Consider the following 257849-nt stretch of genomic DNA (forward strand, 5'->3'; position numbering starts at 1 on the left):
GATCTCTCTTTTTAAAAAGATTTTATTTATTTATTAGAGAGAGTGCACGAGCTGGGGGTGGGGGGGGAGGGGCAAAGGGAGGGGGAGAGGGAGAAGCAGACACCACATTGAGCAGTGAGCCCGACACGGGGCTCAATCCCAGGATCCCAGGATCATGACCTGAGCCGAAGGCAGACGCTCAACCGACTGAACCACCCAGGCGCCCCTATAGATATCTCTTATATCCTTTTTGTTACTGTCAATTTCTTCATACTTACAGAAGAATATAATGTATAAATGATAGACAAAGATTATGACTCACATGAACATTGTTGTATCAGTCATGGTACTGGAAACAGATGGCATGTTAAATGGGGAAATTGAGTAGAGTTTCATAAAATAACTATTTACAAAGTTGCAAGCCAGTTTAGGGAAACCAATAAAGGATAATGCAGTACTCAATGGTTTATCCAGGTTTTGTGCAATCTAAGGCATACTCAATTTTTAAAACCTTCTTTAAGAAAAAGAATGCAAAATCATTGATACAAAAAAATATTTAGAGGTTAAGATGGGAAAGAAAGCATATCAAATCACAAATCTATAAAACTACAAATAACACATGTCACAAAAGCTAGATAATGCCATCCTCATATCACTATTAAATGTATGACATCTTTTTTAAATTAAATGTACCACATCTCTTTCATACTTTTTGCCTACTTTTTTGTTTTTGTTTTGCTACAGGCTCTTTGATCACCACTTCATATGGCATTGACATTATCCTCTATGGAAAGAATAGAAAGCTAATTTAGTCTTTCCTCTAACATAGTCTCTTTCTGGATTCTCTACTCTGTTCAACTGGTCCATGAGTTCCTCCCTACAAGAGAATGAAAACAGTCCAGTGTCACAATTGGAAAAATAATTTATAGCACATGTCCTGCCAAGCATTGCTCAGAGGTACCTTTTTTTTTAAGTGCAAAGACCAAGGCATTTTACAAAGGTGAGGAAACTTAGTCCACCTTCCATGCCTAAGAATGGTTTTGTCACTTCCTTGGGCCAGTGGCTCCTTAACCCTTCAGGATAAAATCTAAACTTTTCTGCATGACAAATGAGGCTTTTCTTTTTCTTTCTTTCTTTCTTTCTTTCTTTCTTTCTTTCTTTCTTTCTTTCTTTCTTTCTTTCTTTCTTTTTTTTTTTTAAGATTTTTATTTATTTATTTGACACAGAGAGAGAGAGAGCACAAGCCAGGGGCGGGGGGTGGAGGCAGAGGGAGAAGGAGACTCCCCGCTGAGCAGAGAGCCCGATGCAGGACTCGATCCAGGACCCTGGGATCATGACCTGAGCCGAAGGCGGACGCTTAACTGACTGAGCCACCCAGGCGCCCCCAAATGAGGCTTTTCATCCTCCCATTCCTTCTTGCCAGCCTGGCCTCATCCCTGACCACCTTCCTTCCACCACCTCCACCTGGTCTGTACAGGTTATACCGCAGTAACACTCAGCTCTCTATAGCTCCAGAACATGCTATGCTCAGTCCCATCCCTGAGCCTTTGCACGTGATGCTCTCTGCTTGGAATGCCCTCCCCAGCTCGTCCACCTGGCAAACCGAACCCGTGCCCTCCAGTCACAGATGAAATGTTATTCCCTTGGTATAGCTTTCGTTGACTCCCCCAGACACATTTCAGGTTTTCTTCTCCTTTGTCACAACCCCATTGACATGATGATCTTATCCTCATCCATAGCTTCCCGGAGATCACAGACTGAGACTTCTTGTCTTTGTATCCAGGTACTCAGGATAGGGCCTGGCATGCAGTAGGCACTCAACGAGTGTGTTTTCAATGAATGAGCACTGAGCAAACTTCTTTATGCCTAGCACTGTGTTAAAATGTTATCTCATTTTTTGCTTCTAACAATCCTATGAAGAGGTATTATTACACTTATTTTACAGATGAAGAAACTGAAACTCAATGAGTTCTGATGCCAAAAATGTATGCTGTTTCCTACATTGTGCTATTCCCCTCCCAGGTAAATTATGCAGTTTGGGTAGCACTTAAGCTAGCTGTATATGGCATGGTGATCCAACTTTTTCCGAAAGAATGTACTGTTCTTCATTCCTTGAGAGAGATCAAAACCCCATTATGTTTCTGAACAATCTACCCTCACTGAAATTATTCTTTTTCAAGGTCACAAGTGATCCCCTTGCTGCTGAATTCAATGACCACGTTTATCTTTTTGACTCCCAAAAGTTTTCGACAAAGTTGACTCTCTTTATTCTGGAAATAAGTTTCTCTTTTGGCTTTTGGGACCATTCTCTCAGTTTTTTTCTTGCCTCACTGGACACTCTGTCTCAATTTCCTTTTCTGACTCTTTCTCCTCTTACCTACCTCTAAGTACTAGACTTTTTCAGAATGAGGTCTTGAGCTAGCCTTTCTTCTCTGCCCACTCATTACCCTAAGTGGACTCACCCAGTCCCAGGAAAGTAGATAGGCTCCATATGCTGCTTGCCAATAGCATATCTCCAGCCCAGTTGTCTGCTTACACTCATATGTCCAACAAACCACTTAATTCTCTATTCAGCTGCTTTACATTATGCCCTCTTAATTTCTCCCCTCAAAGATGTTCCTCTCCCAGTGGTCCAGTTACTATTTTCTTTGTGACAAACCACCTCAAATCTTAATACGTCAGGAATTCAGACAGGGAACAGCAGGAATGACTTATCTCTGCAACAAGATATCTTGGGAACTCAGTTGAGAAGACTCAGAGACTAGGGGTGACTTAACAATGCAGGGCTGGAATTACCTGGAGACATCTTCATTCACACATCGGATTGCAGATCCTGGCTGTCAACTGGGACCTCAGCTGGGGCTGTTGACTGGAACATTTACACATGGCCCCTTCATGTGCCTAGGCTCCTTCATAGCCTAGAGAAAACTCAGGGTACGTGGACTTCTTACATGGTAGATCAAGCAAAGTTCCAGCAGAGAAGGTATGGCCTTTTACGGTCTAAATTCAGATGTCCCAGGGTCAATTCCACTGTTACTCTATTGATAGAAGTAGTCACAAGCCTGCCCAAACTTAAGGGGAAGGGATGTAGATCCCACTTCTCATTGGGATAAATAGATACCCCTGGCACAAATTACCATTACTTTGCATCTCCTAACTGGTCTCACTGCTTCCGTGTTTGTCCCATTCCAATATACTTTCAATATAACAGTAAAGTGATCTTACTAAAATGTCAAATCTTTTTCTCCTGCTTCAAAGCCATCAATGATTTCCCAGTGCATTCAGAATAAGATCCTAATTTCATATCTCTCTAACCTCATCTTATGTCACTCTTCCCTTAACTCATCATACCACAATAGATGTTCCTTCTTTTCTATTTTACGGCCTTTGTACTTGGTATTACCTCTGCCTGAAACATTCTTTCCTTCCCTGTTGTTTCCATATGGCTAACATTTTCTCATCCATTAAGACTTGGCTCTGTGTGACCTAACCACTAATTATAGTGAACTTTATTCACTTTAGTGACCTTCTTATTCATCCTCTCATCACCCTGTTTATTTTCCTCAGAGCTCATTTATAATCTATAAGTATAATATTTATGTACTTGTTTATTTTGGGACTTCTCCATTAGAATGTAAACTCCATGAGGGTCTCTTTAACTGCTTTATCTTCAGCACCCACAGTGCCTGGCACATAATAAATGCTGAAAAATATTTGTTGACTATAATAAATAGATGGATGGATGGATCATCTATTTATCCAATGGCAGTAAAAGAAGACACATTTCCTCCTGAGTGCTTTTTTAGCCAAGAAGAAAAAATAATTTCCTTAAGAAGTCCTCCCCCATGAGAGCCCAGGTCCAGTTCTCAGCCTTTCTGAGATTCCCAGGCTTCTTGAGACTCTAGACATCAGATCCAGGTGCTAGAATGTACCTGGCATCTTGGATTACACTCCGTCCCTGAAGGGGAGGTATGCTTGTCAAATAATCAAAGCAATATATCACCTGCTCTCTCTTAGAGGCAGTGACATCATTAAACCATGCTGGTTTCTAGAGCTCAGAGAGGTCTGTAATGGGTTTCCTAAAATCCCCATTTTCATTCAGGCAGCCATTTGAAGCCAGGCCTGATCGTCCACTTTTAGATCATCATCTTTGCAAACATCTTGCAATTCCAAACGTTCAGACACAGACACAATGGTTTCCAAATACTTTGAATTTATCACAATACCACATCTATGCATCTTAGTCCCTGTTCATCTAAGAGCTATAGGCATCTATTTGATTTTCCCAAACACAGAGAATCAGAATGAAGTAATTTTGAAAGCTTTTTTTTTTTTTTTTTTGAGAATTTTTCTATTTCTTTAAGCTTAGTAAATAGCTTCAGGTGTCAAAAGACCAGCACTCCAGATCACCCATCTAAAGGCTTCTTGACAATCACATCAGTACTGAAGGCTGGTTTACCATTTTATTTGGCCTTATCAAGATGCTATTTTTTTTCCACTTTGATTCACACTGGATCTTCAGCCAAGGAAATGTACTTCCAGTTTCCATTCAAGGAAGATTTTGTTTTTATTGTTTTCACTTCACTTCTTTTTCTTTATTTTATCTTACTTTATGATAGCGTGCCATGTTCCTTCTATAGTTTACTCTTAAAACAGTATTTAAGCTTTTTACAACTTGCTACCTTTATTGATAACAAAATGGAAGCTTATTTGTCTCTTCCCTTTGAAACTCAGGAAGGATTTGTCAAGTGTGATGTTTAAAAAAAAAACCCAACAAACCAACTGTATCTGTTTGGCAAAGATTCACTGCTGCATTTGTGATTCTCCTCTCTAGTACTTTTCCTGGGACTGACAGTTTTTTGGTCTATTTCACTGGCTGCTGTTAACATGTTCCCTTACACTGTCTCATTCCCAATGGTTTGGTAGCAAGTCTGCGATGAAGAAGTCTGGTGAACTGGAAAATAGGATTAACACCTGGAGCCCTCCACACTCTCCCACGATCCTTGTATAGGCCACTTCTCATCCTTTACCTGTTGCAAAGACCCGGGCAACTACTCTAATACCTATTCAACTATCTACAAATGGAGATTGTGAAGCCTTTAGGAGCGCAAAACATGGTGCCATATGTGGGATTTTCTCTGCTACGTTTTCCACTTGGAGAGTTTAAAATTTAACTTTTCTGATATTTAAAGGATAGTTTTATGGTGAGGAAAAAGAGACAGTGAATGTTAACGAGCAACATTTTTATCAATTCTCTCAGGCTTTCCCCAAACCATTCAACTATCTTATTTCTAAGAAGAATTCTACAGAATCCTTTCAGATGGAAATCCTTTGGACTGGTGCCTTACAGAACAACCTTCAGAACAATTTAATGTGACTGGGCTTTTATTGTTTTCAGTTCCTTCAGAGAAAGGCAAATATTTACTACATTTGATACTTTGTCTCTAGTCAACTGATTTTCTAAAAAGACAGGGTTTTTTTGAGCACTTTATTTTCTTCTAAGTACTCTGAAAAGTATTCTGTTTTTCAGTGCTCTTCGTAATGTTCCATCTGTTCTGATTTTTCAGAGGCTTTTTTTTTTAATCTCCTCAGAAAATTCAATGAAAAAAGGTAAAGGCTTTACTGCCAGTAAATTTTTGTTTCTCTTCTTTCTGGGAAAGAGCCAGTTTGAGTTTAAAAATAGACCTGAGAAATGTCTACAGCTTGAGATTCATTCAATCCACTAATATTTGCTCTAGAATAATAAGGAGATTTGATACATCTGAACTAAAATGATCCCCATATTTGTCACCTTTCCATTTCACATCAAATAAAACACCATGGCAGCCTTCTGTCAAAACAAATTCCATTATGTTAGCCCCCCCCCCCTTATTTTTAATTTATCCTGAAAAATGTGAAGTTGGCAGCATAGGTCATTCTCCTATGTTAAACATTTATCAATTGATGCTATTTATTATTAATTTCCAAGAGCAGTTACTGTGGTCCTAATAACAGATATCCACTGGGATAAAAATATTGGGGCAATAAAAAGAATGGCTTAAGTTTGTAAAGTTTTTTAAAAATCAGCATTATTGAGGTATAATTGACTACAGTAAAATTCACAAAATTTAAGTGTATAATCAATGAATTCTCGTAAGTGCATATATTTGTTTAACAACCCTCACAACTGGGGTGTCTGTGTGGCGCAGTTGGTTGAGCATCCGACTTTTGGTTTCGGCTGGGGTCATGATCTCAGGGTCATGGGATCAAGCCCTGCATGGAGCTCCTCACTCTGTGCAGAGTCTGCTTGGGATTCAGTTTCCTTCTCCCTCTGCCCCTCCACCCCCTCTCAAATGAATAAATCTTTTATTTATTTATTTTTTTAAAATAAATTTTCAGCACTCTTTTTTTTTTTTTTAAAGATTTTATTTATTTATTTGACACAGAGAGAGACAGCGAGAGAGGGAACACAAGCACGGGAGTGGGAGAGGGAGAAGCAGGCTTCCTGCCGAGCAGGGAGCCCGATGCGGGGCTCGATCCCAGGACCCTGGGACCACGACCTGAGCCAAAGGCAGACGCTCAACGACTGAGCCACCCAGGTGCCCCAATAAATAAATCTTTTAAAAAAAAAAAACCTTTCACAATTATGGCATAGAACATTTCCATCAAACCTCAAAGATTCCCTCCTGCCCCTTTGCAATTCTCTCCCTATCAGGCAACCACTAATCTGCTTTATTAACTCTAGTTTTGACTTTTCCAGTATGTTACATAAATGAAATTACAGTGTGTGATCTTTCGTGTCTGCCTTCTTTTTCTTAACATAACGCTTTTGGGATTCACCCATGTTGTTGTGTGTGTGAGTAGTATGTTCCTTTTTGTTTCTGAGTCATAGTCCACTGTATGGACATAGCACACATTGTCTATTCCTTCATCAGTTGGTGAACATTTGGGTGATTCCGGTTTTTGATGATTATAAACAAAGTTGTTAGGAATACTCAAGTACAAGTCTTTGAGTGAAGTATGTTTTCATTTCTCTCTGGTAAATATCTAGGAGTGGGCTGGATCAGATGGTAAGTGGATGCTTAATTTTGTAAGAAACAGTCATATTGCTTTCCCTAGTGGGTATAAAATTTTGCATTCCCACCAGCAATGTACAAACATTGTGGCCATTCCACAGTCTTGCCAACAGTTGGTATTATCAGTGTGTTTTAATTTTAGCCATTTTAGTGCCTGTGTAGTGGTATTTTATTGCCATATTAACTTGCATTTCCCTAATGACTAATGGTATTAAACATTTTTTGATGCACCTATTTGCTATGTTCTTCTTTGGTGACATGTCCTCATATCTTTTACCTTAAAAAAAAAATCATGTTGGGCGCCTGGGTGGCTCAGTTGGTTAAGCGACTGCCTTCGGCTCAGGTCATGATCCTGGAGTCCCGGGATTGAGTTCCGCATCGGGCTCCCTGCTCGGCAGGGAGTCTGCTTCTCCCTCTGACCCTCCTCCTTCTCATGCTCTCTGTCTCTCATTCTCTCTGTCTCAAATAAATAAATAAAATCTTTAAAAAAAAAAAATCATGTTATCTTCTTATTACTGAGGTTTAAGAGTTCTTTATTCTGGATATAAGCACTTTATCAGGTTTATATTTTGGAAATACTTTCTTCCAAAGTAATGATGTAGTTTAGCTAAAAATCAGAGGATTTCTGATAAGCTGGTAAATCTAAAATCGTGGTTTCTTGAATTTCTAATGTCAAATTAGAGTTCTAGATATTAATACACTGATACTTTGATGTAGACCTAGGAACAATGTCAAAAAACTTCTATAATAAGATGATTTAGATACTTTGCCCTAGAAGCTGTTCTTCTATGCTTATAAAATCAATTCTAAAGTTGTTGTGGGTAAAGTCCCATATAAAATGTTTCCAGAGTGAAGTAAATATTCCCCATAGTGGGGATGGATTTAAATTATGGCAACTCTAATACTTCCAGGAAAAGTAGAGTGTACTCTAGGAAGAGAGGCAGATAAAGGACACTTAGGCAAGCTCCTGTATGTCCTCTTCTGGTTTTTCTCTTACTCTCCTTAAAATACATTTAAATACTCTTCTTCTTCTTCATAACTTTTAGTTTTTATAATTTCAAACTTACAGAAAAGTTATGAGACTAATATAAGGAACTCCTAAATACTCTTTTCCAAATTCACCAATTTTTACATTTTGCTCTAACTTAAATAAATTTTACATTTAATTTTTCAAACATTTCATAAAAAATTAAGGCCTGGTTCTTTTTGGAGTTTTTTATTTCCATTTATCTTTGGCCTAAGTGGTAGAAAAAGTAGTAATTAACACTCCAATTTTATATCCTAGAAGACAGACACAAAGAATCCTGTCACAGAACTCTGGAGACCCAGCACTTTCTACAGCCACCATAATGAAGCCAACCACCATTCAGCTTTGTAGTCTAGCTTTGCAGCCCATTTCCTGAACTCTTTGTGGTATCATTGGCTCCACCTAAAGCCCTTGTACTTGACTCTTAGTTTTGATAACTGATATTGCTTTTATTAACCTAATCTTTGCTGTGTCCTCTACCGTTGGTAATTCTGGGAAATAGCCAACCCAATTCAACCCATCAGGACCTTAACCTGGTACCCTGCTTTGCCCAAGCCCTAATAGCAGGCAACTTGACAAGCCATAGTATTTTCAAGTATGTAAAACTAATGATACTAGGTATCCCAGTACTGAGAATTAGAGAACCAAGACGTATTAGCGCTGAAAGGACCTTGAGATCATTCAGTACAACTCTTTCATCTTCAGATGACAACACTGAGATCCCAAGAGATTTAATATTTTATCCAAGGTCACAAGTAAGTTGGTAGCAAAGGTACAACGAAAATTCCAGTTTCATGAATTTTTTCTACAATATAATGCTGCTTCAAATAGTTATTACTACTAATAATTAATTTTCAGGTGCAAAAATTCATGTATTTGCTCATGGAGGTGACATATATTTATTGAGCATTTATAACATGCTACGCACTACATATACAAGAGATTTAATCTGCCATCCCAGAGCTTACTTTCTAGCCAGGGAAAATGATGATAAAACGTAATTACACGGGCCACCTGGGTGGCTCAGTTGGTTAAGCATACAACTCTTGATTTGGGTTAGGTCATGATCTCTGGAGTCATGGGATCAACCCCATGTCAGGTTCCACACTCAATGCAGAGTCTGTTTGTCCCTCTCTCTCTGCTCTTCCCCCCTCCACTCTCTCTCTTTCAAATAAATAAATAAATAAATAAATAAAATCTTTTTAAAAATGTAATTACGCACTGCAGAAAACAGTATAGAAGTTCCTCAAAAAATTCAAAGAAGTTCCACTCCTGGAACTGAGGGACTCAAACAGATACCTGTACATTGTATTAGTCAGTTCAAGCTCCCATAACAAAATACCACAGACTGGGTGGCTTAAGCAACAGAAATTTAATTTCTCACAGTTTGGAGAAGTCCAAAACCAGAGTGGTGTCAGGGTGCATTTCTGGTGATATCTGTCTTTCTACCTTGTAGACAGCTGCCTTCTTGCTGTGTCCCCACTTAGTCTGTCTGCATGCAAATAGATCAATCTCTGCATGCAGACAGATAAATCTCTGATCTGTCTCTTCCTCTTCTCATAAGGACACAAGTCCTATCAGATTAGGATCCCACCCTTATGATATCATTTAACTTTAATTACCTCCCTAAAGGCCTTATCTCTAAATATAGTCAAATTGGGGGCTAGAGCTTTAACATGAATTTTGTGGAGACACAATTCAGTCCATAACATACACCAATGTTCATAGCAGCATTAGTCATAGCCAAAAGGTGGAAACAATCTGAATATCCACTGACAGATGAATGGATAATAAAGATGTGGCATATACCTACAATGGAATATTATTCAGCCTTCAAGAAGACAGAAATTCTGGGCTGCCTGGGTGGCTCAGTTGGTTAAGCATTTGCCTTCGGCTCAGGTCATGATCCCAGAGTCCTGGGATCAAGTCCTGCATGCGGCTCCCTGCTCAGTGGGGAGTCTGCTTCTCCCTCTCTCTCTACCCCTTCCTCCCCTTGTGCTTTCTCTTGTTCTCTCTCCTGCTCTCTGTCAAATAAATAAATAAAATCTTAAAAAAAGAAAGAAGACAGAAATTCTGACACATGCTACAACATGGATAAGCCTTGAGGATATTACACTAAGTGAAATAAGGGTCACCTGGGTGGCTCAGTTGGTTAAGCATCTGACTTTGGCTCAGGTCATAATCTCGGGGTCCTGGGATGGAGCCCTGCATCGGGCTCCCTGCTCAGCAGGGTGTCTGCTTCCCCTCTCCTTCTGCTCCTCCCCCCACTCATGTTCTCTCTCTCTCTCTCTCTCAAATAAATAAAATCTTTACACTAAGTGAAATAAGCCAGAAACAAAAGGACAGATATATGATTCCATATATATAAGGTACCTAGAGTAGTCAAATTCATGGAGACAGAGAACAGAAGAGTGGTTTTCAAAGGCTGAGGAGAAGAGAAAATGGGGAGTTATTGTTTGATGGGTACTGGGTTTCAGTTTAGGATGATGGAAAAATTGTGGAGGTAGATGGTGGTGATGGTTGCACGACAAGGTAAATGCACTTAATGCCACTGAACTGTACACTTAAAATGGCTAAATGTAAGTTTTATGATACGTATATTTTACCACAATAAAATAAAAAAATAATTTTGACTTCAGTATGTGGCCATAATACTGAGAAATTGGATTTACTCTCTCCCCTTAAAATTGAGAAACAAGTGCTCACTTCAGCAGCACATATACTAAAATTGGAACAATGTGGAGAAGATTAGCATGGCCCCAGTGCAAGGATGACCAGCAAATTCATTAAGTGTTCCATTAAAAAAAAAGGTTGAGAAAAAAGACAAAATATGAAGTAGTGGTTTTCAGACATTGGACACATGAAACCTAGGACAGTAATCCCTCAGAGAAAAGAAATAAATGAGGTGAGCCCCATGATAGCCCTAGTTTAGTGCCTAGAGAGTTTCCAGGCTATACAGTATAGGGAGGAAAATCCCAAACAGAGCCCGGTAATCTCCCTGAGTTGAGTAGCCAGAGTTGTGAGTTTGGAGGAAGCAAGGCAGACAGAATTCACAGGGCAGAGTGCCAGAGAGGAGAGAGCTGCACAGAGATAGAGCAAGGGCTCCAGAGAACTATGGTTCCTTTTCAGTCCTCAGGTAAGTAGCAACTGGACATATGAATGAGGAACCTACCCAAGTAAGGGAAAAGACCCACTGGAAAGGAGCCCACAGTCTTCAGATTTCACACAGGGCCAGGAATAATTTATGTTCCTAGTACCCAGAGTGGAAAAACCTTGTGCTATACTGGTTGTCAAGAAGAATGCTTAGAAGGGTATTGTTTTGGTATGGCCAAACTCATAACCCTAATCTAATCATGAAAATAAACCAGATAAAATCCAATAGAGGGGCATCCTATTATAACCTAACCAGTGCCTCTGAAAACTTCAAAGGTCATCAAAAACAAGGAAATTCTGAGAAACTATCACAGCCAACAGGAACCTAAGGAGACATGACAAATAAATGTAATTTGGTATACTAGAAGAATCCTGGGTAGAATAAAGTATATTAGGGAAAGATTAAATCTGAATAAACTATGGACTTTAGCTGATAATAATGTATCAGTATTGGTTCATTAATTTTAACAAATATACCACACTACTGTAGGATGTTTATAATAGGGGAAACTGGATGTCTGGTGGAGGTGAGTGGGATGGCTAAAATGGGAATTCTCTGAACTATTATAATAGCCTTCTACAGTTGTCATAACAAATATCACAGATTGGGCAGTTTAAACTACAGAAACTTATTTTCTCACAGTTCTGGAGGTGGGAAGTCCAAGATCAGGGTGACTTCAGGGTTGGTTTCTAGTGAGATCTCTCTTCCTGTTTTGTAGACAGCTGCTTTCTCACTGTGTCCTCACTTGGCCTTTCTTCTGTGCATGTGTGTAGAAAGAGATCGATCTCTGGTGTCTCTTCCTCTTCTTAGAAGAACACAGCCAGGGCCTCACCCTTATGACGTTACTGAACCTTAATTACCTTCCTAAATGCCCTATTTCCAAATATAGTCACATCGGGGGTTAGAGCTTCAACATATGAGTTTTGAAGGGACACAATTCAGGCCGTAACAGAGAAGAGATGGGAGGACAAAACATTTTGAAGAAATAATGGCTGAAAAATTTCCAACTTTAATAAAAATCCTAAGCCCGCAGATCTAAGAAGCTCCACAAACCCAAGCATAAGCAACAAGAAGAGAACTACACCAAAGCACACATCAGAATCAAATTGTTCAAAACCAGTGAAAGGAGGAAAATCTTACAATCTGCCAGAAGAACAAAGATAAGAATGACAACAGACCAGTAAAGTTCTTGTCTGAAAAAAATGCAAACCAGAAGACAATGAAACAATGTCTTTAAAGGTACTGACAGAAAAAACCAAACCAAGCCAAACAACAACTGTCATCCTTGAATTTTATACCCAGTGAAAACATCTTTCAAAGTGAAAGGACAAATAAAGACTTCTTCAGATATACAAAAGCTGAGAAGATTTGCACCAGCAGATCTACACTATAAGAAATGCTAAAGGACATTCAGGAAGAAGGAAAATTATACCACATGGAAATCTGGATTGCACAGAGGAAACAATAACACCAGTAATGGTAACTCTGTGGGTGGATAGAAAAGACCTTCTTTGGTTGTTATTACTTTTAAATCTCTTTAAAACATAATTGATTATTTAATTATACATTGTGGGGTTCTGGTAAATAATAAAAGTGAGTTCAGAGTGATGCTATGGGAATGACCCGAAGCTATGAAATAGAGAGAGCTCTAGGAGTTTTAACTCAAACTACTTGCTTAATTCCCTCAGACAGCTTACAAAATAAGGCATTTTGAAGCTCCTTCAGCATTAGTTTGATCACAAAGCAAGATGATTATGTTTCATCTGATCTTTTTACCACTTGTCATACCCTTAGTATAGCAATCCCTCGGCTCACAATTCCTCTGGAAATAAGACTCCCATTTTTAATAACGTCTGTCTGGGAAAACTGGAGCAGCTCAGAGTCCTGTCTTTCCTGATTTCAAACAAGAGTCTTTTAAAATAAACTTAGGCTTAGGGGCGCCTGGCTGGCTTAGTCGATTAAGCGTCTGCTTTCGTCATGGGTCATGATCCTGGAGTTCCAGGATCGAGTCCCACATTGGGCTTCCTGCTCGGCAGGGAGTCTGCTTCTCCCTCTGACCCTTCCCCCTCTCGTGCTTCCTCTCTCTCACACTTTCTCTCTCGAGTAAATGAATAAAATCTTAAAATAAAATAAAATAAACTTAGGCTTAGCTTCTGGTACAAATGTACTCCTTTTTTTTTTTTTTTTAATAAATTAGAAAGGTGAGGTAGAAGTATGTCTTTAAAAGTCAGAGGCAGACATTTGGTTAGGGGCATAATACATGGCACAGCTAACTACACCCTCTGTCAAGCAACTTGAGGTAAAAGAGGGACAGAGGGAAAAATTGGACACAATGGGCTGGGTTAAAGATGGGATAATGGGTTTGGATTTGTAAAATGTTCTGCATGTTTCCTTATTCCCACATATGTCCTTATTGGAAACACCACTTTGGGTCTTATCTTTTTGTCTTTTTCCCAAGAATATGGGTCTTTTTTTTTTTTTTTAATGTTATGTTAGTCACCATACAGTACATCATTAGTTTTTGATTTAGTGTTCCATGATTCACTGTCTGCATATAACACCCAGTGCTCCATGCAATACATGCCCTCCTTAATACCTATCACCATGCTAACCCATCCCCCTGCCCTCTTCCCCTCTAAAACACTCAGTTTGTTTCTCGGAGTCCATAGTCTCTCATGGTTCATCTCTCCCTCCAATTCCCCCCTCCCTCACTTTTCCCTTCCTTCTCCTAATGTCCTCCATGCTATTCCTTATGTTCCACAAATAAGTGAAACCATATGATAATTGACTTTCTCTGCTCGACTTATTTCACTTAGCATAATCTCCTCCAGTCCCATCCATGTTGATGTAAAAGTTGGGTATTCATCTTTTCTGATGGCTGAGTAATATTCCATTGTCTATATGGACCACATCTTCTTTATCCATTCATCAGTTGAAGGGCATCTCAGCTCTTTCCACAGTTTGGTTGTTGCGGACATTGCTGCTATGAACATTGGGGTGCATATGGTCCTTCTTTTCACTACATCTGTGTCTTTGGGGTAAATACCCAGGAGTGCAATTGCTGGATCATAGGGTAGCTCTATTTTTAAATTTTTGAGGAACCTCCACACTGTTTCCCGAAGTGACTGTACCAACTTGCATTTCCACCAACAGTGTAAGAGGGTTCCTCTTTATCCACAACCTCTCCAACATTTGTTGTTTCTTGCCAGTTTTTGCCATTCTAACTAGTGTAAGGTGGTATCTCAATGTACTTTTGATTTGAATTTCCCTGATGGCTAATGATGATGAACATTTTTTCATGTGTCTCTGAGCCATTTGTATGTATTCTTTTGAGAAGTGTCTGTTCATGTCTTCTGCCCATTTATTGACTTGATTAAAGAATATGGGTCTTGCTTCCTCAAGTAGAAGGCAGACTCCTTGATGGTAGGGACCCCATAAAAAATGCTTCATATTTATGTAAAAATAAATGAGTTAAAAGTGATTGTCTGTATGGATCAGCCCTGTGGGTTGGAGGGGGGGGTTGAGAAGAAATCAGTTACCATTTGGTACCTGTTTGTTTTTTACAGCTTTTTGAGGTGTTATCACAAATAAAATTGTAAGATATTTAAGTGTACATTGTGATGATTTGATATATGTATACATTATGAAAGGATGTAATATGCTATTTAATAAAATGAGCAGGTAACAAGGTAAAGATAAATATTCATCAAGCTGAGTGGTGTGATTTTAGATATTTTTTTCCTTGTTTGCTCATTTGTATGTTCTACTTTCTTTATAAGATATATGTTTTATTTTCAAAACTAGGAAAAAATTAAACAAGGTTTTTTTTTAATTGAATGAAATTCTGAGGTGCCTGGGTGGCTCAGTTGTTAAGCGTCTGCCTTCAGCTCAGGTCATGATCCCAGGGTCCGGGGATCGAGCCCCGCATCAGGCTCTCTGCTCTGTGGGAAGCCTGCTTTTCCCTCTCCCACTTCCCCTGCTTGTGTTCCCTCTCTCACTGTGTCTCTCTGTGTCAAATAAATAAATGAAATCTTTAAAGAAAAAAACATTGAATAAAATTCTGGACTCTCATTGAGAATTTGGACACTCAAGAGAATTTTCTGAAATATCACCTGTTTTCAGTGGTTCAGGGGTGTTCTTACCTGGCGAGAGGTATGTGAGCACATCCCCTTCAATAGAAAATAAGCCGTTCTTCCAATAGCCCAGGCAGCTCTTGAAAGTATGAAGCTAGGGAATCCTCAAGAAACCAACAGAGAAGTCTCAGGAATGTTGGAAACAACCCAATGGTCCAGTGTTATGAGATTTTAAAACTAAATTATGATATTTCCAAATAACTGGAATATTTGCAGCCATTAAAATCTATGTCCATAAGAACATTTAATAACATGGGAAGATGCTCAAATTTTAACATTAAATTTAAAAATTTATATGCAGTGTTATGCTATTTGAAAAGAGAATTATATATGTAATTTAATTTCTAAAAGGAAATAGACCCAAGTGTTAATAAACCTTATCCCTGGGTGATAAAAATATGAATAATTTCGGCTTCTTTACTCCTCTGTTTCAAAAATTCCTACCATGACTTACTTTTATAATTAGAACACACACGATGTTATTATAATTATTTTTAAAGAAGTTGGCTTATAGAGCTGGAGGGTGGTTCATTGCATGGGCCTTGAAGCTGCGTGAACGTAAATCCTGGTTCTGCCAGGCAAGCGAGCCACTACCCCTTTCTATGCCTCAATTCCCTTTTTAAATTTTTTTAAAAGATTTATTTATTTGAGAGAGGAGAGAGAGAGAGAGAGAGTGAGTGCGCACATGGGGGGAGGGGCAGAAGGAGAGGGATAGAGAGTCTTAAGCAGACTCCATGGCACAGCACCTGACGCAGGGCTCCATCTCACAACGCTGAGATCACAACCTGAGCCAAAACCAAGAGTCGGTCGTTCAACTGACTGGGCCACCCAGGTGCCTCATCTGTGCCTCAACTTCCTTATCTTAAAATTGAGATAAATGATAGCACCTACATTATAGGGTGTTGTCAGATTAAAAGAGTCGATTCATAATAAAGTGCTTAACACAGTGCCTGATGTATAGTAAGCACCCTCAAATTAATCTGTTATTATTATTGTTGTTGTTGTTCTTGTTGTAGGTTAAAAGTTCTAACTTCCTACCTATTTACAAGTCACGTTATTTCAAAAAAGGCTATATTCTGAGTATAATCACAGATCTCCAAGACTCAGTGGGGCCTGGAGACAAAATTTATTGCAAAAAACCCTAACAATTTTCTTTTTCTTTTTTTTTTTTTTTTAAGATTTTATTTATTTATTTGAGAGAGAGAGAGAGCACAAGAGGGGGGAGCGGGAGAGGGAGAAGCAGACCCCCCGCTGAGCAGGGAGCCCGATGCGGGACTCAATCCAGGGACTCCAGGATCATGACCTGAGCCGAAGGCAGTTGCTTAACCAACTGAGCCACCCAGGCGCCCCCTAACAATTTTCTTGAGGATTAGGCATTTAGCTTGCTGATTTAGGCAATGGACAGCAAACTAGTTGGAGACCAGCCTCTGGCTGCTTTTCGTCTTTTCTTGATGGCTTTAATGCTGCAGGTGTGATCACTGAGTTACACTTGTTTATTCAAAGAATAGAAGGGTAAAGGAGTCCTCCCTGAATTTTTCCTTGCTGGGATCCAAATTTAGAACTGTATCTCCACTTCTCAGAGTTTGATTCGATCCTGTGATCCAAATTTGGGAGAAGAGATTCCATGCCCAAGATCACCCAGCTAATAAGGGGCCGATAGAGGATTTGAACTTATGTCTATCTGGATCCACACTTCAGTGTTCAACTTGCATCTTATAATACTTTCCAATTGAAAGAAGAAAAGCTTCAAGAAGGCCATTTTATCCATCAAAACTCAATGAAGAAGATCAGTTTGCTTCCCATTTCTTACGCCTAAATGTCATCAACATAAAACAAATCAAGGTCCAGCATGACATCAGTGCACAGATCAGCTCCTGACTCTAAAACAGAGAACAGAGCAGAAGAGACCTACTTCCTTCATAAAACGGAGCATGAATTATAAAAAAGGCCCCATGCACACCATGAATTGGGCTAGAAATCTGTGTCCCTGTGTCATTATCTAAGGGAAATCAATATTCTCAGTTGAGGCAACAACTCTAGGTGAATGCATAGGAAGGGAGGGGTAACTTGGTGTTCTGAGAGCCTGGAGTTTCTCTAGCTCCTGCAGCACTTACAGTCTATGCTATCCACCCCTAGCTATCCGCCTGTTGTCTGTATCCCTGCCTGCCCAGTAGTATCTCTTTGACATGTCTTATTCCTGCTGTAAAAGGAGAACACCATCACTTCTGTGAAGCCTGACCCTACTCTCTGGGGACAGCTAAACTGCTCTCCCCGCCCCCGCCAAGCTTACCAGCTCTGGGCCTGTTCCTTCTCACACTGTGTATGGTTGTTTTCCATCCTTTCATACCCTAATTAACTCTCTGAGGTCAAGGATTACAACTTTATTTTTAGGGTTGATGGGAGAGTAAATTAAGATGAGGTAAGTAAAGTGATAATGTCTGGTACATAATAGGTGTTCAATAAATGTTTGCTTTGTTGGTTCTCCCACTTGAAGACCCAGGACCTAGTGCAATTCCTTCAAGGCCATGGTTACTAAACAAAAAAAATTTTTTTTTAAGATTTTATTTATTTATTTGACACAGAGAGAGAGAGCACAAACAAGGGGAGCAGCAAGCAGAGGGAGAGGAAGAAGCAGGCTCCCCCCTGAGCAGGAAGCCCCATGCGGGACTTGATTCCAGGACCCTGAGATCATGACCTGAGCTGAAGGCAGATGCTTAACTGACTGAGCCACTCAGGCACCCCTTCTCCTTTCTTTTTTTGAAGATTATTTATTTGAGAGAGAGAGAGAGAGAGAGAGAGAGTGCTGGGGGGAGGGGCACAGGCAGAGGGAAAGAGAATCTCAGATTCCCCACTGAGTGGGGAGCCTGATGCAGGGTTTGATCCTATGACCCATGAGATCATGACCTGAGCCGAAATCAAGAGTTGGACGCTTAACTGACTGAGCCATGTAGGCGCCCTTAAACAGATTTTTCTTGAATGAATGAATGAATGAATGAGTAAATTAACAAATACATTCCACCTCCTGCCTCCAGGGCAGGCATCATATCTTACATTGATCTATATCCCCTCAATATCTTCTTTCTTTTATTTATATCCATAACAACACTGGTCACATGGCTGGGTACAGTGAATAATTTGATTGATTTTCTCTTGTTGTAAAGGATATTGATAGACTGACTATTTACCTCAGAGGCAGCTATAGGCAGCTATATGTCTTATATTGCCTGTTTCATCTTGAATAGAGTAAAACTGCCAGGGGTCTTATAGACAGAGCTTTCAGTCTCTCTAGTAAAACTTTAGCTTAACCCACTTGCCAAGGTCTGTTTTCTTTCTTTTTTTTTTTCCCTAAACAGTTAATAGCCAATATAAGCTCTAGAGGAATAAGCCCTCCAAAGTAAGAACCCTGCTGAAATCCAAGTATTTATTGTTATGATCCTAAGTAAGACTTGGAGAGTCTCATTTATTTCTATATCCCCAGTGCCAGCCTAGTATTTAGTACATAGTAGGTATTCGAAAAGCATTTCTTTAATAAATGAAGTCCCTTTTAAAGAATAAAGAGAAGTTACAAACTGTATAGTGTAATTTTGTGATGGTCTGTGGTCTTAAAGCCATACAGTACCGAGGAGAGATGAAAAAATAGTAATTCACACACCTGGATAGCATTATGCACTTGTAAAAGCATTTGCCCACATGTTATATAATATTACTTACATAGCACTAATCGAACTCCTATTGTATAGTAGGTGATTTAAATACCATTGTGTCTAATCCTGAGAAATCTTGAATTAAGATAATGCCCATTTTATAGTTGGAAAAAATAAGCGGAGGTGAACTAAATGATTCACCAAGGCCACAGACTAAGAGTGATCCCCCTACGCCCAATTAAAATGTGAGCTTCACAAGGGCAGCCTCTCTAGCACTGAGAACAGTACCTGGCATATAGTAGATACTAAATAAATATTTGTTGAGGAAATGTTGAGGTTGGGTGACTCCAAAGCCTTTGCTCTTTCCGTAACATCACCTGCTACTCTGTAAAATGGTCTTTTGAAGCATCTGGAGAAAGCAGTACATCTTTTTACACCCGTGAGGAACTGAGGTCCTGGGAATGAAGCTAACTTGCCTACAGCTCACAAGGGTGGCTGGGCCAGTGCTAGAACTCAAGGTCCCGGTTTCCTAGCAGTATTTTCTGTTGGCCAATCTGCATAGAGGCCATAATGCAGAGACAAGGTGTGGCCACTTCTTTTCCCCAGGAAAATCCAGGGAGCCTGGCCTAGAGTTACATCTAAGACTTTCTGCTTAAAAACCAAAAAGCATCCTGATGCTAGAAGAAATTATGTTCCCCAGTAGATGGACATTTTGGGGTTACTTTTTTTATTACACCAGAATCTGATGTTTTGAGATAGGGCTAAGTCGTGTGATGATGTCCAACCAGGCAGCCGCGACCCGGCAGTAGCTACTTCATCACACGATGCAACATTTTATTTTTTAAGATTTTATTTTTAAGTGATCTCTACACCCGGCGTGGGGCTTGAACTCACAATTCTGAGATCTGGAGTCACATGCTCTACTGACTGAGCCAGTGAGGTGCCCCAATCCTATCATCTTAAATAGTCATGGGCGAACTTTTCAAGTAAGAGATATGTGTTCAATTAAACATCTTAAGGTTAAACGGACCTCTCATATATACATTTTTGCCAAATAGACTTTTTTCTTCTCTTTTTTTCATTTTATTTTCAATACCAAAGAAAATGCCTATGCAGATCCTACTACGGCAACTCCTTTATCTATTTGCCAAGTACCCAACTGGGTATGTCCCTATGCTGGGTACAGTATAAAGTATGTAAGTAAATATATACATAAATAAGTCAAAGTGTATAATATTCCATATAGCATTAAAGAGGCAATGTAGAAAGAGGCAAACATATACCAAACCCATAGACAATCAAACCTATTATTATCTGATCTAGTGGACAATGAAGTTTTTATAGCTATAGTCAAGGCACAAGGCCATCTCAGTGTCATTTCCCCTTTGCCTTCGGTCTTTCCTTTTTTCCTCTGCTGCTTCTTCTTGTTTTACTCTCCGAGTATGTTGCCCATTAATCTTTTCAGAGCATCAAAATCCGTGGAGACAAACCAGAGTGTATTCTGGTTACACTGACCTCTGGAATCCCCAAACTTAAGTTTCTGGCCACAGCTTGCAGAAGAGCCATACAGACTACTCCTGGTGGGGAAAGAAGTCATTGACCTCCCCAGCAGCTCATGTGCTGACAAAGCCACCAAAAGAGAGATTATGTGTGGTTATCATAGCACACAGATATGCCTTTTGTAGCTGATGTATCAGTCCCTGTGTTCTCACACTGTTTCTGTTGTATACCCTGGCAAAGCTTACTCGGAGGACGCCATGGAGAACTGGAGCCATGTTTTCTTTGGCTATTGTTCCTTTCCTCATCTCCACATTTAATAACTCCACATTGTGCTGTGAAATACTTGGCAAAGTAAGAAAGAAATCAAGCCTGGATGCCAGGGGCGGCTCTTGTCATCGGAAAGGATCTGTGACTATCTCTTGCCCTTCTGTCTCCTCCTCAGTGCACTTTTGCTCTCCTCTAATTTTTCCATCTTATACATCTTTTATTGTTTTCTAAATATAGACATGCTAAAACCTCAGTGGAAAGACCATCTATTGAAACCAGAGTGATAGCAAGTAATGTGCCCAGCAGGCAAATCGCAAAACAAATAGAGGGTGCACTCAGCACTTTTGCTTCTGCTGCACAAAAGAACCCAAATAAGGCTCCTGGAAACATGGGTTGAGTAATCAAGTCCTTTTCCTGGATGTACAACAGCACAGCTTTGGGAGATAACGAATTCAGCTCGTGTAATTGTACACCCGTCTAGAAGAGCAAAAGGAAGCACAAAAAGAGAAAAAAGGCGAGGGTTGCCAAACTTTTAACTGCTTGCCCTCCTTCTGCACCTGCCATGACTTGCAAGCATAATATCGTGTCCCAGCTGGCCACTTGTCCTGAATTCTGAGACCCCAAGACACCCATTGCCCTTGGAATTAAAGAATTACAAATGGAATTTTTGCACCTGCAGATAAAAAAAAAAAGATAGTGAGAGAACTTAGAAAAGATCCTTTGAAACATTTCTATCACCCTTGTCAGGCTGTTTTCTGCCCCTGGTGAATACTAACCAGACATATGAGTAAGGACTCCGGAGGACCATTTGGCTGTTTCACTGAAATTAATTTTGGTTCCTACAGATTAACCATAAAGACACGCATTGGCTGCAGGTGTTCTAAAGCCAGCATCGGGAGCAAACCCAGCAAATTTTGCAAAGATGGTTAATGACTCCTGCAAAATTAATTTAAATTGAAATAGGATAAGAACATATGGAAAAAATCAATCATTCCCCATTTTGAGCAAATATTATTTTAGCATGCATAGATTTGATATAATTTTCTTTCTTTCCCTTAAGGGTCAGGATATACTCACACACTAAGTCTTTTTGCAAAAGAGAAGTTTTTTGTTTTTTTCTTTTTCCTCCCCAGGAAAGAGGAGATATAGGTTTCATAAATCTTTTTCCTTGTCTGATGCTGAAACATATATCTGGGGCTCCACAGACACTGATAAAAGCCCTTCCAGAAAACATAACTCTGTTCTTTGGGTAATTATACTTTCTTAGTGTCTGGACACTGGTTCTGGCTTCCATCTGGAATAAGATCTGGGCCCACTTATTATGCATGTCCACATTAACTGGACGGTTTATAGAATTTAAATGTGAAATGAGGAGAAAGCACAGAGGCAATGGCAATAGAATGGAAAATATAAAAGAAAAATATTTTTCAAGTGTTTGGAAGGAAATGACTACATTAACAAAACCCCACAGCCACATGTTCACACTCTTATACTCCCATTTCAAAGCCATCTCCAAAGTTTGGCTCCAGTTTCTCTTGAGGGAAAAGAAACAGAAGTAGGCACACCCATTCTAAGGGATGGGCTCCCAGAGCAGAAGTTATACCAATGCAGTCTCTTCTTCTCTACAAACATTCTTCTAATACTATTTATAGTCTGTTTACCTAGGCTACTTATACCTTGTTCCAGGAAATTATTATTGATATAAATTATTGTAACATTATTGTTATAACATCATTGATATAAATCCTCATCTATATCATCCACAGATATTTAGTGATATTTATCTAATGATATTTATTCATTCTTCATTCAACAATATAAATTAAGATTTGTTCTGTACCAGATACTGTGTTAGGCACAGGGTAGCCTAACACAAAGAAGGACAAAGACTAGTCCCTATTCTTGAGGACCAGGTAATTTGGAATAAAACCTATATGTTAACCCCCTAAACTTAAATATAGCAACACTGTTCACGCAAAAATGATCTACCGATTTTCTTTCTCTCTCTTCACTTCAGATTTATTTTCACATATACTTATTGGACATCTACTACGTGCCAGGCAGTATGCAAGGAATTGGGGATACAAATTTGGAAACAAAAATCCAAAGAAGAATTTCAAAACAACATTCCACAATTCTAGGGACAGCAGAAAAGAAATTAGAAGACATCTATCTGTAAATATCTGTGCCAATGGAAGTGGAGCAGGGAACTAAGAAAATACCAAAAAATAAAAAATAAATAAAATAATAATAATAAATAAATAAATAAATCATTCCTATGTGGCTTTGGAAGAGATCCTAAATTTTGTGGAGCACGGCGGGGGAATGGGGAGTGGTGAAGAACTAATGACTAATTCAGCTTTCCTCAGGCTGTTACCATGAATCCCTGTTCTCCAAGCCTTCGTTGTTAGCTGGGGATTGGGGGGGGGAGGGGCAGCTGGTGGGAAAGATTAAATCCAGATTCCAGTAGTCAGGGTTCAAACGTTAACTGTACAAAATCCACAAAAGAGACCATCTCGAATTAGCTGTAATTATCTATAAATCATACAGCATCGGGAAAGAAAGGGGACATGAAACCTCTAGAAAAGGCAGTCCCCAAGGGAAAAGGAAAGCTGGAGGAGAGTAAAATAAAAGACAGAATCAGATAGTAACAAACCAAAAGAATAGCGGCCTTCTCCAGGATTGCTGATTAGAATCCTGGTGTCAGCATTTAACCAATTGGTGTAATGAGTTTATGTGCTCCATCTGCCTTGCTAATCCCCCTGGGGCTGTGACTGAGCTCTGGTCGTCGTATCTCCAAACCTCGGCACGGAACCTGGCCCAGAGCTGGCCTTCAGTTAAGTGCTGGTTAAGTAGGTAAGATGGCGAATCAAGTGAAGAAGACAGAAGAAACAACCATGCACATGTATTCTGTACATAGGAGGCTTTAGCTGCATCCCGTAAGTTTCGGTGTGTTGTATCTTTATTTTCATCATCTCATTTCTGATTTCTTCTTTGACCGCTGGTTATTTAGGCATGTGTTGTTTAATTTCCACACATTTGTGAGTTTCCCAGATTTTCCATAGGGAAATGATAATGTTAAACTACATCAGTTTGGGAGGCCAAAGATGAACACGATTTGGAGGGGACACGAGGACACAGAGTAGCGTCAACACAAGGTGTCCTGGTGACCTCTGCTTAGACTGAACTCACCCATATAAACCTGCCCTCCAGCTCTCCATCCAGAGAACACAGATGCGCTCAGTAAGTGCATATTCTTCCAAATTACAGATGAGAAATATATGTCCAATCACACATGGTGGTAGGCATGGTGAGGTGGGCCACAAAGCAGCATGGCTAAGAGCTTAGGTCCAAATTCCTATTCTGCCATTTTTAGGCTGTATGATATTTGGAAAGGTACTTAATCCCTCTAGGTTTCAATATCCTCATTTATAAAATGGGGATAATAATAGTACCTATCTTATAAGGTTATTGCCATAATAATAGTAATTCATATAAAACACGGCACCATAGGAAGCTTTCGATAAATGTTAGCCAGTATTGTTGTTCGTACTTTGGACTCTGAAAACTGGAGCCTTTAATATCAATTGTGCTGCTGTCCCTCTGGGTCCCCACTGGGTAAAAGAACTGGAGCAAGACTTCCTGGGTTTGAATCCTGGCTCTCCCATGTAATAGCTATGTGACCTTTTTCAGATTATTCATCGCTCTGTCTCAGCCTTCATCTCTAAAAGGGGGTTCAGAAAGACCCTCACAAGGATATTATGAGCAGGTGAATCAATACAGTGAATGAAGCAGGGACCCAATCCCAGCAATGATGAAATTTAAATTTTTGTTAAGGAAACAGACAAGAACCAATGAGGAGACAATGAAACAAAACAGTTACGAATTGTGAAAAATGTTATGAAAGCAATAAAACAGGGCTGAAGTAGAGGATGGGGAGGGCAACCTAATTAAGATATTAGGTTATAAGCCTTTCCTGAGGAGGAAACATTTGAGCTGAGAGCTAAAGGAGAAAAGGATGGGAAGGACTGAGAAATATCCTAATCTTAACCTTGCCAAGAACTGAAGGGATAGGGAAGGGCCAGAAGGACATTTCAAATGGAATTCCTAACATTACATACAATTGCTTTAGCATAAATATATCATGTTTACAGAAATATGATATAAAATGATGTAACATGTTTAGACATGAGAACACGAGCAGATACATACACATGCTTGAAACTTGCCAGGTATTTCGCTGAGCTATGTACATGTGCTACCGTGGTTTCCTAATGCGAAAAATTTTACGTAAGTGCACGTGTACGGACCTGAATTTTCATGAAAGACTAATGCAGATGGAAACCCTCCTAATTAATGATACATTTAAGACATTCAAATAAAAGTACGGAAGAGGCAGGGAGACTCTTATTTTCAGGCTTGCGCAAAACCAGATTTAGCCGGCATCACAAGTTGGTGGTGACTTAGTTCCCATGTGCTAAAAATGCTGGTATATAACACAGTTGGGTGTACATGTTGTGTTTAGCAGAGTATTTCAATGATTATATACATATACAGATATGTAACACAAGAAGAAATGGCTGCGGAACTCCTAATTTCACTAAACTCCTAGTGTCACAGAATAGTTTGAAAAGCACCACTGCAAAAAGATCCCAGGTGGGAAAATATTGTCACAATATTGGCTAGTTTTATCTCGTTCAGTCATTTAACTTTTATCGAACCCTGTTGGTTATTCTTTACCCCCTTCCCCCTTCTTGCTGTGATCAATTCTCTAGTCTTCTCTGCCCTGCCTAGTGCCATGGAAGGTGGGAGGTGACCTCTAAGGATGGCATCATCCAGGATCCCTTGCCCTCTGGCTTTTGAGTCTCTACAGCCAGTGGGGAGCACAGCAGAAGATTAAAGGCAGGTTGTGTCCCTGCTTGGTTTCATGGTTGTGGCAGTGACTGGGTCCCTCTATAACGAGAGCTCCTGCTAGCTGATCCTCTAATGTACCTCCAGGGCTCACCAGCTCTAGTTACGTCATCTCCTCCCCTTGTTTAGGCTGAGTGTTAACTGCTCCCCTCCATTGCTAGTCTCTTGATGCTTCAGCATCCTGCCTACACTTCTGTAAATTCTCTCTTCGTTAACATGCCTTCCAAATCCAAACGGAGTAGATTTTCTTTTTGCTGCTAAAACCCTGACTTGAACAAGCCTCTGCTAGGTTCTAAACTAGTCCTGTCCAAGATATAATGGGAGTCACATGTATAATTTTAAACTTTCTAGTAGTAAAAGAAACATAAATTTTGATATGTTTTATTTAACTTGATGTACCCAAAATATTTATCATTTTGATGTGTAATCAATATAAAAATTTATTAATAACATATTTTACATTCTCTTATTGATATATCAAACTCTGTATTTTATACTCGAAGTTTATCTCAATTTGAACTAGTTACATTTCAATTGCTCAATAGCCACAGTGTCAGCTACTGTGTTAGGGCTGGAGATACAGAGGTGAAGCATACATACTGTCCCTACATCAGAGTTGATAGTCCAGTAAGAATGACGGACAAGCAAATCATCACAAAACAACACAGTAAATGCATAATTAGTACTGTGAACAAGATCCTTTGGAAGTAGAGTCCTTTCTAAAGACCAGTGGTGGGGCGCCTAGGTGGCTCAGTCATTAAGTGAGCCTTCGGCTCAGGTCACGATCCCAGAGTCCTGGGATCGAGCCCCGCGTTGGGCTCCCTGCTCCGCGGGAAGCCTGCTTCTCCCTCTCCCACTCCCCCTGCTTGTGTTCCCTCTCTCGCTGTGTCTCTCTCTGTCAAATAAATAAATAAAATCTTTAAAAAATAAAAAATAAAGACCAGTGGTGCTTAGAGAGAGGATAATAGGTAATACTTGAGTGGATCCTGAATGCTAATTAGAATTCCACCAAGAAAATGAGAGTGAAGAGGGCAAGGCAAGCAGATGAAGAAGCCCCGCCTTTGCATCTGCTCTAGCTACATCTGCTCTTCTTTGACTCTACACCTAAGATGGATATGCTGACCACTGAGGGTACACTTGGATCTCCCCAGTTATTCGGGTCCAGATTTTGGTAGCTCTCAGCAGTTTTAGCACAGGCTCTGGAATGAGTTTTCAAAGGAAACTCAACCAGGAAATAATGGAGAGAGTGCTGGTGACATATATGTATGTGAGGAAAATGCTTATAAACAGACACTTTGAGAAAACCTGGATCCACTCTCCTATAGCAAAATAAATCTGGCTGCTGATTGGCTTAGTTGGCTCAGGTTTCTGGGCACAAAGCTCAGCTTTATTTTCCTCATTTCATGTTTCCTTTGCTATTCAATAAGCATTGTCACTGGACTGATATTAAAACTTATTTGCTCCAATCCTTTGGAGATGCTTCTTTTGTTGTTGTTGTTTTTCATCTTTGTCCTTATATGAACCTTATTTCTCTAGGGGTTCCGAGTTCTTAAGGACCCAAATCGACATTCCCAAAGTCTGTCTTATGTTAAAATCCTACTGCCTTTAGCCAAATATGTCTGTCTTTTCCCATTTCAAAACACAGACTCTCAATAGGACAGCTCAAGAAGTTCTTACTTCCTGTCTGAGAGACACTGACAGTTCTCTGCCCTTTGAAGGGAGGATATAACTTAAGTGACATTAAGGAATGGTCACATCTTTCCTGCCTCAACTTTCCTTCTCAGTATACACTTTGTTAGAGATTTTCAAAAGATTCACCTCACTCTCCTGAATCCCCCAACTTGTTTTCTAGCACAAAAGTACTTCACACATATACTATTAACAAAATAGAGCCCCCACCTTTCAAGTCTAGGACCTCAAGTGAGGTTCCTTTGATGCTCTTTAGGAAGTACCAAAGGACCCTACTGATCTCTTTGGGTGACTCCATAGTGCTTAAAAGCTGGTGATAACAGCTTAATAGGTTGATTTTGAAGGATACCCAAATAGTAATGGGAGAGAAAAGGAGGATAAGGCACTATTCTTAGATACTAAAAAAGAAGTATGCACTTAACTCAGACAAACATTCTGGCGCCTTCTGTATGAGCAGAGCTCTGATTTCCAGGAGGTTGGAGAGCTATGGCTGTTTACGTCCTTTGTCTGTAACAGTCAGATGGTATACACTGTAGCCTTATTTTCCTTGTCTCCTTAAATCAACCATAACTCATTTTCAATGCCGAGCTTTCCACAAAAATTCCCTGTGGTTTCTTTCGGTCTCTCACTCCAGCTATCATATTGCGATTCCCATTGGCAATAATGTCAGCATCTGTTCTCCATACCAGCACTATTTGCAAATACTTTGAGACCAAGTCCGTGATTACCACTCAAAAGTTCAACTTCTGTTTCCTTAGAGCCAAAACACATACTGTATTATCCAGTTTAAACAGTTTCCAATCCTCATCTTGGCAGTGGACTTCTTCAGTCCTCCCATTACTCATATTATTATTATTATTATTTTATTGCTCTTTATCCTTTTCCTTCAATTTGCTCACTGTATAGATGATTAACTTTGGTCTTGAACATCACTAACTTTCCCATTCTCAGCTGTGCTTCCTTCCCTCCCTAAGGATCTCTTCCATCCATGATGTTGTGGAATCTAAGAGGTTCTTTTATTCCCAAAGGCAATTTATTTACTTATTTTAAAATTCTATTTAAGTAATCTCTACACCCAACGTGGGGCTCCAACTCACGACCCCAAGATCAAGAGTCACATGCTCTTCTGACTGAGCCAGCCAGGCGCCCCCACCCCCAACCAGCCCTGGGAGGCAATTTATTGATGCCACCTTTTTGCTTTTCCTTTGAGTGGTCGAAGTTAGATCTCAGTATGCCAGAAAGCAGGCAACAATTGCACACAAAGAATCAATTACTCTTTTTTTTTAAAGATTTTATTTATTTATTCATGAGAGACAGAGAGAGAGAGAGAGGCAGAGGGAGAAGCAGGCTCCCAAGGAGCAGGGAGCCCGATGCGGGACTCGATCCCAGGACCCTGGGATCATGACCTGAGCCGAAGGCAGATGCTTAACCATCTGAGCCACCCAGGCGCCCAAGAATCAATTACTCTTAAAGAGAAATTTCCATGGCTTACATCTGCCTTTCTCCCATCTCTCTGGCTTAAAACAGCAACAGGCTTTTTGGTCATGTGTGTGTATGTACATGGCTTGTTTTTGGTTTTGGTTTTGTGAGTGAGTGTAGGTATGGGTTTGCTTTTGGTTTTATTTGTTATTTTTCTAAATGACTTGGTTGAACTTGAACAGTTCTTCAGCAGAGCTGGGTGTGCCACTCTGAGAACGACCCTCAGTCGGCATTTTGGGGGGCTGCCCCTTTTGCACTGACACTGTGTTTCTGGACTTGTGAGAAAACACAAACTCAGATGCTCGTGTATGGGTGCATATACACACATGCAAAGCTCATGGAAATTAAAACAATGATCTGCGGTAAATACTTTACCAAACCCAGCAGACCAAAGGAGTCACATCTATACGGTATAAAGAGCTCTTTTATAAAAGTTAATCAAAGATATGTATGCATTTATACAAGAACTAGAAGGAATCATAAATTATGAAGAAAATGACTACTATCCTGTTATATAACTAATATCAATGTTACTACTAGCACAATACTAGCATTTTTTGAAGGTTCTCCACATGGCAGATACTATTCCATATGCTTTACATTTAGAAATCCATTCAGTCCTTACAACAACTCTATAGACAGGAACTATTATTATCCTGGTACAGATGAGAAAATGGAGCCACAGAGAGGTTAAGTGACTCATCCATGGTTACACAGCCAGATAGATGGCAAAGGGCAAAATGAGACAATCCACAGAAGATAAATTGCAATCACAAATGGAAAAATATTCAAGATTGCCAGTAATCAAAGAAATGTACATTAAGACATTAACTATAATTTCATACCTCATCTTTGGTGAGGCTGTGGTTAAGCTGTCACTCTCAGATATGGTGGCAACATTGTAATTCAGCGCAAGCTTTTAGGAAAGCCATTTGTCAATACTTAACAAACGACCATAAAGAGGCTCCCTTTAACTCAGTAATCATACACCTAGAAATTTATTCTTAGAAAGTTATTCAAGCGAAAATCGTATGAATAGAAAGTTTGCCACAGCATTCTTTATGTTATCAAATACTGAAAGCAATCTAAATTTCCAAATACAAGAAATACTTAGGCAAACTTTGGTACAGGAATGAAGCAGAATATCATGCAGCCATTTAAACTATCCTTATGAGTGATAACGGTAACATAAGAATGTTATATAGTATTCAAGTAAAGTAAGCCAGATATAAAATTTTACCTATTTTATGGTTGCAATTATGTAAAACATATGTTCAAAGTCCAGAATGGAACATAAAATGATAATACTTGAGTCAGGATGGCATCTTAAATCCATTTTTAATCTAATTTTAATAGCCTTTATTTCTGTCGCTTTCCATATGTTGGCAAAACTAAAAGTTGGGAAAAAAATAGAAGACGATGTTTGTGCCCTTTGATAATATGTAAGTTAGCTCAGAATTCAAAGAATCATTGACTTTTAGAGGGGAAGGGACCCTATCGAACTCTTGGTACAACTTCCTAATTTTGCAGCTAAATACTCTGAGGCAGAAAAAGACTGACTTCCTCAATGACACATATTGAATTTGGAGCCAGAATTTACAACCCAAAAATGCAAATCAGCCTTGGGTACATTTAGGGTACACTTCTCAACGAGAAATTAAATTGTTAGGACCCTATCTTCAAATATATCATGTCAATAAAAAAGACTATCTAATTCTACTCTCTTACTGCACTATCAGCTGCCTCCTTTCCCCACCTGAAATAAGCTTTATGTAAAAGCAGAGCCCTGTTTAATTCTTGACTATATAGTACACACCATGCATGTTTTTGGCGTTTAAGACATGTCAAAATATTTATAAAGAAGATGAGTATTTTAGTAACAATGGAAAAGCTGCTAGTCATTTGCCTGTGATGGTAACAGCAGGAATTCAATTAAGATTTGATAAATCAATTAAATTGAATTTCACTTTCAAACATTAAAAAAAATGTTTTCCAACACTGACTAAAAAAATCTATTTAAACCTCTTAAAAGCTAGTTTCTGGGATAGAAGTGAAGAATATGGGTGAGTATATAAATGTTTACTAAGCCTTGCTGAGAGGCCCTCATCTACTCACCTATATGTCTTCAGGCATATGTCAGGTGAAGCTCTCTACTCTAAATCCACTTAGATTACAATAAATTTTGGCTGGGCTCTTTGAAAGGGAACATGGCAAACAATAAACACAGGGAAAGGCTAAAGAAATTTTGGGAATGGCAGATTGGTGTGGGGATACTAAAGTTGTTCCAGTTTGGCAGAGGTGGGGGGGGGCAGTTTATACCAAGACTACAAGGCAGATTTGTAAGGATATGAAAAGGACAACTTGAGGCTATGGTGTGCTTACTAGTGGTATTCAAATCTGCTTGGGCAAGAGTGGCCTCAACCCAGTAACACCAGCAGCCAAAGCCATAGTGATGGCTGCTTCCACCAGTACCCTGTACCTGAGCCTTGTCAGCAGCCGGAACCAGCACCAGCTTTGGGCACTGGGACAGGAGGGAGGCCCTCTCATTGGGCTTGGTGGAAAACCCTGGACGCCATTTAATAGAAGTTAAGAGAGCCGTTGAAACACTTTAAGGACTGAGGAAATAGAAAATAAGACAAAAATAAGGAATAAGGAAGTTAGAATTTAAGGACAAATTACTTATACATACAATCTGTAGTTTCAAGTTAATATTCACATATTTAGGTTAAGAAACCTATTCAAATTAAATAATTTTACTCTGCTTTTTTACATCTCTAAACCAGTTTAAAATTCACGGAATTCTCTGGGATATTTCCCTTTAAGTTATACTCTAACTCAGTGGTTCTCAGCTTTGGCTAAACAACAAAATCTCTGAGAGAATAAAAAACAACCAACCAGGGGTGCCTGGCTGGCTCAGTTGGTGGAATGAGCGACTCTTGATCTCTAGGTTGTGAGTTCCAGCCCCACACTGGGTGTAGAGATGACTTACAAATAAAATCTTAAAACAAAAACAACAACAACAACCAATCAATGCCCAGCATCCTGGTAGATGGATGAAATCAGAATCTGGTGGTGGGACTCCGCCATCAGTAATTTTAAGAGCTTCCCAGATGTTTCTAATGAACAGCTAAGGTAGTGATCCATTTGCTCCAGTGGGAGCAGTTAGACATTTTCTAGAACAGTTCTAGATTTAATGTGTATATAAATTACCCAGGAGATGTTAAAATGCAGATCCTGATTTGATAGGTCTGGGGTAGGGCTTGAGATTCTGTATTTCTTTCTTTTTAAGATTATTTATTTATTTGAGAGACAGAGAGTGAGAGAGAGAGAGAATGCCTGAGCTGGGGGAGGTATAGAGGGAGAGGGAGAAGGGAAGCAGACTCCCCAGTGAGCAGGGAGCCCAATGCGGGGTTTGATCCTAAGACCCTGAGATCATGACCTGAGCTGAAATCAAGAGTCAGACATTCAATTGACTGAACCACCCAGGTGCCTGGAGATTCTAAATTTCTAACAACCTCCCCTGGTGATGCTGACGCTGCTAGTTTGCAAACCACCTTTGAGTACATAAAGGATTTAGGAAAATCAAGACTAGTGGTTAATCACAGAATAGAATGGGGCAGAGATAAGCAACCAACCACGGGTGGTTCAAAAAAAGTTCAAAATAATGAACTTTTTACAAAAAAGGGCAAACTAGGAAGTGTATATGGTCTCTTATGCAATCAAAACTTTTAGCTTGATCACCTGATCTAAATATTCTTTAAAACCAAGGAAATAGGGGCACCTGAATGGCTCAGTTGTTAAGCACCTGCCTTCGCCTCAGGTCATGATCCCAGAGTCCTGGGATCAAGCCCCACATCGGGCTCCCTGCTCCTCGGGAAGCCTGCTTCTCCCTCTCCCACTCCCCCTGCTTGTGTTCCCTCTCTCGCTGTGTCTCTCCCTGTCAAATAAATAAATAAAACCTTTAAAAACTAATAATAATAAAACCAAGGAAATATTGAAATTGGTAGCATGGATCTTTTTATATTGACCCCCTCCCTCCCAGGTTGGCCATCTGTGACTTCTGGTCATGTCCTATCTGTTTAGAAGGGCCTGCTGGGAGTGACACTTCCTGGAACCAAGCTGTTGGCGGCATAGATGGAGGGGACATTTGGACTGAAATAGCAGGGAAACTGAGGTAAGAGATAAGCATGAACTCTGAAGGGAGATGCAAAGTCAGAAAAAGGAAAATTCTGGTCAGAAGGCAGGAGGTTGGGAGCTGGAAGAAATGTAGTGCCTAGAATTCCAAATTAAGGCCCTCAACAAATACTAGGGTTTTTCTTTATGTCATGCCAGCACACTGTGTGGGGAAAGCCAAATGTAACACTTTTGCTTCTGGTCCCCTTCCACTTACCCATCACTCCTAACCATGAGGGTTTGTGGAAGGGCTGAAACTTTCCCAGGTTTGCTTGGTGAAGGGTTTTGATGATCCATACTTAGGGGTGGAAGTTTATGAGAAAGTCCTGTGGTGGTGGAAGCCCAGGATCTCCTGTACTGAGGTCCCGTCTCCAGGGACCAGACAATGAGTGTGTATGGAAACTGCCAGGTCAAGTCCAAGTGGGCTGGGCATGGTGAGGAATGGCAGGAGACAGGGTGGTGTGTGCGGACAGAGGGTGGGAAGGGCAGAGAGCTAGAGACAGAAGGCAGCAAGTTCAAGATTTTGGAAGGCCAGGCTGAACATAAGGGCTAGTTTTTTTTTTTCCTTTTAAATATTGTGGTAAAGTACACCAAACATAAAATTTACCATCTTAATCATTTTTAGTGTACAGCTCAGTGACGTTAAGTGCATTCAGTCACATTTTTCTGCTACCGTCACTACCAGTCATCCACAGATCTCTTTTTATTTTGCAAAACTAAAACTCTACCCATTAAACAGGAACTCCCCATTTCCTGTACCACAACCCCTGGTAACCACAATTCTACTTTCTGTCTCTGTGAATTTGACTATTCCAGGTACCTCAAATGGAGGTGGAGTGGAACCATACCGTATTTGTCCTTTTGTGACTTGCTTATTTCACTCAGCACAATGTCCTCAAGGTTCACCCATGTTGTAGAATGTGTCAATTTCCTTCCTTTTTAAGGCTGAATAATACTCCTTTGTATGTATGTACCATGTTTTATTTACCCATTCATCTGCTGATGGACACTTGGGTTGCTTCCCCCTCTCAGTTATTGTGAATAATGCTGCTATGAACATGGATGTACAAATATCTCTTTGGGTCTCTGCTTTCAATTATTTTGGATATATATCCAGAAGTGGAATTTCTGGGTCATATGGTAATTCTATTTTAAATTTTTTGAGGCACCGCCATAATGTTTCCATAAATGCTGCACCATTTTACCTTCCCACCAATAGTGTACAAGCATTCTAATTTCTCCCAATCCTTGCCAACATTTGTTATTTTCTGTGTCTTGGTGATAGTCATTCTAATAGGTGTGAGGTGCAATGGCTTTAATTAGTGATGTCCAATATCTTTTCATATGCTTACTGGCCATCTGTGTACCTTCTCTGATGAAATGTCTGTTTAAGTCCTTTGCTCACTTTAGAATCGGGTTTTTTTGTTGTTGTTCAGTTGTAGAAGTTCTTCATATATTCTGGATATGAACCCCTTATCAAACATATAATTCACAAATATTTTCTCCCATTTTGTGAGCTACTCTTTCACTAGGTTGAGTGTGTCCTTTGATGTACAAAAGTTTTTAATTTTGATGTAGTCTAATCGATCTTTTTGGATTACAAAAAGATTATTTTGTTGCTTGTGCTTTTGGTGTCTTATTCCAAGTCATTACTAAACTTGTGTTAGGAAGCTTTTCTCGTGTTTTTTTTTTTTTTTAATTTATTTTTTTTATTATGTTAATCACCATACATTACATCATTAGTTTTTGATGTAGTGTTCCATGATTCATTGTTTGCTCCTGTGTATTAAGAGTTTCAGTTTTAGGTCTTACATTTAGTTTTTTTTTTTTTTAAAGACTTTATTTATTTATCTGAGAGAGAGAATGGGAGACAGAGAGCATGAGAGGGGGAGGATCAGAGGGAGAAGCAGACTCCCCGCTGAGCAGGGAGCCCGAAGTGGGACTCGATCCCGGGACTCCAGGATCATGACCTGAGCCAAAGGCAGTCGCTTAACCAACTGAGCCACCCAGGTGCCCCACATTTAGGTTTTTTAATCCATTTTGAGTTCTTTATGTTTTGTAAAGTAAGGGTCCAACTTAATTATTTTGCAGGTGGATATTGTTTTCCCAACACAATTTGTTGAGAAGATTGTCCTTTTCCTATCGGTGTTGGTATCCTTTTTTTTTTTTTAAGATTTATTTACCTATTTGAGAGAGAGAAAGAGAGAGAGCATGGGAGCAGGGGGACCCCGAATTCACAACCTGAGCCGAAATCAAGAGTGAGATGCTCATATGACTGAGCCACCTAGGTGACCCGGTGTTGGTATCCTTTCAAAAAGTCTTTTGACCGTATATGTGAGGTTTATTTCTGGACTCCACAAGGACAAGTTTTTGAGATTATGTGAGGTTCAGGTGACCAATGTTACAAGAGGTAAGCCACATCAGGTTCCCAGTTTGGATGACCAACTCTGGTGAATGGAGCATGGGCAAGGAGTAGAGCTTTGTAGCACTATTAGAGTCTTTTAGATCTCTTGAAGGCAGCCCAGATTTCATCTCAATTGTGACCAGTTAGATGGATTGTGGTGATGCGGAATGGTCCTGAGAGACATCGTGAGTGGAAGCCCTAAATGCTGTGAAGGAGGTGGTCTGTGTAGCGGTAGCATTATTAGAAGTGACCTTGGACACCAGAGGGCATAGGTACAGGGGCTGCATCTGAGGACTTGTTTCACATGCTTTGTTTGGCTTTCACTGGGTAGCACATGACGAGATTTGTTCACGGAGGGCCTTGGAAAGGGTCTCAAAAATGAGGATGCCAATGGATACAGTACAGTAGACTGTGGCAGTGCTGGCCAATGGAGCCAAGAGGTTTAAGTAAGTGGCCAGCTGAGCCAGTCAATTCAAGTGGGAGATACCACATTTCAGATAAATGGGCATCCATCCTACGTTGCAGGCATCCAAGGAGCAAGGGCCAAGTCTTATTCACTCTAGCGTTGTCAGTGTCCCACACGGTTTCTGGCACACAGTGGATGCTTAATAAATGTTTGAACAGAACTGAACATAAGCCAAGGAAATAGCAGTGACTTTCTGAAATTAAAAAAAACTCAATTCTTGGGATGCCTGAGTGGCTAGGTCAGTTGAGCGTCCAACTCTTAGTTTCGGCTCAGGTCATAATCTCAGTGTCATGAGATTGAGCCCCGCATTGGGCTCTGTACTCAGTGAGGAGTCTGCTTGAGATTCTCTCCCTCTCTCCCTCTCCCGGCTCATGTGCATGTGTGCTCTCTCTCTCTCTTCCCCCTAAAAATAAATAAATAAATCTTAAAACAAAACAAAACAAAAAACCCCCTCAACTCTTCATAGTTAGGAAGTTTCTTATGGCTAATTTAAATTATTTATACTGCAGGAGGAGTCCATACCCCCCCCCCCAAAAAGAGACAGACTTGATCATCCTTTGTAAAAAAATAAAATAATCTATTAGTGATAGATTAAATAATTACCACTTGTTAAGCACCAAACACCTCCAGGCACCATGCCTCACATTTGATGTGCTTTGTATTTTGTCCTTGCAACAATCTTCAGGTAAGCAGTATCATCTCCAATTTATAGTTGAGGACACTGAGGCTCACAGATGTTAAGTATTTTGCTTAAGGTTACACAACCAACAACAGGAAAGCTAGGATTTATATCTAAATGGGTCCCATGTTTCTTCTCTGAGAACCCTGTTTGCCTGTTTCTACCTGGGAGCTACCATTCTCATCTTTGGTGTGCTCTTCTTCTAGGGTAAAGTAACACATTTTCTTCAGCTTCTAATCATGGCCTTTATAAACAAACTACTAATACTCTTTTATCTGTCTCTGGCCTTTCCCCAAGTTCTCCGGGTTCTCTGAGTCTGGCATCAACTCAGTCTTAAAAATACCATTCAATGCGGAAAAAAATCACAAGTTTTGACTTTAATAAAAGAATAGAATCATCTCCCTTTCCATTTTATTTTTTTATTTTTATTTTTTTTATTTTTTAAGATTTTATTTATTTATCTGAGACAGAGAGCACATGAGAGGGGGGAGGGTCAGAGGGAGAAGCAGGCTCCCTGCAGAGCAGGGAGCCCGATGTGGGACTCGATCCCGGGACTCCAGGATCATGACCTGAGCCGAAGGCAGTCGCTTAACCAACTGAGCCACCCAGGCACCCTCCCTTTCCATTTTAAATCAGCCTAGAAACTTTTTTTTTTAAAAAGATTTTATGTATTTATTTGACAGAGAGAGACACAGCGAGAGAGGGAACACAAGCAGGGGGAGTGGGAGAGGGAGAAGCAGGCTCCCCGCAGAGCAGGGAGCCTGATGCGGGACTCAATCCCAGGACCCCGGGATCATGACCTGAGCTGAAGGGAGTCGCTTAACCAACTGAGCCACCCAGGCGCCCTCAGCCTAGAAACTATTAAGCACCTATTCACATATTCAGAAAAAAATCATTTTGAAAAAAGTGAACAAGTAAAAGGAAAAATAACCACCAGGAATCCTGGTGAGAGCAGGGTGATGTGGTGTGGTTTTGTGTGCTTCACACAGCCAAGTACATGAAAAGGTACCAGGAACAGCACGGAGCACCTGGACTAAGCATTTTCTAGGTGCAAGAGCCCAGTCCTAGCAGTGGATGCCCCATAGTGAAGAAAGACCACAGGGTTCAGGAGGTGAAGCTGATCGAATTCTGTGATGTGGAGTTTTAGTCTCCCTGTGGTCTAGAGTCGGGCAGCTCAAGGTGTGGGCTGTGGGCAGGTGCTGGTCTGTTTCATTCCCAGCCTGTGACAAGGTAAGTAGAGTAACCAAATAATTAACATCTGTTGAATCTAATAAAAACCTTGGGCTTGTATATTGCCCATCTTTATTTTTTCCTGCTCATCCCTTCATTTCCAAACCCTAGAGCAGGGCCTGACATGCAGCTGGTATGCACTGGCTGCTTGGGAGATCATCAGAAGAGATTGCTGGAGAGAGGGCAGACACCAGGAAACACAATGCCAGCAATCGGAGGACATCTTTTTTTCTAGTAATTCATCTTTGTAAAGCATTGGTCTATGACAGGTTGCAAATGTGCAAAACAAAACAAAAAGCAACAACTGGTCCTTTACCTCAGGTAGTTTGAGAAGTGTTGGTCTAGAGCCAGTATTCGTTATGCAAGTGAATGTAGAGATGGTGCTTGGCAGAGTTGCTAGACCTCCCGGCCATTTATTTAGCAGTCTAGTAAAGATTTAAATATGGTAAGGTTCCCAGAATAAGTCATTGGAAATACCTTTGGAAACTCCCTTTGACTTTAGTCCCCAGGATTCCAACCATCTACATGTGTCAGCGCATACCCTGAAGATTCCATCCATCATGCTGAAAAACTACTGCTGGTCTCTCTCTCTAAGCAGACTACTCAGCAAGTCACAAAGAGCATAGGAGAGTCCACTCCACATTGCTCCAGCCCCAGTAAACATGCCATGGGTTGACTGAGCACTTATAAAAGGTTTAGGTAATTGCCCACTCCTGTTGTTTCTTGTCATGTGGAGGGACCCACCTGGTCTCTTTAGTCCTGCTCTCTTCATTCCTAGGAGAAGTGCCTCATAGAAAGTGAATTTGGGAAATGAATCAGGCACGTTTAACCCAGTCCTCCTTCACTTTCTCTTGGAAACTGGCGACTCTGTACAAGGCTATGCAGGGGCCGACCCCCAGGAGCAGAGTTCAGCTGTGGGTCTTGATTCTTGGATTCAGTAGTAGGAAGGCAATTGTTCCCATGTCCCCTGAGCCATTTTCTCCAGTATCAGCTTCTCTCAGCTGGTTTACAGTTTGGGCAGGAACACAGAGGTATTACTCTGGGGGCCTCTCTCAAACCTCACCAAATGGCAGAGATTGTACATTGAAGCCTTGTCTCAGGCTATGCTAGCCTGTATTCTTCACTTGCCTTCCATTACTCTTCTTGTAGAGGATCACAGATCATGAATCACTCACTTGGTGACAACACTATATTGATACCTAATCTGTACCTTCTGCCAAGTAGAAGCCAGACCTTCCTCTGCCACACTGGTGAAGGAGGGCAATCTTCTGGCTCAGTCAATGCCCCTTTCTGCCTGTACTTCTCTGGGTATGTTTCTCCTAAAGTTGTGTCTCATCTTTCCAGGTTTTTGAAGATCAATAAACACACACTTTTTGACACATCATGATGGAAAACACAAGGGCTTGGGAATCAAAAGGAAGAATCAGATCAAAGTGAGTCTTTGCTCTTCTAAAAAGTATCAAGAACAAAATGTCTTACCAGCCATTTCTATGGTACACTTCAGGTAAACAGAGAAAAGCTCATGGCCTCTGCAGCCTTCCCATTTCCAAGGCCCAGTTAGGGCTCGCTCTTTGGCTCTTCCTGAGCTAGGCCAGCGGGCATTAAAGCTTACAGTCCATTTCTCTGAGATTCAGTTACAAGTCACTCTTGTTACAATTCTCTCTGACCTTGCATTTTTCTTTGGGTCACTGGAGCAGTTTCTGGCTAATCTGCCTGTGAACACTGCCTACCTTCTCTAAGCCAAAATGTGGCTTGCTTTTTCTGTTAGCCCTTCCTTATGGGACTATCTATGCCTGGCTGAGCTGGAGGGATGACTGACCCTAGATTCTTTGTCACCAATATTGACAGCAGTATGCCTCCTCAACTAGACCTTGTCTATGCCAATAGCTTTATCTTTGTCTGTATTTTCCCCACCCCCAAATAAGGTATTATATTTGTGATATTACTTTATATTACAGATTAAGTCCTTAAAGAAAGTAGTTAAGATCTTTGTCAGTGTTTTTATTTTTATCATTCAACTTTGCTAGTCCAGGGGCACCTGGGTGGATCAATCTGTTAAGCATCTGCCTTGGCTCAGGACATGATCCCAGGGTCCTGGGGATCAAGTGCCACTTTACATTGGGTAGCATGGTGCTGGGCTCCCTGCTCAGCGGGGAGTCTGCTTTTCCCTCTCCCTCTGCTCCTCCCCCCTCCATCTTTCCCCCGCCCCCCTCGCTCATGCTTGCTCTCTCTCTCTCTCACAAATGAATAAAAATCTTAAAAAAAAAAAAAACCTAACAAACTTTGCTAGTCCAAACATACATTTTAATGTAAAAATGCATGAATATAGAAAAGTATAGGCTTCTGGTTTAGAAAGCCCGCCTCTTTGGAAAGTTACTGACCTCATAAGAAACTATGAATAAATTCCCCAAGGTAGGATGAACAGAAAGTAAATTATACTCATATACAAACATAATTAAGTATAGACACAGTTGCATAACTAGAATGAAATTTAATGTAAATGTGCCCAAGAGAAGAAAGCACAAAAAAATTTATAAAACTTACATGAAATAAGAAAATGTTCAACTGGGTAATAACCAAAACTTCATTAACTCAGCAGTCTTGGGGACCTAGAAAGTGAGGTAGCACAAGCCAAATTCTTTTGGTGTAGCAGGTCCTTCTAGACCAGGCCAGGCAAGTGGCAGTGGATTTGGAGCAGGGGCAAGCCCACCGCGTGCTACGCTGCACACTGTATTGTAGGTAGAACCCAGCAAACAGGGAATTCATTATTCTTGAGAGTTCCCCTGTGTACATGATCAGCTTCTGTCAGCACTTGGAGGAGAGAGAACCCTATTAAAATGCCTTTTAAAAAGTTAAAGCTAAATGACTAAACATTAAAACTTTGAGGAATGGGGAAAGAAAAAAAAAACTATGAGGAAAACATCAGCTTGCTTATCCAGGGAATGAGCAGAACTTAATTCTCATTCCAGCATGGGGCTGCTGGGCACCCAACTCCTTCCACTCTGGGTAGAAAACAAATCCCCAAGTTGCTACCGAGCCAAACTTTAAAAGCCAGTCAGGAAATGAGCAGCACTCCCAAATGGGAAAGACTGGATCAGTGTTTTTTCCAAAGTAAACAAAAGATCTGCAAAAGTGTTTCCTTGCACTATTTGGCAAGAGAAAGAAGCACCTGGAGAGTGAGTTAGGATGAGAAACCATATAAGAAATGGGAGTAAAACAAGGATGGTTATAATGAAGCTTTGTCTCCCTAATCTCCAGAGCCCAAGTGTTCTATTAGGAAACAAAGCTGCAAATGAAGAGACAATCAGACCGGTTGATTAAGAATACATTCATGGAAAGGATAAATAGAATAAATATTTTTCTGGATCCTGAATTTCATCTTTCATTTGGATTTTTAAAAAACTTTAAAAATACCTTCTAGAGAGTCAAAGTAGAATATATACATTAAAATAAATGAGGGCTGTGGAGGAAGAAGTATGAGCAATGAGAAAAGCAATTATCCTTGGAGACAGAAATTTCCTTGCTTCAATGCAGCATGTGATGCAGGCAATTTCAGTCATTCTCTTTCAGGTGATTTTCAGTGGAGTTCCAAATGCTGCTTGAGGGGGCGCGGTCTCAGCTCACCTGAGGGACTGGGGCATAACTAAAGATGTATGGAGAGCTATCAGATTCTTTAGGCCAAACATTCTGTTGAGTAGGACAGCCTCAGGTGGAAGACAAGTCACCCTTGGGAGACAGGTAAGAGAAATGAGGCAGCAACTGCATAGTGTTGCCTGGGTTAAATACATAGCATTTACAAACCCCCCAAAACCAATGCAAATTACTCAACAGCATTTCATCATTAATTTTATGAAGTCACAGAGTTTTAGCTCTTTTTCCCAATGAGAAAGGCTTAAAGACTTGAAGGGTGAGTGCCATTCCTCAATGATTTTGAAAGAACCAATAATCACCAATACATAAAGATAAACTGAGAAAGAAAATTCATTTTTGCTTTTTCTTCAATGAGCTAGGAAGTGTCACATAAAGGAGCAATAGATTGAAAGAACTGCCAAAGAATTTGTATAAGCATAACAAAACTCGCAGTTTCCCTGGACCAAACCCATCAGCCCAAGCTGGAGAGATGATGCTTGGGGGCTTTTTAGGAGGCTATCAATGGCTCACTTGACTTGGTAGGCAACATCTGGTAGAAAAGCATATATTTTCTGGGGCCCAGGCTCAACTTAGTGCCTATCTGCTGGAGAAAATCAAAGATAAAGACGCAAATCCCTGGGAAGCCAGGGACACAGCTAACTGGACGCTATTTGTGACTATTTGAAGTCCATGAGTTCCTCGAGTATTGATTTTTTTTTTCCTCCTTATGAAATGTTAACGTGTATTTTTATTCATTCACCTGCCTCTAGCTGTTCCTTACTAAAGGTTAAGTGGTTGTGAAACCACATGCGCTACAGAATCCAAAGCAGCTGTTTTAAACTCTTGAACAAGTAGTGCCTTGTAGCCCCAAGGGCAGCTGAGGGTGGGCTCTCTCTGACCATCTGGAGGTTTTAATGTGTTCCGTTCATCTCAAGCCAGCATGGCTTGCCAGAGTTGGGGTCACTGTGCTCGGAGACACTTCAGGAGGGTGCTCAAGGGGGCTGTGCTCTGCAGCCTCCTGGGCCTCTCCAGCAGGTGCACTTGCATTTTCAATTTGAGGCTGTTTTTCTTGCCTTCTGCAGGCACTCATACACAGAACTGTTATTACTCGTTACTGCATGTTGCTGATTCATACTCAGAGGGAAAAGTAATTTGTCTTCAACACCTCTTCCCTGTCATGTAAGGCATATGTTAATGAAAGACCGGTTCTGGCATCCACTTTCCTCTGTAGCTTTGAAGCTACAATAGAAGATTCATTATAAACGAAGATGCAACTGTTATTTTACTTCTATTTATAACAACACCAAAGCCATCTTGCAGGTAACTTTGTGCCTCTCAAATCCCAAACCATATTCCAAGAAATGCTCAACATTTTATGCTTGAATTGGCATTAATGTGGCATTAATGTACATACAATGTTTTAAAATAAAGATGTTTTCACTCATATTTTATTACTGACAATCCCCGAATTCACATCTTTTACATTATACTAAAGCTGAATCCCTTGGAAGACATTTTAAGGGCTTTTTCAGACTGCTTTTTTTTTTTCCTGTAAGTGAGGAGTATGCCAGCGATGGGTGCTCCGCTAGCTGGCTCGCTCGCTCGCTCGGAGGGGAGCCAAGTGGAAGCCTGAAGGGGGTGGGGCGGGAGCAGAAGTAAACATATGCAGAATGCTGAAAAGAAATGATTGAAAGCTTTTCTTTGTCATTCCTCTCGGTTCCTTTCCTTCTTTTCCTTCCCAGTTTAACTGTGGACAAGTGCAACGTACTTATTTCATAGAATCACTGGATCTAGAATGAGCTGTCACCTTGTAGATTGTCTCATCCAAACTCCTACCCATTGCTATAATTCTCCGCTTGATTCAGGAGCTCTTTTTCTTCTCCAGCAGCTTTCCCAGCATCATGTGAGCTATCGATTAAAAGTGCGCTGATGAGACTAGAGGTTTTGGAATCAGACAGTTGTGGGTCCAAACTGTGGCTCCGCCATGGATTGGCGGTGACATCCTGGGCAAGTTACCCCGAATCTCAGAGCCCCAGTCTCATCTGTTAAATGGTCCGAATAGAAATGAAGTCATAGGAGTTTGAAGATTAAATGAAGTAATAATGTAATATATAAAAATATTGTATATAAAAGACTCAGCACTGGTTGCTAAATTAAGAGTAGCTAAGTGGTTCACAAGGAACCCAAGACCCAGACTTTCTGTTTGACTCTGAGGCAATACTTTTCCACCATATCTTACTGTCCTTCTCACAGGGTCTCATAAAACCACTGAAAAAGTTTCTGTTGCTGGAATACTCTGTATGCTGCCTTGTAGACTGTAGATGTTGGTATTAATAACAATACCTCACATATATTCAGTGCTTTAGAATTTACAAGGCACTTTCACAAGTCGGGGGTGGGGGGGGAATACCCAGCCAACTTGTCGTCTACTGATGACTAATGGAGGCAGGAAGCAGGAGCAGCGGAGGTCTGAAAGAGGTCTATTAGTGATGCAAATGTGAAGTTATCTGTACTTGTGAGGAGCATAATAAACATTAAAACCAACTAGAAGTAACCACGAGCGATATATTCAGGATTCAGAACTTGGCTTTGAGGAGTTGGAAAACCATAGAAATACGGGATAGGAGTCTGGGGGCAAGAATTTAAACTACCTGAAGTTTAGCAGTCTAAATAAATATGGGTGAGTTTTCACATACAAACTAGAGTATAGTAACTATTTAGATTGCAGAATGGTAGAAACCTTGATGTGTTCATAATTTAGAGACAAAGCATATGGAAATGAGTCAAGCAAAGCAAATAATTTCTGAGAAGTCAACATTAACTGGATGTTTCAATACGATAAATGTGTCATACTGAATGCAAAACTTTTAATGATAGAAACTGTTACCTTGACTTTCTTACAAACTTCTGAAACAGTTCTTCATGTGTAAGAGTTTTTACATTTGGAAAATGCTCAAAAGTGAATTTTTAGAAGTGGAGAAAAATGGAGGGTGCGTTTTTAATATAGAGTATTTCATTGTTTCTGTGTCGTAAGAAGACGAAGGAACATCTTTTTCTGTTAGAAAGAAAACGGTCCTTTTGAAATTCAGCTCCCTCAGAAGATGAATTTTTAAATCTTTAACTCTGCCTAACTAACGGGTCCTAGCTTTATGTTTATGAGGAAAAAATTAGAATTTCATGCAGCTATCAAATATTTTAAACTAATACCCAAGCAGATACATTTGCAACACTTCATGATTTTTTAATATCAATAGGCAATATTCCTAATCAGGTCTTTCTCTCCTTTTTTCCCCCCTCTCTGCCAAAATTCTATATTTTGTCTAGCAGCAAACTTTAAGTAGGGGGCTGATTTAGGTGGGCTAAGCAAGAGAAAGACTGACCAGACAAGTAGAAGACACTGGTAGAAATGGCCTTAACCGAGCAGCCATGTGGCATTGGAGGTCTATGCTAGACAGAGCCCAAAAGAGCACAGTTTGTGTCTCACAGTCCAAATTTGGGTGATGTATTTTTGAAGTTTCTAAAGGTTAACTACATGCTATAATACGTTATAGAAAGACACAAAGCTGAATTTTACTGTGCCAGTCAAAAGCCTGGTTTGAATCTGCTATTTAGGACTGAGAGAGAGTACAATTTACATGTGTGAGAATTAGAGAACGATTTTACCTTCTGTTGTTTTTAAAATCACCTTAGGCCATGATTTTTAAATTGAGACACAAAAAGATCTGCTGGGGTTCCCATAGCAACATTAACTTATCTAACTGCCCTTGTTGTATGTTATACTTTCGTGACTAGTTTGGCTTTTAAATGTACACTTTAATTATGAAATACAACTTAGTGAAGAGTCTCAGGCACATTTTAACTTCTGCATTTATTGACTGATGCCATGTAAACCGAAACCTTGATATTGTACTTCTGAGGAATTGCTACCAAGGCAAGTGTATGCAAAAAACCTTTATGTGGTTGGTCTTCCTTGCCCTGATATCTGACCTCACTGCATTCCATTCCACATAGGATGCCTCAATCTCTCTAAATATATTTATAACATGCCATGGGTAGGATACAACCTCAGATTGCTCCAGACTAGAGAATTAGAACCCAATGTGCCCTCTATTCAAGGCTGTCTGGCAGCTGACTCCCCACCCCATCTTTTCTCCACGATTCATCATCGGGAATGGCCCACACCAAACACACTTGTCTTCTCCCCATCAAGGACTAGCCTGACACCCACCACCCCCCAGAACCTGATGCTCCCCCCTTCCTTCCCACCAGCTAATCTTTCTCTCTCTTTGGAACCACTATTGCTCCTGCTGTTCGTGACCAGGCAGCAACCCTCCTCTCTTTTTCTGATAACAGTGTCTTTTATTTTCCTTTGAGGAACTTTCCTCCACTCCATATATTCAGGTGGCACTGTCAATGAAGCTGCCCTGCCCCAAACTGTCAAGAGATGAATCCATGACCCAAGTTGGACCAATCACCTTCTTCCAGAAAACGGAATTTTACGTGAATTCAAAATGGAAAAACAGTGGGAACTGAATTTTTCCAGTGATGGTCCTTTAAGAGATTGTCCATTTCTTCCAGATTTCTGTGGCTCATAACCAAAGTGTGCTAGCTAATAAGTTCCCTATTTGAGTACCTGCTTATATATTATCTGAGATTGTGATTTAGAGGCTTGGGATGTGCACATTTTGCTTTGCCAGCCAGATCCTATCTATGCTCTCTGAAGACAGGGCTGGGTCTGTATTTACTCTATTAGTCCATATAATTTAGCACAATGTAAGTACTCAGTATATGTTGTATAACAAATGGAAAACCAATCTCAGAAACTCCACTTTTACAAAGTGCAATTTGCAAGCCAACTTACATCCTTTTTGAGGCAAGGTGGCAATAAGAATTGTCTTGGGTATAACAGTTGTCTTAAAGGGAGCTTACAACAACTTGTACACCTAAGAATAGCCTGAAAATAATCTTAGCATGGGTCATACTTCCCCAATTTTAGGAAAGGAAAGAGAAACTAAAATTCTATTTCAGACATCAGATTCTGAATTAAAAAAAAAAAAAAAGAGTTTTGGGGAAAACAGACAACAAGAACACAAACAATTCACCTAGGCCTTGTGACTTGCCAGGGAAACAAGGAGTGCTCCCTCCCTGGTATCAGATAAGAGAGGAAGAGAGTTTAACTGTGTTAGACTAACGCATAAACAAGTGGTTTTTTTGCACTTCTAAAAAATGGCAGGGTATGGTTTCTCAGAATCATCTGACTTACATCAGTAATTTAATTGAAAGCTTATAAAATTCAAAGTACAAACAAAATGGTTAGACATAATAAACCCAAACAAGCTTGAGCATATTAAGCTTTGAAAACACAGAATATGGTACACTCTTCCAAATCATTTATGAGTGCTTAAATAAAAGAGCTCACCCATGATAAATAGCAGGATATACAAATTCTCTTTTCTTCTGATTGTCCTTTCAAAAATGAAAGATCTACGGAAGTCTTTGTACAGTGTAATCCTCTGGTTTGTACCTTAACATGGTACATAATTCAGCCGTGAGAAAGGAGTGAAAATACCAATTTAGAGGTTTTTTGAGTCAAGTATAATGGTTTCTGGAATTTGCCTTGAACCCACACTCGGTGCATTTTCACTTGTTTTTTCCTATTCACTTGTAATCGACGATCAACCAGATTTTGCTTCTCGTCTAACCCAGCCTTGCAGAACATATTGTGGACTTCCCCTGTGAGACAAAAATGGCAATCAAGTGTATATGTGACGGGCATGGTGGTGGGGGACAGGGGGACAGTCAGGGACAATGGAATATTAATGGAATGACTGACCATCTAAATTTCACTCATACCAAGAAACTCCCTAGTACAAATTGGTTAAGGAAACCTGTAAAACCAAGTGGACTTCTTCTACTTCACAGAAATACACCAAGTATAAACAGCTTAATATAGCAGGCATAAATGGATATACAATCTACTGGTTGCAGATTTCAATATTTTGAAAGGTGCCCTCTGTTCTGAGTTTTTGTTGGTTTGCAAAGACCCCAAATGGCACATTATAAAAGTACTCACATAAGTTTGGAGAAAATCCCTGAATGCAGAATTCATTTTAAATGCTTTTTTAAAAATGAGGAATTGACAAGAGGTAAGTAATTTTCTATGGACTCTTAACATCAAATTCCCTCCTCTGGCTGTGGCATGTCATTTTTTTTTCATATCTGGGCTAACCATACTTCCCAAATGGAACAGACTACACCTTCATTTGGGTATAAGGATGAAACAAGTAATTCTTTAAAGCAGTTTCAACTGGAAAAAGATTAAAAGACAAAAAGGCCATTTTCAAGCTTTCACAGAGAACAGTTACAGTGTGGTTACAGAGTAACCAAAGAGAGTTTTGTTTTGTTTTGTTTTGTTTTAAGATTTTATTTATTTGACAGAGAGAGACACAGTGAGAGAGGGAACACAAGCAGGGGGAGTTGGAGAGGGAGAAGCAGGCTTCCCGCAGAGCAGGGAGCCCGATGCAGGGCTTGATCCCAGGACCCTGGGATCATGACCTTAGCTGAAGGCAGACGCTTAACGACTGAGCCACCCAGGCACCCCCCAAAGAGAGTTTTTTACAGCTAATTATTTTCCCTTAGAGATAAGCATACCTTTTGTAAAGAAATATGCTCTGGTACCATCTCCTCGAACATAAAAATTTTCAGATAAGCAATGCCCTAAAAAACATAATTGTGATCAGAGAAACTTAGTATTCCTTAAAACGGAACAAAAACTTGACATAAAATATAAACAAAGCATTCTTTAAAACACATGAAAAGAATTCCAAACTGAATATACCCCTTTTAAAACGAAGCTGAGTCTTATCATATCTTCCATAGTCCCGAAATAACAGCATTCCTCCAGGTTTCAGTAAATTGGACAGTCGGTTTACAACGCCTTGCATCCTTTGAAAACAAAGCAAGATACTGTCTGCAGAAATCTTGTTTTACATGCCACATTTAACTTTCTTAAAGACAAAATAAGGAAAGCTCTATGGGGCCAAAAAAGTCTCACCACAAACATAAGGGCGACAAAACCAAAAATACTTCATACAGAAAGGAAAAAGAATACCAAAACTTGCTAAAGGATCAGATTCAAAAGACCTAGAGTATTAAGTAATCACCCAAATGACAGAGTGATGTCTTTGCAGAGCTTGATATATGATGTCAAAGCTGTACTGCAAAAGTACATAGATGGTTCCTGGTATTTATATCAAGTTACGGTAGTTCCAAGGCAGATAAACGCCAAAGTCGCTTCCTTTTCCTTGCAAGATAAAAAATACGGTGGAGCCATCCCAAATTGCACTTATCTAAACAGAGATCAAGTTTCCTCCAAAACTAGCTCCTTCTCCTTTATTTAGTTCAAAGGTACCATCATTCACTGAAGTGTTATACCTCAGAGATATCCTTAACCCCTTTTCTTTTCCTCCTCTTTCATTAGCCTCTCCACAACCATCTGGTCATCCAATTCTAGGTCTTCTTTGTTTAAACTGATCTTTTGTCTCCTTTTTGTTTCCCTTTGGTAGTCATTTAAAACAAATTGCTACCTCCTTAGGCCTGGGAACAGAATACTTCCTAACATGCTTTATTATTCCCCCTGTTAATTCTTCCTGTATTATCAGTGAGGAGTTATTCTGCTTAAAATGATGGTTTTGTCAAATCATCCCTTTGCTCAAAAATGTTCATGACTTTAATCCATAGGATAAAATCTCAATTTCTTAGTTGGGCCCTTAAGATCTCTTACAACTGGCCTCAATCTCTCCAACATCTTTCCCACCACGTCCTAATGTGAAGCATCAGCTCTGGCCAAACTGTTACATGCTAGGCTCTGAAGCAGTCCATGCCTTTGTTCACATGGTTTCCCCTCAAAGAATTCTCTCCTTCTTACTTTCTGCCTATTTAAATTCTAGTCACACTCCAAGCCCCAGCTCAAGAATACTGGGAAGCCTTTACTTTCTTTCTTTTATTATTTATTCTTTTCATCTGGCTCCCAATCAAATACGACCCCTTGTGACTGCTCTTGACTTAATGTTTTCGGTTAAATGTTCATGGTCTTATGTGTGATTATGGGTCAGAGATGGCAAAGATTTCAGATCTCATATCAATGCTGAGTGACTGACATTGGCTGCCTACAGAGCTCACCAGGAATGACAATCAGGGTACAAAATCAGTTATGAGTGTCTGCCCTGAGCAGAGAATGGTAAATGGCAGCCCGTGTGCTGAGTCCTTGCCATCTCTGCTTTATCCACACTACTTAAAGCTTCTAGATTTTCTTATTTTAAAAATGAGGAGTTTGCATCAGATAATCTGTAAATGCCTTCCAATGAAAACACTGTTCAGTGGAATTAAGGAGTGAAAAGCCAGATTTATGTCAGGTTATGAAGGAAGTAGATAGTGAGAAAATGAAAGTAACTATGAAAACAAGATAGAAATATAACAGAAAGAGGTAGCATAATTAAATGAAATGCTCTCTTAAAAAACTGGAACATAAGTACATGAAAGGGAAAAAAAGGAAAGTATTTTTCCTTGTTTATTTTGTTAGAGGTTATTTTCACACTATGTTTATGGTCTTGGGCTTTGGCAATTAAAGAAAACCATATCTAAACCTTAAAATATTCACTTTCAGGATAAATGTCTTATGTACAGAGAAAAATATCTTTCTGCAATTACTACTAAAACAAATATGAAACATAAATGCAGAAAAACAAAGAGCCAAAATGCAGCCATCTCCCTCTGCAAATCCTTTCTTCCCAACTATCCTTTAACATCTGGGGTTGTAGGTAAAGGCAAGGGGGGGAGCTGCTTTTCTTCATCAGTCCATCTTGCTTGGCTCAGTGCCAAGTTCCAGAGTCCTGAGGACTGCAGGTGGGCATGGGCTGGGGGAGATGGACAAGACAAGAATGGGAGAGGGCCCCTTTTCTTTCTTTCTTTGACGTGGGCCAACTCGGCTATCCTCATCTACCTCTAGATGGAGGGTGAGGAAAAGGAAGAGAAGAGATTAAAAAAAGGAGTATTATATTGATTGCCTACACTATGCTTGGATCTGTGGTAAACATATTGTACTTTCTTTTATTTCAGTGATAAGGACAGTTAGCTCTTCTTATGGTTTATTCCCATTTAAGCTGGGTCCCCCAGACTCAAGGTCTAGCAGAACTGCTCACCATTCATTTGTGCATGGATTTTCCAAGCTGGCAAGAAGCCACTTTTCTAAAACTTTCATGGGGCTGAATATGCCACCACAGTCCCAAATGACCCTAAAGATACTGTCTTTTCACTTACTGTTGCCTTCCTTCTACTCATTCATCTTAGTTTTAGATTATTTCCCTATAGGTAAGAAAGTGGCTAGGGACATGATACATCTGAATTTATTTTATAATAAATAAGTAGAATGAACATACTGTAGGGTAACAGTAATCTTTCTAAGACATCTGCTTCCCCTTCTTTTTAACATTCAGTTCAAATCATGAGAAAATACATTATCTAAACTAATTTCAAGTAGTGTTTTTGTGGTCTTATTTGGAATTTAAACATTTCCTGTTATAGGTGTAAAATAGAAAATCTTGTTCTCTATCCACCTACTTCATCCTTTTAACTATTCATTATTTTAACTATGAAACAAAATACATAGATGACATCTCTCTACCAGTACCTGAATGATGCCAATATTCTAAACAGATTAGCACAAAGACACAGATTATAGAAACTGGGAGGAAAAAGTAGCTTCATGGAATGTGATATCTCTCACCACGTGCAAAAATATGTTTCATTCAGATTTATTTGGAAATTTAATTTGTCTTTCAACAAGCAATCAAAGTGCTCATCTCTAAATGAGAAGTAAAAGGACTGTAAAAGGTCCTAGTGAGTTTGTAATTGCAAAGGAAAAGGCACACGTTAACCCAGCTTCTTTGGGAAAGGGTCACACTCATCAAACAAAGACTGGTTGATGTCAAGTCTGTACCTACCAGCAGAGGAACTTTCCGGGGGGCTGAATCTACTACCACAGCAGAAAAACCAATTTTAAGAAAACTTACAAATGCACAACCCTTGACACCACACAGTGTGCCTTAATACATATGAGGTGGCAAAATTTTCACAGCAGTGATTATTTTATTTTAACGGCTGGTAATCTCTCTTTCTGCTTCCTCTCTGGACATGCTGACTGTTTCAAAACATTGTGTGAACAAAAAATTTAAATCATAAATATTTAAATGATGGCACCAGCCAATCTTAGATTATAAAGGTCCAAGGTTAATCTGGCAAATCTTGAGTACCCTACTTCCCTGGACTTCTTTAGAACAAAATTTTTAAAGCCTGTCGATAGACCGGTGGGAAACCAGATTCACAGCCTGCCTCTTCACGAACATTCAGTAAGATGCTAAATCAAAGATGTTTGTTTCTGATCACCAAGTACAATTTCCCTCTTGGGAGTCTATTAGGCTATTCTGAATTTGTAATTTCCTTGGAGCGCTGTCACTTCTAATAGGTATGTGTCTTGCCAGAATATGCTCACTTCTCTCTGACAGTGATAGAAAGCTAATGAAGCAGTTTGACCAGTTTCTTTCTCCAAGTCTGAAGAAAGGAAAAGCTGCATTTAAAAGGCTGCGTGTTCTACACTATGTAGTTCATGAAATCATAAATTTAAGAATTGTCACTTTTTTTTTTGATAGTTCTGAAAACCACGATTGATAAAGGAGCTTTACACATTTGCTTTGCCCTTTTGTCTTCGGTTACCTGTCAGGATGAATGGAAGAGAGCACAAAGACAAGGAGAATGACATCCAGGATCCCATCTGGAAAAGGGTAGAGTAAGCCCTCATCACAGACGTCATGGACAAAGGCGCAACACTGGGCTGCTCTGTAGGACGAGTGCAACTATCATGATAAAGGAATGAAAAGAAAAAAAAAGCAGTTAGCTGAATTCTAGCATTTTCCTTAAAATAAAAAGGTCAAACTTTTTATTTCTCCCTAGTGCCTTTCCTCTGTAAATCTGAATGCACTTTATTTCAGATTCAGTATTCTGTTAGCTTATTTCAAGCTGCCATAAAAAATTAAGTCTTGCACTTGGACTTGATAACAAATATTCTTCACAATCCCTCTTTAGTTTAAAAAGAGGCGTAGGGCAGGCCTTTGAGTCAGTAGGCAGCATTGTTGGAAGTCTACCCTATGTTACTTCAGAGGCACTGAGATGGTCCTTAGCTCTCTCTCCCACTGCTTGTGCCATACCTCCTTCGGCTTAAAATACAAATATCCTCTACTACCTAATCAAAAATTAGATAATGGTAATGACAGCACAACTCTGTAAATATACTAAAATCACTGAATTGTATACATTAAAATGGTGAATTCCATGGTATGTGAACTGTATCTCAATAAAGCTGTTATTTAAAAAAACTACACACACACACATATACACACACGCCTACAAAACAACACCAGAAGGATGTATACCAAACTACTAACCTCGATTCACCATAGGACTCTAGCAAGTGTGATTATAGGTCAATTTTATCTTCCTGTTTAGGCTTTTCAGTATTTTAGAAAATGTCTACCATGAATAACTACTACTCTTAATATCAGAAATTAAGTTCCACGTACTCACTATACATTTCTGTTAGCAGAATTTCCATTCCTTTTCCATCTCCTAAAAATACTTTTTGCTAAGGGAATGTTTACTAGCTTTTGGGGATTGGTCAAACAAGTCCAGGCTCCCCACTGCTTTCCCAACAGTCTAGGACAGTTTACATTTGTATCATATGCCTTCTCAAAATTTTTTAACTTCAAAATTTTTAATTTAATGAGCGCCTCCTATGTGTCAGACTATGTGTAGGGCTCTAGGGACATAAATATAAATAAGATCACCTTGTAGGGGGCGCCTAGGTGGCTCAGTTGGTTAAGTGTCCGACTCTTGGTTTCAGTTCAGGTCATGCTCTCAGGGTCCTCAGATCAAGCCCCATCCTGAGATCAAGCCCTGTGTCAGGTTCCACACTGGGCATGGAGCTTGCTTAAGATTCTCTCTCCCGAGGCGCCCGGGTGGCTCAGTTGGTTGAGTGTCTGACTCTTAGTTTCAGCTCACGTCATGATCTCAGGGTTGTGAGATTGAGCCCTACGCTGGGTTTCACGCTCAGTGGGGAGTCTGCTTGAGATTCTCTCCCTCTCTCTCCCCCTCCTCCAGCTTGTGTGCATGCTCTCTCTCTAATACATAAATAAATCTTAAAAAAAAAAAAAAGATTCTCTCTCCCTCTCCCTCTTTCCCTCCCCCCACCTCAAAAAAATATATATATATCACCTTGTAGGAGTTGTTGACCTTTCTAGGTGTACCAGTACCTTCAACTTTATTTTAAATTCAAAACAACTATCATTTTAGGGTGATATCTTAGGCATCAGCTGATGGTATGATTCCCAGAAATAGTAAAAGCTCAGTTAAAAATGGCCACAGATAATATTTGAAACATTTCAAAAATACCACATCAGCAACAACAAATTAGATCCTTACCTGGCTCTCTTTAAAGAAAATATGAGGCATACCTTTACTAGCTCCACAGCTCCGGAAGCAAAATCACAACAATAAAGAAAGGACTCTGGAGCATTCCTATGAAAATGGAAACAATATTTAAATCTAGAGTTCATCTATGCTCAGGTTACAGAAGAAAGGAAACTGTAGGCTTGAACTTGTAAAAAAGTATTTCTTTAATAGAATTTTGGATGACACCTGGCTTGTTGTTTCTTCTTTTTAGATATTGTTCTCTATAATGGTGTGTAGGTGCCTTCATGTTGCTTCTGAAATAGCACTGCCTCAAATACTTGCCATTAATTACAGGGTAACTTTCAAATTCCTGTCCTGGCTTTGAAGTTCTCCATTATGTGAGCCTACTTGCCCTTACATCCCATCACACTCTCACCTGGGAAACCTCCAAAGCCATCCATCATCATTGCTTCATCTTCCTCCTGCTACTCCCCACCTCCCCACACTTTCTTCTGTGCCTTCAGCCAGCAAGGCCTGGAGCTCCTCATAGCTTAATCAAGTTCTACCCTTGTGCAAGGACTCTCAGACCCCTGTGTCCTTGGTGCTTCAGTTCCCTTTCTATGTGTATAACTCATTTGGTTCTTGGGCCTCTCAGAGAGGCTCTGATGCCCCTAATGGAACAGAAACATATACATAAGGGGCTGGGGAGATGGGTTAGCCTGGTGATGGGTATTAAGGAGGGCACGTATTGAAGGAGTACTGGGTGTTATATGCAAACAATGAATCATGGAACACTACATCAAAAACTAATGATGTAATGTATAGTGACTAACATAACATAATAAAATAAAATTATTAGAACTGTTTCAAAATCTGAAAAAAATATATGTATATTTTAATAGCATGTAAATACAACTTCTAAAAAAGAATAAAACACTAATATATTAATTCTTAGTTATCTTCTCAAGTTATGATCAAACATTTATTAAGCCTCATGTATATACCAAGAATTAGAATACAAGGTAGTAAATGAAATTGTCTAGTAAAATAGTAAGAGTATAGATTTTGGAGCCAAATAGACCTGTGTTTAAATCCTGAATTTGCCATTTATTAACTCTGTGAATTTGACTTAACTTCTCTAAGACTCAGTTATTTTATTTACAAATGTAAATAAAGTCAGTCATTTTTTCGCAGGTGATGTTTACCCGTATGAAAGTCTTGAGTAGTTTTAATTGGCCTCCACTGAACTTAGACAAGTTCTATTTGGCCTTTACCTGAAATTCAGTAACAATGTCTGGACCCTGGTTACTCATGGGCACGCATATACTTTGAATTTTGTGGGCCAGTACCCTTCCTGATTATCCCTCATATGCTGGTATCAAATAATCCAGGCATCATGTTACTTAATACCATGTCTGAATTGCAGAAAGAGATTGGTATGTCATTAAACAATAATTATAACTATGGTCCTAGCTCTTGCAGGTTTTATAGCCTAGTTGAGGACATGACTGGTTTTATATAGCTTCTATTAAGGTTGTGGATAGGGCAGAGTTCCTAAGAATTTTGAAGGGGGGGAATAGCATTGCTGAGTGGGGAGAAGGGTAAATGGTATAAGGGCTTAGAGATGGGAGATATAAGCCAGGGATAAGAAGCAGAGTTGATCCCGAGAGCTCAAACCAGTATGTCGCAGGATATACAAGTGGGCCTTAAAACACATAATTAGGACTTCTAATTTGATTCAGGAGATATTTCAAGCAAGGAGGACTACTAAATAAATATAAAATACAAGCACAAATATGTATTCCACAAATAAAATCTCACCCAGGCACAGATTATACTCTTAAATGCTACCCATTGATGGATACTACATTCATGTATAACACATTCATTCTGCGGCATTGGGGATTTGCATTCAGTTTAAGATCAGTTAAAATATGGTGAATAAGATTTGGTTATGACTTGCACTGCTTGTCTTTTCCATCTGTCCCATATAAAAAAAAACAGTGCTTTATTGAAGCCTATAGCCCTACTGTTTCCTATGAAATCCATATATTTGTGACCCCTAACTTGCTGGGTGGTCACATGTGTTTGAAATTTTCTCAGGAAGAACTCAGATGCATATAGCCCTATGTGATATGATGGCTAAGGGCAAGGGCTCTGGAACCAAACTGCCTATGGTTTGAATCCTGGCTTTACCACTCAGTTATATGATCTTGGAATAGTTACTTAATTTCTCTGTAACTCCATTTCCTCATCTATAAAGCAGAGATAAATATGGCATTTAAGGTCATTGTGAAGATTGAAGGGATTCATATAAGTTTCCAGAAAGGTGCCTAACTCAGAGTAAACACCTAATAAATGTTAGTCATTATTGTTGTTGCTATTGCTATTATTATTATTATTATAGGAAGAGCTGCCTCTGCCTTCTAGGAACTTAAAAACTTAAGAACTTATCATGATTCTATTAAAAACTTCCGTATAACTCAAAATGCTTTTTTGGACACTGGCACATCTAGCTCATTATAAAAGGTATGCAGTCAACCTTTGGGCAGTGGTTACTGAACAGCCACAAGATATTGAACAGTCTAGCAGCTAAAGGAAAGCCTGTGCCATCTGCCACGTGTCCTACCAGGAGGGCAGCATGACCTCTGAGATTGAATTCCCACTACAACAGCAGCCCAAGTTGAAGTCTTGTGACCACCCAATGACTTTCCAGAACTTTTCTGTAAAATCAGCTGACTGCCCTGGCCCTTCTCCCAGCAAGCAGGTGTAACTATCACTACTACCACCATACCACAAAGCACTCTCTTGGCAGGGGGTTTAAGCATTAAATGATCCTTGGAGAATGATATGAACTCTCAATTCCAGAGGTCTAATTCTGGTAAAATATTCAGAAAATGTAAGACATTAATCCTATACTCTCCAAAAGTAATACAACATAATTTCTTAGGTGGGAAAAAAAGTCTAATTCTCCCTTTGGAAGGCTAATCACTGGTTGCCTTTTAAAGATGAGTTAATTATCTTAGGTTATCAAGCTACAATGATTGAAAAAAAAAACAGAGCCGAGATGTATCAGGGAGTGAGGAAGTAAGTGCATGCAATTATTCGTTGGAGGGAGAAGTAAAGAGGGAAAAACAGAACTAACAAGTGGGAATTCAGAGATATTAGTCACTATGTATTGAGCTCTAAATATCTGTATTACACTGTTAGGCTACCTGGAAAATCAGATTTGGGTAAAATATGCTTTTTACTTCAAGGAACATACGCAGTGGTTGGAGAGACAAGACTTAAAGAAATGATATGCTAAATAATACCTTGAGATGGATCATAAAGTAACACATTATCAATTGCCACAGTAGTAAATTTATGTGTATTGTAAGCTCAGAGGTTACTGGGGTGAAGGAAACTGGTATGTGGTATAAAAGAGCAGGAAATATTGGCCCAGAAATGGGGGAAAGGGAAAACAAAGAAAATAAATACAAAAAGAGAGAGGTCATTCAGGACTGCAAATTTGCCACCATCACTTCTGCCTGGCCTCTTTAACTGGTAATCTAATGGTATTAGGGAATTACTATTTATATGTTAGGCTTAGAATAGTAATGAAGAACGTACTGATTTTTTTGGAGCTACATCATAAGTATTTAACAATAAAGTGTCATGATGTTGGCATTGTGTTAACTATTAAATTGAGGTGGTGGGTATATGGGAATTCACTGTATTACTCTTTACTTTTCTGAATGCTTTTACATTTTCACAAGGAAAAGCTAAAAAAATAGCATCATTAAAATTCAAAATACACACAGAGAAAAGACTGAAAGGGATTATAACAAATGTGCTGACAGCAGCTATGTTAGGATGATGGGGATGATGGGTGATTCTCACCCCCCTCTCCTCTAATGGAAATGTTCTGCAATGCGCTCATGTCAATTTTATAATGGAAAAATAATGTGAAAGCTATGGTGTAAACTTAAAAAAAAAAAAAAAAGACCAGCCATTGGTAAAACGTGCTAGAAAAAGCTTTGTGAGGAGTGTCGTCTTCATCACAGAGATACTACAACATATACGTGAGGTGGTGAACAGCAAGGATGCATCAGGAGAACACCTCTGTCCCTATCATCTATGTCTGTTTTTTTGTCTTTGGGTTAGTTGCTGTTACCTCTAAACAATTTCAAGTCTGGAGACAATCATTTGACAAAGGAAGGCCTTACACTGGGTGTGGCTCCAGAAGTGACAAAATAAAATGAGGGTTAAAGTATAAGCTTTAAATTCAATTCTCTGAGTGTAAAATGGCACCTCCATACCTGGGGGAGCAAATAGATCTGTTTAGCAATTCACAGCTGAGTGGAAGGGAGTCAAGTCTCTTGCTCTTTTCTTATTCTCTCATCCATGCACACACAAGCTTAAAAAATTACTTCAACCCACGGCTGTGAAACACTCTTTTCAGAGTAATTCCTAGTTCACATAAAATTAGACACTAAGACTAAGACAATTCTTTTGAAATTTGTTTAAGTCATTGTTTATATGCGAACAAGAATACTACTGGCATATACGTGACATTTTTCCAGAATTTCTTAACGTCCCATACATATGTAAAATTTTGCAAGATAAAACTAAAACTCACCGTAAAGTGTTCAAAATTGGAAAAACACTATTTCCAGCACCACAGCCAACCTAAAAAATCAAAAGAATAAACAAGCATCATGAAAACAAGGTTAAATTTTCCTCACCAATGTTAGATTTTTTTATGTAAAAAAAAACTAGAAAAAATGTACTGGATCTGTAGGCATTGGAGGGTTTTCTTTTTCTTTTTTTTAAAAGATTTTACTTATTTATTTGACAGAGTGAGAGAGAGAGCACAGAGAGGGGGAGGGGCAGAGGGAGAGGGAGAAACAAGCTCCTTGCTGAGCAGGGACATGGGGTTCAATCCAGGACCCTGGGATCATGACCTGAGCCGAAACAGATGCTTAACCGACTGAGCCACCCACATGCCCCTTAGGTGTCGGAGGGTTTTCTAAACTCAAAAGCAATGGAATAAGTCACAAGAATAATACTGACAAATTTAACTATGGAAACATTTAAAATTTTTACACACCCAAATTCAAACCAAATTAAAAGGTGACCAACACAATGTAAAAAAATTGGTAATAAATACGGTAAAAGGGTAGAGTAGTTAAAAAAAAATAACAGATAAATAAGCAAAGGAAATAGAGTACAAAGAAGTGCAAATAGCTTCTAAGCATTTGAAGAACTATGTGACCTAGTTAACAATCAAAGAAATGCAAATTAAAACGAGGTATAATTTTCATCTGTCAAAGAGGAAATCACTTAAAAAAGAATATATTTTTAAAAGATTTTATTTATTTATTTGAGAGAGAGAGGGTGAGAGCAAGAGCGGGGGGAGGGCCAGAGGGAGAGGGAGAAGCAGTCTCCCCACTGAACAGGGAGCCCAACGGGGGACTCGATCCCAGGACCCTGGGATCATGACCTAAGCTGAAAGCAGACACTTAACCAACTGAGCCACCCAGGTGCCCCTAAAATAGGAATATTCTAACCAATGAGGGTATGATGAAACAGACATGTATTGCCATGAATTGGTATTAATAAAATTTCTTAGAAAGTGATTTGGCAATATATTTTAAGGGCATTAAATTTTTAAAATAAATTATGAGCTAGTAAATCTAATAAAAGAAAACACAGAAAGGTCTATACCCAAAGATATTTTCTGTAGAAAACCTGAAAACAATTTAAAAGCCTAGTATTGTAAAGATACATGAGCAGAATTAAAGTACTTTCTGTAGAAAAATATTTTGCAACCATGAAAATATTTATAGAGAATTTTTAAGATAGAAAAAACTGCTTATGTTGCTTATGTTATAATGTTAAATAGAAACAAAGCAAAACCCCAAAATACAGGTACAGTGTAGCTCAACTGTATAAAACAGTATAAACAAAAGGGGAAAAGTCAGTAAAATGTTAAGTGTGGTTAACTCCCTTGTGTGTGGTAGATAATTTTCTTTTATCTACTCCTTAGCAAACTCTCTAATCAATATGTATTACCTTTATAACCAGGAGGAAGAGATTTACTTTTAAAAATAGAAAGTCAAGGTCTACACTGGATTACAGCTAATTATATATCTCATTTATTTCTATTTCACTTAAAACAGGTTAATAACAGAAAGAGATAGAAATTAAGGCCAAAACTTTATTGGTATTTAAAACGGCCTTCAAGGGATGCCTGGGTGGCTCAGTGGGTTAAGCATCTGCCTTCCACTCAGGTCATGATTGAACCCCGCATCGGGCTCCCTGCTCAGCAGGAAGCCTGCTTCTCCCTCTCCCACTCCCTCTGCTGTGTTCCCTCTCTCGCTGTGTCTCTGTCAAATAAATAAATAAAATCTTTAAAACTGCCTTCAAGTTAGATATGAACACAAATTAAAAAAAATTAAAACCCAAACTTAGAACCTGATGATAGACATGAGTCCCTCAAATATTTTTTATGCACAGAAGTATACAGAACACTTATTTAGTTAGATTTGACCATTTTCATAAAGTCATATGGAATGTACATTTCAAAGTTATTTGCCCCCTCCCATCTTTGCCCTGGCCGGACAGGACCTCTAGAATTCTGAAAGTGGCGTTGCTCCCGGGAAACAATTCTGTTTTCAGAGGTCCTTTTCTGTTTTCTTCAGAGTCTAGGCTGGAAAACTGCGATCCCGCTTGGCTTTGCCTGTCTGATGAGCCACACCTTTTCTGATTATGATTTTTTTCTTCAGGCACAGGAGGGCAGCGTGTTCTTGAGAAACCATCGGCAGCACTAGTTTTTGCAGGATCCCATGATAATTCTTGCAACTTCTGTTCAGTTTTTTGATCAACTGGAATAATTTCAGGAAATTCCCTCAATAGCCAATTACGATCCTTGAAAAACTTATTCTTATGAATCTTATAAAATGTGTCCCAATATTTACTAGCTTCATTCTCATACTTAACTAAAAAAAAAGAGGAAAAAAAAAGATTTATTTTACTATGAATTATGTTTACTATTAGTTACTCTTTTAGTAACAAAATATATTTGATAAATGCTGTTAAATATATTACAGACATCATTTATAACAATTACATTTACTATTGAATAATTTTATTAAATTAGTTATTTATCTGATTTTTTTTTTTTTTTTGCCTCTCACAGGTTAAAACTACAGAGTACTGATTCTCTCAAAATGTGTTAATGTGTGGGGTATTAGATCTTATTCCCATAAATCTGCTTCTGCCTTATAGTTTGGGCAATAAATTTTTGTGAGGAATATAATCAATGCAAACTACTTTCTATAGTCTAAATTTTGGAATTCTTAATAATCACATTTTCACCAATAACCTGTAGGGCTCTTTATTATCTTAAAGAAAGGACATCTCATTTTTTTATTTCGCTATAAATGCGGTTTCAACATGATGAATATCTTGGGCAAATTGGTAATCAGACAGGAAACTGCAGAATTATAAATGACATAATCTTAGAGCCCGAACAGCCCATTGAAATAATCTACTCCAACTCCCTTGTTTTGCATTTGAACAAAGAACAGCACAGAGATATGAACCCACTTGTTCCAGGTCCTGGAGCCCTGTCACAACAGGCCAGGACTCCCAGAATCTAGGGGCAGTCCCATTCTTCACCCACCTCCAGAGGAATCTCTCCCTATTGACATCTCCTAGTATGAAGCCTTAAAGGGATATGCCTTTTTAAAAGAAATTTGCATTTTATGATGTTGTCCCTTAGATTTCCCTCCGTCCCAGGGTCAGGGTTAGGTCAACAGTCTCAGAACTTCAGACAATTCTTAGCTTTCTGCCTCTTTTTATTTGTGCCTTAAATTAATAAAATAATTAATTCACTCGCTCCTTCACTCAACAAACATTTCTTGGACACTACTACGCACCAGGCCTAATCCCTGGGTGAAGAATTACTCCCACCCAATATAGACACATGACATTTTTTAAGTGCTTTCAAAAAAGAAAAAAGACCTATTGATATAATTTCAAGATTTAATGTTGGGTGAAAAAGCAAAGTGTAGAACAGTATGTCTATGACATAGTCATTTGCTAGGAAAAAGAAGATAAAGAACACGTGTGCATACACAGAAACATAATGCATGTACATACCTATTTACTTGTATATATACAGAATACTTCTGTAAGGAAATCACATAATTCGTAATACTGGCTGCCTCTAGGGAAGGGAAACTGGGTGGCTGGGGGCCAGGGTTTGTAAAAGAATTATTTGAATTTTGATCTGTATGAAATGACTATCCCCCAAATAAACTAAATTACAAATAAAAACAATGGACTAATTTCTTTCATAATTTTAAAGAAGCCCCAACCCTCAGAACAAGCAGTTGCTTGTAGTCAGGTTCATCTTTGTTACAGAACCTTATTGTATAGTTTTCCTTTTCTTTCCATTTTTATCTTTATGGCCTTGTACCTGAATCTCCACCCATCTGGCCACAAGACTTCCTTCCCATCAAGGCTGAATCGTATCTGGCAGGGGCACTGCTATAGAGACAGAAACTCCCACCTATATTTAAGGTCTGAGAAATGAAAGTAGATCTCTGTAACAAAAGAATTATGTGAAGCTGAAGTCCAAAACATGCTCACATCTGCACTAATGGAAGAAAGCCCATTTATGGTTAATCTAAAAATGTTATATATTATCTTTATTTTATTTTATTTTTTTTTAAAGATTTTATTTATTTATTTATTTGACAGAGAGAGACAGAGCGAGAGAGGGAACACAAGCAGGGGGAGTGGGAGAGGGAGAAGCAGGCCCCCCGCTGAGCAGGGAGCCCAATGCGGGACTCGATCCCAAGACCCTGGGATCATGACCTGAGCCGAAGGCAGACGCTTAACGATTGAGCCACCCAGGCGCCCCTATATCATCTTTAGAATAGTTATATCTCTACTTTTAAGAACTGGAGTGTACCTGCTATACTGTGTGAGAAAATAAAACAACATTCTGAAATCAGATTCAGGAGGAATTAGGAAACTATCAAATTTCCCCAGGGTCTTCTCACACCTTTTTCCTTTTACCTTAAAAACTCTCTTTGTAACTCACTCTACGCTGGTAAAAAAATTTTTCTTTTTAATAAAAAGCAACCACCTAAGAAGAACTACATTTAGTCAAATCTCTAGTATCTGAGTTTTCAATACCAAGCTACTGTGAAGTGAGTTTGAACCTATCAGTAACTAGAATGTAGTATTACACCTCGATTAATTTGTGGAAATATTCCCCTAGGAATTAACTGGGAGGAAGGGTGTAAATAGCAGGACCGCAACTTGAAATAAAAGATGTTCACAGCAGCGCTATTTAAAATAGGAAGAAGTGGGGGGGCGCCTGGGTGGCTCAGTCGTTAAGCGTCTGCCTTCGGCTCAGGTCATGGTCCCAGGGTCCTGGGATCGAGCCCTGCATTGGGCTCCCTGCTCGGCGGGAAGCCTGCTTCTCCCTCTCCCACTCCCTCTGCTTGTGTTCCCTCTTTCGCTGTGTCTCTCTGTCAAATAAATAAAATCTTAAAAATAAAAAATAAATAAATAAAATAAAATAGGAAGAAGTGGGAAATAAATACTCAACAACATAGGAATGACCAAGCAAGCCATGCAGGTCAAAACAGAGTAATCTTCCATAGCAATTAAAATTTTTTAAAATATTTTATTTGTTAGAGAAAGAGTGCATGTGAGAGAGAGCAGGAGCAGGGGCAGAGGGAGAGGGAGAAGCAGACTCCCTGCTGAGCAAAGAGCCCAATGTGGGCCTCGATCCCAGCACCCTGGGATCATGACCTGAGCCGAAGGCAGACGGATGCTTAACCGACTGAGCCACCCAGGCACCCCGTAGCAATGAAAATTTAAAGGATAATGATAGTAACACAAAACATTCACACAGACCTGATATACACTGATTGCAACTCTAAAGTTTATTTTATATTGATTTATAGTAATCAGATGAAAATTTAGAGTGACAGTAGCAATATAATGGTTATTAGGTAGTTTGTTCTTTTGTAAAGTTTTATCACACAAAACCAGAATCTTAGTTGAATGCTTCATGGAGTTTCCTCATTTGATGAGGGGTTGAATTAGGGAATCTCTATGTTCGAAGTCTATGTACTTTCTTATTAAACCCCATGAATTTATGGAGAACATTAAACAGTGTCAGTTCTACAAACTACAAAATCTTGGATCGGATTGCTATCTTAAATATGAGCCCGTACTACTACTGTTTTAATTTCTACAGCTTGTAAAGAAGAGGAATGTGCAGCAAGGTGACTGGAGTCTGGTTCAGATTCCAAATATATCAAGCATCTAAATTCAACCCTAGATTATGCAGTCTTTAAAAAGGATCTGATTACTCTGAGAAGACCATGGTTAAGGGCTGCTAATATGTACTTCCAAGCCTATTCCAAGTATTTCCCACTCTCCAGGAATTAAGAGGAACAAACAAACATAAATCATTATACCAATAACAACCATAACCTATATTGAGTCTTTATTATGTGTCAGATACCATGTCAAATGCTTTACTTGGATTTTTTTCCCATTTAATCCTAATAATACCTCTCAGACATATTATTATTCCAATTTACAGACAAAGAAATTCAAGGTCAGAGGAGACAATTATCCAAGGTCACCTAGCTAGAGCCAAGACCTGGACCACGTCTATTGGACTTTAAAGATCATGTTCTTGGGGTGCCTGGCTGGCTTAATTGGAAAAGCATGTGACTCTCGATCTCTGGGTTTTGCGTTCGAACCCCACACTGGGTGTGGAGATTACTAAAAAAAATAAATAAACTTCAAAAAAATAAAGCTCATGCTCTAAACCATTACACTACATTGCCAACCTAACACAAAATCAATATTAAACCCCTTCAAAATATCTCTGAAAATAACCTGTTTTTCTGATTTTGTAGTTTCCTTTCATTATGAAGCATCAAACTGAAATTAAAACCCCAGTATGACATAATCAGTATGATTAAACTGTAAAAATAATGCTGATTGGAGGGAACCTTCATAAAAACAGATCAGAAATGCAGAATTAACTAAATACCATTTAATTTATATAAAATATAAACTATACAAGATTATATGATGAAATTATGATGAGCAATGGAAACATAAAATGCTCTATGAGAATAGATTGGTTTGTGGGATAGAAACAAAACAGAAACGGCACCCAGCATGGGTTGAAGTGAAGGCTAATGGGCTGGAACTTTTTTGTTCTTTGCTTTTTAAGTTGTGCTTTCAGCAGTTATCTCAATCAATGCTGGCAACTCATAGTTCCCAGTAAGGTGTGACAGCTTCTGAGACACCACAGAAGCTCAATCAAACTCACAATTATGGTTATGAGACAAGGTAAACACTTTCAGCATATGAGTTAATTTCCTGAACTTTGAAGGTATTTGTGATAACGGGAATTGGAAAAGCTATTTTCCTGACCATGAGTGAAAAATTTAGTTTTGGGGCGCCTGGGTGGCTCAGTTGTTAAGCGTCTGCCTTCGGCTCAGGTCATGATCCCAGGGTCCTGGGATCGAGCCCTGCATCGGGCTCCCTGCTCGGCGGGAAGCCTGCTTCTCCCTCTCCCACTTCCCCTGCTTGTGTTCCCTCTCTCGCTGTCTCTCACTGTCAAATAAATAAATAAAATCTTTAAGACAAAGCAAAAAAAAAAAAAAAAAGACAGAAAAATTTAGTTTCGACCTGCTGTTAACTCATCTCAAGTTCAGGCCAATAAAATTAAATAGAGTGTGGAGAAATCTGCCCTTTGTTAATCTTGTCCAAATGATTTTCTATTTATTTATTTACTTATTTGCTTGTTTTAAAGGAAACTCTACCCCCACCATTGGGCTCAAATTCATGACCCTGTGATCAAGAGTCACATGCTCTACCCAACTGAGCCAGCCAGGCACCCCCAACCAACTTTTTTTTTTTTTTACCAACTGATATTCTAAACAGGTATATTAATGATCAATTTTTCTTGGAGAAGCAGTTTTTTCCTTTCATTTTCCTAGGCTGTAGATTAATTGTTCTATGCCAATGGCAGTAAAACGGATGTAGTGATGTGTTTAACCACAGACAGATGAAGCAAATTCTCAATTATTCACTTATTAAATTCAATAATGCTGAGGGGAAGAGGGAATGTGATATACTAACTATACTTAAATATTCAGAATTCACCCTGAATCACATTGAATATCACAACTAAGAAACTGAATTAAACCATTTATGTATCTGCCATATACGATATGATTAATATTAACTATGAAAAATTATCCTGTTACAATGTAACAAAAAGCAATTTAGAGTTATTTTTGCACATCAAATATGCAAACACCTGAGCTCTCAAAGTGGGAAATTTCTACATATCACTGATAAAAGTTCATTGTCTACCTAAGAAAAAACTCTTGGGGCGCCTGGGTGGTTTAGCTGGTTAAGCATCCAACTCTTGGTTCTGGCTTGGGTCATGATCTCAGGGTCGTGAGATCGAGCCCCCTACTGCGCCCCAGCCTCAGGCTCAATGTGTAGTCTGACATTCTTTCCCCTCCCCACCCCCCCTTGTGTTTGCACATGCTCTCAATCTCTCTCTAAAGTAAATAATTAAATAAAACCTTAAAAAAAAGGAAACATGAAAAGTGTGTGTGTGTATATATATGCATATAATTTTAAGATTTTATTTTTAAGTAATCTCTACACCCAACACGGGCTTGAACTTACAACCCCAAGATCATGAGTCGCATGCTCTACTGACTGAGCTAGACAGGTGCCCTGTGAAAAGTATATTTATAACAGTAATGCAGGAAATTTTAAACAACCAAAGCTGACTTAAAAACAAGTACTCTAAATTTATTAGTGCACAAAACTTTCAACTACTCTATTTTTTTTTTTTTACATAGGACACTTTTAAGTGGTAAAGGAATTCACAAGGTAAGGTATAGTGGAATTCTTTTACCATTTTGCTGGACATAGATAACTCACCCTAGATAGGTAATTATTTGCAAGAATATTTTAAAGTAAAAATAGCAGCTGCTTTTGTTATTAAGTTTTAAGAACCCATTACATTTTCTAAATAACCAGCTGAGATATAACACACTGGAGATGTTTTCAGGAAATAATAAAATATAATCATGTTAACTCAAAAACTGCCAAATGTATTTTCCTTATTTCTCTGAATTAACCTGCTTTTAAAAGAAATATGAGCTATCATAAAATTTAAAAGAAATTACCAAAAGGAAATGTGGAATTAAAATGATTAATCTGGGCATCTAAGTGAAAGAAAAATTGCTAACGAGAACTTGGATGTTATACATTTTAATCACAGAAATGAAATGTCAACCATCTCACAGCAAAAGACTGTACTATTGGTGATGCTTAAGCTCTTATTTTGAGAACTGTGAGGGTGTTTCCTGACTTCAGTTCTCACAACATCTGAGACAATAGGTGAGAAATGAGAAATGGGAGTGACAGGAGAGAGTGACACATGCAGAGACCAAAAGAAGTGTGCTAGGCCAGCATGGCAGAACAACCAGTGTTTCCTCCCAGTGGCATTAAAATTCGTGAGATAAGATCAATAGACAGTGTTTGTGCTGTATAATGTCTGAGAATGGAATGTTCTGTGATGAGAGAAAACGTGTTCTTTCAAAGACTTAGGACTCTCCTGGATAAGAAGAGATGGTGGTTAACTAACAGAGGCACAGAATAAGAAACGGGTCAGAGCCTCCTTTGGGTTTTCATGAAGTTTGCGAGTCGAGCTTTTAACCGGATCCATTCACCTTGACCTGCATTCATCAGAGATGCTAAATATCAAACAGGAAGCCTCGCCCAGGGCTTCTGCAGCCCAGCAGGTCTCTGATCCCTGGCGGAGCCTGGCAGGTGGCTGGGAAGGTGTTTACTCTCAACACAGTTCCTCAGCACAAAAGTTCCCTTTCTTTGCCAACCTCACAGCAGCCTCAGTTGCTGCACTCTGCACCCTCGCTTACATGTGGTCACACTGTCACCCGCATGGTGGGGTCCTCTCCTTGGGGCGGTTCCCTGATGTGTGTGAAGTCCACTGCATGGAGTCATGCTCCAGGGCCGGGTTGGGGACCCAGCAGAAACCTCCATCAGTCTGAGCCATTTTAAAATGGAATCTTTAGTTCAGTGTCTCCACAGCAGCCAGAAAACTTGCTTAGAAAGTGACTGGACGTGCTAATAAGCAAACCAAATGCTTCAAAGCAGTATCATCAGTCCTCTCCAGCCTGCTTTCCCTGCTTGTATAGAGAGAGGCCAGTCACCACCTTTCTATTTCAGTCACACTATGGTTTGGTGGGAACTGTCATTTTCCTTTACTGCAGTTTCCAAGGCCCTAAAATAACCTTCTCATTAGCCTCACTCAAGTTCATTGTTAACATAAATAGGCCAAAATAGGCAGCCTCGTACAGAGTACTTTAAGGGAACATTATCAGCACTGCTCATCTATTTATGTCCTAAACAAATTCAAGAGAGCATGAAAAAAATCCCTGGTTTTTCATATCAGGAAATATACTGTAGATAATTTTTAACTTCCTGGAAATGAATTAAGATGACTGATAACTTTTAGTTCTGTTTAGGTTTGACACGCGCTGTCCCATCCAGGTGGCCACTGGCAGAAGTTTGAGTAATGTGGAAAGTATGCCCGTGCAGCTGCTGGCAAAGAAGCAACGTCACACTTCCTCAGCAGCAGCGTGACAGAGTTCCTGCAAAGGAATGCAATGTTGGCTGATCGGTAAGCAGACTGCCACGGGCATGCACCCACCAATCCAACGCCAACACTCCCTGGCCATATCCCACTCTGGAACTGCACGGCTGGAGCTCCTAAAAATAGAATGGTTCCATTGGAGTGGATCAGGTGCTCTTCTCTCCTGTCCAGCCTCCAGGACACATTCATGCTTAGGATAAGTTAAGGATGAAGAGCAAACAAGGCCAGAGGATAAAGTAAGTCATCGATGGTGGCAGAGGACAAGACAGGGCAGAAGTGCCCCCTTCGCTGCCTAAGAGCTATCTCTTTAGCTCACTGTCCACAGCTACCTTTGCTTGCAAACCTTAGCCACAACTGTAGACTGAAGTCACTAGAATAACAATTAACTATCAGTGAGATTAGTATCTTCACTAATGCTTGGCTTGCACAGAGAATTCAAACATCTTTCCCAGGGGAGTTTCAGAACGTAGGATCAATCTGGAAACAAAATTCTATCACCAGGGGTTGGCAAACTTTTCTGTAAAGGGCCAGACAGTAAGTAGTCTTTGTGGGCTATGTGCGGTCTGTTAATCACTACTCAACTGCGTAGATAGAGCTCAAAAGCAGCCACAGACAATACGTAAACAAATGAGATGTCTGTGTTCCAATGAAACTTTATGTATAAAAACAGGCAGTCGGATGGATTTGGCTCCTGCCCATAGTTTTCGGACACTCGCTCTATCTGGTAGGTACACTGATACTGCTACAAGAATGATCGAGAAATCATGATGACCAAAACCAAGCTGTTCTATAAAACTAACCTAGGGTATTAGAAGCCAGAATAACAGTTGCTCTTTGTGGGGTCACAGGGGTTGGGGGAAGTACTGTTGTTGGGACAGAAAATGAGGAAATTTCTGGGTTAATGGTAATATTCTGTTTCTTGATGTGGATGTTGGGAAAATCCATTGAGTTTTGTGACAATTCATTTAGGAGTTGTGAAAATTTCTCTGTGTGTTTGGTACTTCAATAAATTTTTTTTTTAAAGAAAGAAGAACCAAGCTGTTTTAAGGGAGAAATCACTTTAAGAAAAACAAGGAAGAAAAGCTTATCTTGAGAGTGCATGTGTTGGTCAAATTGTATATGGGTTCCTAGCTATGGCAGTGCGAAGGACACAGACCAGATTTTTTTTTTAGTGTGCTTTAAAAAAATGTGGTAAAGAACACATAACATAAAATTTGCCATCTTAACCATTTTTTAATGTTCAGTCCAGTAGTGTTAAGTATATTCACTTTGTTGTGAAACAGATGTCCAGAACTTTTTCATCTTGCAAATCTGAAACTGTATCTATTACACAACAACTCTGTGTTTCCTCCTACCCCAGCCCTGGTAACCACCATTCTACTTTCTGTTTCTATGAATTTGACTACTTTAGGTACCTCATGTAAGTGGAATCATATAGTATTTGCCTTCTTTGTGATAGGCTTATTCCATTTAGCATAATATCCTCAAGGTTCACCCATGTCGTAGAATGTGACAGGATTTTCTTCTTCTTCAAGGCTAATACTCCACTGTGCATATATGCCAAATTTTGTTTATCCATTTATCTGTCAATGGACATCTGGGTTGCTTCTACCTTTTGCCTATTGTGACTAGTGTTGTTATGAACATGGGTGTGTGAATATATCTTCAAGACCCTGTTTTCAATTCTTTTGGCTCTCTATCTAGAGGTGGGATCGCTAGATCATATGGTAGTTCCATTTTTAATTTTCTGAGGCACTTCCATACTATTTTCCATAGAGGTTGCACCATTTTACAATTTTACCAATTCCACAGCGCCTAATGGTTCATTTCTCTACATCTTCACCAACGCTTGTTATTTTCTGTTTTTGTGATAATAGCAATTAGCCAATTAGCCAAAACAGAAGCCAGCTTTGAAGATTGGCAAGGTCTCACCCTCAAACTCGGAATATCAAAAGGCCTTCAAGAAAAGTACCTTGAATCCTATGAAACTTGATGTTTATCCTAAAAGGCCACAACACTTTGATATGACTTTATCATTTTTGCTCAAAGTTTCTGAATTTGTTAAACACTCCTGGCCAGTGCAATGCACAACAGCAGACTAAAAGATGTATAGCAAGAGGGAAATTTAAAAATTGCCTTGTGTGGAAAGGTAATACCATGATTACCAAAAAAGCAACTAAAGAGTCAATCCATAATTTATTTCACTAACTTTGGTCCTACTACACTAGAACAATGGAATTCTCCCAAATGGATTGGCAGAGGTCGAAGTGAAGAACTTTCCAAAGTAATGACACAATTAGGAGGAGAACGTGTGACCTAAATCAGCGGAAGGCCAAACAGAAAAACCAGGCTCCAGGAGCTACAGCATGTAGTTGCCTACCTTGTTCTTCCAGAAGAACTCGCACAGCCGAGTTTTCCTCTACCTTTTTCCTGGCTGCTGCTGCTTCTTCTTCAGACCATTGCATGTGATCCCTATCAAAAAATGAAAAGGCTGTAAAACCTGCTTCATAATCAAAGGCAGCAAAAGGGTGACAAGGGATACATCTTTCTCCCTAGAATAACCAAAGGCAAATGATACAAACTAATTCCATGTTGAGTGTCAGCTGTTTCTTCTGATAGTGCAGGTACAACCCTAGAACTCCTACAGTTCTTCTGTTAAAATGTGGCTGTGTGGCAAGCCCCAACCACCTTTTGGAAATGACTGCTGAAGTCATGTCCCAGGAGCACTATGGTGCGTGATTATTTGGGTGCTAGTACGGTTTGCTGCATTTTACTCTAAGGCTAAATTTATTTGCCTTCTTGTTCATTTATGAATATGGCACTCTTTAATAGCTTTTTAATCTTCTTTTATAATACTTATATTCTAATACTTCACTATCAAAGAGATGTAAGTTTTAAACTATTTTGTACTTACCCTCATTTTTTTTTATGTTCAGTTAGCCAACATATAGTACATCATTAGTTTTTGATGTAGTGTTCAACGATTCATTAGTTGCATATAACACCCAGTGCTCATCACCACATGTACCGTCTTTAATACCCATCACCCGGGGCTCCTGGGTGGCTCAGTCGTTGAGTGTCTGCCTTCGGCTCAGGTCATGATCCTGGGGTCCTGGGATCGAGCCCCACATCGGGCTCTCTGCTCGGCGGGAAGCCTGCTTCTCCCTCTCCCCCTCCCCCTGCTTGTGTTCCGTCTCTCATTGTCTTTCTCTAATAAAATCTTTTTTTTTTTTTTTTTAAGATTTTATTTATTTATTTGAGACAGAGAGCACATGAGAGGGGGAAGGGTCAGAGGGAGAAGCAGGCTCCCTGCCGAGCAGGGAGCCCGATGCGGGACTCGATCCCGGGACTCCAGGATCATGACCTGAGCCGAAGGCAGTCGCTTAACCAACTGAGCCACCCAGGCGCCCATCTCTCTAATAAAATCTTAAAAAAACAAAACAAAAAACCCATCACCCGATTACCTCCTCCCTCCACCCCCCACCCTTATGTAACCCTCGATTTGTTTCCCAGAGTCCAGAGTCTCTCATGGTTTGTCTCCCTCTCTGATTTCTTCCCATTCAATTTTACCTCCCTTCCCCTCCATGCTATTCCTTATGTTCCACATATGAGTGAAAGCATATGATAATTGTCTTTCTCTCCTTGACTTATTTCACTTAATATAATCCCCTCCAGTTCCATCTATGTTGATGCAAATGGTGGGTATTCATCCTTTCTGATGGCTGAGTAATATTCCATTGTATATATGAATCACATCTTCTTTATCCATTCATCTGTTGAAGGACATCTCGGCTCCTTCCACAGTTTGGCTATTGTGGACATTGCTGCTATGAACGCTGGGGTGCATGTGCCCCTTCTTTTCACTACATCTGTATCTTTGGGGTAAATACTCAGTAGTGCAATTGCTGGGTTGTAGGGTAGCTCTATTTTTAACATCTTCAGGAACCTCCATACTGTTTTCCAGAGTGGCTGTACAGCTTGCATTCCCACCAAGAGTGTAAGAGGGTTCCCCGTTCTTCACATTGTTGCCAAAACTTGTTGTTTCCTGTCTTGTTAATTTTTGCCATTCTAACTGGTGTAAGGTGGTATCTCATTGTGGTTTTGATTTGTATTTCCCTGATGGCTAGTGATGTTGAATATTTTTTCATGTGTCTGTTAGCCATTTGTATGTCTCCTTTGGAGAAGTGTCTGCTCATGTCTTCTGCCCATTTCTTGACTGGATTGTTTTTTGGTACCCTCAGTCTTTTAAGTAACTTCAGATTTTTCTTATTGGTTGCCTTACTTTCTGTAAATGGATTCTTTAACATTTAAATGATAGAATAGTTGATATAGTATATAAGAGGGTCAACTTTCCAAGATCTGAAAATACTGTCAGTATTTTCAGTTTCAGAATTTATACTTCCTATGTGAGAAGATATTATTTTCTGTTGCTAAAATGTCTTCATGGAATAGAAGCAACATCTTTATACAAAAAAGGTGGGGGTTTCTTGGGTTTGTTTTTACAAAGTTTGTATTTCCTTTTTTTGCAATAGCTAAGGTTATAAATGAGTGACGTAATTTCCTGGAATAAACCATTTTTCTAAACAACAAAGAGGCCACATATCCAAAATTCAAGCTCCATGTAGCCATTGATAACTGTAACAAAAATCTCTCACATTATTATCATATACTTGTAGCTATCTCACTGATGAAAAAAGGGTGAAATATCAAATTCTTGACATGTATCGTAATGGTGGCTGATAAACATTAATTGAGCATTTAGCATGATCATAATTATAAAGATAATTACTATTATTATTTATTATGTTGTTAGGCATTGTGCCAACCATATTACATACATATATGTCTTTTTTTTTTTTTTAAGATTTTATTTATTTGACAGAGAAAGAGACAGCCAGAGAGGGAACACAAGCAAGGGGAGCAGGAAGGGAGAAGCAGTCTTCCCGCAGAGCAGAAAGCCTGATGCGGGGCTAGATCCCAAGACCCTGGGATCATGACTGGAGCCGAAGGCAGACGCTTAATGACTGAGCCACCCAGGTGCCCCACATATATGTCTTATTTAATCCTTTCAAAAACCCTATGAGGGGCTTATAATCATGCTCATTTTGCATAAGAGGAAACAGAAATTTAGGAACTTACTCCAGGTCATAGAGCCAGTAAGTGACAGAACCAGAATTCAAACCCAGGTTTGTCTCACTTCAAAGTCCATCCTCTTGAACAGTAGTCTATTACTGTCTACTAAGACAGTGGGGGATACTGAGAGATTTAAGACTTAATCCTTGGCCATAATGGGGTTTATATGCTCCTGAGGCAGGCAGATTAACAATGTAATAATAATACATTGGTATTATCAATGAAATAATATAAATGATAATACAATGTAGCCTTCTTGATTAGCGTCTATTGTATGCAAATGTAGCCAATTAATGCTAGTTTGGTCAAATAGGAAGGCTTGAGAGGGAGGTGAGTTTGGGCTCAGGTTAGGGGGAAAGGAGGTGGGGCAATTTATACATTTCATTATGAAGCTGGCAGCTGGGTAATGGTCAGATTTCAAATGATCTTAAGTGTGAACAGTTTAATAATATGTAAGATAAAGTGAAGTGGGGAAGAACTGGTGGAAGGGAGACCAATGAGAAGGCTGTTGCAGTGGTCTAGGAGTAATGATTCCCAGGACTAAGGTGGTGGCGACAGCAAACAGAAAGGCAGAGCAAGGGGAGCCACTGTGACAAAAACTGTATCTGTGACCTGGAGGTTAACTAGCTGCTGGGAGATAAAGAAGAGTGTCAAGAATGACTCTATTAGTATCAAGGAAAGAGTGTGTGTGTTTGGGAGGGGGGGGTTGTAACCAAGACAGAATGGGGTTGTAACCAAGACAGAATAAGGAGTTGCTTTGGGTGGAATGATGATAAGCTTGGTACTATCTTAAGTAATGTTTATGCAATCAGATATGAGAGTGTGTATTCCAGTGACCTGGCTATAAACACATCATCGAAAGGTGAGAAACTGCTTTCCTTTAAGAAGGATCAAAATTGGTGTACTGAAATTCTCAGGACAAGTAAGTAAATGATGATGTTAAAAGATCAGAGTTCCAAACATGAAAATTTAACTACCATTTTTTCAAGTAAAACCCAATCATTCACAGTCCAAATAATCATTAAGCAGCTTTGTCCACTTGCTTTAATGAATGAAATTAGAAAAGACTTTTGGGGGCACCTGGTGGCTCAGTCAGTTAAGCATCTGCCTTCAGCTCAGGTCATGATCTCAGGATCCTGGGATGGAGCCCTGTGTCTGTGGGGCTCCCTGCTCAGTGGGGAGTCTGCTTCTCCCTCTGTCCCTCCCTGCCCCTGCTCATGTTATCTCTCTCTCTCAGATAAATAAAATCTTAAAAAACAAAAACAAAAACCCAGATTCTGGTACAGCCACTCTGGAAAACAGTATGGAGTTTCCTCAAAAAGTTGAAAATAGAGCTACCCTACGACCCAGCAATTGCACTACTGGGTATTTACCCCAAAGATACAAATGTAGTGATCCGAAGGGGCACATGCACCCCAATGTTTATAGCAGCAATGTCCACAATAGCCAAACTATGGAAAGAGCCTAAATGTCCATCAACAGATGAATAGATAAAGAAGATGTGGTGTATATATATACAGTGGAATATTATGCAGCCATCAAAAAAATATGAAATCCTGCCATTTGCAACAATGTGGATGGAACTAGAGGGTATTATGCTAAGCGAAATAAGTCAATCAGAGAAAGACGAGTATCATATGATCTCACTGATATGAGGAATTTGAGAAACAAGACAGAGGATCATAGGGGAAGGGAGGGCAAAATGAAACAAGACAAAACTGGAGAGGGAGACAAACCATAAGAGACTCTTAATCTCAGGAAACAAACTGAGAGTTACTGGAGTGGAGGGGAGTGGGAGGGACTGGATGGCTGGGTGATGGACATTGGGGAGGGTAGGTACTATGGTGAGTGCTGTGAATTGTGTAAGACTGATGAATCAAGACCTATACCCCTGAAACAAATAATACATTATATGTTAATAAAAAAATTTTTAAAAAACACCAGATTTTTGTTTTGACTTATTTTAATATATGTGAGCAATCACATACATAACTTGGAGCTGGCAATTATATTTTATGCTCTGTATATATAAATACATATAGAATATTATTAAATGATGGTTATGATATTAAAGACAACAAGTAATTTATTGAAAAAATAGGGTTACTAAGGCTGGGTACAAGTTTCTCATCCATAAATTTCTACAGCAAAGAAGAAAGAGAATAGAACAACCCATTTCCCTGTAAAAAAAAACAAACCAAGCTCTGAGACGATAAGAGTATATAGGGTCTTTAGCTTTAAGCATTTGTTTTAAACTGTTAGTTTAACTTGCTTCTTCCTGAGTATTTAATAGATTTAGTTATTTCTTAAATTGCTCTAACTTCCTTACACTGTTCTTTATGTTGCTTCATTTTCTTAACTGCTAAGTGAGGGGAATATTATACCCTAAGCCCCTGCAGAACAGATTTTCCACTATATAGTTACAGAATCCCCACAGAAACCTATAAAACGTTCCTACTGTATTTATGGGGACTTCCTTCAGACCTGCCGCTTTATGGCATTTCTTTATATTAGAAGAGTCTGATTCACATATACAAAAACCCAACAGATAGCAATAAGAATCATTCGGGTTTGTAAGTAATAAATAACAATTTCAACAGAAATTTAAAAATAGAGACAACTAACTAACCAACTGAAATAATCAGGTATTTAACAACCATTGCCATTACCACCAAAGGAAAAAAATGGTTCATACTGTTTGACCTATGAATTGTGCTTCTGGGAATTTACTGTAATGAAGTAACTCAAAAGAACAGAGAATTTCTGTATAGAGAAGTACCTGTAAAATGACATTCGCTAGAATACCAAATATAATAGCAAGAAACAATCTCAGTGATAGGGTAATGAAAGAATTATGGTAACTTAAAGGAATATTATGCAGATATTTAAAATGATAAATATGAAGTTTATGTGGCAACATGGAAAAGTGTTTATGAAACAACATGAGGTTAAAACAGCAGATCCCAAAATTGTATACGTATTATAATCACAACTAAATAAAATTATAGAAACATTGGGTGAAATAAAAACAAGTATGTTAGAATAGTGCAATTAAGAGATAATGGTTTTAAAATCTCCTTAATATTAATATTAAAGTTGCTTCAACTAGAGGTCATTTTTTTTTTGGTGGGTGGGGAGAGGGACAAGGGGAGAGGGAGAGATCTTAAGTAGGTTTTATGCCCAGCATAGAGCCCAAGCGGGGCTTGATTTCACAACCCTGAGGATCATGACCTGAGCCAAATCAATATTCGAATGCTTAACCAACTGAGCCACCCAAGCACCCCTCAACTAGAGGTAACTTAAAAATATATATGTTTATAAAAAAACTGTATGTTTAAGACATATAACAATGGTTGTTAAAATTTTATGTCATCCTTCTTAACGGAAAATCCAGCAATCCTTATAATAAAAAAGATATATTTTCTTAAAAAAAGACAATTGAGCAGAAAATACAAAATATACTTAATATTTTTCCTGAAAATGTGAATTTGAGAAAAAGAAATCTCAAAAATAAAAGAATTTTTGAGTAAGAAATTTTTACAACATGCCTGATAGAATTTGTCTTATAATTTTGTAGTAATTATGAGTTTTATGACCTCAGCTCATGAATGTGCATATGTATTTCCTATTCCTTCCATATATAAAGTATAATTGAATAATGATTCCTTGCTTTCACAGCTGATTGCAGTAACAGTCTAAATAATTGTGCATTTGGTTTATTTTGGAAAAGTTAAAACACATACACACACAGACCCCAATTGTTTAGCTTGGGTACTAATATTTTTGAGGATACTACTTATCGAAAATTCTGCTGAATGTGGTACCACTTACTATTATAATTTTTAATAATCACATATAAACTAAAGCACCCAGTGCAAGCTATGTGGATAGAATGTTTTTCTGTCTTTGTCATTTACTGTGTATATAAGAGTCTCATTACTAAACAAAATTTAAAGACAAATTTAACAAATTTTAGGTAACTACTGAATTAAAAATAAAATATTCTTGGGGGTGCCTAGGTGGTGCAGTTGGTTGGGCATCCAACTCTTATTAGTTTTGGCTCAGGTCGTGATCTCGGGCTTATGGGAATGAGCCCTGCATCAGGCTCTATGCTCAGCATGGAGTCTGCTTGGGATTCTCTTTCCCTCTCTTTCTGCCCCTCGCTCACATTCTCTCTCTCTTTCCCTCTCTAAAAAATAAATCTTGGGGTGCCTGGGTGGCTCAGTCATTAAACGTCTGCCTTCGGCTCAGGTCATGATCCCAGGGTCCTGGGATCGAGCCCTGCATCGGGCTCCCTGCTCCGTGGGAAGCCTGCTTCTCCCTCTCCCACTCCCCCTGCTTGTGTTCACTCTCTCACTGTGTCTCTCTCTGTCAAATAAATAAATAAAACCTTTAAAAATAAATAAATAAATCTTAAAAAAAATATATTCTTACATAAAAGGAAGAAATGGACGTTATTAGTTTCAGCTTAAAATTATTTCAATAATCCTTAATTCCATAACAAAACCATATTTATTACATAGTTACAATTATAATAATAATGGAAAAATTTAAAGAGAAAAAGTTTTAACCTTTCATTTAAATATCCTAACAGATTAACAGTTCTTAATTTTTCAAGTTCCTTTCCTGTATATGTGTACACACATATACACAAATATTTTCTATATAGCTATAAAATTTTCATAATTATGACTTAGAACTGCTGAATAGGACTTGTAATTTTGGGCCATGACAGAGTATGTCATAATGGGCTTACCCTCCTACCAAAAACAATGATAAAACTGGAAAAAATATATGAAGGAATTGTTTTTAGGCACTGGATTACACTTCAGACAGTGCAGGACTGTGATCCTTAAAAGAAGAGAAACACAAAAGGTCAGTACCCACATTCACCCTGGTTTTCTATCAGGAACATGTTCTAGACTATAACACAGAGGTAGAGCCCAAGCAGAGCGTGGCTGTCTTACTGAGTGGCACTTTTGTGAGTTGAGAAGGCAGAGATCAGGGTTCAGAGTTGCTGAGGTGTGAAACTTTATGCATTAGAATACTGAAGAAAAGAGGGCTGGAGAGAGGGGCAGGTTCCTAAAGTCCGCAAGAGAGTTCTCCTAATGTTTAACTAGTGCTGGCTATTCACCAACAGGACAGACTCCACAGGTCCTGATGGGTGAAGGCAGCACAAAGAGAACTGACTGAACATAGGCAGTGCAGTGCTTGGAGATACTGGAATTCTGGCTAAGCCAGAGTGGAGAGGTCTCTCTGAACACCTCCATTATTCAGTTAAGACCCCAGATATGCCATGCCATAGGAATAAGATCCACACTTGATTCAGGACAATATCAAAATAGTCTCACCCTAACAACACCTAACATTATACCTTACCTTTAAAAACAGAACTACCCCTCCCATTCAAGTACTAACCAGGCCCGAACAGAACTACCCTATGACCCAGCAATTGCACTACTAGGTATTCACCTGAAGGATACAAAAATAGTGATTCGAAGGGGCACATGCTCCCCAATATTTATAGTAGCAGTGTCCACAATATCCAAACTATGGAAAAAGCCTAGATGTCCATCGACAGATGAATGGATAAAGAAGATGTGGTATATATATACAATGGAATATTCCTCAGCCATCAAAAAGAATGAAATCTTGCCATTTGCAACAATGTGGATGGAACTAGAGGGTATTATGCTAAGTGAAATAAGTCAGAGAAAGACAAATACCATATGATTTCACTCATATGTGGAATTTAAGAAACAAAACAGATGAACATAGGGGAAGGGAAGAAAAATAAAATAAGATGAAAACAGAGAAAGAGGCAAACCATATGAAACTCTTAACTATAGGAAACAAATTGAGGGTGGCTGGAGGGGAGGAGGGTGGTGGGATGGGGTAACGGGGTGATGGGCATTAAGGAGGGACCTTGATGTAATGAGCACTGGGTGTTACATGCAACTAATAAATCACTAAATTCTACTCCTGAAACTAATAATACACTATATGTTAACTAAACTGAATTTAAATAAACAATTTAAAAAAATTCTATCTCACCTGACCAAAAAGATTTGGCAGTAATACAATCACTTGTCAGAAAAAAACTGCCAGAAAAAAACTGAATGCCTTTAAAATAAGAAAACATAATCCAGATTCCATATAAGATATCATCCATAATGTCCACCCCACAATCAAAACTATTAGCATGTGAAGAAGTAGAAAATATGATCCCTAATCAAGAGAAAAGGCAGCCATAAATACAGATTGAGAAAACTCAAATGTTAGAATTAGTATACAAGTGTTAGAATTAGTACAAAATAGCTTTTAAAAATGTTCAAAGATTTAAAGGAAAAGATGGACAGAATGGATTAATAGATGGGGACACCTCTGCAAGGAAATGGAAACTATTAAAAGGAAATTCTAGAACTAACCCATATACAATATCTGAAATGAAAACTCACTGGGTAGTCTTAACAACTAATGGGCACCACAGAAAGAAAATGTCAGTGAACTTAAAGACTTAAAGGTGTAGAAATTATCCAAACTGAGAACAGAGAAAAAAAGTTGGAAAAAAATGTACAAGTCTTTATAATCTATGGGACGATATCAACTGGGTCTAAGAAACACACAAGTTGAAGAACCAGTAATAGAAGAGACAGAGTGAATAAGAAAAAAACCCCAAAAAACTGAAGAAATACTGACTGAAGTTTTTCCAAATTTGATTAAAAGAAATAATAATCCAGGAAGCAAAGCAAACCCCAGGCATGATAAATACACAGAAAACTGCTAAAAACCAAAGATAAAAAGAAATATTAATAGGAGCTATTATAGAAAGGGGAAAAGCAATGCAAATGCTAGCTGACTTCTTACTAGAAACAATGGGGGCCAGAACACAAATGAATGACATCTTTAAAGTACTGAAAGAAAAAAGTCTGTCAATCTAGAATTCTACACGAAGTGAAAATATCTTTCAGAATTTAAAAATAAAAACATTTTCAGATAAACAAAATTTAAAAGAATTTGTTACCAGCAGAATCGATAATAGAAGAAACGTTAAAGAAAGTTCTTCAGGTTAAAGGAAAATGGTACTAGATGGAGACTCAGATGCACAGGGTAGAATAAAGAGACCAGAAATGATAAATATGTGGTAACTATAAAATATAATGTTTTTATACTTTTTCTTAATTTCTTTAAAAAATTACTAACTATGTAGCAAAAATAGTAACTGGATTATAGAGCTTACAACATAGATAGAAGTAAACTATATGGCAACAGTATAACACACATTGAATGGGTAAGTAGAATCATATTATTGTAATCTTCTTACATTTTATATTATATGGTACAATATTAATGTCTTTTTTTAAAAAAAGATTTATTTATTTATTTTTTTAGAGAGTGAGAGCATGGTGGGGAGGGATGGAGGGAGAGGGAGAATGAGTCCCAAGCAGACTCCACACTGAGTGGAGAGCCGACATGGGGCTCAATCCCAGGACCCCAAGATCATGACCTGAGCCGAAACCAAGAGTCAGACACTTAACTGACTCTGCCACCAGGTGCCCCTCACAATATTAATTCTAACTGTATCAAGTTGAGGAATTAACTTAAGATAATTACAGTAACATTGTAATCTCTAGGACTATGGTTATTGAAGTGTTGTCCACCCTTTCAGGTGGTTCACTAAGTCAAAACTATTTCCATGTAATCCTGCTATTTGCCTTTTTCACTGTATTGACAATTGCACTGATAGTATAAAAACAATGGTGGTGCAACAAAGTGCAACTGCCCTAATACGAAACAAGACAGTGGCAACAAAATGTACTAGTAGTCATTGATTCTATACCAGCATCCAGTGGGTGGTACAGAATTCACCAATTTTTGTTTAAAAACAATCTAATTCACTGAAGAATGTGCCTGATAAAGCAGTAAAAATTATTTTATAAAATATTGACCCCTGGGTACACATGTTTAATATTCTATGTGACAAAATGGGAGACATGCATAAAGGACTTTTGCTGCATTCGGAAGTATGATGACTGACTGGTAGAAAAGCACTACTATGATTCTTTACATTGTGAACTGAATTATCTGCTTTTTTTTTTTTCAGGGAATGCTATTTTTAGTTGAAAGAGCAACTGTAGACAAACTATAGTTATTCAGACTTGGGTATCTGGCATATCTTAAAAGGAAGTAAAATGAGGGGTGCCTGGGTGGCTCAGTCAGTTAAGTGTCCGACTCTCGATTTTGGCTCAGGTCATGATCACAGAGTCATGGGATTAAGCCCTGCATCACGTTCTGCACTGGGTGTGGAGCCTGCTTAAGATTCTTTCTCTCCCTCCCATTCTGCCCCTCCTCTCCCCCCCCAAAAGAAAAAAAAAGTAAATGAAATGAGCCTACATTTTAAGGAAAATAAATGACAGTTTTTGTCGCCAAAGATAAATTTTGTGTTTTAAAGCAAAAATTAGAATTTTGAAAAGTTGTGTCCACCACCATGAATTGACAGTTTCCCAGTACTTAAGAGATTTTCCTGATGAGAATAGTGGTGATATTACAAAAGTGATTTTTAAATACTGTATAATGAAATGTATCAAATCTGAAAGATTTACATAAAACAGGGAATCAAACTTTTTTAAATGATCCATGCATAGGAAACGTTATAAAATGATGCAGAGGTAAAATATCCAAAGTGCAAGATGTATCAATGAAATATAATTGATATGGTTTCATATTCCATATTGCAACTAAGAAATACCACTGCTGAGATTTAGTGTAGTATCAGGAAATATACCTACAATTATCTTAAAATGCTGTTAAAAAACTCCTTTACGGGGCGCCTGGGTGGCTCAGTCGTTAGGCGTCTGCCTTCCGCTCAGGTCGTGATCCCAGGGTCCTGGGATCGAGCCCCATGTCGGGCTCCCTGCTTGTGGGAAGCCTGCTTCTCCCTCTCCCACTCCCCTTGCTTGTGTTCCCTCTCTCGCTGTGTCTCTCTCTCTGTCAAAATAAATAAATAAAATCTTAAAAAAAAAAAGTAAAAAACTCCTTTACTAGCACATATCTGTTTGTGGTCAAATTTTCTTCATGTAATTCAATCTAAAACAACATATCACAACAGATGGAATGAAGAAACAGATGAGAATCCAGCTTTTTCCATTGAGCCAGATATTAGAGATGGGGTACCTGGGTGACTCAGTCAGTTAGGTGCCTGATCCCAGGGTTCTGGGATGGAGCCCTGTGTCGGGCTCCCTGCTCAGCAGGGAGTCTGCTTCTCCCTCTCCCTCTGCCCCGCCCCCACTGTGCTCTTTCGCTCTCTTTCTCTCTCAAATAAATGAAATAAAATCTTAAAAAAAAAAAAAAAAGCCAGACCCTAAAGAGACTTGCATACATTTAAAACAATGCCCGCACCTGGGTGGCTCAGTTGTTAAGCACCTGACTTTGGTTCAGGTCATGATCCCAGGGTCCTGGGATCGAGCCCTGCCTCATCCTCCCTGCTCAGTAGGGAGCCCGCTTCGCCCTCTCCCTCTGCCTGATGCTCCCTCTGCTTGTGCTCTTTCTCTTTCTCTCTGTTGAATAAATAAATAAAATCTTTAAAAAAAAAAAATGCCACTCTTTTGGGGAAACAGATATTTTTGTGACATGTAATAGATTGATTATTTTTGTTTTACAATGAATTAACTATTTTTTAATGTCTGTTTTAATTTCTAATATGGGAAAAATCAATAGATACAATTCAGATAAATAAAAGTTTTTTCAGATCCTCAAAGATTTGAGTGAAAAGAGGTTCTGAGACCACAATTTTGAAAATATTTTTCTAGAATAATATGTAAAAATAATGTAAAGATGTATAGCTAATAAGCTAGTAGCGAAAAGAAAAGAACAAATGAGACAAATAAAAAATAGAAAGATAATCAGATTATATTAATTTACAATGCTAACCAGGATTGAGTGTTATCTGAAATTTCTTTTTCTTTTTTCTTTTCTTTTCTTTTTTTTTGGTTAGAGAGAAAGAGAACAGGGGAGGGGCAGAGCGAGAGAGGGAGAGAGAATCTTAAGCGAGCTCCACGTCCAGTGCGGAGCCCCACGTGGGGCTCAATCTCATGCCCCTGACATCATGACCTGAGCTGAAATCAAGAGCTGGACATTTAACCAACTGAGCCACCCATGCCCCCCCTTTTTCTTTTTTGATACTATCTTAATAGATATAAAAAGGTACCTTATTGTTTAATTTGTACTCCTTTTACTGTTGTCTATTTCCCCATATGCTCAATGTACTTCCTCCTGGGTCATCTTTCTATGTCTACTGTCCATTTATCTTTATAGCAAAAGGTTTAAATGATTTCTAACAATATAACAAATATTCTATATGTTAACTTTGATATATGGTAGTGAAAAATCATTTAAATTTTGTGTCTCTCAGTTTCTGTATTAGTAAAATAAGAGTTATAATTCTCAAAATGATATATAATTAAGATTAAGTACTTTGAAATTATAATTATTCTATTTCTTCAAATCTAAGATACCATTATTTTCTGTACCAGTAAGAAAGGAAAAAACACTCCAATTACAATTGTAAGATGTATCATGATTTCAGATATGTTAATTAGTGAAACAAATGTGAGCCTCAGATGAATGAAATACAGTTGTTATAGGTATATCAGCTAATAATTTAACTAATTTCAATTAAATCTTTTCTACTGTTGGTACTAACTTATACTTACGACTCCTGGTTACCCACTTCTCTTTTCAGCTATAATAAATATTTCCATTGATTATTTTTATTAGTATATCAGTTTCTTACTTAGGAATGAATGACTTATAAAAGACACACAGAAAGAAACAATGCCTTCCCATTTCTGCATATAATGGAATAGAGATCATAGCTGCTGGAAGAAACCAATATCCATTTCCCTCATTAAACATTTATTGAGAACCTATATCTTTCAGGCACTGAGCTGTGAACTGGAGACATAAAGATGAAGAAGATTTGGTAGAACTCGAAATTGTTAATGAGATGAGGAGTTGTAATCAGTTATTAAAGAATAAAGAATTTATCAGGTAGACAGTGAGATGAGAATAGGCACATGGAGGGCATTCTTTAAAAAAATTCAAACAATACTAATGCATATAAAATATAAAGTTTAATCTCTCTCTCATCCTCATGCCCATTCCTGAGATAAACACTTATCAGTATGATGTGGACATTTCCAGACCTTTCTCTATGCGTATAAAAACAAAGATTTGTATATACATGTAGCACATGTACAAGAATTCCTTAATAAAAATGAGACATACTAAAGATACTTTTCTGCAACTTGCTCTTTTGGTTTAATGACATATCATAGCCATTTCTTGGTATCAATATACATGGATTTCTCTTATTTTTATTAACTGCGATATTATTTTCCAATGTATGGATGTAACCATATTTTTCATGATTTTATTGAGGTATAATGACATACAGTAAACCGCACATATTTAAAGTGCGCAATTTGATAAGTTCTGACATATGTAGACACTCATGAAACCATCACCACAAACAAGATAATGAATATATCCATCACCCTCAAAAGTTTCCCTGTCCACCTTTATAATTCCTCCTTTCCAGCCCTCCTTTCTTTTTTTTTTTAAGATTTTATTTATTTGACAGAGAGAGAGAGAGAGAGAGAGAGAGACCAAGAGAGGGAACATAAGCAGGGGGAGCAGAAGAGGGAGAAGCAGGCTTCCCGCAGAGCAGGGAGCCCGACTCGGAACCCGATCCCAGGACCCTGGGATCATGACCTGAGCCGAAGGCAGATGCTTAACAACTGAGCCACCCAGGCGCCCTCCAGGCCCCCTTTTCTTATCACCACCCCCCAACTCCACTGACAACCACTGATCTGCTTCCGGTCTCTATTTTTAGTTTGCATTTTCTAATATAGTACTAAGAGTATAATATATACTCTTTATTTTTAATTTCTTTTCCTCAGCATAATTATTTTTAAATTCATCCATACTGCTGTGTTTATCAATAGCTCACTTCTTTTTATTACTGAGTCGTATTCTATTACATAGATAGTACACAGTTTGTCCATTTACTTGTTCATGGGAATTTGGGTTGTTTCCAAATTTGGCTATTAAAAATAAAGTTGCTATAAATAATCACATATAAATATTTGTATGGACATACGCTTTCTTTTCTCTTAGGTAAATATCCAGGAATGGAATGGCTGAATCATATTACACGCTTATGTTTTATTTTTTAAGAAACTGCCAAGCTGTTTTCCAACATGGTTATACCATATTATATTCCCACCAGTAGTGTATGAAAGTTCCAGTTCCTCTACATCCTCTCCAACACTCAGTATAGTATTTTGAATTTTAGCTATTCTAATAAGTTTGTAGTAAGTAGTATTTCATTGTGACTTTAATTTGCACTTCCCTTATGATTAATGATATTGATCATTCTTTCATGTGCTTATTACCTGTGTATCTTCTTTGGTGAAGTGTCTGTTCAAATACTTCACCTATTTTTATTGGGCTGTTTGTTTATTGAATTTTGAAAGCTTTTTATATATTCTCATGAGTTTTATATTAACAATAAAAATGAGCAAATTATTGATACATGCAACAACATGGATAAATCTCAAAATAATTATACTTAGTGAAAGAGGCCAGAGAAAAAAAGAGAATACATATTATGATTCCCTTTACACAAAGTATTGGAAAATGCAAACTAATCTATAATGCATGCTATGTTCTTTCTCCCTCCTTCCTTCTTTCCTTTTCTGTTTTCCTGCAGATAAATTTTTTTTTTTTAAAGATTTTATTTATTTATTTGAGAGAGAGAGAATGAGAGACAGAGAGCATGAGAGGGAGGAGGGTCAGAGGGAGAAGCAGACTCCCTGCAGGGAGCCCGATGAGGGACTCGATCCCGGGACTCCAGGATCATGACCTGAGCCGAAGGCAGTTGCTTATCCAACTGAGCCACCCAGGCGCCCCTGCAGATAAATTTTCTTGACACCCAACCTTACTCAGAGACCTGTTTATCTTTCTCTGTAAACTCTAATTTGAAGGCTCAGTATTATATATTTTCTCCATTTTCCTATATTCTTTTTTTTTTTTTTGAAAGATTTTATTTATTTGAGAGAGAGAGCATGAGGGATGGGAGGGGCAGAGGGACAAGCAGACTCCTCACTGAGTAGGAGCCCTGCGCAGGCCCATCCCAGTACCCTGAGATCATGACCTGACCCGAAGTCAGACACTTAACTGACTGAGCACCCAGGCGCCCCTCTGCTTTCCTATATTCTGAGGGTGGTAGAGGTGGGAGGGAAGGGGGAGATTCCACAGGGTAATGGACGACCTTTATAAAGGTCTGAATCTGCTTTCTCTTTTCCTCCTCCCACCTTCCCTCCCTTCCTTTCTTTCTCTCCCTCTCTCTTTTTTTTTTTGAGATTCATTAAGTCCTATGTTAAGTTTCACTTACCTAGTTAAGATGTATCTTATTCCTTTTTTTTTTTTTTTAAGATTCTATTTATTTATTTGACAGAGAGAGACACAGCGAGAGAGGGAACACAAGCAGGGGGAGTGGGAGAGGGAGAAGCAGGCCTCCCGCTGAGCAGGGAGCCCGATGTGGGGCTCAATCCCAGGACCCTGGGATCATGACCTGACCCGAAGGCAGATGCTTAATGACTGAGCCACCCAGGTGCCCCGAGATGTATCCTATTCCTATTCCTTAGTCTTGGGATAGTTCTCTCAATTCAGCATGGAACCCTGGAAAATGGTGAACCTCAGCATTTTTCTTGCTCTGCTGAGACCTTAAATTCCGTTGCCATAGGCAAAGCCATTTATTTTTAAGGGTTCTTTCTCAACCTTTGCCTGGGCTGCTAATGAGTATTAGTAACGATCTGTCAGCTGACCTTCTTTTCCTGGTATTGCTTCTGAGAGATGAAGGTGAGGTTAGGAGTCACTCTGAGCCACACATGAATCTACAATTTCTTTCCTTGATATTAATTTTCCCTGTTTATGGACTTTTGTGGTTGCTTTTGGTGTAGTTCTTGCTTGCTTTGACTATTTCCCATTCCTTTTGTTGGAGAAGGAATACTTTGTCTTTCAGATTCATCCCATCTTCTTTATCTGGAGGATCCAGGCTTCTTAGTGAAATGGGCTGGTGTCCCTTTGGAGCAGTATCATTTCCTCTCTTAAGTCCTCCATAAAACTTAACCTACTGATGGGTATATGTCAATATACAAAAACCGCTGGAGATAAAAGAGATCACTTCATGTTCAATGATGGTTAATTCTAAGTATCCTGAACAACAGAGCCTGCTTAGTTCTCCTAAAATACTTCTTTTGTCACATCACTCACCCGCTTTCAAAATACGAAATTTCTCTTTCAGTTGGGCTGGTCCATTTGCTTGCTTTGGAATAAACCTCGTGTATTCTCAACTGCTCATGCTACCACTTGTCTAGAACAAACAGTCTTCACTATTCAAATACTCCTCAACCTTCAGTGTCCAGGTTAAATTCTACCTACTCTATGACGTTTTACTGACTTTTCTTACATCCTCATTTCAAGAATCTCTTTCTGTTCTGAAGCTCATTCCTGTGTTCTTCACCTCCTCCACTGTATGACCTTGCATACTCTACACTGTTTATTTATTCATTGGTATACATCTCAATTCTCCATCTAATAATAACAAGAACACTTATTTCAGTGAACACTTACTACTACTAAGAGTCCTAAATATTTATTGTCTTTAACACTCATAATACCCATGAAGGAACTTGCTCAAGTTCACATAGCTGGAACGGGGTAGAGTCAGGATTCATATTCAGATTATTTGGATTTTGAAGCCCATATTTAGCCATTATATTAACTCTCAGTCTAGCTGTACACTTCCAGTAGATATGAACTGGATCTTGTATTTCTCCATATTCATCCACTTATTCAAACATACTTACTGGGTGTGTATTATATGGGGAATATAGCTATGAAACAGATATAAACTAAGAAGACTCTAAAGCATCATACAATTTAATAATGACAATAAAACAGATACATAAGTAACTTAAGTACATGTTAGAAAATGATAATAATAATATGATAGCTAATTCTTTTTTCTTTTTTTTAAGATTTTATTTATATATTTGACAGAGAACTATCTGTTGTGAGAGATAGTGAGAGCAGGAACACAAGCAGGGGGAGCGGGAGAGGGAGAAGCAGGCTTCCCGCTGAGCAGGGAGCCCGATGCGGGGCTCGATCCCAGGACCCTGGGATCATGACCTGAGCCGAAGGCAGACGCTTAACAACTGAGCCACCCAGGTGCCCGATAGCTAATTCTTATGTGTTGCTTATTTACTATGTGTACACATTTTATATTATATATCAATTTAATCATTACAATAGCCCTTTGAGGTAGATAATACTATTATTATCCCATTTTAAAGATGTAGAAACTGGGATGCCTGGGTGGCTCAGTTGGTTAAGCTTCTGCCTTCGGCTCAGGTCATGATCCCAGGGTCCTAGGATCAGGTCCCGCATTGCGCTCCTTGCTTAGCGGGGAGCCTGCTCCTCCCTCTGCCTGCCACTCCTCCTGTTTGTGCTCTCTCTCTCTCTGACAAATAAATAAAATCTTTAAATAAATAAATAAATAAAAATAAAGATGTAGAAACCAAGGCACAGGGGAACTTCTCAAGGTTAGACAACTAGTCAGTCTGTGCTCTCAACATCTAGACTACTTCTCACAACAAATGTTGTAATGGAGACAGATAACGAAAATACTTATTAACTGTATTAAAGAACTATGTATGAAACAAGGTAAGAGGAATCAGATAATACATATATAAGGAAAATTCAGACCATATAATAAGAAAGATATCTTGATAGGTAAACTGTATTGGAATTCTGTAAACAGTCTATTATTTAAATTGGTTATATAATAGGAGGTCATGTTGCAGCATACAGGTCCTATCTTGGATCTACAGAGAATGGTTTAGCTCAGTATTTTTTAAACTAAAGGTCACGATCCTTTTAGTGAGTCATGCAGTCAGCTTTGTTAATCTAACCAACACTTAGGGGCACCTAGGTGGCTCAGTTGGTTAAGTGTCTGCCTTCAGCTTAGCTCATGATTCCGGGATCCTGAGATTGAGCCCCGCACTGGGCTCCTTGCTCAGCAGGGAGCCTGCTTCTCCCTCTCTCCCCTGCTCGTGCTCTCTCTCTCGCTATCTCAAATAAATAAATAAAATCTTTAAAAAAAAAAGATCTAACCAACACTTAAAATGAGAAAGAAACAGAAATGGAGTAGAATAGAACAAATGGAAACAATTAGTGAATGTCTCACATGGTAAAACTGTACAAGAAGCTTTTGTTCCTGTTTCATATATGTGCATATGTTATATGTACATATACTGGTCCATGATGTAAACTGTACTTCTTACTGTGGATCATGCTAAAAAGCTTGAAAGCCACTGGCCTAGATGATTTAGTCATACAATTATATAAGTGTTTATTATTCCTTATAAATTTCAGGGATCTTCTGAAAAATTACTACACACTTAAACCAGGAACAGTGTGAAATAAGGAATGATTTTTCCAAATAACTGTAATTTGCTCAAAATAGATCTCTGGGCCATGTCTCAAAAGCATTCTGAATATAGTTTCATGTCAGTGCCCCCCCAGATTAAAAATTTTGCTAAGTATAATTAAAAGACTGTAAGCTGAATGTAAAATGTTTTGATCACTGTGGAAAAGAGCTTGGCAATTCCTCAAAAAGTTAACACAGAATTATCATATGACCCCTGAAATTCCATTCCTAGGTATATACCTCAAAGAACTGAAAACAAGGACTCAAACAAGTACATGTACATGCATGTTCACAGCAGCTCTATTCACAAGAGCCAAAGGTGGAAATAGCCCCAATGTCCTTCAGTGGATGAATGGATAAACCAGTTGTGGTGTATACATACAATAGGATATTATTCAGTCATAAAAAGAAATGAAGTAATGACACATGCTACAATGTGGATGAACCTCCAAGACATTATGCTAAGTGTGAGAAGCCAGACACAAAAGGTCACATATTGTATGATCCCTTTTATATGAAATATCCAGAAGAGGTGAATCCATGGAGCTAGCACACAGACTGGTGATTGCCAGGGGCTAGAGGAATGGGAGTATGAAGAAGATAAACCACTTAATGGGTAAGGGACTTTACTTGGGATTGATGGAAATATTTTGGAACAAGACAGAGGTGCTAGGTGCATAAAATGATGAATGTAATTAATGCCACTGAACTGTTCACTTTAAAACAGTTACTTTTATGTTATGTGAAATTCACTTCACTAAATTATTAAAAAGTAAGACTATAGGGAGATGTAAATACTAGTAACACAAATATACAGAATCTGGAGGGCAATTCTTTCTCAAGATATTAGAAACTGAATAAAAAATGGATACCTTTATTTTTTCCTCAAAAATATTTTTATTAAAAAGAGGTTCACATAGAAATAGTACTGACTGAACTAGAGGCTAAACAGAAAAATAAACTGTAGACAATTCTACATCTCTGAGAGAAAACTGACAGGTACAGTAGTTTTCTAGAAACATCTTTTAAAAATCAAAATTCAGCAAGAGAGGAAACATTCTTCTTAAATACAAAGGAGAAAATAAGGAAGTCAGAACTTTTGGATAGAACTTTGGACTTGAAGGAAGGGGAAAGTCAACCAGTCTTCTGGTTTTCAGTTTAACTTACGAAACTTCTTTTTAAAGAAAGCAAACAAACAAACAAAACCCAAAATACCCCCAAAAAACAAAAACAAAAAACAACAAAACAACAGTGCATAAGGAGATGACAGGAGGCAAATACTTTCCTCTTTGTTTGGAGGAAATTATTTTTATAATTACAGTATGAATTCGCCTCTGGAGAGAGTCCACTACAAGCATCCGGGCACAGGCTGTATACCCTTTCAGGGGGTATGCTGTGGAGGAGGATAGCTATTGAGACTAGAACAAGGTTTTTCAAACTTTGATCAACAGAACCCTAAAAATCCATGAGGCTGCTACAGTGAGGGGGTGAGGGGAGAAATGGGAGGCGGAGCTGTTAATGCCCCAGGCCTCTATACCTGCTTCATTAAGATGAGGTTTGTTTTTACCTTTTAAATATTGGGATTCCAATATTTAATGTTAGGACTTCACTTGGAAAAAAATTCTACTGCTAAAGGAAAGTTTGAGAACCACCAAAGGGTCCTAAACCTGGCGGCTCAACAGAATTACTAAAAGAGCTTTTTCAAATTACAAATTCCTGGGCCATACCTCTAGACCTAGTGAAATAGTAACTTCCCAGGGGATTCTTGTACAGCATCCCAAAGCTAGCCCACAGTGCTTGAGGGGCATTGACCCAGAGGACTCTTGCTTCCCTGAGAGCCTATGACAAAACAGAACTTAAATGGGTAGGCAGGAACCTTAAACAAAAGAGTAGGTGGTAGCAGACAGAAAAAGAGAACTCAGACTGCTAACTCACTAGACTCTAATGAAGAATAAAAAATTGGTAAACAAATAGCTTGTCTAGGACCAGAAGTTCCTGTAGAGGTTTAGTTGCTTGGCAGTGATCTCACAGCCTACTGCAACTGTCCATATTGGTGATGGCAGCAGGCCAAGTAGTTTAATTCGGCAACTGTCCGAGAAAGTATAATGTCAGCCACAGATGTAATTTAAAATCTTCTAGTATCCATGTTTAAAAAAACTAAAAGAAATGAAATTTTAATAATATATTTTAATTCAATATGTCCAAAATAATATCAACATGCAGTTCAGTATAAAAATTGTTAATGATATATTTTACCTTTTCTTTTTGTACTCTCTTTTTTTTTTTCAGCTAAGACAGAAGAGATGATTTATTGTACATGTGTTATATTCACACAAATGAAAACAGAATTAGTCTTGAAAGTCACAGGTCCAGGGCAAAAGACCAAAAGGGAATGTTTTGGTATGAGCAAGGTGGGTCTCTCAAAGGGGTCCTTGAGATCAGATGGTGATGGATGTTCTAGAAAGTAGATATGCAGTTCAACAATTGGTACCAGCATCCCTGGCCTCTGCCTTTCCTTATTTCTGTTGCTGTGGCTTCAATGGGTGCACAAGCTAGTGGTCTACTTGGACCTCTGCCTCATCTTTCTTCTCTTATGCTTCCGCCTACACACTTGCTTCTTTCTCCACTTGGCTCTAATGGTGGTGCAGAGGTTTCCAAGAAGATGGCGCGAAGGCTGAGAGAGCCTGTACTAAGTCTTCAAAATGTTACAGCACATCTCAATTCAGACTAATCAGGTTTCAAGTGCTCAAGAACCACATCTGGCTAGTGGCCACATATTGTATAATGTGGAACTAATTACTAAGTTTCCATTAGTCATCTAGGATCAAAACTTCATAGCCAAATGTTTCCTTTTCCTTTCTACAAAAGCATCAAGTTCTATTTATTCATCCTTCAAAATCTCTCTCATTGGCACTTTCCTGCTTCTAGTTCTACCTGCTGATCTGTCTAGTTAGTACACTGTCACCAAATACATACACAGTACTTAATAGCCCATGTATTAATGTCATTTCTCTTCAGTGGCTCTATAATGCCTTCCACTTTAGCTGCGAATTCAGGAATTCACACTATCTTGTCCCCACCCCCATACCTGATTTATATGATTCCAACTTTATCATTTATAAATCTCCTAGGAAAGTCTTTATTTTAGGTAAACTATCCTGTTCATGGTCCTCTGCATATGCCTTATACTTCTTTATCTCTGTGTTTTATGACTTTCTACCCACCAAGAATGCCCTTTCTCCAGCCTTAACTATCCAAGTCATTACTTCACAAATATGTATGTGTCAGGCACTGTACTATATACTGAAGACAGAATAAATAATCCTGATCTCAATTTCTCCACCTAAAGAAATTTTCCTTTATATATCAATTATATGTCAAAAAAGTGGAAACTGAAAAAAGAAAAAAAAGAAATCTTCCTATGTCAAAACAGAAGTGGTTTTGTACTGTTGAGTTGTTCTTTTTTTTTTTTTTTAAGATTTTACTTATTTGACAGAGAGATACACAGGGAGAGAGGGAACACCAGCAGGGAGAGTAGGAGAGGGAGAAGCAGGCTTCCCACAGAGCAGATAGCCTGATGCGGAGCTCGATCCGAGGACCCCGGGATCATGACCTGAGCCGAACGCAGATGCTTAATGACTGAGCCACCCAGGCGCCCCTGTTGAGTTGTTCTTATAAGACATACAGTTGTATATGCCTTATAAGAACACATTGCACCCTTACAATTTGCTGCCATGCATTGCTAATTATCAACTTTTCCTATAAATATCTATCTTTCCAAATAGAGGACAGATTTCCTGAAAGCATAGACTAGGGTCATACCAGTGTATTTTCCTTGGTCTCAGTAAGCAGCAAGTACTGAATACACATTTGCTCATGGACAAGTACTTGTAAAAGGTGGAAGGGCCTGCAGGGCAGGAGGAGGGCTCTATCTAGAAAAGAGCCTCCCTTCCCAAAATATGCTGGCAAGTCAGGACTAGAGGTGAGCAGGGAGGGTCTGCAAGAACCCCAAAGCTGAGGAAAGCACTTGGGAAGAGTCATTTTATCAATTTCATTTGCAAAGAAATTCAGAATTGGCAACATTTAAGTTAGGATCAGTTACCCTGTCTTTTGGACCCCAACAACACTGATCAACTTTAAAAATCCTTTCTTGGCTCTAAATGAAAATAATACCACTGTTAATGTTTCAGATACATATATAACATTAGACGTCGAAGATAACTCACCACATGTTATGTTCAAAAACTTTGGCTGGGTCCGTTAAAATCCTTGATCCCAGAGGGACCACTGGGTGATTACCACTTTGGAATCTATGTGGCACCTTTCTTATCCTTAGACAGGAAACAGAATTCCTCCAAATCACATACATCTTAATCAGTACCTGGAAAGTTACAAATGATTAATTAGTCAATATGGATTATACAGTGTATTATTTATCAAATAGGCAAAAACTGGTCCAAAAGGTTTACAACCTGAGAAAAGACATGAAAACTAAACATTTTTATTTTTATTTATTTATTTTTTAAAAGATTTATTTATTTATTTGACAGAGAGAGACAGAGAGAGAGAGGGAACACAAGCAGGGGGAGTGGGAGAGGGAGAAGCAGGGAGCCTGACGTGGGGCTCGACCCCAGGACCCTGAGATCATGACTTGAGCCAAAGGCAGACGCTTAATGACTGAGCCACCCAGGCACCCCGAAAACTAAACATTTTTAAATGAAAGTTGGGCATGATAGCTTCTGTCCTGAAGTATTTTCAGGCCAAGAGAAGGAAAAAGAATATTTAGAGTGTGTACCATTGGCTGACATTCCTCATAAGTCACAGCTTTGACCAACTTTGCTTTGTTTGGTATTTGTTCATTTAATTTTTATCACACAGCCAAAGGATGTCAGCCTAGAATCTGAATTTTGTGTATTAAAAGTTTTTTTAAGTGATTTTATTATTTTGGTTTGGGAATTCTAAGTGAACATATTTCTTGGGAATATTTTATGACCACTAGACCAAAAACCCAAGTACAGTAGTAGCAGAATAAGAAAACAAACCTATTAAATCTGCTTCTCTGGGCTGAGCTGAATAGAATGAAATTTAGTCAAATAATAAGTAAATACTGAAGATATGATCCCAGCAATTCTTAACGACTGAGCCACCCAGGCGCCCCTGATCCCAGCAATTCTTAATTGTAACAACCCTGTATACATATATTTGTAAGAATAGTTAGTAATACATTTGTAAAAACAGATTTCCCTGTACAAAAAATATACAATCCCAGCTCAAGAGGAGAATCATCAGTTGGTTAGTCAAGTCCATCCCCATTTCTGGAAGAACTTAAACATTTAAAGAGTATGTCACCTTAATTATGTACAAATATGTTGGCTTACCATCTTTATGGAAAAGTATCAATAAGAAGCTCTGAAGAGCTTACTTTTTCTAATAAAAATCCATTGTAAGACTGCTTAGCATTTCATCCCCATTCAGTTGTTCATCACAACATTCAGCCTAATGCTGCAACCTGCCAAGTAGAAACAGATGCTAAAAGGTGTGTATATATTATACACACTGGAGACTATCTAAGGTACTATTTTGTGTAAAAATGACGTGTATTGTACATCCTTTATCAACTTACTGAAAGGCAATGGATTTTAAGATGGTGATTTCCAAAATGAACGGCAGAATGTCAAAAACATCTCATTGTGTTTTTAAACATAAAATTCAAGATTTTCCTTTTGGAGAAAAAAAAAAAAGGCTTAATTATACACCAAAAAGACCGTAAATGGTTCCATTCAAATGTGACTAACAGTGATGAGAAATGCAACACTCAATACCTAGTGCAGATCTCCTGTTTCTTGTTTGTTTTTCCTTCTCTGCTAAATGCAAGCTTTTTGGTGGAGGCAGATGAGATTAAATGCTCTGCCTACTACTAACTTTCCTATGATGTGCCTTTGTTCTTATCTCCTGCCGGTGTTCCATGTAAGACTATAACAAAACCCTACCTTCACAATTATTTTTAGAGCTCTTCCTGCACTGAATATTATTCATAATATCTGTATGCTGAAGAGTAGAAACTGATTATACCTAGAAAGAGACAATTCATGCTCAAAAGTGTAAAATGAAGTAAATGTTTTCCACCCAGGAAAGCCAAATCAAAATGAAATTTTAATCTCCAAATAATCATGTGATACTTATCTATATCTATCTATATAGAGAAGAGGAAGACAGGGAAAAAGAAGAAAGAGTTTCTCTCACTATAAATGATCAAAAATCTCCATAGGCAGCTGTTTAGGCAGCTGTTTTTCTAACAAAAACACCTTACCTCATTTATTTATTATATGTAACAGTCACACACAGCCTTGCACTCCTTTGTCTTTTTTAGTATATAAATATGATACATTTATATAATAAATACAGTATAGAAAAATACATCATAAAATTATATAAATGTCTTCTTAACTAAATTGCAAGCTTCTAAGGGCAGCACCAAGCTGCTTGTGAATTAATTGTTTGATTGATAATACAAAAATGATACTTATCTGACATAAATTTAATTAGAAGGAAACTACTTCATATTTTTCAGGGTGGCTCATAAGATCCTTACAGTGTGGAAGAAGGAAGTGACAGAAGAGTGTGACAGTATATAGGCAGCAACCCAGTTACATAGATTACAATGATTTAAGTGTGTGATGAAAAATGAAACACTCAATAGCTAGTGCAGATCTCTTGTTTCTTGTTTGGTTTTCCTTCTCTGCTAAATGGTGGAGGCAAATGAGATGTTATGACTATCATGTTAGCTTAATGTCTACTAGGTCATGGTTCCATTTTGTGATGGGAAAAGAAAAGATGAGCAGGGTCAACCCCAAACAGAATTCTGGTACAGAAAGTTGATTTCTGCCACCAGAATGTTCCACTCTCTTTATATACCCTCTCTTAACTCTTTTGGCATACCCTAACTTGAATATAAGTTTAATTAACATATTATTTGCATAGTGAAACTGTATGAAGAAGTAGTATTTTTATTTGAAATAAAACAAATAGGTATAGCTAAAAATATTCCAATCACCCAAAAGAAGGCAGGAAAGGAAGCACAGAGGAACTAAAACCAAAAAGGACAGTAAGAAAACAAATACTAGGATGGCATATTTAAACCCAACTATATCAATAATTACATTAAATGTAAATGGAGTCCAATTAAAAGACAAAGACTGTCAATTTGTATGAAAAAGCAAGACCCAACCATATACTGTTTATAAGAGAAGCACTTTAAATATAAAGATACAAATATATTAAAATAAAAAGAGATATTATACAAATGCCACATGAGAAAACTGATAGAGCTATATTAATATTGTTAAAAACAAAACCACAGGCCTAAAATGGCATCACTTAGATTAAGGCCCCAAGTCAGTAAAACAAAACTTAATACCTAACATAACTGCAGTTTTAACCCCCCAGAAATGTAACCTTTAACCAGTCAACATGAGAATTTCCTGGTCAGCACTAGGGACTTTATTGAGAGGCCCCTTCAGTTCCCCTTAGGAGGGCAACCTTGCCTAAAACAATGGATTCTTTGCTAATAATTTCCTTTTTTCCGCTCCTTCTTTACCTTTAAAAACCTTTTTCTTTCTGTAGCCCTTCGGAGCTCCTCTCTACTTTCTAGATGGGATGCTGCCCAATTTGTGAATTGGTAAATAAAGCCAACTAGATCTTTAACATTTACTCAGTTGAATTTTTTTATTTAATAACAAAGTGGACTTTAAAAAACAAAAAGACTGTTATAGAGATAAAAGGGGATGTTTAATAATGACATACAATCCTAAATATGCATGTACATAATAACAGAGCTTCAAACTATATGAAGCAAAAATGGACAGAACTTTTTAAAAGGAGAAATTAACAAATTCACAGTAATTCTTGGCAATTTTATTTATTTCTTTTTTATTTTTTTTTTTAAGATTTTATTTATTTATTTGAGAGAGAGAATGAGAGAGAGCATGAGAGGGAAGAGGGTCAGAGGGAGAAGCAGACTCCCCGTTGAGCAGGGAGCCTGATGAGGGACTCGATCCAGGGACTCCAGGATCATGACCTGAGCCGAAGGCAGTCGCTTAACCAACTGAGCCACCCAGGCACCCTCTTGGAAATTTTAATACCTCCTCTCAGTAATAAATAAAACAACATTAAGAAAACTATCAAAAAATCAATAAGGATATGGAAGAATTAAACATTATCAACTTGACCTAAACATTATCAACAGCCAAAGACACATTTTTTTCAAGTGAACACGAAACATTTGCCAAGGCACACAATACATGCAGGGCTATAAGACAAGGCTCAGTAAATTCTACAGTATTAAAATTATACAGAGTATGCTTTCTGGCTATAACAAGATTTAATGTTAAAATTTTTGATGAATTGACTCATTAAAAATATTTCTCCTTATCTCTGGTAATAGCTATTTTCTTGAAGTCTACGTTGTCTAATATTAATATAACCCTACCAGCTGTCTTATGCAGTGTTTTATATGTTATATATATATTTTTTATTTTTTTATTTTTTATTATTTTTTTTAAAGATTTTATTTATTTGACAGAGACACAGCGAGAGAGGGAACATAAGCAGGGAGAGTGGGAGAGGGAGAAGCAGGCTTCCTGCAGAGCAGGGAGCCTGATGTGGGGCTCGATCCCAGGACCCTGGGATCATGACCAGAGCTGAAGGCAGACGCCCAATGACTAAGCCACCCAGGCGCACCCGGTTATATATATTTTAAATGCATTTGTGTGTTTACATTTAAAGTGTTTCTCTTAAAAAAAATACATAAAGTGCTTCTCTTATAGGAGCATAATGTTGGTTCTTGCTTTTTTATCCAAACTTTAAATAATAATATATCTAGAAGGTACCCAAATACTTGGAAATTAAGCAACACACTTTTTTTTTAAAATATTTTATTTATTTATTTATTTGAGAGAGAAAGACAGAGATAGCAGAGAAAGAGCACAAGTGGGGAGGAGAAGGAGAAGCAGGCTCCCCGCTGAGCAGGGAGCCCGATGTGGGGCTTGATCCCAGGACCCCGAGATCATGACCTGAGCCAAAGGCAGATGCCCAACCACCTGAGCCACCCAAGTGCCCCAAGCAACACACTTCTAAATAACCTATAGGTCAGATTTACATGAGTTAGTAAGTATGGAGTATTATTCAGCCTTTATAAAGAAAGGAATTTTGACAAGGTAAATTGGAAAATATGTTGAACTAAACAACAATGAAATCTTAAAATATCAAAATTTATGGGATGCAGCTGGAGTAATGTTTAAAGGAAAATTGATAGTTTTAAATGTTTCTATCAGAAAGGAAGAGAGATCTCAAATTAATGATCCAGTTTCAATCTTAAAAAGCTAGAAAAATAGTAAATGGTTTGCAAAGTAAGTAGATAGAAGGAAATAATAGAAACTAAACACAGAAATCAAAGGTGATTCTTTGAAAAGATTAATAAAACAAATACGCCTCTGGCAAGACTGATCTGAAACACTTGTGTTTCAGAAAACACAGATCTCTAACAACAGGAATAAAAGAGGGGATATCACCACAGACCCTACAAACATTGAAAAGCTAATAAGGAGGTATTATGAAAAATTTTATTTCATTTATTAGATGGGATAAATGCCATCAAAACCACAATTTACCAATAATTACTTACAAAAACAGCACAAGAAAAAAAATTAAATAGCCCCAAATGTGTTAAATAAATTAAATTTGTAATTAAAAGCAAAACAAACATCACGCCCATTAGGATGGCTATTATTTAAAAAATCTACTTGTGAGGATGTGGAGAAATTAGTAACTTTGTGCATTGCTGGATGGAATGTAAAATGGTACAGGTGCTGTGGAAAACAGTACGGCAATTCCTCAAAATATTAAACATGGAATTACCATGCGACCCAGCAATTCTACTCCTGGATATATACCCAAAATAAGTGAAAGCAGGGACTTGAAGAGATATTTGTATACCGTGTTTACGGCAACATTATTCACAATCGACAAAAGGTAGAAACACGCTGAGTGTCCACCAAAAGATGAACAGATAATGACATCTATGTAAAATGGAGTATTATTCAGCCTTCATAAAGAAAGGAATTTTGACACATGCTACAGCATGGATGAGCCTTGAAGACATTATGCTAAATGAAATAAGCCAAGCATCATAAAAGGAGAAATGCTGTATCGTTCCTCCTATATGAAGATCCTAGAGTAGTCAAAAATTCATAGAGGCAGAAAATAGAATGGTGGTAGGCTGTCAGGAGGAGAGTTACATGTTTAATGGGTATAGGGCTTCAGTTGGGGAAAACGAAAATTTCTAGAGATGGATAGTTGTGATATTTACACAACAATGTGAATATACTTAATGCCACTGAATTGTATACTTGAAAAAGATTAAAATGGTAAATTTTATGTATATTTTACAATAAAAAACAAATAAACAAAAAACCTGCCTACAAAGAAAACTACAAGCCCCCATAGTGAATATCAAACACTTAAAGAAATAACACCAATCTTACACTGAATCTTTCAGAAAATAGAGGAGAGAATACTTATCCTTTTGTTTCATGAGGCCAACATAACCTGGATAAGTAGTACAATTGTATGAAGTAAAGGTGTGAATATTGGCCAGATGGTTACAATGCAGTTTTTCTCACAGACTTAGTGTTTCTCATTATAGTTTCAAATTATCAAGTGTTTGTCAGAAACAAAACTTGAGGATATCTCAAAGGGAGAAAGCTAGGTAAGAGTTTTCTAGGCATGTTTTAGTGTGCTTTAATTGCTAAGGCTGAGATTTAGTTTGAGCTCCTTCAGTTCAGAGCAGAGAAAAATGAAGGTAACAAGAATCTCCACAAATCCTTGTTTGGGGTTTAGAAAGTTTTTATGTACTATTGGAAGCACCTGAAGAGCTTTGTGGTCCTCATCCTTCATTTAACTTAGTGCAAACTAATTCTGCCATATCAAATTCTAGTCCATACAATCAAATGGTATTTCTTTTACTTACTTTGCCTATAGGTTCCCAGTTGCAGCTCACCATCCTACAGTGATTCTTCCTATCAAGTCCCGACAAAGTCAAAATGAAACAGAATGAGCATGACTTTAGGGCAATGGCCCTCTGAGATTTCAATGCCATGACTCAGTAATGAGTAGTTAATTGGCTAGAGAAATCACAAAGGAACAGATCCACAAAGGAACTGAAGCTCATACAAATATCAGAGTGACAGAATTTCATTATCAATAACATTTACTATACTTATTAGTTATAAGTATACGGAAGTATGCCATGAAATGCTGACAGACTTCTTGCCAGCTTAGATATAGCTAAGTGTGCCCTTATTTTAGAATGCAAGGAAAAGCACAAATATACAAAATGACTCAGGTTCCACATACAGTATGACAAGCCAAGGAGAAGACGGTTTTAATACTACTTTTCTGGGCTCATCACTGCTACCACATTGTGCGTAGCAAAAGAAGCAGCCTTGGTATAGGTTGACTTATGAGGAAGAGATCTCTGTCCTACCTTCAAATTTTGGCTAGATGCTTTGCTTTCTACTAAAATGGAGCCCTTTTCACAATGATTCACCTATCTGTCTGACCATACCAACAAACTATACCATATTCTACCAGAATATGTAAGATGTACAAGGATATTTCATGTTACAAACATGAAAAAGTGTTTCTTAACTGCAAATTTAATTTTTGTAGAATAATAGTTTTAAGTGCTTTTTAAATAAAAAGGATAGGGCACCTGGGTGGCTCAGTCGTTAAGCGTCTGCCTTCGGCTCAGGTCATGATCCCAGGGTCCTGGGATCGAGTCCCACATCGGGCTCCCTGCTCAGCAAGAAGCCTGCTTCTCCCTCTCCCATTCCCCCTGCTTGTGTTCCTGCTCTCGCTATTTCTCTCTCTGTCAAATAAATAAATAAAATCTTTAAAAAATAATAAAATAAAATAAAAAGGATAATTTCAGTTGAAGGCAATACTCCATACTAAATTTTGAAAATTCAAAAAGTCTGAGGAGTAAAAGCCCAATCCCAGTTTATCTTTCATGTAAATCTCAATTAATTAAAAGTCAAGTATTTGCCATGTGTGAGGCCCTATTCTTTTTTTTTTTTTTTTTAAGAGAGAGAGAGAGTGTGCAGGGGTGGGGGCAGGGGGAGAGGGAGAGGGAGAGCTGAGATCATGACCGGAGCTGAAATCAAGAGTCTGATGCTTAAATGACTGAGCCACCCAGGTAACCCTGTGAGGCCCTATTCTAAGCACTTTACACGTATTACCTTTTTTTTTTTTAAAGATTTTATTTATTTATTTGATACAGAGAGAGAGAAAGAGAGAGAGCACAAGCAGGGGGAGCAGCAGAGGGAGAGGGAGAAGCTGAGCAGGGAGCCCGATGTGGGGCTTGATCCCAGGACCCTGGGATCATGACCTGAGCTGAAGGCAGCTGCTAAACCGACTGAGCCACTCAGGCGCCCCTACATGTATTATCTTATTTAACCTCTATTTCCCTATCAAGGGGTACTATTTTTATATCCACATTACAGAGGAAAAATCCACACAAGATGACATAAAAGAACATGTTTAAGGTCACTCAACCCATAACCGATGACACTTCAATTTGAACCCAGTCTAAATGGAGAGTCCACGCTCTTTCTTCTTGTTTTGTTTTTTTACATATTTCTTATTCACATACATACAGTTCACCCATTTGCTTTCTACTTTTGTACACCACACATGTAAGAAGGATCACAGCATTGATTCCCCAGTCTTTACTGGAGTGGCTAATTTGTTGTAACTGATTTAAGGAGACCCAGAATTCCTTCTCCCCCTTTATCCCCTTCATCTTTTGCAACTCTATTTCTTCTCTTGGGCCTTAATTAAATAGCAAGCGATGCCAATGGGAGACACTATTGCCCAGATTTAGGAAAGCATAGTTATTCTTTTCCCAGTATTCAAATCTCAAGATACAGACAAAGCGCTCTTGCTTCACACCTAAATAATGGAACATTCTAATACTGGTCTTCTACTTTTACACAGCTGAGGAGTAGAGGCAAAGAAGGACTTCCTTCCTTCCTATCTAAGCTTGATCCTAGGACTGCTTTTTCACATCTCAATACTAGAAGAGCACCAAAGAACTAGAGCAAAGAGTACTGCTGTTTGTGTGAGTCTATAACAATCATCCATGGAGCAGTCAGCTGGCTCTGAGCAAAATCTATTTGTTAGGTTCCCCAAGAATGATTCCCAGTTGTCTCAGCTCACTGAAATCTCAGGGAAAGAAACCACTGTTAATCACACACTAAATGCCTGCCCTCCATTTAAAAGTTAACTCTCCTTTGATGTTTCCTGGGTTCTGAACATCTTTTAAATAAATAATTAGTGAGATATTTGTGTTTTTCTCTTTGTAACTGTCTAGCTTTTCTTCTCAGCTGGGAAGCTGGTACAAAGGTTTCATTCAGAGGAACAAACATCATCTAGATAAAACTGCACTAACATTACCTGAGAGGCTAGCATTAATGAGAGCAAGTTAAAGTGCTATTGTTGTACTGTTTTCGGATAGTGAAAGCCTCCAGGTAAGAAACACTTAAGTATCAACTACACTGCAGTGAAGACTGAAGCTTCAATTAACCCTGGCAATTTCAGAGAACTCCAAGGGTGACCATCTGTGAGGCAAACAGCTCAGAAAACTCATACATCTTGTTTTCATCTTTGTTTGGATGATTATAATTTCAGGGTATAAATAAGGCTATTAGCAAGAACAGAACAACAACAATAATTACAGTAAGTATTTGCAGAGCACTTTGATCACACTATGACATCAGTCACTCTGCAGCTTCAAAATGGAAAGCTCATGCTCAGTGTTTGCTCACCCTGACCACCCTTAAAGGTGGCCACATGATGTACTCACTAGAGGCTACTGGGATTCATAAGTTATTTCTTTAATGGATTTCATGTCAACTCATCTCAAAGTGCCTTAATCCTAATTATCTGAAGGATATACCATTCTAATTACTCTGGAAGTTGTTTCCAAAATCATGACAGTGGATCAGAATGAAATCTGTTTTAACTTATCCATCTGCATTTCACATTTGTGTGCACTGTAGTGACTTCTGGAGGCATTAATCAGATTTGGTGGGCTGCGAAGGAGTACTAAGTTACATGTATACTTTATGTGCTATCAGTCCTTATAAATTCTAGTAAAAAAACACACATGGATGAGATTAATGTAGTTCATCCCTTAACGAGACTTCTGCTTTCCTGTTCATTTCAAAGGTCTCTATCCCTAGGTATACTAGATGGCAGGAGGTACTTGTACCTGTATGCAGGATTTACCCAGTCATGTTTTGGACTAATGTATCAATAAGGCTGCCCTGTTACAAAATGAAATATTATAAAAAATTCAAATCATAAATAGTTGTTAGATATAAAAGATCTGAAATATAGAATTAGTGAATAAAGGTGTCCAGGGGTGCCTGGGTGGCTCAGTCGTTAGGCGTCTGCCTTCGGTTCGGGTCGTGGTCCCAGGGCCCTGGGATTGAGCCCCGCATCAGGCTCCCTGCTCAGCAGGGAGCCTGCTTCTCCCTCTCTCACTCCCCCTGCTTGTGTTCCTGCTCTCGCAATCTCTGTCAAGTAAATAAATAAGATCTTTAAATAAAATAAAATAAAATAAAGGTGTCCAAATGACTATATTTCCGTATTTCAAAAGAACATGGAATTTAGGTGTGTAGCACTGTGTAAATTCTATTTTAAAGAACTAAAACTAGGGGCGCCTGGGTGGCTCAGTTGGTTAAGTGACTGCCTTCGGCTCAGGTCATGATCCTGGAGTCCCGGGATCGAGTCCCGCATCGGGCTCCCTGCTCGGCAGGGAGTCTGCTTCTCCCTCTGACCTTCCTCCCTCTCATGCTCTCTGTCTCTCATTCTCTCTCTCTCAAATAAATAAATAAAACCTTTAAAAAAAAAAAAAGAACTAAAACTAGTTATACCTTGCAAAAAACAAGGCAAACTGTACCATGGACTGTCAGGAAAAATTTTGACTGCAAAACCATAGGAGGCATGGTAGTTAGAAAAAGGGCCAAAGAACAAAAAGTAAAACTCACAGGAACGGTACAATTTCTACATAAGAAGACAAACTGAAAATTTCCAGAGCACTACAGAATTCTCTAGGATTTTAGAGTGGGTGGCCAGAGTATGTTACATTCTTCAATAGATGAACCTGTGCTTTCTACCTATAACAGTCAGGTGCTGCTCCCACTGGGATCACTCATTTTTCCTCTTGTCTTGAAGAGCCTTCTTGGACTGGTCCTCTGTCTATCCTTAGGTCTTTTATCCAGTAGGAAACAGATCCCTGATTTTCTTGTGGTCTTGTGATTACCTGGAGCATCTGTGATTATTCCAACATCTTGTTCTCATTGAAAAGATTAGTCTTCCTAAAAACTCAGCTTTCCAGTTTCTCTTGCAGTTGGAGGAGACATGGTACCAAGTTCTGGACGACAGAAGTCTGCTAAGGGGCTAAAGTCTTGCTTCCCTATGGAGGGAAAGGGGCCAGAGGATAGCTTGCTGGCACAAACTCATCCTCTTTCCTGAACTTAGATGCAATGCTGTATACAGAGGAGGAAAGGGGTCTGATTCTTGACGGCGCCACTGAACAGGTAAACCAATATCAGTTACCACCCTCCCTATGGACTTCTTTGTAGGTAAGAAAAATAAATCCTTATATATTTTAGCCACAGTTAGATTTTCTGTTATTTTTCATCCAAGAGGATTTCTAACATAAAATATGCACTACTGTTAAGTACTGGGAATCCAGGGACAAATCCATTTGGTTTCTGTCCTCAAGAAACTTACCATCAAGAGCTGAGATGCCCTTCAACAGACGAATGGATAAAGAAGATGTGGTCCATATATACAATGAAATATTACTCAGCCATCAGAAAGGACGAATACTCAACTTTTACAACAACATGGATGGGACTGGAGGAGATTATGCTAAGTGAAATAAGTCAAGCAGAGAAAGTCAATTATCATATGGTTTCACTTATTTGTGGAACATAAGGAATAGCATGGAGGACATTAGGAGAAGGAAGGGAAAAATGAAGGGGGGGAATCAGAGGGGGAGATGAAACATGAGAGACTATGGACTCGGAGAAACAAACTGAGGGTTTTGGGGGGGGGGGATGGGTTAGCCCAGTGATGGGTATTAGGAGGGTACGTATTGCACGGAGCACTGGGTATTATATGAAAACAATGAATCATGGAACACTATATCAAAAACTAATGATGTAATGTATGGTGACATAACATAATAAAATTAAATTAAAAAAAAAAAAGAAACTTACCATCAAGTGAAGAAGAATGAAATGCAAATAAAGAGTCCTGACACGGGTGTGGTAGAGTTGGGTATAAGGTGCTATTAGAGCACAGAGGAATGAATGATCAAAGTTCACTGGCAGTCGCCAAGGAAAGTTTCCTGGTGTAGGCAAAATCTGTGTTGGGTCTAGAAGAATGAGTGGCAATATTTCAAGGAGATATGGACAAAAACCAGGGCATCTCAGGCAGAGGGACTGGCACAATTAAAGACAAAGAAGTGTGAAAGCATATGCTACATTCAGGAAATAAAAAGTAATTTGGAAAAAGATGCTAATTAAAGTAAATTTGAAAATGAGTTAGGGTTTTTAAGACTAAAGACAAGAAGAAATATAATAAGCACTGTATTCCAGTTGAAAAGGGGTTAACAATTCTGAAACCACTATAAAAATATACCAGAATTGAACAATTAAGAAACAGACAGTAGATGGTGGGAACCAGGTTTCTCACTGGGAATGGAAGGTTATAAACAAATGAGGGGAGAAGGTTGAAATGATCCATGTGGTAATGGATTAGAACTGGAATCATCAGTATGAACTCATGTTTAACTTAATATAAATACAGATATTATATGTAAGAATATTTGTAGATATGTATATACAGAAGTTAGTATACACACATATATTTCCTTACTCTGCTGGCTGAGAAGGCCTAGAAGCAACCACATCCCAGTAGCAACAAGCACATGAAGCACCCAGATCTTGGTTTCTAACACCATTCTCTAATAAAAGGAACTAGTGCTCCTTGGAGAAATGACTGAGGGCAGGGAATATACAAGATGAGCCTGTAGCATCTTTTAGTGCCAGAAAGTAAGGAAGTGCTCAAAAATAAAACAAATAAAAGCCCAAACCCCACAATGATAGAGGTATGTCAAAGGGACATGTGAGCCAACTGAAAGAGCTCCTAATGGCCAAAGCTGAAACATTCTGAGCAACAAAACAGTTTTGGGTTATAATCCCCAAAATAAAATAAATATCTGTATCTCCATATGGATATAAATGATTGACTGAATAAATAATAAATGAAGGAAAGGAGATAAATCTCCCCTGCAGAAGAATTCCAAATAATTCATGTAGATATCCCACCCTCAAGGAGGTGGTACACATAGTGACTTCCTTCTAAAGAGTACAGTATGAAAGAGGGGGGAAACTTAACTCTCCAGTAGAGAAACTTGACCAACACTATTCAGTCAGGTGATCAAAGTTAACATCAACAGTGGATGTCACATTGACAGCATGTATTCTTGATATGATGTATTAAGAATGGCACTTTGCCTCTGTGTTCTTCTTCCTCCCCCCAACCTCCAGTCTAATCAGAAGAAAACATCAGACAAACTCCAATTTAGGAATATTCTATAAAATACCTGGCAGTAGTCTTCAAAACTGTCAAGGTCATCAAAAAGCAAGTTAATCTGAGAAACTATCAGGGCCAAGAGGAACCTAAGGAGACATGATGACTAAATGCAATGTGGTGTTGGGGTAACTGGGTGGTGCAGGCAGTTGAGTGTCCTTTGGCTCAGGTCGTGATCTCAGGGTTCTGGGATTGAGCCCCCCACCCCCATCAGGCTCCACACTCAGCATGGAGTTGGCTTGGGATTCTCTCTTCCTCTCCCTCTGCCCCTCCCCTCCATGCTCATGTTCTCTCTCCCTCTCTCTCTCAAATAAATAAATAAATCTTTAAAAGAAAAAAATGCAATGTGGTGTCCTGAGATCCTAGAACAGAAAAAGTATATTAGGTGAAAACTAAGGAAATCCGAGTAAACTATGTACTTTAGTTAACAGATAACACAAATGTATCAATATTGGTTAATTGTGACAAATATACCATACATTATAATGTAAGATGTTAATAATAGGAGAAACTCAGTATGGTAGTTATATGATTTTCACAATTTTTCTATAAAGCTAAAACTGTTCTAAAATTGAAAGTTTATATAAAAAAATTCACTTTGTATGCTTACAGCCTATGATGTGAAGGGCAGGTGGGGTTGGGGAGGGGAAGTGTTTATAAGACTGGAAATTAACACTGGAGCCAGATAGTGAGGAATCTTTATACCAGATTAAGCAGATTTTTCTCTTTCTTTTTCTTTCTTTCTTTCTTTTTCTTTCTAGGATTTATTTATTTATTTGAGCGATACAATGAGAGAGCACATGGGAGAGAAGGGCAGAGGGAGAGGAAGAGAGAGAGTCTCAAGCAGACTCCATGCTGAGCGCAGAGCCCAAGGTGGGGTTGGTCCCATGACCCTGAGATCACGACCCCAGACAAAATTAAGAGTTAGAAGGTCAATCAACTACACTACCCAGACACCCCTAGGTAGTTCCTATAGGCATTGACAACAACTGAAGACTTTTAAACAGGTGAGCAACACAATCAGATCTGTATTTTTTTTTAAAGATTTTATTTATTTATTTGAGAGAGAGAATGAGATAGAGAGAGCATGAGAGTGGGGAGGGTCAGAGGGAGAAGCAGACTCCCTGCTGAGCAGGGAGCCCGATGCGGGACTCGGTCCGGGGACTCCAAGATCATGACCTGAGCTGAAGGCAGTCACTTAACCAACTTAGCCACCCAGGCGCCCTCAGATCTGTATTTTATAAAGATGGTTGTGATGGTTTTATACTACTAAACATGGGGTCCTATACCAGACTAGTGAAAATCAAAGCTCTGGGACTGTGCATGTATAGCTTTTTAAATCTTCACATGTGATCCTGGTGCACATCAATGATTGAGAACCACTCCTATACAGAATTAATTAAAGGAGAGCTCCAAATAATAAGAATTTGTCAGAGATCATGGGAGCCAAAGAAGACAATAGCATGAGAATCAAGGAAGGGGCCAAGTCAAGATACACTTTAGAGGCAGAATCAATAGATCTTTTGAAATGACTAGATAGGAAAGCAGGATGAAGCCAAATACTCAGGACGAAGCCAAATATGGAACAAGATCTCTAGCTTGGGTAGCTGGGTAGAAGATGAGACTATTCAAGACAGAGTTCAGAAAAAAGGTAGACAGTGGTGGGATGTGGTAGGGAAAAGAAGATAATAAGTTCAGTTTGCACATGCCAAATTTTAAGGATCCCACAATATATTTATATGGATATTGCCAATAGGTAGTTGGAAATGAATTTAGGTAATGGTAGGCATTGGTAGAGATGTCGATTTGGGAGACAAGTCACTGGTTTACAGGTATTGGATGAAGTCATGGTGAATTGATTGAGAAAAAAAGGTGAGACAGATGGAACTCATAGTAATACAACACTCAGGAGACAGGTAGAGGAAGAGGAGCCAGCTTATGTGATCAAATACTAAAGAATACTAAAAGAGAGAAATTAAAAATAAATAATAGGTTACGACCTTTATCAAAGTGTTTTGATCCTGGCTGTGCCAGCAGAAGGCAGAGCTTTGAGGAATAAGTAGGTCAATGGGGTAGGGGAGGTAGGGAATGTAGGTGACTATGATGGGCAGTAGAAAGGAAAAGAGAGAAGTTGGATCACATCTTGAGGTGTCGCATGATCAAAGAAGAGTATTTGTTAAGTTGCAAAGAATCTTGAGTATTTTTGTAGAATGAGAGAAAACCCAATGTTGAAAAATAGATTGAAAATACTGGAAAGAGATAGACTTCTGACAAGTTTTAAGAAGTGAGAAGGGAAAGGACACCAAAAATGTGTCAGTCATGTAAGGTGTCAAGAACAATCTCATCCTCTCACGAGTGAGAATAGGTGAGTTTGTAGTGGAAGGGAAGATTGTTCAGTTGAGTCCATTCCCAATGTTACATTCCTTGTGAAAACTAAGAGGCTGCAAGGTAGGGAACTTGAGAAAAGGAGAAAAAAAAATGGAAAGAACACTAACAACATCTGAGTAAAGGAATGTTAACAGCTAATGGGCCCATCTGAAGTTGCAACTCAAATTAGCAATCACTTACTGGTTGCCTCCTGAGCACTCACTTCCCATTAATAGCTCATGGATTTGAGATCTTTGAGTTTGTAGAGACATGGAGACATGACCGAAACCAGAATTTATTTTCTCACAGTACTGGAAGCTAAAAGTTCAAGATTAAAGTGGTATCAAAGGTGGTTTCTGGTGAGGTATCACTTGCTGGCTTCTAGACAGCTGTGTCCTCACATGGCCTTTCCTCTTGTATGCTGTGGACAGAGATATCTCTCTGGTGTCTCTTCCTTTTCTTATAAGGACACCCTTATAAGTTTTATTGGATTAGGGACCCACCATTATAACCTCACTGAACTTTTATTACCTTCATAAAGGCCCTATCTCCAACAATAGTCACACAGGGGGCTAGGGCTTCAACATACGACTTAGGGTGGGGGGAGTCACAGTTTAGTACATAACAGAAGCCATCTTAGAGACTTGAGTGGGCCTGGCCTCAGAATCGTACAACTTTAGGATGAAACTAACTCTGAGGAAGGAAAATTAGAAAGATAAAAGGAAGTTAGGTGCCATTGTTAAGTAGCTGGATTCATTTGAAGCCCATCCCACCTCTGGCTTTTTCAGTTATTAAGCTAATACATTCCCTCAATTATTTAAGCCATCTGAGTTTTCTGTTACCTGCAACCAAAAGTAACCTGATAGACCCGTCAAATGATTTCCTCTACCACCTGGCAGTCTGGGGGCAATATGTTTGTTTTTATCTATATTAGGCCTGTCCAGGCTGGTAGTACCAAAAGTAGTGGTGATTGGGCGCCTGGGTGGCTCAGTTGGTTAAGCGACTGCCTTCGGCTCAGGTCATGATCCTGGAGTCCCAGGATCGAGTCCCGCATCGGGCTCCCTGCTCGGCAGGGAGTCTGCTTCTCCCTCTGACCCTCTCATGCTCTATCTCATTCTCTGTCTCAAATAAATAAATAAAATCTTAAAAAAAAAAAAAGTAGTGGTGATTTAGGATGGTGGAATTGAGGGGAATATAACTGATGACCACGAAGTAAGCCCAAAATGACCAGAAATAAAAAATAAAGAGGACAGAGGAAAAGGAGGGATGAGGGTGGGTGCAGCTGATAGACCTGATGTGGCTGAAGTCTGGGTTAAATAGAAATAAGGGGAAAGGAGGAGGCGCCTGGCTGGCTCAGTCAGTGGAGCATACAACTCTTGATCTCAAGATTCTAAGAGCACCATGTTGGGTGTAGAGATTACAAATAAATAAAAATATTTAAAATCTTAAAAAAAATATCTTAAAAATAAAATCTTTTTTTTTTTTTTAAGGTTTTATTTATTTATTTGACAGAGAGAGACACAGCGAGAGAGGGAACACAAGCAGGGGGAGTGGGGAGGGAGAAGCAGACCTCCCGCCGAGCAGGGAGCCCGATGCGGGACTCGATCCCAGGACCCTGGGATCATGACCTGAGCCGAAGGCAGACGCTTAATGACTGAGCCACCCAGGCGCCCCTAAAAATAAAATCTTAAAAAAGAAAAGAAATAAGGGGAAGAGAAGAGAGAATGTACTGGTTAGTAATTAGGCCTTCTAAGTTTGTTAACCCATGTCACCTAGTAACAAAAACTGTGACACTGTAACAAAAGGAAGGAAATCCTGCTTTGAATGAGAAGTTCTTAAGTGTGGCTAGAAAGAACCACAAGGTTATAAACACCTATGAAAGAAAAACACTTTAGAGTGGACAAAAGCTAAAACATGGACTGCCATTCACCACCTCATTTTAACCTTCTTAAGGTTATTATAATAGATCTCCATCCCTTGCTCTTCAGGAACAATCTTCCACTGGACACATCTATTAAAACAGGGTTTGGAGCACCTGGCTGGCTCAGTCAGTAGAGCATGCAACTCCTGATCTCCAGGTTGTGAGTTCGAGCCCCACGCTGGGTGTAGAGATTACTTAAAACAACAATAACCCCCCCCACACACACACATTTAAAAACAAACAAAAAACAAACACACAAACAGGGTTTGTCAAACTGAGGTCCTACTGACAATTTTTAAAAATTGTGTTTTTATTATGATAATGATCTAAAAATAAAATCAAAAGGAGCAAACGTATCACTGCTACTTGATTTCAGTGCCTATGTTTGCATTTATGATCTTATTGGCAACAAGCAGCACAGATACATAATATGGAAACGATGCATCTGAGTGTACTGTAAGAGATTCTGCAGTATTTCAAACTGAGAAAAGTGGGGGAACTGAGATGACACACAGCACACAACAGCAAAGATGGGCTAAAGTCAAAAGAACCTGTGTGGTGGAGGTCAATACCTTGTTAATAACGAGAGCTGCAACTGTGTATTGGTAACACATCAGCAGTCACATTATGCTGTTAATTTGAATTTTATTGGCTTTGTGATTATATTTGTACCTTCTTTTTAAGATTTTATTTATTTATTTGTCAGAGAGAGCGCGAGAGAGCACAAGCAGGGGGAGCAGAAGGCAGAGGGAGAGGAAGAAGCAGACTACCCGCTGAGCAAGGAGCCTGATGTGGGGCTCGATTCCAGGCCCCTGAGATCATGACCTGAGCCGAAGGCAGCCGCTTAACCAACTGAGCCCCCCAGGTGTCCCTTTATTTGTACTTATTTTTATTTTATAGTTGAACCAGAGCTCTGTGCACAAGGAGACTATATCTAGATTTGTGTAACAATATAAGTCAATTTAAGTCAACCCAGGGGTCTGAGAATTTTTTTTCCTTTAAATGAAGGTTTATACATTTTTCAATATTGAAAAATACTATATTAGGAGATTTTGTTCCAGAGAATTCTCCTCTTATTTCTCCTTAATAGCTAAAATAGCCCAAAGTAGGGCAGAATCACCTCAAGTCTTCTTGGAAAGCAATTTCAGGTGAAGAGGCAAAGGGTTTGGACTAAGTTGAATCCAGGCTCTGTGACTTGCTACCATACAACCTCTGATATGATATTTAACTTTATTAATTTCAATTTCCTTAAAATGTGGCTTCATGAATACCACAGCATCAAGCCTCCCACTGTGCGGTTTGGTTTAAATAGCCTTAAAGTAGTCCCAACTTCCCAAGAAGGTAAAAGACTAATTTACCAGTGAAGTGGGGAAGTAGAGTAGAAAGTGCTAAATCAAGAATATAATAAGCCTCAAGTTCAAGTCCTGGTCCAACCTTCTATTAAAATGCCTTTTAAAAAGTCACTTACTTTGCCTGAACCTATTGGCTCATTTGTAAAATGGAGATAATTCTTAAGTTACAAAGTTCTTGCACAGAACATTATAAACTACATAGTACTTCGCAAATGTAAAGTCAAGTTATTATTCGGTGAATTCCAGAAACATTTCTAAATGGCACCCCTTAAAGCTTGAAAAGGAAAAAAATATATCACACAAATAATTCCCCCCTCCCACTATCGAGCAATCAGGTTTCGAGGTGGTGAATTAGGACAACAAGCCAAACTGAAAGTAACAGTCAAGCCTTTTACTTACTGCAACAGTGCAAGCAAGAGGCAGAGAAGCACCAGCTCTGAGTGTTCCATTTTTTCCTGTGTAACAGCCCTGGGTGAGGATCACGTAGATGCAGGACTGATGGGGGAAACTGCCTCCTGCCTTTCTATGGATCCATGGGCAGAAGGGGGTTGGAGGTGAGGGAAGAAGAGCAAGGAGTGGAATGGTACTGAGCGAAAGTGGAGAAAGTATCTCAGCAGCATTCCTCCTTATTGAGCATGACTGCCCTGGGGAGCCTTGACAGCAATTCCTCCAGAAAACTGCAATGCACTGGCTGTGGAAATGGCAGCTTCTTCCTATGAGGCCTTCCAGGAAAAGTCTTGTAATTGCCTGTGGCCAGGCCTGACGCATCACACATAGGATTCTGACCTGGAGCCAGACTCTTCACCCAAAGAAATAAAGAATACAAACATTCCTTACCCAAACATATAATAAAACTTATTCCAAGAAATTATATAAACTAAAAAAACAATAAATTTAAGAATGATTTTCTAAAGTCCATGAATAATAATGCCACAGCAAGTTGCTTAAAAATAATTGAGAATATTATATATATATATATATTTTTTTTTTTCAAAGACCTTATTTTTAAGTAATCTCTACACCTAACATGGGGCTTGAACTCACAACCCTGAGATCAAGAGTTGCATGCTCTACTGCCTGAGCCAGCCAGGTATCACAAGAGAATATTATATTCTTAACCTCCAAGGATCACATCACGTAGAGAAACCTTAGTAATCTTCAACCTATAAAAGGTCTTATTTCTAAGGTCATCTGTAACTCAATTATTAAGAGCTCAGCACCACATTTTCTATAGAAACATTTTAAGATACAAGGTTAGCCCACACATGCTTTTTAAATCCATAATGTGGATGAAAAGAAATTTGTTTGTTTATTTTAAATGATCTTAGAAAACTGGCAAATTCCATTTTCCCAACAGTCGAAACACTGCCAACCCATACTGCCTGGGGCAACTCGAATCTTATTTAATACAAACACAGTATGATTAAATGATGATTCTTTTAAAACAACAACAACAAAGCCACATAAAACCTGTCAGCCATTTCTTTGCCACCTGGTAACATAAGGTGTGTCTATACAGTGATGCTGTTTAACTAAAAAGTAGACCTGTGCATCAAAATAAGTGTTGACCCTTCGAGTAAGTCACTTTGAGAGATTACTATTTATTACAATAATAATTTGAAATTCTGTTTTCAGATAATGTCCTCATAGCAGGCTTATTGATTTTTTTTTAATTTTTATTTTTTAAAATTTAAACTCAATTAGCCAACATATAGTACATCATTAGTTTCAGAGGTAGAGTTCAGCAATTCATCAGTTGCATGTAACACCCAATGTTCATCACATCACATGCCCTCCTTAATGCCCATCACTCAGTTACCCCATCCCCCCACTCGCCACCCCTCCAGCAACCCTCAGTTTGTTTCCTATGATTAAGAGTCTCTTACGGTTTGTCTCCCTCTCTGATGACTTCCCATTCAGTTTTCCCTCCGTTCCCCTAGGGTCCTCTGTGCTGTTTCTTATATTCCTCATATGAGTGGAACCATATGATAACTGTCTTTCTCTGACTGGGGCTTACTGATTCTTTTTTTTTTTTTTTAAAGATTTTATTTACTTATTTGAGAGAGAGAGTGAGAACTAGAGAGAGAGAGAGCACACACAGAAGGAGAAGGGCAGAGAGGAGCAGACTCCTCGCGGAGCAGGGAGCCCAATGAGGGGCTCGATCCCAGGACCCCAGAATCATGACCTAAGCCGAAGGCAGACGCTTAACGGACTGAGCCATCCACGTGCCCCGGGGCTTACTGATTCTTTTTCATATCCTCAGTAGTGGCAAAACCTTTGCTTTAGGATAATAACCTTTTCTTTTTTTTTTTTTAGAGTAAGTTGTTGTTCTTTTTGCCATAAATGTATAGACTCCGAACATAACCAGCTTGGAAAGATCATATTCATTGAGATATAGTTTCTGGTATGTTCTGTTTCTTTAAACAGCCCGAAACAGTCATACCTCATAAATCAAGTTCACACAGTATACACTGTATTACCACAAATGATAGTATCCTTGGTGCTTATTCTTTTTTAAGAAGCCAAAACTATCTGGAAATATGAGCTGAATTTTTTAGAAGTTTTAAAAAAATATATCAATAGCAAAAATAGAAAATATGCAGGAGAAAACATTCCTCTTATGATTGCAACAAAAATAATATGAAATACCTGGGACTAACCTTAACCATATATATACAGGACTAATATGAAGAAAGCTATACAACTCTATAGAGGGGCATGGAAGATAATTTTAATAAATAGGAAGACAGTACATGGGTTTCTGAAGCTGAAGATTCTATATTGTAAAAATGCAAATTCTCACCAAAATCATCCATAAAATTAAAGAAATCCCACTCAAAATTCCAAAAATGTTTTTGAGGAACTTGAACAAATAATTTAAAAGTTCATCTGGAAGGATAAACATGCAGGAAGTGCCAGGAAAATACTGGAAGGGAAACAGTAATGCTACTTGTGGTAGGACTAGGTTAAGGGGGGGTAGGGAAGAGCTTACCCTTCCAGACATTATAGTATACTATAAAGCAAGTATATCTTAGCCATGTCTATAGTGCCAGGATATACAGTCAAAGCAGTGAAACAGAATAGATAGTCCAGAAATTAGTTAAAATGTATGTTAGAATTCCATTTGTAATAAAGCTAGTATTTCAAATCAGTAGGTTAACACTGGGACTATTCAAAAAAGTGTATTAAGAAAATGGGCTACCAGGGAGCCTGTCTGGCTGAGTTGGGGAAGCACGTGACTCCAGATCCTGGGGTTGTGGGTTTGAGCCCCACCTTACGTGCAGAACTTATTCAAAAAAGGAAGGAAGGAAGGAAGGAAGGAAGGAAGGAAGAAGAAAGAATGCAAGAAAGAAAGAAAAAAGAAAAGAAAAGAAAAGAAAAAAGAAAAGAAAAAAGAAAAGAAAAGAGGCACCTGGCTGGCTCAGTCAGTGGAGCATGGGGTTGTAGGTTTGAGCCGCATGTTGGGTATAGAGATTACTTAAAAAAAAAAAAGAAAAAAAGGGCTACCTATTTGGAAAGAATAAACTTATATGCCTATGTTATACCTAACATCAAAATAAATTCCAGATAAGTTAAAGTTTTTAATGTAAAAAATACTCCTTAACAGGCCTAAAAATATATAAGTGAATACTCACTAAAAAGTGGGGTAGAAACCACTCTTTTGAACATGATACCAAAGGTATAAAGTAAAAAAGGAAAGAAAAAGACTAATAGATTGCTTAAGAAATGTATGGGAAGATATGCTATAAAAGACTCTGGTGGAGATACTTGCAAAACACTACAATGTATTACTGATACATAAGGAATGCTTAAAAAACACTAAGGAATGTTTAGAAAATACTTAGAAATGACCTCAGTACAAAATGTGCCAATGCCATCAACAAACATTCACAAAAGAAATGCAAATGGCCACCAGACACTTAAAAATATTCATCACACTAATAAAAAATGTCTTTTGGGGATGCTTTCAACTGCAAATAATAGAAGATCCTATCCAGACTGGCTTAAATGATAAGAGAATAGTATCTCTCATAACTGGAAGTTCAAAGGTTGGGCAAGTTCTAGGTATGGTTTCATCTTTAGTTCTACAGTGTCACCAAGGACCAGGTTCCTGCCATTTCTCCATCCTACTCTTCACAGCATCACCTTCATCCCAAGGCTGGTTCCCTTTGCCAGTTACAAAATGGCTGCAACAGTTCCAGGTATCACAACTAACATGGTAACATCCAGAGGGAGGAAAGGACCATTTCTGGGCGCCTGGGTGGCTCAGTTGTTAAGCGTCTGCCTTCGGCTCAGGTCATGATCCCAGGGTCCTGGGATCGAGCCCCACATCGGGCTCTCTGCTCGGCGGGGAGCCTGCTTCTCCCTCTCCCACTCCCCCTGCTTGTGTTCCTGCTCTCGCTCTCTCTCTGTCAAATAAATAAATAAAATCTTTAAAAAAGAAAAGGACCATTTCTTTCTTACGTCTCTTTTTAGCAATGGGGAAATTTTTTCACAAGCTCCTCAACATGTTTACTCTCAGATTTCACTGGCCAGAACTGGAGGTCACAAACTACCCCTACGTCAGTCTCTGGCAAGAGAGTGGGTTCCTACGATTACCTTAGAGGTTCTCAGAGTGTGTTCCAGGGATCCCTAGGGGCCCAAAACGCTTTAAGGGGGTCTGCAAAAGGTCAGAATTATTTTCATAATTAAATGTCAAAATATTATTTGTCTTTTTTTACAGTGGTGGCAGTTGCACTGAGGGTGCAAGGCAATGCTGGAGAGAACCGCAGGCATCTTCGCCTGAATCAAGGCAGTTGTACCATACTGTACTGCAGGTGGCTATTTTTGTCACCAACCATGCAACGACAGGAGGGGGAAAAAAAAGGCCAGTTTCACTTAAGCATATCCTTGACGAAGCAATAAAAATTGTTTTCATGGAACACCATTTTTACTTTGGCATTTTCTCAAAAACAAAGTAAGCCTGTCAGGAAAACAACTGACACCATTTGTTGCCCTTAATAAAATTCAAGCTTTTAAGCAAAAAAATTAGAATTCTAGAAAACTTGTGCCTACCACGGTGAGCTTAACAGCTTTCTGACACTTAAACACTGTTCCGATGAGAATAAGGTATTTTTGATATGGTATAATGAAATGTGTCAACATTTGGAAGACCTGCACAGCTCAGTGAACCAATATTTTCCAGATGACACACATGATATCACAAAATCATGCCTGGGTAAAAGATCTATTCAAAGTGCAAGACAGTCAATGGATTTTAATATTAACAGAGTATGAAAAGTTCACTGACATGGTTTCAAATATTATATTGCAATTAACCTTTAAGAAACTACCACCTATTGGAATTTGATGTAGTATCAAAGAATATTCTCATTCATACTAAGAGACTTAAAGCACTCCTCCTCTTTCTAACTACTTACATTTTTTTTTAATTTTATTTTTTAAAGTTCTTATTTATTTGAGAGGAAGTGAGAGCTAAAGGGCACGAGAGGGGGGAGTGGGAGAGGGAGAAGGAGACTCCCCGCTGAGCAGGGAGCGTGATGCGGGGACTCCATCCCAGGACTCTGGGATCATGACCTGAGCCGAAGGCAGACACTTAACTGACTGAGGCAGATGCTTAACCAACTGAGCCAGCCAGGCGCCCCTAACTACTTACATTTCTGTGTGAGATCAGATTATCTTCACATATATAAACCAGAACAACATATCATAACAAACCCAATGCAGAAACAAATGTAAGAACCCAGTGAAAGAGGTAGGAGGATTAAGAGGTGCGAACTTCCGGTCATAAAATAAGTCACAGAGACAAAAAGTACAGCGTAAGAAATATAGTCAATAATCTCATAATAACATTGCATGGTGACAGACGGTGACTACACTTACCACAGTGAGCACTGAGTAATGTGTAGAATTGTTAAGTCAATATGTTGTACATCCGAAACTAATATAACATTGTATGTTAAATATACTTAAAAAAAAAGAAAAAGAATCTAGTCATCTTCTCTTAGGCCAAATATTAAGGAGATTTGCAAAAATGTAAAACTATGCCACTCTTCTCATTTATTTTCTTTCTTTTGGAAAATATTTTTAATAAAAATGGTATTCATGATAATATGCAATGGACTTGTTATTTTTAAATGATTTAATATTTACATTTTTTCTTAGTCAATTATTTATTAAGTGGGGAAAAATCATGTGGGGCTCAATCTCATAACCCTGAGATCATGACCTGAGCCAAAATCAAGAGTCGGACACTTAACCAACTGAGCCACCCAGGTGCCCCATATCTATGCAAATTCTTAAAGAATAAATTTGGTGGAAAATTCAATTTCTAGAAATATATCCTAAGAATATAATCAGAAGGATATAAGGATTTGTTACAGCATTGTTGTACATTATCCTGAAAAACTATAAACCATCTATTCATCTTTAGAAAACTGACTAAAAAAACTAAATTACTGTGTTATCCATAAAATATATATACATCTCTGAGAGAAAAACACATCTAATGAAAACAAAGGGAATTTAAATTAAGTATGGACTTAGGTTTATAATAATGTAATAGTACTGTTTTATTATTTATAACAAATTACCATGATAATGTAAGATTTTAATATGTTAGAAACTATGTTAGAGGGGTGCCTAGCCATGATCTCAGGGTGGTAAGATCAAGCCCCACAATGGGCTGCGGGGCCCGATCCTATATATTTAAATATATATATAATAATTATATATATTAAAATGTTGCTTAAAAACCTATATTTATTGGGGTGCCTGGTGGCTCAGTTGTTAAGCGGCTGCCTTTGGCTCAGGTCATGTTCCCAGGATCCTGGGATCGAGCCCCACACTGGGGTCCCTGCTCAGCGGGAAGACCGCTTCTCCCTCTCCCACTCCCCTTGCTTGTGTTCCCACTCTTGCTGTGTCTCTGTCAAATAAATAAATAAAATCTTAAAAAAAAACCAACCTAAATTTATTGATATGGAAAGAAGTCAATTATTTATTAAGTGGGGAAAAATCAGGTAGAGAATAGTACTTATATAAGATCTCATTTTTAAAAATTAATATATATAACAACAAATATACATATGCATAGAAAAAGTCTGGAAGAATTTAGTTTTCTCTGATTGAAAGTCTCAAGGAGATCCTTCTATTTTTTTCTTAATATGTCCCAAAATGTTATTTTCTTTTTCTTTGTAAGTAAACTCAAATAAAATTTGTACTCAGGAAACAAAAATTTTTTATAATCACTAAGTATATAAACTCTACACAATCTGTGGGTAGAGGATTCATGCTTGAAAGGAAGGAAAAAAAAGATGGTATGGGCAGTAGTGATAGTAACACTCAAAAAGTGTCAATTTTTTTTCGAGATCACCCATTTACATGGAGGAAAAGATGCCATGGAATCTGTGAGAACCTGGTAAGGGGACCCAGACAGGGTGCTGTGGCTAGTTGGATCCAGGACCCAAATACCCTAGGGCCAAATAAGTTCAGAGAAAGACTAGTTTTAAAAAGCTCCAATTTGTTAGACCACGTAAGGCCGACAACTGCAGATGCTCAGAAGGTGGGGGCAAAGAACCCTGAAAGGGAAAGCAATTATTGCAAAAGGCAAAGAGTAGCAGGACATAGAAAACAAATAACCCATGCTAGAATACCAAATTCCAGTTACCTAGAAACTTCCTGTTCACCAGCTATGGCGGGTAAGTACCACATTGTTATCTGACATTACGGCTGCTCTTTCCATTTGGTAACTGTTTTTGGTGTGCCAGAACCTTTTCATTTATAGTACTTGTTAATCATCAGGCAGCAAACGCAGATGACACCAGTCAGGTCTGCCCAGCCTAGTCTTTGAGGCCAGCTCCTGGGAAAGCTCGTGCACCCTCTGCTGGTCAGCTTCACTCCAGAACAAGAGGGTCTGTGTCCTAAGAAGACAACAAATCAGATGGACACACTTTTGTGTTCTCTATACAGCTAATTTCAGTGAAGAGTTTGGAAACTATTTCCTCAAACTGCCACCTGAAGGAAACAATTCCAGATAAAAACAATGCCTTCCTTTGTTACACCAAAGAAAAACATCATAAAAACTAAAGTGCTGTGAGAAAATACACCATCAAAGGCATGTTAAATTCAAATGATTTCATCTTAGTACATAATTAAATAAGTAAAGGTCTGCAACACCTAATCTGACTATAAAGCTTCATTAGAGTCTTACTCTGGTCGAAAGCCTGAGAATTAATATAACAATAATATTTGTATAGGTTTTACAGTTTACAAAAAGCTCTCATGTTCATTTTCACATCTAATCCTTACAACAGTCCTATAAGTAAGGGAGGAAGGCAGGACAAGCATTTTTGTTATCACCATTTTACAGATGTGGGACATGAGGTTTAAGGGGTTACATGAGTTGCCTTGTTCACACAGCTACAAGACCCCCGACTCCAAGCAGGCTTCCTGACTCCAAATTCTTTGTTCTACTCAGTACACTATTAAACTGGAGCTGCTGATGTATAAGGAGTTTCCTATTAGAGCTGGTATGTATCTCAGGCAGAGAAGTAAAAGGCCTAAAACATATGTTTTTATAATACATTCCATTTTGTTTCAAATGTCACAAAAATTTTAGATGCTGACCCCTAAATCTGAGGGATTTGTACTGTAGGCAGTACTTTGTCCTCAAAGAACATCCATTTAATAAGGAGAGTAGACATTTTAATAAGAAATCTACTGAAAACCAAATAAAGTTAACTTCAGAATTTCTGTATGTGGCGTGTCTATGCCCATAAAAAATAGATCCTGCCAGGCTTTGTAGCTTCTGCAATCACTCGGTCAATACTATTTATACAGCATGAAACTGGGGGTGACAATCTGCCAGTTCTGGCCCTGCTTTCTCTTGAATCTTTACAATCTTAATAATTTCCCCCTTATGAAAAAAGCATTATGGACACAGTACTGTTGGGAGTGCCAAGCTAAAAGTCAGTATGCTGAAGAAGAGAGATATGGTATAATTCAGCTATAAACACAGAGCTCCCCAAACTAAAGATCAAAACAAAGTAGTAATGATAAACAGAATCAAACATTTCTATAGTATTTGCTATATGCCAGGAACTACTTTAAGTGCTTTACATATGAAAACTCATTTAGTCCTCCCAAGGACCCATTTAACAGATAAGTAAATGAGGCACAGAGAAGTTAAAGTAATTCTAGTTACTTAGCATACCTAGGCTGGCACAGCTAGTATATTGTAAGGCTGAGATCTGAAGCCAGGCAGGCTGATAACTCAGTTCATCATAATCACTAAAGCCATGCTGCCTCTATACAGTGGTGTCTACCATATTCCTATTGCATTTTTAAAGCAAACTTTTACTTTTAGAACAGTTTTAGATTTACAGAAAAGTTGCAGATGGTATAGAGAGCTCCCGTATTCTAAGATAGTTTCGTTTTTTTTTTCTTTCTCTTTCTTTCTTCTTTCTCTCTTTCTTTCTCTCTTTTTCTTTCCTTCCTTCTTTCCTTCTTTCTTTTGAGAGAGAGAAAGCATGCGTGCACAATTGGGAGTAGGGGAGAGGGAGAGAGAGAATCTTAAGCAGGCTCCACACCCAGCGCGCAGCCCATTGCGGGTCTCGATCTTACCACCCTGAGATCATGACCAGGCACCCCTCTAACGTAGTTTCTACCATATTATTAAAATCTTAAATTATTAGCATGGTAATTCGTTACAACTAATAAGGCAATACTACTACATTATTATAAACCTAAGTCCATACTTTATTCAAATTCCCTTTGTTTTCATCTGATGTGTTTTTTTCTCATAGAATTCCATCCAGGGCACCACACTATATTTAGTGATTAGGTCTCCTTAGGCTCCTCTTCGGCTCTAATAGTTTCTCAGAGTTTCTTTGTTTTTGAAGACCTTGACAATTTTGAGGAGTACTGGTATCTTGTAGAATGCCCCTCAATAAATATTTTTGAGATATTTTTCTTATGATTAGATTGGGGTTTGGATTTTAGGGAAAAAAACCCCCACAGAAGTAAAGTGCCATTCTTATCACATCATATCAAGGGTATTCATGATATGAACATGACTTATCATGGGTTGATGTTAATCTTGATCACCTGGCTGAGGTGGTGATTGACAAGTTTCTCCACTGTGAAGTTATTCCCTCCCCTCTTTCCACAGTGTATTCTTTAGAAGGAAGTCACTATGTGCAGCCCATACTTAGGGAGTAGGGAGCTATGGTCTACCTCTTTAAGGGCAGAGTATATACATAAATGATTTGGGATTCTTTTGTGTGGGAGATTTGTCTCTTCTCCCCCACTTATTTATTCAATCATTTGTTTCTAGCAGTATGGACTCAAATTTATTTTAAACTGTGGATTATAACCCAGTATTACTTTATTTATTGCACAAACTCTTCCTGTTTTGGCCATGAAGAGCTCTTTCTTCTATAGTTTCTTTCTATAGTTAGTTCCTGTATCCTTTTGACATACTCCCATCATTGTGTTTTTGTTTTTGAGCACTTCCTTACTTTCTGGTACTACAAGATATTGCAGGCTCATGTTGCATATTCCTTGACCCAGTCCTAGAATCAGCTATTTCTCCAAAGAGTATTTGGTCCTTTTATTGGGGAATAGACTGGGTACTGAGGGCGCTCCTTGCTACTAGACTGTTTTTAGGCCCTCTCAACTGACAAAAGAAGGAGATATATGTGGGTATGCTAAACCTTGTATAAAGAAATGTCTCTATAAATGTTTCTATATGTATCCATCTCTATCTATAGCAAGCTAGAGTTCATACTTTATCAACTAGAGTACAGTACTTATGTACAGTTCCTATTGCCTTTAGTTTTAGTCTTAGTTTCAAAGTTACTTAGGTCAGCACATTTTCCTTGGCCCCTTTCAGTGAGGTTATTGCACAGATTTGTAATATAGTTAGATTTTTTTTATCAGTCTGCCTTCCATCCTGAACCCTATCTCCCCTTATTTATTTTTAAAATTTTGCCTATGTCAAGATTTACTTTGTGCTGCAGAGCTCTATGGATTTTAACAAATGCAGTGTCATATATCCACCATTCCAAAACCACGAAATAGTTTGACCACCCTAAAACAAATCCTCTGTGCTACCAAATCAACCCTCTCCCTTCCCTACACTCCCTGTTTCAGTTACATTTCCCTCACAGAGAATGTACTCAACATCCTTGCTTCTCATCCTTTCCCCTGACAATATGTTCGCATTTATAAACTCATGTAATTCTCACTTCAATCCTGAGTATTTCCTCTTAGCGGATGGTTGAATGAAACTCAGAGAGAATAAGTAGCTTGGTTAAGATCTCACTAAGTGGTGGGGCTGGCCCTACAACTTGTGCCTTTTGACTTTTGGTATGATGCTCTTTCTACTACACAACACTGCTTCCTTGTTTCCAACTGGAAGGGGGATGGTTATGCAGATAGACAAGAAGAGAAGACAGACATGGTGGTAGTGATCATATCTTACATTAACGTAAGTTTTTACACTAAAAATATTGATGTGGAATTCTAGTTCTGGTAATTTGGTGAACTGATATCCTGAAAACCTTTCTGTTATAAAATACTCCCAAAGGCAGAATAAATACATTTAAAAAAATATCTTTTTTTTAAAAGATTTTATTTATTTATTTGTCAGAGAGAGAGAGCACAAGCAGGGGGGAGCGGAAGGCAGAGGGAGAAGCAGGCTCCCCACTGAGCAAGGAGCCCCATGGGGCTCGATCCCAGGAGATCATGACCTGAGCTGAAGGCAGACGCTTAACCGACTGAGCCACCCAGGTGTCCCTAAAAAAATGTATCTTGTTAAAATACATCACTGAGCCAAAAAGAAAGAAAAATCCTTGGAAACCAAAAGCTAGCAAAGGTCCAGAAAGTTGAGTGAGAATTGAAGTGACCAGCTGCCCAAATCCCACAATGTATAAAAAAAGTATCACAAAAACTTACTGAAATAAACTCAACTTCATTTTAACATTAGAAAATATATTTAGGTAATTCACCACATTATCAGATTAAAGGAAAAAAATTATATTATTATCTCAGCAGATACGGAGAAAGTAGTTGATTAAATTCAACACCCATTCAGGATTAACAATCAAATATACAGGACTTTTAGGACATATGGAATGGAAGAGAATTTCATTAATCTGATAAAGGGTAGTTACCAAAAACTTACAATGTTATCCTAATGGCGAAATATTAGAAGTATTCTGTTTATAAACATGAACAAAACAAGAATGTCCATTATCACTGGTTTTATTCAACAATGCATTCGAGGTTTTGGCCAGCACAGTAAGAAAAATGTAATAAATGGTAATATTTGAGAAGGAAGCAATAAAACTGTCAGAGTTTCTTTGAGGACATGATTACCTACATAGAAAAATCCCCCAAACCTTATGAATGACATTTTTTTTTTTTTACAAATGACAATTATTACTACTAAAGATAAAGTCTGGCAAGGTTGCTAAATAAAAGACCAATATACAAAAAGAAAATTTGCATTTTTATGTACAAGCAAAAATATAGTTAGAAAATCTAATTTAAAAATTTACCATTTATAACACTGACCAAAAATATAATGTATTTAGGAAGTTTGAAATACGCAAATCCTTTAAGAAAAAAATTAAAGAACTTCATTGAAAGACACTACAGATCTAAATAAATGGAGAGACATATGGTCTTCATAAGTAGGATAATTTGATATGGTAAAGATGTTAGTTCTCTTCAAGTTGATATACAGATTGAATGCTATACCAATCAAAATTCCAATAAGGTTTTTTTGTGGAACTGAAGCTGATTTAAAAAGGTATATGAAAATGCAAATGGCAAAAAAAAGATACTCCTGAGAAAAAGGAATAAGGTAGAAGAGTTGCCCTACCAGTTCTCAAGCCTTACTACAAAAGTGGTCAGGTATTAGCCTAGGAATAGAAATAGAACAATAGAACAGAAAACAGGGCCTAGGAAACAGACCCAACTACAAATGTAAACTTGATATACAATATTGTTAGCACTGCAGATCTGTGAAGAAATGAGGGCCCTTCAAAAAATGGTTCTGGGACAAGTGTATTCATGTAGAAAAAAAAAATTAGGGGTAATAAATGGGTGTTTGTTTAAGCTGCTAAGTTTGTGGTAATTTGTTATACAACAATAGAAAAGAAATACACTCTTTAACATGTATACCAGGAGACAGATTTAAGGATGTCTATAGCAATAGCTTTCTAGGAATAAAAAATTTGAAAGAAACAAAAGCCCAGCCAATAGAAAATGGATAAATTATGTAAATTCATACAGTGAAATACTATATAGCAGTAAAAATAAATGAAATGAACAAAGGTACTTTGTCAAGTATTGATAAACATTGAAGAAAAAATAGGCAAGTTGTAGAAGAGTACATATATATAGAATGATTCAATTTATATGATGTTCAATAATAGTCAAAACTTAACAATATTTTATTTTAAAGAGGAAAGAGGGATCTGGGAACCAGGAGAGGCACAGAGGAGATGTCAAAGTTGTAGGTAATGTTCTGGGTCTTTTTTATAAGTTGATGATAAATATATGGGTATTCATTTTATAATTATTATTTATATATTATGCTATATTATCTATACATGTTTTTTAAATAATAAAATAATTTAAAAATAAGAATGGTAAGGGCGCCTGGGTGGCTCAGTCGTTAAGCATCTGCCTTCGGCTCAGGTCATGATCCCAGGGTCCTGGGATTGAGCCCTGCATCGGGCTCTCTGCTCAGCGGGGAGCCTGCTTCTCCCTCTCCCACTCTGCCTGCTTGTGTTCCCTCTCTCACTGTCTCTCTCTGTCAAATAAATACATAAAATCTTTAAAAAAATAAAAATAAGAATGGTTTACAAACTTTACTATCAACCTTTAAACCTAAATCTTTCTGGATTTTATATATGCATGAATGTACTTCATGTTCAAACAAATACGAAAATATACAGAGAAAAGGAAACATAAGAATCAAACATGTGGTCAAAAGCCTGAATAATTTAAAAATAAATTTCCAAATGTGATTCTCACCTCTAAACTACACCAGTTACCTGCTAAATGGTCTATTTCACTCTTGTTCTTAAAGGGAATGTCCTATCACTAATGATTTTTCCATCAAATTACCATGGCCCCACATGCTCTGACTCCTGACCCTCTGGGACCTGATTTTATTTCCCTCTTTCCACATGTCCTAACCACAGAACAGATCCTAACATTCCTTAGCATTCATGTCTAAAAAGCTGATGTGTACATTTAATAAAATGTAGGTATTGCTTCATAGACATCGAATCATAAGTAGTTCCCTGTTTCCAATTGGTCTGGGGAATTTAGGAATACTTATTTGTGGTTCTGCTTAACATGATTTCACTTGAATCTTTTCTTCACTGTTAATATCCACTACAATAGAAGTCTTATCAACTCTACTTCCAAAATACATCTTGAATCTGTTCACTTCCTTCCATTTCTCCTGCTACCATTCCAGTCCAAACACTATCATTGTTTACCTGGACCAACTTAACAGCCACCTGTCTCCTTGCTTCCATTCTTGTCTCCCCACAGTACATTCTCCACACTATAGACAAAGATTTTATTACAACACAAATTAGATCCTGTCACTCTCCTCCTTCAAATCCTCCTTTGGCTTCCTATTACAACAGAATAAAATCCAAAATTCCTTCTAGCCTACCTCTCCCAGTTCATCTCCCTCATGCACACTAAAGAGCCACACTGGCCTGACAGTTTTAGAAAAAAAACCAAGGTTGTTACTGCCTTGCAGACCCTGCATTCAAGCATCTTTCTGCCTGGACTACTCTAACCTCAGTTCTTTACAGACTGACCCATCCTCATCATTCAGGGCTCAGCTCAAAAGTCCAAGCTCCAAAAAAAAAAAAAAAGTCCAATCTGCAAGAGGCCTTCTCTGACCACTCTGGCTAACGCAGGTCTATCAAGCACATCACCCTGTTTTCAAGCACACTCTATGAAGCACATCACCCTGTTTTCTTTTCTTTACAGCCCTTATCACTACCTGAAATCTTATTTTTAAAATCTATTTATTGTCTATCTCCCTCCACATGTAGGACCTTGTCTATCCCATTCACTGTTACACCCTATGCCAAAATAGTTCCCAGCATCACATACATGAAAATAATTACATGCTGAATGAATGACTGCCTGTGGTTTTTGTTCAAATTTGTCTCTGAACAAATGTTCAAGTTTAATAACCTGAATGCTTTATTCCGTTATACTATGCTTCTTTAAATAAAGTGTATGAACAAAAAGCATTTTATTAACTTCTGAATTCATATCTCTTCTTGTCTTTAAAATATCATGGTAGGGGCACCTGGCTGGCTCAGTCAGTAGAGCATATGATCTTTTTAAAAAAATTTTTTATTGTTATGTTAATCACCATACATTACATCATTAGTTTTTGATGTAGTGTTCCATGATTCATTGTTTGTGCATAACACCCAGTGCTCCATGCAGAACGTGCCCTCCTCAATACCCATCACCAGGCTAACCCATCCTCCCACCCCCCTCCCCTCTAGAACCCTCAGTTTGTTTTTCAGAGTCCATCGTCTCTCATGGTTCATCTCCCCCTCTGATTTCCCCCCTTCATTCTTCCCCTCCTGCTATCTTCTTCTTCTTTTTTTTTTCTTAACATACATTGCATTATTTGTTTCAGAGGTACAGATCTGTGATTCAACAGTCTTGCACAATTCACAGTGCTCACCATAGCACATACCCTCCCCAATGTCTATCACCCAGCCACCCCATCCCTCCCACCACCCCCCAACTCCAGCAACCCTCAGTTTGTTTCCTGAGATTAAGAATTCCTCATATCAGTAAAGTCATATGATACATGTCTTTCTCTGATTGACTTATTTTGTAGAGCATATGATCTTGATCTTGGGATCATGAGTTAGAGCCCCAAGTTGGAAGTAGAGATTACTTAAAAAAAAAAATTAAAAAAAGATATTTTCAAAAATATCATGGTAAAGATGGTTAAGTATTCCATAAACATATAGGCACAGACTGAAAAAGAAAAAAAAAAAAACAACCAAAAAACAATGTTTGTTTTTTGTCCCAAATTGAGATTTTCAAATCCTAAGCTAGGGATATCTATGCATGCCATTTTACCTTCAACAAATGGAAAAAATATCTACTTTTATAGGTAGAACTGTTGGGGATTTAAGTTTTTAAAAAGTTATTTCTTCTTGGGGCACCTGGGTGGCTCAGTTGGTTAAGCAACTGCCTTCGGCTCAGGTCATGATCCTGGGGTCCTGGGATCGAGTCCCACATCAGGCTCCCTGCTGGGCCGGAAGCCTGCTTCTCCTTCTCCCACTCCCCCTCCTTGTGTTCCTCCTCACGCTGTCTCTCTCTCTCTCTCTCTCTATTAAATAAATAAATAAAATGTTTTTTTTTTAAAAAAAGGTTATTTCTTCTTATGAACATTGTGGTTTCCTACTGATTTAAAGAATAAAGGGAGAATAAATCTGCATGTATGTTAAAGGTTTTAGTTGCCAATTATAGATCCTATATATTGTCCTTCGAATAGCCCATTTATTCAACATACATATGCATCCTTAGGATACTGCCTAAAATGTGGTCAATGCATATGTATGTTGAATGAATGAATGGACTACTCTAAAAACAGTATATTGGGGGGCACCTGGCCGCCTCAGTGGGTAGAACATGCAACTCTTGATCTCAGGGTTGTGATTTCAAGCCCCACTTTGGGAATAGAGCCTACTTAAAAAAAAAAAAAAAGAATAAAAACAATATGTTGGGAAGACAGACAAACAATTCTAATACAGTGCTGCAACCAATGTATGCAGAGTAACATGTTAGAAGAGGCAAGACTATAACTAAAGCGAAGGGGTCAGGAAAAGTGTCTGAGCGGAGCTGCAATACCTGGGATGAGTCATGAGATAAACAGATAAGAGAAGGAAAGGAAGGGAGCTCCAAAGAAAATTTAAGATGCAAAGATACATTGGCTTGAGTAAGTGAGCAACATGTCAGAACCGCAATAGCAAATGTTAAGGATGGACAAAGAAATATGGCCGAAAGTGTGGGTAAGTATGCAGATAACAGTGCCCTGTACACTACATTAAGGGATTCAGATTTTGTCTTATAAGGCACCTACACAGACCCCTAGGGATCTGTAGACGTAGCCCCAAGGCTACGTTTCTCTTAGAGAAATCTTTTATTTTCAACTTGATAAAAATCAAAACCAAAAACATTTTTTTAAAAGGATACTCTGGATCATCTGAATGGCCAACTTTTAATTGATAACTGTCATAAGATTTCAGTTCACATGTTTGTGTTTAGCAGTGCACTGGCAAACAACCGGTATCATTTGTCATCGGCACAGGTTAATGAGAAAGAAATGGGAACTACTTTATGTAAATGATGGTGTTTGACAAGTGAAGGTCAAATGAAATGACGACACACTGAACAAAGGAAAGCTTTGCAGTGGTTTAAATAAAGAAAAGAGATGAAGGCATTGAGTAATCTCAACACAAGTACAAAACGGACAGGCCTTTTGTAAGGAAATTATGCTATGGAGGACAATGAACATTTGCTTTTGGAGCGTATTAGGTCCAGCAAAAAGAGTCTCATTGGTAAAAGTAAGTATTCATTTGAATTTATTTGTTTTATTTTTGCTTCATTTAACTTATAACTGGGAGTTATAGTTGTATAAGATATACAACATAAGGAGTTTATATATAGTTTTATATTTGCATATATTTAACATACTGAAAATATTTTAAGTTAACAATAGAGAATCCTGGGTATCTACTCAGGCTTGAGAAATTCTGTTCTGGGTGATTGGAAGCCACTGAAAGATTTTAATAAGGAAATGACAGATTTGTGCTTTAGAAAAATCACTCTGGCAGCAGTATGGAGGGTTCGAATTGAAAGTACTTAAGCAAGGCAGGAAGGAGGCTACTTAATATAATAATGTGATAAAATGGTGAGGCCCTAAATTACTTAGGTGATATAAAAAGGAGATGGATAGGAGTTAGAATCAAAAGGACTTGGTTGTGGGTGAGGAAAGGAGGGTATCCAGGATGACTGCCCTCTGGGTGAGCTGGTGGTAAGATAAAGACCAAAGGAAGACAAACAAGTGAGGGTGAAGAGGAATGAGAAAAGAGAGATGATGAATTTCAGTCAGCAACGATTTGAATTTCATTTCATCCAAAGAAAATCCAGTTCTCTTTTCTGGGTCCCAGTTTTCTCAGTGACAGCTGCATTCATGAATTACCAAATTAACTATTATAGCGCGCTCTAAAAATACACATAGCACTCCACAGTATGCTGTAAATAAGTCATGAAAAATCAGCAAAAGCCCAGGCCCTGAAGGAAATTCAGCAGGGTTAAAAAGAGATGTGACAAATTTTTACTAAACACTTAAGTTGTGACCCAACGCACTCACCCAGTATTGTACTCTGCTCTGTCAGTCAGAGGCGATCACGCCCTTGCCCACACATGAACAAGAGGTAGCACGCCCGAGCCCACGTGGCAGATACAAAGACACCACCCTCAAGGGACGTGCAAAGCGAGGGGGCACACCTACTGCACGATTACTGAAAACGTAGTGTAGTGGGAACTTTGACCCTACAGGCAGGGGTAGTTGACAAAGTTACCTTTTACTTAGAGGAATCAACGTGGAATAGCTTAGTCTGATAAGAATGTAAACATTTCGTATTTTATTACCCAAAGAAGAAAAAAAAAAAAAAAAGAGGCGAGAGAAAGGAAAACGCAGCAATTATCGCAAAACCAGCCTGTGTCCCCGCAGGCCAAGAAGGGCGAGCTCTGGAGGAGTAATTCAACCCTAGTTTGGTGGGGATGCCAGCATCCTCCACCACTCACTCATAATACAATAGCATAATGTTTATAGACCCAAAATGATTAACCGTCAACCTCATCCACAATGTCCAACGTGCGACTGAAGGGAAAGCCGCGGGGCGTACCTTTAGCACGGACGCTGCTTTGGTGTGTGTGGGGGGGGGAGGGGAGTAGCACTCCACACAGCGCCCTCTCGGCACCCGGTCAGCGCCTCCCAGAACGAAAGTCGGGAGCTGATGGGCGTGAGCGTACCGGGGCGGCACGATTCGCACAGTAAACCGACGCCAGGAGGCGGCAGCACAGCGTCCCGGTGCTCCGCCCCGCACCGCGTGCAGAGCAGGAAAGAGACGCCCGCCGCACAGCGCAGTCTCCGCCCGGCCCGAGGAGGCGAGGCCGGGCGGGGCCACGGCTGGTTGGAGGCGGGGCCGGCTCAAGAGCTCTCTTCCCGCCGCCTGATGGGAACTGTAGTTCTGGGAACTAGCCAGGCTCCCTCAAAGGGCTCTGGGAACTACACTTCCCGTTGAGGGAACGGCTCCAGGAGGCCGCGCGTTACGGGGGCGTCACACTACCCGCACCAGCGCTGCAGAGTGTTTGAGGGGCAGGCCGAAGGGGAGTCTTTTCCTTCACTCTGCGCTCAGGCGGTGCCGATTCCGCCTTATCTCGCCCCACGGCCGTGCGCTCATTGCCCGGCTCCCGGTGTCAGCTTTTCCTGGGTCCCTCAAGGAGTTGGGGCCTGGAGGTTCGGAGGTAACGGCCGCTGCCTTGCGCGGGAGCGAGGGGCGCTCCCCTCTTCAGCCCAGCCAACCCCGCACCCAGCCCTTGCCTCCATGGGCCCAACTCGGAAACCCAACGTGTGCCGCCAGCTGAGTCGCCGGGCGCTGGGCTTCTTCTCGCGGGACGCAGGCGTGGTGCAGAGGACGAACCTGGGCATCCTGAGGGCGCTGGTGTGCCAGGTGATCGCCGGCGGCTGGGAACGGGGCCAAGGGCAGCGGGGCGACTGGCGGCCAAGCCTCCTGCCGGGGTGCAGTTTTTCAGCGTTAGAGCCTCCTTTTGAGAAGATCACATGTGATGAGCAGGGAATCCAGGCCCTGAACCTGGGGAATTAGTAAATAGCTATTAATAGAACCTCCAGATGCTTTTCGTTTTAAGCTTCTTATATCTTTCCTGCAAACGATCTTCCTAAAATTTGGTCACCCGGCTTAACACGTGAGGGCAGAGTGAGGAAGATAGGAACATAATGTTTTAAATAACGTAACGTGAGATTACTTTGAAAACTGGCTGTAGATTTAACTCTCCCACTTAAAATTGGTGCACGGTAGAGACTTATGAATTATTCCCTAAACCAAAATTCCTTGTGTCTTTCAGGAAAGTACTAAATTTAAGAATGTGTGGACAACTCATTCCAAGTCACCTATAGCCTACGAGAGAGGAAGAATATATTTTGACAATTATCGGTGCTGTGTCAGCAGGTATCTTTTTGATGAACATTTTTGCTGTAATTCACCTCATTGTTAATCTTAACTAATTTTTATAGAACCACATGCTATATCAGTGCTTAATGAAATAGGAGAATGGAAAAATGAGCCCCAAAATAAGAATAGGTAATAAAATGGGTTGTAATTTTAAAATCTTGTTAAATCCAAAGTTACACTAAGACTTCATCTTTGCAAATACCAATTTAGAACGAATTTACTTTATAGTGCGGGCAAAATGATGGGTTGCTCAGGGTATGGAATAGTCTTATTATGCTTAGAAGATACCAGAGTCAAGGGAGCCAGGTATCTAATAATTAGATGCTGCTTTACAGAATAATTTTTTTTTTAAGATTTTTATTTATTTATTTGAGAGAGAGAGACACAGAGATAGCGAGAGAGACCACGAGCGGGGAGGAGAGGGAGAAGCAGTCTCCCCACTGAGCAGAGAACCCCGATGTGATGCCTGATGCAATACCCGATGCTCAGTCCCAGGACCCTGGGATCATGACCTGAGCCACCCAGGCGCCCCTAGAGAATTTGTTTTGTTTTGGAAGTACTTGCATTTTTTTTGTTTGTTTTAAAAGAAAAATTTCAAACTTGCTTCAAAGAGAGTAGTATAGTGAACCTCCATATACTCATTACTAGATTCAAAAGCGATCCGGATTTTGCTGCATTTGCTTATCTATCCCATTGTCCCCTTTTCCTTGACCTTTTTATAAACTATTTTAAAGCATATTCGAAACACCATGCCATACTTAAGTTTGCTTCTCTAAAAAATAATAAGACTTTTTTTTCTTTCTCTTAATAGCTTTATTAAGATATAATTCACATACTATACAGTTCACCCATTTAAAGTATACAATTTAATGGTTTTTAGAGGAATTTTGGTGAACCATTGTGGTTCATATAGGCAACCATCGCTACAGTTAACATTTTCATCACCTCCAGAAGAAACCGTATTCCATTAAGCTATAGTCCCATCAACCTTCAATAGACTTTCTGTCTCTATAGATGCACCTGTTCTGGACATTTCATATAAATTGAATCACATAGTATGTGGTCTTTTGTGATTGACTTTTTAGTAGAATTACCAGTTTATTATAAAGGGATATAATTCAAGAACAGCCAGATAGAAGAGATATGTAGGTATGTGGGAAGGGGCATGGAATATCCATGCTCTTTGAGCATACTACTGTCCCTAAATCTCTATGTGTTCACCAACCCAGAAGCTTCTCTCCTTTGGTAATATATACATTTAGTGCTATTCTTTTCCCTCAAGCACTGTTTTTGCTGCATCCCACAAATGTTTATATATTTTATTCATCTTCATTTTGTTAAAAAATATTTTAAAATTTCTCGAGACTTCTTTGACCCATGTGTTAATTAGAATTGTGTTGTTTAATCTCCAAATCTTTTGGGATTTTCCAGCTTTCTATTATTGACTTCTAATTTATTTCCACTGTGGTCTGAAAGCATACTTTGTATTACTTCTACTCTTTTAATTTTGTAAAGGTGTGTTTTATGGCCCAGATTATGGTCTCTCTTGGTGAATTTCATATGAGCTTGAGAAGAATGTGTCTTCTGCTGTTATTGGATGAAGTATTGTATAGAAGTCAGTCAGATCCAGTTGACTGATAGTACTGTTCAGTTCAGCTATATCCTTACTGACTTTCTGCTTGCTGGATCCACCAGTTACTGACAGATGTGTTGAAGTCTCCAACTATAATGGTAGATTTGTTTCTCCTTGTGTTCTGTCAGTTTTTGTCTCACATGTTTTGATATTGTGTTGTTAGATGCATACACATTAAGGATTTTTTATGTCTTCTTCGAAAAGTGACCCCTTTATCATATGTAATGCCACTGTTTATCACTGATAATTTTTATTGTGGAAGTCAACTTTGTCTAAAATTAATGTAGCTACTCCAGCTTTCCTTTGATTAGTATGTGTGGTATATCTTTCTCCATTCCTTTGCTATAATCTGTGTGTTTATATTTGAAATGGGTTTCTTGTAGATATCATGTATTTGGATCTTGTTTTTTTATCTACTCTGACAGTCTCTGCCTTTTGATAGGTATATTTAGATCATTCACATTTAAAGTGATTATTGATATAGTTGGTCTTTTTTGGTCTTTCATTCTTTTTTATGTCTTCTCTGCTTTTAATTGAGTGTTTTATATGATTCCATTTTCTATTTTAGCATATCAATTATACTTATTTTTAAAAATTTTTAATGGTTGCCTTAGAACTTGTAATACATATTTACAACTAATCTAAATCACTCTCAAGTAGCACTATACCTCTACATGGGTAGTGTAGTTACCTTATAATAGAGTATTTCTAATTGCTCCCTCCTGCCTTTTATAATGTTGATGCCATTCTTTTTATCCATAAGCTATATTCACTGAATACGTTGTTGCTGTTATTATTACGAACAATTTTTTATCTGTTAAATCAATTAAGAATAAGAAAAATAAAGGATTTTATTTTACCTTTATTTATTCCTTTTCTTTTATTTATTTATTTTATTTGAGAGAGAGAAAGAACGCACGTGGGCGCACATGCACATGAGCAGGGGGAAGAGCAGAGGGAGAGAGAGAGAATCTCAAGCAGACTCCCTGATGAGCGTGGAGCCGGATTCGGGGCATGATCCTGAGATCATGATCTGAGCCACTTAACCAACTGAGTCACACATGTGCCCCTATTTATTCCTTTTCTAACGTTCTTCCTTTTTTAAGGTAGATCTGAGTTTCTGACCTATATAATTTTTCTTCTTTTTGAAGAACTTTTTTGAACATTTCTTGAAAGGCAGATCCACTGGCAACACATTCCCTCAATTTTTGTTTGAGAAAACCTGATTTCTTTTTGACTTTTGAAGGATGACTTCTCGGGATACAAAATTCTAGATTCGGGGTGCCTGGGTGGCTCAGTTGGTTAAGCGACTGCCTTCGGCTCAGGTCATGATCCTAGAGTCACAGGATCGAGTCCCGCATCAGGCTCCCTGCTCGGCAGGGAGTCTGCTTCTCCCTCTGACCCTCCTCCCTCTCATGCTCTCTGTCTCTCATTCTCTCTGTCTCAAATAAATAAATAAAATCTTAAAAAAAAAAAAAAATCCTAGATTCGTTGGGTGTGATATAATGATTTATAAGAAATATATATTTGAGAGAGCTTGTTTGGAGGTTCTAGCAGGGGAGCGCAGCTACTCGTATACCCTTGACCAAAGAACGGTCCTCCTCTATCGGGGAAGGTCGTCCTCTTCGACCGAGCGCGCAGCTTCGGGAGGGACGCACATGGAGCGGTGAGGGAGGAAGGGGACACCCGCCTAGAAATATATATTTGAATGTGATGTGATGAGCACTAGGTGTTATATGCAACTAATGAATCATTGAACATTATATCAAAAACTAATGATGTACTATATGTTGGCTAATTGAATTTAAATTAAAAAAAAATCTGTATTTGGTCATTCAGGTGACCAAAATATATTTCTCAGATATATTTGCTCTTCATCTACAGTTCCTGAAAATGCTTTAGACCCATAAAGGTGAGGTAGGTGTCTTGTTATTAATGGAAGGTAACTTTCAGACCCCACCCAAGTGTAAGGGCTTGTTGCCTAGAGGACCAAACATGTGATTAGAGGGTTGGGACTTTTAGTCCCAACCCGGACCTCCAGGCAACAGAGGAGAGTTGGTGGTTGAATCAGCTGCTGGCCAATGACTTAGTACAACTATACAGTGAAGCCTCCATAAAACCTCAAGAGGCCTGGGTTTGAAGAGCTCTGGGTTGGTGAACCCTTGGAGATGTGGGGAGAGTGGCTTGCCTGGAGAGGGCATGGAGCTTCTATACCTTTTCCAGTGTATCTCTTCATCTAGGTGTTGATTTGTATTCTTTATCATATCCCTTAAAAACCGGTAAACATAAGTAAATGTTTCCCAGAATTCTGTGAGCCATTCTATCAAATTAAAAGAAACTAAGGAGAAGGTCACTGGAACCCCAATCTGTAGCCCATGGGTCAGAAACACAAATAACTGCCTGGGGGCTTGGTGGCTGGCATCTGAAATGGGTGGTGGAGGGCAGTCTGGTTGGACTGAATCCTTAACCTTGGAATCCGATGCTATCTCCTAGTAGATAGTGTAAGAATTGAGTTGAATTCTCCAACACTCTGCTGGTGTCTGAGAATTGCTTGGTGTTGTGTGTGGGAGACCCCCTCCCCCCATATTGGAATTGGGTCCAGGAGTCTTAAAGACTGTGGGTGGGAGTTGTTAAATCACTTTAAATATTTTACTTCACTCTCTACTTGCTTGCATGTTTTCTGAAGAGAAGTCCAATGTAATTCTTACCCTGTTCTTCTTTAGATAAGGTGCTTTTCCCTCTGACTTCTTTCAAGATGTTCTCTTTATTTTTGATTTTCTATAGTTAGAATAGTATGTACCTGGTATAGGTTTTTTGGTATTTATCCTCCTTGGTGTTTTGTAAGCTTTTTGGATTTGTGGTTTGGTGTCTGTGATTAATTCTGGAAAATTCTCAGCCATTATTATTTCAAGTATTTCTTCTGTTCTCTTTTTCTTTTAGTATTCTTTTAGTATTCCCATTATGTGTATGTTACACCTTTTCTAATTGTCCCTCAGTTCTAGAATATTGTGTTCTGCTTTTATCATTTTTGTTGTTGTTGTTCTAATTTGGGAAGTTTTTGTTGACATATCTTCAAGTTTACCAGTCTTTCCTTGGCTGTGTCCAGTCTACTGATGAACCCATCAAAAACATTCTTCATTTGTATGGAGTTTTGATTTTTAGCATTTCCTTTTGATTTTTAGGGTTTTTTTTTTTAAGATTTTATTTATTTATTTGACAGAGAGAGAGAGCACAAGCAGGGGGAGCGGCAGGCAGAGGGAGAGGGAGAAACAGGCTTCCCGCTGAGCAAGGAGATCTGTCTCTTTGTCTCTTCAATCTTTGCCTTTCACCACAAACTCCACTGTTTAGAGAGTGCTCTTAGGCTAGAACTTCTCTACACTCTGTTGCAAATGAAGTCAGTTCCTCTGGGAAGAGAATAGGGCTATCTGCTTTACAGCCTGCTTCTTCCCCCCAGGCAAAATCTTCAAGCCGAGGCTTTAGAGTTGGTCCTGGGGTATGGGGGGGAATCAATGGCATGCTTCTCTCTGAGTGACTCCCCTACTCTAAAAGCTGAGCACCTGGAGTTAAAGCAAACATTAGCCTCAGATTTTTTTGCCTCTCTTAATGTGGAACCACTGCTTTATGAGGTGGGCTAAGGGTAATCAGAGCCTCTGTATTCTTAGGCATGCCACGCCCAAGATAGAGTTGGGGCTAGGTGGAAGAAGGGAGCCCTACTTTTTGACTACACTCACCCAGGACTCAGCCCCAACAACAAGCAGCTGGGAGCTACATGAGAAATGCTGTCATCCTGGTCCCCCAAGAAGGTGGCCCTCTGGGAGCTGGGGGTAGGGGGAGTCCTGTGCTCTTGGCTACACCAGTCTGGAGTAGTTTTCATCTTTTTTTTTTTTTTTTTTAAGATTTATTTATTTATTTGAGAGAGAGAATGAGAGACAGAGAGCACGAGAGGGAGGAGGGTCAGAGGGAGAAGCAGAGTCCCCCGAGCAGGGAGCCCGATGCGGGACTCGATCCCGGGACTCCAGGATCATGACCTGAGCCGAAGGCAGTCGCTTAACCAACTGAGCCACCCAGGCGCCCCTGGAGTAGTTTTCATCTTGCTAAGCTAAGAACAGTATGGAAGCAGCACATCCTAGATCAAACATCATAGACTCTCACTATTCTTACTGAACTCTAGTAGATTTTTTGGAATAAATGTTTCTTTGTTTGCTGTATGCCCCTAGGACCATTTCCAGAGACTTTAAATAGTTGTCCTTTTATAGTTTTCACCAGTTTTCCTGGAGAGCATGCCCATAGAGCTCCTCATGCTATCATGTTGGAAGTGGATACCTGGACATTTCCTTATATGATGATAATGTCATTACCACACCTAACGAAATTAGTAGTAATTCTTTGGTATCATTTAATGCCCATTTCATAACTTACCCAGTTTAGAGGTATCTGCTTTAATTAAAAAAATTTAAATCTGAGTAGGTGGCATTGGTTGGTGATCTAATAATAAGTAGTTGGAGTTCTTTACTATGGCATTCAGGGGTGTTTTACCCATAGTTTAAGAATCACCCATAGTTTAGAAGTTTGAGCTTGCTTTCATTCCTGTGAAATTCTGTTTGGTTTAAACCTTTGAATCAGAGAACATCAAAGGTGAATAAAATTGTCACTCAGAAAATTGTTTTTTTTGTTTTTTTTTAAGATTTTTATTTATTTATTTGAGAGAGAGAGAGCACAAGCAAGGAGAATTGGCAGAGGGAAAGGGAGAAGCAAGCTCCCCACTGAGCAGGGAGCCTGACTTGGGGCTCTATCCCAGGACCCTGGTATTATGACCAGAGCCGAAGGTAGATGCTTAACTGACTGAGCCACCCAGGTGCCCCGAAAATTGTTTCTAAATAGTAGTTTAATTTTAAAGTTAATCAGTTAAAAAAAAAAAGGAAAACATCTATGATCATATCTCAGTAGTAATCAGGGAAGTATAAACTAAAGGTAAGGGACTGTTTTTCACATAAAAAATGTTGTGTTCAGTACTGGTAGAGGTAAAAACTTGTTCAACCTTTCTGAAAGGGAATTTGGGAGTAAAAAACCCGCAAAGGTATTTCCTTTTTTTACCCACTAATTTTCATCCTAAAATAAAGACATTCTTTATCTAATTTTCATTTTATAGTATTAGAATAACGGTTTATGAACCCCTTGGAATTCAGCAGAGATATTCACAGTAAATGTCCAAGGGTAAAGAAAGAATTCAGTATGATCCAATTTGGGAAAATAATCTGCAGGTAAGTATATGTAATATAAAGGAAAACCAGAAGGAAATGAACCAAAATGTTAATAATGGTTATTTTTGTAATCTTATAGTATTATAATCTACTTTATTTTTCAGATTTTCTATGAATTTTATTGTGAATTTTATGATCAGAAAAAAAATGTTAACATTTAGTTAAGAAAAGGAAAGTAATGGTGCGCCTGGGTGGCTCAGCCAGTTGAGCATCTGCCTTCGTCTTGGGTCATGATCCCAGGGTCTTGGGATCAAGCCCCGCATCGGGCTCCCTGCTCCGCAGGAAGCCTGCTTCTCCCTTTCCCACTCCCCCTGCTTGCATTTCCTCTCTCACCGTGTCTCTCTCTGTCAAATAAATAAATAAAATCTTAAAAAAAAAAAAAAGAAAAGGAAAGCAAAATAGCAAGTTATATCTTGGTATTCCAAATCTCTGAAAGAAAAAAATCACTCAGCTGAGCAAACACTGTCTCAGTTATCAAGAATAATTGCTGGGCGCCTGGGTGGCTCAGTTGGTTAAAGGACTGCCTTCACCTCGGGTCATGATCCTGGAGTCCCGGGATCTAGTCCCACATCAGGCTACCTGCTCGAGCCTGCTTCTCCTTCTGACCCTCCTCCCTCTCATGCTGTCTCTCATTCTCTCTCTCGCAAATAAATAAAATCTTAAAAAAAAAAAAGAATAATTGCTCATTTTTCTTTTTTCCCAGCATTGCATCAGAGCCAAGAAAACTTTATGAAATGCCAAAATGTTCCAAATCAGAAAAAATAGAGGATGCATTATTATGGGAATGCCCAGTGGTAAGATTTGTTTTTAGAGTATTTGTTTCCAACACATTTTTAGCCTAAAAGAACTGATTATTGTTAATATAGGTAAAAAGGAATAAAGCTTAAATATCATAGTGATTCTTGACTCTTGAAAGGAGTCAAGAAGAGAGTATATTGCTTATTTTTCCTTGTGAAATAATTCCTATTTTTAAAAATTATACATTAATATTATGAATGTATTTTAAAAATTTGATACCATTTGTAAATCTTGAAAACTGGAAAAAGTTATGAACTGGTTAAAAGTTTTATAAACAATGTAAGCTAGTTTAGAGTTATTCTCAGTGTTTCAGAGATCATTCTGATTTAAGAGATCATTCTATCAAAATAAAATATTAAATTAGGCAGTTATGTTACATGGCTCTTTGAAAGTAAATTCTTGTTCGTTTTCTCCATGAATCTTGTTAGGAAAATAATAAGTCAAAAACAAAAAATAATAAAAATAATAAAAAATAAAATAATAGGCTAAACTCATTCCACGAGACAGACCAGCATTGCCTTGGTGTGTATTTTTCAGAAGACTGTTTTTTTTTTTTTTTTTAAAGATTTTATTTATTTATTTGAGACAGAGAGAATGAGAGAGAGAGAGCACATGAGAGGGGGGAGGGTCAGAGGGAGAAGCAGGCTCCCTGCCGAGCAGGGAGCCCGATGCGGGACTCGATCCACGGACTCCAGGATCATGACCTGAGCCGAAAGCAGTCGCTTAACCAACTGAGCCACCCAGGCGCCCCAGAAGACTGTTTTAATAAAATGATAACATCTTATACTTGCTAGAGGAGTTGGGAGAATTGAGTTGTAGACAAAATAAGTGGGATATTCTGAGCTTAAAAGGTGAAACAAATTTATTTATATAATTACTTCTTAGAGCCTTTAATAATACTATGCAATAATACTAATGTTCATGGTGATTTTGACAACCATATTTCAAAACTCTTTTGATCATAGGACTTCCTTTTTTGAGGTATATTTCTACATATTGGTTTTCCATGGATCAGTGTTTTAAGAACAGCACTTAGGAAATACTGCAGCAAATTAATCAGGTCTCTGAATCTGGTTGATTGTTTTTTTAAGGAAAAATAGAACTTACAATATGGGACCAAAAATAATGTTTAAAGGATAAGAGGCTATGCTTTGAATTTACTATTAAAATTATTTCTCTCTCTTTTTAAATACTGTTGTTTTTATATAAATTGTAGTTTTCCAGAGCTGCTGCTTTCTTTTTCCCTAGACACTTATTCTCTTTAAAAAGAGACACCTTTTTAAAAATCAGAAGCTTTAAATCTATGCTTTCTTCCCTGATTTCTTTTTTCTTTTTTTTTTTTTTTTAAAGATTTTATTTATTTATTTGACAGAGAGAGACACAGCGAGAGAGGGAACACAAGCAGGGGGAGTGGGAGAGGGAGAAGCAGGCTCCCCGCAGAGCAGGGAGCCCGATGCGGGACTCAATCCAGGGACTCCAGGATCATGACCTGAGCCGAAGGCAGTCGCCCAACCAACTGAGCCACCCAGGCGCCCTCTTCCCTGATTTCTTATTGACCCTGATTTCTTATTGAGAGCTGAAAATAACTGTTGTGCCTCCAACATCTAAAGCCTTTTATTTTTATTTTTTTTTAAGATTTTAAATATTTATTTGAGAGAGAGAGAGAGAGAGAGAGCATGAGCCAGGGACGGGGCAGAGAAGCAGACTCCCTGCTGAGCAGGGAGCTGGACATGGGACTTGATCTTGACCCCAGGACTCTGGGATCATGACCTGAGCCAAAGGCAGACGCTTAACTGATTGTACCACCCAGGTGCCCTCTAAAGCCTTTTTTTTTAAATAAGTATTTTCTTTCTTCTTTCTTTCTTTCTTTCTTTCTTTCTTTCTTTCTTTCTTTCTTTCTTTCTTTCCTTCCTTCCTTCCTTCCTTCCTTCCTTCCTTCTTTTCTTTTCTTTTCTTTTCTTTTCTTTCATTTGTCAGAGAGAGAGAGAGAGCACAAGCAGGGGGAACAGAAGGCAGAGGGAGAGGGAGAAGAGGCTCCCTACTGAGTAAGGAGCCCGATGCAGGGCTCCATCCCAGGATCCTGGGATCATGGCCTGAGCCGAAGGCAGATGCTTAACCGACTGAGCCACCCAGGCATCCCTAAAGCCTTTTAATCCATTTTAATTTGGGGGTGGGGGTGGGGAGGAAGACAGATTTCTTAATTGAGAAAAGTTTTGAAGACACCAGTACAAAATCACCAAAAATGTAAAGCAATCCTTGCAAAAATAAAGTTTCTAGTAACCTAGTTCCTATTCTCACTTCTTTTACTATTTTCTTCTCATTTGAAGTTAAACAGGATTTTCCATTAAGAAAACTGAGAAGCATATATTGTTGTTAACATATTGATGTGAAACCACATTTAAATCAGCACCCTTGTTTTTCTGAGACAGTGTGTGAAATACAACTTTTGGTTTAGGAAAATAGCTCAAACCTATTACATGTGCTATTTCAAATTCTTTTTTAATAGGCAAGGTATAAATAGTATATTTTTTAAAATTAAGAATCTCCTTGGGGAGGGTATGTGCTATGCTGAGCGCTGTGAATTGTGTAAAACTATTGAATCACAGACCTGTACCTCTGAAACAAATAAAACATTATATATTAAAAAAAAAGAAGAAGATAGTAGGAAGGGAAAAATGAAGGGGGGGAATTGGAGGGGGAGATGAACCATGAGAGACTATGGACTCTGAGAAACAAACTGAGGGTTTGTTTGGTGAGGACTTGATCTCACCACCCCAAGATCATGACTGAGCTGAAACCAAGATTCAAATGCTCAACTGACTGAGCCACTCAGGTGCCCCTAAAAAGGAAGTTCTAAGAGGAAAGTTAAGGATAGGAAAGTTGGAATTAATCTAGTATTCAGTTAGGCTGAAAAGTGAATAGAAAAAAATGAAGGCATAGTTATTTTATATATGCTTTTAAAGATTTGTCTTCTCTTTCAAATGTTAGGGAAAGAAACAAGGTTGTGTTTGTTTCTTGAGTGTGTGTGTGTGTGTGTGTGTGTAAGCTTATTAACTACTAGAAGTCTTACATTAAAATCACATGCAATGACGTAAATATTTTTATTCTATGGTGTCTATGTAAGTATCATCTCCTGGAAATTCTTTTTTTTCTTTTTTAATTTTATTTCATTATGTTATGTTAGTCACCATACATTACATCATTAGTTTTTGATGTAGTGTTCCATGATTCATTGTTTGCGTATAACACCCAGTGCTCCATTCAGTACCTGCCCTCTTTAATACCCATCACCAGGCTAACCCATCCCCCCACCCCCCTCCCCTCTAGAGCCCTCAGTTTGTTTCTCAGAGTCCATAGTCTCTCATGGTTCGTCTCCCCCTCCGATTTCCCCCCCTTCATTCTTTGAAACCTGGCCCATCTTCTGTTTTTCTTTGGCTGCCTTGATTCTGCATTTTAGCTTTCATTTGGAGTTACAGTAGAGCCACAGTAAATCGTGGAACAATTTGTCCTTTTGCCATTTTGACTTCTATCAAAAGGAAAACAGGTCTTGGAATAAAGAAACATTTATTCCTTGTGGAGGGGGAGGAGCAGAGGGAGAGGGAGAATCTTGAGTAGGCTCCATGCCCAGTATAGAGAGCCATGTGGGACTTGATTTCACCACCCGAGATCAAGACCTGAGCTGAAATCAAGAGTTAGATGCTTAACTGACTGTGCCACCCAGGTTCCCCAAGAAACATCTATTCTAGCAGGTGACTTACGCTGATGCTATTATACATGGTTTTAAGAACTGTTATTATTATCATTGTCATCACAGCAGCATCATTAGTAACACTCCTAATGTGTTATGATGATGATTGGCTCACATTTATTGAATTATTTAATACTAAATAATAAGTAATAAATTATTTGAGGTACTGTTTAAGCACTTTATGTGAATAAACGCACTTAATAAGTTAATGATAAAAATAATTACCTACAGTTTCATCTTTCCTTGTCTAAATTCTCTATTTGTACATTTAATATTTCCTCTTTGGTTTACTTATCTGTTTCTTTAAGGTTTTAGCTGTTTTCTTTGGACATAGATTTCTGTAGATTTGTTCATGACCAACCAGTTTCATTTTTACATCTTGTATTTTTTAGGGGGAAATACTTCCCAATCCATCAGATTATAAATCTTCACTCATAGCACTGACTGCTCATAATTGGCTGTTTCGCATATCAGCAACTACTGGAAAAGTCCTTGAGAAAATATATCTTGCTTCATATTGCAAATTCAGGTATTAACTGTGACTTTATTACTCAGAATTTTATTAAAATTTGTGACTTGTGGCCCAGGAAATTACAAGTTTTAGATTTTTTTTTTTTTTTTAAGTTTCCCATTGTATATCTGGATCTCAATTTATAAACCTTTTCTCTTTTTCTCTCCTTATGACTACATTTGAAGATCTGAGGATACAGACCTTTTATCATTTATTTTTGTATCACTCATAAGTAATTAACCTTGGCAGATATCTCTCCCCCACCCTTTTCAAATTTCCCTTCTACAAATAATATTTTATATGTTCTGTGAATAGTATTTTATATGTAGGTTTAATTTCAGGATAGGTTTTCCTGAAGGCTAGTCTGTTTCGGTTAAATCACCTGCCTAGTACAGTCAAGAACTGTTTTGTTTTGTTTTGTTTTGTTTTTAAAGTGATCTCTACACCCAGTGTGGGGCTCAACCAAGATCAAGAGTCACATTCTGACTGAGCCATCTGGGTGTTCCTAAAAGCCGTTATTTTAACTTAGTAGTTTTATATATTATATATAGACATATTTGGAGTAAATATATGCATGTAGAATGTGAAGGTAACATTTTTAATGCTTTTTGTAATGTTAATGTCCATTTTAAAGTAGGAATGGTCTTTTTTCTAAGTTTTGAATACTGTTTGATCAAACAGTTTTTATTTATTGACACTCTAGAAGGATTAAAATTCAATATATACATATTTTTTAATAGGAATATATCCATATAAAGATGTGAGGGAATTTTTAAGTTATTTGTTTTTTAAAATAAATTAATTTGCTTTTATAATTTAAATAAAGAACTGTTTATTTATGAAATATCTGTTATATTTTGATTATAAGGAAACTTACCCAAATGAATAACCTTCTCTTCATCCTTTTACAAGATACCTGAGCTGGGACACTCCTCAAGAAGTCATTGCAGTCAAGTCAGCTCAAAACAAAGGCTCATTATTGGCCCGGCAGGTAGACATCTTTAAATATCAATAAATAAATCTTTAAACATCAGTAAGATGAGGAATTTGTTTCCTGAGGAAATTGTCTGCAAATTTGTTAGGAAAGAACTAATGATCTTGGATTTCTGAAGAATGGTAGAAAGGTTAAGAAAATTATATAAACTTAATAAATACCCTTTAAGCTGCTTTGGGGAAGTACAACAGATTATTTTACATTCCACAGTGGAAAGAAATTGACAGAACCTTATTCTTTAAAGTAAGGAAGCTATCTTTTTCAAGCAGAGAAATCATTCAAGCTTTATTGATAATTTTTTCTCATTTCACATAGACATGTCAGTGTAATTCTACTTTCAGATGATGTGACTATGATAACTGTCTTTTGATTTGGCTCTTTATTAGAATTCCAATTTATAACATAATTTATATTATGTTAATAAAATAATATATGTATAATAATGACATAATTATATATGATATTAGAAATCTATATTAATTTATATTATAATACAGAAAATATATTTTATTATGCAGTATATAAAATGTTTTTGTTGTATAGTATGTAAAATATGTTTTGTTGCTAAGAAATGTTTACTGTTAATGTTTATTTATTTTTATTTTTATTTTTTATTATTTTTGATGCGGGGCTTAAACTCATGACCCTGAGATCAAGACCTGAGCTGAGATCAGGAGTCAGAAACTTAAATGACTGAGCCACCCAGGCGCCCCTATGTTTACTTGTATAGATTTGTGTGTGTATGTGTATGTGTATTGAAGGGCTGAAGGTTTAATGGACATATTTTGAACATGTATGCTTTCCTGTGTAAGTAACTTTGCAAGGTAGATAGATGTTTTCAATTCATGAAAACATCCACAAAACTGCTAGGACAGATGGATGTTTTCAACTCATGAAAATAGTGTTTCTGAAATTCTTTTGAGAGCTGCCTGTAATTTAATCTTTCCTTTTAGGCAGGCATTCAACAGCCTGTTTTGCTGTACCTTGCAGTGTTCCATGTTTTACCTTTTTCACTTATAGGGATTCTGGAGATCAACAAGAAGGTAAGCACTTACTTATTTTATTTCACTATTAATTTTTTGATAAGATGTGATATCAGTGTATGTTTGTTTATTAGGTGTTTTGATTGCAAATGTTCCCTTGACTGTAAAAAGCTCTCTGATCTAGTTTGTTTCATGTCAAAAAACATGAGAATGTTTCATTTAGGAAGAAAGCCTAATCATCCTTTCATCTTTCTGCATGTTTTTATGCCTTTAAGTGGAAGTGTTGAATACCTTTGGTGTCATTAACAAACCACTACTTTATAAAATTATGAAATGAGTAAGGTGCTTTTTTTCAGAGGATATTCCAAAGCTTGTTAAAATGACCATTAGGAAGATGAAAAGCTACAACAAAATGAGTCATTTTAATTGCAAAGTATAGATCTAAAATTTGTTTTATGTTACATAAACAAGACATATAATTAAATATGTGAGTTTTCCAGCTCGTTCAGTTATAGGTTTTATTCTTGTCATTTTTCTTTTTTTTTTTTAAAGATTTTATTTATTTATTTATTTATTTGACAGAGAAAGACACAGCGAGAGAGGGAACACAAACGGGGAGTGGGAGAGGGAGAAGCAGACTCCCTGCCGAGCAGGGAGCCCGATGCGGGACTCAATCCAGGGACTCCAGGATCATGACCTGAGCCGAAGGCAGTTGCTTAACCAACTGAGCCACCCAGGCGCCCATTCTTGTCATTTTTCTTGATTTATGGTCTGTTATATGGGAGGAAAGAAAAGACATACTTCCTTTGAGTAAAAGAATCAATAGCCTCCTACTTTCCATTAAAAAAATTGTTACTTAGTCTGGGTGGATAGTTATTTATTGATCTATTCTACTAGTCTTTAATTACACACCTCAAGTATTACTGAGGTCAGATCTTCAGGGTCTACTAAGAGTCATTAGCAAATAAGATGAACATATTAAAAAATTTTTGCATAAGCATATTATACTAAGCTACATAAAGGCGAATGAATAGTATCAGTTACTTATTCATTGTTTTGTGCCAGGCACTTTGAGTAGTTTATAACTTTGTAACATATAGTGGGTTCAACTAGGAAGTTAAGCAGCTACCCAAATCCTAAGTAAGTGGAGAAGCTGGAATTAGAAACTGGGTTTGACTCCAAAGTGTGAACCAAATTTTAAGATGCAGTGGCTGCTTTATTAGAGCACTCCTTGTTTGAAAACATGTTTGAATTACATAAGTCCTCCTTTTCAAAATGGGAAACAAGGATCAACAAGTAAAAAATCATGAGCTAGTTAAGATCGAAGCAAAGCATAATTATCTTTCAAAGAGATGACAAGAAACACAACTTACTAATTTAACTTTTCTTTGTGCTTGTGGATGAAGTAGTTGTATGTACTTATTACAGGCTGCAACAGGAATGAACAGTTAACTAAATCATAAATTGTTTCTATTTATTCTTAGATGCCTATGATAGTCATTGGAGGGATGTGGTTTTGATTAGGGTTAGTAGGAACTGAAGCATATCTTCCACTCCCCATGTATAAGAGACTACCCAGGGGCGAAGCTCAAAATGTACTTTAAGCTCGTCATTGGGTAGTAAATCTTCTCTAAGTAATTTGTCTTGAGTAGAAACAGAAACAGATTTTCACTTAATTTCCACTTGTTCTTTCATTGCTATGAATATTTGTCTATGTTGGCTTTTGTTAAATATTAAAATAGGCACAGAATCAAGTTACTTTATCAGAGCTCTGTGGAGGATTAGGACAGGATCCAGTGCATAGAACAAACCCAGAAAGGGAACAAAGAGCCAAAGCCTTACTCAGGGTTAGCCGGGCTAAATGCCTCTATAGGGGCTTGCTTGGTCTTTTAACACGTTTGGTTTTTATATGACTAAAAAATCAAACAGTATTAGATATTTAAAGAACAAAGTAATGATAAAATTCTGGAGTTGGCTGTTTTTCATTAGAAGTACTTTCTTACATCCAGCCTTTTCACTTTTAGCTAAAAAATAAGTTTCTTTATAAATAACATTTTAGCATGAAGAATAAGTCCCTATATTTACTCTAGTACACATATCCTGCATGGTAGAATTAGATGGTCTCAGTGTATGCCTAGGTCCACGAGGAACAGGATGTGTTATTAAAAGATATTGACAGAACTGTAAAGCAAATGGATGAAGCAAATGAATACTGCTGAATCATTTTTTTCTTTTTTAAATTTATTTATTTTTGATGTAGTGTTCCATGATTCATTGTTTGCATGTAACACCCAGTGCTCCATTCAATACGTGCCCTCTTTAATACCCATCACCAGGCTAACCCATCCCCCCCACCTGCCTCCCCTCTAGAACCCTCAGTTTGTTTCATTTTGAGGGTTAAGTGCTGCACTCCCATTAGTGCTCCTGTTCGAGACTCTAGTGGCCTACTACCCTATTGACACTTTAACTTCAAGTCTCTAAATTATAATTAAGTTATATGGTAGGTAGCAGTGTTGTAGTGGTGACCTGAATATTAAGCAAATGCACAAACCACTGTGAACACTCAGAGGATTGGCCTTCTGGTCTTTTCTCAGGTGATATCTACCTTTCCCCTCAGATTTTCGGGAACGTTACAGATGCTACCTTGTCTCATGGAATACTAATTGTGATGTACAGCTCAGGACTGGTCAGACTCTATAGCTTCCAAGCCATCACTGAACAGGTAGAGAAGACTGAAATTTGCCATATTATAATAACTCGAGGTTTGGACTGAGGTATGACTTTTTTTTTTTTTTTTAATGAAATGCTTTTAGAATAAGGCACTTGTGTAGATTTCAACTCTACAAAACTGTACAAATGCAGAAAGACAAAGTAACCTTTAAAAGAGGGGAGGGAAGATAAACAGGCCTTGAGTCAATAAAGATATTTTCTCTGTCATATACATGTGAATTTGACTTTTTCTTTCTTCAGACAGCAAATAAGTTGGTGCTAAAGCCACCGTTTTTGTTTTGTTTTGTTTTTAGTTCATGCAACAGAAACTTGACTTAGGGTGTGCATGCAGATGGGGTGGGACTGCTGGAACTGTAGGAGAGGCTCCTTTTGGCATTCCTTGTAATATTAAAATCACAGGTATGGCTACTATATAGCATTTTTTTCACCTTAAGAAATAAGTGGTCATATAAATAGTTATTTATTGTAATCGTCCAGATGTTTTCTCATAATTTAATTATAAACTCAATTCATTTTACTTCTATATATACAGCATATTCTTTGCTATTGAATAGGTGTTAACAAAATCTATCAGTTATTCATTGAACTGAAGGCCTGGGGATACTGAGTTGTTTGGCTTTTAATTAGGGGAAGGTGAAACCCAACATCACTGATAAGAGAAATGCAAATTAAAATTATCATAAGATATATCTTTTCGGATTCTCAAATATCAAAAAGTTACATAACAGTGTTTGTTAGAAGTATAGAAGTCTGTAACAGTATATTCATTTATTATTGGGGTCCTTTGTGGAGGACAGTTTGTCAATATGTATCAAAGCTTTAAATGTATATATTCCTTGAAAAATTCCATGTTTAAGAATTTATACCAGATATATTCACATGTCTACAAAATGACAAGTGTACAAGTACAACATTGTTTCTAATAACAAATGATTGGAAATAACATGTACATTGGTAGGTGGCATTAACATTTCATTGTTTGGCTGTATCATAAATTTAATTGTTAAAAAAAATTGTTTTTGCATTGGTATAGAGCAATTCCCAATATATATTACCAAGTGATAAAAAGGAGTATAAAATTGTATATAAAAAGCTTCATTTGTATAAAGAATTCATATTCACATGTTAAAAGTATACATGTAAGTATACTTTTTTTATACATATACAAAAATTCATTAATTCATGTTTTTATTTATTTTTAAAGATTTTATTTATTTATTTATTTGACACAAAGAGAGAGAGAGAGAGAGCACAAGCAGGGGGAGTGGCAGGCAGAGGGAGAGGGAGAAGCAGGCTCCCCAAGGAGCAGGGACCCCGAAGCGGGCCTTGATCCCAGGACCCTGGGATCATGACCTGAGCCGAAGGCAGTCGCTTAACCAACTGAGCCACCGAGGCGCCCCTAGTTCATGCTTTTAGATTTGCTTGGAATGTATGGAAGGTTACCCAAAAACCTCATAAATAGTAGTTACCTCTGAGGGATAAGATGAAAGGAAGATTGAGTTTTCATTATATACCTTGTAATACTTCTTGAATGTGGTGCTTACATTGTGATTCCTTGTGTATGCATGTACACATGCAGCTCCTTGAAATTTTAAGAACTTGACTTATATACCATTTTATTGATGAACTCTAAATTTGTTGAACCAATTCACTAGTCTGGACATGTAGGTTATTTTTAATTTTCTATGATTACAGATAACATAAGAATATTCCTGTAACTATTAATGATTCTTGCCTGAATCAGGTATGTCATTTGGGGTGGCAGAATGGCCATTTGAAGGATTCTCTCATTCCTTCTACCTTTAATAACTAACATTTTTTCACAAATAAAGACTTTCACTTTTCACCTAGGAATGAACTATAATTCCTTCTAAAAAGTGACAGTAAATACTTATTCCTTCTCTTTAATTATCAATATTTGAACAAGGAGTTGGTATAATAGTCACTTCCAATGGTGGCGGAATATTTTAGAGGTCAGCACACATATAATCCCAATAGACTCAAGGATTTTTATTTATTCAAAATTATATAGTTACAGTCATTATTCTTAATGATGTTCAAATTGCCCCAAATTTGGCCAATGAGAACTCCCATTTTGACATACCCCAGTAGTCTTGGAGAATTTCCTTTTTTCTGGAACAGTAATATATCCCAGGTTTGTCTTTTACTTTCCTTGTCCTAGATCTGACAAGGAGCCATTTTAGTAGAAAACAACATCATTGACTGTGTTAGTTACCCAGGGCTGCTGTAACACCACAGACTGGTAGCTTTAAACAAGAAAAATTTAATCTCTTACAGTTTTGGAGGCTAGAAGTCTGAAATTAAGGTGTTGACAGAGACGACTTCCCTGTGAAGACTCTAGGAAAGAATCCTTCCTTGCCTCTTCTAGCTTCTGGTTGTTGCTGACAATCCTTGGCCTTTCTTGGTTTGTGGCAGTATAACTCCCATTTCTGCCTGTCTTCACATGGTCTTTTTTACTCTGTTGTCTTCAAATCTCTCTCTCTCCTTATAAGCACACCAGTCATAGGATTTAGGACCCACCCTTATCCAATATGATCTCTGCAAAGACCCTGTTTCCAAATGAGGTCACATTCACAGATACTAGGGGTTAGGACTTTGACTTATCTTTTTGAGGGACACAGTTCAACCCACAACATAGACCAAGATCTAGTTGTACTCAATGCAATTGGTTGTCTTTATTTTTTGGTGAACAGAGCTGGGAAATATAGTAAAACAAAAATTCATTAGTTCATTTTCATATTTCCAAATTAATTGTTCTTTTATTTTATATTTGTATTTCTTTTGGCTCCCACTTAACTTGATTCCTAATAAAATTTTATCCTATTATATATGTGATAATCTTAAAATTGCCATATCAGTGCTACCACTAAAAACTATAGTGTTGTGAAGGTTAAGATTTCTCTATGGTTCCTTTTGTCCTTAGTGTATAGCCCAATAAGTGTACTACAGAAGTAATGTGTTCAAAGATTATTTAAAATTATTTTTCTGTATGATTAGGTTACCAATTTTATGTAATTAGATTCATTTGTTTTAGTTTGTTTTCAATTTTAGGTTTCTTTTTCCCTTTGACTTTATTCTTGAAGTTGTAAAATGTGTATATTTCAAAGGTCAAAACTATATAAAAAGATATTGTCTGAGAAATTTCACTTCTATATATAGTCCTTTTATTCTGTTACTTCCTTCCCCCTACCCCACCCTGCCCCTAGAAGTAATCATTATTTTTAGTTTCGAGGTTATCCCTCTGTTGTTTGTTTTTATAAAAATAAGCAAACGTGTGTGTGTATTCTTTAAATGTTACCTTCTTTCTTATACCAAGTGTAGTATATCATATATTCTGTTCTGTACCTTATATTTTCACTTAACATGTATCAAAATTTTTTAAACATTTATCTAAGCCGAAGGCAGATGCTTAACGACTGAGCCACCCAGGCGCCCCTAAACATTTATCTAATAGAAGAAATATATAAGATTACCTATTTTTCTTATTGAGATAAAATTGATACGTATATATAACATTAGATTAGTTTCAGGTGTACAGCATAATAATTCAGTTTTTCCCAGGACAAGTCATCTCCCACTTGCAAGTGATTCTTCATAATTAGGATATTACTAAGGCTAGACATCAGGCAAAGCGGGATTCTTGATGGTTTTATCCCTTAGCCATATTTTTCCCAGGAGCTTCCTCTATAGCTGTAAAATTACAAATATAGGCTTTAGCCACGCATATAGTGGCCACCTTTAACCAAACCCAACATGCAGTCACCCACAAATTTGAAAGGTGGACCTCCAAAAACAAATGGTCCTTGATATCTTGACTGTAGCTCAAGAAGAAACTTATGCTAATATTGAGACTAAATATTTTGTATATATCCCTGATAACTCTAACATATCCAAAGTTTTAGCAGACATGCACATAGAAATTAAAGCAATGTCTGACTCCTCTAATTCTCTCAGTGATTGGATTTCTTCCTGGTTTAGCGGAAATGGATAGTCCTGATGGAAACCACTTCTTTTACTAGCTATGATAATACGTATGCTAGGTCTTTTTATTGAGGGAGCTATTGTTATCACATGCTCTGCATAAATATGCCAGACAAATTATGTCAATAGAAACTGTAGGAAGCATCCCATTCTTATGATGAGGCCTCATGAGTGCCTCCAGCTCAAACAGTCTGCTCCTAGGGACCCTCCATGTAGTGAGATAGCTCAGGATTTTTATGCCTCTCAATAGGTAGGATCTATAATCTCTTTCAGCCTGAAGAAGTTACAGAAGATGAGACCTTCACTTTTCAACACCCCTTAAGAATTAGGAAGATAAAAATCTCATCGTAGGGAATGAGCGAGAAATTGAAGGGGACCCCATGAGAGAAAAAGCTGTTTTTTTCCTTTGCTTCTTTTCCAGTTTCTATTCTTGCTAGGCAGGACCTGCACCCCTATCCCACTTTACACATGCCTTATAATGCAAATAGTGCATGTCCTCCTTGTAAGGGACAAAGAGTTGATGATTCTCTAGAATAAATAACATCCAAGGAAGGACCAGGTGAGAATGACTGGACGAAGTTATCACATATGCATTCCAGACCATCAGAGCTAGACATCTCCATGCCAAGACCCCCTGGCTCCAAGGAATAACACCTGAGCCCTCATCTTTGTTCTGAACTGTTCCTGGATACCTGAGAGGATGTGTACACCAAACCACCATCCTCAATAAAAAACCCCAGACTCTGAACAAAGATGAGACTCATGCTCCTTTCCTTTCCAAGTCCCATGGAGTGTCTGTCTATATCTGCTTGCTCCATACCTTCAATAAACTCTGCTTTCACCTCAAAAAAAATTCATTTTTGTATACACTACTAAGTGATACGTAGTGTAAATCTATGTAAATCCACAGTAAATCTAGTTACCATTTATCACCATACAGTTGACCTCCTTCACCCATTTCAAACACCCCTCAACCCTTTCCCCTCTGATAACCGCCAATCTGCTCTCTGTCTCTATGAACTCCTGTAAATAATGCTGCAGTGAACATAGAGGTGCATATTATCTTTCCAAATTAGTGTTTTCATTTTCTTTGGGTAAATACCCAGTAGTGGAATTACTAGACCATATGGTAGTTCTATTTTTAATTATTTTTGTAAGATTTTATTTATTTATTTGACAGAGAAAGAGAGAGAGAGCACAAGCAGGGGAGTGGCAGGCAGAGGGAGAAGCAGGCTCCCCGCTGAGCAAGAAGCCCGACACAGAACTCAGAACTCGATCCCAGGACTCTGGGATCATGACTGGAGCCAAAGGCAGATGCTTAACCGACAGCCACCCAGGCGTCCCCTATTTTTAATTTTTTGAGGAACTTCCATGCTGTTTTCCATAGTGCCTGCACCAATTTACATTCCCAGTAGTGGTGCATGAGGGTTCCCTTTCTTCAACATCCTGTTGTTCTTTATCTTTTGGATAATAGACATTCTAACAGGTGTGAGGCAATATCTCATTGTGGTTTTAATTTGCATTTGCCTGATATATTCCCTATATTTTAAAGTTACAGAAAATTCATTATCCTATTATAGCCATTCTTTTATAAACCATACAACCATTTTGTACAATTTATATTAAAAATCTGAAGTATCATTGCTTGACCTTTCACAGACTCAGAGCATTATAATAATTATTATTTTCTTTTTAATGCCTCTCTTTCCACAGTCTAGCCAGTAGGAGCTCCTTTTGTTGGTTCTCTTATTCTTTTAATACTACATTGACATCCTTGTAAAATATCCTTTATAGCAATAACCAGCTGGTTCAGACCTATCTTAAAATTTCCTCACTACAAGACATGGAATCTGCTACTCTCAGAATTTCTAGGACTCTTTAACTGAAAATATTATTAGAGATCAAAATTCGGGCTCTTGAGGTTAGTGGGGACCCATCAGAATTGTGATGAACAGAGTCCTGCTGCTACTTTGGGGCCATTTTTAGCAACTGCTTAGAAAAGCATTTCTTTTTAAATACATCTTTTTGGATTGACTTTTTTTTCCTATTGTTCATACCTATTTTATATTCTCTACAACATACCTACTTGAAATTTTAACCCCAAATTCAAACTCTAATTATATTTTTTCTTTTTATATTTTTTTTCCTCGTTCACCATCATTTGATAGCTACCATATTATCACATATGATGTTTGTACTTCTTTCATAATTTACTTACTGATGTTTTTTGCCCAGTTTTCTGTTGGGTTCATATTTTTCTTATTAAAAGACTTCTTTTTTTTTTTTTAAGATTTTATTTTTTTATTCATAAGAGACAGAGAGAGAGAGGCAGAGGGAGAAGCAGGCTCCCCGCTGAGCCGAGAGCTTGATGCGGAACTCGATCCCAGGACCCTGGGATCATGACCTGAACTGAAGGCAGACACTTAACCATCTGAGCCACCCGGGCACCCTAAAAAGACTTCTTTATATATTAAGAATATTACTCTTTTCCTAGAAGTTTAAAAAAAAAAAAACGCACTTTAAGCATATTTAATATGTTTATACTTGTCTCTTTCTCAGGACTGTCAGTTTGTGATTTCACTTTTCATTATTTTTCTCCTGTGTATAACACCAAGTGGTAAATTGTCTGTATGAAGAAGCCTAGTAGAGTACACACTTCTATATGTAACATGTGATTCTTGAGTCTTCCTACCGCAAGCCCCTTTACTGACAGTGATGGCCTCATAACCTCTCTTAAGGTAGAGGGGTAAAAAAAACGAGTCGTAGATTAACCACCTGCTGAAACAGACTGTGTGCTTTGTGATGTTTCCCAAGTACTGTCCAAATGCTATTCTGGTCTTTTAAAGCTGTAGTACATTCCACTTAAGCATTTCTCTAAGTACATCTGTTTCACTCTACTTAAAATTAGTTGTTATCAAAAAGACTAAGAGGCACCAACAGATACTTTTATGGTGTCAGTCTCTAAATGACAGTGACTCACTAGATGTATCTAAACTAGTTAACTTGTCTAAAGATGATTAGTAGTAGTGGCTACCCTTTAATAAAGCTTCCATTGTGACAGGACCTACCTGTCCTAAGTGGTTACATTCATTATGACCAATAGCACTTCTACACTGGAAATCTTAAGACTGCTCTGATAAAGTTTGCTAAGTATAACCTGTTAGTCTGGAATATGGAAGATCGCTTCCTCACATCTGAAGGAATTATTAGACTTAATTACCTATTAGGATTGTTATGAGTGTTGGAAATAGTATCTAACCCAGAGTCTGAGACATACATGCCTAGTAAATGGTGCTTTTATTAGATGTACTTTGTCATTTTTTCTCCTCATAAGCACCTTCAGCCCACTTTTTATCTCCATTCAGCTGCAGGTCACACATACTCTGAAAACAGATGTCTAGAAAGTTGACCTCATAACAGCATTTGTTTCCTACCAGCTTTCTCTCTTCTTAGCAATCAGCCTCTGTCCTGATTATATTTTATTTCCTGAACGTAGTAATTTTTCATTAATGAAAATTCATAGATGGTACACGCAAAGAAGGGTTGAATTCCGTTCATGAAAGTTCCAAGGCTACCAGAACAGAGAAAATAATAAATTCCTTTTGCCCATCTCTGCAGACACACCTCCACTGCTCTTTGAGGTATCCTCCCTGGAGAACGCTTTTCAGATTGGAGGCCACCCTTGGCACTACATCATCACGCCTAATAAGAAGAAACAGAAAGGAGTTTTCCATATTTGTGCCCTGAAAGATAATTCCTTGGTAAGTCATGAGTGATCAGACTTTGAATAGTAAATTTGTATCAGAAATTCTTTATTTTCTGCTTCTATAATAAGAATTCCTAAGAATTACTTTTTATTTGTTTGTGTTGATACTTTGTAAACATTGTTAGGTACAGAAGACTACAAAGAATATGACAAACACTTGTGTGTACTACCAAGAATTTAAAAGCATTAAGATTTGAAAATTTTTAGAAACCCAAGATTTCTCATGGGATTGCTACAAACATCTCTGAAGCTCCATAGTGGAAATTATTGATGGAGTATGTTCAGGCTGGTGCAATGTGTGGTTGGGTCTGTTTTTTCATGGTTTGCTGTTATTAGCTTTCCAGAGCAGAACCAGGTAAAACTCTGTTGGTCACAATGTAAGCATTGAAACACTTTGAATTTTCAAGAACATTGTTAAGTTACTTATGGCGGAATAGGAAGAAATGGTACATGGTAAGACAATAGAAATTTCTACCCCTTGAATTAATTTTCTTTATTTTCTTTTTGAAATGATTTAGGCATGATTTATCATTTAATTTAATTTAATTTAATTTATTGAGGGCCTAATGTGTGCCAGGCATGGCTGGGGACACATTCCCTTCCCTCAAGTTGCTTAGACTCTTGAAAGCACACATGTAGATAAATAAGATGCAGTCTGTTAAGCACAGTGATTAAGATAAGCGTAAAAGAGCAAACGCACAGGGAGTGGTGGAGGGGTTCCCCTTTGTTTTGTATTGCCGAGTTAGTGTAGTTTATTTCTGGAACCTATATATTTGATATATCAAATGATCTGACTTTTTCTGAGGCAGACTCGGCTTATTCCACACCCATCTCTTCCAGGATCGTGCTCAATCAGTCACTGTTGGACGCAGTGGCTTTTAGTCACAGGCCACCTTTCACCACACCAAAGATCAACACAGTCTTGGGTCCAGTTATCTATTTTCTTTGATGTCACTGCCAGGGAACACTGTGTCTAGTGTCTTCTAGTTTTCTTTTTTGGGGACGTTGTCCCCTTTCATTTTTTCATTTACCTATCACATGTGGCAGCTCCTGTTTGGCCCAGCCCAGGGATATCTTCTTTTAGAGTGGCCTCTCTAGGGTCTGTTCCCTGTCATGACAAGTCTGTGATTTGATTGTCCACCTCTCAGCCAGTGAACATTCTTCAGCCATCAGGACCTGTCACATCTCTTTCACTTAACTTTTCTATCCAGTCAAACGCTGTACGATTCACGTTCTGGATATTTAGTACATATTCTTTTTACATAAGAATTGATAATACATATTGTGTGTGTGTTTGTATATAAAATGGCCTCCAACATCTGTATCAAGCATGCCTGTCAAGTACTCAACTTCTATAATAACTGATTATAACATCTAGTCTTATCTACGTTTCAACATATTCATAAATGCCGAAGCCAGGGGAAGTTTTCAATTCTTTTGCCAGACAGCTTTGCTGTAGTGACATTAACTTAAGGATGCTTATGCCCATTACTTCTCCACCTGTCAGTCAGAAGAGTAGATAACCCAAAAACACATAACTATAGTAGATAACACAAAAACGCAGCCAAACTGAAGAATTCAGAAAATGTTTCAAAGCTTTCTATTAAACTGAGCTTTAAAATCTAGCATTCAAGCACATAACAAAAACTACAGAAGCTGGTAATAATGCTGCCTTATATTTAACACAAAAAGAGATAGTATTTCTTTCGCATGTTAGTAGTAATTATAATAAAAGGAATTGTCTAAAGAAAGATGTGTATAAGTATGTACCTGTTTTATCTTAAACAAAGGGGCATCCAGAGCTAATGCCATATTGGACACATTAATTTCAGTGGTTGCAACCAAGGTGTTTAATTAAATTGATTTCCTTATATGTACAATATAATAATACCACCATTCCTATTAGAAATTATTAGAATACTTATAAAAATTCCTGAAAAATTAAAACATTCACTAATACAGAAAATGTGTTAAATTCCATTTTTTAAAGTTTTTTTTTATATATTTATTTATTCCTGAGAGACAGAGAGAGAGAGAAGCAGAGGGAGAAGCAGGCTCCCAAGGAGCAGGGAGCCCGATGTGGGACTCGATCCCAGGACCCTGGGATCATGACCTGAGCCGAAGGCAGACGCTTAACCGTCTGAGCCACCCAGGCGCCCAAATTCCATTTTTTTAAAAGCATGGCAAACAAAGCACTTGTGACATAGCCCCCACCTACTTCCCTAGTCATTGTATTTCTTTTGTAGGAGCCAAAATTAAAATTTTTATTCATGTGTACACATATACATGCTATATAGGATTAACATTCTGTGTTTTGTGTTTTGCCATCTCTTCTTTTTCGCCGTTTTGTGCTCGTCCTTTAAGGCTTAGTTTAAGCTCTGTTTTTTCTTTCTTTTTTTTTTTTTTTTAAGATTTTATTTATTTATTCATGAGAGACAGAGAGAGAGGCAGAGGGAGAAGCAGGCTCCCAAGGAGCAGAGAGCCCGATGCAGGACTCCATCCCAGGACCCTGGGATCATGACCTGAGCCGAAGGCAGACGCTTAACCATCTGAGCCACCCAGGCGCCCTAAGCTCTGTTTTTTCTTCTAATATTCTGCTCACCTGGATTGGATGCTTGTTAATATCCTGTGCATGGCTTGATTACTTTGTTTTCTACACTTTTTGTTTCTTTTTGTTTTCTATACTGTCTTATTTCTGTTTATGTTTCTGGCTCCCTTTTTGATTATGAGCTTTTTGATGGCAAGAGTTATGTTTAGTTCATGTGAGGTACAAACACCTAATGTGATACTTAAAACATAGTGTCCTGTCAGTATATGCTAATGAAATTAATAAGTCAATAATTAAAAAGTTTTATAAGTATCTAATAGGAAAGGTGGTATCACTTCACTTTACATTGGGGAAATAAAGAAATTAAATGAAATCAATGTATCCATGCTAATATTAGTTCTTAGTGCTCCTATGTATAAGGCAAAACATTAATGTATGTATGTGGTCCTATATCATGGAGGTATCTTTTTCTTTTCTTTATTTTAATGTCTAAATGTCCTACCATGAAATAAATATCTACTTGCCTAAAAGGCTAAGCAGTATTAGACCATTTCTTCATTATTAGAGGTTTATATTGGACTTATCCAAGGAGATTTATATGACCTGTTTCTGAGATTTGGGGTTGGGTTGCATGTTTATCTTTGTGCTAACCACTCCTTTTGACAGTTTATTGGGGATAGGCAAGGGAGGAAGAAGTCATAGGGAACCGTGTGTGCATGATTGTACAGAGTTACGTTGTGGAACAAGTCCTTGAACCTCAGATTCAGAGCAGCTGTGTAAAAGATTGAGCAAATGATTCATCCTTTTTATATATCAGTTTCCTCATCAAAGTGGGGATATAATATATGCTTTGAGTGTTGTTAAATGAAATGACTCTAAAACATCTACTACAGTACCTGATACAAATTAGATGCTTGAGATATGATAACTGTTAAGTTATTATTTGTGAGGTAAATTGTATGGTACAGGGTAAATGTTCTGGATTTCTCAAGTGTGAGTGTCCTGATTCAATTCTTAGACATATCCCAGTTCAACTGTTGATATTTTCTCTGCCCTGTACCTTTGATTTACTGATCTGTGACTGAGGTTAGATTTGAAAACTTACTTTATTTTCCCTTAATCTTTATTTTCAATATTTTTACCCAACTTCAGGCAAAAAATGGGATCCAAGAAATGGAATGTTGTTCTCTAGAATCTGACTGGATCTATTTTCATCCTGATGCTTCTGGTAGAATAATACATGTCGGCCCAAATCAGGTCAAGTGAGTATTTTTATTAATTACTTTAAAGTGAAAAGTAGCTTTTGGAAGCATTTATTGGCATGTTTATTTTTTGCCAGCTAACTGTTGACTCAATTATAGAAATAATTAGCTTTACAGGTTGCTTCCTCAGAGACTGGCATCTAGAAAACTTTATTCTTTCAGCCTCATCATTACTCTTTGTAGGTGTTATATTTAAATAAATTCTTTGATGGATGATATATGGGTAAAAGATTCAGATTGGCTTGTCCTCATCATGTTTTAATTCTTCAGGATTAAGGAGAGAAATGATTTGTCTTTGTTCTAAAAGACAGCTTTAGAACAGGAGTTGTTTGAAGTAAACCTTGTTGTTTTTTTTTTTTTAATATATATATTTTTAAGATTTTATTTATTTATTTGAGAGAGAGAGAATGAGAGAGAGCACATGAGGGGGGGAGGGTCAGAGGGAGAAGCAGACTCCCTGCCGAGCAGCGAGCCCGATGCAGGACTCGATCCAGGGACTCGATCCAGGGACTCCGGGATCATGACCTGAGCCGAAGGCAGTTGCTTAACCAACTGAGCCACCCAGGCACCCCTGAAGTAAACCTTGTTTTGCTTTGTTGACCCACATCTTCCATCCAGTTGACCTTTCCTTCCTTGAAACACTCTTCATTTGGCTTCCCTGACACCACAGTTCTGAATATTTTCCTCCCTCTTTGATGTGTCTTTCTTAGTATCCTTTCACGTTCTTTCTCTTCTACTCAGACTTTAGTTATTGGATGTCCTCAGGATTTAGACCCTATTTTCTTCTCACTCTTCATTCCCTTTCTGCATGATTCTATTTATTGATTCTTTTTATTCCCTCGGCTTCATAGATCATGTATACACCAAAACTCCAAAATTTATATCCTGGCCCAAACCTCTCATGCTAGAAATCTGGAATTATTCTGAACACTTTGTTACCTTTTTGTCTTTCTTCAGTACATATACATATACTCATGTGCATTTTCTCTCTCACACATACACACCCCCCCATATATCCTGTGAGTCAGACCATTGTCATCACTACCCTGGACTCTAGTAATAGTCTACTTACAGGACTCCCAGGAATCCGTTTTTATACTCTTTAAGTCTGTTTTCTTCTCAGCAGTGAGAGTGATTTTTAGAACCATTAACAAACACAAAATCCTAACCAAGTGGATTCTGCTTTAACCTTTTTATGGCTTCTTATTCCTGAGATAAAGACCATCATTCACTTAGCATGGTCTGAAAGACTCTCCTCCCACTCAGTTTATTTCAGTAATGCTGTCTTATCAGACAGCCAGGGACCTGTTTCCTCTGTTTGGAGTGTGTTTCCCCTCCCTGTTCTCTTGCCTAACTTCTATTCATATTTCGTCGCCAGCTTAAATATCTCCTTTGCACCTAGTCCTTGCCTGATACCCCTCGTTAGATTAGCTCCCCCATCATATTTTCACTGCATGCACTGTGTTATCCTCCTCTAACACAGCAATTTTAATTAATTATTTGTTTGATTATCTGTTTAAATATCTAGCTTTGGAGTCATCAACTCAGTAATGACAGGGAAAGAGTCTGTTTTGCTGACTATAACCCCAGCACTGAGCATAGTGCCTAGCACAGAGTAGGTGCTCAGTAAATTTCTTGAATAAGAAAGACATTGTCTGCCTTCTGTATTTCTTATGCTTCATGTTAATTAGTTTACCTTTCTGGATTGTTTATAAAGAAGATAAAGGGACTTAAATAAGATTATGAACTTTTATAAGAAGTCTTAAAAACTGTAGTTCAGCTTTAGCAACCCTTGGTTTTAATGTTTGTTGCCTACCCACCTTTTCTTTCTTTCTTTCTCTCTCTCTCTCTTTTTTTAAGAGAGAGAGGAAGGAATGGGCAAACGGAGAGTGAGAATCTTAAGCAGGGTCCACTCCCAGTGTGGAGCCTGATGCAGGGCTTGATCTCACAACCCTGAGATCATGACTTGAGCTGAAATCAAGCGTCGGATGCTTAACTGACTGAACCACCCAGGTGCCCCATTACCCACCTTTTAATAGTAGTTTGAGCTTAAGAAAATAAGGTCTACAAAGAGTGTGTGCCCTTTTGCCAGGTTCTAGAAGATAGGCACTTTTAAATATTGGCACTTTTTAATTTAAGATAACAAATTGAGTAATTTAAAATATAATCTGATTTCTTTGCCTCTGGCAAACTCTAAGGCTTCTGGCTCTCTCTGGCCACAGTAGCTGCTTCTCCCTGCTATTCTCTTTGCCTGCGTCTGAGACTTTAAGCTTTGAGAACATTGTGCTTTTGAAGCTTGTTAATGTTGTAAACAGATTTGTGTGGGCGGTGAGCAAATTATTTTCTTTTCTCTTGCTTAGTAAGTTTGATCCGTTAGGCCATTTGCACTCAGAAACCCCAAATCTTTAAATATAATCCTACGATAAAAGTATTAAGTAAATTGCAGTTTTTAAATATTACTCTTTTATGAAAACTCTTAGTTTAGGTTTAGTTCCTAATCCAGTCTGCCTTATAGTTAATTCTGAGTGTTGTTCATTGATATCTCGTTCTATCTTCAGAAGTAAAAAATGCCAATATCTACTATAATGCCACCATTAAAGCTGAAACGTTAAAGACCTATTGCAGGATGACAAAGATGAGGTTCTTTAGAGTAACTTTCATTAAGCCAGTTTGGAAGATGGCTTAGGCCTGAGGAAGCTGCTTCATTACCTACTTCAGGAGTACCTGTTGTCACAGGTTTTTCTGTTTAACAAAAATCTCTGAATTTGAAGTTTATGGATGCTAAAGTGATCAGACATTAATATTTCAGACTCCACAGGAGGAGAGGAGAACTAACTTAGTGTTGTTCCTGTAATTTTCATTTGTTGAGTTTCATTTCAGTAGTTCAACTTTGGCACTTTGATGATGTGTTGAGGTCTTAGGATCTTTTTTCTCTTTTCAGAGTTTTAAAGCTAAATGAAGTAGAAAATAATAGTGCCCAGCATCAGATCTCTGAAGATTTTGTCATTTTGGCCAACAGGGAGAAGAACAATGTAAGCCAGGAGTACTTTAAAATTCTTTGTATATCACTGTCTTTCTATTTGAGAATATAGTATACAAATGTGTTTGTCTTTTAGTGTGGCTGAAAAGAGCAGCAGAATAAAAGTCTGGATTTTTTTGTCTATGTAGGTAGCTGGTCTTAGCCCCATGCACAATTGAGATTTGAAAAGAGTTGATTATATTGAGCTTATCTTTTGCTAATTTCTGTTTCTTTTCTGGGTTTCTCTTTCAGTTTTTATTGATGAATTTTCGACCTTTGGGTTTAATTAATTATGCAAACTTAGATTGGGGTAGATATGAATCTTTAAAAATCACATACCATGCTGTAACTCCAAATAGTTCTTTTTCTTTAGTGTACAAATTAAGAACATGAAGAAAATTATGCAGAGAGAAATTTCCAAAAGCTGATCCACTGTAGCATTGCTGTACTTATACTAAAGCAAAAATCAGAAGGGCGAGTGAAGTAGCAAATCTGTAACCTTTGTATTTATTGTTTGCCTATAATGGCATTTTATCCGTAATTTATTATAGTAAGTATTTTTACTAATTAGAGGATGAGAAATCTGATTCAGAATTTTCTCAGTAGAGGAAAGAATTGTGGATGTTGGATAAGGTTGGTTGTTTAACAAAATTTAGTAGTTTTGCTATTTATTGCACATAAAAGGACTCATCATATCTTTTTATTTCTCTCCATATGATAGAATGAAAACTTACCCGTTGTTACAGCTTCTGGACGGGTGGTGAAAAAAAATTTTAACCTTCTGGATGATGACCCAGAACAAGAGGTATTACTTTAGCCTGAGATAACAAATCAAACTAGTGTGTACTAGCCCTGTGGTTTTTAAATTCTGCTTCCCAGACTCTGGGATATAGGTTGGGGGTGAGCAGTTCCATGCGTTCTTCATTGGTAGGATTGTGCATGGTATTTCAATCAGTGCATCCCCATCATCCTCTCCTCTCATACTGGAATTATTTGTAAGATTTTATTTGCAGAAATGTTCTTAGGACTGAAATAATTTGAAAACACTGCTAGCTTATGGTTTTGTTTTGTTAATGTGCACATTTCTAGGGAAATTTCTTAATAGAAAATACTTTAATTATATCCTTATGACTTTATGGCTTTTGCTTTATTTTTTACTTACAAGACATGGATATGTTTGGTAATGATCGTGGGCCAGGGAAGAAGGGTGTGAGGGTGTGATAAATTAGTTCAGCCTCTGGCCTGAACTTGACATTGCCAGTCACTGAGCTAATACATTTTTATCCTTTTCTTTTAAAGAGGCATTGAAAGTTCTTATGAAATCAACGGACAGTGATCATGCTTCAAATATATAACCATTGCATGAATTCTAAATCTGTCTGGACCAGAAAACTGTTTGATTGCATAACTATTTCTAGATAGAAACATTAGAGTAGCCTTCTAAGGATAGTTTTTGAAAATCTTTTAAAAAGATTGGAGGTGACCCAGTATATGGCTACTCTCAAAAAAGAAATTATATATGTACATTTGTATATTATGTAATGTATTATGTATATATGTACATATATATATTTTATGAAATATATAACATATAAAATATGTAAAATAAAGGTATATAAAATAAATACATGTATATTTTTTTGAACCATAGAAATCTATTGAGAACAAAGCAGAAAGCTCCCTGTGTATAAAACTATATTCGAGAAAGACATACTAAAATTACTGAAAGGTAGCAAAAATAATTAACAAGGAGAAGGTGGTAACAAAGAGAGAGATACTCTACATCAAGAGATTAGAGAATAAAAACTTTTAGCCTATAAAAGAGAAGCTGAAAGGGTTGTGACTAAAGGCTATAAAATCACTACACCCAGGCAAGAAGTCTACTCTTTGAATTTTGACCAAGGTAGTATTAAGGCAAAAAAGTAAATAAAAAGAAACCATGTGTAATAAATCTCTATAAATTTTTATGTCATGGGTAGTAAAGGCAGAAAATATAAATAGATGAAAAAGCAGTTTGACCAAATGTGAGTGAAGGATTAGTATGTGGTGGTTCAAAGAAACTTGTGCCTGCCAAAATGTCCCTTCCTATGGTCCATCCCTGGATGGCTGGCATGGATCTGCTTCTCCTGTGAGGCTGTTGGAGTCACAGGTTTACTTCCTTAAACAGAGTTTGGGGTTAGATTTTTCTCTCTTAAGACTTTACCATCATTAATCATTTCCAGCTAACATCTCTCATCCCAGTCCTGTTCTGTGGGTTGGATTTCAGTTCCTAATTAATATTCTCCCTCAAGTATAAGCAGCCATTTTTGCTTTCTTTAGGAAACCAAAAAGCATTAAAAAAAAAAGATGGCCAATAGAGTCATAAATAGTATGTGATAGGCTGTCAGTTCTTCTTGAAATGACTTGTGTTTTTCTGAGGTAAGGAAGTGGGTAGTTTTTGGGTTTCAGAACTGAACTTCATATATTTAGTCCTATGTGGAAACCAGTGAACACACATGTCAGAAGCAACAGTTGAGTACCTCTTTTGAATTTGGAGAAGTTCTAGTTTGCTGTCATAACAGAATTTCAGTAATATTTTGGCTGAGATCTACATAGACTTGGTCTGTCAGAATCAGTAGGATACTGTTGCAGTCTTCAGAATCTTGGGACTTTACTAGGCATGAAAGTAGAGACCCATTTCTACCTATGCTCTCATCCATTCATTCCTCTCTTTACATTTTAAAAATAAGTAATAGAACAGTTAAACTACAAATAGAAATAATCCTAACTGGATAACCGGATTTTGCCTCTCTTTTCCTCTGCCTTACCCATCTATTCCCTGAGACTTTTAAAATTGTGGACTATGAAGATGAGCTGGATTTGCTTTCCGTGGTAGCTGTTACCCAAATAGATGCTGAAGGAAAAGCTCACCTGGATTTCCACTGTAATGAATATGGAACTTTACTTAAAAGCATTCCACTAGTGGAGTCATGGGATGTGGTGAGTAGAGTCCATGGAATACAAAGTTGTAAGAATTTTCTTTGTAGGTGATATTTATTGGAACAGATGTTACTGTGTTCAAGTCAGTCCAGGGTCACCTATACCGGTGACCACATCAAAGAGGACATCCTCCTACAGGACAAAATGAGTACTTCTTAAGCCTTCCTTCCCTAGGAACTCGAGGATGCCTCCTTTCTAGAGGCCTTAAGGATGAAGTCTTATGTTTTATTCTGAGACATGCTGTCTATCTCCTTACCATACTCTTTGGTTTTCTCACATTTTATAAGTTTGGTAACATTTTTAAAAATAGAAGTATATGGTATTGAATCCCCCCAGTTATTTAATAGAGATGATATCTAAGCATTAGGGTTTCCAGGCACTCTCAGAAATATTTGTCTACTTTTTTGGTTATTATAGAACATAAAAACTATAAGGAAGAGTCGCTGTTATTTTATGCAACCCTTTTGTTTTATCAGTGGAGTACCCGAGAGGTTCAGCAACTTGACCACTGTCACATAGTGAAAGAGCAGTATAGGCAATAGAATCTGGGTGTTTCAGACTCCTATGACCAGGGCTCTTCTCATTTTCGACGTTTTGTGTAATGCTTTTCTTCTAAGTATCCTGCATATTCATAAGTAATGAAAATAAACGATTTCTAGCAACTGTTTTGCTTCCAAGTACGTATTTGAAGATCCCTAGCATAGGTGCTATGACATTTTAGTGACATAATTGTGAATATGGTTGTGTGAAGAGGAGATTTCATTTGACTGTGTTTTCATTACAGACCTACAGCCATGAAGTCTACTTTGACAGAGACTTGGTACTACACATAGAACAGAAACCAAGCAGGGTCTTCAGCTGCTATGTTTACCAGATGGTATGTGACCCTGCTGAAGAAGAAACAACAAACAGAAGTTGTGAAAAAGAGTGAGATAATTTTAAATTTTGAGATGTAACTAACGTCTAAGATTTTTAGCCACATACCCCCGCAGCTATGTTCAGTCCTCCTTTTTGTTATCTGCATAGAAAGTTCTCCAGTATTTTCTAGAAAAAGCTCTTGTGTTGACTTCAGATGGCTGTGACTTCTTTTTTAAATTCTTGCCATACAAGGGATGGTAAGGACTTCATTTTACGGATTTTTTAGAATGACATCCCAAGAAGTCTAACATTTTAGAGCTTTTAGCTTGGTGCTGATGCAAATATAAAGTGTTGGGGAGCACAAAAGACAAGTTATTTTCAATTGTTGGGAGAGGGTTATTGATGGAGAAGTATTTAACATGGTTCTTAAAGGATGGTGTGGAATTTTGATAGGTAAGACTAGGCAGGAGAGACAAAAAGAAAGACGGAGAAGATACAGAAACAAATCCTCTATCCTCTATACCCAAGTTTGCCTAAGGGTGAGAAAAGAGACCTGTAATGTGAACGGATATTTTTGAGCCATAAATGTGTCATCACATTTTTTTCAATCACATATATGTATATATATGTTTTGTATTTATATATAGCATTAGGAATTGGCTCTAGTTCCCAGATTATCTTTTCTTCCATGGTTTTATTCTCTTGGCTTGGTGTTCCCACTGATTATTTATGTTTCTATCATAGACTAATGTAAAAGATTCCAAGCAAACTTTAAGTGAAATTTTTTTCTGATATGTAGCCTGTTCAGCTCTAAATGCATCTAAGAATGTTGCATTCATTTCACCATTCTATTTATTTGGTGAGTTTTCCAATTCTGCCTAGGCAATATTTTCATACCTATGCAATAAGATAAAGGTATCCTGGATCCCACCAGTTCTGCTCCTTGTAGAAGAGTAGATAAAGCCTCAATTCCTACTGGCTTGGGAATTGACTTATTAGCTAGAAAAGGCTTTTCGCTCTATCTTAGTTGTGAAAGGAGTATTTTTTTCTTCTTTGTTAGGACCAATCTAAATATAATCCTTGAACTCAGATAATCAGTCTTCAGATTGTTAAATAAAAGCAACCTAAGGGAGAAAATTGTTTCTTTTTGCTTCCTGTTCGAGAAATCCAGTTGCTGCAATCCACATGTTCAGCACATTTCTCTGATTCAGCCTCAAAAGAATAGTAAAAATAGAAGGGGAGGAGACAGCAATAAAAATCATTGCTGATTCAAACTTAAGTTTAAAATATGGGATCCTAGCTTGGATAATTTACATTAAAATCATTCAGTTTTGGGGGGCACTTGGGTGGCTCAGTTGGTTAAGCATCCAATTCTTGATCTCAGCTCAGGTCTTGATCTCAGGGTCGTGAATTCAAGCCCCATGCTGGGCATGGAGCCTACTTAAAAAAAAAAAAAAATTAAAATCTTTCAGTTTTTCCTTCAGTTTTGGCTTGATCCCATATTAAGAATGATGTGGGGGCGCCTGGGTGGCTCAGTCAGCTAAGTGGCTGCCTTTGGCTCAGGTCATGATCCCAGGGTCCTGGGATCGAGCCCCGCACTGGGCTCCCTGCTCAGCGGGAAGCCTGCTTCTCTCTCTCCCTCTGCCTGCCACTCTGCATACTTGTGCTGTCTCTCTATCTCTCTGTCAAATAAATAAATAAAATCTTTAAAAAAAAAAAAAAAAGATGTGAATTCTGCTCTTTTCTGCCCTTGAAGTTTGCAGATAAATTTCAAGCTTATGATCAACAGAAGCTGAGGAGAAAAGGTGTTAACCTATTCCATACATCAAGAAACTAGTAGCAGAGTCCATAAATTTAAAAGAAATAAAGGGAGCAACCCTAAAACTGTCTTTTGCGCAATAGAAAAGAAGATTGCTAACGTTTTAGAATAAGGGAAAATATTTATATGTGGGCTAAAGATAAATCTTTCTGAATCTGATCCTAAGTGTAATAACCATTTGGGAAAGCAGAAGTGATTATTACCTCATGAGCAAGAGAATAAAACTATCTTCATGTATTAAATTCTAATATTTTTATATCTAATTGAAAAATCCATTCTTATTTTATGCATCTTTAATAGTACTATTTAATATAATATTTGAAGCTTTCAGAGCATTTTAGAGACATGATTCTGGTTACAGCAGTTGAATAGTTATGATGTGCTGGATATTGCCCCAAACTCCCAATTAGACACTAACTGTATCTAAACAGTCATACCCAGTGAATTTACATCTTGAAAAACAAGTCTGGTAAGAGGTAATAGATTAAAAACACCAGAGAAAAGAAAGAAACCAGTGTTGTATGGGTTTCAAAGCAGAGGCAGTGTTATATAAAAGCAGAAAGCCTGCTCTCCAAGAATGTTTCAGAAAAGGATGTCCTAAGATTTCAGTCATATCTGGTTTTTTATTTTTATTTATTTTTAATTTTTTTTAAAGATTTTATTTATTTATTTGAGAGAGAGAGAGAGCATGAGCAGCAGGGGAGAGGCAGAGGGAGAGGGAGAAGCAGACTCCCCACTGAGCAGGGAGCCCGACATGGGACTTGATCCATGGACCCCAGGATCGTGACCTGAGCTGAAGGCAGCCGCTTAACCGACTGAGCCACCTAGGCACCCCAGTCCTATCTGGTTTTTTAAAAAAAGAAGTTTATTGAGTTTCCCCTTCTTCTTTAAGTCATTATCTTCTTTTGATGAAATGATAGAACTCATCTACTCAGAAAGGCATCTGAGAACTAGCTGACATCCTTAGCTGCTTTTTAGGCTGGGGGCAGGTGTGAGTGGGTGGATAGACTACTAGTCTAGGTATGAACTGACCACTGAGAAACTTCTAATGTTTCACACTGCCAAAATCAAACTAGACCAGGATCCACTGCGAATGAGCCAGGCAGGAAATGTACCTTAGTGTGAAAGACCATAGGGAGTTGTGGGCAGGGTAACAAACAGAAGGGTTATGCCCCAACTAAAAGTACATGCTGCTCCTACATAGTTTCAGCCAATTGTAACATTATGTGGGAATGTGGGCTACGTGATTAACAGGATGGTTGATAAACAGATGCCAAAAGGTAGAAGATAGTAAAGAATGTGGGGAATTTATGGATAACATACATGGCAGGAGACAGTACAGAATGCTTCTCGAACGAGTATGGGCTTGCCAGCTTCCCACAGGGGCTTTGCAGCTGTTCATTCTGCCACCTGCCAGGCATGACACTGCCATTCTCTTGGGGTGGGGGGGCGAGTAGCAGTTAATATCCTCCTGGCCCCACCTTAACCCCCACTGTCTGCCTGACTAGAGTCTTTAACTGTGTGCCCACCTACTTAAGCACTAGTGATAGGCACAAAACATTATGGGTAACATTTCTGAGTGTTTAATGCAAAACTGAGTGAAGAAGTATAGCTTCTTTCAGCAGGTCTAGATAATATGCTGATAAGAAGTGTATTTCTGCATTTCACTACTTGTGATTTTGTATTGTCACAGTATCAATGCAGCAAGGTTATCATTCTTTGACTTTCTAAAACATTTCTCAAACTTTGAGGGTTTTGAACTACCTAGTGAGGAGATGATGTTCTATTTAAACAAATTAAGGTTCTCCACATTCTTCTACCAATTGAATGTTTTGTTTCTTATATGTACTTTTTAAAAAAATGATAACTTACATTCATTGAGTGCTTTCTATCTACCAATCACTGTGATACATGTAAAATGAGTTGGCTCACTCAGCGTTCAGAATAATCATATGAAGTACGAACTACCATTATCCTTCCACGTTTTGTAAATGAGGAAAGTGAGGCTTATAGAAATTAATTTGCCCAAGGTCCTACAACTAATAAGTGCAGAGATAGGAAACATCCAGATTTGTTTGACACATTCTTATGCCAGATTTCCTCCAAAGCTCTCAAAAAGCAAATTATGTTATTTTATCTCATATATAGCATACTGATAATGATAATACTGGGTATAGGAAAATGCTTAATAAGTGTTTTTTAAATGACGATTGGATATCCAAATTTTGGACAAAGTTGAATGAGATACAATTGGCCTATTCACATATATAACCTGATATAAAAGACGATTCTTCTATTCAGTGGTTAAAAGTAATTTTTTTTAAAGATGCAAAATATGGTACTCTCAGCCTGTTTGTGGGTGATAATAAACACCAGTATTAATAATTACTCTTAAGATAACTTGGCTTCCTTTTCAATAATTTTTATAGTTTCTTACCTTTCTTACTGGTTTACGTATGTCATCTAACTTTAGAATTTCAGGGAAAATTCTGGGGCTAATTTCTGGTCCCTCTGTTGCTATAGAACCTACCTCTATCTTACAGAAGGAATAATTTACTAGAGGCATAGGATGTATATTAGAAAGACAAGACCAGGGTGCCTGGGTGGCTCAGTTGTTAAGCGTCTGCCTTCGGCTCAGGTCGTGATCCCAGGGTCCTGGGATTGAGCCCCACATCGGGCTCCCTGCTCAGCGGGAAGCCTGCTTCTCCCTCTCCCTCTGCCTCTGCTTGTGTGCTCTCTCTCTCCTTCTCTGTCAAATAAATAAATAATAATAATAAAAATCTTTAAAAAAAAAAAAGACAAGACCAACTGAGGGCTTTTCTCCATTTTATTATGAAAATTTTCAAACATACAGCAAAGTTGATGGAATTTTATAGTAGATACCCAATTACCAACTTCATGGATTCTAAATTTTACTCATATGTGTTTTATTACTCATCTCTCCATGTTACTTTTATGATGCAGACATCAGTATACTTCCCCCTAATACTTCAACATGCATATAAGTAAATAGAGTTTAATGTTTAGTTTTTAAAATTTTTGATGTACACTTAAACATGCAATGAAATGCACAAAGTTAAATGTAAACTTGCTAAATTTTTGCAAATGCATTCATCTGTGTAACCCAAACACTTTTCAAAATTTAGAACACAACAATCATTCCAGAAAGTTTCCTCATGTTCCTTCCCAGTCAATCCCCACCCCACCTATCAAGTGTTATCTACTATTCTGATTATTTTGCCTCACAAATTAAATCTGCCCATTCTAAAACGTTATATGAATGAAATCATTACAAAGCATAATGCTTCCTTCAGTCAGCACGTTTTTGAGGTTAATTCATGTCGCATGTACCAGTGATTTATTCCTTTTTATTGCTGAGTAGTCTTTTGTATGAATGTGTCAGTTTGTTTTTTTCCATTTTCCTGTTGATGGACGCCTGAGCTATTTCTGCTTTTTCCTTTTCTTTTCTTCCTTTTTCTTTTTCTTTTTTTGCTATTATGAATAAAGTGCTCTGAATGTCTTGTATACACTTTTCGTAAACATATATCTTTATTCCTCCTGGGTAAAGATCTAAGGATGGAATTGTTGGATTCTAGAGTAGGTGTATGTTTAGTTTAATGAGCAACTACCAGACCTTTTTTCCAAAGGATTGTACCAATTTACATGCCTGCGACAATGTATGAAACTTCCAGTTAACTCCACATTTTCTCCAGTGCTTGTGGTTGTTAGTCTTTTTTATCTTAGCATTTATGGTGGGTGTAAAAATTTTTCCTAGTTGTTACTTAGATTGTTTTTACTTGCCCCTAGCAGCCCTCTTGTCAGGTTACCCTCTTCATCTTTTTTAACCCCAGCTCCACCAGGAACTGCTGAAAATATTTTTTCTTTGTGATAATAATTAAGATAACTCAAAACGCAGCCTGAATTATTCTTTCTCAAACATGGACTACATTGTCACCAAGGAACCCTGTTTCCTTTAGTGGAAACTAACAGGGAACAAACCTGGGTTGCTAATGGTACATATTAGACTGTTCCACATGACTACTGGAGCTGGACAGGATGACACCAGAGCAGAGGCTCCATAAAACATTGTAATAAAAGCAGAAAATGACCTTTTCCTTTAAAGATTAGGAGTTCATGTTATTTGTAAATCAGATGAATTTTTTTTAAAGATTTATTTACTTGAGAGAGAGAGTGCATGCATGTGTGCGAGAGGGTGTTCGGGGGGGCGGGATTGAGCAGAGGGAGGGAATCCTCAAGCAGACTCCACACTGAGCATGGAGACATGGGCTCAATCCCAGGACCCTGAGATCATGACCTGAGCTGAAACCAAGAGCTAGATGCTTAACTGATTGAGCCACTTATGCGCCCCAATCAGATGAATTTTTGCTATAATATGAAACCATATTAATATTAAACAAGCTTTAACCTTCCCCCAATAACTATATTGGATCTCAATGTGGTTTTAATTTATATTTCCTTATTAACTAATGATGATAAGCACATTTGTGTGTGTTTATATACCATGTGTAAATTTTATTTGATTTTATTATTTTATTTTTTAGTTGTAAAAACTGTTCATCCTACAAAAACTATGTGCTGTGTTTTGGGGGGTGGGAAACAGTAGCACAAATCTCCTCTAAACTGATAATGTGTAAATTTTAAATTTTCTTAACAGATTTTTTTGAAGTATAATAAAAGTACATAAAATAAACTGCACATATTTAAACTGTACCATTTGATAGTTTTGACATGTATACACCCATGAAACCATCACCACAATTAAGATATTAAACATATCCATCACCCCAAAACGTTTCCTCTTGGTTCTCTGTAGTACCCCTTGCTTCTCTTTCCTGTCTTCCCACAGCAGCCACTCATCTGTTTGTTGCTTTAGATTAGATTGCATTTTTTAGAATTTTATATAAATGGAGTCACACAGTAAGTACTCTTTTTTTATTTCTGGCTTCTTTCACTCAGTATAGTTATTTTGAGATTCATCTGTATTACATGTTTTAGTTCATTCCTTTTTATTGCTTACTAGTACTCCATTGTGTGGTTATAACCCATTTACCTGCTGCTGTACATTTGGGTAGTTTCCGATTTTTGGCTACTACAAACAAAGCTAGTATGAACATGTGGTACAAATTCTTTGTATGGACATATGCTTTATTTCTGTTGGAAAATACCAAGGAGGAAATGGCTGGATCATATGTTAAATATATGCTTAAATTTTTTTTAAGATTTTATTTATTTATTTGCGAGAGAGAGTGTGCACGAGCAGAGGTAAGGTCAGGGGGAGAAGGAGAGGCAGAGAATCTGAAGCAGACTCCGCGATTAGCACGGAGCCCAGCGCAGGGCTCAATCCCATGACCCATGTGATCATGACATGAACCAAAACCAAAAGTCAGACACTTAACCAACTGAGCCACCCAGGTGCCCCTATGCTTAACTTGTTAAGAAGCTTCCAAACTGGTGCGCCTGGGTGGCTCAGTCATTAAGCGTCTGCCTCCAGCTCAGATCATGATCCCAGGGTCCTGGGATTGAGCCCCGTATTGCGCTCCCTGCTCCGCGGGGAGCCTGCTTCTCCTTCTCCCACTCCCCCTGCTTGTGTTCCTTCTCTCGCTGTGTCTTTCTCTGTCAAATAAATAAATAAATAAATAAATAAATAAATAAATAAATAAATAAATAAGAAGCTTCCAAACTGTCTTTCCAAAATGGCTGTACCATTTTATTTTCTCTTCATCCCATCATCAGTATATGAGAGTTCCAGGTGCTCCATATCCTTGCGAATACTTGTTATGGTCAGTGTTTTTAATTTTAAACATTTAGTTTAGGTCTTACATTTAGATCTATAATCTACTTTTTGTTTATTTTTATATATGGTGCAAGATATGGATCAAAGTTCTTTTTTCCTATATGGATATCCAATGCATAGGGGATAGAATTCCGTCTTTCACCATTAGGTATGATATTAACTGTAGGTTGTTAATAGGTGCTCCTTATCAATTTGAAGTTCCCTACTATTACTAGTTTTCTGAGGTTTTTATTGGATATACATGTTGGAGTCTGTCGAATAATCATTCTGCATCTCTTGAGATGATCATATGGTTTTTAGTCTGTTAATATGATAAGTTACATTGATTGACTTTTTTAATGTTAAACCAATCTTGAGTTCTTGGGATAAATCCACTTGATACCTCTAAATTTCTTTTCTTTTTTTTAAGATTTTATTTATTCACTTGACAGAGAGAAAGAGAGCACAATCAGGGGGAGCGGCAGGCAGAGAGTGAGGGAGAAGCAGGCTCCCCACTGAGCAGGGACCTGGACGCGGGACTCGATCCCAGGACCCCGGGATCATGACCTGAGCCGAAGGCAGATGCTCAATGACTGAGCCACTCAGGCACCGTCATATCTCTAAATTTCTACTCATATTTTAAGTCAGACAGTTTCTGCATTTCCACTTTTTCACATGTGTCATTTCTGCAATAATAAATTCATAAAATTTACCATTACATTTGTACTCTGGTACACGTTGATCCTTTCAAGATAATTATATTTAGATGACTTTCTTCCTTTACAAATAATTTCCAGACATTTCTGGACCCTTTGCCAAATATTTCATTCTCATATAAACAGAATTTAGCAAGTTAGGCCTTAGAACCTTGGAGAAGCTCTGGGCATGTTGCCAGCCTCTCTGCGTCTTCTCACAGCCCAGAGAGTTCATGCGCTAAATAAAATTATATCTGCAGTAGAAAAGTCAGTTTATACCTGCTGTGACCCCAGGGAATGCTTTGAACCCGTTTTAGTTCAGTACACTTTGAAACCTTGGACTGCTGTGGAAGTGATGAAACTTAACAGTTAACTGAATTCATAAAGATGACAACCAGTGGAATGAGTCATATGGAGGACACTCTACCTACTCAGGTAATATGCATCCATAAATTGATCTCTCAAATGAAATTTTCGAAAGAAAATGATTTATCAATAAATTCTTTATCAAAGTTTTAAGGCTGAATTGAACATTTTTAATTTTCTTTTAGGAGGGCCCAAGTAGACAATCATTTCTGAAGCCTGTTTTGAACACCGTTTTTTCTTTGAAAAATCACAAACTCCAAGGGCACAGCTTTTCAAGCTTTATCTATAAGAGTAATAAGACTGGTTTAAGTATGTTAAAAGAATTAAAATTTAAAAGCCATTCTAGGGGCGCCTGGGTGGCTCAGATGGTTAAGCGTCTGCCTTCAGCTCAGGTCATGATCCTGGGGTCCTGGGATCGAGCCCCGCATTGGACTCCCTGCTCCACAGGGATCCTGCTTCTCCCTCTGCCTCTCTCCCTGCTCATGCTCTCTCTCTCTCTCTCTCTCTCTCTCTATATATATATATATATATATATCTGTGTCATGAATGAATAAATAAAATGTTTTTTAAAAAGCCTTTCTAACACTTAATTTTCCTATCTGTAATCTGTCTTTCTCTCTTTAGAGAACAAAGTCAGTGAGAGTTAAAGCATTTCCAGCTCCAACCTCTCCCACATCTAAAACCTCAGTTATTACACAATATCTGCTTGAAGATATGCTGACTGACACTGTATCGTTAACTTAAAGAGGTCCTTGAGACCACTACCACATCTTTTTTTTTTTTTAAAGATTTTATTTATTTATTTGAGACAGAGAGAATGAGAGAGAGAGAGCACATGAGAGGGGTGAGGGTCAGAGGGAGAAGCAGACTCCCTGCTGAGCAGGGAGCCCGATGCGGGACTCGATCCCGGGACTCCAGGATCATGACCTGAGCCGAAAGCAGTCGCTTAACCAACTGAGCCACCCAGGCGCCCACTACCACATCTTTTAAAAAAAATTTTTTTAAATTAACATATATTACTTGTTCCAGGGGTACAGGTCTGTGATTCATCAGTCTTACACAATTCACAGTGCTCACCATAGTACATACCCTCCCCAATGTCCATCACCCAGCCACCCCATCCCTCCCGCCACCCCACCCCCCACTCCAGCAACCCTTAGTTTGTTTCCTGAGATTAAGAGTCTCCTAAGGTTTGTCTCCCTCTCTGGTTTTGTCTTGTTTCATTTTTCCTTCCTTTCCCCTATGATCCTCTGTCTTGTTTCTCAAATTCCTCATATCAGTGAGATCATATGATACTTGTCTTTCTCTGATTGACTTGTTTCGCTTAGCATCATACCCTCTAGTTCCATCCACATTGTTGCAAATGGCAGGATTTCATTTTTTTTTAAAGATTTTATTTATTCATGAGAGACAGACAGAGAGGGAGAAGCAGGCTTCCCAAGGAGCAGGGAGCCTAATGTGGGACCCAATCCCAGGGCTCCGGGATCATGACCTGAGCTGAAGGCAGACACCCAACCATCTGAGCCACCCAGGTGCCCCAAGATTTCATTTTTTTGATGGCTGCATAATATTCTATTATATATATATATATACCACATCTTCTTTATCCATTCATCTGTTGATGGACATCTAGGCTCTTTCCATAGTTTGGCTATTGTGGACATTGCTGCTGTAAACATTGGGGTACATGTGCCCATTCGGATCACTACATTTGTGTCTTTGGGGTAAATACCCAGTAGTGCAATTGCTGGGTCGTAGGGTGAGACCACTACCACATCTAATATAAAGTCCCAAATGTCACTTTTCTAGAGTTTGTCTTGGTTTCCCTTACCAGCTGGACTTGTGATCCAGTGGTTTCCATTTCAGCTTCTGCCAGAAAGTTTTGGTTGCCTCTGCCACTTTGGCTAGAGTTATCATTTATCGTGCATATACAGACCCTTTTTTTTTTATTTATTTAAATTCAAGTTAGCTAACATATGGTGTATTATTAATTTGGGGACAGAATTTAGTGATTCATCAGTTGCATAAACACCCAGTGCTCATTACATCAAATGCCCTCCTTAATGCCCATCACCCTATTACCTCATCTCCCCAACCCCTCCCCTCGAGCAACCTTCAGTTGATTTTCTATAGTTAAGAGTCTCTTATGGTTTGTCTCCCTCTCTGTTCTTATCTTATTTTATTTTTTCTTCCCTTCCCTTATGTTCATGAGCTTTTGTTTCTTAAATTCCACATATGAGTGAAATCGTACGGTATTTGTCTTTCTCTGACTGACTTATTTTGCTTAGCATAATACACTCTAGTTCCATCCATGTGATTGCAAATAGCAGGATTTTGTTCTTTTTGATGGCTGAGTAATATTCCTGTGTGTGTGTGTGTGTGTGTGTGTGTGTGTGTGTGTGTGTACCACATCTTCTTTCTCCATTCATCCATTGATGAACATCTGGTCTCTTTCCATAGTTTGGCTATTGTGGACATTGCTGCTATAAATATTGGGGTGCATGTGCCCCTTCGAATCACTATTTTTGAATCCTTTGGATAAATACCTACTAGTGCTATTGCTGGGTTATAGGGTAGTTCTGTTTTTAACTTTTTGAGGAACATCCATACTGTTCTCCAGAGTGGCTGCACCAGTTTGCATTCCCACCAACAGTGTAAGAGAGTTCCCTTTGGGTGCCTGGGTGGCTCAGTTGGTTAGGCGACTGCCTTCGGCTCAGGTCGTGATCCTGGAGTCCCGGGATCGAGTCCCGCATCGGGCTCCCTGCTCGGCAGGGAGTCTGCTTCTCCCTCTCCCGCTCCCCCCTCTTGTGCTCTTTCTCTCTCTCACTTTCTCTCTCAAATAAATAAATAAAATTTTTTAAAAAAAAGAGAGAGTTCCCCTTTCTCCACATCCTCACCAACATCTGTCCTTTCCTGAGTTGTTAATTTTAGTCATTCTGACCAGTGTGAGGTGGTATCTCATTGTGGTTTTGATTTGTATTTCCCTGATGCTCAGTGATGTTGAGCATTTTTTCATGTGTCTGTTAGCCATTTGTATGTCTTCTCTGGAGAAATGTCTGTTCATGTCTTCTGCCCATTTCTTGACTGGGTTTTTTGTTTTTCAGGCATTGAGTTTGATAAATTCCTTATATGTTTTGGATACTAGCCCTTTATCTGATAAGACTCTTGCAAATATCTGTAGGTTGCCTTTTAGTCTCGTTGATTGTTTCCTTGGCTGTGTGAAAGCTTTTTATCCTGATGAAGTCCCAGTAGTTCATTTTTGCTTTTGTTTTCCTTGCCTCTGGAGACATGTCTAGCAAGAAGTTGCTGTGGCGAAGGTCAAAGAAGTTGCTGCTGGTGTTCTCCTCTAGGATTTTGATGGATTCCTGTCTCACATTTAGGTCTTTCATCCATTTTGAGTCTATTTTTGTGTATGGTGTAAGAAAGTGGTCCAGTTTCATTCTTCTGCATGTGGCTGTCCAATTTTCCCAACACCATTTGTTGAAGAGACTGTCTTTTTTTCCATTGGATATTCTTTCCTGCTTTGTCAAAGATTGTTGACCATAAGAGTTGAGGGTCCATTTCTGAGTTCTCTATTCTGTTCCATTGATTTATGTGTCTGTTTTTGTGCCAGTACCGTACTGTCTTGATGATTAGCGTTGTAATACAGCTTGAAGTCTACAACTGTGATGCCTCCAGCTTTGGTTTTCTTTTTCTACATTCCTTTGGCTGTTTGGGGTCTTTTCTGGTTCCATGCAAATTTTAGAATTGTTTGTACCAGCTCTGTGAAAAATGCTGGTGTTATTTTGATAGGGATTGCATTAAATGTGTAGATTGCTTTGGGTAATGTAGACATCACAATATTTGTTCTTCCAATCCATGAGCATGGAACGTTTTTCCATTTCTTTGTGTCTTCCTTAATTTCTTTCATAAATGTTCTATAGTTTTCAGAGTACAGATCTTTTACTACTTTGGTTAGGTTTATTCCTAGGTATCTTATGGTTTGGGGTACAATTATAAACAGGAATGATTCCTTGATTTCTCTTTCTGCTGCTTCATTGTTGGTGTATAGAAATGTAACAGACTTCTGTGCATTGATTTTGTATCCTGCAACTTTGCTGAGTTCCTCTATCAGTTTTAGCAAATTTTTGGTAGAGTCTTTTGGGTTTTCTACATAGAGTATCATGTCGTATACAGACACTTTTGAGAGTGAAAGGAAACATTACTAATCATTATACCTGGACCACTAAGTGCAACTAAATGCTTAATCTCATGGACTAGCCTCTGAGAAGCCACATAAAGTACACCTCAGGACAGTGTGGCAGGGATAGGTTAGGGAGAAAGGGGGAAGAATTTACCCCCAGCTCTAATCTGCCACTCTTCAAAGGTTCAAACGTAACTCCTGAATTTCCAAATTGCACAAGGCAGAATTCACTTTGACATCAAGGGGCAGGAAGCAGGGGGACCTCAGCAACATGACGTGAATTGAGGTCTGAGCATTGGCAGGTTGTGCGGGCATGAAGTTTATAGAGTCCACACAGAACAGTGTTGGTAGCAGTCGCTGGAATAAGAGAGGGGTAAGGCCAAGAGAATCTGAATTTGTGCAGGATGTCTGATAAAAGGGAGAATTGGCAAAAACTTGGAAGGAATTGTATTTCTTCCCATGTGTCTGAGTTCTGGTCTGCTTTGTATCCAGGGAGTATGGCTTATGCCAGAAAGATGGCAGAGGGCACTAATCAACAAACTCAAACCTAAAGAAAAAGGCCTTGGCCTTATATCAAAGATAGTTAAATGAATGTACCCTTCTATGTTTTATGTTGGAATAAAATGTTTACAGATTATATGTATCTTTATATAATGGTTTACTTTTTAATTAACTGTTTAAATTAACTGTCCAACCTTCTTCAATAACATCAGATAATAGAGTTTCTTTATTTTTTTAAAAAGATTAAGCCTTATTGATTTTTTAAATAATTCTTTGATTTTTTTTTTTTTAATTTGACAGAGAGAGACACAGTGAGAGAGGGAACACCAGCAGGGGGAGTGGGAGAGGGAGAAGTAGGCTTCCCGTGGAGCAGGGAGCCCGATGCGGGGCTCGATCCCAGGACCCCAGGATCACGACCTGAGCCGAAGGCAGACGCTTAACGACTGAGCCACCCAGGTGCCCCAATAATTCTTTGATTTTAATAGTGGGGGGATATTGATTTTTTTATGGCAGCTTTATTGGCTGTAATTCACATACTATAAAGTTCACTTTTTCAAAGTGTAGAATTCAGGAATTTTTAGTATAGTCACAAAGTTGTGCAGTCATCAGCACTATCAAATTTCTAGAATATTTTCATCATCCCAAAGAGAAACCCTGTGTACATTAATAGTCATTCCCATTTCCCTCCCCACCAACCCCTGGTGACCACTAATCTGCTCTATACATTTTCCTGTTTCTGCACATTTCATATAAATGGAATTATGCAAAATGTGGCCTTTTGTGTCTGGTTTCTTTCAGCATAATGTTTTCAAAATTTAATCCATGCTGTAGCATGTATCAGTATCTCATTCCTTTTTATAGCCAGGTAATATTCCATTGTGTAAATGTAACACATTTTGCTTATTGTTGATGGACATCGGGTTGATTCCAATTTTTAGCTATTATCAGTGATGCTGCTATAAACATTTGTATACACATTTTTTTAAAAAGATTTTGTTTATTTATTTGACAGAGAGAGACAGTGAGAGGGGAGTGGGAGAGAGAGAAGCAGGCTCTCCACTGAGCAGGGAGCCCTACGTGGGACCCAATCCCAGGACCCCGGGATCATGACCTGAGCCAAAGGCAGACGCTTAATGACTGAGCCACCCAGGCGCCCCTGTATGCACATTTTTCTATAGATACATGATTTCAATTCTAGGTAAATACCTAGCAGTAGAATTAGTGGATCACATGGTAGTTCTATGTTTAACTTTTTGAGGAACTGCCAAACTATTTTTCAGAGCAACTGTACCATGTTGTATTCCCAACAGCAGTGTATGTGAGGTCCAATTCCTCCACATCCTTGCCAATGTTTGTTACTTTCTATTATTTATTATAACAATGCTAGTGGGTATGAGGTGGTATTTCGTTATAGTTTTGACTTTGATTTCCCTCATGACTAATGATGTTGAGCGTCTTTTCATGTACTTATTGGCCATTTGTATATCTTCTTTGGAGAGACATGTACTCCAATCCTTTACCCAATTTTAATAGGATTATCTTTTTATTGTTGAGTTATAAGATCTCTTTATATATTTACATATTTCTTAAAATATTCTAGATACAAGTCCCTTATCAGATAATGTGATTTGCAAATATTTTCTCTCATTCCAAGGGTTATTTTTCTCTTTCCTAATGGTGTCCTTTGAAGCACGGAAGTTTTTAATTTTGATGAAGTCAAATTTTTTATCTATTTTTTCTTTTATTGTTTGTGCTCTTGATGTCGTATCTAAGAAACAATTGCCTAGATCTAAGGTCATAAAAATGTACTCTTATGTTTTCTTCTAAGAGTTTTTGGTTAGCTTCTATGTTTAAGTTGATTATTTCAATCTATAATCCTGAAATGAATGAAATTTAATGTTAACACTACTTATTTTCTTTCTCCTTATTTCTGTTATGCAGGAAAACAAGTGGTAGTTAGATTTCTAAGTTTATTCACAAATGTGAGGCTTGGGACTGCCCTGGGAAGAGTAAGCATGAGGGCTGAGGGATGTTGCTGGGAGTCCATTCCCAGTAGGAGCTGGTGAGAGAAACAAGCACCAGCCCCTGGCCTCACTTAGAGCTGGAGGAATAAGAATTCATCTACTCCTAAGAGGAAGTGTGAGAGAAACACAAAGATACTGCCAAGATATCAGTCCAGACCCACTAACAGGGATTATCTCTTCCACAATGATTAATGTTTCAGGTAGATGTGGTTTTCACATGCTCCTACAATGAGTGAATATACATTCCATGATCAAGTGAAATTAATATCTGTTATTTCATAAATATTGACAGCAAAATAGTGACTGTGTTGTAAGCTTATGTGGCTTTCTGAGCAATTATTAACTTTTTCTATCTCAGAATCTTAGAATTTTAACAGTGTGCTATGATAAATACCTCTTACCCATTTTGAACTTAATAGACTACACAGAAGTATCTAAGAATGCTTTTGAGTCATTGCAAGGACAGGCCTGCTAACAACTACTAAAAATTTAGACACAGTAACCTCTGACTATCTCTTGAGTTTGATCACTGAATTCATTAGGTGCTCTATCTACAAAGAACAGCATTCTTAAGGTTGCTTTTAACAAAATCAAAATAAAACAAGATGTGTTTTAATAACTGTTGATACCACCTACAAGAGATGTATGTTATGCAAGGAAGTGCAGCTAGTAATAAAATACTCTTGTTAATGAATACAGAATACAGAATAATGAATAAAATATTCTTGTTAATTACATAGAGATTAATGAAATAAGACTATATTTATGTCTGCTAATGTTAATCTAAAATTCTGGTGAATCAGAAATTCTATATTTAGGTGAGTTCAGAAGTACATAGTCACTGACAGTATTTCTAAGAAACAATGTCATTTGTGATATAGTACTACAGTTAATGTGTTTTTAATACCTAGGACATGTACTCATCTTCGAAGTTTTGAAAAATATATTGGTGATTCAAGGAGAACCAACAGATTTATGAGGAGGGAAGGGAATTTACAAAGAGTTGTCTTTTTTTAGCAAAACATTCCAGATTTAATGAGGAACAGGAAAATACCCTTAATGCGGTAAGGACCCAAGGTGTTGGAAGCAGCTGGGAATGACCCATTTGGGATTGGATTGTGTCAGGGTATGACTGAGGATAGTACACCTGGGAATCACAGCTCAGTGGAGCTTCTCATCCTCATGGTCTTTATCATAGATGGAACTTAATTTGAGATGGTTTTTTTACAGTGTCTTTGCCAGATTTGGATCTGCATTTTAAGAATGGTTTCTAGGTCTCTTCAAAGAACCAGTTACTGGGTGCCTGGGTCACTCAGTCGGGTAAGCATCTGCCTTCAGCTTGGGTCATGATCCCAGGGTCCTGGGATGGAGCTCCGCATCGGGCTCCCTGCTCTGCGGGGGGCCTGCTTCTCCCTCTCCCCCTACAGCTCCCCCTGCTTGTACTCTCTCTCTCTGTCAAATAAATAAATAAAATCTTAAAAAAAAAAAGATAAGCAAACAGTTATTATAGCCACCATGTCTCAGTGTCCCTTGGATATGCCATAACAGGGTACCTCACTGCTCCACCACAGGCACAAAATTAAAAATGTTTGAAGGTGAAAAGTGATCTCTCTCTCTCCCTCTTTTTGGGTCTGTTTGTGGGCTTTCTCTTTCTGATCTTTATATTTTACATTCAGAGCTACAGGCCACCTGGAATTGATTTTTGTTTATATGTGAGATGGGAGCTAACTCTTTTTTCTCTCTTTTTGTAAAAAAAAATCCAATCAGTTCGGCACCATAAATTCCACCTTTATATTGACACCTTTGTCATAAATTATGTGTCTATCTATGGACTCTACTCTGTTCCATTGGTGGTCTTGTCATTATTTTCACCAATAACATACTGTATTGGTTACTGTAGATTTATACTATATCTTAATACCCGGTTGAGTATGTCCTCACACATTTTTCTTCCTCAGGAGTGTCATGGTTATTCTTTATCCTTGACATATTCTGTGCCTTACACTCTAGAATCTACTTGTCAATTCCACAGAAATTAATTCACTGCAATTGTGATTGGGATTAAATCGACTATAGATAAAGTTAGGGAGAAATGACATCTTTGCTTATTTTGAATCTTCTAATACATTGACCTAGTACATCCTTCCATTTATTTATGTCATTTTCAGTTTCTCTAAAAATGTTTTTAGTTTTTTTCTATAGAGGTATCACACATCTTTTTTTTATTGCTAGGTATTTGATAGGCTTTGTTGATAATGTTTTTAAATTTCATTTTTTTAATGGCTTGACGCTCAACTAGGGAAATTCCATTGATTTCTGCATACTAATCTATGTCCTGTAAACTTATTAAATTCACCTAATAATTCTAATACTAATATGCAGATTTTATTTTCTAAGAATGCAAAGAATTCAATTCTATTATATTCTCTATCTTTAATATTGTTACTTATTTTTCTTGCCTTATTATATTGACTAGGTCCTCCAGTATATTCCTGATTTCAGAGTAAACAATTTTAACATTTCACCACTAAGTGTATCCTGTGGGGTTTTTTTCATCAATACCATTTAACAAGTAAAGAAATTTTCTTCCATCCCTAGTTTGCTAAGATTTTTTTTTTAATGATTACATGTAGAATTTTATCAGTTTACATCTGTTAAGATAATCATGATTTTTTTCATTTCTTCTGGTAATGTAGTATATTACATTGATTGGTTTTGTATGTTAAAACAATCATGTATTCCTGGAATAAAGTCAACTTGGTTGTGATGTATCCTTTTATATTTTGCTGTATTCAGTTTGCTATCACTTTGTTTAATGAAGACCTTACCTTATAAGTAAAATATATTAACTAGCAGTAGTCCAATGCTGCAACAACTAGAAAATGAAATGGATGAATTGCAAAATTATATTTGTGAAGATATCAGAAAGTTGTGGAACAAGGAAGAATAGGCAAACTACAATTCCAGGATAGTAAGAACTCTTCCTAAGTAAGCCAATAATTGTCTTTGTTTTCTTTCCTGATGGGCTTGACTTAACAAAGAGATTCTACTAGAAGGAAAAAAAAAGCCAGCATAACTTTTGACAGTCACATAGGGCTGGTGTGACCTATTAGAAACTGGAAGAGCCCAAATGCAAGGCAGGTTTTCCCCATGAGACATTTTCTGAGTTTTAGGGTGATGTATGAGGCTGGAGGCTGGACCAGAAAAGCAGATTGTAATCTGTTGTTATGTGGTCCTTAAGGGGAAAATCCTACTAGGGGAAAGGAGCTTTTCACAAATTCACAACTAGTCTCTCAGGCATATATGTACATGGGTGTATGACTTTGCTACGGCTGCCATAACAAAGTACCATAGGCTGGGTAGCCTAAACAAAAGAAGTTTATTTTCTCACAGTTCTGGAGGCTAGCAGTCTAAGATCAAGATGTCAGTAGGGTTGCTTTCTTCTGAGGCCTCTTGTTGGCTTGAGAATGATGGTCTTCTCCCCTGTCTTCATATGTTCTTCCCTCTGTGTGTGTGTGTCCTGATCTCTTTTTATAAGGACACCAGTCATATTGGATCAGAGCCTACCCTTTTGAACTCATTTTAACTTAATTACCTCTTTAAAGATTCTATCTCTAGGGCGCCTGGGTGGCTCAGTTGGTTAAGCGGCTGCCTTCGGCTCAGGTCATGATCCTGGAGTCCCGGGATCGAGTCCCGCATCGGGCTCCCTGCTTGGCGGGGAGCCTGCTTCTCCCTCTGACCCTCCCCCCTCTCATGTGCTCTCTGTCTCTCTCATTCTCTCTGTCTCAAATAAATAAATAAAATCTTTAAAAAAAATAAAATAAAATAAAGATTCTATCTCTAAATACAGTTGCATTCTGAGGTACTTAGGGTTAGGACTTCAACAAATGAATTTTGGGGAATACAATTTAGCCCACAATAATGGGGTTGGAAGCTAAAGAGCTAAGCCCAAACCTCTTCTGAAGGACACCTGCAGTAGTTTCAGGACTGAAGAAACAGAAACTTAAACTCTCCATTAAGCCCTGACCCAATTCAATCACTAGCTGGATTGAGGTGATCCTTCAATCTGTCTGCCTAACTGAGGAAAAGGGGACCCTTCACTAGTATCAGTTGGAGCCTTCTTTTTTTACACATAAGTTCTGTCATATAATAAAAAATTATTAGACATGTAAAGAAGTAGGAAAGAAATGGCCAATGACCAAGAGAAAATACTAATAACAGAAGCAAACACTTCCCTTTGTTGAGGATGTTTTAAATTACAGATTCAATTTATTTATTAATCTGGTTTTCTCTTTCTTCTTGTGTCAATCTTGGACAATTGGGTCTTGCTAAAAATCTATCCCTTTCATCAGATTTTTCAAAGCTATAATCCTGAAGTTGTCTATACTATCCTTTTGACATCTTTTAATAGCTAAAGGACTTGTAATAATGGTGAACAGTTGCAAAGCACCTGAAACCTCAGATCACAGCTGACCCAAGTATTCTCTTTTTCCCTTGGTCAGTCTCATAGGACATTTATTATACTCTTTAGTCTTGTTCAAGAAACTGGGGGTGCCTGGGTGGCTCAGGTGGTTAAGCAGCTAGCTGCCTTTGGCTCTGGTCATGATCTTAGGGTCCGGGGATCGAGTCCTGCATCAGGCTCCCTGCTCAGCGGGGAGTCTGCTTCTCCCTCTCCTGCTCACCCTGCTTGTGCTCTCTCACTCTCTCTCTCTCTCAAATAAATAAATAAAATCTTTAAACAACAACAAAAAAGAAACTTTCAGCTGTGTTGATTTTCTCCATCATGTGTATTTTTCTGCTACTTTTCTAATTTCATGAGATAAACATTTAGGTCATTTGGTTTTCAGTTTTCCTTCTAATCTATGCACTTGATATGCTAAAAATTTCCCTCTCAGCATGGCTTTTACTATTATCTCACAAGTTGTGGCAGGATGTATTTTTAATACATGTATTTTAATTCAGTCTAAAATACATTCTGACATCCTTAATGATTTCTTGTTTGCACAATGGACTCTCTCAAAGTATATTTCTTAATTTACAAAAAACTGAATTTTCAGCTTTATAATCTTGTTATTTATTTCTAACTTGATTCTATTATAGTCAGAGAATATACTCAATATCATTTCAGTTCTTTGAAATTTGTTGAGAGTTGCTTTGTGGTCCAGCATTTGGTCAGTTTTGCTTAATTTTGCATATGCCCTTGAAAATTTCTACTTTTCCCCAAATTTGCCTGTTCATTTCTGGTATTCTCCTGTGACTTGTTTATCTTAGTGGTGGTTTCCTTTATTTCCTCTTTAAAAAAATTAAACTGTAAAATATAACATGCATTCTAGAAAAAGCATAATTCAAAAAATAGCCACAAAACAAATAACCACACAACTCATCCTCCAGGTTCAGAAATAGAGTATTATCAGCATCCTAGAAGCCACATATATGTGCCTTTCTGATTATAGTTTTATCCCTCCTCTAAGATGTTACCGTTATCCTGGTTTATGGTAATTTTCCCATTTTTCTTCATAAATATACTACTGTATGCATCTCTAAAGGGTTTATTTTTGCCTCTTTGAACTTTAAGTATATAACTATGTTGTATGTATTGTTTTGTGTCCTGCTTTTTTACTCATTAGGTACATAAGGTTCATTTATGTTGTTTTATGCATCTTCAGCTACTGTATAATATTTAATTGTATAAAAATTTATTTATTCATTCTACTGTTGATGGGCATTTGGGTTGTTTCCAGTTTGAGCCAATTATTAACAATACCACCATGAACATTCCTGTACATACATTCAGATGCACATATGTGTGTATTTCTCTAAGGTGTATACCTTGGATTAAAATTCCTGTGTCAGAGGGTATGTGTGTGTTCAACTTTATTGGATGCCACACAGTTCTTCAGAAAGATTATGCCAGTTTTACAGTGCCACCAGCAGTGTTTGAGGGTGACTATTGATCCATTTTCTTTCCAAAACTTAATATTGTCGGACTTGCAGTTTTCTTCCAATCTGATAGGTATGTATCCCATTGTGGTTTTAATTTGTACTTCCCTAATTAGTAAAGGTAGAACTCCTTTTTGTCTGCTTATTGATCATTTGGATATCGACTTTTGTATAGTACCTATTATTTTACCCATTTTTCTATTTGGGTGTTTGTCCCATCCGTTTGTAATAGTAATAATGCTTACTAGGTTTTGCTAATTATATGTATCGCAGATATCTTTTCCTATCCTTTTTTCTTTTTTTACTCTAATAATACCTGATAATAATGGAGTCTTTTGAGGAACAGAAGTTCTTCATTTTAGCATGGTTAAATTTATCAATCTTTTATTTTATGAATGATACAATTTTCATCTTCTTTTATGGATTCTTTAGTGTCCTGGACCATGAAGATACTCTCCTACATTCTTTCCTAAAAACATTATAGTTTTGACTGTCTTAGTTAGATCTACCTAAAATGGATTTTTGTGTATCTTTATTTCTTAAGCATTTTATTCATTGCTTTTCCGTATTTTATTATTTACACCAATTCTCACTAATGGTGGCTTGCCTTGCTTTCTCATGAGCTTGATGATCTTTGTGTACTTGATCTTAATCTGTGAGATTCCCTTAGCCCCAAACTGGGAAAGCTCTCCTCCAGAGAGAATTTGTTTCTACTTCTGCCTGTAGCTAAAGTTGCCACCATCCTGGGACTACCTTAGGATCTTGGCTCAGTTCATCCTTCCCAACCTCGTGTTGGTCAAAGCATCCGTATCTTGATAGCAGTATCACTACTATCGTCATTTCCCTGATGACAACTCTGGTTTTGTTTTTGTTTTTGGAGGGGAAAGGTCTGCAGAAACCTCCTCTGTCTCTTGAGAGACCAACAATGCCTCAAAGAAATGGGTTCTACTCAAGGTCTACTTGCTCCTTAGTGGATGGGTGCCTCTGTGCACCTAATTAGCCATAACACCATACTTGGAAGTCCTTAATAATGTATTTTGCAGGGGCGCCTGGGTGGCTCAGTTGGTTAAGCGACTGCCTTCGGCTCAGGTCATGATCCTGGACTCCCGGGATCGAGTCCTGCATCGGGCTCCCTGCTCTGCAGGGAGTCTGCTCCTCCCTCTGACCCTCCCCCCTCTCATGTGCTGTCTGTCTCTCTCATTCTCTCTGTCTCAAATAAATAAATAAAATCTTAAAAAAAAATAATGTATTTTGCATAGTGTTACAGATCAGTACATATAGAGCTTCATCATTCTTCTATAAGACTGCATAATGACCTATTGTATAAAATTGTTTAACCAGTCCCCCAATGATGAACCTGTGTATTCTATCCAACCATTTACTATTACAGTGTTGCAGTGCCATTTCACACCTTTATGAGTATTTCTGTATTATAAATCCTAGAGATAGAATTACTGGATCATACCCCCCACACAAGTTGTATCAATTTATATTCCCACCAGAAATGTAGGAGCATGCCTATATTCTCACCAAATGCATTATAAAACTGTTTGATATTTATCCATCTAATGGGTGAAATGATATATCATAATTTTGATTTGCATTTTTTACTATGGGTGAGATTGAGTATTTTTTATACATCTAAGAAATTTTTATTTCCTTTTCTGTGAACTATTATGGTTCTAGTCTGCCTTTTTTTCTCTTGGGTCTTCCAGGTAATTCTTAAGTATCATAAAGTTTGCAAGGTCTTGTTGCTTTACTGCTGTGTTTCTATTCAAAAGAACATTGCTTTAAAATACTAAAATATACATTATTTGCTTTATGCAATTTTAGAGAAATATACCACAATGCCTTTTGACAAAGTACATAAGTAGTGTTGCAATTTCAGTATTTCATTGAACTCATTAAAAAGGAAATTTTATGGGATTTGGAGAAAAAAATAGAACTTTCAAAGTACTCATGGAATATTAAGCAAAACTGATCAAATGCTGGACCATAAAGCAAGTCTCAAGTGTCCCAAGTGTTATTCTTTACATATGGAAGAATATCTTTTCTTTCTTTTTCTACCAAGAACCAAGCTTACAAAGATTTACTACTGCTGAACTTTTAATCTAGTCAATTAAGTTGTGCATCATTTATCTGAAATTTAAATAATCATGTAAGTCTAAAGTCCTATAATAGATAAAATATCATGGAATTGAAGGTACACAGCTAAAATGGGCAACAGATTCTCTTATCTTACTTTCTTTGCACTTAAAGTTAAGAGCACCTTTCCAATGATATTTTTATGGTAGGAAATTAGCCCAGCTTCTTCTGCACTCATAAACTTAAATATAGCTAAACCTTAAGAATATAAACACTAATCATTAACTTAGTACTTTGTTAATTGAACTGAACTCTATATCTTGTTTTTAAATTATGGTGGTAAATTCCTTTGGAAGTCTGGGTGGCTCAGTCAATCAAGTGTCTGACTCTTGATTTTGGCTCAGGTTGTGATCTCAGTGTCATGAGATCGGGCCCCACGTCATGACTCTGCACTCAGCAGGTTGTCTCTCTCCGTCTCCCTCTGCTCCTCCCCTTGCCCGCTGCCCCCCCCCCAATGTCCCTCTCAAATAAATCTTTTTTTAAAAATTCCTTTGGAAGCAAACAAAGGAAAGGATTTTCATATCATCCCGGTTTTCCAGTTTAGGACACCAGGATATCTAATGCAGAATATCTTCAAAGTAAAGCAAATTCACATTCATGTTACTTTCAAGGCTTTTGATGTCTTTGTAGACACGATAACTTATGTGTATTTGACCAGCAGAATATATTTTTATACTCTCTATGCTTGAGCCATAATTATATTTTATTAAACTGCACAAGGATTTGACAATTAGCCTTCAGAATATATCCAAACTAAGTATATAGCCTTAACACTATGGTTAGAAAAGCTGACAGTTCATCCAAATTGTTAATTTTGCATGTACTCTTTAGCACTTGCCTTTGGAAAACTCTGACATTTTAAACATTTGGGCATAGGTAAATACCATTTTTTAAAGATCAATTTTTTTAGGACTGGAAGAATTGTGAAGAATACCTGGATTATTCCCCTACTTAATCTTAGGTGAAAAGTGAAGCACAGAGAGAGTGTGGCTTGCCTAACAGATGAAAGCAATTCAAATACACAGACTTTCTCTGTCAGTCTGCTTCCAGCATATTAATAGAATTATTCCGTTCTAAGTTTCACTTTTGATGCACAATAGATGCCAGTAATGGAGACCATCCAAGGAAAATAATCTCTCATTCTTTGGAGCTGGATTTTAGTAATAAAGAGGACATAGTTATTCTAGTGCTTATAGAGAATTAGCACTTAAAAGGCTCCCACCAAAAATGTAAGGATGATGGCAAATATCCTTATCCCCCAAATCATACCACTCTAGAATCAGTGTAAAGTGTTCTAAATCTAATCTTGAAAAACTATTTAAGGTCAGAGTATATGAATATATTCTTCTCAGTTTCAGTGTGTATGCCAAACCACAGAGCTAAGACTGGACTTCCAGATCATTATACATTTCCATAAAAGGCCTTCCTGTGAGTTTAACATGGGTGAGTCATGCAAATTCTCTGACAGAATAAATTCTAAAGTTAACTCTTTTGAAGGATACCAAATAAAGTTGTATTTTGATTATACATACCCATTGTACTCATCCAGTGTACATTTGCTCAAGTAATGGGGAATTTATTTTGAGGACATGTGCATATTATATGCACACACACATCAAAAAATGTCTGGAAAGATATATGGCAAAATGATGTTAGTAGTTATTTATGGAGGGTGGGATTATAGGTGAATGTTTTGTTTATTGGCTATCTTTTATTTCCCAGGTTTTTTTTTTTTTTTTTTCAAAATAAATATTACTTGAGCAATTTTAAAAATTAAAAATACAGAAAGCAAGAAAAAAAAACCCACCCAGGTTTATACGATAGTGATCCTAACTATCTTATCATCTGGATTCACATACCTTGTCCCTTATTATGTCCCATCAGAGAGCCTGAGCCAAAAGTATGGGCATAACTTACTGGGGAGCTGGCCCAGAGTCCTCAGTCTTTAGTCTGCCTTTAGACTAGCCTTTAGTCTGCCTCCATATGGAGACTCTTGTGACCCGCCGAATGGTGTTGAACTCCAACGTGATATCTTTGAATATGCCACTGACTGCTTAGGACTGCCTTACAACTCCAACCCTGGGTTCCATCCTGAGAGACTGACCTCCTTCCCAGGTATTTGGCAGAAATTTGAAGATTAACGTAACATTTTACTCTTCAGGCAAAGCCTGCATTCCCTCAATCCCCATTCGCTAGATGCTCTGTACAGATAGATGTTTTTGTGATTCATCCCGCAGAACTGACCACCTGGACCTGCATGTACACAGGCAGGCTAAGGAATGTTGTTTGTAAGACTCATGCTGTGTGAATAACCTTAGGAGCCTAATTGTTTAAAATATATTATCTGGGGACATCTGGGTGGCTCAGTCGGTTAAGCATCTGCCTTCAGCTCAGGTTACGATCCCAGAGTCCTGGGATCGAGCCCCTGCTTTAGCTCCTGGCTCAGCGGGGAGTTTGCTTGAGATTCTCTCTCTCCCTCTGCCCCTCCCCACCCCCACCCCCCGCTTGTGCACTTTCTCTCTCTCTCCCACACTCTCAAATAAATAAATATTTAAAAAAAATAAAATATATTATCTGGCCTCCAGGTCAGAACTGGCCCTTCTGTTGTGGACACCAAAAGCTACAAACCTTGTCTCATGCCCCCTCCTGCTCCAGGCTGGGCTGGGCTCCCCCTGGAATGGAATCCAGAAGGGGAGGCGGACACACATAGCCCAGGCTCCTTTTTTTTTTTAATTTTATTTTATTATGTTATGTTAATCACCATACATTACATCATTGGTTTTTGATGTAGTGTTCCATGATTCATTGTTTGCGTATAACACCCAGTGCTCCATTCAGTACGTGCCCTCTTTAATACCCATCACCAGGCTAACACATCCCCCCACCTCCTCCCCTCCAGAAACCTCAGTTTGTTTCTCAGAGTCCATAGTCTCTCATGGTTCGTCTCCCCCTCCGATTTCCCCCCCCTTCATTCTTCCCTTCTTGCTGTCTTTTTTTCTTCTTCTTTTTTTAACATATAATGTCTTATTTGTTTCAGAGGTACAGGTCTGTGATTCATCAGTCTTACACAATTCACAGTGCTCACCATAGCACATACCCTCCCCAATGTCTATCACCCAGCCACCCCTCCCTCCCACCCCCACCACTCCAGCAACCCTCAGTTTGTTTCCTGAGATTAAGAATTCCTCATATCACGGGGCACCTGGGTGGCTCAGTCGTTAAGTGTCTGCCTTTGGCTCAGGTTACGGTCCCAGGGTCCTGGGATCGAGCCCCACATCGGGCTCCCTGCTCAGCGGGAAGCCTGCTTCTCCCTCTCCCACTCCCCCTGCTTGTGTTCCCTCTCTCGCTGTGTCTCTCTCTGTCAAATAAATAAATAAAATCTTTAAAAAAAAAAAAAAAAGAATTCCTCATATCAGTGAGATCATATGATACATGTCTTTCTCTGATTGACTTATTTCGCGTAGCATAATACCCTCTAGTTCCATCCACGTTGTTGCAAATGATAGCCCAGGCTCCTTAAAAATATAGAAACATAACATGGAAATGCAGCTCCCTCCAAGCTGCACGTAGGCAAACAAATGTTTAATTTCAAACCCTATTACTTGCCCTATAAATATGGCCCTTAGGGAGATGGTCAGTTGGAAGTCTCACCTGAGGGGAGGACACTCCACTCAGGCCTCTCATCTCACCTGAGGGGAGGACACTCCACTCAGGCCTCTCAATCAGGACTCCAGCCTGGCTGTTTGTTTCCACGGGGCTTCCCCAGATAATGAGGTTGGATATTGTAAGTACCTGATTTGATGTAACTTTGCCTTATTCTCATTTATTGCCTACTATTACCTTCTTCATCTATGTGTAGATTCCTTTTTTCTTCTGTTTCTATTAGGTTTCTATAATAATAATAAAATATTCTTTCCTTTTTGAAACTGAAGCACGACTGTTGTGAATCTTTTGCAGAATACAAGGATGGAAGCTTTAAGAGAGCACTGGTCTTTGTTTTGCTCATTGCTGTGTCCCAAAAGCCTAGAAGAATGCCAGGCACATAGTAGATTCTCAGTACATTTAAATAATTTCTTCTGTGTAGGAAATGGCTTAGTCTTTTACAGACCACACAAAATAACAATCTCTTTATATTCTAGGACAACGATATCTCCTTTGCTTTCTCCCTCATTCTCCATCCACCCTTATCACATCTCCTGGAAGAGAATGCTGATTAGTCAGAAACTTGGACAATGACTGGACTGAGTTTTCTAGGGATAGAGTGTTCAAAGAAGTTAAAGCTCAGTAAAAGGTCAGTTCTTGAGTGAATGGCCTCCCCTCAAGTATCTTCCTTCCACATTCTCTCTCACCCTGTGGCTCCATTCCCCTGCTGCTAGAAGTAGATACTGGATCTACTTTTCCTCCTATCTGAACTGATTACAGGTCCAAGACTCAGGTTTAGTATTTGGAGGGGACTGGGAATTCTATGAGGACAGAAACCTTGTCAATTTCTGCTCTCAGTTATGTTCTCAGCACCTCGCCTGGCCTCTCTCTCTCTCTCTCTGTGTCTCTCTTTGTTTCTTTGTCTCTTGTCTCTGTCTCTCTGTCTCTCTCATCTTTCTACAGAGAGAGGTTGTTTTAAATGAATGAATGTGGAAAGATAGAGCTCAAATCATGCTTTGGATAATTTAGGAGAAAGAAGACTTCGACATGATCTAGCTTAGCATATCAGATTACTACTTTGAGGTATGGAGTCAAAAATCAGCTCATTGTAAAATGCCACTTTACCTTCTGTGTGTTGGCCTTTGAACTGGGCATACATTTCCATCAAAAACCTTGAAGTTTTACTGGGTTCTCTGGTCATAATATCATTTAAGAGTCTCAAATCTCATCCTACTTTCCAACATGAGTCAATTTTTTAAAAAAGTTATAGCATTATACAAGAATTATGGTCAGGCTAGATTCTAGCCTTTGAAAAAGCTTACTGATTTGAGATATGGAGCCTTGGAAAATTACAGACCCCTGTCCCTGGCACTAGCTAAGCATCTGAAAGGGTCACAGCTGGCCAGGCTGTGGTTGTTAAATTGTGATTATTTGTAGTGTCCCCCTAAATGTCATGCTCTTATTTCTGACCTTTTCTTTGCACACACTGTTGCTGCAGGTTAGAATCTGTGGCCCCATGAGTCCTCTTCTGCCTGATGACTCCTTCCAGTCTGATTAAGTAGTTACAAATTAGAAGAAGCAACTAAAATTGACTCATGGGTCCTTTGCAAATATAATCATGTTTATTACCACGCTGATCAGTTATACGGTTCTCAGGTCTATAGTAAAATAACTAAGGAAAAGACTGTAAAATGAATTATAAGATTTTTTATGGCCAAATAGCAGTTAATTTGACATATCAAAATAAAAAAATCATCAGGATGATGAGATAATGCTGAGAAAAAAGAGAGTAATGATAAGCATGATAAAAATTGTGCTGAGAGAAAGGAGTCCTTTAATCTTAAATCAGATTCCTTGCATAATATGCAATGTGTTCACCCTAAACTATGCTGGAAACAAAGAAATAATATTCCAGCTTCTCCCAGGTTTGGATTCTGTTACATTCACACTGATCAAAATGTGGGATATTTAAGTAGATTAAGATTTCAAAATCAAGACTCTGCAAAAGAAGGGACAGATGATTTTTAAAAAATTCACTCCGGGGGTGCCTAGGTGGCTCAGTCAGTTAAGCATCTAACTCTTGGTTTTGGCTCAGGTGATGATCTCAGGGTCCTGGGACTGGGTACCACCCCAGGCTCTGTGCTCAGTGAGGAGTCTGCTTGAGATTCGCTCTCCCTCTCCCTCTGCCCCTCTTGCTCATGCTCTCATGATCTCTCTCTATAATAAATAAATAAATCTTTAAAAAAAATTAAAATTCACTCTGTTCCTGGGTGGTTGCTTAACATATATTGAAGAAAAGGATTTTACCCAAATATTAGTTTTATCCAAAAAAGTAATTAAACAGAGACATAAACTTAAATAGCTTGCCACTTTCAAAAACTATTTTTGCTTTACTCGTATGGAGCAAAAGCAACTCCTGCATATGGGAAGAGGGAGTCAGAGTTCTAGGTCCTTGCTACTCAAAGTGTGGTCCATGGACCAGCTTGTTAGAAATGCAGGACCTCAGGCTCCACTGCAGTCCTACTAAATCAGAATTTGCATTTTAATAAACTTGTAGAGGATTTTTTTTTTTTTAAGATTTTATTTTTTGACAGAGAGGGAGAGTGAGAGAGAGAACACAAGCAGGGGGAGTGGGAGAGGGAGAAGCAGGCTCCCCGCCGAGCAGGGAGCCCGATGTGGGGCTCGATCCCAGGACCCTGGGATCATGACCTAAGCTGAAAGCAGACGCTTAACGACTGAGCCACCCAGGCGCCCAAACTTGCAGAGGATTAATGAGCACATTAAGGGCGCCTGGGTGGCTCAGTCGTTAAGCGTCTGCCTTCGGCTCAGGTCATGATCCCAGGGTCCTGGGATCGAGTCCCACATCGGGCTCCCTGCTCGGCAGGAAGCCTGCTTCTCCCTCTCCCACTCCCCCTGCTTGTGTTCCTGCTCTCGCTATCTCTCTCTCTGTCAAATAAATAAATAAAAATCTTAAAAAAAAAAAAATGAGCACATTAAAGTAGCACCTCAAGGAGCCTAGCACCTGGCAATCATAATTTAACAACCATAGCCTGGCCAGCTGTGACCCTTTCAGATGCCTAGCTAGTGCCAGGGACAGGGGTCTGTAATTTTCCAAGGCTCCATATCTCAAATCAGTAAGCTTTTTCAAAGGCTAGAATCTAGCCTGACCATAATTCTTGTATAATGCTATAACTTTTTTAAAAAATTGACTCATGTTGGAAAGTAGGATGAGATTTGAGGCTCTTAAATGATATTATGACCAGAGAACCCAGTAAAACTTCAAGGTTTTTGATGGAAATGTATGCCCAGTTCAAAGGCCAACACACAGAAGGTAAAGTGGCATTTTACAATGAGCTGATTTTTGACTCCATACCTCAAAGTAGTAATCTGATATGCTAAGCTAGATCATGTCGAAGTCTTCTTTCTCCTAAATTATCCAAAGCATGGTTTGAGCTCTATCTTTCCACATTCATTCATTTAAAACAACCTCTCTCTGTAGAAAGATGAGAGAGGCATCCAAGATTGCTGGAGGACATGAGGCTCATTCAGAAAGGCCTTGCATGCCATGCCAAGAAAGTTTTCTTTAAACCTGAGGCCACTGAAAGATTTAATCAAGGGAATGTGCTCAGGTTTGTATTTTTGGATTATCTTTTCATGTAGTGTGGGAAATGCGTGGTCTGGGGGAGATGTGGCAAGACTAGAAGCAAGAAACCCTATTGGATGGCTGTTTGCTAATCTAGGTTTGATAATAGGGTTGCTGGAATTAAAGTAGCAGAAAAGATGAAGAGAAATGAGTGGATTTCTCAGGGGGTAGGATGGACCCATTAACTGGATGTAGGGGCTAACAAGGGGAAGCAACCTCAAAAGACACGTAGGTATCCCTCTCCCTAGTGATCTGTGAAGACCATGGAAAATAGAACCTCATGTTGTACAGATTTGAGGCGCTGAGGAAGAGGTAGTTAGGATGGGTAATAGTAATCAGCATTTGTGCTAAAACAGTGACATCAGTAAAGGAGGATTGAGAGGAGAAACGTGCTTAGTAAGGAATTGTTTTAGAATACAATTTTTTGAAAAGCAGCTTGAGAATCTCAAGAACAAGATACAGGAACAGAAAGTGATCCCTTATTCAAACCAAGGTGTTGCTGACTTAAAGCAACCCAAATAAGTCCCCAGGTCTCATGACACTGGAACATTGTAAGACATTGTGAAATCTCAGTCTTCTCATGCTCAGCGAAGAACTAACATTTATTTCCAGTTAAATCTTTCCAAAGCTCTATGTTAAGAATTTATTAGGAAGTAAAGATTACACAAAATTTTATTTATTTATTTTAAAGATTTATTTATTTATTTTAGAGAATGTGCAAGCAGGGGGAGGAGCAGAGAGAGAGGGACAAGCAGACTCCTTGCTGAGCACAGAGCCCGCCCTGGGGCTTAATTGCACAAACTGAGAGATCACAACCCAGGCTGAAGCCAAGAGTCGGAGGCTTAACCAATTGAGCCACCCAGGTAGCCCTACACAAAATTTTATTTAAATGGTCAAAGGAGAGGAACAAGTAATCACAAAAGAAGAAATACAAATGAACAAGTACTACATGAGAAATGCTACATTGTATAGCGCAAACTATAATGAGCTATCATGTGATGCCCATCAGATTTGCAAACATTTGGGGGGGAAGGAGCAGAGGGAGAGGGGCAGAGAGAGAATCCTAAGCAGGCTCCACGCCAGGAACGGAGCCCCACGCAGGACTCAATCTCACAACCCTGAGATCATGACCTGAGCTGAAATCAAGAGTCAAACGCTTAACTGACTGAGACACCCAGGCGCCCCCAAACATTTTTAAAATACAGAACAATAATACCCTTTATTGGCAATGATGTGAAGGGACATGATCATACAGTTCTGGTCAAATTGCTACAGTCATTTATAGAATAATTAAGCAATCTGATTAAAAAAATTTAACCTGGTAGTTTCACTTTTAGGAATCTGCCCTAAAGAAACAGCCAGAGATGTAAAATTATTTATGTATAAAGACATTCATGAAGGCAATTTTCTAGTAGTGAAACACTGTAAGCAACATAAATGACAATTCAACAAACGGGGAATTTGTTAAATAAATCATGGCAGTTTAGCATGATATCTACAAGTGCAGGAATAGAGCCAAACTACTTGAGTTTGAATCCCAATCCCACTACCTCTTTGCTGTGGGAACTTGGGCAAGTTGACTACCTTCTCTGGGGCTCAGTTTCCCCATCTATAAAATGGGGTTGTTTTAAGAATCAAATTATTTAATACATGGAGAGTTCATAGAACTATGCCTGGGGCATACTAAATTGTCAATAAGCATTAGTAATTCTCATGGTGTTAGTATGACCATCGACCATCAATACTCAGCATGAAAGAGACCTGGAATCACTCCATATTGACAGAGAGTAAAGGAAGGTTAAGTCTCCATCTGGGGACCTTGATGGTGGTAGGAAGGTCTGAGTGTTGGGGGTTCTCGTACATAATGTGGGTGCTGGGAAGAAGAACAGCCAAGAGAGGGGGAGAAAGGTATTGAAAGAGGGGGCAACAGGATACCCATGACAAACAAGGTCTGTTTGACACTCTTTCCTGGCCTGGCTTATAGAACACATCAGTAAATAAAGATTAGACAATCAAGAGACCTGCTTTTATTCTTGAGGAAGTATGACACTCAGGACAACTCAGCATTTAACAATAGCTCTGGATTAAGAGGATATAAGGTTTTTCTAGGTTGGCTTTCTAAGAGATGTGTCAAGTTCTTCAAGTATTGTTTTTTACATTCCTATCACAGTAGGATGGTGACTGACTGTACTTTGTAAGATGTGAGTTGGATTTAGTTGATAGCCTTCCCCTGGATTTCTGGGTAGAAAAAGCAAAAATAAGCCTTAGAGGTCATTTAACTCAGGGGTTCTCAGTCTTTTGTGTGCTGTGGACTCCTTTGGCAGGCTAAATAAAACCTACAGACCTCTCCTCCGAATATTGTTTTAAAATGCATAAAATGTAAAAAAAAAAAAAAAAGATTACAAAGAAAACTAATTACATTAAAAAAGGAGTTAATCACAGTTTAAAAGAAAATGGTGATATGCTAGGATATGTGATTTGTTACTGCTGCATTAATAAGATCTGCTGCAGGTCTAATAACTGCTGTGACTCTGAAAAGTGCTGAGCTAAGTGATACACTGAGATATCTGTAACAATTCTTAATGAGACATAAAAATATCAGTGATTTCTATTGGTCATAGCCACTGCAAATACTAGTGGGTTAGGGAAAATAAAGGTGCAGTTTTCCCCCCCATCCAGATCCTACCCACAGACCCTGATCTAGTTCCAAGCCGTCCTGGCGCAGATTAGCAAACTGCAGCCCAGTTTTGGGCCCCTGTAAATTGTCTGATTGTATGGCAAACTGGTAGCAGATTGAAGCCCCAGAGCAATGCCTACTGCCTCATTCCAACTGCTTCCTGTTGACTGGGATCTCAAGGATCTAGTCTTGGAGGCAACATATAAATGACAGAGGCCAAGCTAAATTATTTTTGGAACAAAAATAAAATTTGGACTTAATACCATTTGGTTTTCTCTTTAAAAAGAACTTCTGGGGCGCCTGGGTGGCTCAGTCGTTAGGCATCTGCCTTCAGCTCAGGTCATGATCCCAGAGTCCTGGGATCGAGCCCCGCATCGAGCCCTGCATCGGGCTCCCTGCTCCGCGGGAGGCCTGCTTCTGCCTCTCCCACTCCTCCTGCTTGTGTTCCCTTTCTCGCTGTGTCTCTCTCTGTCAAATAAATAAATAAAATCTTTAAAAAAAAAAAAAAAAAGAACTTCTAAGAGGGGCGCCTGGGTGGCTCAGTGGGTTGAGCATCTGACTTGGTTTTGGCTCAGGTCATGATCTCAAGGTTGTGGGATCCAGAGCCCCCAGTTGAGCCCTGAGTCTGGCTCCACAGTCAGCGGGGAGTCTGCTTGGGATTTTCTCTCTCCCTCTCCCTCTGCCCTCCCCATCCTCCCCCTCCCCCGGGGTTGCTCTCTCTCTCTCTCTCAAATGGATGAATAAATCTTTTTTTTTTTTTTTAAAGAACTTCTAACAGAAATTATAATCTCTTCCCGAGATCCAGTGAGGTCAGTTTAAGCTGTTTGCAGATAAAAGTTATTTAGCCAAATATTTGATCAAGTAAGAGCGCCTCTGTGTTCTACTTTCAGAGTTCTCTTTTGGAAATGCATGATTCCTTCAAACTTCAATAAGATCTTGAGATCCATGAGTCAAAATTCTAGAAATATATTTCTGAGAACTTCTGTCTGTGAACTCCTTTAAAAAAATTGGATAGCTTAACTCCTGTTATTTCAGTGCCAAACAAGGAAGCATCCAATAAAGTTCTCCAAAGGTAAAATGATGTCTGACTACTCATTAATAATAATATAACCCAATTTTTAACATACTTTGATGTCCCACCTAAATAGTCCGATGCATTTATAAAATCTGGTTGAGATGGAAGAAAATTGTTCTAGAACATTCCTTCGCTTGCAAATTCTCTGACTTGATTTTAGGCTCTCCAATCTAACCCTCTAGTCAGGCAGTCCACGAATGTATTCTTAAATGCCTTTTCTTTGTCAGCAATTGTCCAAGGCTGTAGTAACTGTATTTTCTTCTTTTCCATATTCTTGATGCTCTGGCATCTGGGGCCCTGTGGACCTGGGGACTGCCCCTCTCAGGAGATAACAATTTGCCTGCCAGCACACCTCTGATATGTAGAGGTCACACCACTTCAGAGTCTATTCTCCTACCCAGCTTTTTTTTTTTTTTTTAAGATTTTATTTATTTATTCATGAGAGACAGAGAGAGAGACAGAAGCAGAGGGAGAAGCAGGCTCCCCACGGAGCAGGGAGCCCGATGCGGGACTTGATCCCAGGATCCTGGGATCATGACCTGAGCCGAAGGCAGATGCTTAACCGACTGAGCCACCCAGGCGTCCCCCCCTACCCAGCTTTTATCAAATTCTAGTACTTCCTGGCACCATCCCCTGCCCTAAACAATCCAGGGCCAGGGATGGGACAACTGGGGACCTCCCCTATCAACCAGAACCCACGGAAATTATTCAGACTATCCAATTCTGAGTCTGTTCCACTTGCTTACCTTGCCTTGCCCATTCCTTCCCTCAAAAACCGCAATAAAGTCTCCAGGCTGCAGTTCCCCTATCCGCCTGCTCATCTGGTTTTGGTGCTTCCCCGGGGGCGCGGTGTGGCCCTGTGGGGCATGCAGTACTTCCAGTGCCTCCTGTTCCCAGGGGACTATGAATATAAAAAAGTAACTTCTTCCTTCATGGCAGTCCTTTTTGTGTGTCTGTGTGTCAAACGCACCCATTCACAACAAATCTCAGCACAGTTTTAGAACAGACCCTAAAAGAGCAACAGTAAATAAGGTAGACCAAATCCTCACCTCGAAGTTTATATTTTAATCTAGGGTTTCCAAGTTTGTGTGGGGAGGAGGGCTATAAAGTAAATTGAGCCTGGGTATGACCAGGCCCCATTCTTTTCTTCTTCAACTGGTTATTTCGTGCTAATCTATGGAGTAAAGGTGGCCGATGAGATTTGGGGAATCAGAGAATTGAATTCTATTTCTTTTCTGCCTGGACAAAGGCCAGATTCTGCCCGGATGAGGCTCCACCTACTAATGTCTGGGCTGAAAATGTAGGGCCAGAGTAGGATCATTGTAATTTTATTTTGCCAGATGATTAGGAGAAGGCAAGATGATTAGAAAGAGTTACTAATCCCTTTTCCAAGGGCTTCCTGCCTCACCAAACTCCCAAAACTCTCATGGGATGATGATGGAAGCAATTTTAAAAATTAAATGAAGGGTCAGTTAGATCTTACAGAGCAGTATAGAGTGGGCGAACAAAAGTACTGCCTTGATCTGACCAACACCCCTCCCAAGCCTGCAGGGGGAAGAGGCCCTTATTGAGTTAGGCTTTTTGATTGGGCACCTCTTAAGGTGCTTTCCTCACTTCCTCTGTTCTCCCCAGACATCTTCCTCTTCTTGTGTCGGCTTCCCCGGCTGGTGTACCATTCTGTTCCCTCAGGAAAAGAGCTACTTTCTACCTCTCCCCAAACTGGGGTTCCTGAAATGAAGTCTGTCTTTACTTCAGCTCTGCCCTCTTGGGGCAGGTAGATTCTGAGAGCCTCTTGAGTTAGAGAGATAATAGAGGCCGATTCCTCCACCAGTCTCCCTACAGCCAGAGCTGGAGCTAATCTCCTCACCAGTTCCCTTAGAGGAGAAACATCTCAGCAAAGCAGACATTCGTTTTTTTCCACAAAGACAACACAGTCTAGCCTCACATGGGGAAGTATATTCCTCTCATTAACATGGGTTTTTGTTCTTTCAAAGTCATAATCCTTGCTTTATTTCTCTAAGGAGCCTTTGACCACTGCCTGAGCTTGGTTTACATCATGGGTCAGGGTATCAGCTGTGAGTCACTGAGACAGCTTTCTGATCCCCAAATCTCTTGTCTAATAGAAGGGAGAACAGGAAGATGTTTGAGCTCATTCCTCCTGCTTGTGGTTTTTTTCTTGTTTCATATATTCCTCCTTTCATAATATGTCCTAAGAAGGCATAGACAATTAGGTGGAGCTAGGGGAACAGTAGTATTGGGTGAGATAAGTTTTCTACTTGTCTGTCAGGGTCCTGGAGGAAACAGCTGGTTTGCTTCAAACCAGCTGTTTGAAGATAGTGTAATAAAGGGAGTATTTACAGAGGTGCAAACAGACTTAAGAAAACCCAACAAGGAACGGTGAAGACAAGGGACAAGTAACACGTGGGCCTGTATAAGCAAGTGGGCATGGTGTTACCTGACCCTGGGAGAGTTACAGCTGTGGAAGAGGGGTCACTCAAACATTGTTGTGGCAAAGGAATGCAACCACTGCAAAAACCACGGCCTGGGAAGGAGGCAGGGAGAGATAAAAAGGTTGACCTCTCTTTCTTCCTGCCCTCTAATCTCCTTCTTCAGCACGTTGGCCAAAGCGCATTGGAAGCCAATGGGCAAGGAGCCTCCAGGGCAGAAGGCAAGACAAAGAAGGATAGAGAATGGAGGGACAAACAGAGTAACCAACACACAGTCAGTATTTGAAAATTTAAATAATAGTCCACTTATCTCACAAAGCAAACCACTAGGCACAAGTTACACTTTACATTAGAATAGTGGACTTCTGTATGCACCAAAAGAAATGCAACAATACCTCATGGAAGTTCAATAGATAAATGGCATATAGGACACCTGGTTCCTAATCTCATGGTGAGTGGGGATTGGATTTTCTTTCCCTGTCCCTTCAGGTCCTATCTCCTTACTCTGCATTCTGTGTCTGCCAGGGACAAAACAAAACAAATCTATGCCAACATGTGCATGCTTGAAGCATTACAGGTTTTTAGGAAGGCTATCCTCTGGTGTTCATTGCCCCACCCCACCCCCCATTTTCCCCACAAACATCAGGAATCCCTTTGATAGCATTGCTGACAGATTATCTAGTCTGACTTTGGTGACAAATTGTTTACCATCTCCCAAAGGAAACTTCTAGTATTGAACAACTCTTTTTTTTTTTTTTTTTAAGATTTTATTTATTTATCTGACAGATAGACAGCGAGAGAGGAAACACAAGCAGGAGGAGTGGGAGAGGGAGAAGCAGGCTTCCCCACGGAGCAGGGAGCCCGATGCAGGACTCCATCCCAAGACCCTGGGATCATGACCCGAGCTGAAGGCAGACGCTTAACGACTGAGCCACCCAGGCGCCCCTGAACAACTCTTGTTTAAAAAAGTTGTTAAAACTAAGCCACAACAATATTTATTAAAAATGTTCCTCTTCCGGGCGCCTGGGTGGCTCAGTTGGTTAAGCGACTGCCTTCGGCTCAGGTCATGGTCCTGGAGTCCTGGGATCCAGTCCCACATCGGGCTCCCGGCTCGGCGGGGAGCCTGCTTCTCCCTCTGACCCTCTCCCCTCTCGTGCTGTTTCTCTCTCTCTCTCTCTCAAATAAATAAATAAATAAAATCTTAAAAAAAAAAAGTTCCTCTTTCAAGTGACAAGTTTTATCAGTTAGGTCCTTAAAGGATGTTAAGAAACAAATGGAGACCAGGCTTGAAAATTACCTGAGCAGAAAAAAAACCAGTTTAGTCATACAAGCAAAGCTTAATTGAGCTCATTTTGTAAGATTAATTTGACAAAGGTCATTTCTGGCTTATGCCTCTGGAAATCATAACCAAAACTTGGACTATTTCTCAGGATTGATAGGAAATAACCACTAATCAATTCCCCTTTATGAAAATCTAATATTAAAACCAATCACTATGAGGGGCGCCTGGGTGGCTCAGTAGTTAAGTGTCTGCCTTTGTCTCAGATCATGATCCCAGGGTCCTGGGATTGAGCCCCGCATCGGGCTCCCTGCTCAGCTCCCTCTCCCTGCCTCTCCCCCTGCTTGTGATCTGTCAGATAAATAAATTTAAAAATCTTAAAAAAAATATCTGTGCAAAACGAATAGTCACTGCTTTCTCACCACATAAGCTGCTTTATAACAATACACTTGTACCCTTGAACCTCATTCCATGTTTTGGTCTGAATGCTCCTGGTTTGCAAACTGTCTTTTTGCTGTGTGCACAACAAATAAACTTTTACTAATGACTACTTCCATGATTCCCTGGTTTTCTATTCTTTCTGAACTTTTTACAAGAACAACTTAAAAGTTGAAATCCTCTCAGTTTAGCTTGTTAAATTCAAGATAATTCAACACCATCTGTACCATTTGGCCATGTTTTCACTCTCCTGAGATGTTTTGTTAAATGGAATCTGGAATCCCAGAGATTCTTATTTGCTGCTTCTGTGGAGCAAAATAAACTCAGGAGTGGAGAACCGGTGTTAAGGAGGTGAAGAAGTTAACTGGGGACAAGGAATAGCTACTTGAAGGGAGAAGAATAGGGACACAATGACATTGTTAAAGAATTACTAGTGGAAGATCACAAAGGAGGAGAAACAGTATAAAATTAAACAGGGTAAGTTTGCAGCACTCAGGAACCAAAAAAGTAAAAAAGTAAAACTGGAAGATTCGGTGATAGTTTCTGTTCATTCCTACGGGTTTACTTGTACCCTTTTCCACCCTGCTGTGTGTCCTGGAAGGCTGACCTATATAGACTACATCAACTACCCTCTGGCTTCTGATAAGCGTCAGCCATCTGGGACCCTGGACAGGAGATTTGAGGGAAAGAGAGTAAGACAGGAATATTCATCCTGCCTCTCATTCTTCCTCCCTGTGAGGTCGCTGCAGGCTGGCTGCAGCCCCAACTCAAGGCCAGAACCTCAGTCAGACTGCCCTCTTTACACAGTTCTCTCTCTCCAGATTCCAGTAACCCTCTTCCCTTCAGACCTGGGCACTGCCAAACCCTTGTGGTTTCCTACACCCTGCCCACAACTTTGCAAATAGTCCTGTTCATTATTAAATTGCCCAATTGGAATGTGCCATCTATTTCTGGCCAGGACCCTTACACACTCAGTCCAATTCATTTGAGTAACCACTATATGCCAAGGAAGAATAAAATGATAAATCAGTTAATACTCTCAAGGGGGCAGTCTGGGGAGTGGAGACAGCCACAGGAACAGAAGATTATATCGCAGCTTGATAAAAATGAAGCAGAGAGGCATCGGATGGGGAGGTGGGTGAGTGGAGGCATAAAACAGAGGCAAGGGCAGATTCAGAGACGATGTCTTGGTGGAGATGGGGTCAGGAAAATTCAGAGGCAAGGATGTGAGTAGAGGGGTCAGGAGCTAGGTGAGAAGTTTACAGCCATGAAAATCAGGGCCTGTCAGGGTGTGAAAGGATGAGAGTGGAGGGTGAGGCTCGGCCAGGCCATAGAAAGCCTTGTACTGCGGGGAGGGGTCCTTCTTTTCCATGTGCTTATTCTCCCTCTCCTCCTCTCTCCGCCTAGGGAAAAATAATGACACAGGTGAAGTCTGCAGCTTCCGACTCTTAACCCTTAATCCTGCCCTACTATCAGGGCTTGACATCTACTTCCTTGGCTTAAAACCGGTATTTTCTGTTCAGAATCACTTCCATACACCACCTGCACATCCGAAGGTCTTTCAAAATGGCAACAAGACAATACGGTGCGCCGGTCCTTGGAGATGAGCTACAGGAGAGGGCTAGAAGTGAACGTTCCCAAACGCATTCTAGATGCCCTAACAGCCAGAGCCACGTTTTCTTTAACAGCAACAGACAACAGTCTAATGGAGAAGGGTAACAGTAATGCTGGAAAGAGGGCAAAGAGTGAAGCTTCACTTCACCAAAGTGGGGCTTTGGTCCAAATTAGTTTGTGTAGGTGGGCACTTTTAAAATCCATTATTTAGGGGCGCCTGGGTGGCTCAGTTGGTTAGGCGACTGCCTTCGGCTCAGGTCATGATCTCAGGGTCCTGGGATCGAGTCCCACATCAGGCTCCCTGCTCGGCGGGGAGTCTGCTTCTCCCTCTGACCCTACCCCCTCTCATGTACTCTATCTCTCTCTCATTCTCGCTCTCTCACATAAATAAATAAATAAATAAATCTTTTTTAAAAATCCATTATTTATCACACTATATAGGCAAATCTGGGGTCCAGGAGATGTCTGTCTTTCTTCTCTAAAGCACAAACTGCAAGGAGTTTCCTTGCCGGGTAGGGCCTCTTTGGCACCTTCCTGGCAGGGACTGAAGACTGCCAATCCTCAGGGTTGGGACTCAGGAGGCTCCGTTAATCAAAATCAACACACAATCCCGTCCTCTCTCCTCCGTAGCCCCACTGCCTTCATCATCCCACAAAGAAGTAAAGACACGGGTGGAGTTCGAAGCAAGCGGCGGGTATGGAATCCAGCTCTCGTTCTGAACAACAAACCGGATCGGTTACCGGATGCCGGGCCAGGGGGCGGCCCCGAGCTTCCAGCCGGCTGGCGAGGAAGCCCCTCCTCCCGGGCGGAGGCAGCTCCCAGGACTCGAAGCCCGCGTCCCGCCCCGGAGCCAGAGCCCTGAGGCCGCCGCCGCCGCCGCCGCCGCCGCCGCCGCCGGGCAGAGAGTTCGCGGGGCTGTCGCGGCGCGGAGTATGGGGCTCTGATGGCCATGGACGGCTACAAGGGCTTTCTGGGGCTGCTGGTGTCGGCGCTGCTCGTCGGCTTCCTGTCCGTGATCTTCACCCTCATCTGGGTCCTCCACTACCGGGACGGACTCGGCTGGGATGGGACCACGCTCGAGTTTAACTGGCACCCGGTGCTCATGGTCACTGGCTTCGTCTTCATCCAGGGCATCGGTACTGGGCACCTCCTGGGAGGCAGCGGGGAGGGACGCGCCGGCCGGGGTCCCGGACCGATCGCTCTCAGCCGAGCGGGGCCGACGTGGGCGAGCGAGGGGACGAGAGGGGCGCGCGAGGCGCGCGGGGCGGGGAGCCGCGAGCGGAGCGTGCCGGGGCGCCCAGACGGCGGGGCGCGGCGGCGGGACGGAGTCGGGGGCCGCGGGCGCGCAGACCCGTGACTCGGCCGACGGGGGCTAGCGGGCAGTGGCGGCCCTGGGGCGGCGCGCGGGCCCGGGGATCGCCGCCAGACGCCTCGGGGCGGCGGCGGGGGGGCGGCTGAGCACCGCTGCAGCCGGGCGGGCGGCCCGCTACGCCGGCCCCACTTGGTTAACTCTTTGCTGCGAGTGGCCGGGGCGCGCTTGAGGCACTGCGGACACCAGAAGCCGGAACGGAGGAGGAAGGCTGCAGTGCCGTGCGTCCCTAGCCCCTTAGCCCCGAAAATCGCCCCCTGTGGCCGGAGCCTGCGCAATCACTGGCGCAGAGAGGCTCTTTAGGCGGGGCCTTTCTCTGAACCTTCTTCAGAGCTGCAGATTAGGAGGGGAAGGCAACGGGGAAAACGGTGGGGCGAGAATTTGTTCCTGTCCCAGCCTCGGTCCTGAGTGAGGGGGCCGCTCAGCCGGTGGCCAGGGTGAGTAAAGCATCAGCTCTTGTTTCACTCCTCCTAGAGCGTTCAGTTCAGTCCAGCCTCCGGGACTCAAAAGGGTGTTAGGCTTCCCTGCCTGGTCATTGGACAGACTTTAGCCCAACTTGTTTTTGTGGCTGGCGACCAGCGAAATTTCCCCTGCGGGCCTTCCTGTTGGGCGCTGGCCCCTGCGTTGGCCCGAGATGTCAGGTGGGGCCTGCGGCCCTCTGGCTCCCAGCGGAGCTTGTGCTTGAGACGTCCCTGGGGTCTGCTGTGTCCACGTTTGGCCCGGACAAGCCAGCTCCGGGCCTGCACTCTCCGGGATGAGGCTGACCGGGAGGGAGGGTTCAGTTGACGGCAGATTTTGTTTTTGTTTTGGGATATAATCGAAGTATAACATTGTATGTTTCATGTGTATAACATGTGTATTTTATATATATATATATAGGATTTATAAATCGAAATGGTCACCACAGTAACTCTAGTTAACATCCACCAGCTCACATAGCTACACATTTTTTTTCTTGTGATGAGAACTTTGGAGATGTACACTCTTAGAAATCTTTAAATTCTACTTTCTTAGCGACGGCTCAAATATACAATATAATATTATTAATGTAGTCACCATGCTGTACCTTACATCCCCAGGAATTATTACTGGAAGCTTGTACCTCCTGACCGCTTTCACACATTTTTGTCTGTGGCCACCCCCCCCCCCAATCTATGGCAGGTTTTTTTTTTTTAAGATTTTATTTATTTATTTGACAGAGAGCACAGTAGGCAGAGTGGCAGGCAGAGGGAGAGGGAGAAGCAGGCTCCCCGCTGAGCAGGGAGCCCGATGCGGGGCTCCATGCGGGGCTCGATCCCAGAACCCTGGGATCACGACCTGAGCCGAAGGCAGACGCTTAACGACTGAGCAACCCGGGGGGGCCCCTATGGCAGTTTTTATTGTGGTTGTGTAGTGCTGCTAAGTGTCCAGTTTCCTTCCTCTGATGTTGAGCTGGAGGAAGCTCTAGCTAGTGGCGCAAGCGCCATTTATTTGTAGCCACTTTTAAAAAAGTGAAGTCAAGGCCTGGCAGATAAAGTATTTAGAAGGCGGTAGAAAGCGGTGCGGGGGAGGGGTTCAGAAAATAATGGAGAGAAACATGAAGGCTTCAGAAAGAGGTCCCCACTGGCTGAAACCTCTAAGCCTTGTCTCTGAGCAGGTCGCCTTTTCTCCACTAATATCTGGCTCTCCAAAACAAACAAGGGAACAAAAGAGCTCCAGCCTCGTTCCCAAAGAAAAGATTTTTGTTTCCATGTAAAGCGTGTTTGGCAGCCTTCAGCAGGTGTGGCCAGCATCCTCCCACCCTGGGATACAGGGGCAGGCGTTGCTCATGCTTAGTTCACCTGCAGTGCGATGGGCATGGGGGTGCGAGGGCCATCAGCCAGCCAAGTTACTTTGTTATGTAAGTCCCAGTTATTTTGCCACTGACCGAAAATGAGAAAAACATACTCAAGTTCCAAAGTCGCTGTCACCAGAAACGCTCTTTCCCTCGTGGTGGAGCCCTTAAGTGTGGCCAGAGCTGTCAACATCTTCTGTTTGCTCACAATAGTAGAAACAGTCTCTTCATCTCTCCCAACCAGCACTTCAGAGCCGCTCTTACTTTCCAGAGTCTTCTCATAATTGTGAGAGTAAGGGAAACACAGATGATATTAGTTGTTTCCTGACTCACTGACCAAAGAGGAGACAGTCACAAAACGGTCACGAAAGTTTATTGAGTGCTTTCTGTATGCCCACTAAGTGCGTTCTTTCACAGGTATTTAAGAATAAACCAAGGCTATTATTCTATAAACAATATACTTCCCCGTCCCCTTCCAGTGGACCTGAGCAGGAACTGTCTATCTACATGAGGACACCATCTGGTGGCCCTGAAACGGTGCCCTCACTACATCCCATCACCAGGAAGACAAGCCAACAGATGATTATTGAAAATAAAATTTTAGTTGGAAACTATTTGGGAATGGTTCTATTTTCACATATGGACACAGCCTGACTGGAACTGGGGAGATCTTCTTTTTTTGGTTTCTTTTCACGGTCTTGAGAGGAGCTCTGAAAAACATCTCAGGCCATCTGGCCTATTTTTTCATAATGTGACTCCTAAAAGTAAATGTGGTCTGAGAAGATATTTGGAATAAAATAAACTAATAAAATCCTTATAACTTATTTAAAAAAAATAAATAAACCAAGGCACTGAGCAATTAAGTACCTTACCCATGGAAGTAGTATGTTTTCAGTGGCCTTGTTTTCAAGGTTCATTTCTCTGCCTTTATGGCAATATGCTTACTTTCCGCAAAATATCCTTAAGAGAAGCAAAAAGCTTCATCTAAAATACACCTTGAAATTCTTTATTCGTGTTAGAGTCCATTAGAGTTTTCCTAAAAGGATTTCTAGTTTCTTTAAACTTTGGGCTTTTCTTGATCTGTTCATACTCACTTTTGGGCAAAAACATGTAAATGGAGGGGCACCTGGGTGGTCAGCCCATTAAGCGTCCGACTCTTGATTACGGCTCAGGTTGTGATCTCAGGGTTATAATATCAAGCCCCACGTAGGGGAGCCTGCTTAAGATTCTCCTTCTTTTGGCTTATTCGTTAAGTGTTTGCCTTCACCTCAGGTCATGATCTCAGGGTCCTGGGATCGAGCCCCGCATCGGCTCCCTGCTCCGCAGGAAGCCTGCTTCTCCCTCTCCTACTCCGCCTGCTTGTGTTCCTTCTCTCGCTGTGTCTCTCTGTAAAATAAATAAATAAAATCTTAAAAAAAAAAAAAAACCACCAAAACCATGTAAATGAATATTTTGGAAATTTTCATCTGTTGCTTTTATGCAAACCTTGTTTTCTTAAAGCTTAGTTACAGTATTTGTATTAGTTTTGGAATGTTTGTTCTGTCAACATTCCCCATCCTGTTTATTGTTTGGATTCCAGACTTGCAAAGCACTTTAATCAGATAATGCATTTAATTGACATAAACATAAGCTTTTTCCTACAGACAGGCACACACATAGTAGTCCTGAGTTTTTACAAATCTCTGTGGGCCAGCACCTTCTCAGGTCCCGCAGCAGGAAGGCACCAGGAGGGAAACACGCATTACAGACTAGCCATGTTAAAACGGGCTTTTTTACTGTGTGTAATTGTTTCAGGAAAGAAATTTTTGGGTTTTGCTGTTTCAGATCTCTAGTAATGAACAGGATGCAATTGAGTTTGTGATGCACAAATATTTAGAGATGAAGAAGGGAAGGCTAAATTACAGTTATTACTCTAGGCATAAAATGCCTTACAAATGCAAGACACAAACAGTAAACAGTACTTAAAACCATTTGAGAACAAGTGAGAGTCTTGTGAAACACCTTTGAGCAGTAAGCTCTGGAGTAAGCATAAAAATTACAAACTAAATGTCCGTGTGTGTATGGGGGCACACAGACACATGCACACACAGTCCAGATAAATTTTGGGAAATACATGTATTCTAAAATGGAGCATAGCAGACGATAGGATATCTAAAACTGAAATAAAATTTTAAACGAGTGGAATATCTAGTAAACGTGAATGAGGAAGAGTTTCAAGGAGAACTTTAGAAGAGGCTTTGTGCTTTTCTGAAAGGAATGTTTCCCAAGAAGTAAGTTCACTGCCAGGAAATCAGAGAAAGAGCCCTTGAAAAAAAGGCTACAGAAAAGACTGAAACAAATAAACCCCCTCAAAATGGCAGTTGACCTTTTAAAAGGTTCAGCAAGGTGGAATGTGTTATTTGGTAAAAGGTAGAAAATTCAAGTATGTAAATTTGGTGAATAGAAGTCTCAGCAATTCTATACTCCTTCCTTTTCTACATGTAGAACTCTACTGTATACACTGGAGGGAGAGAAATTGAATCATCTAATGATCTCAAGTTGGCTTTGTGAGAGAATATAACTACATTTCAGTAACATTTAAAAGACTAAGAAAAAGAAATTGAGTGGTTCTTAAAAGGCAGTTGGCATATCCTATTAATGCATCTAAAAGTGACCACATTCCAAGTCCACTTAAGTGTATTTGAAAAGGCTCTTTGGGGTAGAGCATGGCAAAGAAGACAGTGGAGAAAGTGCCCCAGAAACCTACTCCAAAACCAGCCGTGGGGGCACCACTGATAATAAAACCTACCAATTTTAAGGAAAGGAAGGTTTTCACAAAGCATAAGGACCCAATTCAGGGCAACCCAAGACACATTTTTTTGTTATAAATAAATGCACACAGATCTCTTTGTAATGTAACTAATAAAAATATTTTAGAAATGATTATTTTGCTCACTGTTGTATATCTGGCACCTAAAAAAACACCTGGAACTGGCAGATGGTAGGCGAATAAATCGTTATTGAATGAAGGAGTGATTAGTTCTGTACCATCATTAAATTGTTAGTAACAAAATGCAGTTTTACTCATCTGTGATGATAATGATGGCATCTAAAGTAAAAGTGCCCTCCCTTCCCCCTCAGTGATTATCCTGTTTAGCCAGTTTGGCAGCACTGATTTATTAGGGAAGAATGGGCATCATATTATGTTGGAAATGCATCTTTACTCTGAAGGCCTTAGGCACATTCGAAAGTTGCCGCCCAAGTATGAACTGTGCCTTCTCTTGCTTACATAAAGATATCAATTCTCCCTTTTTCCTTCTGCATCATTCACTTTCTCCCCGCCATTAGCTTATTTCCAACATGTTGTAATTTCTCTCATCTTAAAACCAACCACACTCTTAACGTCCCCCCTTCAGCTACTGTTTCAGTTCTCTGCTTGCCTTACCACAGAACTTTTTGGAAATTTTTGTCAACACCTGAAGTATTGACAAAAAAGTATCTCCAATTCCTCTCCCTCATTCTCTCTTGAACCCCCTCCAGTCAGGCTTTCACTCCACTGCTCCACCAAAATTGCTCTTTTTTTTTTTTATTAATTTTTTAAAAGATTTTATTATTTATTCGTCAGAAAGATAGAGAGCACAGCAGGGTGAGCAGGAGAGGGAGAAGCAGGCTCCCCACTGAGCAGGGAGCCCCATGTCGGACTCGATTCCAGGACACTTTGATTGTGACCTGAGCTGAAGGCAGACGCTTAACCATCTGAGCCACCAGGCGTCCCCAGAATTGCTCTTAACATAGTTACCAGTGGCAAGCACGGAGCTAATTCCAGTGGTCTATTCTCAGCCCTCCATCTTGCCTGATTAGAAAGGAGCATTCGGTGTAACTGACCTCCCTGGGACACTTTCTTCACTTGGCTTTTTTTTTAAGATTTTATTTATTTGACAGAGAGAGACACAGCGAGAGAGGGGAACACAAGCAGGGGGAGTGGGAGAGGGAGAAGCAGGCTTCCCGCTGAGCAGGGAGCCCTATGCGGGGCTTGATCCCAGGACCCTGGGATCAGGGCCTGAGCCGAAGGCAGACGCTTAATGACTGAGCCACCCAGGCGCCCCATCTTCACTTGGCTTTTAAGACACCCGGTGCTCTTGGCTCTACTCTTTTCACTGGCTGTGCCTTTCAGTGTCCTTTGCTGGTTCCTCTTCATCTCCCTGATCCTTTAAATTTACAGTGCCCAAAGCTCAGTCTTCTGACCACTTCTCCTTTCTTGATGCACTCATACCCTTGGTGATCTCATCCAGTCTCATGGCTTTAAACACTATATTCGCTGAATCTGATATTTATGTCTTTGGCGTGGACCTCTCCCCAGAACTCCAGACCCACATATCCATCTGTCTACTCAGACTCTCTGTTTGGATATCAAATAGACATGTCCGAACCTCAACTCTCCATCTTCTTCACACCTCCAAAACCACTTGTCATACAGGTTCCCCGTCTCAGTAAATGGTAGCTTCATCCTTTTTGGACATTCATACAGTCATCCTGGATTCCTCTTTTCCTATCATACTTCTCATCCAATCCTTTAGAAAATTATATATACCCCAAACTCCGAATACAGTGTTATCCAGACTCTGACCATTGACTATTTTAGTTATTTATTCATTCATTGTCTGTCTTCTACTAGAATGTAAACTCCCTTGTCTGTTTTCTTCACTGCTATATCTATGGTGTGTAGAATGTTACCGAACATATAATCAGCATTTGGTAAATATTAATGAAATGAAATGAAATTAATGAAAGTTTGGCCAGTCCTCTAAACCAGGGGCCGTACCGACAAGGATGGCTTATGAAGTAAATAGGAGAAGTGGTGTAGCACCCACCAGTGTCATCCTGTGTTCAACTAAACATTCAGATACACAAGGCTGCCAAGACCATACTGGGCACCAGTGTACTCAGAAGGATATAGGACAGGAACCAGAGCTTCCTGCCAGGGCAGCATTTGCTATTCTTTTTCAATGGGCACCCTTTCTGCAATAGTTCACGTAGCAGCCATATATCCCTCCCTGAACCAGCGTCTCTCCAGGTGACAGTTCAGACATCAAGAGACAAGATCTGATTGGTGGGATCAGAGCTTAAGGTCCTCATGCCCCACAGGAGCCAGGACCTTTTGTAATGCTCTACAGACCTGGTCTCCAGTGTCCCTGCAGGGGATATTCAGTGAGTTGAACAGTAGCCCCCAAAAAGACATGTCCAGCTCCTAATCTTACGGACCTGTGAATGTGACCATAGTGTCTTTGCAGATGTAAAGTTAAGGATCTTAAGATGAGATCATCCTGATTTAGAGTGGGGCCTCAATCCAATGACTTGTGACTTTATAAAAGAAAAGAGAAGACATGAAACACAGACACAGAGAGGGGGAGGCAATGTGAAGATGGTGGCAGAGATTGGAATGATGTGCTTACAAGCCAAGGAACACCAAGAGTTGGCAGCAGCAACCAGAAGCTAGGAGAGAAGTATGGACTGGATTCTGCCTCAAAGCCTCCAGAAGGAACCAGTCCTGCCAACACCTTGATTTTGGACTAATGGCCTTCAGAACTGTGGGAGAATACATTTCTGTTGTTGGAAGCCACTCAGTTTTTGGTAATTTGTTATGGTAGACCTACGAAACCAACACCGGATATAACAGTTATCATCGCACTCTGGGAAGCCCAAAGATTGGCATTCTTATTAGGTATTTATAGATTTTTCATTGTTTCTCCCCGTTCATCAGGGGGTTATTTTCATTATAAATGGTGTTGCCTAATAACATTAGTGTCAAGCCACTGGTATGTCTTTATTAGGACAGTTAACCAAAGGTCAGATCCTCATGCAGCAGAAGGGAGATGCCTTTTGTGTGTGTGTGTTGAGGGCGGAGGAGGGATTGTAAAGAATTGGAGAGGGCCTACTTTGGACAAAATAGGAAACCTCTTAGCTGCAGCGAATTGTGGCTGTATGGGGATGCCAGCCCAAAGTGGCTAGGGCTTCCCATTATCCCAGAGAATCCAGATTTTTAAAAAACTGGTTCAATCTAAAACCAGCCACAGAACCAGAACAAAACCCCCGAACATGGTGCTGATCAAACAAAACACATCTATGGACCAAATCCAGTCCATACCTTCCAGTTTACAAGTGACTTCTGCTAGAGCTTTCTATCTTGACTTTGTGGAATTTAAAATTTTTCCCTTAAAAAGTAGAACAATCTTCTCTTTTAAGAAATTAGACCAGAAATCTTTGTTAGAACTACTTTTCTTCCTGTAGAAACTTTCTTAAAAGGCCAAAATAGGCTTTGAAATAACTGCACAGACTTGGGCTGTACTTTTCTAGGTTCATTCATTCATTCAGTTTTCATATATCATCCTATTTAATTAGCATACATTTATTAAGCACTTACTGTATGTCAGACACTGTGTAAAACAAATGAGTAAAATGTAGCCTTGCCTATAAGTTGTTCCCATTTGAGTTTGTTACAGCTGAGTTATGGTTTTCTTTTAGAAAACCTGAGCCCTAAGTATTTAAAGCTGGCTAGGATTTGAAGTTCAGTGCCTAATTTTAGAGATCAAATGCCTGACCAGGGTCAGACAAAGAGGTGATGTCAGAACCAGTTATAATATTTGTAATCTGTTACAATATTGATACGAGGCATAAGAAAATATAGCTGATGTTTCTAACAATGCAGGATTTCTGGATATTTATACATGTCTAGCAATTAATCGAATTTTTCTCTCTTCACACACTATTTGGTACCATCTAGCTGCCTTTGTGGTAATTTCAGTCACTTCAAAGAGATGCTTAAGTGCCAGGACACTAAAACAAATCTTCCAAATCATCCAAATCCCTTCCTGCATTTTGATTCTCTAAAGGTTTTCAGTTACATGATATTCATGTGGTGAGACAGTTTGAATACACAGGCATGTTTCAAAACTTAAGATTCTTCTTCTTTTTTTTTTTTTCCCAGTGGCAGGTAGATTTTATTGGACTGGGACACACCGGGGACCCTCGCCCATGGCAGAGAGTGGGGGTCAGATTGAAGATACAAATCTGATGGTCACTTGTGGTAGAACCACAAATTCTGACTGTGCTGGATGAAGGGGAGCAGAGGACCAGGTTGGCTGGTCGCTGCCAAGCCCGACTTTCCTGTTGGCCTACCGGGAGGCGGGCGCGCAGGGGGCTCGCAGCGGGCGGTGCCAGGGGGGAAGCCCGCCCGCGTCGCTGCTGCCCGGTTCTCCGCGTGCCAGGTTCACGGCGTCCCCGGCCATGCAGCCCCGGGTGCTCCGCGAGCGCAGTGCGGGCGGCCTGAACTCTCAGGCTGCGGTGCTTCAGAGTTCAGTCTCTTTGAGAGCCACTGCAGGAATCTTTCCAAGATTATTTTAAAAGGGTTCTCTGCTTTTACGTTTAAACTTGAGGTCTTTGGGCGCCTGGGTGGCTCAGTCCTTAAGCGTCTGCTTTCGGCGTGGGTCATGATCTCAGTGTCTTGGGATCGAGTCCCGCATCGGGCTCCCTGCTCAGCGGGGAGTCTGCTTCTCCCTCTCCCTCTGCCACTTCCCTTGCTTGTGCTCTCTCTCTCTGTCAAATAATCTTTAAAAAAAATAAAAATAAACTTGAGGTCTTTGGATACAGTCTGGTACGTTTTTGGGTGCACGGAGAAATGAGTTGATAATATTGCTCAGAACGTATACTGAGGATGTCAAAATAATACTTTATTCAAAGAGTTAAGAAAAGTGTAATGGGTACCCCATATTTAAGTAGAATTTGTGTCTTAAAATTACAGTGTACTTCAAACAATAACTTACTGTTTTGGGGGGTTCACTTAAAGCTTATGTAAAGCTGTTTAGTGGGCACAAGTGTAGAGTACCTTGTTCCTTACTTGAAAGGACCATTCGGTCTTACATGAGCTAACACTTGGATCAGCAGTACAGATCGTCTTGAGTTTTTGATTCGTGCATTTTAAAAGAGGATCTGCTCATTTGCTGGGGTCTGCTCATTTGCTGGGGAATACTGAATAAATTACTGTACTTTATTAAATTTATTTATTCAACATACACTTAATGAGTTCCTCTTGTGTGCCAGGCTATGTGCTAAATGCTGAGATATGGCAAGGAACAAAATAGACATGCTCCTACCTTCATGAGTCATAAGATTTAAACACAGAAGGACTAGAGTCAAATTGTTTTCTATGTTTGGGGACATTTCTCCTTCCAAGTGCCCCTCTCTCCACATACCCTTTGACAGATTCTAAATTTGCATTGCCTGCATATAGACAAACCTGCATATAGATAGTTCTGTAATGGTATATGGATCGAAAGCTGGTGTCAAACTAGAGATTACATCTTAGAGAGTACATATTTTCACATATTCCTGAATTGATTAGGCAGTGGGGAGCTGAGAAATTTTCTAATAAATAAATTCAAGTTACTGTATTTTCACTTTCATTTGTCCAAAAAATAATTAAACACAGGTGTTGATTTCCTTTTTCCTTTCCTTTTCTTTCTTTCTTTCTTTCTTTCTTTTTCTTTCTTTTCTTTCTTTCTTTCTATTTTTTCTTCCTTGCTTTCTTTTTAAGTTTATCACAACAGCATATTCCACTACCAATATTTTTTCTTTTATAAAGATTTAACATGTATTTCTCGATATATGTGTTCATGTTTTCCTCCATTTTCTGGGGGAAAATGGTCTTGCCAACTAGGGCCTCTAACAGAAAAGCCTTGTTTCAGTTACAAGTAGCTGTTTGATGCCATTTCCCCTCCTCATGGGCTCATGAGACCTTTTTCTTCCTTCTCGCTGAACCTCAGGAATGGTGTCTAGGTAAATGCCAAGCCAAAGAAGCAAGAAATATTTAAATTCCGCTCTCCAGGCAGTTTTTATAGCTGTTGAGAGTAGCTTCTTGTTTAAGAAATGTGGTTTGATTTGTTAAGATTGCCCTTTTCTCCTGAAGTACACCATAGTTTGGTTACTTATATATTTTTAAAAACATGTAAACACCTTATGCAAATGCAGCATTTTGCAGTTATCCTTCATTTACCTAGAGAGCATTCTGATGATAGTCAACTATGTAGCAGAACTTCTATATAGCCAGGATAGGCCTCACTCACATGAGAGCCTCTCCAATTTCCACAGGCTGCCTACTTAGTAGAGATTAATTCGATATTAGGTTTCTGAGTTTACAAAGATGTTGGTTTAACTTTAAAACAATTAGGAACCCTTTCAATCATACAGAAAGTAACATAACAGATCCCCATGTGTTCATCACCCTGATTTAACAGATGTTCCGATTTTTGCCAACATAAAGATTTATAAACTAGAACTTAAATCTGGTAGGAATAAAAGATAATACAGGATGATGGAGGGAAGGTAAGCAACCTAACCTGAGGAAGAAACTAAAAAAGGAGATTGAAGAACTCTACACTAGACCCAGGGACTGAAAAACCTTAATTGCCTGGGCTCATGTGAATCAGAAGCAAGCCCCTCTCCTGCCTGAGGCCCCTAAGGGCTTTCTCCTCTGGTAATAGGACAATATGTTTTATTGGTAATCCCAAATCCACAGTAAAAGATTGACTTGTGTTCCATTCATGCTACTCCTGCTGGAGAAGGAAAGCTAGTGTGCAACCAATCTAAAATCATTTGAGTAAATGTGAAAGGTTTAAAAATCCAGTTTTAACACTTAAAGGGGAAAGATTTTAGTTTTATCATGTTCCTCTGTGATGCCTGTATTATTTAGAAGAGTAAAAATTCTTCGCTGAACATTTTTTTAGGTAAATATTTTATTGAAGAACCACATACATGCAGAAAAATACCTAAATCATAAGTTACGTGTTTTCATAACATGAACACACTCACGTACCCGATCATGAAACAACATCCCAGGCATCCGAGGATTTTCCTGGTAACCATTGTAACTTCTCTCAGTCATGACAATTACTCCTGACTTCTAATATCAGAGGTTAGTTTTGACTTTGGAAAAATTTAATATAACAGGATCCAGATTGGGGAGAAAACGCTGTTGTGATTTATTGTTCATAATTTGCTTTTCAAGCAAACATATTCCAAGTATTCCCTTTTTATATGTAGATGTTCAAGTTCCCTCATCTAAGATGAGGGCAGTGCCTCGGTGATAGGATGATGATGATGATGATGATGACAATAATATTAATTTTAAAACACTAAGATTAAGCAAGCTACTTAGCCTCTCTGTTCCTTAGCTTCCTCCTCTATATAATGGTCATGGTAATAGTAACTGTACCTTCCTCACAGAGTTGAGGTTAAGAGTTATAATGTAAATGTAAACATGTGGAGCACTTAGCAGGATGCCTCCTATCTAGCAAGGGCTCAGCTGTGTGTGTGTGTGTGTGTGTGTGTGTGTAATAAATGAGGTTAACCCAGAAGATGGTGAGATGTATTATTAGATTTTCACATTTTCCACATTTTTATTTTACTACTGCCTGATCACACAGATTGCAAAAGGCTCTACTGTGTGGATGAAAGGTCACAAAGTCATTGGATAAAGAGGCATTTGCTTTTCTTGATAACTGGAAATCATATATGGTGTGCCACTGAATCAGAGGAGAAAAAGCATAAGGAGGGGAAACCATGTGTTTGAGTTGACTTCATTTTTTTCCCTAGACTTTGATCAGCGTGCAGAAAGTGTTTTATATTCATCTTAAAAATACTTATGGGTCACATACACAAATAAAACTAATGAAATCTGATTTAGGTCAGTGGATTATATTGAAGTCAATTTCGTGGTTGTGATATTGTACTATGGTTATATGTAAGATGTTACCATTGGTAACACCAAATATTACCAGCTATGTGAAGAGTATATGGGCTCTCTGTATTATTTCTTAGAATTGCATGTAAATGTACAATTATCTCAAAATAAGAGTTAAAAAAAAAAAACATGCTTATGGATCTACATACTTTGAGCCCAGGGCTGTCCTAGGCTCAGGTACAAGGAAAAACAGAAAAACACATTCCTGCCCTCAGAGAGGATAAAGTAGGGATGAGAACGGACTTTGAACTAGCTTTTAAAAGTACAGGGGTGCTCTGGTGTGATTCCGTCCTGCGCGACTGTTGTGTGGAACAGTAGTCGTTTATCTTCGTCCGCCTTCTCTTCCACCTAAGTGCGTGCCAGCACCCCATGGAAGATTCGATGGACATGGACATGAGCCTTCTGAGGCCCCAGAACTATCTTTTCGGTTGTGAACTAAAGGCTGACAAGGATTATCACTTTAAGGTGGTTAATGATGAAAATGAGCACCAGTTATCTTTAAGAACGGTCAGTTTAGGAGCTGATGCAAAGGATGAATTGCACATTGTTGAAGCAGAGGCAATGAATTATGAAGGCAGTCCAATTAAAGTCACACTGGCAACTTTGAAAATGTCTGTACAGCCAACAGTTTCTCTTGGGGGCTTTGAAATAACACCACCTGTGGTCTTACGGTTGAAATGTGGTTCAGGGCCTGTGCATATTAGTGGACAGCACTTAGTAGCTGTGGAGGAAGATGCAGAGTCAGAAGATGAAGAGGAAGAGGACGTGAAACTCCTTAGTATATCTGGAAAGCGTTCTGCCCCTGGAAGTGGTAACAAGTTTCCACAGAAAAAAGTAAAACTTGCTGCTGCTGAAGATGATGATGAAGATGACGATGATGACGATGATGACGAAGATGATGATGATGATGATTTTGATGATGAGGAAGCTGAAGAAAAGGCTCCAGTAAAGAAATCTATACGAGATACTCCAGCCAAAAATGCACAAAAATCAAACCAGAATGGAAAAGACTCAAAACCATCAATACCAAGAACAAAGGGTCAAGAATCTTTCAAAAAACAGGAAAAGACGCCCAAAACACTGAAAGGACCTAGTTCTGTAGAAGACATTAAAGCAAAAATGCAAGCAAGTATAGAAAAAGGTGGTTCTCTTCCCAAAGTGGAAGCCAAGTTCATCAATTATGTGAAGAATTGCTTCCGGGTGACTGACCAAGAGGCTATTCAAGATCTCTGGCAGTGGAGGAAGTCTCTTTAAGAAAATAGTTTAAACAGTTTGTTAAAATTTTCCGTCTTATTTCATTTCTGTAACAGTTGATATCTGGCTGTCCTTTTTATAATGCAGACTGAGAACTTTCCCTACCGTGTCTGATAAATGTTGTCCAGGTTCCATTGCCAAGAATGTGTTGTCAAAATGCCTGTTTAGTTTTTAAAGATGGAACTCCACCCTTTGCTTGGTTTTAAGTATGTATGGAATGTTATGATAGGACATAGTAGTAGTGGTGGTCAGACAAATGGAAATGGTGGGGAGACAAAAATATACATGTGAAATAAACTCAGTATTTTAATAAAGTAAAAAAAAAAAAGTACAGGGGCACCTACCTGGGTGGCTCAGTCGGTTAAGCATCTGCCTTCGGCTCAGGGCATGATCTCAGAGTCCTGGGATCGAGTACCAAGTTTTGGGCTCCCTGCTCAATGGGGAGTCTGCTTCTCCCTCTCCCTCCGCCCCTCCCCCCACTCATGCTCTCTCTCTCTCTCTCTCAAATAAATAAATACAGTCTTAAAAAAAAGTTCCAGTTGACTCTGGAACAGCATGGGTTTGAACCATAGTACAGGTCCACATACAGGTGGATTTTTTTTTTGATAAACACACTCTACTGTAAATGTTTTTCCTTATGATTTTCTCAACATTTTCTTTTCTCTAGCTTATTTCATTCTAAGAATACAGTATATTATACATATAACATACAAAATATGTGTTAATCAACTGTTTATGTTATGGGTAAGGTTTCCAGTCAACAGTAGGCTATTAGTAATTAAATTTTGGAGGAGTCAAAAGTTATATGCAGATTTTCAACTGTGTGTAGGTCATTACCCCTAACTTTGCTCAATGGTCAAGTGGTATAACCTTGTTTAAGGATCAACTGGTCTACCTGGTTGCACTAAGTGGCTTGAAAAGATTCACTGAATCTAGAAATGATTATCCAAAAAGTCTCTGTGTCCTCAAGGAAATATAACCAGTCAACATTTATAAGATATCCATATATGCACTAAAATTAGTAAGTAGCAATCCTTCAGACTTTGGATTAGATGAAAAGAATGTGTCTTAATGGTGAGGGCTGTCAGGTGTTGTGAAATGGAGCCAAAGGACAGGAAAATTGGCATCTTGTGCTGAAAGCTTTAAAAAGGCTGAATTCACATCTGTCTTTGTAGGTTTATATGTGTTTCTGAGACTAGATTAGATAATCTCATACATTTTTGTGATCCTATGAAGTTCTATATTTTTAAATTGTAAATGTCTTTAGTGGGAATGTGCTCTTTTTTTTCTTACTGGAACTAAGCAATATACAGGATACACTGCTGGTATAATGGAATCCATCTTCCAAGGAAATATTCTTCAAACTTTTTCAACCTGCCATACATTTTCAGATCTCTAAATTTTCCCTGACATGGACCAGAGGGGTGGGAATGAGGGTGGGTAGCGGCAGGATATTGTCTTCAGAACAAAAATTAATTGCATGCTGGTTAAGGTGACCATATAATCTGTTGCTTAAACCAGGACAATTTAAAAAAAAATGCTTTCAAAAATGTTTTTGTTGAAGTTTAATCTACATGCAAAAAAGTGTACATATAATGTATAGCTTGATGAATCTTTCCTCAGTGGATATTTATGTAACCAGCACCCAGACTGAGAAACAGAATATTAGCAGGAAGCTAGAAATCCCTTTATGTTCCTTTCCAGTTACTATACTCTTTCCTCACAAGGGTAACAACTATCCTGACTTTTCTTATTGCAGAGATGAGTTTTGCTTGCTTTTATACTTCGTATAAATTGAATCCATACAGCATATACTTGTTTATGTCTCGTTTCTTGGCATTGACATTATAGGTTGATCCATATTGTTGGGTGAAGTTCTAGTTATAGATTATTCATTCTCTTTGTTGTATATTATTCTATGGTGTGAATATATCACAATTTATTTATTCATTCTATTAATGATGGGCATTTGGGGAGTTTCTAGTTTTTGGCCACTACAAATGGTGCTGCTAATAATATTCTAGTGCATGTCTTTTGGTGAACATATGTACATATTCCTTTGGAGCATATACCCAGGAGTAGAATTGTTGGATCATAAGTTACACGTAAGTTTAGCTTGAATAAATGCTGCTGGTTTTCCAGAGTGTTTGTTCTCATTTAATCTCCTATTGTAGAACGTGAGAGCTCTGATTGCTTTACATCCTCTCCAATACTTGGCATTTTTCATGTTTAGCCATTCAGATATATGGTAGACATATTCTCATTTGATTTTAATTTGCATTTCTCTGTTGGCTAATGAAGTTGATATTTTGCTTATGTTTCTCTCTCTATTTTTGGATATACTTTTTGGTAAAATACTGGGATATATTCTTTTGTCTATTTAAAACTTGGTGCATATTTTTCTATTCCTTAATCTGTCTTTTCTTATCAAACTAAGACACACACAAAAAACAGGTCATAAGATTAATAATTTAGTTTTGGATTTGCTGAGCTTGAGATATACGGAGGCATCTATATAGCGATGTCAAGAAGTTGTTGAATTATGTGGGTCTGGAGTTCAGAAGAAAGTTCTGGGCTGGAGATATGAATTTTGGAGTCCCTGCCATGTGGGTGGCATCTCAGTGAAAGAGTGAATGAGGTCACCCACAGAGAAAAAGTCTTAGAACTGAGCCTGAGAGCTACCAGGGTTTGTTCATAAGTTGGGAGTAATGAAGATGCTGGCAAAGGAGCCCAAGAATGAACTCGTGAGAGCCAGGGAAGAGGGGAGAACCAGAAGCCAAGTGAAAAGGGTTTCATGGAAGGGAGTGTTCGGTGTGTCAAAGTGTTCAACTTGTTTTGATTAAAAATAACACCACATTCTGTCCCCTTTCGTCTCTTTCTAGCCATCATCGTATACAGACTGCCATGGACCTGGAAATGCAGCAAGCTCCTGATGAAGTCCATCCATGCAGGGTTACACACCGTTGCTGCCATTCTCGTAATTATCGCTCTGGTGTCCGTTTTTGATTTCCACAATGCCTTGAGTATCCCCAACATGTACAGTCTACACAGCTGGGTCGGGCTGACGGTTGTCGTACTCTACATCTTACAGGTCAGTGTCTCGGTGTATTTATAAACACATTATAAAAAGTACAACAGTTCAGATACCGTAGATGTTTTCTATACATTCATATTTCTTGGAAACCGTCTTCTCATTCCCCCACTTGGCTCTGCTCCATTTTGTTTCCATTGTAGGTATGCCCCCCTGAGGGACCACCAGAACTGCAGAATTCACAGTCTTTCAGCTTGAGTGTGAGATTTTAGATATGGACAGATCTGTGTAGGGAAACTGCCATGTGCAGTTCCATGTGCTAAATAAATAAGCATAGGCAAGAGCTACAGATTTTTTCCCCATATTCTCTATCACTTCTATTTTCTAACTTTATGAATGAAAACATGAATTTTACTTCTTTGTTAGATTTTGAAGGCTCAGTGGTTAATTTAGTTTTCCCCTTCCCTCATTTAGTAAAAACACATACTTTTGGGAGCACTGTATTTAAACATAAGCTAATGGAGTGTGATAGGGATTTGGCTGTTCTAGGTCACTGAAGTAAAAGGTTAATTTTAAAAGTCTTTTTGGTGTTAACCACTTTGTTGAAAAATCTTTGTCAACTATGTCAATTCCTTTCCCTTGCTTAGTACAGTATATATCCAGCTACCTGATTGGGATATCAATGTAAACTTTAGTTTTCTGTGAACATAGGAGAAGAAACTGGAGTGAATCCATAAAACCCCAAGGCGCATCTTTTTTTTTTTTTTTTTAAGATTTATGTATTTATTTGAGAGAGAGAGAGCATGCGAGCATGGGGGGGAGGGCAGAAGAAAAGGGAGAGAGATTCTCAAGCAGACTCCATGTTGAGCACAGAGCTCAACATGGGGCTCGATCTCACGACCCTGAGATCATAACCTGAGTCGAAACCAAGAGTCTGACTCTCAGCTGACTGCGCCACCCAGGCACCACCCCCAACAAGGCATATCTTAAAATATATGAATGTATGACCTCTTAGAAAAAGACCTCTTACCAGGTATCTGTCATTTCTCTTTTTAAAGAAAGGCTTTTAAAGCCTTAAGCCTTCTTGGATTTTAATTAAATAAAAGTTAATGTATGTATGGACACTATTGATTATTTAAGTTTGCATTACCATGACTGGAGGTAGGGATTAGAGAATGGAAAGGGGCCAGACAGGATGGGAGCACAGAGAAAACCCTGGATCAAACATGATCTTACTGATAAGAAGGAACAAGAAAAATACCTCAAATTGGATAGCTGAGCCTAGCTCAGACCTCCTGTCCTCAAGGCTGATTTTCCCTCAGTGTTCTCTTCGGGAGGCAGCTTTTTTCTCCCCCAGCAGCTAGTGGGTCCTCCCAGAGAGTAGGATGGCAAGAGCAGAGGCCACTGAGATGCTGCCTGTTGCTTTGGGGACCCCCTTGGCTTCCTGGCGTCTCTTCAGAACTTTTCTCCACTCCGTGTTCTGCTTTCAGCCGTCCGTTCCCCTCACTTTGTCTCACTTCCTCTGCACCACTTCAGGATGCGGAACACAGGAGAGGGAGCGCTGTGTGAAGCATTCTGCCTATCTCCCCTAGTCCTTCATGGGAGATGGCCTTTGCCGGTGCTGAGGATGTGCAAGTTACACAGCCAGAGGCAGAGCTGGGACTCAGGCCCAAGTCCGGGGCCCTCCCCACAAGCACTTAGTTCTGCTGTTCCCATGATGTCCCCATGATCACTCAGCTAGCCTTTGAGGATCCTCAGCTGGAGGGTGTATCTCTGAGGAACAGAATGGAAACCACCCAAAAGTTATGTAGCTTGCCTGTGAGAGGGTTCTGTGGTTCTGAGTGCAGTAATTAAAACGAACTAGATAAAATACCGTTACTGAGTCATGTGATTATATAGAGCTGTCCAGATAATCCAAGATTATCTCCCAATCATAAGATCCATAAACTAATTACATTTACAAAATGTCTTGCCATGTAACATAACATATTCATAGCTTTCAGGGATTAGGGTATGAATATCTTTGCAGGTATAGGGGGCAGCATGATTCAGCCTCCCACAACTATGAATAAAAAATAGAAGAAATTGTAAGTGAAATGAAAATCTGGTTCTTTAAAAAAAAATAAAATAGATAAACCATTGCAAACCTGATTGAGAAAAAACAAAATATACAACCTTCAGAATAAGAAAGAAATATAATCATAGATACAAATAATATTTTGAAATTAGGACAGATTATTAAATTTTAATGTACAGTAATATGCTTAAAAATCTTAAAGAAAGAAAAAAGGACTATTTTCTTGCCAAATGTAAACTACCAGATTTGATCCAAGAGGAATTAGAAAACCTAAACTGGCCAATAATATTAGACGAAATTGGTAAGGTTGTTTGAAATCTATCACTAAAAAAAGCATTGGGTCCTTACTGTTTTATACCTTTGACCGTCTAGGAACAGGTACTTTCTTTTTTTTTTTTTTTTTTTAAGATTTTATTTATTTATTTGACAGAGAGATAGAGAGAGAACAGGTAGGCAGAGAGGCAGGCAGAGGGAGACGGAGAGGCAGGCTCCCCGCCGAGCAGGGAGCCTGATGCGGGGCTCGATCCCGGGACTCCAGGATCATGACCTGAGCCGAAGGCAGTCGCCTAACCGACTGAGCCACCCAGGCGCCCCTAGGAACAGGTACTTTCAACTATTCCAGTACACTGAGAGAAAACAAACTCTTCTTAGATGTGGCCCCGTTGTGCATCACATACTCCCACACCTAAGATGACGGCTTGGATAACAAACACCTTTACTAACATCCAACAGCAAACACCAACTTAAACTGTGAAATATTGAAGACATTTCTATTAAATTAATAAGACATTGGTGCTTGCTTCCTTTGTCATTCAACTTTATTTTAGAGGTTTTAGCTACAAGATAATGAAAAAAATCCGTATAAATAATAGAGAATTTGTGACTTTTTTTTGGTTTGCAGATCATGTAATGTATGTCTAGTACCACGAGATGGCTAGAGTAATAAGAGCATTTGGAAAGGTGGCTGGATATAAGATAGCCATTCATAATTCAATAACTTTTGCCTAAACTGGAAATAACCACTTAGAATAAGAAGTAGAATTCATTTATAATATGGATATAAAATTATAAAATACCTAGGAATAAATTGAACAATGAGGGTGTAAAACCTATATGTAGAATATGTAGAATACGGGGGCGTCTGGGTGCCTCAGATGGTTAAGTGTCTGCCTTTGGGGTCCTGGGATCGAGTCCTGCATCAGGCTCACTGCTCAGCAGGGAGTCTGCTTCTCCCTCTCTCTCTGCCCCTCCCCCTTGCTTGTGCTCTCTCTGTCTCTCTCTCAAATGAATAAATAAAATCTTAAAAAAGAAAAAAAAAGAACATGTAAAATACTATAAAATCTTATTGAGAAAACGTGGTATAATTAGAGAGATACCATGTTACTAAAAGAGGAAAATTAATATAGAAATATCTTTCCCTCTTCAACCATATTTATTTTTAATATAATTCTAATTTTAAGCCCGATGGGAGTCTTAAACTTGCAGAGCAAATACCCAAGGATAATCAAAAAAATTTTGAAAAAGAAGCAAAGGGAGACCTGCCTTATTCAAAACAAGTTATTAAAACAAAAGTAAACAAATTATAGTCATGGAAAGAACAGAGAGGACAGAAACAGTCCAAGTATGTATGAGAACTTTTTCTATGACACTATGGTATTTCAATTTAGTGGAGAAAGAATTTTGCTTATTAAAAAATGCTACCATCATAATTGGTTATCCATTTGGAAGAAACCAAATAAATAAGCAAAAGGACTCTGTATATAACACAAAAGAAAAAAGATTCCAGATAGATTAACGTTTTAAATATTAAAAAAACAAAGCCAATGAAAAGAGAAAAAGAAAACTAAGAAGCATATAATCTGTATAATCTGAGGTTGGGGACTCCATAGAGTTGACAAGAAATCACAAGTCATAAAGGAAAAGAAAGACATATTTGATTACATAAATTTTTTAAAAAAATTATATGGGGCAAATATACCAAAGTCAACAGAAACTGCACCAAGGGGATATGGGGAATAATCATGTCATGTGTTAAGGGTTAATGCATTTAATATATAAAACAACTCCTTTTTTTTTTTTTAAAGATTTTATTTATTTGTCAGAGAGAGAGAGGGAGAGCACAAGCAGGGGGAGTGGCAGGCGGAGGGAGAAGCAGACTCCCCGCTGAGCAAGGAGCCCGATGTGGGACTCGATCCCAGGACTGGGATCATGACCTGAGCCGAAGACTCAATCGACTGAGCCACCCAGGTGTCCCTAATTTATAAAACAACCCCTAAAAATTAGTGATAAAAAGGCAACCTCATAGAAAAATAAACAGAAAATTTGAATAGGCATGTCAAAGAAGAAAAACTTAAATCACCAATAAGCATATGATAAAATGTCCAACCTCACTAAGAAGTTAGGAAAATGTGAGGACAACAATAAAATGTCATTTTCCCCCACAAGACTATCACAACAACAGTGGTGATGTTCCTTGCTGCCAAGGGTGTGAGGTAAAGGGTGCTCTCCACTTCTGCTTTTCCATTGCTGGTAGGAAAATGCATTGTTAACAAATTTTAGGGAAGTAATTTGTTACTATCTACTAAAATTTTTTTTAAAATATGGTTACCCTTAACCTAGCAATCCCACATTCGTAGAGAGCGGAAGTAAAATACTGTAACATAAGGAACTCTAAAAAGGATTTTTTAGTGTGGCACTGTTTGTGCAGGCAGGAAACGGGAAGCAATCTAAATGCCCACCAATAGGGAATGGTTAAATGTGGTAAATCGATGGTGGATATTATAAAGGTATTACAAGTAGCTCTGTCTACTGACCAAGAGTGAAATCATGATACGCTCTTCTGTATAAAAAACACTGAAGAGTAATAGGTATAGTAAAATGTCATTTTAAAAAAAGGAAAGAGAGGAAGAAAAAAAGCATATATGTGTTGATGTGTAAAGAAAGGTGTGAGAGAATATACCAAACTACTACTATTGTGGGAGTGGGTAGGATTCGTTGGGGGGTTATTTTTAAATGTATCTTGTTTGACTTGCTTAAACATGGAGCTCTTTTGTTTTAAATATAAGTAAATCATATGTTACATAAAATCATATAGTTTTTTTAAAGATTTTATTTCTTTATTTGAGAGAGAGGAAGAAAGCACAAGTTAGGGGTGGGGCAGAGGGAGAGGGAGAAGCAGGCTCCCCGCGGAGCAGGGAGCCCGATGCGGGGCTCGATCCCACGACCCTGGGATCATGACTTGAGCCGAAGGCAGACGCTCAACCGACTGAGCCACCCAGGCGCCCCTACATAGTTTCCTAAAACTAAACAAGCAAATGGGCGTCCCCTCACCGCAGCTGGGAGTACACACATCGTGCTTGGTGCCCGCGGTTGTTCAGGAACCAGGTGAACGGTGTCCTGTCAGGGCAAGAGGACTACATTCCAGCTTTATTCCTTCTTTGCATAACGGCTGTTGTCAAGCTATTTGCATTGCTTCTCCCTAGAAGTGACGGAACAGATCACCCAGGTGTGCTCAGGAAGTAACGACACAAAAGAACATTTTCTTTCCCAGAGGAAAGAAACCAATTCCAAGCTTGCTTTCTTCGCTTTTGATAGGCGCTACGCTTCCTCCTTATGATTTACAAAGAGTCCTGCCTCCATATTCTTTTTTTTTTTTTTTAAAGATTTTATTTATTTATTTGAGAGAGAGACTGAGAGAGAGAGAGAGCATGAGAGGGAGGAGGGTCAGAGGGAGAAGCAGGCTCCCCGCTGAGCAGGGAGCCCGATGCGGGACTCGATCCCGGGACTCCAGGATCATGACCCGAGCCGAAGGCAGTCGCTCAACCGACTGAGCCACCCAGTCACCCGGGAGGCAGTTACTTTTCTTTTTTTTTTAAAGATTTATTTATTTATTTATTTATTTATTTATTTATTTATTTATTTATTTGAGAGAGCGAGAATGAGATAGAGCATGAGAGGGGGGAGGGTCAGAAGGAGAAGCAGACCCCCCGCCGAGCAGGGAGCCCGATGCGGGACTCGATCCCGGGACTCCAGGATCATGACCTGAGCCGAAGGCAGTCGCCTAACCAACTGAGCCACCCAGGCGCCCCCTGCCTCCATATTCTTAGTTGTAAAAATTCATGAGCCACAAAAATCTGCTTCGACGGAGACATGCTTCTGTCAGATTTCTTAAGTCAAAAGTGCAAAGGGGAAGGAAGCAGTTTCTCTGACTCCAGAAGAGTTCTCGGTGGAGGTTCCTGGAGCTGCCACTTGCTGGCCGAGAACACGAAGCCCCACTTTCCGGGAGCAGCAGTAGCTGCTGTCTTTGTGCCGGCTTCCATGGCCCCGGCTGCCCGCCCTTGGGTCCCCGAGCCTACCCGCGTGCGGGCCGTTCGCCGAGACTGTGAGGCTGGTTTGCACGCCCCGCCCCCCGGGAACCCTTCAAGAAGCAATCCTGCCACCGAGTGTGAAGAGCGCGGGAGAGACCGTCAAGTTCGGATGCTCTTCCCTTGGCGCTGTTGGGGGTTAGCGGAGCTTCCGGGTCAGCATTTTTTCTGCCAAGTGAAGCCAGTGTCCAGGTGATTTCAGTAAGTAAAGAGCGAGGCGAGCAACAAAGGCTGCAGCCAGGAAAGGCTGAAAGGTCTTCCTCCTTCCTCATGTTTACCGATGGATCGTAAAGCATTTCAAGTGTAGAATACTTTCCGACTTGTGACATCTAGCCTCTGAGGCATTTTTAAACAATAACGAACTATCAGAGGTCCAAAGTGAACTCTCACTGGGCCACGTTCTCTGCATATCACCTATCCTTCCCTCAGCTAGGTGGCTCCTGAGATCCTTGAGCCTACCCCCCCCCCCAAAAAAGAGGGCCCACCTTTCCTGAGTCCATAGATTAAACTGTGTTTGGGTCTGCTTGTATCTTTTTTTTTTTTTTTTTAAGATTTTATTTATTTATTCATGAGAGACAGAGTGAGAAGCAGGCTCCCAAGGAGCAGAGAGCCCGATGCGGGACTCCATCCCGGGACTCCGGGATCATGACCTGAACCGAAGGCAGACGCTTAACCATCGGAGCCACCCAGGCACCCTGGGTCTGCTTGTATCTTAAGTGCCCTCTTGACTGAGGCACTCGGACTGGGGGTTGGACCAGGCCGGATCATCTGATCTGCTGCCTGCCCTGCCCAATTCCACAGCCCGGAAAACAGGATCACAGGAATGATTCCTCTGCAAAGCAGAGATCCTTTATTTACCCTTTTGAAGAGGAAATTAAGCTGAACTTTCTTTATGACCCTCTCCTCCCAAATTTTGCTGACATATATTTTCGTATTCTTTCTTTTCATCTCTCTGAGGTGTTCCTTCTCTCTGCTTCCAAGGCATCCTCTTAGAGTAGTTTTCAAAGTCTGGGCCAGGGAGCCCTGAACGGGGTGGCGGGGGGTGTGTGTGTGTGTGTGACAGGTGGGGGTAACCAAGATTTTTCAGGGGGTCTTTCTGTTCAAAGCTCTTTTCATAATACTAAGATGGTATTTGTCTTTGTCTCAGTTCCTCACAAGTGTTCAGGGGACTTTTCCAGAGGCCGCATTATATGTGCTATCCTATAAGACCGAATGTGGAGACAAATAGAGGAATCCAATTATCCACTATTGAATCAGACCTTAAAATGATTTGCAAACATGACACTCGACTCACTATTTTTTTGTTTCACATAATATAGTTATTTTTCCATAAGACATGTTATTTATGTAAATATGTAGAGAATTTATTATCATTGTTAAATGAATAAGTATTTTTAGAAGTTTCAGCTTTAATTTCTACTATGGTAAATATCAATAGACGTAGCCCATATAAATAAAAGCTCTTTGGGGTTCTCAATTTAAAAAGCCCTATTGTATGTATTTAGAAGTTACAGATCATGATAAAATTAACTGCTATGCTTCCACCATCCAGCCTAATTTAGAAAACATAGAACCCCTACCCACTCCTACCTGGATCCCAGATTTCTCTACTTACCCCAACCCCTAGTGGTAACCATTCTCTGGAAGTTTTTTTGTCATTCCCTGTTTTTCTTTATAATTTTGCTGCATACTGTGAATCCCCAAATAATATGTTGTTTAGTTTTGTTTTTTTACTTTTTAAAAAATAGTCTTGTAATATTTGTATTCTATTGTAACTTTTTTTTCATTCTACTGATTCAACCATATTGATTCCTCTAGCTGTATTCATTTTTACTTTTGTATTCCATTGTACAAATATATCATGAATTTACTTATCCATTGCCCTGCTAGTAGACATTTGGGCCATTTTCAGTTGTTTTCTGTTAAAACAATGCTATATTGAACATTTATATATAATGGCCCTCATATGCAAAGGTTACTCTGGGCATATACTTACAAGGGGAATTATATACTCAGCCTAAAAAAGAAACTGTTTTCCAAAGTGGTTGATCCCAGTGTGTTCCTGCCAGCAGTATGTAAGTGTTCCTTCCCATAAGGCACATCCTTGCTGACATGCATCCTCTTCAGACTTTTTAATCATTGCCAAACTAGTGGGTATAAAATGATGTCTTCTTGTGGTTTTAATGTTTATTGCACTGATTACTCATGTTTCTCTTCTAAGAAATACCTGTTCATATCTTTTGTCCATTTGAAAAATGAGGGTTTTTTTTTTCTTTTCCTTGAAGATATGTAGGAGTTCTGTGTCAGATTCCTTTTCATTTACACGTATTGCTTATATATATCTTCCAGTTTGAAGCTTATATTTTCTCTTTTGTTAGTATTTTCTGATAAATGGAAATTCTCAATTTTAATGAAACAAATTAATCTTTTCCTTTAAGGTTATGATTTTTTATTTCGTTTTGGTAATTTGTTGGCGAGATCTTCCCTTCGCCTGAGGTCAAAACAAACCAGATTCTCAGGTTCTACTCCAGAATGGCTGGATCAGAAACTCTGGGTGAGGGGCCCAGCAATATGTGCTCACAGGCCCTCCTGGAAGTTCAGAAGTATGCTGTTTGAGGCCAATTAAAAGCTTGTCTTCTTTAATCTGTTAATATAGTCAATTGTATCAGTAGATTTTTCTAATATTAAACTTGGGTGAATTAAAAACATTTTTAAATGTCTCAAGATTCTCTTTTGCTCTCTGAAATACTCAAATTCTTATCTTTTGTTGTTTTATTTGTGTGCTAACTAGACTTCTCAGAAAGGTCATTTCACAACTAATGACTTATGTTAGCAGGAGGAAATCTGACCCCTCTTTTCTTTTCTTGCTCAGGTCCAGAGAGGAAGTAGTGTTTAAGAACACGGGATTTGTAATCCGGGAGATCTCAGTTTGAATCAGGTTCATCCATTTGTCACTGGTGACCTTAAGACAAATATTGAATCTTTTTGAATCTCGTTTGCTCACCTATAAATTAAGGCTTTTGATACATCCTTCACAACATCATAATCAAAGCCAAATAATGCACGGAAATGCTCAGCCCAGGGCTTAGCATACTAGAATGGCACAAGTCAACTATTGTTATTAGAAGTATAAATCTTGTGGAAGGCTCCTTTACAACCTAAAGATGGCATTTTTTATTTTATTTCTGCTATGGATCCTAGGCACCTTCATAGTTGAGAAGATACATTTTATGTGAATGAAATTTTGTTCATTAGTCCACTTATTCAACAAAGCTAAATACCTATTGTGCATTAGATTCCTTGCTAGGCTGTAGAGGATGTGTTGTTCACAAGACAAGCATGGATCCAAAGAAACATGCTTTTTGTCCTCATGTAACTTACAAGGGAGACTGGTCTCTCTATATTTGGTAGGTAAGGTGGGTATGGAGTGTTCTGGGAGAGCTCTCGTATGGTATAGGGGATAAAGGAAGTCAGACCAAAACCTGAAGTCATGAGGTTGGTGGTCAAAGGGGCGTATAATAGGGGAATGGGATGGTTTGTGGGTAAAAGTTTGCTTTGTTTGGGAAACAAGGAGGTCAGGCTACCAGGAGTGGAGTTACGGAAGATGAATTGGAGGCTGGACAGGAGTACAGGTAGATAGACTAGCCTGAAGGCATTTACAGATGTTCAAATGAGAAACGATTGTGGCGTGGGGTGTAGGAGCAGCAGTGAGCAAAGTGGATAGTTTCTAAAGATAGTTCAAAGGTGGAATTAATGAGATTTGGAAAGTCAGTGGTAAAGGGATGAAAGTCACTTGCAGGCTCGAGCAAGTCAGGGGATGAGAAAAGGAACATTAGAGAGGGAACAAAGGGCTGAAGGAGTGTCAGATGCTATAAGAAGTCATGGAAAATAAGGTCTGGAAACTGTCCTTTGGATTGAGTGACCTGGAAGTCACTGATGACCCTGGAGAGCAATTTTCCTGAAGGGCAGAATCCAGATTTCAATGGATTGAAGGAGTAGAAGGTGAAAAATAGGCAACTTAGTCAAGAGGTTTGGGCAAGAAGGCAAGGAGCAAGAGAGGATGGTAACTGGCCAGGGATGGGAGTTAGGGGTTTGGGTTGGTTTTTTTTTTTTAACTTCTTTTCATTGTGAGAAGCTCCAGCATGTTAAAACGCACCCAAGATGGCACCAGTAGACAAGGTGGGGTTGTAAATGCTGGAGTGAATCTACAGCTATGTCTTCAGGAAGCAGGTTGCAGAGCCCAGCTGGAAAATTGAACAGCAACTCTGTTGTAATTGAAGAAAGGAGGAAATTGTTGGCTTGGGGTGCTTTTTTTGGTTTGTTTGGCTCAGTGGCAGAAAAGCGAGACTCTGTTTTCCCCACGAGGTGGTAATAAAGTCATCTGCTAATAGAAGGCACACAGGACAGTGAGCAGTTTGAGGAAAAGGGACCAGCTGGGAAATCAGACAATAGAAAGATTGTTGAGCAGGGTTGAAGTGCTCATGACTGTGGGCATCATAGTCATGAATTTATAGTGATGCCAGTGTCCTTAGCTGTGTGATTTACTCTGGTAGTACCGAGCCGACCAGAGGTAGCCCTGAAGATGGCTGAGCCAGTGCTGGGGAGCACCAGGTAGTTGTGATGCAAGACAGTGCAGCCAAGGAGATGTGGGATATTGACAGGGGAGCGTAGTGTTCAGTTTGTGTGTCGTCTCTTTATAAGAAACTTTGGACATATTCTGGTTCATGCTAATGAGATGTTTTAATCCCTGGAAGAAACATGCTTTTATGTTTGAGGAATGCAACTTGGAAATGGCCCAACACAGGGCTTCTCAAAGTGTGGTCCCTAGAACACCATCATTAGCATCAGCAGGGAAATTAGAAATATGGATTCTTAAGTTCCACTCCAGATCTGCTGAATCAGAAACTCTAGGGATGGGGCCCAGCAATATGTGCTTTATTTTTTTTTTAAAGATTTTATTTATTTATTTGAGACAGAGAGAATGAGAGACAGAGAGCATGAGAGAGAGGAGGGTCAGAGGGAGAAGTAGACTCCCTGCCGAGCAGGGAGCCTGATGCGGGACTTGATCCCGGGACTCCAGGATCATGACCTGAGCCGAAGGCAGTCGCTTAACCAACTGAGCCACCCAGGCACCCAATATGTGCTTTAAATGCAGGAATGAGTGAGTATATAAAATAGCAGAAAAATGGAGAGGACCTCCATATAATAATCTGTAAATACTTGATTGCTCATTAAATCCACCTCTACAGTTAAAAAAAGAAAAAGGAAATCATACCTAATACAAAAGCTAGCTAGGCAGATATTTCCTTGTTTCATTAATGATGTTTGCAAATAAAAGTTATTGTTAGGTCTCAAAGTTCACACATATCTTTTTTTTAAAAAACTCATTTGTTTCATAAAGTGAGATAAAACTGGAGTAGTAAAAATACATTTGTAGGTGAGCAGATAATAATTAATAATTAACGGATAAAGCCCAGGTATTTAGTATAGGAACTTTAAAAGTAAACTTTGTCTATTTCCAATTATAAAAGTAATATACATTAACTTTAAAATTTATAAAATACAGGGGAAAAAAAGAAAAAACAAAAATCACTGATAATGCCATAATCTAGAGGTATCATTATATTTTGGCTTATTTCCTTTACGCTTTTATTATGCCTATGATATACATTAAAAAATTTTTTTAAGTATAATTAGGATCATACTACCCTTTCACTTTGATATCTAAATAATAATTTTTAATGAGATTCTATTCTTCTTAAACTCTCTTAAGAACTCGATTGTGGTGAAGAACAGCTTTCTGTAGGTGATGGTTTCTAAACACTGGAGCACTTTGTTTTCCATAGTTGGCACTTAATATGTGTTTGAGGCTGAAGGTAATCGATGATTCCACTGCCTTCACTTTTAGGGATTTTCCAGACTGCAATTAACCCATATCTCTGAAACAATTTAAGTGAGTCAAAAGCAGTGAGTGATCTTCAGACTTGAACATGTATTAAGAATCACCTTGGCATTCTGTTAAAATGCAGATTCCTGGGCCCGACTCCTAGAAGTTCTGATTTAGTAGCTCTGGATGTGTGCCAGGGATCTCTTTAAAGAAAGGCCCAAGTGTTTCTGATGCAGGTCTTCTATGAACAACACTTCAAGAACCAGTGACTTAAAAGGACAAAGGGATTTTGTTTCAGTCCACTTGGTTTCAAGCTACCGTACTACCTGTAAGATGGTAAAGCTAAGATAGTAAAAAGGAAATAAAGAATGATTATTAAAAATTACAAATTTTTAAAAATTATTATAAATTTGTACCATTTGGAACACTTTTAGTCAAAGTTAAGCATTCTGCAATTTTTTTCCTTTCCTCTTAAATGTAATTTTCTTTTGCCAAAAAATTGTTTTTTTAATGGTGAAAGTAACATTTAAGGAGAGTTAAATCGCCTGGGGTCCTGTAAGCCAATTTCTGGTACCCTACCTGCTTCGATCATTGAGCCCTACAGGATTACAAGAAGCACACATGATAAGTCCTGAAAGAAATAAAAGAAAACAGAATCTTAGGAATGAAGAGTCAGGAGAACAGAAATATGGAAGATACGTATTTCCATGGGCAAGTCACAGAAAAGTTGTGGTGACTTTACTTACAGAAGCGTAGATGTGCTGAATCCTTGATGGCCACTTACCTGAGCCCCCTTTTCATGGAGAAAGCACAACCTGTACGTCAGAATACTTGCCCTTTGATACTAATACAATCACTAAACGTCACTGAAGGAGAATTAGCAACATTCTGAGCCACCAAGGGGGACCCTCTGTACCATTTCTCATACATTCAGGCATTTGTGGCCTTAAGCGGATGATAAAATATGCACACCAGCCTATCGAATGCATTTTTTAACTTCCATTCATTACCATGTCCCAGAAGCTGATTCTCAATGTGTTTTAGGGTCTCAGACCCCTTCTGCCTTCATTTTTCTGGTGTCCCCCATTAGTCCTTTGACCTCAGTCAGGAAAGATGAACAGTGATGTTGTATTTCTCCCTGTTCTCCTCTCTACTTGTTTTGTTTGGGTGGTAGGTCCAAAGTAGTTACCTGAAAAAACACCCCTTTAAATTCAGTAGCTCAGTGGTCTTCTTCATTTTCTTGAGAAGACAATACTTAATGGGGAGGGGCTGTGGGGCAACAAAACAAACTGAAAGTGTCACCAGACTTCATTTCCATAGGAATCTTGCTCTCCTCTGCAGAGAAGCATCCTGCTATGGATTTAATTGTCAAGGAAATGGAGATAACCTCTCTGCAGAATTCATTGTTTCCTCATAAAACAAAATTGTCAACTTCTTGGCATATACTGTTTTAGGTTGAACTGACTAAACGTGTCCTATTGTATCTGGTTTTAGTGACTTGAAAATCTTTTATTTCCTCTTCTACTTGTCAATCTTCAGGAAATAGATAAAAACAAACAAGAAGGTACCAGAATGTTCACTGTAGCTTTGTTAATGATTGGAAAAAACTAGAAAGAGGAACATCCATAGAGATAGAACTGAGTAAATTACTAGAACAGTAGCCATTAAAAAGAATAAACCAGATGCACATGTTTTGACATGAAAAGATCTCCAAGATATACTATTAAGGGAAAAAAGCAAGATGCAGAACTTTATACTTTAAAAAGTCTCTCTTCACACACAGACACACACACACACACACGCTTGTATAGGCATAGAGATTTTCTGGAAGGATTCTTGAGAAAGTGGTAATAGGTGTTGTCTTTGAGTAGTGGAACTGGAGCGGGGAAACGTACTTTTCATCTTATGCCCTTGGTTCTGTAGGAAGGTTTTCCCTTTTGCACATAATTGCTTTTATAATAATAATTTTAATATTATTAAAACTTAAATGATAACCTTTGTACTGTTGATGTTCAGCTACTCCTAGGGGTTTTCATCTTTCTGCTTCCTTGGGCTCCACTTTCCCTCCGAGCACTTGTCATGCCCGTGCATGTCTATTCTGGGCTCCTCATCTTTGGAACGGTGATTGCAGCGGTACTTACGGGAGTGACTGAGAAACTGTTCTTTGCCCTGTAAGTTGCGTAGTTTTCCTAATTATAATATTTGAGCTATAAAATGTTAAATACTTGTTCATTGGAAAAATGTAATTTAAAGTAATAAAATTTTTAATATTAAAAATGTATTACATTACAAATGTAATATAGCATTAATAATGTTTGGAAGAAGGACCACAAAGTCCAAAAAATTGTATCACTCTTACAAAACAACTATTGGAGTTACCCATGCCCTTTTAATCTTTTTGATGTGCATGTTTTTATATTAATTGTGATTATGGTGTACATACATTTTTGCATCACCCCTTTTCCAATTTTTAAGTGCTACAGGTGTTCCAGGTGCTATATTATTTTCATACTTATAATTTTTAACAATTTCATACTATTTCAATTGGGTTATTTTGGCATAATTTAAATTTCTCCTTAATGTCAAACTTTAAAGGAATTTATATAGAAGGTGTACCAGCGTGCATTTTTAAGCAGATAAATTCAACACTGTTTGACATGTGGCTTTATCGCCCTATTTGTAATTGGACACACTCTCTCTTTTTTGTAGGAGTAGTTCTGGATACGGTACATTCCCACCAGAAGGTGTTTTCACAAATACCCTTGGCCTCCTGATTGTGGTGTATGGGGCGCTCATTTTTTGGATAGTCACCAGACCACAATGGCAACGTCCTAAAGAACCAAATTCTGTCCTGCTTCAGCCAAATGGAGGCACTCGAGAGGGAGCGGAAGGCTTAGCAGTCAACTTCAGCAATGTGGACACGTCAGATTCAAAATTAAACAGTGAAACAACAGCGAAGAAAAGAAACTTGACCATTGATGAGGCTGGACAGAGATCCACCATGTAGAATGTTGTAGAGATGTGGCCATATAGCTTCACTTTTAAAAACCAGCTCTACAGTTTAGCTTCTCCTATTTAGCCCCAGGATGACTGAGCTCCGCAGAGTCAATATTTCTTTTAATCATAAAGTAGGATTCCTTGGAAGAGTTTGTATTGATTGAGGCCTATGATCTTACCTGAATTGGAAAGGAGATGATCTGTGTAAATACTAGAAGATATAAATGGTGGTTATGTTAACCTTTTTTTTTGTTGAGGACCAAAACATTTAGCACAGTGCCTTGCATAGAACAGATAATCAAAATGTGTCTCTCAAAACAAAACAAAACAAAAAAACACTAAAAAATAACCCCCAAACCCAAAAATGTGTCTCTCAGTTGGTAAATTTCATCAATTGGCAGCATCTCTGGCCTCTTGTCATGCAGTCATTTCCTGTTAATTCCGGGAATCCAGTCCTAATGTTTTAGAATCAGATCTGGGGCAGCGTTTATGCTACACAGATAACAAGTAGAGTACAGGAAAAATTTAGGAAAGTGACTGACTGGTTGCCTTCTCCCAGTGCCTGCCCTCTGCTCTCTCACCAACTAGTTTGGGCTCAGATTGGCCCTGGAGACCGGAGTTTATAATTAGAGCATTTTGGGGCAGTGACTGAGCCAAAAGTAGCTAACGAGATCTTCTCTTGTCAGACCTGGAAGTTTTTCCAAATCTCATCTTCGTCCCAAAGCTTCCTTGGGGCTTGGTGTACTTTCTAAGCCAGATTCCAAAACCTAATTAGAATGGACCATGCCTGAAAGCTTACGTAGCATAAACTGCTCTCCACACCTCAAAGAGCACTTTTTCCCAAGTTTCTGTTTTTATTTTAGAAAGTACTTACATGGCACTTACTACATGCCAGACACTATTCTAAGCACTTTATAAATATTAACTCGTTCAATCCTCAAACTTTACACGGTAGGTACTATTATTATCTCCATTTGACAGCTGGGAGATTTGAAGCTTAGAAATGTTAGTTAACTTCCCCCAAGGTCATACAGCTCATCAGTGATAGAACTGAGATTTGTCACGTGGCTGTCTGATTCCTCAGTCCATGACCCTAACCACTTTACTCTGCTACATTTTCTATTATATACTGGTTTGTACCTACTCTGACTCACCCCTGGATAAATCCCAGTTGCTGGAGTGCAGTGGAGTTGTTAAAGTTTACCTTCTGGCTCTCTCTTCCAAGGCAGATTCCTCAAATAACCAAGGAAAGAGGCCCACCCATACCTGGAAATAGATCTTGGCGCCCCACCACTGCCAACAAGCCATGGCCCACCTTGATGCCCCTTTGATCTTAAAATTGTGTCTTGGTGACAAAGAAAGGTTTGGGCAAAAACATCTGTAACTTTCAAGATTAATCAATTATAATTTTTGTTCTTCAGCATCTTAGCTGCTGAATAGCTTTGGGTTTGGAGATAGGAGAGATTCACCTTGTGGTCTGCCCTTCCCAGTGGCAATAGACAAGATCCTTCCTGATGTTGGTAGAGTTTTAGGGGACATCTGGAGCTTTGGGTTCTCAGTATGAATTGAGACTCAGAGGTGACCTCTTTCGTGCATGGACACTTCTGTCTAGACTTGGGGCTGACTTAAATTAAAACCTAGAGTAGTGGGGCTCCTGGGTGGCTCAGTCGGCTGAGCATTTGACTCTTGGTTTCTGCTCAGGTCATGATCTCATGGATGGTGGGATGGAGCTCCGCCTTGGGTTCCGTGCTCGGCGGGGAGTGTCCTTGAAGATTCTCTCCCTCTGTTCCTACTCCCACTCATGTGCATGCACATGTGCTCTCTCTCTCTCTCAAATAAATAAATCTAAAAAAAAAAAAAAACAAAAAAACTAGAATAGTGCTTATACTGAAATGATGCTTTTCATTTGGATTTTTTTGGTTTTGTTTTGTTTTGTTTCCCTGCGATTTTAAACTGGAGCATTTTAATGTGGGTAAAAACCTTACAGTTTGCAACAAACACACTTAACCTTTTTGGTGCTTAGTGGAGTTCCTTTAAGTTGAGTGGTAATTACCTCCATAGACTGAATATGAGCTTCACTCCATCATACCAGTTAAGCTTCATGGCTAACCATTGAAGATTCTCTTGCCAAAATACTCTTTTCTTCCTATTTAATTCTATTTCCGAAATTGGTAACGGTGTCATAAGTATGCCCAGTGCCCAGCCCAATGCCTGGCACATAGCAGGCACAATTAAATTCAATATGGGTAGAGCACGCTACAATTTTGGGGTCAAGTGGAAGGAATAATTGCACTGTCACACACAGACATATTTTTGGTAAATGGATGTTTCTTTTTTTTTTTTTTAAAGATTTTTTATTTATTTATTTGAGAGAGAGAATGAGATAGAGAGAGCATGAGGGGGGGAGGGTCAGAGGGAGAAGCAGACTCCCTGCCGAGCAGGGAGCCCGATGCGGGACTCGATCCCGGGACTCCAGGATCATGGCCTGAGCCGAAGGCAGTCGCTTAACCAACTGAGCCACCCAGGCACCCCTGGATGTTTCTTTATATAGAGGTGCCCAAAATTCCAGCAGTTTTTTGGGGGAAAAGGGCTTAGCGACAGCACCAGTGATTGAAGCTGCCATTCCATTTTACGAAGGCCACGGAAGAGGTTACTAGTGAAAAGTTAATTATGGCCTTGGCATGAGAATATTCTATTCCACTGCAAAGTATTTGAGCACCCATCATCTCAGCCCTTTACTTTCTCTCTCTTGTGGGCTAATGTGAGAGCAATCTTACGGATATTATAAGAACTTCTTTCTTCCTCAACCTTTATGAAAACAATGCATTGTAAAATATATCTAGAAAACCTTTCCGAGACACTTCTTTTAATGGGCTTTTTATTCTAATGGTAATTGTACCTTTATCTTTCAAAAGCTGGTATTTCCTACCTAAAGCCATTTCTCCCCAAAATATCTCATTAAAAAGTCCACAGGAAAAAAAAGGGAGAAGAAAGCCTTAGGTATCATTTCCAAAACAGTGATTGAAATCTTCCCAAGTAATTATAGCTTATATCATCAGCAGAGGTAGTCTGGCTTGGCTTACCCCATAATCTAATTTCAGGGGCCGTGGGTTGGGGGGAGCTTTATTTTAACACTCATCTAAATCAACACTAAAGCCTTTTCTCTGGAAGGATTTATTGAGAAACTCAAATAAATATGCTTTTTGAATTAATGTTCTCCAAGGCGTATAGCTTCCTGTGCTTCTGTGTCAGACTGAATTCACCCTCCAGAACACTTTCCTTCCCTCGCCTTGTGTGGTTTCATTTAAGCCGCGCTGGTTAGAAACAGCATCTCAGACCTTACAATCAAATGACAAAGAAGGCAATTGGACTTTTTCAGGAATACGGACAAGTGGTGTCTGTTTTCTAAAGGACAAAATAAAGAGAATGTCTTGTTTTTAATTAGGCTCTTTCCCCTGCTGAGTCGAAAATTGCAGTACCATACCTGTTGACCACCACTGCCAGATCTAAAAACTCAAAGAAAGGAGTAAAGTGTTATGCTAACTTCATTGCCGTGTGATAGAATTTTTTATCTTGTTACGTCCTTTCTTAGAGAATCCTGACAGACAACTGTAACTGCTCTGTCTCAGAGCTGCACATAGGAAAGTAGAGAAAAAAGAAAACTATTATTCTTTGTCCCTTAGGAGATACCTGAAAACTTTTAAGTGGAAAAGAGTACTGTGTTTAAATTTGCCTTCTTATGGAAAAACATGAAGTAGCCCAAGTATTTTATAATTTTGTAGAAAAAAATACGCATCTATTTTTTCCTTGACTTGTTTTTATATAGTAATAAAAGTTATTTTGGAAGCTATTTGTGTGTGTTAACCATTTGTCCAAGCTGGAAGGTGTAGTTATTCTTCTGCAAGTTTCTGTCCCATGGTTTTTTGTTTGTTCGTTTGGGGAAAGAAAAAAAGATTTTTAAGTTTCTCTCTCTTTTTTTTTTAAGATTTTGTTTACTTATTTGACAGAGAGAGACACAGCGAGAGAGGGAACACAAGTAGGGGGAGTGGGAGAGGGAGAAGCAGGCTTCCCGCAGAGCAGAGAGCCCGATGTGGGGCTCGATCCCAGGACCCTGGGACCATGACCTGAGCCAAAGGCAGACGCTTAACGACTGAGCCAACCAGGCGCCCTTAAGTTTCTTTATTGAAAATGCTGTCAGATTTTTTTAAATAAAGTGTACTCTGAGTACCATATTTTTCCATTGCTGGGAAGATGAGAGGATTGTTTCAAAACTGCCAGGGTATCCTCCTCTGCACAGGAGCAGAACTAGAGCCATAGGTTTAGGCAACCAAAGCAGATGACAGTTTAAGTTGGAAAAGCATGGAAGGAGGGCCTCTTAAAAGAGCCGATTATTACAGAACTCTGTGTTTACAGTTACTCATCCTTGAGAAAGTACAGAACTCATTATGGATGAATTGTTGGATTTTTTTCCCCCAAATAACAAAAAAGGATTAGTCACGTCTAAGTAGTGCCAATACTCCTCCAATCTTAATTTAACCACTCATGTAGTCTTTTTTTTCACCTACTTTTTGTCTCCTGAGAAATGTTAACGGTATTTTATATTGTATAGCTATAATAACACCATAATATTACATATACTATTATGCAATAGGGCTATAACATTGTGTGTAAATTGAATTTTTATGTTACATCATAGTTTGTCATTGATTTATATTATTAATTTCAGGGGTACTGTATTTTATTTCAAATTGACCTTAATTGGCAAGTACTTACGATACTTTATAAATATATGGCTCAAACACACTAACATGTGATTTTTTTAAATGTAATTTTACATATATTAGCTCATTTAATTTAATTTGCAGTTGTACTGGACAATTACATTGTCCACCATGCCCAGCCTTCCCAACACAGCTCTGTTTTACTAACTACATATCACCTGCATTTCCTCAGCCACAGCTAATGGGATGAGAGTGGGAGATAACATGCCACTCGTATGTGGCCTCTCTATATAGCTGGCCAAGGCACTGTGAAGTGGCCTGGTACGAAATGAAAATGTCCGTCTTTCATTTCATTTCAGATGGAGGAATGAGCATTTCAGAGAATTTGAATTGGGAAGTACTTCAAGACCAAGTCAGGGAGAACAAAAGTTAAATGAATACCTAGAGACAGGAGCCCTGAGGAAAGCGAGACCCCAGGGATTAGGAAATTGTCTGTAAAGAGCCAAATAGGTTTTGTGGACCACATGGTTTCTGTGGCAACTACTCAACTCTGCCGTTGTAGCCAAAAGGGGCCACAGACAATAGTAAATGAATGAGTATGACTATGTTCCAATAAAGCTTTATTTATAAAAACAGTGGCAGGCCACATTTGTCCCATAGACCAAAGTTTGCCAATTCCTGCTCTGGACCATGAGGTAGGGCCATGATTGTTCATGACAGGCTGAAATGATAAGAAATCAAGAACTGTGTGGTAAAGAGAAAATACCTATGTGGTAGAGAGGAAGAATTGGCAGGTAATAATAGGACACACAAGTGGGCAGTGGAGTAGTCTTGGGGAGGATGGCCAACTCAAATTAATGGCAGATACCAGAGTGAAGATCCAGGAAATCCTGCTGAGGGTTCCTCAGGACTGCAATGGATTCAGTTCCACTGGAACTGCTCCTCTGGGCATTATGGGAGATTTCAGTCTCTTTTTTGGCCCTAAATAAAATTCAGTGAGTTAAATACCATGAATTCTGCTTTACACACAAGGACACTTAGGTTCAGAAAGGTTAAATGTTTGCCCAAGTCACCCAGCTGGTGAGCAGCAGTCAGAATATACACGCAGATCTTCTGGCTCTTAAATTTCTAATGCTTTTCACTATAACCTTGAACCAACACTTCAGTGCACTCAAAAGTTGTTACCTACAAAACTCTGTAATCCAGAAAGCAAAGACTGATATGGTAAGATAAACTACCACCTATTCATTTATGAAGTTTAAATATCTTTAACAAAGCAAAATGGAAATTCTGGTATGCCACCATGAGAGATCATCTCCAGAATGACCGCCATCATTTCCTCTCCTGTATGCACACGATGCTCTTTATAGCAGGAGATGAAATCTATTTCCTCTTCCCTGAATCTGGGCTGGCCTTTTGGCTTCCTTTAGCCAATGGAATGCAGATGTGACATTCTGAGAATCTGAGCCCACACCTTAAGAGAACTCACATTCTATTTCCTCCTCTTGGAGTCCAGCCAGTATGCTATTGAGGAAGTCTGGACTAGGCCACCTGAAGTCCATTCAAAGAGAGACCCTGGAGAATAAGAAGTCATCTTGGATGTTCCAGCCCCAGATGAGCTCAGATGCATGAGAGGTTCCAAATGAGATCAGCAGAACTACCCAGCTGAGCTCCAGTCAACTCACAGAATCACGAGAAAAATAATAAATTACCCTTATTGTAAGCCACTGTGTTTGGGGGAGGTTTGTTATGCAGCAATGGATGTAATACAGTACTCTTATTTTAAAAACCTAATTGGGGATAGACTAAATCTAAATAGGAAGTATTTTCGGGGCAACCGGGTAGCTCAGCCAGTTAAGTGTCTGACTTCAGCTCAGGTCATCATCTCTGGATCCTGGGATCAAGACCCACCTCAGGCTCCCCGCTCAGCAGGGAGTCTGCTTGTCCCTCTCTCTCTCCTTCTGCCTCTCCCCCAGCTTGTGCTGTTTCTCTCTCAAATAAATAAACAAAATCATATATAGATAGATGATAGATGATAGATAGATAGATAGATAGATAGATAGATAGATAGATAGATAGATGGATAGATGATAGAGAGAGAGAGAGAGAGAGATAGGAAGTACTTTCCAGAATGTGTTCTGCAGGGTTTATTACATTTTCCTCAAGGATTTTGTTGTTGTTGTTCTGTTTTGCTGAAAAAAGAAGTTTGGGAAACACAGAATCAAACAAAGTTAAACAGGTTTTTTTGTTTTTGTTTTTGTTTTTTTTAAAGGGAGGACTTTACAGATCTTTTCCCCAACACCTTATTATGAATATTTTCAAGCATACAGAAAAGTTGAAAGAATTACAGAGTGAACATGTACATACCAACCACCTAGAGTCTATAATTAGCAATTTGCTATGCTTGCTTTATCACATTTCTATCTATTCATCCCTTTATTTGCCACATAGTCCATCTTAAATTTTTATACATTTCAAAACATTGCAAACATCAGTAAATTGGAATGGGTAGACATTCTTAGTTTGTTCACTATCATAGAGGGAAAGCATTCAATATTGTACCATTAAATGTCATATATGACCTTCAGCAGGTTGGGAAATTTTAATTTGCTGAGTTTTTTTTAAGCCATGAATTAAATGGTTACATTGTGTCAAATGATTTTTCTGCATTTACTGAAATAATCATATTGTTTTTTTCCTTAATTTTGTTAATGTGGTGAAATACATTGATTGGTTTATAAATATTGAATAAATTTTGTCCTCTTATCATATGTATTATAACTACATATGTTATAAACCCATAACATAGAGTTAAAAGTTTTGCTTTTATATTGTTATATGTGATTTAAAGAAATAAAGAAGTACTGTACTCATATTGCTCAGGCTGTATTTCAAATTTTAAAAGTCTTCTCAGCAAAAAAAAGAAAGAAAGGAAGAAAAAGAAAGAAAAAGAGAGAAAGAAAGAAAGAAAAGAAAGAACGAGAAAGAGAAAAGAAGTAAAAAAAATAGCCTTTTAAAATTTACCCACATATTTACCATTTCCAGTGTTCATCACTCTTCCTGAAGTCTATGTTTCCAACTGGCATCATTTACCTTCCTGTTGAAGAACTTCCCTTGGTATTTCTTTAGTGCAGGTCTGCTAATTAATGATGAAGTCTTCTTCTTTTTATTTTTCTAAAAATATTTATATAATTTTCATTTTTGAAGAATATAGTCACTGGATATAGAATTTGGGGTTGGCAGACTTTCTGGTGCAGCAGGCCAAAGATGTCCTTCTACTGTGTTCTGGCCTCAATAATTTATGATGCTAAAACAGTAGTCCTTTGTATTATTGTTCCCTTGTATATAAGGTGTCTTTTGTTCCTGGCTGCTTTCAAGACTTTCCCTTTATTTTTGGCTTTTAGCAGTTTAATTATGATATATCTGGGTGAGACTTTCTTTTTTTTAATCTTACTTTGAGCTCATTGATTTCTTGAATCTATAAATTGATGTCTTTTATCAAATTTGAGAAATTTTTAACTATGATGTCTTCAAATAGTTTTCTGCCCCATTCTCTCTTCTCATTTTAAAATTCCACTTATAATGTGTTTGACTTTTTTATATTGTTCCCAGGTCGGGAGACTCTGTTATTTATTTTTTTTAATTATATGCATTTTTAACTATATGAAAGCTCAGGTCATTTTACATTTCTATAGATATTTTATATTCCCTTTCCTTTACTTTTAAAGAAAACTTTTAATTTTGAAATAATTATAGATTCACAGGAAGTTGCAAAGATAGTATGGAGATGTCTTGTATATTCCTGATCCAGTTTGCACCAATGATTATATCCTACCTAAGTATAACAATACAAAATTGACATTGGTATAATATATGTATATAATTCTATGATAGTTTATCATGTGTAGATTTGTGAAACCACTATCACAATCAAGATACAGAACTCTTGCATCACCACAAATATCTCTCTCATGTTACTCCTTTATATTCACACCCACCACCCCTCCCCCACACCATTTACATCCTTTTACCCTCTCCATTTAGAACATAGTTGTCTATCTATTGAGAATCACAACAAACAGTATCATAATTTTTGCTTCACCCATCAAAAAAAATTTAGAAAACCCATTAAGGAGGAAATTTATGGTATTTGCCCCAAATATTTACTTTCTCCATTGTTCTTCCCTCCGGTTCCAAGATTCCTTTCTATTTAGAGAACTTTTGTTAGCTATTCTTTTAGGTTAGGTCTGCTGGCAACAAATTCTCTAAGTTTTCCTTCATCTGAGAATGACTTTATTTCCTCTTCATTCTTTTTTTTTTTTTTTAAAGATTTTATTTATTTATTTGACAGAGAGAGACACAGCGAGAGAGGGATCACAAGTAGGGGGAGTGGGAGAGGGAGAAGCAGGCTTCCCGCGGAGCAGGGAGCCCGATGCGGGGCTCGATCCCAGGACCCTGGGATCATGACCTGAGCCGAAGGCAGACGCTTAACCGACTGAGCCACCCAGGCGCCCCTTCCTCTTCATTCTTGAATAATGTATTCAGTGAACATGGAATTATGGGTTGACAGTTTTTCTTTCAGCACTTGAAAAATATAGTTTCTGATAAGAAATTTGTGGTAATTTACATTGTTTTTCCTTTATAAGGAGGTTGTTTCCTCCTGTTGCTTTCAAGATTTTTCTTTGTCTTTTTTCTTTTAGACATTTGATTATGATATGTCTTGTTATAGATTTCTGTGTCCATTCATTTCAAGCATATCCCTGAGCATAGTTACAATAGCTGCTTTATAATCTTTGTCTATTCAACCCAACGTCTGGGTCATTTTGAGATGCATTCCTATTGATTGTCCTTTTCTCTTGAATATGGGCTACATTTAGTTTTTCTTTGTATGTCTACCAATTTTTATTGTATCCTTGAGAACTATGAAGAGAATTGAGCATTGAGAATGGTTGAAGAGACTCTAGTTATGTTATATTCCTCTAAAGAATATATTTTTTTAAAGATTTATTTACTTTGAGAGAGAGCATGCATGTGGGGGATTGGGGGAAGGGGCAAAGGAGGAGAACCTTTCAAACAGACTCCCCGCTGAGTGAGGAACCTGCATGGGTCAATCCCATAACCCATGAGATTGTCACCTGGGCTGAAACCAAGAGTCAGACCTCCAACCAACTCAGCCATCCAGGTGCCCCTGACTTTTTGTTTTAATAAGCAGTTAAGTTGGTTAAGACTCAATCTGTACACTCTGTTTACCCTGAAGCAAGCGCAGCTGAAACCTCTGCTCTGTTCTTTTAGCCTTAGATGCATTGCTTACATAGTTCCAGGTTAGCCAGAGATGTGAGTAGAGTTAATGTGTGGAATGTAAGGCTCTTCTTAGAGGTTCTCTTCTTTTCAGGACTCCCCATTAGTTTCAAGCTGCTGTGGTCACTTTGAATTTTGTTCTCTTGTTCTTCAAGCCAGTAAACTTGATCTGAGTTTTATTTATTTATTTATTTTTTAAAAGATTTTATTTATTTATTTGAGAGAGAGAGAATGAGAGAGAGCAAGCACATGAGAGGGGGGAGGATCAGAGGGAGAAGCAGACTCCCTGCTGAGCAGGGAGCCCGATGCGGGACTCGATCCTGGGACTCCAGGATCATGACCTGAGCCGAAGGCAGTCGCTTAACCAACTGAGCCACCCAGGTGCCCCTGAGTTTTATTTTTTGTATTTATTTTATTTTTTTTTAAAGATTTATTTATTTGACAGAGAGAGACACAGCGAGAGACGGAACACAAGCAGGGGGATTGGGAGAGGAAGAAGCAGGCTTCCCGCGGAGCAGGGAGCCTGATACGGGGCTCAATCCCAGGACTCTGGGATCATGACCTGAGCAGAAGGCAGACGCTTAACAACTGAGCCACCCAGGCGCCCCTTGATCTGAGTTTTAGAGGAGATGTTGAATTTAGCAAGGTGTTGTTTAGGTCTGTTTTACCAGATCCTGACCATCTTGTCATCTATTTTAGGGCACAGATTAGTCCTAAGCCTAGCAGGGAACCACTACCTCCCTGGCTCCTGCTTCTTCACTTTTGCCATTCCTTGGTCTGAGTGAAGTGTTTCTCCTCACAGCGTTGGAAGAACCCTATTCTTGCCCCTAACTCTTTTTATCAGACTGTATCTATTGCTCATTATCTCTTCCTCCCTGATTTCTGTTAAGTGTTGGGGGGTTGGGATTTGTACTCCTACGCTTATGGTAGGGCCACGTAGATATATATCGAACGTCTATGAAAGGTTGATCAACAAGATAAGCAGGCTATGATAGCAAGAGGGATGGTCCGTGGTGGATAAGAGTAAGGAGCATAGGGAGCAGAACAGGTGAGAACTGCTACCCCCACTGTGGCTGGACAGTAGGGACCGTTGATTGGCCTTAGGCCGAATTGAATTTCCCTTCCTGGATCACTGGCATTTTTTCTTAATCTCTTCACTTCCTAGTTCCTCAGTGCCTTCACCTTACTATTTTTCTTTCAACAAAAGCCATTCGCATTAATGTGCATGGCAAGATGGAAACTAAGGAGGGCACCTCTAATTTGAAGGAATTTTCTTGGGACCACTTGGAGAGCGTGATATGTGCCCCCAGAAGACTAGTGTCTGCCTCCACCTGTCCACCTGGAAAACAGGTGGAGAGAGAAAAAAAAAGGAGGGGGGGTAGAGAGACAGGCTAGCTAGCTGTTCAAATGGCGGGGGGATTGATAGAGAGGCTACTGCTGTGCTGGGTTAGGCCCGCAGGTCCAGAGGCTGTTGGGCAACTAGGGCATCTCCAGTCTACAGGGCATTTGCTCTGTCCTTAGCCAGCACCTAGAAGTCTGGTGATACCTATGGCATTTCTCCTTTAAGAGGATCTTTTGCCTTTTTAGGTAGTCCTTAGACTAGAGCTAAGATGACTTCTTGCTGTGTACCTCCCCTGGGTCCATATCTTTTCTTACAGAGATGTGGACTTTCTTCCATGATAATTTGCTGCACAGAGGACAGTCTTGGTCCCCAGAGAATAAATCTTTAATTACAGAATGTTAGGCTTTAGGCAGCTAGAAAAGAGGAGAAGAGAGTATAAGCTGAAAAGGGCCCTCCTCACTCACCAGGGAGGTATGACCCGTAAGGCTACCCATTTTAAGGACGGGCAGATTTGGATGGAGAAGATGCTGTATAAGTGAGCTGTATTAGCTCCCACAATCTGCCCGTCTCTGTCCTTGTTGGAGATAGCCCAACATTCTAACGCAGATTGCAAATCTGGATGAGAGGGTATGCATGTTTTTTCAAAAAAAGACAAAGAACACCTATAAAATTACCTAAGTTTTCTTATTTAGATCTTAATATAGTTAGGGAGTCAGCTACCATCACTTTCCTCCTGTGAGGGGGGAAAAGAGTGAGCTTCACAGAGTGAGAAGAGGAAGTTCATGAGTGATTGATGAGTGCTCCACTAGGGGGGGATTTTTGGAGGTGGAGGAGGTTTTCTGATTGACTTTCAATTACATCTGGCCATCTTTGATTGGTTCAGTATCTACTGATTTCCAGGCTGAGTGGAGTCATGTGGGTTTTCAGTCTCAACTAGAAGAACATCTGACCCTCAGCCTCAGGGTCAGAATCTTACATAAGCATTTCCTCCATTTGGGCAATGTTATGGTTGAAATTTAACCTGAAGCCCAGTCCAAATAAATGTCTTACATGTACTACTATCTATTCATATGAATCTATCTATTCGTAAGCCTCCGGCTTAGTACCTGCACACACAGATAAGCAGGCTGGAGTCCAGGGGCCACTCACCGTTCTTTCCTTTTCCACTGTGGCCCAGCTGGAGGGACATGGAGAGAAGTGGAAGCACCCTTGTCTCTCCCAGCTTGACCCAGGTCCCTCCCTCTTCTATCAGAACTCCTATTTCCCCTCATGTGCCTAGCAGACTATGGAAGATTCTGGGCCCTGTGAACTCACCTGGAACACTCAAATGGAGGAAGGAAAGCAAAAGAGGGCCAAGGAAAGGGAAGTATCAACTTTCAAGTGTGACTTTATTCACCAGAGAGGGAGCAAAAGTACAAGTCAAGGGTGTGCAGAAGTATGGAGTGGTGATTATGATTCAGGTCCCATGGGATGGAAAGTCATCCCCTCCTCACTTCGCCTTCTACCTCCATGCCCATTCTCTCTTTCTCTCTTTCTCTCTCTCTCTCTTTCACACACACACACCCCTCCCTCCCTAACACACGATTTGTCAGTTTAAACCAGCATGCAAAACTGGATATGTGTTTCTTAGATTTTTTTTTAATTCTATTTCTACCCTGCAAGATTATATTAAATTTATAAAGTTGTTCTCCTCACCTCCATTCAATTCCCTAGTTCCTGACCTTACCAAGTACAAATATTTGATTGATTTGGAGAAGGAGACCCACAAGATTTATGAAAATCTGTGTTTCCTCAAGACTAGGAAAAGGGCACTGAGGTCAGATGGTCAAGTTCTGTTTTCCTCCAAAGCTCTGGTGGATCCTTGTTCCCAGAGGCAGCCCAGTGTAGACAGCCATGCTCTCTTTCTCTTATATCCAGAGCACTGGGTTGTGGGCGAGGTGCAACAGGAGACTGAAAATCACTACTATCATTATGGCGAATCATCTTTAAAGATTTCTTGTCTTTGGAAAAAATGTCCAATAGAAAGAGAATGGACAAATACAATGTCATACTATGAAAAAACTATCGCCAAAAATTACACCACAGGTGAGTATTTAACAATATAGAGAACTGTTCATTAAATATTAATAAAGAAAATAAACAGCATATAAACAACTTGTAAATGTTAATGTTCATAATATATATGGTTATATAGTTCTCATTGAGACAGAGTAGAATAATGGGCATTTTAAATATCCCTCTTTTTATTTTATCTGCATTTTCTATAATCAACATGTATTATATCTGTACTAAGAAAATATCACAAATACTTTAAAATATGTATTATCAGAAATCCATGGGGCACCTGTGCAGCTCAGTGAGTTAAGCCTTCAACTCAGGTCATGATCCCAGGGTCATGGGACCAAGACCCACATAGGGTTCCCTGCTCAGGGGGGAGTCTGCTTCTTCTGCTCCCCCTGCTTGTGCTCTCTCTCCCTCTCTGTCAAATAAATAAATAAAATCTTTAAAACAAAAAGGAAATCCATCTGCCTGTTTGACATCATCCAAATCTTTGTTTTGTCTAATTTAAAAAGAAATAAAAGATAATATTTTTAAAACCAAAGTAAGTGCTTTGTCAACACCAGGAAAGCAGAACCAAAGCATTTGCCAGAGCCCAACCTGGTCAGACACCAGACCAGCCTGGGGACCCACTTGCTTTTGCAGCACTGATGATCCTCAGGTCCCCAGAGGCATCAACATCCCCAAGTCTTCCAAAGGTAATAAAAATTACTGTAAACTGGTCTGTATCGAATCATCCAAATTGGATAAAACAGAAAGATCTGGATTCTTGTAGAACTCTGTCATGGTCCAGGAATGTAACCTTGGACAAGCCACTTGATCTCTCCAACCTCTGCAAAAACAGGCCCTTCTTACTCACTCACCAATGATTCATGGAGGCACTCCTGTGTGCATAGGCACTATTCATTAGCACTGCCTTAGGCTCATGCTAGAATGCTACAAATCTATGTTATTTTATAGACTTTCCCCCAATTTAATTTATACCACCACTGCCATACTTCAACACAGAATTATCCAGAATTTTCAAGGCTTGAGAGTGGAGCAGAACTATTGTAATCTAAGTATTGAGACTTCCAGAAATAAGAGAAAATTAGTGTGGGCTTTTTAAAGGTGACAGAGGAGGCAAGACTGGGGTAAGGGATAAACTGAATGAAGAGTTAGAGAGGGACCAGATCGGAATCCACTTGGCTTAGAACAACTTGGAAGGAGGGGGCAAAGGGGATAATCCCCAGCAAAAGCAGTGGGGAAAATTAAAGATCATGTTGATAAATTCCTAAGCATAATAGTCTAAATGCCTTATTTTCCCTCAATGTACCATTCATTATTCTTTTCAGGCAAGAACAATCTGAACCAAACAATGTTCCTGTGTTTTCTATTATTGCAAGAGAGGGAGAGATCGAGCCAAACATCTTTGTCCTTGAATATTTAGTAAAATCCATGG

At 39.0% G+C, this 257849-nt stretch overlaps 4 protein-coding genes and 1 non-coding gene across 10 annotated transcripts; 4 read left to right on the top strand and 1 right to left on the bottom strand.

The window, feature by feature from the left end:
* Positions 1 to 10759: 10759 nt before the first annotated feature.
* LOC123840020 (U6 spliceosomal RNA) lies at positions 10760 to 10866 on the top strand. Its single transcript, XR_006789850.1, has one exon. It is a non-coding gene; the product is annotated as a U6 spliceosomal RNA (small nuclear RNA).
* Positions 10867 to 40076: 29210 nt separating this feature from the next.
* On the bottom strand, positions 40077 to 133040 carry METTL8 (methyltransferase 8, tRNA N3-cytidine). Of its 4 annotated transcripts, none has more exons than XM_064586675.1 (10): positions 132703 to 132830; positions 94573 to 94727; positions 71039 to 71130; positions 60534 to 60904; positions 58543 to 58592; positions 53984 to 54047; positions 52191 to 52330; positions 48259 to 48365; positions 48072 to 48137; positions 40077 to 41516 (listed from the first exon to the last, which is right to left on the bottom strand). In XM_064586675.1, exons 2-10 carry the CDS (start codon positions 94713 to 94715, stop codon positions 41512 to 41514), a joined length of 1038 nt encoding a protein of 345 aa, XP_064442745.1. In that variant the 5' UTR covers positions 94716 to 94727; positions 132703 to 132830; the 3' UTR covers positions 40077 to 41511. The 4 variants fall into 4 exon arrangements, with proteins under 4 accessions (XP_064442745.1, XP_045724597.1, XP_064442744.1 ...); XM_045868641.3 differs by lacking the exon at positions 40077 to 41516 and adding an exon at positions 46661 to 47153 and having other exon boundaries at positions 132703 to 133040; XM_064586674.1 differs by lacking the exon at positions 40077 to 41516 and adding an exon at positions 46661 to 47153 and having other exon boundaries at positions 60534 to 60790.
* A 13-nt stretch (positions 133041 to 133053) lies between these two features.
* DCAF17 (DDB1 and CUL4 associated factor 17) lies at positions 133054 to 188559 on the top strand. 3 transcript variants are annotated; one of them, XM_054506146.2, is made up of 16 exons: positions 133054 to 133530; positions 133943 to 134046; positions 141647 to 141737; positions 145882 to 146018; positions 146913 to 146991; positions 147948 to 148037; positions 150595 to 150699; positions 151001 to 151106; positions 158328 to 158470; positions 162176 to 162285; positions 165227 to 165317; positions 166026 to 166109; positions 168128 to 168283; positions 169068 to 169210; positions 182800 to 182955; positions 183512 to 188559. In XM_054506146.2, exons 1-15 carry the CDS (start codon positions 133405 to 133407, stop codon positions 182918 to 182920), a joined length of 1686 nt encoding a protein of 561 aa, XP_054362121.1. In that variant the 5' UTR covers positions 133054 to 133404; the 3' UTR covers positions 182921 to 182955; positions 183512 to 188559. The 3 variants fall into 3 exon arrangements, with proteins under 3 accessions (XP_054362121.1, XP_064442743.1, XP_045724594.1); XM_064586673.1 differs by lacking the exon at positions 183512 to 188559 and having other exon boundaries at positions 133056 to 133530; positions 169068 to 169160; positions 182800 to 183467; XM_045868638.3 differs by lacking the exons at positions 182800 to 182955; positions 183512 to 188559 and having other exon boundaries at positions 133056 to 133530; positions 169068 to 178214.
* A 21701-nt stretch (positions 188560 to 210260) lies between these two features.
* On the top strand, positions 210261 to 244859 carry LOC123839304 (plasma membrane ascorbate-dependent reductase CYBRD1). The gene is made up of 4 exons (XM_045868637.3): positions 210261 to 210559; positions 227516 to 227724; positions 242009 to 242163; positions 242702 to 244859. The coding sequence occupies exons 1-4, from the start codon at positions 210367 to 210369 to the stop codon at positions 242997 to 242999; spliced, it is 855 nt and encodes a 284-aa protein (XP_045724593.1). The 5' UTR covers positions 210261 to 210366; the 3' UTR covers positions 243000 to 244859.
* LOC123839303 (nucleophosmin-like) lies at positions 223508 to 227465 on the top strand. The gene has a single exon (XM_045868636.3). It carries the CDS (start codon positions 223749 to 223751, stop codon positions 224631 to 224633), a length of 885 nt encoding a protein of 294 aa, XP_045724592.1. The 5' UTR covers positions 223508 to 223748; the 3' UTR covers positions 224634 to 227465.
* Positions 244860 to 257849: the final 12990 nt, after the last annotated feature.

This window comes from Mirounga angustirostris, unplaced genomic scaffold, assembly GCF_029215605.1.
Source record: "Mirounga angustirostris isolate CCGP_5_RB_7025 unplaced genomic scaffold, mMirAng1.0.hap1 SCAF_3, whole genome shotgun sequence".
Classification (NCBI taxonomy): Eukaryota; Metazoa; Chordata; class Mammalia; order Carnivora; family Phocidae; genus Mirounga; species Mirounga angustirostris.

What these genes read in the sequence shown, in the direction of transcription:
- METTL8 (XM_045868641.3), bottom strand. Translation starts at nt 94,715, where the DNA reads ATGTATGTGATTTGGAGGAATTCTGTTTCCTGTCTAAGGATAAGAAAG. An exon ending in CCAATTTTGAACACTTTACG is followed by an intron (nt 54,048 to 58,542) that starts GTGAGTTTTAGT and finishes CCATTTTCATAG; the next exon opens with GAATGCTCCAGAGTCCTTTC. An exon ending in GAGCTGTGGAGCTAGTAAAG is followed by an intron (nt 52,331 to 53,983) that starts GTATGCCTCATA and finishes TTATCATGATAG; the next exon opens with TTGCACTCGTCCTACAGAGC.
- DCAF17 (XM_054506146.2), top strand. Translation starts at nt 133,405, where the DNA reads ATGGGCCCAACTCGGAAACCCAACGTGTGCCGCCAGCTGAGTCGCCGG. An exon ending in TTCTGGAGATCAACAAGAAG is followed by an intron (nt 148,038 to 150,594) that starts GTAAGCACTTAC and finishes CTTTCCCCTCAG; the next exon opens with ATTTTCGGGAACGTTACAGA. An exon ending in TCCAAGCCATCACTGAACAG is followed by an intron (nt 150,700 to 151,000) that starts GTAGAGAAGACT and finishes TTTTGTTTTTAG; the next exon opens with TTCATGCAACAGAAACTTGA.
- LOC123839304 (XM_045868637.3), top strand. Translation starts at nt 210,367, where the DNA reads ATGGCCATGGACGGCTACAAGGGCTTTCTGGGGCTGCTGGTGTCGGCG. An exon ending in CGTCTTCATCCAGGGCATCG is followed by an intron (nt 210,560 to 227,515) that starts GTACTGGGCACC and finishes GTCTCTTTCTAG; the next exon opens with CCATCATCGTATACAGACTG. An exon ending in TCGTACTCTACATCTTACAG is followed by an intron (nt 227,725 to 242,008) that starts GTCAGTGTCTCG and finishes GTTGATGTTCAG; the next exon opens with CTACTCCTAGGGGTTTTCAT.
- LOC123839303 (XM_045868636.3), top strand. Translation starts at nt 223,749, where the DNA reads ATGGAAGATTCGATGGACATGGACATGAGCCTTCTGAGGCCCCAGAAC.